Below are 288,358 nucleotides of genomic sequence, written 5' to 3' on the forward strand. Positions count from 1 at the left end.
GGGGACGGCGGCAGCAGACCTGGAAGGAGTCGGGCGTGGAATCAGACCTATAAAAGAGCGGGGCTCGAGCCCCTTCACTAACCTGACGTCCGGGGCGGCGGCAGGCTCTCTGACTGTTTCTGCGCGCGCTCTGTTTGGATTTAGTGTAAAAAAAAACAAACAGTGACATCACTGAAATTCTGTGGACTGATTGGTGTCTGGGGATAACTGAGATTGATCGGAGTTTTTAAAAAAAAGGTTCCTTTTAAATTAAAGCCCTAGGATAGTTACCTGTAAATTTTTAGTATTTACTGGCTATACTAGTGCTGTTTGCATGGAGTGAGGCTGTTAAGTGTGGGCATTTTCGTTGGCTGGGGGCGGTGGAAGGTGCTCTTTGGTCTTTTTTTTCTCAGCCTCACAGGTACAGGGGATAAAAGTTGATTGTAAATGGGCAGCACAGTGGTGCAGTGGCTAGCACTGCAGCCTCACAGCTCCAGCGACCCGGGTGCGGTTCTGGGTACTGTCTGTGCAGAGTTTGCAAGTTCTCCCTGTGACCACGTGGGTTTCCTCCGGGTGCTCCGGTTTCCTCCCACATGCCAAAGACCTGCGGGTTGATAGGTAAATTGGCCATTGTAAAAAGTGCCCCTAGTGTCGGTAGGTGGTAGGAGAATTGTGGGAAGGTGAGGATGTGAGGGGGAAAATGGGATTAATGCAGGATTAGTATAAATGGGTGGTTGATGGTCGGCGCAGACTCGTTGGGCCGAAGGGCCTGTTTCGGTGCTGTATCTCTCTATGACTCCAAATAGCTGATAAGATATTACACAAGCAAGTTTATTTTTCATTGTAAAAGTAAGTAATGGCAGGTCAGCTTGGTCAAGCGAAATGTACCTCCTGTGCAATGTGGGAAGTCGTGGACGTGCGATGTGACCTTGGCAAACATGTCTGCAGAAAGCGTCTCCGGCTGCAGATGCTTGAACTTTGGGTTTTGGAGCTCAAGCAGCTGCTGGAGTCACTGTGGCACAACCATGAGGTGGACTACGTGGATGGCACGTTTCAGGAGGTAGTCAAGCCGGTGCCTAGGCAAGCACAGTTGGGGGGTGACTGGGTGGCTGCCGGACGGACAAAGAAGTCAAGGCAGGTAGTGCAGGAGTCCCCAGAGGACATCCCATTTTCTGACCAGTATTCAGTTCTGAGTACCGATGAGAGAGAGAGGGTTCCTCTGGAGAATGCACCGAGAGTCATGACCGGAATGTGCTGGGATGGAGAAAAAGGGACAAGAGGGCAATAGTGGTAGGGGATTCCATGGTTAGAGGAACAGACAGGCATTTCTGTGGTCCCAGACCTGATTCCAGGATGGTATTTTGCCTCCCTGGTGCAAGGGTCTTGGATATCACTGAGTGGCTACAAAGTATTCTGGAGGGTGAGGGTGCACAGCCGGAGGTCGTGGTCCACATTGGTACCAATGACATAGGTAGAAAGAGGGATAAGGTCCTGCAAAAAGAATTTACGGAGCTAGGCAGCAGATTAAAAAGCAGGACCTCAAAGGTTGTAATCTCTGGATTTCTTCCGGTGCCACGGGCTAGTGAGTATATGATTGGAGGTTAGAGCAGATGAATGCATGGTTGGGGAGATGGTGCAGGAGGGAGAGCTTTAGATTCTTGGATCACTGGGCCTGTTTCTGGCGAAGCTGGGATCTGTCTTAGATTGACGGGTTGCACCTGAACCAGAACGGGACCAGCATCCTTGCTGGGAGGTTTGCTAGTGCTGTTGGGGGGTTGGGGGTGGGCGTGGGGGGGGTTGCTGCTTAAACTAATTTGGCAGGGGAATGGGATACAGAGTGGAAGCACAGTAGGGGGTGATGTACAATTAAATATAAATGTGAAGCTAAGTCAGTCCGGAGGACAGAGTAAATGTAGACCTGTTAAGGCTCAGGCAAATAATGCAAGGCTGGATTGTATCTATTTTAATGCAAGGAGTCTTACTAGTAAAGTAGATGAATTGAGGGTGTTGATTTATACATGGGAATATGATATTATTGCTATCACTGAGACATGGGTGAGGGAAGGGCAGGACTGGCAGCTTAATATCCCACGGTATGGAATCTTCAGACATGATAGGGGAGGGGGTAAAAAAGGAGGTGGCATTGCACTATTGATTAAGGAGTCAATTAGTGCAGTGAGGAGGGATGATATTTTGGAAGGTTCCTCTAATGAGGCCATATGGGTAGAACTTAAAAACAAAAAGGGGGCAATCACTTGGCTGGGAGTGTACTATAGGCCTCCAAACAAACAGTCAGGCAGCAGTAGAGGAGCAGATATGTAGGCAAATTTCAGAGAGGCGCAAAAATAATAGGGTAATAATAGTAGGGGATTTCAACTTCCCCAATATTAGAGGGGATAGTATTAGTGCAAAAAACTTAAAGGGGGCGGAATTCTTCAAGTGCATTCAGGAGAGCTTTTTGAGCCAGCACGTAGAGAGTCCTACAAGAGGAGGGGCAGTACGAGACCTAATCCTAGGGAATGAAGCCGGACAAGTGGTTGAAGTGGCAGTGGGGGAGCATTTCAGGGATAGTGACCATAACTCTAAGTAGTTATGGAAAAGGACATAGAAGGACCGGAAATAAAAGTACTGAATTGGGGGAAGGCAGATTTCAATATGATAAAACAGGATCTGGCCAAAGTGAACTGGAAGCAGCTTCTTACAGGAAAGTCTACATCAGACCAGTGTCATTTAGAAGGGAAATTGTGAGGGTTCAGGTGCAGCATGTTCCAGTAAAGGCGAAGATTAGGACCAACAGGTCAAGGGAACCCTGGATATCAAGGGATATAGAGGATTGGATAAGGAAAAAAAAGGAGGCGTATGGCAGATTCAGAGTGCTGAAAACAGCGGAGGCCCTAGAGGAGTGTAGGGGAGAACTTAAAAAAGCAATTATGGGAGCAAAGAGGGGGCATGAAAAATCACTGGCAGATAAGATAAAGGAAAATCCCAAGGTGTTTTATGTTAGGGGCAAGGGGATAACCAGGGAAAAAGTGGGGCCCATTAGGGATCACAGAGGCAATCTGTGTGTGGAGCCAGAGGACACAGATGAGGTTTTGAATGATTACTTTTCATCTGTGGAGAGGGACGATGTAGATGTCGTGATTAGGCAGGGGGATTGTGATATACTTGATCAAATTAGCATTGTAAAGCAGGAAGTATTGGCTGTATTAGTGGGCTTAAAGGTGGATAAATCTCCAGGCCCAGATGAGATGCATCCCAGGCTGCTATGTGAGGCAAGGGAGGAGACAGCGGGGGCTCTGACACAAATTTTCAGAACCTCTCTGGCCACAGGAGAGGTACCAGAGGACTGGAAGACAGCGAATGTGGTACCATTATTCAAGAAGGGTAGCAGGGATAAACCAGGTAATTACAGGACGGTGAGTCAAACATCAGTAGTAGGGAAATTATTGGAAAAAATTCTAAGAGACAGGATTAACCTCCACTTGGAGAGGCAGGGATTAATCAGGGACAGTCAGCATGGCTTTGTCAGGGGGAGATCGTGTCTAACTAACTTGATTGAATTTTTCGAGGAGGGGACTAGATGTGTAGATGAGGGTAAAGCAGTTGATGTAGTCTACATGGACTTCAGTAAGGCTTTTTATAAGGTCCCACATGGGAGATTGGTTAGGAAAGTAAAAGCCCATGGGATCCAGGGAAATTTGGCAAATTGGATTCAAAGTTGGCTTAGTGGAAGGAGGCAGAGGGTGATGGTCAAGGGTTGTTTTTGTGAATGGAGCCCTGTGACCAATGGGGTACCGCAGGGATCGGTGCTGGGACCCTTACTGTTTGTAGAGTACATTTATGATATAGACGCAAACATCGGAGGTATGATCAGTAAGTTCGCAGACGACACGAAAATTGGTGGTGTTGTAAATAGTGAGGAGGAAAGCCTTAGACTACAGGACGATATAGATGGGCTGGTAAGATGGGCGGAGCTGTGGCAAATGGAGTTTAATCTCGAGAAGTGTGAGGTGATGCACTTTGGGAGGACTAACAAGGCAAGGGAATATACAATGGATGGTAGGACCCTAGGGAGTACAGACGGTCAGAGAGACCTTGAGGTGCTTGTCCATAAATCACTGAAGACAGCAGCACAGGTAGATAAGGTGGTTAGGAAGGCATACAGGATACTTGCCTTTATTAGCCGAGGCATAGAATATAAGAGCAGGGAGGTTATGATGGAGCTGTATAAAACGCTGGTTAGGCCACAGATGGTGTACTGTTTACAGTTCTGGTCACCACACAATAGGAAGGATGTGATTGCACTGGAGAGGGTGCAGAGGAGATTCTTCAGGATGTTGCCTGGGCTGGAGCATTTCAGTTATGAAGACAGAATGGATAGGCTGGGGTCGTTTTCCTTGGAGCGGAGAAGGCTGAGGGGGTACCTGATTGAGGTATACAAAATTATGAGGGGCATTGATAGGATAGATAGGAAGAAACTTTTTCCCTTAGCGGAGAGGTCAATAACTAGGGCCATAGATTTAAGGTAAGGGGCAGAAGGTTTAGAGGGGAGTTGTGGAGAAACTTTTTCACCCAGAGGTTGGTTGGAATCTGGAACACACTGCCTGAAGAGGTGGTAGAGGCAGGAACACTCACAACATTCAAGAAGTATTTAGATGAACACTTGAAACTCCATAACATGCAAGGCTATGGGCCAAGTGAGGGGAAATGGGATTAATTAGGACGGGTGCTTGATGGTTGGCGCAGGCGCGTTGGGCCAAAGGGCCTGTTTCTGTGCTGTAAAACTCTATGACTCTAAGATATCTATGCTCCTCTAATTCTGGCCACTTGTGCATCCCTGATTTTAATCACTCCATCATTGGTAGCTGCATCTTCAGTTGCCGAGGCTTCAAGCTCTGGCATACCCTTCCTACACCTCTCTGTCTCTCCACCTCGCTTTCCTCCTTTAAGACACTCCTTTAAGCCTAGCTCTTTAACCAAGCTTTTGGTCATTTGACCTAATGGGCTGAATCTTCTGTTCCCAGACGCCGCAATCTTCCATGTGGTGTCTCATTTAAATAACCGGGGCGCGACACATCCCCCGCCTCCCCCCAATCACATGAAAAGGGCTGGCTTCCCATAACCGGCAATGGGGTCAGCTGCCTTTGCATCGGCACTGATGCCATTTTTAAAGGGCTTTGAACCCTACTGGTAAATTTAAAGCTCAAGTAAATAAAAATAAGATTTCTTCTGTCCCTCTCGTATCCCCCAATAGCAATTTAATTATTTGCCCTCTTCACCCACCCCAAAACACTTACCTTGTCCAACTGACCTTGCCCCCCCCCACTCCCCCAAAACAAGCTGCATAAACTTTAAACTATAACCTTCCCACCATCCCCTACACCAATCACTTTGACCCCGTTTCCCCCCCACCCCCCACCCCGCCGCACTGAGAAAGTTACCTCCTCCCCCCTCCCCACCAGTATGACGCCTCGTTTCCCTGGATGGGGAACCAAAGGCACGGGACTGCCGGCCACCAGGCCGAAGATTGGAGCGGGAATTCAGGCGGCGACACAAGTATCACTAATGCATACATTTTAATTAATTTAAATATGCAAATAGAGATCCCGTTGCTGAGTGGGCGGGGGCATGAGGCCTTGCCGCCACCAGTAATATCAGGCCGGATCCTCCCGACATCGGGGTGCATGGTGGCCCTCTCCCAGAGGAATCTTCAGGCACCACCGCCCCCCCCCCCCCCCCCCCCCGCCCACTCGGGGAAAACTAAGTCTAGCCCAATATCTCCTTTTGTGGCTCAGTATCATAGCTTATTTTATAATGCTCCTGTAAAGCACCTTGGGACATTTTATTACAGTAAAGGTGCTACATAAATATAAGTTGTTGCTGTTCTTGCCAAATCAACTGCTGTTCCAAATGGACTACTCTACTAGTCAGCTACCTATTAGATGAGTACACATTTCTTTGCTAAGGACATTTCTGTTACCACTGGCAACTGGAGGGGGTCATCATGTCAAATTATTCCTCATACATTGTCCTCCTCTGACCACCATGTGATGTCCAGGACAGATGCCTGGTTGATTATTTCTAGTTCAGAAAGCAGGAGTTCCATGAAGAAACCAGTAGCTGAAAAGGTTCAGCTGAAATGGTTGCATAAAAAGTTAGGTACTGGGAAATAGAATGGTGACAACTGAGTGTAATATTCCAACTTGCACCTCAAGGCAGTTTATGCTAAACCTCGTCAGTTTGTTTTGCCTACTTTATTTACTCTTTAGAATGCTATCTAGGGAGCATAAAATAAGTCACTGGGGTTACAATATGACTTTAAAACCATTTGTTCCCCTTTTATATTTTATCCTGAAAAATGGCTCTCTCACTTTTTCTGAAGGTTCATATTCATCTGTTGCAAACAACTTGGACTTCTGGGAAACTTGTAAAATTAAAAACCTAGAGGGATTAAACACAAATATTTGGTTTAGATCTAATCTAACCTACTCTGCAGTGAGACTGGAGACATTTCTTGTGCATGCTCAGATCTAGCTTCCTCAGAACTAGCAAACTGGCCAACCCTTCTGCAAGATATACAGCATGGGTGTCAAATTACCAGCCCATATGTACTATGCTTAATGTTTTCGTTTGTCCTGAAATGGGACATAAAATTTCCCAGGATTTTGTTCTCAGCCCAAAGTCAGGTCACGTGGCCGGTGGGGGGGGCCGGAGAATCAGAGCGGCAGTGGCCACCACAGAGCCCGACACTAGGATTGCCGATTCCAATCTTCCCGACAGCAGCAAGGCTCTGTGGCAGTACCTCTGCTACTCTGTGACGGGACCCTACTTTAAATATTTAAAATAGCTCTCTGCATAAACTTAAATATAATGCCCCACGATCTTACCTTCAGTTCGCAATCTTGAGTATGTCGTGCAACACTCACGTGCCTACACTTTCCTGTCCAAGAGAAGATGGCACCACCAAGGTGGGGAAGGGGTCAGCTCTGCATGATTTAGTGTATAACTAAACTCTGCATTATGTTGTACAGTGTGTAGGGTTGGCATCCTTTTAAAAATGGCACCAACACCTGCTCCTGTATCAGGGGATGCCGTGAACTGTGTCGCCAGTGACGACCCCGCCACATGATTTCTGGGGGGGGGGGGGGGGCCGCCGCTGTCAATATGTTAAATGGCCACCTGCTGCGTAATCATAGTGGCCCGGGTCGCGTGGGGTACGGCCGCCACGTTCCGTGCCTGCTGCTAAAATCCAGCCTGTTATTTCTAACAGCTCAGGAGAAATGTGCCTTGGAAATTGTGCATCACAGCATCACCGTCCCTCCACCAGCTCACATGTGGAGTGTATGATCAGGATTTTGGTGGGAGGAAGGAAAAGAGGAGGGGTAGGTCACAAGGTTAAGATCGGGGCTCGGGAAGCAGAGATTGGGACTGGGAGGGTGTTAGGAGATTGAGACTGAGACTGGACAAGGTTTGAACAGCAAGGGAAACAGAACTATAGGATGGAAGTGTGGGGAGAGCGGAAGGGTGGTAGAGTAGTGGTGTCAGCATTGGGCTCAGCATTTTCTGTAGAGACAGGAGCTTCAGTAGCAACAGGGTGAATAGGAAAAGTGTATAGAGAGAAGCAGCAAATAAGGGGCGAGTGAAATCTGGGCTCCTTATGGTGGGTGAATAGTGTAAGATTCAGGGACGAGAGCAGCCAAAAACCAAAAGGTCTGAAAATTAGTAGCCGTAAGCAAAAAGTATGAAATTTCTTTTTGACAAGGAATCATGTATTTATATCAGTGTTAATGATCTGTAATGATTGCAAATGCTTCCAGGCCACTTAAAATGTGCAGTTTTCCCTTTGTTTACGTTTGACTACTGTCAAGACAGTGGACCAATGCATTTGTATAAAATCACCAAAGTGACATAAGAACACAAAACATAATAAAAAGGAGTAGGCCATTCAGCCCTTCGAGGTCTGCTCCACCATTCAATGAGACTATGGTTGATCATCTACTTCAACATCATTTCCCTGCACTATCCCCATATCCCTTGATGTTTTTAATATGTAGAAATCTATCGATCTCAGTCTTGAACATACTCAATGACTGAGCCTCTACAGCCCTATGGGGCAAAGAATTCCAAAGATTCACCCTCTGAGTGAAGAAATTTCTCCTCATTTCAGTCCTAAGTGGCCTGCCCCTTATTCTGAGACTGTGTCCCCTGGTTCTAGACTCTCCAGCAGGGGAAACATCCTTCCTGCATCTACCCTGTAGAGTCCTGTAAGAATTTTGTATGTTTGAATTAGATCACCTCTCATTGTTCTAAACTCCAGAGAATAAAGGCCCAGTCTATTTAATCTTTCCTCGTAGGACTATCCCTCCATCCCAGGGACTAGTTTGGTGAATTTTTGTTGCACGCTGTCTATGACAAGTACATCTTTCCTTAGGTAAGGAGACCAAAACTGCACAGGTGCAGTCTCACCAAAAGGCTCTATATAATTGCAGTAAAACATATTTACTCCTATACTCAAATCCTCTTGTAATAAAGGCTAACATACCATTTGCCTTCTTAATTGCTTGCTGTACCTGCATGTTAGCTTTCAGTGACTCATGAACAAGGACACCCAAGTCCCTTTGAAGTTCAACACATCCCAGCCTCTCACCATTTAAGAAATACTCCGTGTTTCTGTTTATCCTACCAAAGTGGATAACTTCACATTTCTGCACATTATATTTCATTAGCCAAATTTCACCCACTCGCTTAGCCTCTCCAAATCCCCTTGAAGAGCCTTTGCATCCTCCTCACAACTCACACTTCCACCTAGCTTTGTGTCATCTGCCAACTTGGAAATATTACATTCAATCCCCACATCCAAATCATTGATATAGATTGTGAATAGCTGTGGCCCCAAGCACTGATGCTTGCGGTATCCCACTAGCCACAGCCTGCCAACCTGAAATATTCCTACTCTCTGTTTTCTGTCCGTTAACCAATTCTCAATCCATGACAGTTTATCCCTCCCAATTCTACGTGCTCTAATTTTGTTTACTAACGCCTTGTGTGGGACCTTATCAAAAGCTTTCCGAAAATCTAAATATGCCACATCCACCAGGTCCCCCTTATTAATTCTGCTAGTTACATCCTCAAAAAACTCCAACAGGTTTGTTAAACATGATTTCTCTTTCATAAATCCATGTTGACTCTGCCCAATCCTACCATTATTTTCAAAGTGTCCTGTTATTACATCTTTCATTATAGATTCTAGTATTTTCCCTATGACTGATGTTAAACTAGCAGGTCTGTAGCTCCCTGTTTTCGCTCTTCATCCTTTCTTAAAAGGTGGGGTTACAATTGCCACCTTCCTATCTGCAGGAACAATTCCAGAGTCTACAGAATTTTGAAAGATGACCACCACTGCATCTACTATCTCTACAGCCACCTCTTTCAACACTCTGGCATGTAGATCATCAAGTCCAGGGGATTGATCTACTTTTTAAAGTCTGATTAATTTCTCCAGTACTTTTTTTATACTAAAATATCTTGCAGTTCATCGTTTACACTAATCCCTTGCTTCTCCATTATTTCTGGGAGGTTTTTAGTATTTTCCTCCGTGAAGACAGATGTGAATTATTTGTTTAGTTTCTCTGCCATTTCTTTATTCCCCATTATAAATTCTCCTGACTCCACTTGTAATGGACCCACATTTATTTTTGCTTATCTTTTCCTTTTTACATACCTTTCGAATCTTTTACAGTCTGTTTTAATGTTTCTCACTAGTTTCCTCTCATATTCCATTTTACCTTTCTTAATCGTTTTTTTGGTCCTCCTTTGCAGAATTCTAAAATGCTCCCAATCCTCAGTCTTATCATTTTTTTTTTTGGCATTATACGTCTCTTCCTTTGATTTAATGCAATCCTTTATTTCTTTCGTTAGCCACGCTTGGAATGCTTTTCTTGCTGGGTTTTTGTGCATTAAAGCAATGTATTTTTGTTGTAAACTATGCATTAGTTCTTTAAATGTTAGCCATTGTCTGTTTACCATCATATCTTTTAACGTAGTTTCCCAAACCACCATAGCCAATTTGCCACTCATACCATCATAGTTTCCTTGGCATTCCAACATTTAATAGTTAGTCTGCGCAATTTTAGCTGGTTAAACTCCAGCAGTATCCCTGCATGTAGCTGAGCAATCCTAAAAACTTAGTTAAGAGGGATATTGCTCCACAGAGTTCCATATTCAGCAAAAATCATTAGGTACATGTAGATTATGCATTAGTGTCGAATTAGGTGAATTTTTATAAGTTTATGAAATGCTGAGAAGCAATGCATAATTGTTAATTTAGTAAGCAAAGTATGACTTAATCTTGTCTGGAAAACGTCAAGATATGATTGTTAAATAATGTGGTTAAGCAAGCTGTGATAAGAGCAACAGGCAGTTAAACATTTGACAAACTTAAGCATGGTCTGTCTGACACCTTATGCTGAAATAGCAATTACATAGTATTGCGGTTTATAGCATGCGTTGAAGTTTAGGGAACAAGTCATTACGTTGAGAAGCAAATTAGTGGTCTAATTCTATGCATCAAAGCCTTGGAAAAGCAAATGTGGTTACATATCTTGTAAAATGTTTAGAATTCGTTGTACGAGGAAATGCTCTGAAATACTATGCAGAATTGTGACCTTTGGAATCTTTTGCAAGAACTGCTAAGAAGAACAGCAGACTGAAATGTAAAGAGATTATGACATCAGACTAAGTCAATCATGTTAGCTTGATTAATATAACTCTAATCAATCATGTTAGCTTACTGAGCCATCATATGGTCATGGAGAAAACAATGATGTAACCCAAATCTAATCATGTTAATATGACAAGACAATAGCACCCTGAAAAGGATAGAAGTGAGTTGCTTCGAGACATTGGGGCACACCAACAGAAGATGATCACCAGTCAACAGTAAAGAGACACGTATCATAGTCAATTAGAGCCCTGTGGACCGTTGTTCAACTGAACTGACTGTATACTACTGCCTTTGTTAAGTATCACACTTTGTACTTACTATGAAATATCTTAATAAATCTGCTGGACTTGCTTCCCTTCACCTGTACCCACAGATGTCTGTGGTTAGTCACGAATGGGTCTTTAGTTCAGATTGAGCCAGAAACTTACATTAGTTTGAATGGGAGATTCAGACACGGTGATGGATTGTCATGTGTCAAACATAACTGACTCCATCCAAAAAAAAGTCACAAAAGTGGTAAACCTACCTCAGGTACACAAACAATTATCATCTGCCAAGATCCAATTGCACAAAAAATGTCTCAATAGAAATCAAAAGGCGACACTGAAATATTATAGGTCAGGTTGTTTCAAGTTAAGGAAAGCTCCAAATTGAGTAAAATTCCAGATTCTAAAGCTTCTCCGTGAAACTGAGAATGCTACAATACCGATTCGCAAGGTGAGCACGAACTAGGAATTGCTACTTCCAATCTTCAGGACAGCTTCGTGGTTTTCCGGCTGGCTTCTAAAAAAAAAATTAGAACTGACCTTTTAAAGACCATCAGAAGACTACAAAGCTGCCTCAAAGGTCGGAAACAGCAGTTCTTACTTGCTGCAACTGTCATCTGTGAAACTGACAGTTGCAATTTTTTTTTTTTAAAGGTGGTCTAGTCGGATAGGAAGAAGTCAATGATGAATTTCTGAAACCCCAATGTCGGAAATCTGCCATTTGGCAGAAATTTCTCATCCTTGAAGATTGTATTCACCGCTGGGTAAATGGGGAACAAGGGGACGGAGACTGAGGATTCGCACTGCGCTCAGGAAGCAGCTCCAATACATGAAGAAGGGTACAAGCTGACAGTGTCCCAAAATGGTGCTGTGCAGCTGAGAGGAGCACTCATGCTCCTTCATACTCCACAGAGGGGGAAGTATGAAGAAAACTTTTCCAACCAATTCTTCAGTGGCCTTTAAGGACTGCTGTTCAGGCTGCTGGAGAACTGGAAACACAAGTTGGAACTTGCACAGGCCACCTATTTTCACCACACATTTTGCAGGAGGGTCCTGAAATAGGTGTAAGACCCTTCTTTGTATATTTAATTTGATCCAAAGCTGATTTCAGGCAGTGCCAGGTCCGTCTACAAATTTTATGTCCAGAAATTGGTATAAATTGCGTTCATTTTACGCCTAAAAATTGGATGAAGCACATACCGATTTCTACCCCAGCATATCCAAATAATTTTTGTGAATATGGACCATGCCAAGCACCAGGATGTTGAGGCTACCATGTAAATTGAGTTTGACATCCCTGATGCAGAAAATGCTGAATGAAGAACTATGATTGCCATGTTGAACTGAATGATTGTAATTAATTCTAAATATTTGAGTACAATCAGATTGATTGGAAAGACATTTATGATGTTGTATTAACTTACTGCTTCAGGGGAGAATCCTCATCAGGCAAACTCAGTCCAGCTGCCCGGCAGAGAACTTTCAACCTTTCAATGTGCTCTGCATTATCAGTTCCAAATCCAGAATTCATGATTTCTGAGCGAATGTTATATTCTAATATTGTGGTTTTCAGATCAGCTAGTTTAGCCATGTGCACCTTAACAAGAAATATCAACTGTAAATAACACTTTGATTCACACAATGTACACGAGCTGGTTGCAAAAATGCAGAATTTAGTTTTGATACAAAGTTGTAAAACCAAATCAAATTTTATCTCGTGTGATTTATTTCAGTAGCTAAGGTATACCAGTAGAGGTTACCAGGATACCTGGGAAAGCGGTGGCATAGTGGTAATGTCACTGAACTAGTAACCCAGAGGCCTAGGCTAATACTCTGGGAACATGGGTTCGAATCCCACCACAGCAGATGGTGAAATAATTGAATTCAATTAATAAATCTGGAATTTTAAAAAAGCTAGTCTAATGGTGACCATGAAACCATTGGCAATTGTTGTAAAAACCCATCTGGTTCACTAATGTACGTTCCGGAAGGAAATCTCCTGCTCTTACCCCAGTCTGGCCTACATGTGATTCCAGCCCAGTTGACTCTTAAATGCCCTCTGCCACTCAGTCCAAGGGCAATACACTTCAATGCCTTTTTCCCGCACTATCCTCATATCCCCTTATGTCATCTGTATTTAGAAATCTATCAATCTCTGCTTTAAACATACTCAATGATTGAGCTTCCACAGCCCTCTGGGGCAGAAAATTCCAAGGATTCACAACCCTCTAAGCAAAGATGTTTCACCTCATCTCTGTCCTAAGTGGCTTATTTTGAAATTGTGTCCCTGGTTCTAGTCTCCCCAACCAGAGGAAACATCTTAGCCACATCTATTCTGTCTATCCCTTTAAGTATTTTGTAGGCTTCAATGAGATCACCTCTCATTCTTTGAAACTATAGAGAATATAGGCCCAGTTTCCCCAGTCCCTCTTCATAGGACAGCCCCGCCATCCCAGGAACAAGTCTGGTGATCCTTCGTTGCACTCCCTCTATGGCAATAATATCCTTCCTAAGGTAAGGGGACCAAAACTGCACAACACTCCAGGTGCGGTCTAACCAAGGTTCTATACAATTGAAGCAAGACTTCATTACTCCTGTACTCAAATCCTCTTGCGATAAAGGCTAACATACCATTAGCTTTCTTAATTGCTTGCCGCACCTGCATGTTAGCTTTCAGTGACTTATTGACAAGGACATCCAGGTCCCTTTGTACATCTACACTTTCTAATCTCTTACCATTTAAGAAATACTCTGCATATCTATTCCTCCTACCAAAGTGGATAACCTCACATTTTTCCACGTTATATTCCATCTGCCACGTTCTTGCCCACTCACTAAGTCTTTCCAAATCCCCTTGAAGTTGCTTTGCATCTTCCTCACAACATATATCCCCACTTAGTTTTGTGTCATCTGCGAACGTAGAAATACTACATTTGGTCCCCACATCAAAATCATTAATATATATTGTGAACAGCTGGGGCCCAGGCACTGATCCCTGCAGTACCCCACTAGTCACAGACCCGTTTATTCCTACTCACTGTTTGCTGCCTGTTAGTCAATCCTTAATCCATGCCAGTATATTACCTCCTATCCCATGTGCTTTAATTTTGCTAACCAACCTCCTGTGGGGGACTTTATCAAAGGCCTTTTGAAAATCCAAGTATACCACTTCCACCGACTCTCCTTTATCAATTCTGTTAGTAACATCCTCAAAAAACTTAAACAGGTTGGTCAAACATGATTTCTCATTCATAAATCCAGGTTGGCTATGCCCAATCACTTCTTCATTATCCGAGTGTCCATTTATCACATCCTTTAGAATAGATTCTAGCAATTTGCCAACAACTGATGGAAGGTGAACAGGTCTGTAATTCCCTGTTTTCTCTCTCCCTCCCTTCTTAAATAGTGGGGTGACATTTGCGACCTTTCAATCTGCAGGAACCACTCCAGAATCTATAGAATTTTGGATGATGATCACCAATGCATCCACTCTCTCCATAGCTACCTCTTTCATCACTCTGGGATGTAGAATATCAGGTCCTGGGGACTTAACAAACTTCAGTCCCATTAAGTTCCCCAACACAACCTTCTTACGAGTACTAATTTCCTTCAATTCCTCATTTCCCCTAATCCCTTGGATCTCTAATTCTGGGAGATTTCTTGTATCTTCCTCAGTGAAGACAGACACAAAGTAATCATTTAGCTTCTCTGCCATTTCTCTATTCCGCATTATAAGTTCTCCTGACTCTGCCTGTAATGGACCCACATTTGTCTTAGTCAAACATTTCCTTTTTATGTACCAATAGAAGCTTCTACATTTTTGGCTAGCTTACGTTCATATTCTATTCTCCCTTTATCAGTTTCTTGGTCCTCCTTTGTTGTATTCTAAAATCCTCCCAATCCTCAGGTTTACTACTATTTCTGGCAACTTTATAGGCCTTTTCTTTTAATCTTATACAGTCCTCAACTTCCTTTGTTATCCACGGTTGACTGTCTTTACTTTTGGGGTTTTTGTGCCTTGAAGGAATGTATAGTTGCTGTAACTTTGTAATATTTCTTTAAAGACTATCCATTGCCTATGTACTGTCATACCTTTTTATGTATTTTCCCAATCCATCTCAGCTAATTTGCCCCTCAAACCTTCATAATTTCCTTTGTTCAAATTTAACACCCTGGCTTCAGATTGAACTACCTCACTTTCAATCATAATGTAAAATTCTATCATATTATCGTCACTCATCCCTAAGGTTCTTTTACAACAAGATTAATTAGTCCTTTCTCATTACATAATATCAGATCTAAAATAGCCCGTTCTCTAGTTGGTTCCTCAACATACTACTGTAGAAAACCATCCCTCACACACTGCAGAAACTCATACTCCACAACATTAGTGCTCATTTGGTTTACCCGGTCTACATGCAGATTTAATTCACCCATGATTACTGTATTACTCATGCTACATGCTTTTCTAATCTCCTGATTAATGCCATGCTCCACACTACCACTACTATTTGGTGGCCTATAAACAACTCCTACCAATGTTTGCTGCCCCTTGCTGTTTCTTAGCTCCACCCAAACAGATTCCACATTTTGTTCTTCTGAACTGAGATCCTCCCTTACTAATGTACTGATCCCATCCCTTATCAGCGCAACACCACCTCCTCTTCCTTTTTGCATGTCCTTTCTAAATGTCAAATATCCTTGAATATTCAGTTCCCAGTCTTGGTCACCCTGTAGCCAAGTTTCTGTTATGGCAATGAGATCATACCCATTTACCTCTATTTGGGCTTTTAGGTCATCTACCTTGCTGCGAGTGCTGCGTGTATTCAGGCAGAGTGCCCTTAACCTTGTCTTCTTGACATGCTGCATTCTAAGCCTAGTTTTTGCTCGCCTTTGTTTCGCCTGCCTTCTAATGTCACTTGCTACTTTTCTACCTCCTGTTACTAGCTTTACTTCCTTCCAATCTGAGCTACCCCTCAGGTTCCCATTCCCCTGACAAACTAGTTTAAACCCTCCCCAACAGAACTAGCAGATCTCCCTGCGAGGATGTTACCTCCGATCCTGTTAAGGTGTACCCCGTCCATCTTGTACAGGCCCTACCTCCCCCAGAACTTGTCCCAATGCCTCAGAAATATGATGCCCTCCCTCCTGCACCAATTCTCTAGCCATGTGTTCAATCGATCAATCCTCCTATTCCTATGCTCACTAGCACATGGCACTGGGAGTAATCCGGAGATTACTGCTTTGGAGGTTCTGCTTTTTAATTTCCTTCCCAATGCCCGAAAACCTGCTTTCAGGACCTCATCCCTCTTCCTACCTAAGTCACTGGTACCAATGTGGACCATAACCTCTGGTTGTTCACCCTCTCCCAGAAGGATGTCCTGCAGCCGCTCCGTGACATCCTTGACTCTGGCACCAAGGAGGCAACACACCATTCTAGAGTCACAATTACTGCCACAGAAAAGTCTGTCTGATCCCCTGACTATCAAATCCCCAATCACTATTGCTCTTCCACTCTTCTTCTTCCTCCCCTCCCATGCAGCTGAGCCACCCGTGGTGTCACAGACTTTGCTCTGGCTGCACTCCCCCGAGAGGGAGTATCCAAAATGGAAAACCGATTAGCAAGCAAGGCAGGGGACTGCCTGGCTCTCTTACACTGCCTGGCGGTCACCCATTCCCTCTCTGCCTGCATGCTCCTAACCTGCGGTGTGACCACCTCCCTAAACGTGCTATCCACGTAGTCCTCTGCCTCGCGGATGCACAACAGTGACTCCAACCGCCGCTCGAGTTCTGAAACCTGAAGCTCAAGCTTCTGCAGCTGGTGACACTTCCTGCAGATGTGGTCGTCTAGGACACGTGGTGCATCCATGACTTCTCACATACCGTAGGACGTACATTCGACTTGGCCGAGCTGACCTGCCATAACATATCTTTTAAAACTTTTTACAAAGAGAAGTAAAATAACTTACCAGTTACTCACCAATCAACTTCTTCCCCTGTACCGAAGAGAGAGGCAGCTACTGGAGGCTGAAAAATGGTAGAAGAAATAAAGAGAGAAAGGAGCCCCTCCCTCATATACCAAACTCCCACTTTACACTCAGTGCACTCAAATTTATTTTATTCTTAATTTATAGTTCCCCTTCCTTCCCGAACTCCCTCAATTTTCAAATTCCCTTCGTCACACTCTGTGCCCTCCAGCAGCACTGAGAGTCCCCTCAATTTATACTCTGAAAACAATACTGTGTCAGCTCTGCTAGAGCTCTGCTAAAGCTCAGAAACCAGTTTAAGCTAGCTACCTAATCAACTAACTTCAGCTACTCTCAGAGTATTAGTATACCCCTGTTTATAACAGCAAGAAACCCAACTTACCTCTTAACTGAAACAGGAATTTTAATTAATTGTTAGAAGCATTTGAAGTAAAAATAATTGTGCTGGTATGTGTACAAATTAAGTAGAAATGAGAAAAATCCATCAGCCAGCCACTTAAACAATAAGCTTATATTGGGAACAGTACATTTAGTACTGAGATTTAACAGCATTTAATTTTGCGTACTCACCACAGGATTCAGCCATAGTGTATTACCAACAGCAAGAACAATTTTGGCTTCATGTGACTTATTGTTGATCTTTTGTTTAATAAATCTGGAAACCTGTTAAAATCAAGTTTTAAATCAAAAACTACACAGGGAAACATATCCTTCTCTGCCACTGGCTAATTCATACAGTAGGCAACTGTGTCCCAAACTGCTTACATGCTAAGAAAACAAATCAATGCTTGCAACTTGAATGGGTTAATTCAATTTCTAATTTTCCAAAAGCAAGAAAATACTATACATTATAAACTAGGATTGGTGGGATGTCGGGAAAGAGTACGAGTTTTCAAAATACTTCAAAACAATGGACAACACGGAAAAAAATTGAAGGCCAATAGTACTCGAGGATGAAATACTTGCATCTTTTATCACTAGCATCGACATCAAAGCAATCCTAAGTCCGATATATCTTTGTTAAATGAAGGACAACAGCTCCCATATGAAGGATAAAGTCCCAACATCCTTGAACTCCAAATGTGGAAAAGCACCCTTTACTAAATAAGGTTGGCATTTTCATAAGCCACATTAGACATTCCCGTGACCGCCATCAGTGAGATTGCCAATCAGTGCTGAATTATGTGCAGCTTAATGCCGTAGATTTGCAGACTCTTGGAAATGCTTTCAGCTGCCTAAACCCATGTCACTTAAGGATCCTTGTAAACATCAGTGTGGGGAGACTTTCATCACATTTGTTCAGGCAGGATTCAGACCGAAATACTATGGGGCAAAAGGATAAGGTGCTAACCCATTCTACCATCGGTTTCATTTTGAATTACTTTTTGTAAACTGTTTAATGGTTTTAAACTTCTTCAGTTTGTATTACTGACTGCTTGTTCGAGACCATTAGCAACTTTATCAGTTAGCTCGTATTAGCAGCATTTCAAACTTAATAAAAACTATTTTCCTACCTTTCACATTTGGTAATTTCTTTCTCTTTAGCTCGCTTTTTGTAATACATCCATCTCCAAACAAGGCAGTTAATGCACACACAATCATTTCTAGCTATCTGCCAATTTCACCAAGTAGTGCTATTTCAATCACCCAGCGAAGTGTTTGCTGTTCACAATATTTCTGCAGCTACTGATTGGTTCAAACACACCCTCACCTCCACCTTTGAAGCCTTAGGCCCCACTAAAACCATTACTCTCTCTCACCCTGGCCGTTCCCCCAGTCCATTTCTGCTTCATTAAGCCCAAGCGACGCAAATGAGAATGGATTTGGGAGGCAACTGGTTTAGCCAGTCACTGGTAGATCTGGCAGGAATATCCTGGAATGCAAAGATAACCTCGGCTTCTTTTCTCTCTGCAAATAATCTTCTTAAAACCTTCTCCCCGGTCTCCTCCACTGTCAGCTCCAACAAGTGCGTGGAACTCCTCAACTTCTTTTTCACTAAGATTGAGACCATCCCATCAGTTGTCTTTGCCACTTCCCTCCCTTCTTCTAATCCACCAAGCCAAGCTTCCCCTTAAGTTTCCCCCACCCTAGCCTTTAACTTGCATTTTTAGTTTCTCTACCTCCCCTCATGCCCTCTCTGAGCTCATCTTGTCCATGAAACCCACCTCCTACCCCCTTGACCCTCTCCAATAAGCTGCTGTCCACCCAACCTCCCTTCCTGGTTCCCATGGTAACTGTTCTCTCTCTTCAGATACTGCCCCTCTCCTTCAAATCTGTCATCCTTGACCCCACAGTCCTTGCAAACTACCGCCCCATCTCACCTCCATTTCCTCTCCAAAGTCCTTAAACATGTTACTGTCTCCCAAATCTGGTCCATCTTTCCTGGAACTCCATGTTTGAATCCCTCCAATCAGGTTTCCAACCCTGCCACACTACTGCAATGGCTCTCAAAGTCACAAATGTCTTCCTATGCGGCTGTGACAAAGGCAAACTATCGCTCTTCGTCCTTCTCGACCAGTCTGCATCCTTTAACACAGCCTCTCTACCATCGCCTAGCTGGGTGGGACTGCACTCGCCTGGTTCCATTCTTATTTAATGGTAGCCAGAGAATCTTCTCGCTCCCTCAATGTTACATCTGGTGTCCCCCAAGGATCTATATTTGGCCCTCTCCAATTTCTCATTTACATGCTGCCCCTCGGTAGCAACATCTAAAAACACCACCTCCCTCGATTCCTCCATTATCTCTAAATTATTTGCTGGTTTGTCTGACGGGTTGCACCTCAACAGAGCCGGGACCAATATCCTCATGGGGTGGCTTACAAGAGCTGTTGGCAAGGGTTTAAACAAACTTAGCAGGTTAATGGAAACCAGGATGTAGTAATAAAAAGAACAAGGTACACAAGGAATTGGGAGAGACAGATGGCACTAGGGTAAGAAATAGCAAGGTATTAGGTGGGGTCAGATTAAAAGGGAATGCAATAAAGGTCAAAATTAGGTTTACTGTGCATATATGCAAGCGCACAAAGGTGGTAAATTAGGTTGGTGAGCTGCAGGCGCAGATAACCACATGGGAATATGATGTCATTGTGATAGCGGAGGCCTGGGTACTAAGTATTCCTGGATACAAGGTGCTCAGAAAAGTTAGAGAAAGAAAGAAACAGGGAGGTGTGGCAGTGCTGATTAAGGAGAATATTACAGTGCTAGAGAGAGAGGATGTCCTGATGCAGTCAAGAACAGCATTTTTTTGGTTTGAGTTAAGAAGCAATGGAGGTACAATTACACTACTGGGTGTAGGTGAAAAAGCAATAGAGAAGTGATAATGGAGTACTTTAATTATCCAAATATAAAGCTGGGATAGTAATAACATAAAGGGCAGACAGGGGAAGAGTTTTCAAGTGTGTTCAGGAGAATTTTCTTGATCAGTATTTTTCTGGCCAAATAAGAAAGGAAGCACTGCTGGATCTGGTGTTGGGGAATGAGGTGGATCAAGTGTCAGTAGGGGAACATTTAAGGAAAGTGATCATTGTACCATATGTTTAGGTTAGCTTTGGAAAAGGAGAAGGAGCAATCTAGAGTAAAAATACTTAATTGGAGGTCCAATTTCAGGGGATGAGAACAGATCTGGCCCAGGTAAATTGGAATCAATGATTGGCAGGCAAACTGTAAAGGAACAATGGGCTGCCTTTAAAGAGATGGCTCGGGTGCAGTCAAGGTACATTCCCACGAGGGGGAAAAGGAGGGCAAATAAAGCCAGCTCCCGAGCTGATGAAAGAGATATAGAGTAAGATGAAGCAGAAAAGCATGTGTATAAACAGATGTCAAATTGATAATAGAAGTGAGAGCCAGGCTGAATTTAGAGAACTCAGAGAGGAAGTGATAAAGGAAGTAAGTAAGGTGGAGAGAAAGCATGAGAGACTGGTGGCTAGCATGAAAGGGAATCCAAACGTCTTCTACAGACATATAAATAGTAAAAAGGTATTAAGAGGAGGGGTGGGACAGATTAGGGGCCAAAAAGGGGATCTTATGCATGGAGGCAAAGTGCATAGCTGTAGTACTAAATGATTACTTTGCACCTGTCTTTACCAACAAAGAAGATGCTGCCGAAATTGTAATCAAAGAGGAGATAGTTGAGACACTGGATGGGTTCAAAATTGACAAAGATGAGGTATTAGAAAGGCTGGCAATACTCAAAGCTGTTAAGGCACCAGGATAGGATGGGATGCATCTGAGAATACTGAGGGAAGTAAGGGTGGAAATTGCAGAGAAACTGACCATACTCTTTCAAGCCTATGTTCTATGTTCCTAAGATACAGGGGTGATGCCGGAGGATTGGAGAATTGCAAAAGTTACAACTTTGTTCAAAAAGAGAGTGTAAGGATAAACCAAGCAACTACAGGCCAGTCAGTTTAACCTCGGTGGGAAAGCTTTTGGAAACGATAATCTGGGACAAAATTAACAGCCACTTGGACAAATGTGGATTAATTGAGGAAAGCCAGCACACATTTGCTAAGGGCATATCATGTTTAACTAACCTTATTGTGTTTTTTGATGAGGTAACAAAGAGTTGATGAGATGCATACGGACTTTAATAAAGTGCCACATAACAGGCTTGTAATATACATGACATAGGGCGGCACAGTGGCGCAGTGGTTAGCACCGCAGCCTCACAGCTCCAGCGACCCGGGTTCAATTCTGGGTACTGCCTGTGTGGAGTTTGCAAGTTCTCCCTGTGTCTGTGTGGATTTCCTCCGGGTGCTCCGGTTTCCTCCCACATGCCAAAGACTTGCAGGTTGATAGGTAAATTGGCCATTAGTAATTGCCCCTAGTATAGGTAGGTGGTAGGGAAATATAGGGACAGGTGGGGATGAGGTAGGAATATGGAATTAGTGCAGGATTAGTATAACTGGGTGGATGATGGTCGGCACAGACTCGGTGGGCCGAAGGGCCTGTTTCAGTGCTGTATCTCTAAACTAAAAACTAAACTATAGACTTGGGTGTACAGGGCACAATTTCAAAATTTGCAGATGACACAAAACTTGGAAGTATTGTGAACTATAAGGAGGATAGTGAAAGACTTCAAGAGTACATAGACAGGTTGTGGAATGCGCAGACACAAGGCAGATGAAATTTAGCACAGAAGTGTGAAGTGATACATATCAATAGGAAGAATGAGCAAGGCAATATAAGATAAAGGATATAATTCTAAGAGAAACCTGGGGTATATATGTGCACAAATCACTGAAGGTGGCAGGGGAGGTTGGGAAAGCAGTTAAAAAGGCATACAGGATCCTGGGTTTTATAAATAGAGGCATAGAGTACAAAAGCAATGAAGTTATGATGAACCTTTATAAAACAGTGCTTCGACCTTAACTGGAGTATTGTGCCCACTTTTGGCACTACACTTTAGGAAGGATGTGAAGGCTTCAAAGAGGGCTCAGAAAAGGTTCACAAGAATGGTTCCAGGGATGAGGGACTTGAATTACATGAATAGATTGGAGAAGCTGGGGCTGTTCTCCTTAGAGAAGGTTGAGAGAAGATTTGATAGCATTGTTCAAAGTCATGAGGGGTCTAGACAGAGCAGATATAAAGAAAATGTTCCTTTTGGTGGAAGGGTCATAAACCAGAGGACACCAATTTAAGGTGAACGGCAAAAGAACCAAAACGCAACTTGAGGAAAAACTTTTTTATGCAGCAAATGATTAGGATCTGGAATGCACTGCCCGAGTGTGTAGTGGAGACACATTTAATCATGGCTTTTAATAGAGAATTGGATAAGCATCTGAAGAGAAAAGAATTGCAGGGCTACAGGGAAAGGGCTGGGGCGTGGGACTAGCTGATTTGTTCTTGCAGACAAGATACCCTGAATGGCCTCCTTTTATGTTGTAACCATTCTGTGATTCTATTCAGTATTGGACGTGCAGAAATTTCCTCCAATTAAATACTGGGAAGGCCAAAGATACTGACTTCAGTCCCTGCAACAAACTCTGTTCCCTACCTATCATCCTCCGCCATTTCCGCCACATCCAATGTGATGCCACTACCAAACGCATCTTCCCCTCCCCTCCCGTCAGCATTCTGAAGGGACCGTTCCCTCCATGACACTCTGGTCCACTCCTCCATTACCCCGACACCTTGTCCCCTTCCCAAGGCATCTTCCTGTGCAATTGTAGGAGGTATAATACCTGCAATTTTACCTCCTCTCTCCTCACTATCCAAGGCCCCAAACATTCCTTTCAGGTGAAGCAGTGATTTACTTGTACTTCTTTCAATTTAGTATACTGTATTCGCTACTCACAATGTGGTTTCCTCTACACTGGGGAGACCAAATGCAGATTGGGTGATCGCTTTGTGGAACACCTCCGGTCAGTCCTAAAGCATGACCCCGAGCTTCCTGTCGCTTGCCATTTCAACACGCTCCCCTGCTCTCATGCCCACATATCTGTCCTGGGCTTGCTGCAGTGTTCCAGCGAACATCAACGCAAGCTCGAAGAACAGATTCTCACTTACCGATAACGCATGTTACAGCCTGCCAGACTGAACATTGAGTTCAATAATTTCAGAGCATCACGGGCCCCCCTTTTTTTTCAGTTATTATTTTATTTTTATTTTATTTTAGTTTGTTTCATAATCCATTTTTCTTACCGTGTGCCTGCCCACTGTTTTTTTCATGTTTGTGCTTTGGGCCAGGGCTGTTCATTTTTCTGAACATTAACACCCTCGCTGCACTAACGCTTTGTCTTTCACCACACCATTAACATACCCTTTTTGCTTTTGCTCCATGACCTTCTGATCAGTTATTCTGTGTGACCCTGTCGTATCAACATGTTTACTTTTGTTATCTCTTGCCCCACCCCCGCTTTATTTGCTTAAAACCTATTACATTTCTAACCTTTGCCAGTTCTGATGAAGGGTCACTGACCTGAAACGTTAACTCTGCTAATCTCTCCACAGATGCTGCCCGACCTGCTGAGTATTTCCAGCATTTCTTGTTTTTATTTCTGTTCCCTAGCCACTGACACATCTATCTCTCTAGCATCTGTATGAAGCTGAACCAGACTATTCGTAATGTTGGTGTCATACTTGGCCCGGGATGAGTTTCTGACTACATATCTGCACCATCACTAAGATCGCCTCGTTCCACCTCCATAATATCGCCCGACTCCACCCCGCCACAGTTCATCTGCTGCTGGAATCCTCATTCATGTGTCAGTTATCTCTGGACCCGACTATTCCAATGCACTCCTGGCCGGGCTCCCACATTCCACCCTCCATAAACTAGAGGTCATCTAAAACTCTGCTAACAGTGTCCTTACTCACAGCAAGTCCTGTTCACCCAACACTTCTGTGCCCTGCATTGGCTTGAGTTTAAGCAATGCCTTGATTTTCTCATCCTTGTGTTTTCAAATCCCTCTATGATCTCGCACCCTTTCCTATCTCGGTAATCTCCTTGAGCCCAACAAACCTCAGATATTTGTGCTCCTCTAGTTCTGGCCTCTTGAGCATCCCCAATTTTAATTGCTCGACCATTGGTGGACGTGCTTTCAGCTGCCAAGGCCTTAAAGCTCTGAAATTCCCTCTCTAACCCTCCCTGCCTTTAAGTCGCTCCTTAAAACCTATCTCTCTGACCATGCTTTTGACGATCTGCTTAAAGTAGCAAATTTTGTTTTAGAACACTCTTGTGAAGCACCCTGGGACACTTTATTACGTTACAGGCATTATATAAATACATTGTTCCACTAAGTAGATGTCATTTCCACCACCCAGCAAAATGTTTGCTGTAGACAGTTCAGTGGAATGAAGGACTTCTTAAGAGAACTCCTGTCATTAAATAACATTACACCACTCAGCACAGAATCAAGACTTCTACCAAAATTATCCAACAAAATGTTCTGGAACATCAGCTGAAAATTATGGACTTACAAATGTCATGATGCAACTTTTCAAACTTTGAAACTTTTGCTCCTTACCTGTGGATTCCAATCCATTTCATTGTCAATTGGTTTCACTCTGCATATAATAAATTCGACAACCTGTGGTGGTAGAATCTGAAATTTGGCAGGTAGTTCAAGCAGCTGTTTCTGCATCACTTGTCCAGTATGACCACTGTCGATGTATTTCACTCCTGCATTACTGAGAATTGCACTTTCAGCTTTCTGTGGCAATGCTATTAACTGCACCCTTAAAGCATAACAGAACATACCACTGATCATAAAATATTTGCTCTGAATTTGAAAATATACAATTTCATTAAAGCCATGTGCTGATTTACTTTTTCAGAGAGGCAGTGACAGAAAAATCTTTTAAGTTAAAAAAATTAACGAGTTTTGAATGTGATGCACATTTCCAGTCCACATTAGGCTTATTTATACAACATTTTTGGAGTCACATTTTGAGTCAACATTTTATAATGGCAAAATCCTACATCAACACTATGCCAGCATTGTAAAAATAATTTATTTAAGACATTGGAGTTCGAGGATATTTTCCCTCAGGTGGCACAATATCATAAATCACCCAGGCCTACCTACCATTTTCTCATCTGATTTGTGTTCTTTTCTCCAGTATTTGCAGACATTTTAAGTTCAATTATTGTAGCACCTAGAACCTCTTACTTGCAGCAGTTACCCCAACCGATTTGAGGTGGCCCAATTTTGATTTGAGGGCTTTGCCCTGCCCACACAATATGGTGTGGCCCAACCATCTAACCCACACTGAAAAGGTAACTATCTGCCATCTGCATTGCACACCCTTCTCTCTCTCTACCTCCTCCCTCATTTCATATCCTTATTAGTAGTGGTCAGACCTCGTTCCCTCCACACCTGACCTTGCAGTCCCGTTTCCTCTCCCCCGATGAAATACACCATCCTCTGGTTTGAAATTGTCAATATTTTAATAAATTTAGTCTTATTGGTTTCTAAATTTACTTCAAGTTTATCTTCAAATTATATTAAAAACTATATTCAGCCACCATAATTTTTGTCAATATTTCATTGGATCTCTGAAGCCATAACATGGTCTTGAAATACCTGCTGTAAAAATAAGCGCCAGACTGAACAATTATTCTGTCCTTGTTAATTTAGAATTTTACTGCCAACTACGAAAATAAAATTTCCCACCTTACCTGCTATATATTTTTTCCTCTAACCCATATAGAGCAGAAACTTCTAATTGCTCTACTGGTTTCCTGTGGCTCTCCTCTGAGTAGTAATCAGCCATGTCTTTCAAAAGCCTCAGATAGTCCTCTTCCATTGAAACAGGAGGATCCTCCCATTTATTTCTGTGATGTATTATTCTACCATAAGAACTAGAAGCATCACTGACACATGTTGGAATAATCTAGAGAAGATGCAGTTCCATATATATGAAGAAGTTATTTTATTATCCAATACACAACACAATTATACACCTATCCTCAATATAAAGACTGCAGTCAAGAGATGACCATGTACCATACAAAAGTGTGACCAATATAGAATTTTTTTCTCTTTGATAACCTCACAAAATATAAAAGTAGATTTTATTAGCTGTGTCAGGTATGCAGGTACAGAATGGATGCGGCAGGGAAGGGGGGGTTAGAAAACTGGGAAAGCAGTTTTAGGGATGTTTTGCACCAGATTCTTTCTGCGTGTGATTTTCTGGCCAGCTACATTGTGTGCGCTCGAGAACTAGTAGATATTTTGTGCTATGGTCTCATTAAGGCTCTTTAAGGATACTTGCAAAAACACTTAAATGAGTCACAGGAGCTATTTCCCAGCTTTTGCACCAGGCTACAAAGCTGGTTCTGAATGAGAAGGGAAGCTCTGAAATGGGGAGGAGGAATTCGGTGTTCACTTTTTAAGCATTGTCTTGTTTCCATTTAGAGATTTTTTGGAATAGCTTTTTGGGGTGTAATTGTTATTAACTCATTATAGCAGATTTTGAATATGTTATCATCTCCTAAATCTGTGCCCATTTTCCCACAACTCCATGTTTGAATCCCTCCAATCGGTTTCCGCCCTGCCACAGCACTGATACTCAAGTCACAAATTAATACTATCTGTGTGAACATAGTGAACTGTCCCTCCTCATCCTTCTTGACCTGTTTGCAGCCTTTGACACAGTTGACCATGCCCTCACTGGGTTCCATTCCTATCTATCCAGTGGCAGCCAGAGTAACTCCTGCAATGGCTTCTCTTCCCACTCCTGCACCATTATCTCTGGTGTCCCACAAGGATCTATCCTTGGCTCCCTTCTATTTCTCATCAACACGTTGCCCGTTGGCATCATCATCAGAAATTACAACGCCAGATTCCATATGCATGCTGCTGACATCCAGCTCTGCCTCACCACCACCTCGCTCATTCTCTCCACTGCCTCTGATTTCACATGTTGCTAGTCTGGCATCTAGTGCTGAATGAGCAGACATTTCCTCTGATTAAATATGTGGGCCATTTTCTTCTGTCCCCGTAACAAACTCGATTCCCTAGCCACCAGCTCCATCTCCCTCTCTGTCGTCCACAGTCTGAGGCTGAACCAGACTGCTTGCAACCTCAGTATCCTATTTGACCCTGAGCTGAGCTACTGACAGAATATCCTCTTCATCACCAAGATAGCCTACTTCCACGTTTGTAACATCACCAGTCTCTGCCCTTACCTGAGGCCATATGTTGCTGAAACTCTCATCCATGCCTCTGTTACCTCCAAACTCCATGATCTAATGGTCTCCTGGAAGGCTTCCAACCTACCATCCTCCATAAACCTGATCTCATCCAAAACTCTGCTGCTTGTACCCTAACTCACAGCAAGTCTCACTCACCCATCACTCCTTGAAATTTGTTTTATTAAACGAGTTATATAAATGCAAGCTGTTGTTGTATCATTGAAAACTTCCCTGCCTAAAAGTCCTTTATTACTAGCCATGCCATTGGACCAACAAATGCAAATAAATCATTTAAATGACTTGATCAGTACAAGAACAGCTGAAAAATAGTGCAATGAAAAGGAGCTGTTTCAATACCAACTTTCAAGAGAGCTCAAGGATCCACTAGATGTTTCGATGTGAGATACAAGAGTCCGATGATGCAACCCAAGTGAAGGTACAGTTAACGACGGGAGTTGGTCTTCTATATCCCAAATACAATATCGCATGGCTCATGTAGTACAAGATGGCATCCATAAGTGTATTATCTCAAATATAACAAATTTTATTAAAATAAACCTGCCTGTTGCAACTGTATGGATGGAAAGAACCATAAAGATCAATGAAGAAATTCACTAAATCAAGATGTAAAGTTTGGCTTGCACATCAAAAGAATATTAAATCAAAGTTCCTTCAGCTGCCTGGCTAAGATAAGATAAAGCATGCACCATACAGATTACAAAATATGAGCTTCTAACTGATTTAAAGATGCAGCTGTCCTGCTATTGTGAAACTAGCCATTAATTGCTATGCTAATATGATATTCAAACAGAATAATGTTGTAGATATTTCTAATGGCAGGTAAACAAGTCCTAAACAAAAGGTGAAAACTGTACAATGAAACAAAATTTTAACACCAGCTCATAGGACAAGGCACAGAAATAAATCACAAGTAATTTTACCTCAGTGTATCCTGTAGAAGGCAATTTCTTTTCATCTGAAAGGCACCGTGGTTTGTCTATATCTGGGTGAAGCTTATGACGACTTGTACATGTTTTATTATTCCTGAAATGAACATAAACACATTAAAATAAAAGTATTTACACAATGTTATCAATTTGATACAGATGGTCCCAGTTGAGTGCTACATCAAATAGCTGCTCATGAAGAGAATTCTGGTACACAATACGTTGCTGTATCAGCATGAGTGTAATAGCAGGAAATCCTTTGGCAAGAGGTACAAAAAAATGGTGTGGACATGAGTGTTCTGATGCAAATGAGTTAGAATTGTTCATCAAAAAGGATGCCCATTTAGGATTAAACTAAGGATACTACACTGAATCCTCCATTTTCCTTGTGATATCAGGGCAAAGCAGTTTCTTAATGAAGGGCAAAAGTTGATGAATGATGAAAGGTAATCGACCTGAACCATTAACTCTGTTTCTCTTTCCACAGATGCCGCCAGACCTGCTGAGTATTTCCAGCACTTTGTTTTTATACAAGTGCAAAATATCCCTAATCAAATATGCATTTTGTTTACCAAGTATCTGACAGAAACTCTCAAGATTTCAGATTAGTCTGTTTACCAGCCATACCACTTGCTGTAAACCAATTCACTTGTTGCTCTTTTCCATAATAAAAGGGTAATACTAGTGCAACTGGAAATGTCTGCCCAAAGAATGATGGAGCTGCCTTGTCATTGCAGCTCCCTAGATTTCCCCTACTTTTCTTATGTCTACTAAGCAAACATTTGCTAAGTGCTTACCTGCAGATTCCATATGCTTTAAGGTATTTACATAAAGATTTGTCATAGCAAGTGTCATCTGTGTTATTCAAGTCAGAAATAAATTTATATAGTTCTTTAGGAATTTTAGCTTCTGTTCTTTCCAGGTAGTGCAGAATGGAAGCTGTTTGCAGTACATTTTTGTCGGTCATTAGTATTATTGACTGACTTTGAAGAGTGAATCCCTAGTGTTAAGAAAACATTTTTGTATCAGATAATTAAAAAATGTTGAATTTGTTCTAAAGGTTCTAACTCATTGTTCTAAGATACTAGACAACATTAAACGCTTTGCAGTACACATGCCAAAACTCTCATTACTTAAGATTCCAATGTGAATTTATAAAATCCACATCATCCCCATTCATTTCTCCCATAATCAGTTTACCATAAGGATAATGTTAACTACCAAAAAACTTCAACCCAGTTATAAAAAAAGTAATGCATCGTAACCTCTTAGGCACCTTCAGAGTAGCACTGATGATGCTGATACGAATTAAAATAAGTACAATAAAAACAAATTAATGTATCTGTAAGTATCTAAGTCTTGGGTACTGTACATGAGGAATGCTGTACCTGTCAGTCTCTGGTACTGTATATGAATGTGGGATTCAATCACACTCTGAGTCAAAGATGGCACAGGAGGAAACCATTTGGCCCACTGAGTCCATGCCAGCTCTCCATAGAACAATCCAGTTAGTCCCATTCCTCCACTCTAACCCCAAAACTCTGCAAGTTTATTTCCTTCATGTGCCCATCCAATTTCCTTTTGAAATCATTGTCTCCGCTTCCACCACGCTCATAGGCAGCGAGTTCCAGGCCATTATCACACACTGTGTAAAAAAATTCTTCTTCACATTTCCCCTGCATCTCTTGCCTAAAACCTTTAATCTGTTTCCCCTAATTCTTGTACCATCAGCTAATGGGAACAGTCTACCTTAACCAAACCAGTCATCACCTTGTACACCTTTATTAAATCTCCCCACAATCTCCTTTGCCCCAAGGAGAACAACTCCAGCTTCTATGTAAGCTATGTTGGATTCTGAGGTATAATGTCAGACAGGAGAAGGCCGATATTAGCAGGCTGTGCCATAAGATGTCTTTCACACGGTTTTTCTCTGCAAACATGTTTGTGGATAATCAGCAAGTTGGATAATGGAAGTTACAAGTGATCTGCAGGATTATATTTTGGGACAAAACATGTCAGTTCATATGAATAGCTGCCCAATTAATGTTTTAACAGGAGCACCTAGTTACTGGACGACTGTCATCAAAAAATTGCTGACTTTTTTGCTCACTAAGGCAAGAGATGTTTGAGAAATTAAACCTATTTCCCATTCCAATCAACTCGGTTTCAGCATCAAGAAATACAGGGCAGAGCAAAGCTACTATTGCTGAGCCCTCATTCAGCTGAAGGAGGAGGAAGAGAAATGGCATGTTGTAGGTACTAAAGTTGGCAGTGGGTGGGTGACTAGTAGGGGGTGGTTACAAAGTCTGCTTCCTTCAAACTTGGGCGTTTCATGTAGCTGGTCCCCACAAAGATGTGGAAGAGTATGGACTTCTCTAGAACTGCACCCTCACTTTGAGATTCTGATAAATGTAGCCATTAGGAAAGAGTCCAAGAAGAATAAACTTCATTAAAAGAATTGTCTGAGCCTAGAATAATTTTTTAATGGTTGTGTACAGTGACGTGGCACAATTGCTGCAAAGCGGCATAGACACTAATTTACTACTACTTTAATTTGGAAAGAAGCCTTATGTGGAATGTTATAGGGATACTGGGACCTGAGAAGCTCTTTAAAAGTTTATGATTTGAAGAAAGTGCAACTGAAGCAATTGTCAAAATTTTGTCTATTGGGAGGAAAGCAAGAACATAAATTAGGCCCCTACAATGTCATGACACATTGGGGAGGAAACAGCAAATATGGCAGTGACTTGGACTGGCAAACACTAAACAGTCTTGCAAAACGTCGACTGAAATTGTTCAAAAAAAATCAACAAACATAAATGTTTAAAAAGCTCAAAATTTCAAATTTCAGCAGAATAAAAAAAGAGGAACAACGTTTCAGACCTAACACTTTAAATTGTCTACTTCTGCAATCACATGTTGGTTCAGTGCAGTCTTTTTCTTGCCAAAACACCTCCAAGGAAATAAATATTTAAAACAAAATTCTATTTAGAATTTATGAATTAGAAAATGTGTGGTCTATTAACAGTCAGCTAGAACTAATATACAAACTAAACAGAACATCTCAAAAAACACTGCTGAATCAGAATTCCCTCTTGCATGAAGCTCAGTAATGATAAAATCTTGATATTTTTCTACCTATTAAAAATACATTTTTGTCACAATTCACTATACCTCCACAGCCAGATTATCAAAATTTTCAACCATGCAACATAGGCGAGCTCCAAATATCTCCAAAGATGGAGGAAAACCATAATGGATTACACAGGTGGCATCTGTAATTCTTAAGGCTTTGAGGCAGTTATCAGTTGTAACTGTTGGGGAAATAAATATTTAAAACAAAATTCTATTTAGAATTTATGAATTAGAAAATGCGTGGTCTATTATTATGCAGTGTCCCCCGAATCCAAAACAGAACAAGCAATAAGTATGTAATGCTAGGACCACCTGAAGGGTTAACAATATGACACAGCAACACTGATAATATTTTGTCATGTACCATTACATGTTCATGGTAACAAGTACTAAACAAAGAAAAATTTAATATTCAGGTTTCATGATGCTTTTATGGGAAACTGGATACAAGACTGGAATAAAGATTCTTGAACCCAACCATACATACTCCTATTATAGTGAAAGCTTCTTTTTGAACCTGTGGATCAGCTTGCACACAAACAGTAACCACTGTTCTCGGGTATATGTTGTCTGTATTCATTTGTAATCTGGTATATGAAATTTGGTACAAAGAGAAAACATTTTCTGACAATTTGTAAAATACAAACATTTTTATTAGTGTATGTATTTAAAGTGTGTATTATTCTGTGTACATTTAAAATTTCAGTGTTTAAAATACTCACCTAATATTACATGTGTGCCAGGGTTGAATTTCTTACTCCACTGGTCCATTACATTGCTAACCTGTAAGCTCATTCCTTCATGGGCTTTCATGCAGAAATTTGAATTACTGTCCAAAGCCTAGAAAACAGTTGTGACCAAAAGATGCTCAAGAATAGGCTATACTTTTAAAACGACCAACAATTTAAAAAATACCTGACAGCACAGAAGTTCACTTATAGTTACGACAATCTCATATTCAGCTATGGGCAGCCAAACTACTCCTCAAAAATTTCACATTCCCCCAGGTAGATTACCAGGTGAGATGTTTTACCTTGTATTATATGCAATTCAGCAAAAAAGAGTCTCTAAATGTTCAGAAATACATACACCATTGTTATATTTTTAAACATGCACAGAAAGCCAGCAAACGAAAGAAAAAGTTGGAAAAAAAAGCCGAAAAACGGAAAAGGGAAAAAAAGAAATAGATCAAGAAAAAGAATAATGAACTTACACAGAATGTACAGCACAGTAATTCAGCCCAACCCCCGTCTAGTCTGGTGTTTATGCTCCACATGAGCATCCTCCCAGCATACTCCACCTAACCCCATCAACATATCCTTCTATTCCTTTTTTCTCGTGTACTTATCTAGCTTCCCTTAACTTGGGTATAAAATATAAATGTTATTTCAGCATTTTCTGTTTCTCAGTGGACTGTAATTTAAAGTGCCTTTCATGTCCTCAGGATGACTGAAAGCACTTCACAGTCGATGAATTGCATTTGAAATGTAGTCATCGTTATGCAGGCACAAATGGAAGCCAGTTTGTGCACAGCACAGTCCCACAAACAGCAATAAAGATCAATGACCAGTTAATCTGTTTGTGGTGTTGATTGAAGGATAAATATTGGCCAAGAAGCCAACATCAAATAGTGCCATGGGATCCTTTAGATCCACCAAAATCTTAAAATATACAAAAGCATGAAAAAAAGATGATGGCCCGGACCTTGTGGTCAGTGGCGAAATGCAGCGCTCGCTGCTGACATTGAGAATATTGCCCACAAAGATTTAGCAGGCTGTAGAGTGTCTATTTCCCCTATCCCAATGCAATTTTGAATATGGCGCCCTCTATAGAGGATCCGTGGCATCTACCAACAGCAAAGTCATCAAACAGTTGATCAGCAAACCAGGAAGCAAAAAGCACAGATTATAATTCACTTTTTAATCATTTTACAAAAGTGAAATAAAGATTGGGATGTACACATGGGATTATGGTAGAAGTTCACACTTTTAAAAAATTATTTTAAAAATCATGGAATTTTTAAATGACCCTCCACACATATAAAATTAGGTTTTTGGGGCCTTAAGGGAGTTCAGCAGTAATTATAACTTAGCCATAGATTCATTTACAGCACAGGAGGCGGCAATTCGGCCCATTAAGTCCATGCCGGCTCTCCACAGCGTTATCCAGTTAGTCCCACTCCCCCGCTGTTAACGGTATGCTTTTAAGAACTCAGTTACACCTCATTCAACAAGACTCACATTTTCAACGGTTTTTACAGCAAGAATAATATGCAAAAGTTGAAGTGCATGTCAAATCACTGATTTTGTATTCATTGAATCAGTGAAGGTAGCAACAGCGCACCCTGTGGAGGAGCAGGGTATCACTGACAGCAACTTCTAGATTTACACATTTAACTGCACGGGTGTGGAAGCCAGACGTTGCTGTCAGTTTTAAACAGCACTGACGTTGAGCACCAAGTCTCGGTGTCATTACAACCGCAAATTCCAGGCCAATATGATTAGACATAAATCTCAGATTTTACAGCACAGAAGTCCAAATGACCCATTGTGCTGGCTCTCCAAGATCTACTTACTCAGTCATAGTCCCCTGTGCTTGCCAGATACCTTTTAATTTTTTTCTTAATACAGATGAACAAGAGCTCTTATGTGTCAACAACAGCACTGTGTCAGCAGAAAGGTAACTGAGCTTTGTTTACAGAACTATTGTTTATATAAAGTAGGGGGAGAGGAAGCCAAGTAACTTTAAAGCCAACACAAAGAAAAATGTGTCATGTCACCTTTCTTTCCCATGTTGGTGACTGAATACTTGGTGCTACAGGCATATAATCACAGTATGTGAATTTCCTATTTTTTTCCAATAAGGAGAACAAATGCACAATTGTAGTATACTTGAAGTCATGTAACTGGCAGTTACAATTAATTTTCAGTAATAGTAAAACCTTTTATAAATATTATTCAATGACTGATCAGATCATTCAACAATACATTCTAGCATTGCTTTGTATTTAGTTAACACAAAACATACGATTTCCTTTAAAATTATACATATTTAAAATTGAAGGAAGTGGCATAAAGAATATTTTTGCAATTTAATATTTAATAAGTAGCAAAAATATATTTGCAATTTTACTGTTGTCAAAGCAGCTTTCAGGACAAAATGCTTATGGAGAAACAAGAAGCAGATGAACATAAGAAATAGGAGTAGGAGTAGGCCACACAGCCCTTGAGCTTGCTCCACCATTCAATAAGATCATGGCTGATGGGTGACCTCAATTCCACTTTTCTGCCCTTACTCCATATCCCTTGATTCCCTTTGAGTCCAAACATCTAGCGGATCTCAGCCTTGAACATATTTAGTGACTGGGCATCCACACCCCTCTGAGGTACAGAATTCCAAAGATTCATAACCGAGTGAAGCAATTTCTCTGATTTCAGTCCTAAATGGCCGACCCCTCATCCTAAGACTACATCCTCCAGTTCTAGACTCACCAACAAAGGGAAACAGTCTCTCAGCATCTACCCCGTCAAGCCCTCTTAGAAACTTGTGTTTCAATCAGGTCGCCTCTCATTCTTCTAAACTGAAGAGTATAGTCCCATTCTACTCAATTTCTTCTCATAGGACAAACCTATCATCCCAGGAATCAATCTAGAGAACATTTTCACCCCCCGCCCCCACCCCACCCCAAAAGGCAAGTACAACCCCCCTTGAGTACGGAGACCAAAACTGTACAACAGTATTCCAGGTGTAGTGTCAGCAAAGTCCGATAGAATTGCACAAGATTTCCTTACTCTTGTACTCCAAACCCTTTGCAATAAAGACCAACATACTATTAGCTTTTTTTTATTCATTCATGGGATGTGGGCATCACTGGCTAGGTCAGCATTTATTGCCCATCCCTAATTGCCCTTGAGAAGGTGGTGGTGAGCTGCCTTCTTGAACCGTAGCAGTCCATGTGATGATTGACCTCCAGCAACCACAACGACCTTCTTTTGTCCTACGTATGACTCCAGCCAGCGGAGAGTTTTCCCCCTGATTCCCAATGACTTAAATTGTGCTAGGGCTCCTTGATGCCATACTCGGTCAAATACTGCCTTGATGTCAAGGGCAGTCACTCTCACCTCACCTCTTGAGTTCAGCTCTTCTGTCCATGTTTGAACCAAGGCTGTAATGGGGTCAGGAGCTGGGTGGCCCTGGTGGAACTCAAACTCAGCGTCACACAGCAGGTTATTGCTAAGCAAGTACCACTTGATCGCACTGTGGATGACGCCGTCCGTCACTTTACTGATGATTGAGAGTAGATTGATGGGCCAGTAATTGGCCGGGTTGGACTTGCCCTGCTTTTTGTGTACAGGACATACCTGGGCAATTTTCCACATTGCTGGGAAGATGCCAGTGTTGTAGCTGTACTGGAACAGCTTGGCTAGGGGTGCAGCAAGTTCTGGAGCACAGGTCTTCAGTACTATTGAGGAATATTGTCAGTGCCCGTAGCCTTTGCAGTATCTAGAACCTTCAGTCATTTCTTCATATCACGCGGAGTGAATCGAATTGACTGAAATCTGGCATCTGTGATGTTGGGGACTTCAGGAGGAGACCAAGATGGATCATCAACTCGGCACTTCTGGCTGAAGATTGTTGCAAATACTTCAGCCTTATCTTTCACACTGATGTGCTGCTACCTAATTCCTTGCTGTACTTGCTTGTTAACTTTCATGAAGAAGGGCACCCAATCCCTCCAAATAGTTAATAGTTCCTCACCATTTAAAAAATATTCTGTTACTATTCTTCCTATTCAAGTCACTAACCTTACATTCCTCCACATTGTACTCCATCTGCCACCTTCTTAACCTGTCTATAGCCCTTTGCAGCTTCTCATGTCTTCCTCACAGCTTACTTTCCAAGTAGCTTTGTATCATTAGCAAACCTGGACGCACTGCACTTGATTCCTCCATCTAAGTTAGTAATGTAGATTGTAAATAGCTGTGTTCACTGCTATGTTTGAATCAGAGTGACAGTCACATGACAAGCCCCTCCCCATATGTGGTTTTAAGCTGGTGTTTTCCCCTGCAGCAGAAGAGAAGCAATTGGACTCTGACATGAGCAGACCCTATGTGGCGATCGCCTCTTTCTCTCTGGTCTAGCTTGAAAGCTTTCAAATCCTGCTTGCTGACTGACCACCTTTGCATACTCCGGCTACAATCAGAAACCCCACTGGAGGAAATGATCCGCAACACTATCTCCAAGAAACCCACCAAATCAGTCACCTATCGCTTCAAAGTAAAAGCCTCAGGACCACCGAATTCAGCTAGAAGCCAGCCGAATCACCAAACTTCGCAGACTGTATTCCTTTTTATTTTTGCGGACTCTAACTCAACCAATCTACCTTTCCCCACTCTGTAACCTACTTGTGTGTGTGTAAACCTCCAGTGTGTGTTAGAATGAGAGTTGTCACGTTGTTTATTATTTTTATAGTTCAGTTTAGGTACAATAAAGTTAACCTCTTTCTTTGTCAACGCAAGAAAACCTGTTCGATTACTTACTTGCTATGATCATAGCAAGTACCAATCAAACACCCACTGAATTGGCCAGTACATCCACTTTAAGAATTTTTTTGTTTTTATTCATTCATGGGATGCGGGCATCGCTGGCTAGGCCAGCATTTATTGCCCATCCCTAATTACCCTTGAGAAGGTGATAGTGAGCTGCCTTTTTGAACCACTGCAGTCCCTGTGAGGTAGGTACGCCCACAGTGCTGTTAGGAAGGGATTTCCAGGATTTTGACCCAGCGACAGTGAAGGAACGGCGATACAGTTCCAAATTGTGTTCAAACAAGGAGGGGGAAAAGAAGGTAGCCCTTTGACCCCTCCTCACTTGACCATAACATAATAAATAGCCTGCCAACCCGAAAATTTATTCCTACTCTGTTTTCTGTCGTTTAACCAAACCTTTATCTGTGCAAATATATTCCCCCATTCCAATGAGCATGAAGAAGTATGTATTATTTTTGTCTTGACTTTTACACCTAAGTGGCTCAACATAATTTACATCCCTGCTTTGTGAGCCTAAACTGAAAAGTTTGTCAAAATACCTATGTACACAGTGGCACTTTATTGCACAAGAACAGGATTCCATTGCATTAACAGAAGGATAAATTTAATCTTAACTAGTAAACTCCCAAAGAGATGGATGCACGTTAACCATAACGACCTACTTTGAACACATGATCCACTTCCTCAGTGAAGTTAGTAAAGACAACAGTCTTCTGCAAACTCTCAGAGGTGAAGTCCAACATGGTCAGCAAAAGTGATGTTTTCTCACAGTCCAGACAAACTTGCACAACCTAATAATGAAGAAATTCTATCAACAAATTTTTAATGTAAGAACAATTCTCAAAAATAAAACATTCTGCAGTTAGATTACAGCACGTCAGAAATATTACAACTAAAAACCTTTTCTCCCCGTCTCCCAAAATACAACAGAACTGCACCTGTATCAAGTGCAAGAAATATCAAGCAGATACTAATGATGTAGAAAAGGTCAGCTTTTTGAAATAGTCTTATCTGCAATGCCCATTATGCCAGACAACAGGCAAGTGATAATGTCACTAACCCACCATCTTTCTGAAGCCCCGTAGTACCTTTCCACTATACTCACTGGAAAGGGGAGCAGATCTTTGATTTGACCAAGTTACTACTGCTGGTAATGCTTCAAGACCATACGGGGAGTCACTGCTTTATTTAACATGGCTATCCTTTGTAAACGATATGGACATTATCACAAGAATAACTGAAGTATCCATAATTAAATCTAATTTCTTAAGGCTCCAAGGAGGTAGCCATATCATTAAAAAGTTGAGGAATGACAAAATTAAATTTCAAAGTGGGATATCAAACCACAAAAAAACCTTTCTGATGCCAATATCACATGCTTTAAATGTGAAACTATCAGGCTTAATAAAGCTGCTAAATGTAACAAAATCTTATACAGCAATAAATCAAATAGGGACAGCTTCAGATGAGTAAAATTATCACAGTATTCATACTTCTGAAGCATACTTCTCCCCATGCACAAATCCAGGCTTGGAGCTGTAACCTTGAGACCATTTGGGAAACTTCTGCCTGACTGAAATCTAAAGCAAGCCTGAGAAGTTGAAACTGCTTTTGAAATAAGAAAAAAAGACTTTCATTTATACAGTGCCTTACATGCCCACCGGACATCTCAAATGCTTTACAACCAATGGAGTACTTTTTTGGAAGTATAGTCACTGTGAAATTCAGGAATGGAAAATGAATTCATCTCATTTTAGGTGCAAGTCATCTGGACATTTACAATAGTACTGGAAAACCATTACAAGATGCAGAATCGAATGGACAGAAGAGAGTCTACTTCAATTGTAAGGAAAACCTCATACGCCACATGGGAAATAATAATTTCATTGGTTGGAAACTTACCGTTGACTTTTAACGGGGAAAAAACTCTACAAGTAACTTTTTAAAAACTAGCAGCCAAGATGGCCATTGCCATTTCCATCTAACATACCAGGAGATTGGAGTGGAGACAAAAAGTCTAACAAGAAGCCCAGCCACGACAATGTCTTGGTCTAAGTGACTGAATTACCTCGAATGGCTTCATTAGCACAACAGTCAAAGCCATTCCCACCTACTGACTTTGAAATAGCTAACCTCCTCCAAGTGTGAATCAATATCCTGGGGCATGTGGAACCTTGAATTTCAATAGAAGATTCCAGAAAAAAACTCATTAGAAACAAAGGGGATTGAGAAGAACCATGTGTCCACCTGTTCATCTCTGAAGAAACAAGTTTTGTTACACAGACAAGCAGACAGGCAGAAACCAAGTGGACAGTAGCTGAGAAGGCTGCTGATTCCCTGTCTCTCGCTTCTCTCTCTCTCTCTCTCCCCAGAAAACATCAAGTGAAAACTGTCTGCAACTGGGGGACACTCCAAGCCTTCAGACTGCTACAGCCAGTGAGAAGGGGAAGAGAGCCAACTGCAATTCTGCGTTCAAGCAATCCTGAGCAAAGCAGGCCAACCAAAGTGCACTTTGACCAGCGAGGACTTCAAGAGCACAGCTTCAGCCGAGGACTAGTGGATTTACAGACTGTATTTAAGATCAATTTATTCTGGACTTTAATCCAACCACCAAATCTATTTTCCCTCCTCTAATCTACTTGCGTGTGTGAGATTCTCCTGGGAATGTGTATCGTATTTTTAAAATCGGGCTAGAGTGTCAAGTATAAACTTACCTCTTTCTTGTTTAAACTCAAGAAAACCTGTCCAATTGGTTCTTTTGCAATCACAGTAAAGGAAAAAGGTAAAACACTCACAGATGTGGCAAGCACAACCACTGTTTAAAAGGAATAAACCCTATTGCGGTCAAAGAAGAGGAAGGGGCAGGGAGGGAGCCTGAGACACCCTCCTCACCTGGCCCTAACACAATAATCAAGGAACGTGAAACTAACTGGGAAAATATTTCAACAGAATATTATAGAATGGACTAAACAACCCTTATAATTTCAGAAGCACATGAAGTATCAAGCTTCTGTAACTGATGAATAAGACTTTACAATGAGCAAGCTAGTTAAGCAAAAAGCCTCATTTGAACTACTGCCTCAACTTCAGAAGAGGTGAATCAGTGAGTCACAGGATCTTAGAGGAACCCAATATGTTTAGCAAATTAGACAGTTAAAAACAGAATTCAATTACCCTTTCACAAATACTGAAGGGCCCCCAAGACTTCAACTGCCAACATATACCGAAAGGCCCCAAGACCTCAACTGGCCGAAGGCATGTTTTTTAAAAACTGTTCAAAAACCTATGTGAAGGCCAAAGCCCATAATGCAGAACACCACAAAGGGAAGGAGAAAGCAATGTGAAATGAAGTAGTGGAGCTTCAGAAATGCCAAAGGGTTTTGATAGTCTATAAATTGTAAAAGCAAAAAAAGCCTTAAGTTTTGAGGTCCTAGGAAAGAATACTTACACTTCAGGGAGAATTAAGCAGCAGTGAAAATAAGCTAAGCTAAAAGTAAATCATTGGAACTTTCAAAATTTGGGAGGGGTGTAAAACTGGTGAAAGGATAATCAGGCAGGGTGTAATTATGGTAGAAAAGGATGGGGTAAGGAGTTTCATATTGTTTGTTTGTTTTTTTCCTTTAAGTATATAATCCCAATAAATAATTGGATTCAATAAGGGATTGTAATTGAGCAAATGACTGTGATCCCAAAGAATAGAACAACAGTTGCATTGACAATAAACTGAAGGCAAGCAGGACGAATCCAACCTGGGAAGTACCCTTCCATCAGACACTTTCAATCATCAGCAAAGTGATGGGAGCCGTCATTGACAGTGCTATCAAGAGGCACTTGGGGGACAAGGTGGTGTAGTGGTAATGTCACTGAACTAGTAAGCCAAAGGCCAAGCTAATGAGCTGGGGACAGGGGTTCAAATCCCACCACGGCAGATGGTGGAATTTAAATTCAATCAATTTTTTTTTTAAATCTGGAATTGAAAGCTAGTCTCAGTTATGGTGTAAAAACCCAACTGGTTCACTTATGTCCTTTAGGGAAGGAAATCTGCCATCTTTACCTGGTCTGGCCTGCATGTGACTCCAGACCAACAGCAATGTGGTTGACACTTAACTGCTCTCTGAAATGGCCGAGCAAGCCACTAAGTTGTCAAGGGCAATTAGGGATAAGGTAACAAATACTGGCTTTGTCAGTGACACCCACATCCCATGGAAGAATAAAAAAAACATACTCAACAATAACCTGCTCACTGATGATCAATTTGGGTTCTGCCAAGACCACTCAGCTTCAGACCCCATTACAGCCTTGGTCCAAATATGAACAATAGAGCTGAATTCCACAGGTGAGGCGAGAGTGACTGGACTGACATCAAAGCAGCACTTGATCAAGTGTAAGTTTAATTCAGTGACAATCAGAGGGAAAATTCTCCTCTGGCTGGAGTCATACCTATCACAGAGGAAGGTGGTTGTGGCTGTTGGAGGTCAATCATCTCAGCCTCAGGACATTGCTGCAGGAGTTCCTCAGGGCAGTGTCCTAGGCCCAACCATCTTCAGCTGCTTTATCAATTACCTTCTCTCCATCATAAGGTCAGAAGTGGGGATGTTCGCTGATGATTTCACAATGTTCAGTTCCATTTGCAACTCCTCAGATAATGAAGCCGTCCTTACCCACTGCCAGCAAGACCTGGACAATATTCAGGCTTGGGCTGGTAAGTGGCAAGTAATATTCACACCACACAAGTGCCAAGCAATGACCACCGCCATCTCCATCTCCAACAAGGAAGAATCTCTCACCAACAGCCTGGGGTGGGGGTGTGGTTACCATTGACCAGAAACTTAACTGGACCAGCCATATAAATATTTTGGCTACGAAAGCAGGCCAGAGGCTGGGAATTCTTGACAAGTAACTCATCACTTGACTCTCACCAAAAGCATGTCCACCATCTAAAAGTTACAGGTCAGGAGTGTGACTGAACACTCCCCATTAGCCTGCATGAATACAGCTCCAAAAACACTAAAGTCGTCGATACCATCCAGGACAAAGCAATCTGCTTGATTGGCTCCCCATCCACCACCTTAAACATACACTCCATCCAACACCGGCAGATAGTGTCAGCCATCTTATCTATAAGATGCACTGCAGCAACTCACCAAGGCTCCTTAAACAGCACCGCCCAAACTCACAACCTGTACCATCTAGAGGAACGAGGGCAACAGGTGCATGGAAATATCAACATCTGCAAGTTCCCTTCCAAGTCACACACCATCCTGGCTTGAAAATATACTACCAATCCTTCACTGTTGCTGGGTCAAAATCCTGGAACTCGCCGTCCTAACAGCACTGCGGATGTACCTACACCACACGGACTGCTGTAGTTCAAGGCGGAAACTCACCACCAATTTCTCAAGTGCAATTAGGCATGGGCAATAAATGTTAGTCTTGCCAGCAACGCCCTCATCCCAAGAATACAAATAAGTTCAAGCTTGTATGAGGGTTAACATATTCTGAAGAGTTAAGACCTGATGAAAAGTGCACCCCAAGCTCCGATGCTATTATGCGAGAAATTAAGGAAAACATTAATATTACATGCTCCACAAGATAGAAGAGTTTCTAAAAAGTCAACCTAATTTTTTCTAGCGGTTCTTTAATATGTTGGAGTACAGTCGCGTCTACTATAATAATGACTTAAAAACAAAGATTTAAATTTTAAAAATATAAACTCTCATCTGACTGCTGTCAGATGAACACAGCATTAAAATTAAACTGTCTCGCACCGAATCATGTTTCACTAGTACAGACCTGATGCACATTTCCATACAGTGCAGCTTCATCCATGGCTGTTATAACAACATAAGGATCATTTTGATATTCTTTTACCAAGCTGTCCATTTGCTTTGTCCAATGCTTTCCAACAGCTATGAGCTGTTGTGGGGTCGATCGTCTCTCTGGAACATCAGTAGCTTCCCTGAAGCATTGCAAGATAGTAGCCATCTATGTTTAAAATAAATTAGGATTAGGTCTCTATTACATATCTGGAAAATTATTTTTCATAATTTATGTCATTATATTCACATAATGAAATTGCATATGGCCATCCAGAAACATCAATCCCAAAGCAAAATAAACAAATCAAGTTGTGAAACAAGTTACTAACTAACATTGTTCATGCACAAGAGAGAAACTAAATTAACTTTCCTTCTGTAAATATATACATGTTTCACCAATGGTAAAAAGCTTGGGTAAGTCTCATGCTGGGATAGTGGACAGGAGAAAATTGGTAGAAGTAAGTAACTTGAGATACAAGTAAGTTCCACTATATGCAACTTTTTGGAGAAAATGTAGTTCTATAACTAGATATTACCAGTGAAAACGATTTGGAAAATTCTGTTGTTTACACTGGATGTAGTTTATGGAGAATGAAGCCATTTTTACACATAAACCCCAGAAGCACGGAGATGTCCGCCATTAACACCTACTTTCCACATTTGGGATTGAAATGGGAACTTTTGAAACCATGCTAAACTTTAAACAGATATTTGTTATGCTAGCAGAGATCCTCATCCAGAGGAACAAGAGTAGGTCATTCAGCATCCTCTAGCCTACTCCACCATTCAATTAGACTATGGCTAAGCTGTACCTTAACACCATTTACCTACCTTTGCTCCATATCACTTGATACCCTTACCCAACAAAATTCTATCAAACTCAGTCTTGAAAACGGATCCAGGAACCTTTTCTTTGGGCGGGGGGGGGGGGGGGGGGGGGGTGTTGGGGCAAGGATTTCCACTAACCTTTGTGTGAAAAAGTGAATTCTGATATCACTCCAAAATGGCCTAGCTCTAATTTTGAGATAATGCCCCCTTGATATAGATTCTCCCATCAGAGAAAATAGTTTCTCTCAATCTCCCCTATCAAATTCTTTTATAATTTTAAATACCTCAATTAGATCACTCCTCAATTTTCTGAAATCTAGGGAATACAAACCAAGGTTATGCAACTATCTTTCTTGAGGTTTGACACAAAATTGAACATAGTAGTTCATAGTTTTATCCACTCACTGAGACTGTCTATGTACCTTTTGTAACTTGCTGCTCCCAGTTACACATTCACCTTTCCATCTGGTAGACCTACTCCCAAGATTTTGAGGAATGTCAGATTGGAACACGCTTGCTGCCATCAAAAAAGCTGCACTTCCATCTACTAAAGAACAGGATGGAACACAACACCTGCTCTCAATTCCACCCTTAAGTTCCCAATTAACCCAATTTCAATGGTGAAGCACAGTTAACTGAATGCAGTGGCCATAACGGCAAATATAGATAAGATGGTAGACAGCACCTTGTCTTTTGACTGGGCACTTTACAGCCTTCTGGACTCAATGTTGAGTACAACAATTTCAAATCATAACCTCTGCATTTTTTTTTTTGAAGGCAGCTGTTGATTGTGATTCTGTCTACCCTCCTCCAGACTGTTCTGTTCTCGGAGGCCTGCCTGCACGGAGTGGCCGTCGCTGAACACCCGCAATATTTCACGCGGGGACTCATTTAAATGGAGGAGGCGGAGTGGCCATCCCCGATGACGTCATCAGGGATGGCCGTTCCATCCCCGGCAATGGTGTCTGGCACCACTGCGCAGGCGCCATTTTTAAAGAGCTTCAAGCCCTGACAGATTATTTGCATTTTATAAGCCGCCATCACCTTTTATTTGAATAAAATCAGTTTATTACACACCAAAGCCCGTCTTCAATCCATGCAATGATGGAACATATTTATTTCCCTCTCACTCCCGATGCCGACCTTTCAATCCCAAACTTTGCACTCTTTGCCCTTCAACCCCTTCCCACCATCCCCTCAGCCAATTGAATCAGTTTCCACTGCTCCCCACCCCACCCTGAGAATTTCACTCCTCCTTCCTCCCCACCAGCGTCATGCTTCAGATGTCCGCGCGGACATCCGAAGGCGCGGGAATTCTGGCCGGCAGCTGGAATATCGGTGGGGGATGGCCGTCGGGACCAGGTAAGTTTATTTGCACGTTTTTTAATTAATATTAAAATGAAGGCCCTGCTGCTGAGCAGCCAGTGGAGGGTGGGGTGCACACCTAGGTAAAATACAGTGAGGCCTTCTTGGCGTGGGGGCTCGTGGCAGGCCTCTCCCGGAAGAATTTTTCTTTTTGTTCCTCTACTTGGCACATTGCCATCTCTTTTTGCTTTCATTAGAATTCCTTTTGACACTGAATCTCTCTTACATTCCACCCTATTACAGACCTTCCTGTTTGGTCTTCTCTTCCCTCCTGCTTTTCCTGCCTGGCTTAGAAACTGTTACATCTCTAAGTACTCTCATTCTGATGAGGGGTCACTGACCTGAACCATTAACTCTGTTTCTCTTTCCACAAATGCTGCCAGATCTCTTGAATATTTCCAGCATTTTCTGTTTTAATTTTAGATTTCCTGCATCTGCAGACTTTTCTCATAACTATCCCATTTCTTATACCGTTATGAAGGATCGAGCTCCAAAATCACAACAGAATTTACAATTCCTGATACATATCTGTATGAGCTTAATTTCCTAATAACTGGTAGGGCTTCACTGTGTCACCAAGCCTATGACTAGGCAGTACCACAACAATGTTACAAATTCATCATGCAAGAAATGTCTGCATCTATTTTCAATGAGACCCCAACTTTTTTTTCTCGTGTCCCCCTAGGCTATGCACCAACAATGGTCAAATGGCCAAAAAGATTCACAGTGGAGCTTTGTGCCGATCAAGATGATGTGCACAAGAAGAATACAGGGAGAACGCTATAATCTCCTCAGCACCGCCCCACAGAAGAGAAGCTGCAATCAGAAGTGCAACTATGTCGAACATCTGGAGTCACTGACATGAACCCACATGCCCACTGCTCCATGGTTTCTCACATTGGTCTTTCAACTGATGTACTGCTTAATATGCATCTTTTTACTGAACACAAAGTCAAAAAATCTATCCTCAGATCATGTATCCACACTACTTAATTCAGGTCGTCTGTTGAGTTTGCAAGGAAATTACAAAATCTTAAACCTGTATAAGTTTAGCCTCATTAACAGTGATGTAGCAAGCAAATAATCAAATTATCAAGAATTTTGACTACTAGTCTAATAACATTACTCACTTCATCCATTGCTTCACCAAAAAGCACATCAACCTCATCCAGCACCAAATGGCTGAGCTGAATGAAAAACAGGCAGTGTACTTGAAGGACCCGTACAAGACTATGCGGAGTAGTAACAACTACATCACCTGCAATTAAATTTATATTTTAAAGTTAAGATTGAAATTTTTTCAACAATGAGACATTAAGTACTGTTCCATGAATAATTGTTATCATGAGGAAAAACATGTTCAACCAGAGTATTATTTTATAATCACTAAAACTGGGTGCTATTCCTGGATTTATTAAAATCAGTTTTGTGATTTAAGTAGCTGTTCATAATTTATTTTGTTCATAAAAAATAAGCAAAACTCCTCTAAAAATTAATCTATTGTTCTGCTAGAGCTATTTTGCTTATCCAATGAAATTCAATACTGGATTATAATTTTCTGTTAACAGCAAGTTCAATTTACCAATATAATGCATATATCAGGAACTGATTATATTAATAAATAAGGATATGTAGCCTTTAAACTGGTGAAACCTACAAAAATCTACTCTAATTTCTTATATCAGTACTTTCTAATTAGAAAAATTACACTTACAAAGGTTGCCAAAAATATAGGAATAACTATATTGTATTTTCAATGTTCAGAATATTTGTTTTTAAAAAAATATTCACCGCTTCCCGCATGCTTCACTACTGATGCCCATATTCAGCTTCCCAGCATAATTTAATTTTCCTATTGCTTTAGCACCAAGCCCTTAGCCCTCGAATTGATATTATATAACTCTCCAACTGATTTCTTAAAAGATTTTCATCTCTGTCATTCCCCATCTAAATACAGGTCAAATACGTAACAAGATTCACCAAAATAATTGCACATTTGGATCAGGATTTATCTTCACAGAAAAAGAGCCATCCATAAGTATATTTTGCTCAGAAATACAAAATATTCTAAGTAGATTATCCAATATTCATACATATGGGAGTAATTCAAAGCCCCAAAAACGAGTGGTAAGTTAAAATTCTAAAAATCTAAAACAGGTACCAAACCTGCCTTGAACCCACCCACTTTGGTTTAACAGAGACAAGACAAAGGGTGGGTGACTAATCCATGCCCAGGAGTCATACTGGTCGTCGAAAACTTTTAAGGAAGCTGCCTGCCTCCAATTCAATAGTGTTGCTATTTTTGACGACAGTCGGCCAGGTTTCCCAGTTCTTGGGAAACCTGGCAGGTAAAAGGATGTGAGTAGGATCAGATCCATCAGCTAAGTTCCTTTACAGAACTGCCTGTGGGCCAGGAGGACCATGAGTGTTCCGCCCCAATCCAATAACCTACCCAGTGAACATTTGCACTGTGATTTCCCATTACTCCCATTATTGACTAAGGCTGCAGCGATCAACAATCCTCCCCATGTTTCCCCTGATCTCCCTCCGATTTCACCTCCATCTTTGCCACCAATCTCTCTCCATCCAGCCAACGATCATCCCCTGACCCGCTAAACCATGCTGTACCCAACCCCTTCGCAGCACAAAACTTACCTGCTCCTAGTTTACAGCCTGTTCTGCAACATTTCCTGCCCGACAGCGAACCAAGCCTGTCAATCAAGCTGGCTTTCGGGCAGGAACCTGTTAAAAAAACACGCATGTCGTGGAGTTAAAATTCCACGCCCAACCAGAACTCCTCCCTCCCACTTGGAAATCGAGCCACAGTAAATATCAGTGCCATAGTTTCCCTTTAAAATAAAAACATTTTGGGCAATTTTAGATATTTTATTTTAGATGTAATGAGTACTCTGCCAAATAACAATTAGAAGGTTATGCATTAGAAACAGAATATTTGCAAACATTGAATAGACTTCATGTTTTTTCTTTGGCCTATTCTTTATAACGGGAAATTGTTTGGTACAGTACAATATTAATTCAGATTAATGGTTAAATACAGTGTCGACTGTACCTTTAAACAAACAAGTCAAAATACTGAAAAATCAACTGGGATTTTAGAGACTGATTTGAAGAAAGACATAGATATAAAAGGTCAATCATAGTCTTTAAAATGTAATCTGAACCAAAACTAAAGGAGGAAAAGTAAATCATTAAATATATTGGTTAAAACAAAGGGGAAGGCAGAAGAGTTCAAAAAGCCCCTTAGAGTTGACCAAATTGTCCTCCAGTTGAAGAGATGCCATTACAAGAGTCCACTTATGAGGAAATTACCCACTCTATGGGCTGAATTTTACAGACCCTCCGATGTCGGGGCTCATGATGGTGATTGGTGGTAGGAGGTGGGGGCCGGAAAATGCCTCTGGGAGAGGACACCATGCACCCAGAGGCCGGGAGGAGCCTGGCCTGATCGCTGCTGCTGGCACTAAGCCTTGTGGCGGCAACCCCCATCCCCCGCCACTAAGCGATGGGATCCCCATTAACATATTTAAATAAATTAAAATTAATTAATCACACCTAGGCCTTCTGTCCCGCAGCAATCTCCCTGCCGCTGGCCAGCAATCCCGCGTCTTCGCATCCCCGTCTGGGGAAAGGGCAAGTAATTAATTTTATGGTTATTGGGGAGGTGAGAGAGAGGCAAAGTAAATGTATTTTTTTTATTCACCGCATCTTTAAATATTTAAATTTAAATATCTAAATTTAACGGTAGGGCTCAAAACCCTTTAAAAATGGCATCAACATCTGCGCACAGGCAGCTGATGCCATTATCGGGGGCGAATATTCCGCCCCTTCCACGTGATCCGGTTAGGGGGGAAACGGGGCAGGGTGGCCTGCCTCGGCTACTTATATGAGCCGCCGCGTTTAGGATTGCAGCAGCTCCGTGACCTGCAGCACATGCAGGCCAGCCACCATTGTTTGTGCCGGCGGCGGACTTGTAAAATTCAGCCCACAGAGAATAAAATACATTAGATTTTGCATTGTAGTTATTATTTCTCATCAAAGACTTGTAGCTATTTAGAAGCCAATCTGCTGGCAATTATAAATGGTACACTTACATCCTCTGGAAAACTTTATTTTCTTAGTTTCTTCTGGATCTTGTCCAACCAGAACCAACGACAGAGAAAGAGGTCGGGATGACCTTGTTAGGTCCATTAACATCTGGCACACAAAATGGGCCTTCTGCCGTCCAGGGCAAACAATTATTGCTAAAGGCTGCCATTGAAAGAAAAACAAATAAAGGCTTTTGGGTTAACATTACTTGCATAAATACTCAAAACTGCAGATTGAATATCCCTGGTGTCAAAACTCATCTATCTGCTTTAAATCTTACTTAACCTTTTACTCTCTTGAATGAGAACCTCAAAATCAACACTGATGTTAACACTAGAAAAGCAACTTACTATTACACATCCAGTAAATCTCTGGAACTCTCAAGAACTTCCCCAATGGACAGGTAGATTTTTCCTTCATCTTCCTCCCCACGCATTTTGATCTCTTACCTGCCTGCCTCCATTGCCCATCCTGTCCTAAATGTCTGCAGCAGACCACTAGGAAGGTTATAAAAAGAAATGCAGGCAGGAAAACCACAAAGCTTAAGACAGTTTTGCACTATAATTCTACTGAAAGTTTCTAGTTTAGATTGTAAAGGAATAGGATGCTTAGGTAATAGGTAATATCAGTAGAAAAGATATCCAAGTCATTCAGTGGTGCTCTGATCTCTGCATTAGCTAATATGAGAAGGAAACTTATTGCAAAGTAATCATTACCTCATCTCACTGGCAAATGTACTTTTAAAACCTGGCCTTTTATGGCAGCGAGGATTGAGGAACTTTATGGTCAGAAACTCATCTGGGGGTTGACTGGGACACCAAGGTTACAAACAGTCTTGATCAATTTCAAAATAAGGGGGAAGCCACTTGGACAGAGAGGAGGAGAAACTTCTTTACTCAGAGGGTTGTGAATCTTTGGAATTCTCTACCCCAGAGGGCTGTGGAAGCTCAGTCATTGAGTATGTTTAAATCAGAGATTGATGACATAAGGGGATATGAGGATAGTGTGGGAAAAAGGCATTGAAATGGATGATCAGCTATAATCATATTGAATGGCAGGGCAGGCTTGATGAGCTGAATGGCCTACTTCTGCTCCTATGTTCAGCTGAACAGTGCCCAACGGGGTTGAAGTGGTGGTAAGGGTAATGAGTTGTGGCAGAGGCCAGAGACAACAACTTTAGCCTTCCTAATGTTTAACTGGAAGAATTGCAGCTTATTCAACAAACATTCAAATACTAGTAACTTCCAAAAAGGTGGGCTCCCAAAGTCCCACTAACTCGCAAGAAAGGATTACAGTGACACATTAACTACAAATCCAATTAGGGAAAGTTTCAAGTCATGCCTCTGACCAACTGCTGACAAAAGAATTTAGTTTTATCCAGTAGAGTGGTCCATATAGGCAATCTGATCACTTAAAGCCTTTGTATAGTGCCATGGAAATTAAATGCAACATAGTAGCCCTTTAGTTTACAACAGATAGAAAGAGCCTTGCCATTGATTCATAAGGCTAAATTAAAATTATAGAAATAAATGTAATGTACTCAATGTTTCTTGTGGAAACAAGAAAGCACCAGTTGATTACAATCAGTAGAAGTTTCTAGAAATCTATATCGAGGGGGAGATTTCAGTCTACATGACCATATTACATGCTCAGGGTAAAAGCAAATCAAAAATACATTACTTAGTCTTTTTGTGAGAAGTTCCTTTGTTCTGCAGGGCAATTACATGTCATTTGACTAACCACTACAGAATTCTCTGTGCTCTAACTGGAACTATGCTCCAAGGATTTATGTGGAATATAGTAGTCTAATTCGAAGCCAAAACAAAGCTGAAATTTGCTAGCAACAAGGTTCCATGCACACCTGTTAGAAGTGCTTAAACAGGAGACTAAAGCAGCTGTGTAAGCTCGAATTGGTGGCTAAAATTGAAGAATTTCACCACAGATACCTGGCCAAAACTGTTTTCCAGGAAGGAGCTGAAGCAATTAGGGCACAAATGGAGCAAGTAGTTGGTCCTAAATTGATTAATGGTACCTTCTATAGGCCCCAGGTTAAGAGGCTAAACCAGGAGGAAGCACTTTGTCCACAAATTAAAAAGGGCAACAGCATTAGTTACTGTACATATAATGGAAGGATTTTAATGAATTAATTATTTAATAATCTTAGTGAACAGACAAGCACTGAGCAGGAATAAAAACAAGAAATGCTGGAACCACTCAGCAGGTCTGTCAGCATCTGTTCACAGATGCTGCCAGACCTGCTGAGTGGTTCCAGCATTTCTTGTTTTTATTTCAGATTTCCAGCATCTGCAATATTTTGCTTTTATTTTAGCACTGAGCGGGGTTGAATTTAAATATTTATGGATATTATTAATGATGGTATTCTCTAACATGCAATAAAACAACGGAGAATTATTTACTGGACTTCATGTTCAGTGATCTTAGCATGGAATCAGATCTCCATGTAGGAGAAGACCTGAGTGCATGACCCTAACATCATCAGATTCAAGTTGATTAGCCTAGTTTGTTGAACCAGACCTTTGAACAAGAAAAAGTATTGACTGCACCCAAATCATAACTGGTAAGTAGTGATTTTTAAAGGCACTTAAACCATCATTGGTGGAAGATTGAAGTATGCACAAATAGGTAATTCCATTGTATAGTGATAAGCCACTTAACTGAATTTTCTTCAGTAGATCAGACGTGCACTGCAGCTAATGATGCAGTCAGACAAGTCATTTGCACTGCTTTTGAACATAAATGTAAAAATTTTTTTAAAACTGGTGAAATAAAAAGCAAAGTTGGAAATGCTGAAAATCTAAAACAACAAAGAAAGAAAAACCACTGGAAATACTAAGATCAGTCAACATCTGTAGAATGACCAAAACAGGTTATGACATAGAGTGTTGTTCTCACACGGGTTACCTTCATAACCTGTGATTTCTTTACAGATGCCAAATGACCATTTTCTGTTTTTACGTTAGGGAACTGGTGATAGAAATGGAAGAGGTGTGTTTGAAGGGAGTTCCAAATTTATGAAATGCGCAAGCTCTTCCAGAAAATTAAAGGGTATGGACATGACTAAGAAACCAGAACCCTAAATTCGATGATATTCCTTAGACTGCTAGTGCGCAATTCACCAAACCAGGTGATTGGCCAAAACTCTGATCCAGAAATTGCACTGTCCAGCAAATCACCGACAGCAGTTGATTCCTGATTGGGTTCAGATGCATCAAACAGCATAAACCCCTTAGCTGGGATCATCAGATCAAAATGGCATTTCAGTGATTAATCAAGCTTGATAGTGGAGATTTTTTTGTATAGCTATATTCCAAAAAAAAGATTCCAGTTGAAATTCTTTATTAGCAGCCATAGCCCCTGGAACTCTAAAACACTATCATACAACAGTGCCAGGAACTAGATCTCTAGCTGAGCAGTCTTTAAAATGGTGCTAAAAGCTCCAATCAGTGAATAATTCATTTTGATTGAATTCAGCTTCTTCGCTATCAAGATTTGTTGACTACAGATGCCTTAGATGAAACAAATAAACTGTTGCCTCAAAAGTGACAAATATAAAAAGGCACTGCAGTCTTACAAAAGTTACCATTACTCAAGTGTTGGAAGCTGAAGTTGGATCAAAAGGGATCTGTATATTTAACAATATACGTTCAAATCCTAATTACTTCGCATAATAGAACAGCAAATATAGAATTAATGCAGATGTTACCACAGTAGATAAGACAAATGCCACTAAATGGAACAATGGCTAATAATGTGTTGACCATTCAAAAAATTAAGGTAGTATTTGCTGCCCCAGAATTGCGTGTGGTACGCAGACTATTAAGATGCTTAGTTGCTGGAAAATCCCTGTCATCGGAATTTGAAAACTTGACTTTACCGTCAATCGACTTCAATAAAGTTTTATGGAACGGAAATAGTGTTTGACAAATCTATTAGAGTTTTTTGAGGGCCTAACTAACAGAGTAGATAAAGGGGAACCAGTGGATATAGCATATTTGGATTTTCAGAAGGCATTTGATAAGATGCCAATCAATAGGTTGTTACACAAGATTCGGGGTAATATATTAGTATGGATTGACGTTTGGCTAATGGACAGAAATTAGAGTGTCGGAATAAATAGGTAATTTTAGGTTGGCAGGCTGTAACTGGTAGAAGTCTCAGCTATTTACAATCTATATCAAAGGCCTAGATGAGAGACTGAGCGCAATATATCCAAGTTTGCTGATGATACAAAGCTAGGTGGGAAAGTTCTGTGGGGAAGACACAAGGAAGCTGCAAAGAGATTGAATAGTTTAAGTGAGTTGGCAAGGAGGAGTAGAATATGGGCAAATATGAAACTGACCACTTTGGTTGGAAGAATAGAAAAACACAATATTTTTAGTAAATGTTGGTATTCAGAGAGATTTACTTGCCCTAGTACACGAATCACAAAGTTAACATGCAGGTACAGCAAGCAATTAGGTAGGCAAATGGTATGTGAGTCTTAATTGCAAGGGGATTAGAGTACAAGAGTGAGGAAGTCTTGCTGCGATATCAGGCTTTGGTGAGACCATACCTGGAATACTGCTGAGGTGTCCTTATATAAGGAAGGTGTTACGACCTGGTGAGAAAGGTGTCCAGGGGTCTTTTTCAGCCTTCACCTGGTGTTATTGTAACAGGGTTTGATTTTTAAACACACCATGTTTTCAGCTCCCCCTTAGTGAATTCTTGTTCACTGCTTTCCAATTATAAGGCAAAGAAATGAGCATAAACAGGCTTTCTTAGGTTTAAAGAAGCGAAATTTATTAAACCTGAAACCTAAACTCTAATTCAGGTAACGCCTAAGGATAAATGCCGCGCCCCACGCTAGCATGCATATGCGATACGCACATGGAAATAGGGACAGAAAAGAGATGAAAAATCAAATGGAGAGGTTTGAGGCAACATCACAAGAGTTTCTTGTTACTGTGCTTCGAGCTCACAGTAGTCCTTTTGTAGGTAATTCTTGTTTTTCGTTGGGGCCCAGTATTCTTCTTAAACCTTGTTCACTGTAGGAGACATCTCTCCTGGGGTTCATATGTCTTCAATGGCTTCCGAAGCCGGTGAGAGTGACATGAGAGCAGACAGGAGAGAGATGTTCTCAAACCAAGAGCAAACAGCTGACTGAGTTTTAAAACTCTGTGGCAAGTTCAAATTCAAAAAACTCCAACTGCCAGTTAGTCATGTGATGACCAGGTCTTGTGTGTATTGGGGAAGCAGGGACTGGTTCCTTTGCTCCAACACTGTCTGCTAGTATGCAAAAACGGTCTTTCCAGCGAGGAGCCTGGCAATTCCTTGTGATAGGCCCTCTTTTCTTCCCCGCAACAATTTTAAGTTTTAATATTCCTGTGGCCAAATAATGCGTTCCTCATTCTTGGCAGGTGGGGGCCTGCATGACAAAGGATATACTTGCCTTAGAGGTGATGCAACATAGGTTCAAACTAGATTGATTCCGGAGATGAGAGGGTTGTCCTAGAAAAAGAGATTGAGTAGAACGGGCCTGCATTCTCTGGAGTTGATCTCATCAAAACGTATAAAATTCACACAAGGCTTGACGGTATAAATGCTAAGAGACTGTTTCCTCTGGCTGGAGAGTCAAGAACTAGAGGGCATAGTTTCAGGATAAGGGGTCAGCCATTTAGTACCGAGTTGACGAGAAATTTCTTCACTTATACAGTTGTGAATCTTTGGAGTACTCCAGAAAGCTGTGGGTGCCCAGTCATTGAGCATATTCAAGAATGAGACTGATCGATTTAGGATTCTAAGACAATTGAGGGATATGGGGATAGGGCGAGAAAGTGGCGTTGTGATTGAACATCAGGCATAATTTTACTGAATGGCTGCGCAGGCTCAGAGGGCCTTATGGCATACTCCTGCTATTATTTCTTAGGTAATACCTCAAATAGAATAGGGAAATCAAGTCTGTAATAAAGAAAAATAAATTGTTCTGACATCAAAGTTAGAAACATTACAAATGCTCAGCTTACATAGGAAAAGGTTACACTTAGACAGAAGCTGAAGTCAAATTTCATTATTTGTTTTCTGCATTAAACATCCAGAAAGATATGAACACAAAGCTAACCTTTAAAGGTTTCAGGTGTGAAAATAGTATGAGAAAAGGAAGCAAAAGTGAGGCTGCTCTATTAATCTTAGCTAAACACCATAATATTTTAACAAACTGGAAAATCGATATTTGGTATTAGAACATTACAGCGCAGTACAGGCCCTTCAGCCCTCAATGTTGCGCCGACCTGTGAAACCATCTGACCTACACTATTCCATTTTCATCCATATGTCTATCCAATGACCACTTAAATGCCCTTAAAGTTGGCGAGTCCACTACTGTTGCAGGCAGGGCGTTCCACGCCCCTACTACTCTCTGAGTAAAGAAACTACCTCTAACATCTGTCCTATATCTATCACCCCTCAACTTAAAGCTATGTCCCCTCTTTAATAGTCAATATTTTTGGACATCATGAAAAACAAATGGGAAGCACCAACATTAAAACAAAAAAAGACAAACACACAATTCACTAAGGTCCTTACCAAATTTCGTCTAGGTTGGTAGCTGTACAGAGATGGCAACTGTAGAAACGTCAACAATGGAGGGATGTATAGAAGAGGATCATCTCCTTTCTGTGATACTGCAACTAAATCACAACCACGGCCGATAGCAGGCCAACAATAAGCTTGCACAACATTTGGACCAACAAGTTTTTTCTTGCACAGTTCCTGAGAGAAAACAAACCTGGTAATAGTGTAAAGAAGCCACATTCCATGATCTAACATGATGGTCTAAATAACAATAATTCTACAAATAATTTACTCTGCAGCTACATAATCTCTCACCACAGCCAAACCATTTTCTAGGCATGGGACACTGAAATAAGCAATACACCACACGCATTTATGTTAATAAACTGACTTGGGACACTAGAGAGAGAAGTAGGACAATCTTGAAAGAAAAAGTCTAAAAATTTTATTTTAGAAAACAAAAAGATATGCAATTCCTATATTGCAGTTTAATATGATAGAAAGCCTTTAATGGTTAAATTCTGTTAGGCCAAGGCAGACACTTGGTTAATTTTGACTATACCATAAACTGCAAGAGAGCTTATATGTTCGCAACTGAGTACATAAATACATTTCCCAGATTAACTGTACAGTCAAGGTAATTGGAGGTTTACAATGGCAATGATAACAACAACCATTTATAAAGTTCCATTAATATTGAAAAACATCTCAAGGTACTTCACGGGGAGCAAAGGAATGAGAACTGAGGCTTTGTGGACAGTTTGGAGAGGTAACCAAAAGTTAGTCAGAAGACATGCATTTTGGGAAGGTTATTAAAGAAGTGGAGTGGCAGATGGGCTTGGGGATGGAGTCATAAAAATATACTGAAGATCCTTCCTAAAAAGATAGTACAAGTCAAAACAGGAATGGACAGGAGCTCAGAGTCAAAGAACCAAAGGTCATGGAAGGGGCCATAAGCCTGGAGAAGATTGCAGTGGTACCACTGAATGAAGCAATGGAGGGTTTTGTAAAAGATGATAATTTTAAACTGGGGAACAAGGAACCAAATGCAGGTCAGCAATCATGCAGGGTGATAAGCGAGCAGAGCTTAGTACAGAACAGGACACAGGAGGCAGAATCTGAAATTTGTGAAAGACGGAAGTCTTTTGTACAAAGGTACAAACAAGGGTTTCAGCAGTAGTGGAGGCAAGGTAGAAGCAGAGATGAACAATGTTGAACAAGCCAAAATAAGCAGCTTTTGTAATATATCTACTGGATAAGCAGAAATTTCCTCAAATTAAATATTGGGAAGACTGAAGCCACTGCTTTCGGTCACCACTCCAAACTCCATTCCCTAGCTAGTGACTCCATCTCTCTTTCTGGCAACAGTCTGAGATTAAGCTGGTCTGTTTGTAACCTTGGTGTCACATTTGACCCCGAGATGAGCTTCCGACCTCATATTCATACCATTAAGACCACCTATTTCCACCTCTGTAACATCGTCCAACTTTGCCCCATCTCAGCTAACATGCTGCTGAAACCCTCATTCACCTGGTTACTTCTAGACTTGACTATTCCAAGGCAATCCTAGCTGGTCTCCCACATTCTATTCTCCATAAACTTGAGGTCATCCAAAACTGCCCATGTCTTAACTCGCACCAATTCCCATTTCCCATCACCCCTGTGCTCGCTGACCTACATTGGGTCCTGGTCAAGCAAAGTCTTGATTTTAAAATTCTCATCCTTTTGTTTTCAAATCCCTCCATGACCTCGCCCCTTCCTATCTTTGTAATCTCCTCCAGAACTAAGTTTGGATTTATTCCGTTTTCAAACTTGCAAAATTTCTGTTAAACTAGTTTGTATTTAGTGTTGTAAATAAAAACTATACCTTTTTCAAATTCAGAGAAACAGGTGACATTTCCATGCTTCTGCAGGGACTCAGTTTGATGACTGAATGCACCAAGACTCCACTCAATGGGTCAAAAGCCATTTTGTGGGATGGCTAAAAAGAATAACATTGAATCTAATGAAACTAAGGTTTTATGCAAACATAAAATTTAAATAAAATTCAGAAACCATCTTTCAGAGAAAACATACTGGTTCAATGAAAAGACAACGCGCCATTTAAAAAAATAGAATAGACAAAAACATTCTCATGGCTGCAAGACACAACTATCAGCTTATGTGGTCAACAATGCCACTTATTTTATTCAAAAGCAGACCCAGATAATTAGCATTCTATACATATATAGTTTGAACAGTGTCATACATTAAGGATTCTAAGCACCCTTATACTTAGATAAAACCAAGATTATTTTGCAAGAAAAATCTTAGCAGAAAATAAAAGCAACCAGCTGCTAGAAGTGCAAAAAGACTCTCCCTAAAAAAAAATCTTAATTAGCTTCAGTCTTAATGAAATTATGCAACATTAACAGTTGTTCAATTTCTTAAAATACGGGTACATGTACTGGAGAAAAAAAGTAAAAAGCAAAAAACCCTGCTGTATAAAAGGATTTGCTCAGCAGGTCTCCAATTTGAAATACCTCACTGGTAGCAGAATTAATATGCTCTGGCCTGCTTGGATTTACATCCATGGCACTGCACAATACCAGCTTTTCTGGCAGCCCTCGATGCATGCTAGATTACCCGTTGCATGTTTATTCAATCTAGTCAGGTCACCCCTCAATTTGAGCACATATTTTACACTTCTGCAAGCAGTAGTCTTCCCTAATCATGCCTCTGTGTTGAGTTAATAAACCACAAGCTTGGTCTTCCTGCAGCAATTCAAATGGTGAGAATTCTGTAGATACCTGGGATACATGTAAGCAAATCAATACTAGTCTTTGTGATTCTTTCCAAAGTATGCACACAGCATATGCTAATATGCCATTCAATCTCACTCATATCGCATTCATCAGAGGATAATATGGGTGGATCAAGGCAATATTATTTAGCACGGTTATACTTGCAAGATTTAGTAACAGGTAGGAAATGTATCAGTGTTTGGTTGCGATTCCCCACTTCACCCATATGCTGCTGACAGGAGAAATGTCCTATAAACCTCAATCATGTTTTTGGATACATTGACCCCCTCTGGAATATATGTCACTCGAGTACCCACAGTGGGCAATTGGCCTTTGGATGCGATAGCTCTGTTCTGCGTGTCATGATCACTCACATTACCACTATCCACCCTTTGATCGACTGCATTCTGTTCCTCAGGACCTACATCACAAAACAGGAATATTTAAGGTACAAAGTGCATTTCCCTCTATCAGCTGAGATTTTGTAATTAATCCCGATTTATCATGATGTAAGGGATGTACTCTGTCTCCATCATGACCCATTACTTTACCAGGGTCTTTCCATTCCCTATGACCTTTCCTTTTATAAATACACCAAGGCTGGAATTTTATCCCAGCGACAAAGGAGTCTCAACCTCAGACAAAAGCGTTGCCGAAAACCCAGCGGTGCCCCTTCTGTCGGACGCCCGCCAAATCAAGTGTCAATTAGACACTTAACCTGACAGCGGCTGGTCTTCCACAGGATCGAGGACCCCAGCGACAGAAGTTCCGCCCTCAGAACTGCCGGGCAATCAGAGGCTGTAAGCTCTTTAACTGAGCAGCACCACCGCGGAGGTGGTGGCTGCCGCCGTGCGAGCACCCACCTGAGGTCCAGGAGCAGCACTGGACCCAGGCCACAGGTAGGTCAGGGCGGGAAGGGTCTCACCAGGTGGGGTCATCTTGGCTCTCAGTGGGCGCTCCCCCACTTCTTGATGCTGGGACCCTCGTTCAGGCATTCATCGGCTAATTGCAGTGGCGGGATGAGGCCCATAATCGGGCATTAATTGCCCACCTTAGGATCTCAATTGGCAGCGGGGAAGGAAGAACGTTCACAGACCTTCGGTGGATGGCGGTGGAGGTGGGAAGGTGGTGGAGGCCCCCCCCCCACAAACCACCATCCTACACAATCCTATGTTCTCCCCCCATCCAAACCCCCTTCAAATGTGCAGGAAAAAAACTGTAGTGCCTGTGAAAGCAAGAGGATTACCGCACAGTACAGAAGGCAGCTTGGGATTTCGCCCACTGACAAACTGCTAGGAACTATACCCTCCAACCATCTGGAGTGAATTCTTTGCATAAACTGCCTATGCTAGGGCAGTTGTCAATTTGGAGTCTGATTGATCAGCTAAGATTTTATGCAGCATTTCATCGATCGTCACATGATTCCTTTCATAGAGTCCATTGCTGAAAGGACTTTTAGCTGTGGTATTCATGACCAAATATGTTCATGGTTTCACACAGATCTTGTAATTGGCAAATATCCCTCCATTATCACGCAGAAAAACTTAGCTGGTGCCCCAAGTCCGGTCCCTATCCATTTCTCCATGGTTTTGTCTATGTTCACCCTTTTGTCCTTAATATGTATTACTGTAGCAAGGCTAAATCTGCTTGCCAGGTCTGTAAAACGTAGAATGAAAATATTTCTGTCTTTGCCCCATGCCTTCAGATCAATGGCAACTACCTGGTTAAAGACACATGCCAATGGAAGGCTTACTATAGGATGTGGCAGCATCCTCATACTTTTTACAGATTTCACACTTCTCACTAATCTCTTCTATTAGCCTTGTATACTCTTCATTAACCACACATGCATACTTTAGCAGAATTTTAAAATCTTTGACAAGTAGGGTGAGCAAACTGTCTATGCAACTTTAATTTGCTTTTGTTCCTCTCAGATTCTTATCACCTAACACTCTGACAAGAAACATCAGGTTTCGTTAAGGTAATAATACTCTGACTGGGTAAACTGCAGATTCAGAGTTTCCAAAAGTAATTGCCTTAACATGCTCTATGTCAAGTTTCACGTGTGCTTTTTTCAAAGAAGGGTTTACTCAACAGCATAGGTATCTCACTAGAGACTACATCAGTACCGATAAAAGTGGCTTTTTCTAGCTATTTTACATGGAAGTACTACTCTCTTTAGTGACCTTAAAGTGTTGTCATCACCAAACCTAAAGCAAGTAGAACTATTATACGCCTTAACCTTGCTTTGATCCTCACTACTAGATAATATTTTAACCAAATCTGTTCCACATACTGTCATAGTGCAAGCACCATCGAGTACAGCACAGTTGAATGAGTCTGCAACTAACATATTCATCATGGGACAAACTCCTTGTAACCAGTACAACTTGTTCAGATTCATAATTATATCACAAACATGTGCTATGCTGAATGATGATTTTTTTTAATCCACCAGCTGGAAACCTGAATTAAATTTAAAAAGAGAAAAGTAGGAACAAATAAAAGGTGACTGCTAGTAACTAAAATGCCCACCACAAGTTGCATCACTATATCTTACATTCCAATGCATTGAGGTGGAGACAAATTGTCTGGCCAGTCCCCTTTAGAACAATGTCTTGGGGAATTCTGAGTGAATTACCTGCCCTGCTCTCATTAACAAGACATTAAGGCATCACTTGGGACATTAAACTGGTAGAGACAACCACTCAAACCTAATCATTTGAACAATGGGACCCTGGTTGAGAGAAGGGAATTCCTAGACATTAACTAATTAAGTTGCAAGAGGAAATACACATTAAGCCATCATGTTTAATCACTCACTGACTGTCATGTGTCAGGCCCACCATCTCTGTGTTTAAGCTGGTGCTTTCTCTGCAGCAACAGAGACAAGCAGCTAGACATGACAAGACCAGACCCAAAGGGGCGCTCTCCTCCCTCTCTCTCCAGTCCACCTTGCAAGCTTCGAACCCTACCTGCTAACCGTAACCACTCAGGCCTATCGCTGCTGCAGACGGAGACTCCGTGAAGGAAATCCTCCGCGCCACTGTCTTCAAGAGAACCACTGAATCAACAGGCCACATCTGCAAACCGGAAGCTTCAGGACCACCAAATTCAGCCTGAAGCCAGCCGAGTCACCAACCAACACAGACCGTGTACCCCTTTTTATTGCTCCGGACACTAATTTGACCAATCTATCTTTCCCCACTCTGTAACCTCTGTCCGTGTGTGTGTAAACCTCAAGTTTGTGCGTGTGGAAGTTGAAGCATAGTTTATCATTTTACTTAGCTCAGTTTAAGTATAATAAAACCATCATCTTTGTTAAACTCAAGAAAACCTGCCCGATTGATCATAAAAAGCATGTAAATAGTTAAAACACTCACTTAATTGGCAAGCATATCCACTTTAAGAAATAAATAAATCTGTTGCAGTCAAACAAGGAGAGGGACAAGGGGGAGCCCTTCGAGCTTTCCTCACCTGATCATAACAATTATCTTCATCTTCTGCCTCAGAATTCTCTGTCATGTGTCAAATCGAGGACTGCCTCTCTGCTTTGGGCAGTTCACTGCATAATAATACTTTGAGTCACACCTGAAGCACCTACTAACTGTTCCTACAGCATTTCTTGTATTCATTTGCCTTTTATTGCTATTCCAATTCTGTCTTTGGCTGTAATAGCCAGATATGCTAGAAATGTTTTCATCCTCATTGTCTGTCTGTCTGTAACCCTTCCATTGTATTGACACTTGCTTCCAGTATCAGGTCCATTTCAAAATCCAGCAGTCATTGAGTCCACTATTCTTTGTGTAATGCGGGATGTCCCAATTTTTCCACCAAGGCTGCAGGAAATGACCGTTTCCCAAGGAATTTTTTTCAAGGCAGCAGACATCTGAACCAACAGGGAGTCTTTCTCAGAGAACAGAATACCAGTTAGAACCAGAAGCCTGTCCATATGTGACACCTTAGCACAATCCAGCAATTTAAACGCCAACACTGAACCAGGATCACTAAACTGAATTTCGGCAATCTTTTACACAAGCTGTTCAAGTCCACGATATATCCCTCCATTGAATAACCATCTGTTTTCCAAAATCTATCAAAGTCTAACCATGCCTTGTAGGCATTCAATAGATTAAAGTTTTTGTAAATTTCATCCAAGAACTCTAATCAAAGATGAAAACCTTCATCAGTATCCATAAAGACATAATCTGTGGCAACATATCCACTAAATTCTTCCATGGCCATTTGGTTCAAACTCCGAGAACATCGGAGGGTAATCATACCCCAACTATTTGCACTTGTTTTTGTCATTTCTCACAATGGCTGATAGGATTGTGGTCTTTCTGCATTTTCTTTTTAAAGCTTCCAACCTTCACTGCTACCATGTTCTATTCTGGAAAGCCAGTTGGTGAAGGATAATACTGGAGTCAATCTTTACTCAGTCTTACATTTATTTAGAGTGCAACATTACAAGCTTATACCTCCTAGCTCAACCAGTATTTCAATAAGTGTCTCTTTATACGTGCTCTAGTGATACCCCAATCAATGCCCACCACCTGCATACAGTTAAACACAATTAATATACAATTAACATACACACTCCTGCAACACGAGACATCAGCCGCAGCATTAGCATTCCTTCCTTATCCCGCTTTCCAAGCTTTTGCATCAATCACAATGGGACACTTAATTATACTTTATACTTCCACATCTGGCCTGGAGCCCTTCTGAGATCAGAGATACTCAATCACAAACTAACAGTTCAGTTACTTCAATTTACATAATGTGAAAACATCAGGTAGCTCCAGTTTCTAACAGCTTGATGATGTTAATCTGTTAATTGTGTATCAATGGTTTAATTATATGCAGGTGAAGGCTGTTGATTGGGGTCTTAGTTGAGCACTTATAAGCAAACAGTCACTGTCTGTTTCAATGTGAAACTGAGTAAAGATAGGCTCCAGCATTATCCTTCCATAACAAGCTTTCTGCAGTTTAACATGGTAGCAGGCAATGGTTACCTAAAGCTGAAGGTTGGAAACTATGAATTTTTTTTTGGATAGAAAACTAAAATCTCAAGGGCTATTGTGGAAAATATGGCAGAACGCAAATGTAAATCGTCAGGGTATGATTACCGTCCGATGTTTTTGGAGTCTAAACCATATGACCAGTGGAAGAATGAAGTGGATATGTGGACACGGGTTACATCTCTACCAAAGAGGAAACAAGGTATGGCCTTGGCATTGTCACTTACTACTAAAAGTAAAATCAGAAGTGTTTTGTGAACTGGATGCTCGTCAGCTGGAGGGTTGGATCTTCTCTAAGAATTTCTGGATGAAATTTACAAGAAAGATGACCTATTGAATGCATGAGGCATGGTTAGACTTCGATAGATTTTGGAAAACAGATGGTCATTCAATGGAGGAATATATTGTTACGACTGAGGAGGGAGGAGTACAATATTTATTGTTACGACCTGCGAGAAAGAGGTCTATGGGTCCCTCTCAGCCTTCACTTGGTCTTACCGTAACAGGGTTTTATTTTAAACACACTGTTTTTAGCTCCTCCTTGGTGAATCCTTGTTCACCGCTTTCCAATTATAAGGCAAGGAAACTAGCACAAACTGGTTTTCTTAGGTTTAAAGAAGTAAAGTTGAAATTTATTAAACTTAAACTCTAATTCGGTTAACGCCTATGGATACACGACACGCCCACGCTAGCATGCATATGCGATACACACATGCAAATAGAGGCAGAAAAGAGCAAAAGAAAAATAAAGTGGAAAAGTTTAAGGCAATATCTGAAGAGTTTTTATTACGGTTCTTCGAGCTCACTGTACAGTCCTTGATGTAGGTAGATCTTGCTTTTCATTGGGGCCCAGTATTCTTCTTAAATCTTGTTCGATGTAGGAGACTTTTCTCTCTTAGATTTCATGTGTCTTCAGTGGATTCAGAGGCTTGTGAGAAAAAGATGGAAGCAGATAGCAGCGATCTTCTCAGTTCAGGAGCAAACAGATTTTGAGTTCAAACTATTTGTACAATTCAGAAAAACCCAAGTTGCCAAGCAGGTTAGTCATATGACTAACTGGTCTGACCACGTCTTGGATTGTCTCAATTTAGCAGTCTCTGGAATGCTCCTCTTACACACGATACGTGGTGATCAAGGTTCATTGTGGGTTGAATGGGTCAGGGAATGGTCCTTTGTCCAAGCACCATCTGTTAATTTGCAAATGTCTTTTCCAGCCACGGCTGATCTATGTAACAAGTAATTTTCTCGCTCTAGCAACAGTTTAAAATCAATGTTCATGACAAAATTAATGTGTCACATTCTTGGCAGGTGGGGACCCAGAATGACATTATTCTATTCCACTTCTCCACAGGTCACAACACATATTTAAATTTTTCCCACTTAATAATACGATCAATCATATTTTTATCCCAGAATAAAACACACCAACCAGGTTTCTTTAATAAACAACAAAATGATCAGTTTATTATAAAACAAGTCTTAACCAGTAATGAAGTAAAGCATAAGCACAGATTGAAATATTAAAGTTCCCCTTTTATCTTAGCCCCTCACACTCTCTCATACACATATACCTGTGAACTGGAAAAATAAAGCAATTTGTGTTTTAGAGCTCGATTACAAGAAAAAGACAAAAAACACTTAGGTTAAATACTTTCTAATTCTTGAAGAAAAGAAAAGATATGGAAAGGTGTCCTTTGTTTTACTTTGGCATCCCAAATGCGTATAGACGGCTGTCACTGGGATCTTCCTATAGAACAATTCTTTCCAGACGATGTTGAAGATCAGTTTGGATAGGTTTTCCCAGAAATGCAGCAACAGAGATTTCAGATAGGCCTTACAGCAGAAATGCGGCAACAGGGGTCTTAGTTCCCACACATTCAATACGCAGGGTTTCTTGAAATACAGGAGGAAAGAAGAGACTGACAGACTGGATATTCACAGTTCTTTTCCAAGAGAGAGAGATGAGCTGGGTTTTTCTTGGCAGGCAAAAACCAACTGTCTTTTGCAACAATTCAAAGTGAAACCAAAAACATTCCAATTGTCAAGCTTCCTGACTTCTATAAATCTTGACCTGTCACTTCTTTGTAAACATCTCCCCAAGTCAAAACAACAAGCTCCCTGCTGATATTTTATCTGAAAACAGGTGCCTTACAGTAAGGGCTTGTTTGCAAGCCAAGTCCATGAACCTTCTGGTAACTTCTTTTAAACAAAAACAAAAAGTTCAGCATCTCTTCAAGCTTCCAGATGAATCAATATCCATAATTCAACTATAAGTCCTTAAAAACATATTTTACCATATATAGAAGCACTCTCATAACAAAATCATGGACTTTAACCGACTTTATAGAAGATTGATGAAATTCAATTTGGAGATCCCTGGTTTAGTGTTAGTTTAGAGATACAGCACTGAAACAGGCCCTTCGGCCCCACCGAGTCTGTGCCGACCATCAACCACCCATTTTATACTAATCCTACACTAATCCCATATCCCTACCACATCCCCACCTGTCCCTATATTTCCCTACCACCTACCTATACTACGGGTAACTTTATAATGGCCAATTTACCTATCAACCTGCAAGTCTTTGGCATGTGGGAGGAAACCGGAGCGCCCGGAGGAAACCCACACAGACACAGGGAGAACTTGCAAACTCCACACAGGCAGTACCCAGAATTGAACCCGGGTCGCTGGAGCTGTGAGGCTGCGGTGCTAACCACTGCGCCTCTGTGCCGCCCACGCACAAAGGCCTTTTAAGTTGCTAGTGTCACACAACTGTATTCTTTTTCTCCTTTGTTTGAAACAGTGCACCTTTAAGACAGAGAGAGAAGTTTAGATTTCTAAGAACAGTGTGCCAGCTGCACTTGCTAATGAGGCAACAGCAGGAGTGAGGAGGTCACATGGTATAATGTTTCAATTTAACAGTGTGGAATAAACAGCTAACACCAGTTTGCAGAGTCACCAGCGAAGTGTGCTTACTGAAGGAAAGAGCTGTCTATTTCTCTCAGCAGAAATTCTACAATGAGCCACAGGCTATGTTAATTGCCTAAGCAGGAAAAAACCCTTTGAAGAGACCTTTTGTACGCTGGAGGTATCAAAATTCCTTTTCTTTACTTCCAATTTATGAGTCTTTGCTTCAAGATTGATTCACTCTTGACTGATTGTGTTTTCTGGAATTCGCAGTAAAGCGTTTACCAAAAGACTGCCAATCTTTAAAAATTCAAGTAGACTTATTGCTGTGCTCATCATTGAAAGAACTGTGCGACGCTTGCTGCAGCCGACGTGTTTGAAAGCCTATCGATTGAAGGACTGCTTCATCAAATCCGAGTGCAGACCTCGAGTGGCATGTGATTTTTTTTTTACACACTAGGATACCTCACCCATCAGGAACGTAACCCACAAAGACTAACAGCCCATTTATTTAATTATTCTGAAGCAACAGCTAATTTTTAAAACATCTTTTTTAAGAAACAGGTTAACCATTGATTTTTGAGAGAGAGTGAGAGAATGGGGGAGTTAGGTTAGAATAAAAAGTTATAAGGTCTTTAGACATAGGTTTATCTTAATAGTGTTTAAGTTTTAGTTTTTAATAAATAGTTAATTTGTTGTGGTCTAAAGATACCTGGTTTGGTCTGTTTTATTCTGGGGGTTACCAGAGTGTTCAATTTGACTGTTTTCCGGTTGCGTGGGAAAACTTTAATAATCTGTGCGACCTGTGGAGTGATGGGACTGAATTGACAGTGCATTGCTCCCGCCTCAGTCGTCACACTAGATTATGCTACGGTGTCACATATGGACAGGCTCCTGGTTCTAATTGGGATTCAATTCTTGGACAAAGACTGCCTGTTGGAACAAATGTCTGCTGCCTTAAAGGAATTCCTGGGAAAAGTCATTTCCTGAAGCCCTGCTAGAACAAGCAGGGCATTCTGCAGTGACACAAAGAATGGAGGACTCAATGTTTACTAGATTTCAAAATAATCCAGTTACTGGAAGCAGGCATAAGTACAATGGAAGAGTTAAAGACAGGAGGAATGAAGATGAAAGCACCTTTAGCAGGTCTGACTATTATAGTGGAAGACAGAATTGGAACAGCAATCATAGGCGAATGAATCCCAGGAATGCCCAAGGAACAGTTAATAGGTGCTTCAGATGTGACTCAAAGTATCATTATCCAATGAACTGCCTTAAGTGGAAGGGTGGCGTCCTTGAAATAAAACACAACACAGAGAATTCTGAGGCAGAAGAGGAATTTTAGCTCTGCGAAGAACGTGTTAGTTGCAGATTCGTTCAACTATGATGTATTGGATAGTGCTTACACATCGACAGTATGTGGCGCTGAGTGGTTACACACTGCATGTATTCAAAGGTTCCTAACAGGGCAGGGATTGGTGTTGATGGGTACATGAGCTGCTTTCCTGGATCAGCTAAGTGGCGTGCCATGGCATTGTCCATCTTAGCCAACACTCGAATGGCACAGTATGACCACATCAAGATCCTACCAGCTGAATTGATTGCCCCCACCATCTATATAACCTGAACGCTCCTGCCCTTTCTGACACCCTCCCCACACACAGGGTACCAAGTGTGCCATTGCCCCCTCACAAACACAGAGCGTACACTGTTAATGGAGGGATGGTAGACGGTACCTCCCTTCATGCCAGCACAGCTTTCCCTCCAGTAATCCCAGACCCCCTCCCTATAAGAATGCAGAGTGAGACCCCTTGTGTATCCCGCCCTCCCTCCTCCCTTTAGGAATGCAGAGTTAGACCCCTACATATCCCCCCCTCCTTCCTCCCTTCCAGAATGCAGAGTGAGACCCCTGTGTATCCTCCCCTCCCTCCTACCTTTCAGGATGCAGAGTTAGACCCCTGAATATCTCCCCTCCCTCCTCCCTTCCAGAATGCAGAGTTAGACCCTTGAATATCCTCCCTCCCTCCTCCCTTCCGTAATGCAGAGTGAGACCCCTGAATAACAGAACTTACCTTCGCCGGCAACAACTTCTGCCTCTGAGGACCCGCCGGCTTTTCAAATCATGAACGGGATGGCACGTGGCAGCCGCCCGTTCAGTGAAAAATCAGAAGTGTCAGTGGAGAGGCAGCGGGCTGCATAATCCGCAAAGGTAAGTACTCTTTACCATATGCTAATTGTGGTGCTGCCGCTGTGCGGCGGCGGGGGAAGGGCGCACAGAGGTCCCGCCGCTGCCAGTAATATGCGGCAGGCCCTTCTTAACGTTGTGGGTTGTGGCAAGCCTCTCCCCGCAGCATTTTACCGGCCCTCGTACCGCGACCCGTGGCGTTGAGGAGCCTGTAAAATTCAGCCCATGGAAACTGAACAAATGTGTCTATGGCCTTTATGATGCTTCCAGGCTGTGATAATTCTCGGTGAGATCTGTTTTATTGAAAATTGGTTGTGTTCAACTAAAAGCAGATCCTGCAATGTTATATTGGTATCATAAAGGTAAACTTCCAGGCACCTTCATGACGCATGTTGATGATTTCTTATGGGGCAGTATTGCGAATTATGAGAAATATGTTATAAATAAGATTAGGGCAGAATTTAAGATTGGGAGTCAGGCTTGTGGGGCCTTTAAATATATTGGTTAAGATATTAAGCAGACTAATTCAGGAATAAGTTAGAATCAACAATCCTATTTCATCAGTGTTACTCCCATCCCGGTTAATCGTGTTAGGTCATCACAGAAAGATGATTATCGATCTAAAGCAGAGACTGAGCAATTGCGAAGCTTGGTTGGTGAATTAAACGGGTTGTGCACTAAGACTCATGCTAGTTTTGATGTACTGGAGTTAAGCACGATGATGAAACATCCAAAAATTGAGAATGTTTTAAGGGCAAATATAACCTTGAAAAACTAAATCTGGAGAAATATGTACTGAAGTTCCCATCCTTAGGTGACCCAACATGAACAAGAAACTAATAATTGTTAGTGATGCTTCACATGCTAATCTTGCTGATGGGTATTCGAGTGCAGCTGGCTTCATAATATTTCTGATGGATGAAAATGGGAAATGTTGCCCTTTAGCTTGGGAGGCTAAGGAAATAAAATGGGTCGTTAAAAGCACTTTAGCTGTGGAAACACTGGGTCTTGTGGAGGCAGTGGATATGGTGTTCTATTTGTCAAATATTTTGGGTGAAATTCTGAACAAGGGACATACTGAAGACAGGATAACCATTAAATGTTATGTGGATAATCGTTTTTTGTGGGACAATGTACACTCTACAAAAAGTGTAAGTGAGAAAAGACTACGTATCGTCCTTGCTGGATTGAAACAAATGCTGGAGAGAAAGGAGACCTCCAAACTTAAATGGGTAGATGCAAGTCATCAGCTATCAGATTGTTTCACAAAAAGAAATGCTAGTACAAAGAAATTGTTAGGGGTGCTAGATGAGGGGCATCTCACATCTTTGTACATAACATGGAATTTATTTTGAAATGTTTGAACATGTTAATCCAAGTTGTGTTATAAAAGATAGAAGGGAATCTGTTAATTGTGCATCAATGGTTTGATTACATGCAGGTGAAGGGTGTTAACTGGAGTCTTAGTTCAGCACTTATAAGCAGACACTCACTGAGACTGGTGGAGGGTTTTGAGTGAGAAACCACATGTTTGTAATCCTTTTACTCTGCACAATAAATGTGAAACTGAGTAAAGATAGGCTCCAGCATTATCCTTCCATAACAAGTTTTCTGGAGTTTAACAGATGAAAGCAAAAATATTCTGTCAACCCCATTATAATTACATCACAATTTATTACATAAGCATGTATTTAGTGATAGAGCACAGAATAGAAGTACTTTTTAAACAAACATTTTACAACCTAAAAACAAACAGTAAGAGCCACACTCAATATTTCACAGGAGTAATATGTACAGTCCTAAAGACATAGATAAGGGGTAGGGGCTGGGGGTTGGACAAGAAAGGCCACAAGTTTCTCCATCAAATAATACAGAATTATTTTTAAGTAGTCATCTGTGGATCACTCAGTAAACTTTCCACAATTACAATCATTAGTCCTTCAGTGTAGTCATCATTGAACAAGTGCATGAAACATATAAGACTGTGCTTACCAAGTGCCTCAAAATAAATCAACTAAACTTAACCTCGCTTGAGTAGCATGTGGATAATTTTCACTCCATCAAAAGTTACCTGATGTAAATGAAATTCAAGTTCACTTCTCGAGTTCAACGGATCTGGGTTTAGAAACTGTAGGAGTCTGTAAAACAATAGTATAAATGCTTATTATGGGCATACTTAAATGAACAATAATGCACATATATTTTATTTAAAACCTATGTCTCACAGTCTATTAAATCTTCATGCATTTTGTCACCTACATGCATTAAGTATATTTAATCATCATCACAGCTTTTCATTAGCATGAATATTCCTCAGCTGCTTTTGTAAACCTTTCTTATATACAATTTACTTTTTCCAATCAAGAATAATAGATGCAGGGAATAAACATTAAAACTAATGCATGCTCACAATATTTTAGCATTTCTTTTTCTGTGGAGCAGTCACAGCTCGTGAATAGGGCATTTTATCTCTTCTCTCACCAGATTACTTCCTTGCTTTCCAAGAGGTATGGATTTCTTGTTCATTTGTGTTCCATACATGTTGGTCACCCTCCATTACCCTATCCAAGTGGCCATCATTCATGCATATCTTTGACAGCGAATGTTGCCAGCCTACTTAAACACAACATAACACAATTCTGATCTCCCAATGTCAACATATGCACACATCCAGCAGGGACTGCTACATAGCTTTCAAGAGCAGGAACCACAACCAATTTTCCTCTACCTAACTCCATGACACTGAAGTCAATTAAAGCAGCCTTCCTGCAGCCCCAGTGTACTCAACACAGAGCTATAATCAGTTTAAGGATTTTCCTGTTCATTGCCTTGCTATTCAATGGACAAACTCCTTTGTCCATCCTGGAAGCAGATAGCAATTTTTAGATGAAGATGAATTATACTTTTTAAAATAGTAAAAATGTCAATCAAAATTAAATTTATACGATGTATTAACCCTGGAAAACAGTATCTTACTGAACATTTTTAGTAATAGATACAATACATATCTTGTAAAAGCTGGTATTTCATCACATTTCTGCATTATTGTGGAAGAGTTCCTGTGTTCTCTCATTTCCTCACAAAGGTAAAACCTAAGTTTAAAAAGGAATGTTATTATTTTCTGTTCAGGTGAGACAGACATGAGAGGTGAACAATATATGGCAGCACAAATTCACCTAAATCCATACCCTGATAACTGGAAATGGAAAAAAAAAGATCAAGAGGTCATTAAACAACTTCAAGAGGACAGACAGTTCAGTAGATTAGGTAGACAGGTATTGAATGAAATTTTAAAAACATGAAGCAATACATTTTGGGAGAAAGTTTAGGAGGTAAATGGTAAAATTTTAAGTGAAGAGCAGAGAGACTTGGGAACAAGTTGATAAAAGTTGTTTAAAAAAGAAGGGCACAGATTACAAAGATGTAATGCTCAGCCTACACAAATCAATGGTTAAGCTGCAGGGGTGCCCTACTTCAGGAAAGGTGAAAAGGGTGCCAAAGAGATTTACTAAGATGATACTAGAAACGAGAAACTCTATTTATAAGGGGAAACTAGTGAAAATGGGGCTCTTCCCACTGGAATGGAGAAGACTAACAGGAGATTTAATAGGGTTATTCAAAATTATGAGGGGTTTTGAGAACAGGGAATGAGCAAAAACTATTTTAACTGGTCATTAAGAGTTATCAACGTGAGGGCATAAATTTAAGATCAGTACTAATTGAGCAAAGGGAATGGTAAGAATTCTTTTTAATGCATAAAGTTATTGTCCAACCAGGAGCAGTGGAGGAACCAAAATCAATAGCAGCTTTGAATATTTGACCAAGGACAATTTTAAATATGGGAATAGCACACGCCTTTCAAAATTTAATTTGATTGTTTTTTAAAAGAACTCAAATTTGGATGAGGATCCATCTCGTGTCGTTTTGTTTTATACACCTTTTGACGTTTATAAAGCACTAGTGAATATCACATGGCACTGCTCATAGTACATCTGAGGATGATATTTTAAGGGTAGAAGGTTATCGAGGCAATTTTATTTATTAAGGGCCAGGAATGAGACTGATAGACATTAAGCTTAGAGCAATTTATTAAATGAAGGGAAGAGAATGCATTTTATTCACACTTATTTTATGAGTGGGAAAGGGCATTTATTTGTTTGAAGGCTGGGGCAATCACCCACATTTTGTTGTTAGAAAACATAAGCATTCTTATAGCTGACACCCGTGAATAGAAACAGACACAATGAAAGCTATATATATTGCATACACACTGAGTAAGGACATGGTGGTCACCAGATTTGGGGGGGGGTTGAGGGCGCCAGCGGGTTGTGGGGAGAAAGGATCGAGCCTGGGCCACAGTTGTGGATAGGCATCCTGTAGGGAATGGAGGCCAGATCATGTAGGGAAAGTAGTGGGTGGCATTGTGGTACATAGCACCACCTAGCTTTTGAAAGACTGAAACAGGCAAGTGCAACATTAAGTATATGAATCTTACATCTTAAAACTATCGCCAAGGCATGACAGTATCTGCATGACAGACAAATCACAGCACACGAAGAAAGTATGAACATATCTAGCCGATTTCTTATGATATTACTTATAGCAACTTAGAAAGAATACTGTATTATACTGATTCTGTATTTATATCAGGTATTAAATGCTGCTCAAGTATACCTACAAGGAAAAAAGCAAAATACTGCAATGCTGGAAATCTGAAAATGAAACAGAAAGTGCTGGAAATACTCAGCAGGTCTGGCAGCATCTGTGAAGAGAGAAACAGAGTTAACATTTCAGGTCAATGATCTTTCATCAGAACAAAGAAAGGTCATCGACCTGAAATGTTAACTCTGTTTCTCTCTCCACAGATGCTGTCTGACCCGAGCATTTCCAGCACTTTCCGTTTTTACACAGACAAGAAACTTGACTATAGGCTAAAATTGGTGGACCTGGCTCAACTCAATTCGAGGCTGGTTACTCTTCATTGATTCTAAGATTTGTTTCAAATTACCTTTTAATATGTATTAAGATGCAACTTAAACATACTACGCACACATAGCGAAAACCAAAGACAGTGGTTTTTATGTTCCTAATAGTCAGCTGCAGAAAATTTTCACTCATTCACAACGTGATGTCATGGGATCGAGGAAAGTTGTGGAGAGATGGAAGTGGGTGACATCAGCATACATATAGTAACTGACAACACAACATCTAGTTTATTCTGAGCAACTCAATGGAACATCTGCCATTATAATAAAAACTTTGCATATGTGTTAACTTCCACTTCACCACACTCATGCAAAATTTGTCATACTTGAAAAATAGCACAGAAACCTTCACAGTTCAACTACATAATAAAGTACACACCTATACTCAAAGAAAATAATACACTATGTTTTGCAAATGTTAATACACTATGTTTTGTCCTTATAAATAATACATCTTCTGTTTTACCAAAAGCAGTATCACAGGATGCACATTATACATTTTAATGGATCAGATAGCTGTTAAGCGATTATCCTTATCAGCAGAGGAAAGCTGACTTGAAATCTACATACACATACCTTGTGTTCATGCAATCTGATTGTATTTCCAAAGGACAAAGGGAAAATGTTCTGAGTGATTCTACTGATTTTCTGCTGTATAATGATTCAGCTGTTTTGCTGGATTGTTTATTCACTTTTTCCCAGGATAGGCTTTCTTGGGGTTGTAGACATTGATCAACTGGCTCTTGGCCAGCAGAGCCTAAAGAAACAGTCAAGAAGTCCAAATATATTTAATTCACTACAAGCATCAAAATAAACTTAATATGGAACACCAAAATAAAAAAAAAACTTGCATTTATATAGTGTCTTCCATGACCACAGGACGTCCCAAAGCACTTGCGAGCCAATTATGTCCTTTCCAAGTTTAGTCAAGATTGTAATGTAGGATATGCAGCAGTCAGCAGAGGGGACTGTGGCATTGTGGGTAATGTTATTGGGCTAGTAATCTAATAGGTCCAAAAGGCCAGGACTAATCCTCTAGAGACATGATTTCAAATCCCACCATGGCAGCTGGAGGAATTTAAATTCAATTAATAAATAAATCCGGAATAAAAAAAAACTAGTCTCATTCATAATGACCACGAAACTACCAGATTGTCGTAAAAACCCATCTGCTTGACTTGCGTCCTTTGGGATGGAAATCTGCCATCCTTAACCAGTCTGGCCTACACGTGACTCCAGATCCACAGCTATCTGTCCTCTGAAGTGGCCTTGCAAGCCACTCAGTTGTATCAAACATCAACATAGCAAAGCACTATGGGTGTGTTTATACCACATGGACTGCAGCAGTTCAAGAAGGCAGCTCGACGCCACCTTTGCGAGACAATTGGGATGGGCAATAAATGCTGGCCTTGCACTCATATCAGGAGGGCATATATAAAATATCAAGATAGTAAGTCCCCAATGACTTCCTTTGTGAGTCTCTTCATATAAATTATAATAAATTAGAGTCCACTGTCCATTTCAGACAGCAGTGTCACTGTTAGTATCATAAATGACAAACAAAAGGTTTTGACATATCATGTCCAACCGGAAACAGGCTGCCCCTGGTTTCCAGTATATATTCATGATGCCAGTTAAGAATACAACAGATAGCAAAGGCACTGTGGAAAAAAATTTTGTAAGAGTCAGTGACTAAAACTTTTTATTTTTTTTAAAAAGGAAAATAATAGCCTATCACTGTATAAATCTATGCCTCACACAAGTCCATCTACGAATGTCAGGGATCATATCAAAATATCAGCAAAAATGGAGATAGTAAAGGTAATGGATGGGGTGAAAATTGATAGGCAGGATGCATTGGAGAGACTGGTTATGCGTAGAGTGGATAAATCTCCTGGTCTGGATGGTTTGCATCGCAGCTTGCTAAAGGAAGTTAGGGCGGAGATAGCAGAAGGGCTTGCCTAATCCTCCAATGTTCCCTAGATATGGGGGAGGTGCCAGAGGATTAGAGAGTGGCAATTATGACACCCTTATTCAAGAAAGGGTGTAAGGACATTCCTAGTAACTATTGTTTAACATCAGTGTTGGGGAAGGTTTTAGAAACAATAATCAGGGGGAAAAAAATCAACAGGCACTTGAAGAGGTTTTTTTTTAATTCATTCATGGGCCAGGCCAGCATTTATTGCCCATCCCCAATTGCCCTGGAGAAGTTGGTGGTGAGCTGCCTCCTTGAACCGCTGAAGTCCATGTAGGTACACCCACAGTGCTATTAGGAAGGGAGTTCCAGGATTTTGACCCAGCGACAGTGAAGGAACGGCAATTTCGTTCCAAGTCAGCATGGTGTGTGACTTGGATGGGAACACCACCAACTGCAAGTTCCCCACCATTTGCTGCCCTTGTCCTTCTAGTCGGTAGAGGTCGTGGGTTTGGAAGGTGCTGTCTAAGGAGCCTTGGTGCATTGCTGCAGCGCATTTTGTAGATGGCACACACTGCTGCCACTGTGCGTCAGTGGTGGAGGGAGTGAATGTTTGTAGATGGGGTGCCAATCACGCGGGCTGCTTTGTCCTGGATGGTGTTGAGCTTCTTGAGTGTGTTGTTGGAGCTGCACCCATCCAGGCAAGTGGAGAGTATTCCATCACACTCCTGATTTGTGCCTTGTAGATGGCGGACAGGCTTTGGGGAGTCAGGAGGGGAGTTACTCGCCACAGGATTCCTAGCCTCTGACCTGCTCTTGTAGCCACGGTATTTATATGGCTACTCCAGTTGTTTCTGGTCAATGGTAGCCCCTAGGATGTTGACAGTCGGGGATTCAGCAATGGTAATGCCATTGAATGTCAAGGGGAGATGGTTAGATTCTCTCTTGTTGCAGATGGTCATTGCTTGGTACTTGTGTGGCATGAATGTTACTTGCCACATATCAGCCCAAGCCTGGATATTGTCCAGGTCTTGCTGCAATTCTACACAGACTGCTTCAGTATCTGAGGAATCACGAATGGTGCTGAACATTGTGCAATCATCAGCGAACATCCCCACTTCTGACTTTATGATTGAAGGAAGATCATTGATTAAGCAGCTGAAGATGGTTGGGCCTAGGACACTACCCTGAGGAACTCCTGCAGTGATGTCCTGGAGCTCAGATGATTTACCTCCAACAACCACAACCATCTTCCTTTGCACTAGGTATGACTCCAGCCAGCGGAGGGTTTTCTCCCTGATTCCCATTGACCTCAGTTTTGCTAGGACTCCTTGATGCCATACTCGGTCAAATACTGCCTTGATGTCAAGGGCAGTCACTCTCACCTCATCTCTTGAGTTCAGCTCTTTTGTCCATGTTTGAACCAAGGCCTTAATGAGGTCAGGAGCTGAGTGGCCCTGGCGGAACCCAAACGGAGCGTCACTGAGCAGATTATTGCTAAGCAGGTGCTGCTTGATGCACTGTTGATGACCCCTTCCATCACTTTACTGATGATTGAGAGTAGGCTGATGGGGTGGTAATTGGCCGGGTTGAGCTTGTTTACAGGTTTGAGCTAATTAAGGAGAGCCAGTACAGATCATGTTTAACTGATCTAATGGAATATTTTTGATGAAGTAACAGAGATGGTCGATGAAGGGAATGCAATGGATGTTGTCCATATGGATTTTATGAAAGCGCTTGACAAAGTACCACGCAAAAGGCTGGTTAAGAAAATTGAGGTTCATGGAATAGGAGGGTCAGTATCAGCTTGGATAAAAGATTGGCGTCAGGACAGAAAACAGCGAGTCTTGGTAATGATTGTTTTGCAGACTGGAGGATGGTGGTGCTCCCCAAGGATCATTGCTAGGCCTACTGCTTTTTTGATTTTATATAAATGACTTGGATATAGGAATACACAGAGTAAAATTTCTAAATTTGCCAATGATAACAAATTTGGAGGCGTGACAAACACTGAGGACGAAACCAGTCGACTGCACCAGGACGTAGCTAGACCAGCAGAATGGGCAGACAAGTGGCAGATGGAATTTAACATGAAGTGCGAGGTAATGCATCGTAGCAGAAGGGATAGGGAGAAACAAGATGGAGTTAACAGCACAGTTTTAAACAGCAAGCAGCAGATCTTGAACTTCCTTGTAATTTTTATCAAACCAGTCCCTATTTTTCTTGGTGCTGGGTCCGATGACCTCGTTGGAAGTATCCAGTACTGCAGCTTTGATGTATTCCCAGAGTTCTTCTGGAGTGGTATCAGCAGTGAGATCAGGATATTCCAGTCTAGTCTGGAAGGTTGCCTGATATCTATCACTGCAAGATGAGGTTTACAGGTTGCTGACTCTAAATTTCTTTGATGAGTTGTCTCTAGGTCTGTTCTTGGGCTTGGCTTGAAGTGGAAGTTCAGCTTTGAACAAATGAGCCAGTGGTCTGTATGACAGTCAGCACTGGGCATAGCTCTAGTATGCCGGACGTCCTTTAGGTCACATTGGCGCACCAAGATGTAATTGATCAGGTGCCAGCGTTTAGAGCAGGGATGCGTCCATGTGGTCTTGAAGCGATCTTTTTGTTGAAAGGAGGTGTTGTTTAAGGACAGCTGCTTTTCTGCACAGAGTTCCAAGAGTAAACATGTGTTTTCATTACAGTTTCCAACTCAGTGGTTTCTGAGCATTCCCTTCCATGCCAGGCTGTCACAGCCCACTCTGGCGGTGAAATTGCCAAGGACAACAATTTTGCCCTTGGGAGGGGCATTCTGCATGATTTCACAGAGAACTGAGTAGAACTTACCGAGTCAGCTGGGTTAGCCTTCAGGGTTGGAGCATAAACGTTGATGAGGGTTGGTACATGATGCGTTCAGAATGGCCGATTGACAGGCTTGAAAGTTTAGTGGCGATAGTCTTCTTCTCCATGAAGCCGACACCATAGAGGCGTTGTTCACCTTGAGGTCTAGCTGACCGATAGAGTATGTAGCCAGCGTTGTGTTCTGTTAGGCTGCCTTGCCCTGAGAAGCAGACCTCACTCAGGGCCGCTATATCAATGTCTAGTCATTGGCTAGCTCATGGGCCACCAGGGCTGAGCGTCATTGGGGGTGGCCGTTGTCACCAGAGTCGAGCATTGTTCTCACGTTCCAGCAGGAAAGTTTCAGAATTTTTCTTCTTTTCCCACCTTTTGAAGTGAGGTTAGGAATTCGTGTTTCCTTCACTGTCATAGTTTGACTGCATTAAGAGATGCCTGTTGAGCCGACTGAGTGGCAGTGAGACGAGCATTTGTTTAGGCCACCTTTTCTAGGTCCCTCTCCAATTTCGGAGCAAGCAGTGGTGTCCTTCAAAAAGGCTTCTTGGTCGCTCAGGGTGCTACCAGGTGATGAAGTCATCTCTAGGTCATCATCAAAACGAACAATATCCTGAGCCACCTGCATGCAGGATTGGAACTGCAGCTGCCAGTGACATCCTGCACCTGCTGTTTTCGCCACTTTCCCATTTCTACAGGACTTACTTGTTGAGTTATAGTTGGGTTGGATGGATTTCCTTCCTGCCTGTGCAGTGGTGCTTTAAGGTGGAATACAGTTTGCGCTGACTGACCCACCCTTTAAGCCTGGAGCTCATCTGTCGTGGCCCAAGTGAACTGGGATGGCAGCAGTGAGGTCTCCAAGCCATAGGTTTGGATTCAGAGAAATAAAAACCGTCAGCTCATCAGGCTCACCTGGCTTAGCCGGCCAGCCAAGAGAATAAGACAGCCTACTGTTACGACCAGGTGAGAAAGGTGTCTCGGGGGTCCCTTTCAGCCTTCACCTGGTCTTACTGGAACAGGGTTTTGTTTTTAAACAGAGAGTGTTTTGAGCTCCCTCCAGGTGAATCCTTGTTCACCATGTCAGGCAAGCCTCCACCTGCCAAGAATGAGGAAAATTAATTTCGCCACATGAACATTGATTTTAAAACTATTGTTTGTGAAGAAAGAACTTGCTTTAAAAACAATTGGAACCCCTGACTAGAAAGACTTTTGCATTGTGACCTACAGTGTTGCAACAACGGACCCAGTCCTTTGCTTCCCCAATACACAGAAGTAGTGGTCAGACCAGTTTGGTCACATGACTAGCTGACTTGAAGTTTGTTTGAACTTGAACTTCCAACAAGGGAATTGAAAATCAGAAAGCTGTTTGCTCCTGGACTGGAAAAGGTCTCTCGTGGCTGGCTTGCCGCAGCCTCTGCAGTCCGCTTCCATCTCTTTCCCACGGAACTGAAAACCAATGAAGACATATGAACCCTTAGAGAGAAAAGTCTCCTATAGCGAACAAGGTTTAAGAGGAATACTGGGCCCCAACGAAAAGCAAGACTACCTACAATCAAGGATCCTACAGCAAGCTCAAAGCACAGTAAAAAAAACCCTCTTCAGAAACTGCTTCAAACCTCTCCATTTTATTTTCCTTCTCTTTTCTATCTCTATTTGCGTGTGCATATCGCGTATGCATGCTAGCGTGGGGCACGGCGTGTAATCGTAGGCATTTACCGAATTAGAGTTTAAGTTTACGGTTTAATAAATTTCACTTTTCTTCTTTAAACCTAAGAAAGACTGCTTATGCTTATTTCTTTGCCTTATAATTGGAAAGTGAACAAGGATTCACCAACGGGGGAGCTCAAAACAGTGTGTTTAAAATTAAACCCTGTTACAATAAGACCAGGTGAGGACAGTAAGAGACCCCTAGACACCTTTCTCACCTGGACCCAGCAACAATTTTAAAATTTAATGTCCATGTGGTGAAATTAATGTGCCTCATTCTTGGCAGGTGGGGGCCTGCATGACACCTCCATACCTCCTCACCCAGGGGAATGAAATGCGATTTGGAAAATAAAATAGCACAATTCATTAAAAGGTTTGAGAGAAATATAGGATACAGAAAGAAAAACCATGCACTTCATAAATTTTAAAGCTTATTAAAATTGTCTTTTCTGGGTGCCAGTGCTGCTTTAACTTCTCCTTTTTGGCATCCCAGTAACCATGTGATTATTTGGGGAAGTTTTTCCAGTTTGCACATTGCCATGACTGCCTAGGGTCTTGGTTCCTGCTTAATTTGTTTCCAGGAGAGTTAGTAGTGGGCAGGTCTATCTTGAACACTCTTTCAGTGCTTTGCTGAATCATGCAAAGGCTTTTGACTTCAGGGGACGGGTGGTTCCCTTTTGCTCTTGACTGTGGGGGAGGATTCTTCGTTAATCTCCCTTTTGTTCTGAGGCATTCCTGCCTGCATGTAATTGTGTAGACTTGACTGCACTCTCTGTGACCCTTCAACTAGGTGAGTCATCACCCCCACGGTTTCAGTGCCCCCTAGAGGTCTCTCTTTGTCTCTGCAGGTTCCTATAAATGCTGTTAGCAACTCTGGTGGGGTGCTTCTAGAGTCTCCATTTACGTAAGAGGATGTGGGATCGCAATTCTCAAATTTTTCGGGGTTGGCTGACCGGACAGTAGGAGTTTTCATCCGGGATTCCTCCCGGACTTCCTTTAAACCTGCCCTCTTGGTCACTTTTTCCCCTTCCCTTTCTAAACTTTTGCCAGCCGTGTGCCTGCCTGGCCCCTTTTGTTCTCGGTGGGGGTCTCTTACAGTTCACCAGCCCTCGGCTGGACGGTCCTCCTAACACTGGTACAGGACTTAAGGGTGCAGGTTTCACTGTAGGCTGGGGTTTCCCCTCAACTTGGCACATGTGGCAACTCTTGCAGTACTCCACTACATCTTTCTGGAGTTTTGGCCAGTCAAACTGCTGTCTTATGCAGGCTTTGGTCTTTCGTATACCAGCACGTACAGCCACTGTAGTCTCCTGGGCCCTTAATATTTTTCCCCAGTACCTCTGTGGCACCAGTAACTGGTGAACTACTGCCCACTCCTTGCCCTCAGGTCTGTGAGGAGAACTCCAATTCCTCATCAATACCTCATTCTTTAAATAGTAGCAATTAGGGACCCCCACTGCTTCACTTTCAGACTGGGCAGCCTGTGCTAACTCTCGCAATACTGGGTCAGCTCGCTGAGCCTCGGCTAGGGAAAATCCATTTAATTCATTCCCTGGGTCTCCTAACTTTCCAAAGAAAGTCTTGAACAGGCAGACCACATGGTCATCTGCCTGCAGTGCCAATACAGTCTCCTCTGGGGGAGCTAGTTTGATCATGACCTGATCCACCACAAATTCAGGGAAACTGTCTCCTGCCATGGCCCTGTCTTTCTGACCTCCTGCAGTCCTCCATTCACTATTGGGTGGGGGGGGGTGGATTATCACCTTCACCCCCGCCAGATCATCACCGAGGAGGTCAACCCATCCACAGGCAATCTAGGAACAATCCCTACGGTCACCAGTCCCGAAACTAGGTCACACTCCAGGTGAGCAGAGGTACAGGCATACACTGCCCTCCAATACCATTCACCACCATTTTGGCTTCGGCTACTAATTCATATGCCGCGAGGATAGCATTTTTGGTCAGTTCATAATTTGATGAATTCTCATCTGGCAACAAGGAATTAACCTCATGGGCTTTTCCAATTAGCTCGCTTTGTAGTAAAAGAGACCAGGTCTCAGCTGGCCATTTTAGCTGCCTTGCCAGTTTCTCAAAAGACACAAAAAAACACTTACACATCTTCCTCGTTGAATTTTGGAACTAGTTGAGCAAGTTTTAGCAATTTTGTACCCAGCCCTGAATTCTGTTCCTCCATATTGGCTATGCTTTCACTGGGGTTACTCTGTCGCCCCCTTGTTAACGCAAGCCGATTCACTCTCTTTTTTTGGATTCTTTCTGGAATATTCTTTCACTCTCCCTCTCTCTCTTTTTCCCTGTCTTCTAATTCAAGTTTCCTTTGTTCCAATTGTATCTTTACTAGCAGTACCCTGTCTGGGTCTGCTTTTAACACTGCTTCTGCTTCTTCAGATTCCAGGGAAAATGGTTGGCCACTAGCCTGAGGAGTTCAGACATCCTTACCTTGCCACATACAGTGATCCCACACTGCTCAGCCATTTTTCTCAACTCCTCCACAGACAGTGCTTTTAACTTATCCCAAGTTACTTCACCCTGGGTTGGAGAACTACTCACTTCAGTTGCAGATATGTTAGTATTCAATCACACACAACCACAAGAAAACCTGTATTAATCTTGCTATTTTGATTGGGAATAATTTGGCTTCCCACTTCCAATTTCTCTCGTTTGTGGGTAAAATTCCAGACGCTAGCACCCACATTTCTGTTACAACCAGGTGAGAAAGGTGTCTTGGGAGTCCCTTTCAGCCTTCAACTGGTCTTACTGTAACAGGGTTTTGTTTTTAAACACACTGTATTATGAGCTGCCCCTTGGTGAATCCTTCTTCACCGCTTTCCAATTATAAGGCAAAGAAATGAGCACAAACAGGCTTTCTTAGGTTTAAAGACGAAAAGTGAAATTTATTAAAACTTAAACTCTAATTTAGTTAACGCCTATGGATACACGCTGTGCCCCACTAGAGCATGAATACGCGATAAGCACATGCAAATAGAAACAGAAAAGAGAAGAAAAATAGTGGAGAGGTTTGAGGCAATCTCTGAAGGGGAGTTTTTTTTTTAAACTGTGCTTCAAGCTCGCTGTAGTCCTTGCTTATAGTTAGATCTTGCTTTTTGTTTACGCCCAGTGTTCTTCTTAAACCTTGTTTGCTGTAGGATACTTTTCTCTCTAGGGGTTCGTATGTCTTCAATGGATTCCAAAGCTGGAGAGAGAAAGACGAGAGCAGACAGGAGAGGCTGCGGCTTGCCAGCCATGGGAGGTCTTTTCAGTTCAGGAACAAACAGCTTTGAGTTCAAATACTCTGTGGCAAGTTCATAGAAAAACCTCCAACAGCCAGTTGGTCATGTGACGAAACTGGTCTGACCAGGTCAGTTCTGTGTATTGGGTAGGTCAGGGGATAGCTCCTTTGTTCCAACACTGTCTGCTAGTAATATGCAAAAAATGTCTTTCCAGCCAGGGGCTTGGCAACCCCTTGTAATAAGCCTTCTTTTCCACCCAGCAACGATTTTAAAATTTAAAATGTGGCGAAATTAACGTACCACATTCTTGGCAGGTGGGGGGGGCCTGTATGACACTACCGTCAAGCATGCAGCACCCTTCAATGTACATTGAGGAACATCTAAAATGACTGGCGGATCGCACTTGCGGAAAAAACTCAACTGTACGCTGATACTGGCGATGTAAGGAGTTTCTATGAAGCACTAAAATCTGTCTATGGACCAGCAAATCAAACCCAAAATCCCCTGAGGAGTGCCAATGGCAAGACCCTGCACACCGACAAGGAGTAAGTCCTGGATCACTGGTCGGAACACAGTGAAACTCTCTTCAGCACCAAGTGCACAGTGCATGATACTGCCATCAATTGCCTCCAACAACAGCCTGCCAAAGAAGATCTGGACGAGAGCCCAACTCTGGAGGAAATTGTGACCGCCATCAACCAGACGAAGAACAAAGCCGCCAGAGCCAATGGAATTCCACCCGAAGCCTTGAAGCATGGTGGCCCAGCCCTATACACCAAGCTCCATGAGTTTTTTCATGGTCTGCTGAGAACAGGGCAGGATTCCACGGGATCTTCGTGATGCCATTATCATCACCTTGTACAAAAAAGGAGGAAAATCAGACTGCTCCAACTGCTGTGGGATCACCCTCCTTTCTATTGCTGGGAAGATCCTAGCTAGAATACTTCTGAACAGGCTTGTGCCTACCATTGCGAAAACTTCCCAGAAAGCCAGTGAGGTTTCAGAGCAAACAGAGGCACCACAGACATGGTATTTGCACTCAGACAATTACAGGAAATGTGTTGTGAGCAAAACAAAGACCTGTACATCACTTTCATATACCTCACCAAGGCATTCGACACTGTGAGCACAGACGGACGTTGGAAAATCCTTGAAAAACTTGGATGCCCACCCAAGTTCCTGGCTATGGTGAAGCAGTTTCATGAAAATCAGTCCAGTCAAGTCAAGCTAAACAGTCCCTTCCATATCTCCAATGGCATGAAGCAGGGCTGTGTGCTGGTCCCGACCTATTCACCATCTTTTTCAGCATGATGCTGCAGCAGGCAACAGAAGACCTTAAGGAAGGAGTTTAGGTACGCTTCCGGACTGATGGCGGCCTTTTCAACCTCAGGCGTCTTCAGGCTCACACAAAGACACAAGAAAAACTCACCCATCATCAACTTTTTTTCGCCGATAACCGTGCTCTCTTAGCCCACAGTCAGTCAGACCCTGCAACGTATAACGATACATTTTTCTGAGGCGGCATAACTCTTCAGACTAAAAATAAGTTTAAAGGAACCTGAAATCCTTTATCAGCCTGTACCCCTAGAAGAATATAGACCAGCAAGCACTGTTATCGAGGGAACAGAGCTGAATGCCGTCAAGTAAATACTTATTTGGGGAGTGTAATCTCGTTTGATGCCACTGTTGACAAGGAAGTGGACAATAGGCTTTCAAAAGCAAACAGTACATTTGACAGACTATACAAACATGTGTGGAGCAACCAAAGCCTCTTAGCACAGACCAAACTCAAAGTGTACAAAGCCATAGTCCTCACCACCCTTCAATATGGCACAGAGTCATGGGTCCTATACCGCTGTCATGTACGCTTTCTAGAGTGCTTCCATCAGCGCTGCCTCTGCAGCATCAAGATCCACTGGCAGGACCGCATCACAAACACTGAAGTCCTGGAAACAGGCAACATCACTAACATCGAGGTCATCCTCCTGCAAAGCCAACTGCACCTTGCCTGGATGGACGGAAGTCACCTGCCCAAGATCGTGTTGTATGGAGAGCTAACCACGGGTAAAAGGAACAGAGGGGCCCCATGCAAACGTTCAAAGGACTCCCTGAAGAAGTCCCTCTCTGTGTGCCACATCGACCATCACCAGTGAGAAGCGCAGGCCATAGATCGTGATGCTTGGAGATGATACATCAGGATGCTACAGACACCTTTGTGACTGAGCGAAGAACCAGCATGAAAGAGAAAAGGAGAAGGATAGATCCAATTGCCTCCAGCAGCGACTACACCTTCACTAGTACCCACTCTGGGAGAATCTGCCGGTCACTGATAGGCCTGACTAGCCACTAGCAGGCCTGCAACGGATGACTAGAACCTTCCCAAAATCTTAGTCTGCGAAGAAATGCCAAGAGAGGAAAGAGCATGCAGTGACAGAGGGACCTGAGGGGGTCATATGTGGATCTTTGAAGGTGGCAGGACATATTGAGAGAGTAATTAGCAAAGCATATGAGATCTTGGGCTTCGTAAATAGAGGAATTGGGTACAAAAGCAGGGAAATTATGCTGAACCTTTATAAATGCTCTGGTTAGGCCACAACTAGATCATCCAGTTCTGGTCACCACACTTTAGAAAGAATGTGAAGCTCCTTGAAATGGTGCAGAGGATATTTACCAGAATGGTTCCAGGGATGAGGATGTTTAGCTACAAGGTTAGGTTGGAGAAGTTGAGCTTGTTCTATTTGGAGCAAAGGAGATTGAGGGGAAATTTGATAGAGGTGTACAAGATTATGACAGGTTTAGATAAGGTAGACAAAGAAAAGCTGTTTCCATTAGCTGATCGTATGAATAAAAGATACAGATTTTGGGGAGGTTTTGGGCAGGAGGTGCAGGGAGGAAATATGAGGAAGATATTTTTTGCATAGCGAATGGCAATGGCCTAGAAGTGGTTCACATTAAAGTGCACATACCAAGTGACTAGTGAAGAAAGTTTGATAAAAAGTGAAGCTGTATAACCAAGTAGAATGTATGGTTTTAAAATAGGTATAAGATTTCAGTAAAAATGGCATTTAGAAATGTCTTACAACTGATGAAATATGACCATTTAAAAAATATTTTCAAACTACTAGAATTGAGACCAAAAATAAGAAAAACAAGAAAATAATAGAACATAGAGCCTGGTTTCACCTTGGTTTAATATTGCAAATGCAGTTCCTTGCACAATTTCAGACCAAAGAGCTAACGCGGCATGACCAACATTCTTCTTAACTGGTGCTACCTTCTTCTGGTGCGGTACTGAAGACACGTCTGATGAAGAATTCAGACTATTCACCAGATTTTGATTTTTTGGTGAAATGTAGCATGCAAATAATTTTGCTACCAAATCATCATTCAGACAAACCTACAAAAAAAAAGCAAGATCAACATCTTGTCCAAAAAAGATTAATCTGAATTTCAAAGAAACCTAGCTCATAAATTCAGATAACAATCATTGCAAAAGATATGAAAAATACACATTTATACACCAAATCCTGATTAAAGTCATATATTTGGGATGAGATGTGGCTCATGTTACTTTTTATTAAACTTGCATAAGGCATGCACTTACTGTCCATAAACCTTCCAGTTTAAGATTTTGGTCATATTTTATCAGCTTTCACATTCAATGTCAACTATCATGATGTAGTTGCAACTCTTCACCACTAGCGGAACTGTCATACCTCCATCATCCTGCCTCCCTCCTTTACCACCACTGGTGGCACCATGGTGCAATACCACCTCAAGTACCTCAGTGGTCTGTTCCTGAAAGAAAATCTAAAATCTCACCGATCTTTTAATTATTATCTGTGTACTAAAATGTATTTTTTTTTAGACGTGTCAAATTCAGAAAGTTGCTTGAAGCATTCATTCTAAAGCAATGATGTCACAACAGCATGAAAATTATATTGCATAATGTGAAAAATGCGGATGAGTCACACCAGCTTTGTTTCCATTTTGTGAAGACTATCTTGCACTTATCAAGCACACTTAGGTCATTGCAAGCCTAGTTGAGATGTGGTGCAACACTCCTATTTTGCCAAAATAATGTGCTTTCACCGCAACTCAAAAACATTTCCATAATATCTCAGAGTGACATTATTAACATTCGCCCTGGTTTCACATCTCAAATCATGGACAGTTTTGTGCTGTGGGCATTAAGCCCTACACTGAGGCAGTCAAATTTATTCAGTTTAGGACCCTTAAACCTGGTTCTACATGCCAAGAGTCTAGGCAGTCCAGAAATAAGATAGATTTTCCAACTCAGTGAAACATTTTACCCAAGTTACATTAATTTTGTGACTTTCCCCTCCCCAATCCCAACGGAACGAGAGCGCGAAAATATCTATTTTTAAGTCTACTTTCTGTGCAAAGTCTGTCTGAAATCTATCTAAAACTATCTCTATTTACTCAACAACTAATCAACTGGACAAATGCAGTGTTGAATTAGCCTTTTCGATTGAGATATAGCTCCCAACATTTATACCGTTCACACTTATTCTGGACAGCTCCCTGTATATTTGCCATCACCATAGGTGCCAATTACAAAGGTGCTGCTTAAAATGTATTAAGCACACCAACTATTTCAAGCAGAATACCCCTTTAGCCTCAGCTGTTTGCTCCTTTTTAAAGTGAGTTTCCCATTAAGTCCTTTCATGGTTCTTGTGACCCTTTCACATTATTTAAGGACAGGAGAAGAAATTGTTTGCTCATTTATAATGACTGCATAATTGGAACGGTCTGTATTTCAAAAATGCGACAGCATTGCCATCTCCAATTTTGCCCTGCGCTCACGAGAACTCCTCTAAGCCTTTCTTGAACTCATCATTGATGAACGACTTGTCCCACATCATGTTGCCTGCCAGCTGCAGGATCTCTGCCGTCAGGTAAGAGGACACAGCTCCTATGCTTTCACAGAGGCTTTGGACGGCAAGTACTCTTAAAGGTTCTCAGTTACAGTGTCCACCACACACAGTGGAAAATCATATTGACACCAACACATATAAACCAATATAAACCATGGGGACTATAATCGCAAGAACGACGTAATTTACAGAAAAAGTGAATGAATCAAATATTCCAATTATTAAAATAGAGATAAGGTATAACCAACTGCTTGTCCATAATAATTTCCTTTAATTAAGAAACTCTACTGTAATCTGTTCTTTATTGCACAACCATTCGTATAAAATCAACAGTTTACCTTTTCGTCATTCAGAGTGAGATATAATTGAACTGCAAAGGTATCCCCAGCAACACCTTGTAATTTTGCCTCAATAACTTCAGATTCTGTGACAGACAATAAAGAATTACTAACAAATTCCCACACATAAGGCAACAATCATGATTTAAAACTATCCACGTTGTATAATGCACCAAATCTGTAAAGCCAAAACTAATCTTTGAAACCACATTTACCACCATACTCATGACCCTCGTGTTTTTCAGTAAGATGCTATTATACATTTTAAAGTTGGAAAAAAAATTCAATTTTGTGGACTGGACTATAAGAATTTGGTATGAAAGACATTTTGTAATAACTTTTTAAAATATCATCTGAATACAAAACATCAACTTTTATCAGAATAGTCAATGACAATACATACTCCATTTCATCTAAAGCTCTTCATGTTTGTTCATAGTTTTAAGTGAAAAAGAAAAAACCTTACCTCGAGACATTTTTTGGAAATACTGTACTGCAGCACGATCCCATCTTACTGCTGGGCTGTAAAGTCACAAAAGAAATTGCAATTTGCATTTTCTATAACAAGAAAGAGACCATGAGCCAAAATATAGGAAAGAGGAAAAATGTTTTAAGAAAAAGACTTAAAACCCCATTTCCTAAATTAGGTTTTATGACATGGTGTTGTGTTTTACAAATAACATAAAAAGTTTCTGAAAACATTTTAGAATAATAGTATACAATAAATTCTTGAGAAGATTCAAATTGTGCAAAAAGAACATTTGAGAGATTCTGGAGTAATAAAAGATACTCAGTGGTGAGAATTGCTGTGTCCCAGAAACATGTCAAATGCATACCATAAAAATCATTTAACAACATAAATTTTCTAATTATGGCAGCATGCTGTTTAGAAAGAGGAAATTAGCTCCATACATGGAAGAACCAGCATAATCTTTGGAAAAGGAATGGAATTTCTTGTAAGGACTAAATTCAGTCAACAAACCATTAGTTCTGCTTCCTTCAATTTTCTTACCATTATGCTGCCATCTCCTAACAAATCATAACCCCATCCCATCTCCAAGGAGTAGGGGGAGCAGAAACAGAGTGAGCCAATGAGATATTCTTTTGCATAGATCCCAAAGCCTTGATGGAATGAAACCATGAAATAAACATCATGACTGAAGATATCTTTTTAGCTGTTCTTAGCTGGAACTCTTCCCAACAGGCTCTTCTCCAACTTTGAGGCATCAGCACCTCCAAATTGCCTCAGTGTTTCCAATGCCCCCTACTACCTCTCGTTCCCTCATGCTCAATACCAATCTAGCCCAAAGCACTAGCTTCCATTTAAATTTTTTTTTAAATTCATTTGGGGGATGTGGATGGCGCTGGCCAGGCCAGCATTTATTGCCCATCCCTAATTGCCCTTGAGAAGGTGGTGCTGCGCTACCTTCTTGAACCGCTGTAGTCCTTGGGGTGTAGGTTACACCAACAGTGCTGTTAGGAAGGGAGTTCCAGGATCTTGACCCAGCGACAGTGAAGGAACGGCGAAATAGTTGCAAGTCAGGATGGTGCGTGGCTTAGAGGAGAACTTGCAGGTGTTGGTGTTTCCATGCATCTGCTGCCCTCGTCATTCTAGGTGGTAGAGGTCACGGGTTTGGAAGGTGCTGTCGAAGCAGGCGTAGTGAGTTGCCGCAGTGCACTTTGTATACGGTACACACTGCTGCAACTGTGCGTCTGTGGTGGAGGGAGCGAATGTTGAAGATTGTGGATGGGTGCCAATCAAGCAGGCTGCTTTGTCCTGGATGGTGTCAAGCTTCTTGAGTGTTGTTGGATTTGCAGCCATCCAGGCAAGTGCAGAGGATTCCATCACACTCCTGACCTGTGCCTTGTAGATGATAGACAGGCTTTGGAGAGACAGGAGGGGAGTTACTCGCCACAGATTTCCCAGCCTCTGACCTGCTCTTGTAGCGACAGCATTTATGTGGCTCGTCCAGTTCAGTTTCTGGTCAATGGTGACCCCCAGGATGTCGATAGTGGGGGATTCAGCAATGGTAATGCCACTGAATATCAAGGGGAGATGGTTGGATTCTCTCTTGTTTGAGATGGTCATTGCCAGGCACTTGTGTGGCGCGAATGTTACTTGTCACTTATCAGCCCAGGGCTGGATGTTGTCCAGGTCTTGCTGCATATAGATGTGGGCTGCTTCAGTATCTGAGGAATCACAAATGGTCAGCAATCGTCAGCAATCATCAGCAAACATCCCCACTTCTGACCTTATGATGGAGGGAAGGTCATTGATGAAGCAATTGAAGATGGTTGGACTTAGGACACTACCCTGAGGAAGTCCTGCAGTGATGTCCTGGGCCTGAGATGATTGACCTCCAGTAACCACAACCATCTTCCTTTGTGCTAGGTATGACTCCAACCAGCAGAGAGGTTTCCCCCTCATTCCCATTGACTCCAGTGCTAGAGCTCCTTGATGCCATACTCAGTCAAATGCTGCCTTGATGTCAAGGGCAGTTACTGTCACCTCACTTGGAATTAGCTGCTCTCTGAAGGTATCAAGGTACCAACTTTTACTTTTTAAACACATTAGATATTTCCCATTGCACTGCTCACAGTTAATTCAGAGCACAGCTGTAATGCTTAGACTGGTCTCATTTTCAAATGGGGAGTAGAGTATAACAATAGGCTAGGAAACAACACAGCAGTGAAAGGGTGTGGAGTGGGGGCCAGAATTTTAAAATTAAAACTGATATACTTGAGAAGAATTAAAGACTTACCCTTGTAACAACTTTGGAAGAACAAAGCTGGGGTCAGGAGGGTGATAGGGATCAGGCTACAGTGCAGAGCAGGAATCACTTGCTTAATAGCAATAGGAACTCAGCAAATCGTGATGACCCATGCTGAAAAGAATTCCCTCCCGATCCCATTTCTAATCTAAAGAATGGGAACTGAGAGGCTAAGACATTGGTGAATTTTAGGAGTCAGCCACTTGGCTTTCGTCACTTGGGATGCAGTGAAAGTGAAAAACAGCCTCAAGCTTCTAATATAGGGACAGCTCTCCAAACAAAAAAACACAAAAGACCTTTCAAACACAAAAATTAACGACACAGATCAGTTTGATACGTTATGAATTATTTAATTTCTGCTTTTACGTTTAAAATGTTTTATTTGTTTTCCCAGAGAGGTGGAGGGAGAAGAGAGCAAGTGGACGAACTGGAATGTTAGCAACTCTTTTCCTGATGCTGACTGATCTGTCCATTTCCAGCTTTGTTTTTGAAATTTTACTTCAAATCTGCAGTTTTTCCTTTTATTTTTCTCTATTATTTATTGTTTCTTTTAATGCCACAATGACCGTGGCAAATTGTTGAGTTAACAAAGAGGAGCCAAACTGCTGCCAATCAGGAGCTATTTCCAACACCAATAATTAAGCTCTGATTTATAGAGACATCCTTATAGGGGGTTCTGAGCAGTGGCCTTAAAGCAACAAGCCAATTTAGCCAACATTACAATCATGTCCCAGATCACATGAGCAAGGTCACGAGAGTTCAGCTAAATAAACTGAAGCATTAACATAAGTAGGCTATGAACACCTTTCGATAAGGACGTCATTTGGTTTTTAAAAAAGGCTCAAAATGGATTCATTAACTGGTTACTGATCTGCAAGACCTGTACATTTTTGTGTGGGTTTCACTGTACTACCTGAATTGCATATAAAATTGTAGTTAACATTTTGCAATGTTCACACTCACCCAATTTTTGCTTTCTCCTCACAAACATCAATGTGCAATGTCATTGGCTGTATACCAAATAATGCAAACTTTTTAGCACGGTATGGTAGCTTCCAAAAGGTATCAACTGCTCTTCGTACACTTAACAGAATAATAGGTGTTAAATGGGAGAAAAAAAATGACACACAAATAAATAACATTTTAACTTAAAGCAACTCAAACTGTGATTTTAAAGACAATTCACATACCAAAGGGAACAATCACTGTAATGGCAAATGTATATATATTACTTCCATCTAACTGCACAAAATTAGTGACCATGTTAAACACTACTTCCTCTCAGTGTTCAAAACTAACTTCAGTAAATAGTAATCTGAATATGTAAATTTGAAAAACATTGGTATGTTAACTGCAAAAGAAATACACCTCTTGCAATGGTCTTAGAAGCAATATAAAGACAAATTAGAGGGTACATTTTGTTTAGATTCTTTATTAGTAATGGACATAGAACAGAAAAAAAATGCCTGAACATTCCCACACAACTTCAGTGTTTATACCTTAGATCGTATAGACAAATTATCTAACACAGAAGTCACAAGATTCTACTGCTTTAATAAATGTTTTGTTCCAAGCCTGAACCTGCACCATATACAAAATCACATAACATCACATCCTTTCACTTCATCTCTTTAGATGTAAGGCTACAAAGAGATCAGTGCAGATGGTTCAGCAGGTACTAATGCTACATTGAATGGTGCAGAATTCAACTGTACCAATATATGAGACAAGAGTAGCTTCTTAGGTGATTTTTACTTGCAGGAGTGTAAACTAGTTGGTTATGCTATGCTTGTGTAACCGTCAATTTAGTTAGTGTTTCAGAGCATTAGAAACAAGTTGGGTAAATATGCAGAGATATTCTAGATCAGAATTATTTTAGGCATCTAAAATATGCAAGAACAAAATGGAAAACATACAATTTTCATAAAATGTATTTATGTGGTCTTGAATTTGATCAATTTGAACAGTTACAGCCTTTTAAGCTTTGTGCTCATTTTTATGCAGACATTGGCTACCATTCAACCCAACCTCATTACTGTTATTTCCATCTTTTGGCCTTTCATAGTACCTTCTCACCCAGCCATGTAACTTTTCATCTCATTCGTCTGCATCGAGTCCTTGACTGAGACACCTATTCATCTTAAGTCCTCAGCATTCCTTCTCTCCAGTCATCAACCCAGGCCCCATCCCTCAAACAAGCTTTGACCTGTGTGTGCCTCAGCATTCTCCACTAGGTCCATCATAGCACTCAATGCTGCCAAAAATATAAACTCCAACTGGCCAATTCCATAAGGAGCTTGCTCAGTGAGATGGTGGTTGGTAAGATTAAGGGCACCAACTCCCTCCCGATCCTTCTCATCTTTTCTATCAAAGTACAACAATCATCAGCCTGTCCCATATTTCATCCCAGAACATTTGCTCATTCGCAAACTGGAACCTTGCCTTATCCTTGATGACCGTATTAACATCCTGGCACTGACAGAAACATGACTCACAGGCATCGATTCCTTCCCTCTTAAAGAAGTTTCCCCAACAGACCAGGGAATGTTTGTTTCGTTCCCCAGCATGAACAAGTCTCACCTTGATGAATACCAAAATGAATTTTAAAAACTGGGATGTTTTATTAATAGACCACTGTTTTAATAAAATGTGCTATGAATCAATCTCAACAGTACAAGCATATTGTGCATAGTTAATGCTTACTCCTTTGCTTTCACCAGAATGTGCTTTGCGTAGTCAACTAGGAAACACTCTGCAAGATAGCTACTTCCACTTGATACAAGAGATTCTAGTATCGCCCTGCACCAGCATCGCAGCTCATGGCAGTAAATAGCACAAATCTGCAAAAGACAAAATGTCATTTCCCAATTAGAAGAGTGATAAGCACTGTCATTTTGTATGGATTACACAAATAGCTACACATTTAAGCTTAAGTTTGTTGGAGTTAAAATACTGCTACTGGAGTTTGACTTATCCCTAAGTTTGAACACCATTAAACATGGAAGAGATTTTAAGACACTTTCATCATTTGCTCCCTCCAAGGAGACAAAAAGTATCCCAGAACATAATGGAAGTTCTTTTTAATAGATTCTAACATACGTAGCTGGTTAAAATGTATACAAGTATAAAAAGTTCTTTAGAAAAGTAAAGAAAGAACTATGATTTATACTGCATCTTATCAAATCTCAGGAAGTCCCACAATGCTTTACAACCAATGAATGACTTTTTACAAGTCAATCACTGTTGCATACAGCAAGGCACTACAAACAATGTGATGAATAACTGGGCAATCAGTTTTAGTGGTGTTGGTTGATTGAAGATCTTGACCAGGGGACCAGGAGAACTCTGCTCTTTAAATAACACCATGGGATCTATAACATCAATCTGAGCTGGCAAACCCTCAGTTTAATATCTTACTGAAGAAAACACCTCTGACATTGCAGCACTCCTTCAGCAGTGCACTGAACTATCAGCGTAGATTGCATAGATTTACTGGGATGAAAACTGTGATAGTGATTTCATAGGCTGAGAACAAATGCAATGTGCTATTACCTGCCCTTGTTCTAGGACAGGAAGTTTAATTTCCTCCAGATTTTCGTGGCTTCTGTGGTAGAGCTGGTTCATCTTTTCCTCCAATCGTTGATACTGACTTGCATTTTCAACCAAATCACTGAAGCCATTTATTATTCTCCCCCAGAAACAGCCAGGATCTTCCACCTAAGCACAACAAAATGAGTTAACTATTAACTTCCAGTACACTTTTAAATTTAAAACTTCAAAATAAGCTTACATTAAATGTATACCTCAAGCCTATACTTTTCTGTCACTGGTATTTTATTTTACCCATGACTTAAGTCCACGTTTTGTGATTTTAACAGTCCAGAGTTCAGTTTAACAAAATTACTTACTTCAGTATGTGGGGGTCATAATCAATGTAAGATGCTGGTTTTCCACATACATATTGCAATTATATACACTTAGCAGCTGGAAAGTTTAGTATCAAAGCAGCTAACTGATATCCACCATTGAGAAGTATAAAATAACAAAGTTTGTTGCAGCTCTGGAGCAAATTATAATTATAAAAGGGAGATAGAGACTAATATATAGCACATTGAGCAATTTACATGTTAAGCAATTCAGGGAACGCTCAAAAATTGTGGCATCATGCCCACATTCATTTTCAAAGAATAACAAGTGCACCTAGACTTCCAAAAGATATTTGATAAAGTTTTACATGAAACACTATTTCTTTTGGGCCTCCTTATCTCGAGAGACAATGGATACGCGCCTGGAGGTGGTCAGTGGTTTGTGAAGCAGCGCCTGGAGTGGCTATAACACTAGCTTATAACACTATAAGCTAAGCTTAAAAGGTGTAAAGATTCAAGGTAAATCCTGGAAACAGATTTTTAAAATTGCCTGAAGGAAAGAAACACTTACTCATGGCAGGAGCTATGCCAGGGTGAGGGGGGTGCTCAGTTTTGTGATTGCTACTGTTTCTAACGCACATTAATAAGTTGGATTCAAAAACTTAAATGGAAGTAGTAAAATTTGCAAACACCACCAAACTAGAGGGGCAGTTCAGAGACAGCAGAATATATTACATTTAATGCAGACAAATGTACACAAGATAAAAAAGCAATTCACGCACTCTATGTGTTAAAACAACAAAAAATTAGGCTCAAAGAGCCTTACAAGTCTTAGTGCAGTGCAGCAATCAACAAACTCAGCCAAATGATGAACTACATGGTCAAAAGAATCGAATACCAGTAACAAAAAGTTCTAACAAAATCATATAGTGATCTAATCCGATCACATACTGTGTCCAGTTCTGGTTGCTGAGACAAAGGGGAGAAGTGCCAAAGGCAGTGCAAAGAAGAGCCACAAGACCGATCCTGTGTCTAGACTTGCCTATTCCAACGCACACTTTGACAGTCTCCCAGTTTCCATCCTCCATAAATTTAAGCTCATGCAAAATTCTGCCTGTATCTTAACTCTCACCATGTCACATTCACCCATCACCCCTGTACTCGCTGATCTACACTGGCTTCCAGTTAAGCAATGCTCAATTTTCAGATTCTCATCTTCATTTTCAAATCCCTCCATGGCCTCACCTCCCCCATCTCTGCAAGCTTCTCCAGCCCTACAACCCTCCAATTCTAGCCTCTTGCACATACCCAATTTTAATCACTCGACTATTGGCAGCCATGCATTCTGTTGCCTGGGCCATAAACTCTGGAATTCCACCCCCTCTCTTTCCTCCTTTTAAGACATTCCTTAAAACCTAGCTCTGTGACCAATTTTATTGGCTCCAATATCTCATGAGGCGTGGTATCAAATTTTGTTGACAATGCTCCTATGAAGTGCCTTGGGTCACTAATATATATAATATATAAATGCAAGTTGCTGTTGTATCAATTATCTACATTATGAGGACTGGCTGGAGAAATTGAAGTTTTATGGCCTTTACAAGAAGCATCTAAGAGGTGGCCTCAGATGTATACAAAATAGCTTGGGGAATGAAATATTACTTTAAACTAAATTGTGAGAATAGGACAAGGAGTCACAGGTTCAAACTAATCAAAGACAAATTTAGGACTTAAGTCAGAAAATTACTCTTCACACAGTAACAAATGTGTGGAATATACTGGAAAGAACAGCAGACAAGATGTAAAACCTTGAATCTGAAAGAACAAATTGAAGGCTAAAATGGGGGAAGCTTAATTTTTCTGAATCGATGAATTAAGATGGGTAGAATAGCCTTCATCGTCCATAATTATCTTATGATATAGGAATGCGAAGAGCCAAAAGCAAGACACAGATATATCTTGCTCTTGACTCCCAGTATCCCACGTCACTCGGTCATACCATGAAAATGAATGTGAACATTATTTGCCCTCCAACTTAACTATTTTTTAGGCTTTTCATTTGACAAATACAATCTACAAAATCCATCTTAATGTGTTAGATGATTACTTCTGGATTTCAAATCAAAATCAAGTATGTCTGAAAGTGCAGTAAGGTTCTGATTCTACCCTGAAGTCATAAATGTGCAGGGCGAAGGAGACAGGACAGGGCAGCGGAGTGGGACTAACTGGAGATCCCTTTCAAAGAGCCAACCAAGATACAATAAGCCAAATGGCTCCTTCTATGCTGTATCATTCTATAAAATACACGATGGATACCAGAATAAGATTCATAAATATGCTTTTGCTAAGATTCCCTGAAATATTCTTTAAAACTATTTTTGCAAGTGGCCATTTGTACAGACCGAAATTGTGATTGACATGTTTTGATCTGCTTACCTACTGGTGATCAATTGTTCCAGTCACATCAAACTGGAGCAACGTGTATATTAGCATTAGTTAGCGTTTATTTTCACTGGTGCATAATATCGGAATAATAGACTGAAAAATACGATACTTACAGAATAAGTCATTTCCAAACACTAAAATAACTTATGAAAAAGGTACTGAAAATCAGGGTTACACAAATATGCTTTCCCAACATAGACTCTCCACAGACAAATCTTTGTATTAGGAGTGTATGCAAGCAAAATATTACCCCATATAGTCCATTAGTTATTAGAAACAGATATCAACTTTATAACAAAAGCCAGGTCATTAACTTGAAACATTAACTCTGTTTCTCGCTCCACAGATGCTGCCTGACCGGCTCAGTATTTCCAGCATTTTCTATTTTTATATCAATTTTATAATATTGACTCTCGTAAGTTTATACTGCACTTTTATTACTTATCCCCAAAAAACACCCATGGAGGTATCAAAATATAACTAATGAGATTAAAATGCCAGCACACCAAAAGGCACACAAGTACTCAAAGAGTAGTAACAGCCCCAACAAACAATTTTTTCTGCAGCACCTGTGGAAGAGTCTGTCACTCTAGAATTGGCCTTTATAGCCACTCCAGGCGCTGCTCCACAAACCACTGACCACCTCCAGGCGCTTATCCATTGTCTATTGAGACAAGGAGGCCAAAGAAGAAGAAGAAGAATTCCTGTCCCAGCCATCTCAGTCAGGACTGGAGAATTCAATCCTATAAGAAACTGTAGTCTGGTCAAATGAGCTAAAATCAAGTTTCAGTCTACATATAGAGGGTGATATTGACAATAGTTATGGTTACCTTTATAATGAAAATTTCAATCATCTTCTGTGTAATGGTATACAATTTCAAATGCTTCTTTTAAGAAAAAAAGTATCCTGAGTTGAAAACAAAAAAATTAGTCACATTGTTTATTACATTTGTTTGACCTCTTAAAATCTTAGAAATGTAATTCAGCAGAGCAAATAAGAAACCACATACTGTTGCAGGTGTAAGTGGAGATACTTTGTTCAGTTTGGGTAAGCCATCTACATATAACACTGGACCTGCCCAACAGAAGATCACAGCTAGTCAGCTTAGCTTTATGGTAATGTCATTGGTGCTACAGGCATCCCTCCATCACCCTCCCAACACCAACTTAATATACTAGATACCCGCATGCCCCAAGTGAGGTTTCTGACTTGCAACATTTCTACACTTTTCCCCACCCAACCCCCAAAATTCTAAATGATTTGAGTACAGCATAATCAATGTAGTTGCATTTGACTGGACAAAATATGTATATGGGCAGAACATTAGCAAATTAATTAGATACACACAAATGTAAAGCATTGCACACTAGAAGGAAAACAGGCAATACATGTACTCGGTGATAAAGGCCTGCTGCACGACCCAAGCCCGATGGAACCCGACGACGTTTCGGGTCCAGTCGGGCCCGGGTCGGACAATCACAGCAAGATTTGCAGGTAAATGTTCAAAGTTAAAAACTTACCTGAGCTGCGAGTCCGGGACGTCAAAGAAGGAAACTCTGAGTCTGCGCAGTGAGCGTCTTTAATGACGTCATCACGCTCATGCTGCAGCTTCCGGGAGATTGGGAGTCGGAAGGTAAGTAAAGGGAACATTCCGGTGGTCAGGCTCGGGTCGGGTCGGGTCGGGCGCAGGGGGAAAATGGAGGGACTCGGGCCGGGTCGGGCCTGGGTCCGATGTGGTTCCGTCAGGTTCGGGTCGGGGTTTTATTTTTGTCACTTGAGCAGGCCTTTACTCCGTGAATAGTGTTGAAATAGCTCATGATGAAGTTGAAAGAGACATGATTAACCAATGCATAGCAGCAAAGTCAACAAAAATGTTTATATAACCAAAACAGTAAAATACAAGTCAGAAGTCACATTCAAACTGTATAATTCTCTGGTTAAACCACCCCTTGTGTACTAGGATCATAGAATCATACAGCGCAGGAGGCCACTCCATTGATCATGACTCTGCCAGCTCTTTGAAAGAGCTATCCAATTAGTCCCATTCCCCTGCTCCTTCCACACAGTCTGCATATTTTCCTTTTCAAGAATACGTCCAATTTATTTTTGAACATTACCACTGAATCAGCTTTCAGACAATGCATTCCAATTATAAAAACTTAGTGTAAAAAAAAATTCTCTTCGCCCCTCTGGTTCTTTTGCCAAATATTATAAATCTGTGCAACTGAACCATCTGCCAGTGGAAACAGTATCTCCTTATTTACTCTTATGTAAACCTCTCAATTGTGAGCAGCACAACTACATCTCTCCTATCCTTAACCTGTGCTACAAGATAAACTTCTCTAGTCTCTCCACATACTTGAAGCCCCTGATTTAGAGTCAGAGTCATAGAGTTATACAGCACAGAAACAGGCCCATCGTGTCCATGCCGGCCATCAAGCACCTATCTATTCTAATCCCATTTTCCAGCACTATGGCGTCTCAAGTGCTCATCTAAATACTTCTTACATGTTGTGAGGGATTCTGTCTCTACCACCCTTTCAGGCAGCGTGTTCCAGTTTCAAACCACCCTGTGAAATTTTTTTCATCAAATCCCCTCTAAACCTCCGGTCCGTTACCTTAAATCTATGCCCCCTGGTTATTGACACCTCCGCTAAAGGAAAAATGGTGCTTCCTATCTACCCTATCTGTGCCCTTCATAATTTTGTATACCTCAATCAGGTCCCCCCTCAGCCTTCTCTGCTTTAAGGAAAACAACCTGAGCCTATCCAGTCTTCTGATACAGTTCTAGTAATTCTGGCCACGAAGACACAAAGGAGGCTTTTAAGCATTGGATGAGCTGCAAAACTGACCCAAGTCTTAGAGAACGGAGTTATGATGGAAAACTGGATAAACATGGGCTTCTCAGCCTCGAAAGAAGTCAAAAGTAATCTCACAGAGGTATATGTCAGCAAGCAATATGGAAAATATAAATCCAGAGGATTACTTTGAACTAAATTGCAAATATAGAACCAAGATCTAAAGGCTCTTCACACAGAGAGACCAATAGGAACATAGGAGCAGGCCATTCAGCCCATCAAGCCTTCCCCGTCATTCAATATGATCATGGCTGACTTTCCACTTCAATGGGTTTTTCCCACACTATCCTCATATCCCCTAATGTCATTTGTATTTAGAAATCTGTCAATCTCTGCTTTAAACATATTCAATGACTGAGCTTCCACAGCCCTTTGGGGTAGAAAATTCCAAAAATTCACAACCCTCTGAGTGAAGAAATTTCTCATCTCAGTCTTAAGTGGCTTCCCACTTATTTTAAAATTGTGTCCGCTGGTTCTCGACTCCCAACCAGGGGGAACATCTTAGCCGCAGCTACCCTGTCTTTCCCTTTAAGTATTTTGTAGGTTTCAATGAGATCACCTCTCATTCTTCAAAACTCTAGAGAATACAGGTCTAGTTTCCCCAATCTCTCTTCATAGGACAGTCCCACCATCCCGGGAACAAGTCTGGTAAACCTTCGCTGCGCTCCCTCTATGGCAATAATATCCTTCCTAAGGTAAGGGGACCAAAACTGCACATAATACACTAGGTGCGGTCTAACCAAGGTTCTATACAACTGAAGCAAGGCTTCGCTACTCCCGTACTCGAATCTTCTTGTGATAAAGGCTAACATACCATTAGCCTTCTTAATTGCTTGCTGCACCTGCATGTTAGCTTTCAGTTACTTATTGACAAGGACACCCAGGTCCCTTTGTACATCTACATTTTCTAATCTCTAGCTCAGATATAGCAGAGGAAGCAAAAATCCTGGAATTAGTTAAGAACCAATTAAATGCTGCAATCATGGGACTTCAGGATCATTTTAGATGAATGAACTAAGACAGACCAAATGGCTTTTCTTATCCATAATTTTCTTATGGTTACTGCGATGTTGATTTCATAATGCAGGCCTCATAAAAGTAGTGGAATTTGGTGAAGTATGCAATGTTAACAGGATCACAATGAACTTCAAACCATTAGAAAAATGTAACAAAGCAAAAAGAAAGCTGCCAGAAGTGCCCATTCAATCTCCAAAAACATTACATTGCCTCACTGGTTGTTTGAGCAAATTCACAGATTAGAGCTATTTTATCTACAAATATATACTCAAAATATATTGGCCCAGATTTTGCAGTAATAGCAATGAGATAGAGGCAAGTTTTGTTATTCTACTATATTAATATAAAATGAAAGTGTTATGTAAATGCAAGGACAGAACGTAGGACATAATAAGGGAGACAGTAGCATAATGGTAATGTAACTGGACTAGTAATCCCAATGCCTGGGTTACTGCCCGAAGACCTGAGTTCAAATCCTACCATAGTAAGTGGGGGATTTTAAATTTAATTAATAAATCTGGAATAAACAGCTAGTCCCAGTAACAATGATCATGAAACGACTGGATTGTCGTCAAAACCCATGTGGTTCACGAACGTCCTTCAGGGAAAAGCAATCTGCCGTCCTTATCCAGTCTGGCCTACATGTGACTCCAGAAACATAACAATGTGGATGACTCTTAACCGCCCACTGAAATGGCCTAGCAAACCACTCAGTTGTATCAAACCGTTACAGAAAAGTTACAGAAGAATAAAACTCAATGGACCACCTGGCATCGACCTAGGCACTGGAAGCAAAGGGACACCTTGCCCAGTCAGTCCTGCACAGTCTTCCTCACTAACATCCAAAGATTTTGCCAAAATTAGGAGAGCTGTCCTACAGGCGAGTTAAGCAACAGCCCAACAAAGCTATGCACACCGAATCATATCTTACAGCCAATGTCCCAGACTCCTCCATCACCATCCCAGGGTATGTCCTGTCCTACTGGCAGGACAGATCCACCAGAGGTGGCAGCACAGTGGCATACAGACAGGAGGGAGTAGGCCTGGGAGTCCTCAACATTGACTCCAGACCCCATGAAGTCACATGGCATCAGGTCCAAACAGGGGCAAGGAAACCTCCTGCTGATTACCACCTACTGCCCTCCCTCAGCTGATAAATCAATACTCCTCCATGTTGAATACCACTTGGAAGAAGCACCGAGAGCACAGAATGTACACTGGGTAGGCGACTTCAACCATCCATCCCAAACAGCAGCTCTGTAGCACCACTACTGACCAAGCGGGTTGAGCCCTGAAGGACATATCGGCCAGACTGGGCCTGCGGCAGGTAGTGAGAGAACCAACAGGAAGAATAAACCTACTTAATCTCGTCCTCAGCAATCTACCCATCACAAATACATCTGTTCCTGACAGTATTTGTAGGAGTGACCCCACACAGTCCCTGTGGAGACAAAGTCCATCTTCACACTGAGACATCCTCCATCATGTTGTGTGCCACTACCACCGTGCTAAATGGACTAGATTCAGTACATACCTAGCAGCTGAAAACTGGACATCCATGAGACGCTGTGGGCCATCAGCAGCAGCAGAATTATATTCTACTACAATTTGTAATCTCATGGCCCAGCATATCCCTCACTCTGTCATTACCATCAAGCCAGGGAACCAACCCTGGTTCAACATGAAACATAGAAGCAGCACCAGGCATACCTAAAATCGAGGTGCCAACCTGGTGAACCTCCAATACAGGACTACACGCATGCTACACAGTGGAAGCAGCATGTGCTAGACAGAGCTAAGCAACCAATGGATCAGATCAAAGCTCCGCAGTACTGCCACAACCAATCTTGAATGGTGGCGGGCAATTACAACTAATTGAAGGAGAGGGCTCAACAAACATCCCCATCCTCAATGATGGCGGAGCACAGCACATCAGTAAAAAAGACAAGGCTGAAGCATTTGCGACCATCTTCAGCCAGAAGTGTCGCATGGATGATCCATCTCGGCCTCCTCCTGAGGTCCCCAGCATCACAGATGCCAATCTTCAGCCAATTCAATTCACTCCACTTGATATTAAGAAACAACTGAAGGCACAGGTTACAGCAAAGGCTCTGGGCTCTGACAACATTCTCGTTGTAGTGATGAAGACTTGTGCTCCCAAACAAGCAGTGCCCCTAGCCAAGCTATTCCAGCACTGCTACAACACTGGCATCTACCCGAAAATGTGGAAACTTGCGCAGTAACATCCTGCCCACAAAAAGCAGGACAAATTGAATTTGGCCAATTCTACTCTCGATCATCAGCAAAGCGATGGAAGGCGTTATCGACAGTGCTATCAAGCGGTGCTTACTCACCAATAACCTGCTCACCGATGTTCAGTTTGGGTTCTGACAGGGCCACTTGGCTCCTGACATCATTACAGCTTTGGTCCAACCATGGACAAAAGAGCAGAATTCGAGAGGTGAAGCAAGGTAACGTCCCATAACATCAAGGTAGCATTTGATTGAGTGTGGTGCCAAGGAGCCTGAGCAAAATTGAAGTCAATGGGAATCAGGGGGTGGGAACCCTTCATTGGTTAGAGTCATACCTAGCACAAAGGAAGATGGATGTGGTTGTTGGAGCCCAGTCATCTCAGCTCCAGGACACTGCTGCAGGAGTTCCTCAGGGCAGTGTATAAGGCCTAACCATCTTCAGTTGCTTCAATGATCTTCCCTTTATCATAAAGACAGAAGCGGGGATGTTTGTTGATTTCAATGTTCCGTACTATTTGCACCTCTTCAGATACTAAAACAGTCTGTGTAGAAATGCAACAAGACCGATAAGTGGCAGTAACATTCACACCACACAAGTGCCAGGCAATGACCATCTCCAATAAGAGAGAATCTATACATCTCCCCTTGACGTTCAATGGCATTACCATCACTGAATCCTCCACTATCGACATCCTGAGGGTTACCATTGACCAGAAACTGGAGTAGCCAGTATAAATACCGTCGCTACAAGAGCAGGTCAGAGGCTGGGAATTCTGCAGCAAGTAACTCACCTCCTGACTCCCCAAAGCCTGTTCACCATCTACAAGGCACAAGTCAGAAGTATGATAGAATACTCTCCACTTGCCTAGATGAGTGCGGCTCCAACAACACTCAAGAAGCACAACAATATCCAGGATAAAGCAGCTCTCTTGATCGACACCCATCCACCACCATAAACATTCACTTAATCCACCACTGCGCATAGTGGCAGCAGTTTTTACCATCTACAAGATGCACAGAAGCAACTCAGCAAGGCTCCTTCAACAGCACCTTCTAAACCCTCAAGCTCTACTACCTGGATGGACAAGGGCAGCAGAGGTATGGGACCACCACCAACTGCAAGTTCCCCTCCAAGGAACACACCATCCTGACTTGGAACTATATCGTTGTTCCTTCACTGTCGCTGGGCTAAAATCATGGAATTTCCTGTCTAACAGTATTGTCATAGAGTTATACAGTATCGAAACAGGCCCTTCGGCCCATGCTGTCCGTGCCAGCCATCAAGCACCTATCTATTCTAATCCCATTTTCCAGCACTTGGCCCGTAGCCTTGTATGCTATGGCATTTCAAGTGCTCATCTAAATACTTCTTAAATGTTGTGAGGGTTTCTGCCTCTGCCACCCGTTCAGGCAGTGTTCCAGTTTCCAACCATCCTCTGGGTGAAAATTGTTTTCCTCAAATCCCCTCTAAACCTCCTGCCCGTTACCTTAAATCCTGGTTATTGACACCTCCGCTAAGGGAAAAAGCGTCTTCCTATCTACGCCCCTCATAATTTTGTATACCTCAATCAGGTCCCCCCTCAGCCTTCTCTGCTCTGAGGAAAACAACCCTAGCTTATCCAATCTTCTGATACTGTTCTAGTAATTCTGGCCATCAAGACACAAAGGAAGATTTTAAGCTTTGGAAGGGCTGCAAAACTGACCCAAATCTCAGAGAACGGAGTTATGATGGAAAACTGGATAAACGAGTACTGTGGATGTACCTACACCACATGGACTGCAGCGGCTCAAGAAAGCTGTTCACCACCATGTTCTTAAGGACAATAAATACTGGCCTTGACAGCAACACTTACATCCCATAAACAAATACAAGAAAAATCTTTAAAATGGAGATATAACAAGAATGAGAGACTTCAGTTACGTGGATAGATTGGAGATTAAGGAGGAGAAGCTGGGGTTGTTCTCCTTTGAGTAGAGATGGTTGAGAAGATTTGAAAATCATGAGGGGTCTGTATAGAGTAAATAGGGAGGAACTGTTCCTATTGGCAGAAGGGTCAAGAACTAGAGGTCACAGATTTAAGGTGATTGGCAAAGGAATCAAAGGCACATGAGGAAAAACATTTTTGCACAGTGAGTAGCCACAACCTGGAATGCACTGGAATGAAAAGATGGTGGCGTCAAATTGAACCTTGGCTTTCAAAACAGAACTGAATAAGCACCTGAAGGGAAAATAATACAGGGCTATGGGGAAAGTGACTTGTTATATTGTTCTTGGAGAGCTGGCATCGGCTCAACGGGCCAAATGGCTTCTTTTTATGCTGTAACTATTCTATGATTCTACATCTGCACGCCCTGATTCAATTATTCCCAACGTCTTAACTCAAAGGTAACACTTGTGCAATACCACTGGTGGTTGACTTGTCACTTATTAAAAATATGTAGTGTTCACATTTTAAACAATAACACAGGCAACAACTATACTAACTTGGATTCTTTTCCAAAAGAAAGATGGTGGCATATTTAACCAAAATAGCAGCATCCAACAAATCAACATGGAACCTGAGAACGCTGCCCACCCATCAAAGACCAATAACAAGTTTTTCCTTTGTCTTTAAAAAAAAAATCAAGCATTTTACAAACTCGTTGAAATAAATTGCCCGTTTTTGTCAAAAAAACAAATTGATTAAGGTATCCGGCACCTCATCCTCCTGCCTCTACCCTCTGGGCCTATCCACCCATCCATCACCTACTTTACAGACTGCAACTCGGAGAGCCCACAAATCGAAAAGTTCACATTAAAACGGGCACTTTACAAATGTTTTTCTTTTCCGCACTACCGTCAAATTTTAAAGCCACATCTTCGCCTCGGCCACTGAAACTGACCTTGCACCTTCAGGATAACCGCTCAGTCGCTTCTCCCACCTACTGATCCGACTCCCGCTCCCACCGCGCCTGCGTTGTTCCACCAGACTGTTGAGCCTGTCAGGTTTGGTTTGGTGTCAAGTACTGGAAACCACTTACCCCCAGAGTATCTATGGCACTTCGAATCTGGGATTTGGCGAAATACTTCTGTCTTTGTTCAATTACCAGTTATATAATTTCTCTCCAAAGGCAAAATAATCTCTACTTGCTTCAATAGGAACCTCTTCATTATCCTGCAGTATTTGCATGTTTCCCAAATGTGGTGCACTGTGAGGTTGCAGTTTATTTTTAAATTAAATTCAGATTTTTGAGGCCTTGAAACCAACTCAAAAACAGTTTTTGTCAAACTACAAGAACATAAACATATTCTGTTATGATTGGGGTAATTGATTTTCTGAGAAAAGCTGGCATATGAGAAAAGCTGACAAATCCTGCAAATTTTACATTTACCACATGTGGCACAATTAAATATTCAAGTATTGAAGTTTTCAACAAAAAGGTCCAAATGCTGTGAAAATGCCACTTTCCGATGTATCCATTTGTGAACAAGTCAACAGCCCTAGTTTAGGATGTTTCTTGCATGTCAAAAGATGTTGCTATCGGTCTATATCATTGTAAGTATTATCTAAACAATTTTATTTTCCAGCTTCCATAAATTTATTACGTATTTCAGTGCGTGAGAAGAGTATCTTTTTGGTGCTGGGACCAAATTTAGCTCATTTTAATGGAACCAAAATCCCACTGCTTGCCACCAAAGTCAGACATAAAAATCTAAGACGGCCCTGTTCAGTTCTGGGAGATCATGGATAACACAAATCTACTCATTGTGTCATATTAATTGAGAAATCTCATTCAAGGAGGCCATTAGGATAGCTGTTGTGTGAAATCGAAAAATCATGAGCATGATGGACTGAAGGCATGTTGAAACATTGCCTTGATTCCAATAATTTATAGTGGTACTATATGTTTTTAAAAAACTAAGTTCCAAGAGGAACAGAATCAGTTTGTATGTTTGATCTCTCACCAAAGAGATTTTATTGAATTAAGTACCTTTAATATCATCTGTAAAGAGTGCAATCTTCCTGCACCCAAATGAAAATCAAACCAGAAACTATGCAAGGCCTGCATGTAGTGTAAATTGCTTTTGGCCCAGCACACCCATCTAACGTTTCTCAACACAAGTTAACACACACAGCACCACTACCTATTAAGATATAAATGCCAGAGACGACAAATCTTAGTTTATGTCTATGATAAACTACAATATGCTCACAAAATTAGTTTTTTAACTGCAATGTCAAAAGGAAAATTCATTTTGAAAAAAAATTGTTTTGGCAGTTGAAAATGCAAACTGCAATTTGGCATGCAAACTCGTGCTTGAGCAAATAGGAATCTTCTGATGGAGCTGGAACCTGTAATAAAAGACCAATTTGTTTAGACTTGTGATGCTTGCTTTTGATGCAAGTAAATGGAAGCCATATATTATAAACAGCAATATATAACTTATAAAAAAGAAAATGCTGTTAATATATATGAGGTCCTTCAGCATCCATAAATGAAGAAAGGCTAATGTTACATATGGATACCCTACATCAGAACAGATGTAATTTATCTTTTTGCAAAAATACCAGTAACAAAATGTCAAGGAGAGATATTAATATTTATTAGGTCTCTGTTAAATATAGAAAACTAATGCATCAAGAGAAAGACGTTCCTTCCTCGAATGCTTAAACGATCTTTAATTTCATCCCTTCCTTGCCAGCCTCAAATGCATTGGCCCATGTAAAATCTGCATCGAAAATGTATTAATTTACTGAAACCCATGTAGCTTTTAATTGTCAATTACAGAGATTCTTATTTCAACAACAACATGCATTTGCATAGTATTTTTAACTTGGAAAGAGAAACAGACTAAAGGAGGAGTATTAGGAAGGGGGACCTGAGCCAAATTGCTGTTTCAGGTAGGAGACAACATTTTCAAAATATGTAAGTGGACAGAACAATGGCAAATTAAATTTAACACCTACAAGTGTAAAGTATTGCACATTGGAAGGAAATATTTAAAATTTATACTACTTGTATTCATTGATCTGCAGTCTTTTCCATTGAGAAGCTGCTTTGCAACACTAATACATTTACTAGTACATGGATGGTCATCGACATTAACACATATATAAAGGTATGTTAAAGCTACATCAGGTGGGGTTAATAAAAGCAAAATGCTGCTGATGCTGGAATCTGAAATAAAAACAAAGCACTTTCTGTTTCTTTATCAGGTGGAGTTTGATGAGAACCATAGAAGCTAATGTTCTGAATATATTATATTTATGAATTGCCCTATTTCCAGCACTTAGGTAATATTTTCTGCAGATGCTATGTCTACAGCTTGACTAATATGTTTTAGACATGGCTCAAGTAACATCACAATTTCCCAGAATTCAATTGCAGAAGCGATTTTGAGGATGATGCAGAATCACAGAATTGTTACAGTGCAGAAGGAGGCCATTCGGCCCATCGTGTCTGCACCAGCTCTCCAAATGAGCAATTCACCCAATGCCATTCCCCCACCTTCTTTCTGTAACCCTGCACATTCTTCCTTTTTAAATAACAGTCTAATTCCCTTTTGGATGCCTCAATTGAGCCTGCCTCCACCACAGTCTCGGGGAGTTCTTTCCAGACCTTAACCACTCGCTGCGTGAAAATGTTTTTCCTCATGTCACTTTTGCTTCTTTTGTGAATTACTTTAAATCTGTGCCCTCTCATTCTCAATCCTTTCACGAGTGGGAATAGTTTCTCCCTATCTCCAGACCCCTCATGATTTTGAATACTCCTTCAGATCTTTCCCAAAGTGTGATATTAATTATTAGCACAATATTAACTACCTCAATATCAATATAAAATGAATAACTAGGAGGATTTAATCAGAGAGGGTAAAATACAGAGAATCGAGTACAGCTTTTGGACCACTAATGCAAAAGAAAAATACTGTGGATGCTAGAAATCTGAAATAAAAATAGAAAATACTCACATACTCAATACTGGAAATACTCAGCAGGTCTGGCAGCATTTGTGCCTTTCTTTTTAAATGGTATGCTACATAATACACAGAAAGCCTTTAAATTACTGCCAAAAATACTTCATTTTTGTCACAGAGGATGCTATTGAAGTTATTTATAATGGTGAAAAAGTGACTCGGGAAGTATTAAAGATTGGACAAGTTAAATAAATTGAAGCAAATATGTTGGACATAATCATAAACTTTACAAGGTGATATGGACTGTTGGAATGCATAATTTTAAATGAGATTCAGACATTGACAGTTAATTAGCATTTTATTAATATTTCAGCAATAAGGCATTTGCAAATCAGGGACCATTTACTTGCTAAAAAGAATCCCATTGGGGTGCCAAATGACAACCGTAAACATATACATTTACTTTGCAAGGAACCTCTACGCATATAGCTGCAAGGCTCCTTGGATAAGGATCTCATAAACCATTGCCCCCCCAACATCACCCCATATAGTTAGTACAGAAATGCATTCATTAGCATGATTTAGTGACTCCCATAAAAGTTAGGTCCCTTTCTTTGCCAAAATCAGTCAATTCTAGTTCTGAACTCTGTTTCTTACACAGTCCTTGGGTTTTCAACCTTGTTTTCCACATTCTTAACCCTTTTGCATTGGCTCCGACTTCTCTATCTCTCAAGTATCTGCTCATCTCTGCTATATAAAAAGAGTATATGGTTTGTAGCCACTATTTATCTAACAGTCTTTGGTGCATTTCCATCATGTGCCCAGCATGACAACAGTGTAATAAAATAAAAGCAAGATACTGCAGATGCTGGAAATACTCAGCAGGTCTGGCAGCATCTGTGAAGAGAGAAATAGAGTTAACATTTCAGGCCTGTCATCTTTCATCATCTGAAACGTTAACATTGATTTTGATCAATTTGTTGCCACGTTGGTCTCCTGTTCAGAAAAAGGAAGGTGGATATGCAGTTTCAGTTTAACTGACCAGGAACTGGTGAACACACACTACCAGTTGATGGCAAATTCAAAGGAGAACTTAATAAATATTTGGCAAAGAAGAATATGAGGAGTAACATATGGTACTTGTCAAACTCTGGACCACAATAATATTGTCCTAAATAAAAATAAGAAATGCTGGAAATATTCAGCAGGTCTGGCAGCATCTGTGGAGAGAGAAGCAGAGTTAACGTTTCAGGTCAGAAGTCATAATTAATATTGTCCTATTGTTTACACTCTTCTGATCTTATATTCCTAGAATTCTCCTTATGAAAGTTCTCATCTTGCATAACGCACATTACTATGATTATTTTTTAGTTTTTTAAAATTGGTTTGTGGATGTTGCTGGAAAGGCACTTACTGCCTATTCCTAGTTGCCCTTGAGAAGGTGGTGGTGAGCCACCTTCTTGAACTGCTGCAGTTTGTATTGTGTAGGTACAGCCACAGTGCTGTGAAGTAGGAAGATCCAGGATTTTGATCCAGCGATGATGAAGGAATGGCAATATATTTCCAGGTCAGGATGGTGTGTTACTTGGAGAGCAACTTGCAGGTGCTGGTGTTCTATGCACCAGCTGCCCTTGTTCTTCTAAGCAATAGAGCTCGTGGGATTGGAAGGTGCCGTCGAAGAAGCCTGGATGAGTTGCTGCAGTGCATCTCGCAGATGGTACACACTGCAACCACAGTGCCCGGGTGGTAAAGGGAGTGCTTAAGGTGGTTGATGGGGTGCCAATCAAGCGGGCTGTTTTATCCCGTACGTCTTCGAGCTTCTTGAGTGTTGTTGGAGGTGTATCCATCCAGGCAAATGGAGAGTATTCCATCACACTTGTGCCTTGTAGATGTTGCAAGGGCTTTGGGAATCAAGAGGTGAGTCACTCGCTGCAGCACACACGGCATCTGAATTGCTGTTATAGCCACGTTATTTATTTGGCTGGTCCAGTTAAGCTTCTGCTCAGTGGTGACCCCAGGATGTCGATCGGGGCGGCGAGGAATTTGCCGATGGTAATGCTGTTGAATGTCTAATGGTAGTGGTTAGATTCTCTTTTGTTGGAGGTTGTCATTGCCTGGCCCTTGTGTGGCTTGAATGTTACTTGCTACCTATCAGCCAAAGCCTGAATGTGTGCAGGTCTTGCTCCATGTGGGCATGGACTGCTTCCTTATCTGAGCATTTGTGAATGGAACTGAACACTGTGCAACCATCAGTAAACGTCCCCACTTCTGACCTTATGTTGAAGCAACTGAAGATGGTTGGACTAAGACACTGCCCTGAGGGACTCCTGCAGTGATGTTCCTGGGGCTGAGATGATTTATCTCCAATAACCACCATAATTTTCCTTGTGCTAGGTATGACACTAACCAGTGGAGAGTTTTCCCCCGATTCCCTTTAACTTCAATTTTTCTAGGGCTCCTTGATGCCACACTAAGTCAAATACTGCCTTGATGTCAAAGGCAGTCACTCTTATTTTACCTCTGGAATTCAGCTCTTTTGTCCATGTTTGGACCAAGATTGTAATCAGGTCTGGAGCATAGTGGTCCTAGCAAAGCCCAACTGGCAATGGTGGCCAGGTTATTAGTGCAGCTTGATATAACTGTTGATGACGCCGTCCATTACTTTGCTGATGATTGAGAGAAGACTGATGGGTCGGGAATTGGCTGTGTTGGATTTGTCATCCTTTTTATCAACAGGACAACCTGGGGAATTTTCCACTTTCTCGGGTAGATACCAGTGCTGTTACATTGCTAAAGGCTACAGGCATGGCTAATTCTGGATCACAAATCTTCAGCAGTGCAGCCAGTATGTCGGGGCCCACAGCCTTTGCTGTATCCAATCTGCTCAGCTGTTTCTTGATATCACATGGAGTGAATCTGGTAGTTTCGTGGTTACCATTACTGATACTAGCTTTTTATTCCAAGTTTATTAATTAACTGAATTTAAATTTCTCAACTGCCATGGTGGAACTTGAACTTGTCTCTGGATCATTAGTCCAGATCTCTGGATTACTAGTCCAGTAACATAACCACAATGCCACCATACCCTTTTTACTGGATTGCCAATAGATTTAGAAGTTATGACCTGACATAGCTAGAGGCACAGCTAGTCCTGGAGCACAAGCCTTCAACACTACTGTTTCTTAATATCATGTAATGTGAATCAAATTGACTGCAGACAGGTATCTCAAGAGGAGGCCAAGATGAATCATCCACTCTGCACTTCTGGCTGAAGATGGTTGCATACATGTCAGCCTTGTCTTTTGCACTTAGGTGCTAGGCTCCGCCATCATTGAGGATGGGAATATTCACGGAGTTCCCTCCTCCTGTTAGTTGTTTAAATGTCTACTACCATTCACAACTGGATGTGACAGGACTGCAGAGCTTTGATCAGACCCATTGGTTGTGGGATTGCTTAGCTCTTGTCCATAGCATGCTACTTCCATTGTTTAGTGTGTATGCAGTCTTGTGTTGTAGTTGCATCAGGTTGGCACCTTATTTTTAGGTACACCTAGTGGTATTCCCACCATGCTCTTTGACAATCCTTATTGCACCAGGGTTGATCCCCTGGCTTGGTGATAATGGTAGAGTGAGGGCTATGCTATGCCAGGTTACAGATTGTGATGGAATACAGTGCTACTGCTGCTGATGGCCAGTTTTGAGATTTTCCGAATCTATCCCAATTAGCACATTGATAGTGCGGCGCAGTGGTTAGCACAGTAGCCTCATAGCTCCAGCGACCCGGGTTCAGTTCTGGGGACTGCCTGTGCAGAGTTTGCAAGTTCTCCCTGTGACCGTGTGGGTTTCCGCCGGGTGCTCCGGTTTCCTCCCACAGCCAAAGACTTGCAGTTTGATAGGTAAATTGGCCATTGTAAATTGCCCCTTGTGTAGGTAGGTGGTAGGAGAATATTGGGGATGTGGTAGGGAATATGGGATTAATGTAGGATTAGTATAAATGGGTGGTTGTTGTTCGGCACAGACTCGGTGGGCCGAAGGGCCTGTTTCCGTGTGCTGTATGACTCTATGACATCTATGACAAAGATTGTTCTCAGTGTGAAGACCAGATTTCGTCTGTGCGGTGGTCACTCCTACCAATATTGTCATGAATAGATGTATCTGCGACAGGTAAATTGATGAGGACGAGGTCAAGTAGGTGTTTACTTCGTGTTGGTTCTCTCATCAGCTGCCATAGGTCCAGTCTGGCTGATAGGTCCTTTAGGATTTGGCCAACTCGGTCAGTATTGGTGCTACCAAGCCACTCTTAGTGATGAACATTGAGGTTGCCCACTAGGAGTGCATTCTGTGCCCTTGCTACCCACAGTGGTGTTCAACATGGAGTACTTATTCATCAGCTAAAGTAGAGTGGTAGGTGGTAATCAGCAGGAGAATTCCATGTCCATGTTTGGCCTGATGCCACACTCTCCCAGCTGTATACCACTGTGCTGCCACCTTTGGTAGGTGTGTCCTGTCCCACCAGATGGTGATGGAAGAGTCTGGAGTGTTGGCTATAATTATGATTCTGTGAGTATGACTATGTCAGGCAGTTGCTTAGCTAGTCTGTGGAACAGCTCTCCCAATTTTGGTACATGTCCCCCAGATGTTAGCAAGGAGAGCTTTGCCAGTTTGGCTGGGCTAGGTGTGCCTTTGTCATGTTTGATGCCAGGTGGTCTATCCAGTTTTAACTTGAGACTTTTTTGTAGCAGTTTGATGCAACCAAGTGGCTTGTTAGGCCATTTCAGAGGCAATTAAGAGGCAACAATGTACTGTGTGTCTGGAGTCACATATAAGCTGAATTGGGTAAGGACAGCAGATTTCCTTCCCTAAAGGGCATTTTTGAACAGATGGGCTTTTACAACAATCCGGTAGTTTCATAGTTACCATTACTAATACTAACTTTGTTTAATTATCTGAATTTAGATTCCCCAGCTGACATAGTGGGATTTGAACTCTTGTCTCTGGATCATTTGTCCAGGTCTCTAGATTACTAATGCAATAATATAACCATTATGCTTTTCGCGAGATTGTTAATAGCTTCAGAAATCATGGCCTGACGTGGCTTCTCTATTAGACATCAGGATAAAACTGGTCTCCTCGGGACCGTTTCCTTGTTTTATGCCTACCTCCTAAGTAGTTATCAGCAGTTCAATTGGTCATAGAGTCATACAGCACAGAAATAGGCCCTTTGGCCCATCATGTCTGTGCCAGCCATCAAGCACCTCCCTATTCTAATCCCATTTTCCAGCATTTGGCCTGTAGCCTTGTATGCTATGGCATTTCAAGTGCTTATCTAAATACTTCTTAAATGTTTTGAGGGTTCCTGCCTCTACCACCTCTTCAGGCAGTGCTTTACAGATTCCAACCACCCTCTGGGTGAAAATTTTTTCCTCAAATCCCCTCTAAACCTCCTGCCCCTTACCTTAAATCTATGCTCCCTGCTTATTGACCCCTACGCTAAGGGAAAATGTTTCTTCCTATCTAATCTATCAATGCCCCTCATAATTTTGTATACCTCAATCCTGTCCCCCTTCAGCCTTCTCTGCTCTAAGGAAAACGACCCTAGCCTTTTCAATCTCTCTTCATAGCTGAAACGCTCCAGCCCAGGCAACATCCTGAAGAATCTCCTCTGCACCCTCTCCAGTGCAATCGCATCCTTTCTATAGTGTGGTGACCAGCACTGTACACAGTACTGCAGCTGTGGCCTAATTATCGTTTTACACAGCTCCATCATAATCTCCCTGCTCTTATATTCTATGCCTCGGCTAATAAGGCAAGTACCCGTATGCCTTCCTAATCACCTCATCTACCTGTGCTGCTGCCTTCAGTGATCTATGGACAAGTACACCTAGGTCCCTCTGACCTTCTGTACGTCCTAGTGTCCAACCATCCATTGTATATTCCCTTGCTTTGTTAGTCCTCCCAAAATGCATCACCTACCATTTCTCAGGATTAAATTCCATTTGCCACTGCTCCGCTCATTTTACCAGCCGATCTATATCGTCCTGTAATCTAAGGCTTTCCTCCTCACTATTTCTGACACCACCAATTTTCGTGTCATCTGTGAACTTACTGATCATACCTCCTATATTCACGTCTAAATCATTAATGTACACTACAAACAGCAAGGGTCCTAGCGCCAATCCCTGCGGTACACCACCGGTCACAGGCTTCCACTCGCAGAAAACAACCCTCGACCATCACCCTCTGCCTCCTGCCACAAAGCCAATTTTGGATCCAATTTGCCAAATTACCCTGGATCCCATGGGCTCTTACCTTCTTAACCAATCTCCCATGCGGAACCTTATCAAAAGCCTTACTGAAGTCCATGTAGACTACATCAACTGCTTTACCCTTATCTACACATCGAGTCACCTCCTCGAAAAATTCAATCAAGTTAGTTAGACACGATCTCCCCCCTATTAAAGCTATGCTGACTATCCCTGATTAATCCCTGCCTCTCCAAGTGGAGATGAATCCTGTCCCTCAGAGTTTTTTCCAATAGTTTCCCAACCACTGATATTAGACTCACCAGCCTGTAATTACCTGGTTTATCTTTGCTACCCTTATTGGATAATGGTACCACATTCGCTGCCCTCCAGTCCTCTGGTACCTCTCCTGTGGCCAGAGAGGATTTGAAAATTTGTGTCAGAGCCCCTGCTCTCTCCTCCCTTGCCTCACATAACTGCTTGGGATACATCTCATCTGGGCCTGGGGATTTATCCACTTTTAAGCCCGCTATAACAGCTAATACTTCCTCCCTTTCAATATTAATATGTTCAAGTATATCACAATCCCCCTCCCTGATTTCTACACCTACATCATCCTTCTCCATAGTGAACACAGATGAAAAGTAATCATTTAAAACCTCACATATATCCTCCGACTCCACACACAGATTGCCACTTTGGTCCCTAATGGGCCCTACTCTTTCCCTGCTTATTGTCTTGCACTTAATATACTTATAAAATGCCTTAGGATTTTCCTTTATCTTGCTCGCCAGTGTTTTTTCATATCTCCTCTTTGATCTCCTAATTACTTTTTTAAGTACCCCCCTACACTTTCTATACTCCTCTAGTGCCTCCGCTGTTTTCAGTGCTCCGAATCTGCCATAAGCCTCCTTTTTTTTCCTGATCCAATCCTCTATATCCCTTGACATCCAGGGTTCCCTGGCCTTGTTGGTACTACCCTTCACCTTAACGGGTACATGTTGGCTCTGAACTCTCACTATTTCCTCTTTGAATGACTCCCACTGGTCTAATGTAGACTTTCCTACAAGTAGCTGCTCCCAGTCCACTTTGGCCAGATCCTGTTTTATCATACTGAAATCGGCCTTCCCCCAATTCAGTACTTTTATTTCCAGTCTGTCTTTGTCCTTTTCCATAACTACCTTAAATCTTAGAGTTATGGTCACTATCCCCAAAATGATCCCCCACTGACACTTCTACCATGTGTCCAGCTTCATTCCCTAGGATTAGGTCCAGTACTACCCCTTCTCTTGTAGGGCTTTCTAAGTACTGGCTCAAAAAGCTCTCCTGTATGCATTTTAAGAATTACGCCCCCCTTAAGCCTTTTGCATTAAGACTATCCCAGTTGATATTGGGGAAGTTGAAATCCCCTACTATTATTACCCTATCATTTTTACACCTCTCTGAGATTTGCCGACATATCTTCTCCTCTATCTCTCCCTGACTGTTTGGAGGCCTGTAGTGCACTCCCAGCCAAGTGATTTCCCCCTTTTTGTTTTTAAGTTCTACCCATATGGCCTCATTTGAGAAACCTTCTAAGATATCATCCCTCCTTACTACAGTAATTGACTCCTTGATCAACAGTGCAATGCCACCTCCTCTTTTATCCCCGCCCCTTTCATGCCCATAAATTCTATACCCTGGAATATTGAGCTGCCAGTCCTGCCCCTCCCTCAACCATAGCAATTAAATCATAATCGCATGTGCTAATCAATGCCCTTAATTCATCTGCTTTACTAGTAAGACTCTTTGTATTAAAATAGATGCAATCCAGCCTTGCATTTTTCATTTATGCCTTAACAGGTCTCTATTTGCTCCGCCTTCCAGACTGACTCTGTTTCTCTTATATATTTGACTGTGCATCACCCCTTACTGTACTTCCACTCTGTATCCCATCCCCCTGCCAAATTAGGGTAAAATAGTATATTTGGAATTTGTGTAATCACAATGAAATTATCACTGTAAATGGCATTTCTAATGCAAAATTCTTACTTCAAATAAATATTTGAAAAGACACTTCAGTAAAAATTTAACTGGATTTTAGGACGATTAAAAGTATCTTTTTATGCTGATTGCAATTACATTTAAATAATGGGAGATTTAGACTTTAGAGCGAAGACTGAAGTACGGCTACTGGCCTATTCACATCTTAACCATTTTTGCTTGCACATAAATTTAATTTGAGCATTCATATTTCAAATTATTTTTAACCTTCAAATTATGAAAATTGTTGAACTTTTATCATATCATTAAAAGGGCTAAAGGGGCAGAGAATGATCCAGTTTCCATTCTAGTCTTCAGCTACTCCATATCGTACTTGAATTGATTCATTTTACTTTGTCCATTGGGCACTGATGGTTGCTTGAGATTAGCAGAAGTCTGAAATATATCTTTTCCTACAAATGTAAGCCTGGCAATTGCTTTCAGATGATATTACTATTTTACTGCAGGTAAATGGTTTGTTTTTAAAGTTGATCTTTTCAAAATTATTCATGTACTTAATGTTATGTGCCTTGGTGAGGTCCTGTTGTTTTTCTGTTTCAATTCTTAATGCCAGCACAGGCCTCTCTGCTTATGCTCCTTTCATAGTTCCACAGCCTCATTAGTCAAATTCCTGCTGCTGGCTCAAAACTGGTGGTCTTGCCACTCACATCAGGTGATCTTGTCAATGCAGGGCTGACTAATTTTGTGTAAAAGGAAGAAAATAGGGAAGCAAAGGAGTAAAAAGCCTGAGATAGTTCTCTTTTTCAAATATGCAGTTTTGCTTGAAAAGATGCAATGATCTCCACCTCAATCGGTCCCTGCGGAAAAACATTCTATGCTCCAACAGCCTTCGGTGTAGAGATTTCTCTTAACATTTCTCCTCAGTGATATTTTAAATTAATAGCCTCGTATCACTACCTTCCCAACCAGAGAAAATCTTTGTTCCCTTTCAATCCATCAAATTTCTAGTACATTCCCACTTGGCCTTTACTGATTCAGTAGAAATGGTCCCAGTAACTGTCCTTCTAACTCTAGTTTCCAATCTCTGGCATTATCCTGGTCAATCCACACTGAACACTTTCTTTGATTTTAATGTACTTGCTATAACAGGGCACTCAAACTGCATGTAGCACTCTACTGTGGCCTGTGATTTATAAAACCAAGATTTCTATTGCCTTTTTTAATAGCTTTATATACCTGCATTCACACTTCCATGGAATTATGTATTTGAACCCTTAGGTGCTTTATGCTCATCCACACCCTTTAGTGTCTTTCCATTAATATGTCTCCATTTATTATTTTTGCTCAAAAATGATTTACCTCACCAATCCACACTTTGCATATGCTATCTACCTATATCTTCCCATAGTCGTTTACAGTCCTCCTCACCATTTGTCACACGTCAATGTCCAATGCCTCTTTGACTTTAATAATCCAGGCCAGCATCAGTCCAACCAGCAACAGAAAAAATGTTGCTGAAATTGCGACCTTACTCTCCAAATTGGATCGAGCATGCAAAGCCACCATTAGGTGATTGGTAGGTTTCATATTTGAAGCAATTTGGAGGTTGTCCAAAATAAATAATTCCCAGTGATGCTGCTGCATCTGGCCCATTTTTGTTCGTCTGATCCATTCTATTCTGGCCATTATAATTTTTAATTGCTCCGTGCCTGTGCAACGTTACATGTGCCAGAAAAATGTTCCACTTATGTGATGGGGTTACCTTGTTGGGAATCAGCAGTGCAAACAATACGATATCAGTCCAAATGCTAAGTGGTGATTGATTAATTAAATACTTGCGGTGGTTATAGGTTCCACAGGGTGGAGTTTGAGAATTCCCATAATACAGTTTTACTAAATTCACTGTGACCTTATAATGTAAAAGAAGAATGGACTATACACGGATATACAGTATTAACATGAAGAAATACAGTATTTTGTTACGGACTTGTTGGTCCAATTGTTTATCTCATAAATTTCAAGTACTTCAATAGACTATTTTCCTTTCACACATGAAGTCAAATTATTACTTTAAACTCGCAACTTAAACATCTGATCCAAAGAAATATTTACCTTATAATATAAATATTTACGTTGTAAATGCCTTGAGACGTTTTATTACGTTAAAGGTGCTTTGCAAATATAAGTTGTTCTATTTTTTCCACAATAACTCTTGGCAGCATGACAGTCCAAGTCATAATTTGCAACTTAAATTTATTTTTTTTAAAAAGCTTTCTGGAATTACAAAAGTAAATCCGATTCAGTCGAAGCCTCCGTAATACACGGGTTAATATCACACTCCTGTGGCTGGAAATGAAGAATGCATTTGCTCCTTCAGGTGTAACTTGCGCTGGAGGAGCAGCCGTTGCTGGGAGTGTCCTCCTAAAACAACTTGAATTAAACGTAACGTGCTTGAATTGTTAACATCATTCTGATCACAATGATTAAGTCGTACCAACTCTCAAATTACGGCAGGGTTTGTAGATTTTGCAAAAATGCCAAGCTTCTAGGATTTTGTTGTGCATGCGAGTGACATTTGCTTTGAGTGGAAGAGTAAGAGCCCAGTCAGAAGTTGATGCGTTGCAGAGATACCAAATCAATGTTGCTTGTGAGATGTGCATTTTAGCCACACCGTCCTGTAGTGAAATGTCAGCTTTTAATCGTATTGAGGACTTTTGTCAGGTTTTAATCTAAGGCTTTGGCAAGGCTTGCTTTTTACGTAATGAACATTTATCTGCAGAGGTTAAAGCTGGTCAGCTGTATTTATGGGCTAGCACACGTGAAACATCCTATCGCATCAACTTGCATTTCTACAGCGGCTTAAGGCACAGAAAGAGGCCACTTGGCCTTCACCATAGGAAAACGGCCCAAAGCGCTTCACAGAAGTCTAACTAAACGAAAATTGGCATTCAGACAAGAAAGAGATTTTAGGAGGGGTTTGTCAAAGAGCAAAGCTTTAATGAGGGTCTTAAAGGAAGAGAAAGAGGTATAAAGGTGGTGAGGAATCGGAAGGAATTCCAGAGCTGGGGTGTAGACGGCTGAGAGCAAGGTTGCCAATGATGGATTCGAATGGAGAATACATAGGAGGCCAGAGTTGAGGGAACAGAGACTTCCTGTAACGCTGCAGGGCAGGAAGAGGTTACAGAAATAGGGAGGGGTCAAAAGACGTGATGGAGAGGTAGAGCTGGGTGTTGCCAGCACACACATGGAACCTGACGCGATGTCTTTGGATGATGTTGCCAAGCAGCTGTAGATGTAGATAACGAATAAGAGTGAGTCAAGGATAGATCCTTCAGGGACACCAGAGTTAACGGTATGGGGCAGGAAAAGAAACTATTTCAGGAAATTCTCTGGTTATGATTGGATAGATAAGAATGAAACCAAGTGATGGCAATCCCAGTTAGCTGGACAACAGAGGCATGACATTAAAGGAGGATGGTGTGATCGGATGGTCAAAGGTTTTGAGGAGGAATAGTGCGCCATGGTTACAGTCGAAGTTGGTTACGTTGGTTCGGACCATTTCAGTGCTGTGGCCAGGGTGTAAACCTGATTGGAGAAGTTCAGGCATGGAGTTATGGGAAAGATGGACATGGATTTGGAAGGCAACAACATATTCCAGGACCTTCCAGGAGGAAGGGAGATTGGAGTTGGGGTGCTAGCTTGCAAGGACAGAGAGATGCCAGCAGTTTTGAAACAGAAGGGGCCAGAACCAGAAGATTTTCAACTATTTAAAATGTCAGCTAGCATGGGGGCCAGAAAGAGAAATTGGGTGGTTAGCAGTTTAGTGGGTATAGGGTTGAGAGGAAGTGTTGGGTCATATAAACAAGATGAACTTGGAGGATATTTAAGGAGATATACAAACAATATTATTGTATTCATTCAAAATAAACTTCCGACAAGAAAAATAGCATCAACGGTGTCGAGGGCAAAAGATTTTGCTGTGAATCATCTGTACTTGATTAAAAATAACAAATTACTTCATATCTGCTATTCTGGAATAATTTACAGATAAGATTTAGCAAAACATGACATAATGGATACTGTAAAATCGTAACTTACTTTGCTGTATAATTTCCTCCTAGGTAGTTATGCATTTTTGGTAAGCATCTATATATTAAAAATCTTGCATATGGTATACAAGCCCACAAAACCTGCATTGCAAGATTTTTGGTTATGCTATTGTATCCGTATGATCAACATTTCCCATTCATAGAATATAAAGCATAGAAACAGACCATTCGGCCCAACCGGTCCATGCTGACATTTATGCATCTCTCGAGCTTCCTCCCATCTTTCCTTATCTAACTTGATCAGCATAACCCTCTAATTCCCTTCTCCCTCATAAACAGATCTAGCCGCCCCCCCCCCCCCCCCCCTTTAAATGCATCTCCATTATTTGTCTCAACCAGTCCCTGTGGTAGTGAGTTTCACATTCTTGTACTCTGGCTAAAGACGTTTCTTCAAAATTCTCTATTTGATTTCTTGGTGACTACCTTTTATTGATGGCCTCTAGTTTTGCTCTTTTCCCACAAGTGGAAACACTGTCTGTGTCTACTCTATCAAAACCTGTCATAATTTTAAAGACTTCGATGAGGTCATCCCTCAACCTTCTCTTTTCAGGAGAAAATAGACCCTGCCTGTTCATCCTTTCCTGACAGGTATATTCAGTTTTGTTATGTCAATAGTCACTTTTTTTTTATTCGGTCCTGGGATGTGGGCATTGCTGGCTAGGCCAGCATTTATTGCCCATCCCCTAATTGCCCTTGAGAAGGTGGTGGTGAGCTGCCTTCTTGAACTGCTGCAGTCCATTTGGGGTAGGTACACTTACAGTTCTGTTGGGAATGGAGTTCCAGGATTTTGACCCAGCGACAGTGAAGGAACGGCGATATAGTTCCAAGTCAGGATGGTGTGTGGCTTGGAGGGGAACTTGCAGGTGGTGGTGTTCTCATGCATCTGCTGCTCTTGTCTTTCTAGTTGGTAGAGGTTGCAGGTTTGGAAGGTGCTGTCTAAGGAGCCTTGATGCGTTGCTGCAGTGCATCTTGTAGATGGTACACACTGCTGCCACTGTGCGTCGTTGGTGGAGGGAGTGAATGTTTGTAGATAGGGTGCTAATCAAGCGGGCTGCTTTGTCCTGGATGGTGTCGAGCTTCTTGAGTGTTGTTGGAGCTGCATCCATGCAGGCAAGTGGAGAGTATTCCATCACACTCTTGACTTGTGCCTTGTAGATGGTGGAGGCGAGTTACTCGCCGTAGGATTCCTAGCCTCTGACCTGCTCTTGAGGCCACTGTATTTATATGGCTACTCCAGTTCAGTTTCTGGTCAATGGCAACCCCCAGAATGTTGATAGTTGGAGATTTAACGATTGTAATGCCATTGAATGTCAAGGAGAGATGGTTAGATTCTCTCTGGTTGGAGATGGTCATTGCCTGGCACGAATGTTACTTGCCACTATCGGCCCAAGCCTGGATATTTTCCAAGTCTTGTTGCATTTCTTCAGTGTCTGTGGAGTCGCAAATGGTGCTGAATATTGTGCAATCATCGGTGAACATCCCCACTTCTGACGTTATGATTGAAGGAAGGTCATTGATGATGCAGCTGAAGATGGTTGGGCCTAGGACACTACCCTGAGGAGCTCCTGCAGTGATGTCTTGGAGCTGAGATGATTGACCTCCAAGAACCACAACCATCATCCTTGTGCTAGGTATGACTCCAACCAGAGGAGAGTTTTCCCCCTGATTCCCATTGACTCCTGTTTTGTTAGGGCTCCTTGATGCCATATTCAGTCACATGCTGCCTCGATGTCAAGGGCAAGCACTCTCACCTCACCTATACAGTTATAGCCTCTCGTCATAAGTGAGTCTAATGGTCAGACCCAGTACAGCCCGTTTCTCAATTTTCTCAACTCCCCATCTTGTATATAGAATAAACATGTCTAACAGCTGACCAAAGGTAATTCACTACCTGTATCACGTTTATCCAAGGAGCAGTTATGAACTAAAGTGAATTGGAGCAATTATGTACTATAAAAATGAACTGATGAGCTAAACTTCAAAAAATGGACACACTTTTGTTGCAGACAAGATGAGTAAGAGGGCAGTGACCTCTCCTGTACTGCAAATGTACAAAGGGACTGTTGGCGACTAAACCCATCAGCACGTCTGGATTAGTCCTGGGGAAGGCACATTAAAATGTTAAACATACCATTCAAGGCTAAATGGCTCCTATCTTCAAAGGCCTTTGCAGACAGGGAGACCCTGGATTCAAAGCCGAGATAATAGGCTGGGACATAACCACCACTTTATCAAGATAAGCCACACTCAAACCCAACTGTAACAATGGCGACACGTTCAAGCACATTGTATGAACACACCAGGAGAGAGCATCTATGGTCACTTGACTGAAAACAAGCCTGATAAGATGTTTTCTTTAAAAAGAGCTCTCTGTAAGACAGAAAAAAGCTAGCCAGCCAGGAGGCTGAGTGATCCATTCCAGCGAAGAAGGCCCTGGCTGTTTCATATTTAAACCACAGAGGCAAAGACTGTAAGGTGACTTTGAAAACTCCCCACCTGTGAAATTTCACCACCATCTTTGACTGAGTCCTAACTAGAGGAGTCTGCAATACTTCAGTGAACCAGGAAAAGGAACACCAGGCTTGCACCACTGTTAAAAATCAAAGTGAACTTTTTTTTACAACAATCAACCTCTAATACATGCTATCTTCTAATTTCTACCTCTTGTGTGTGTGTATGTGTGAGTGGGTGAGGTTGCGAATATTTTAGGTATAGTTAAATAAATAATTTCTTTCAATCCTATGAAAAAAACCTGACATTTGTCTTTATTTTGCGCACTTAAAAACTTGAACTAAAAATATTTTTAAGGTTGAGAGGTGAAAAGTGGAAGTCATCCACACCATCTCCCCCTGCCCCAACACCTGCCAGTGGAAAAACATGATCTAACATTTCAGTTGGCTATCATGCAAAGTTAACATTTATTATAAATACAGTACATTTCGACTGCATCTATACATTGTGAACATATGCAGTTTACAACAGAATACTGTTATAATTAACATTTAAACATTGTTTGCCATATTAATACACATCCACGCTATTTCACCCGCACATAAAATGTTCCTCGCTGTAGAAAACACTGGATAGATAATACGGATGTGACTGTATTCATTTTTTCGCAAAACAAAATAAACTGCTTTGTCTTTGCCTTTAGAAAAGTGTTCAGTTAATAAAAAGTAAAGTAGATTAATTTATAGCTCCTACATTTCAAAAGCAATTGCCCCAAACGACTCCTTGTGCACAATTAAAATAGATGTGCACATGGAGGTGTTAAGCAAATTTTACAACACATACAGCCAGAACGATAGCAAATATTAATACAGCACTGAACATCGCTCCAGCAAAGACCTTACTGGCGTCGCACAGCTTTTTGCTGCCACCACCGTTCACGGATTTCATGCCAAGGGATGAAGCGCCAGCACTGGCAGTTGACTTTAGCTCAGAACTGGGTTCTTGCTTCGCTTCCACTGTCCAATGAGCGACGTTCACTTTCATTTCCATCTCGTATATCATTTCCCCGACTTCATTGATTTCTTGTTTCAAGTCGTTCAGATCGACAGTGTCTATGTTGTTGGCCTCTTCATACTTCATATTCTGAACACTTATGGCACGGGCAGCCACAGCAGATGTCCCCCCAATCATCCCCGTCTGGATGAGATGTTTTGTGGGAACATTCAGTGGAAATTCCTGACCCAGATCTAAGGCTCTTCTCATGTCGATCTCCAAGATCTCCATGCATGTCGAAAAAACCACCCACAGCCGTTCGAATTCAGCTCGATCATCCGTGCTGATTGTTTTGTCTTTTAAAATAGTTGTTAGCTTGTTTTTGTTAGCAATTGCCAACATTTGTGCTTTTTGCCTAGTTTTCTTCAGTTCTTCGCGTAAATTTTGCGAGTCTGATGTCCCACCAGCACAGATAACCAAATGTCGATAGCAAGCGGACACTTTGTTCAGGGCATCCAAAAGCGTCTTACATTCGTCCTTCACCATTTCAGAACACAGCTGCTATTCTTTCAGGTCCGCTTGTTATAAACTGTTAACGCGTACGAATTTAGTACTGCAACCGTTCTAAAGAGAACCGGCGCAGACAAAGCTCAAAGGGACTCCACAATTATCCAACTTGATCCAATAACCTTACCAGAGCTAACCATTCATCCATATTGCATATCTGGCTTTATTGTGTTCTTTCTTGCCTTTTTACCATTTCGCATCAACTTTCTGAGTTATTATACCTGAGTACACATCCATGATTGCAAAACTTTGTGTTAAGCATATCGCTTCACGTAATAGCACAAAAATACCGAATAAATGAAAATCGCTATTCTTGTGTGAATCAGTTCACAGCTTCATCGTCAGCTGCATAAACTGTCGCAAGTTCTCGGTGTGCTCGCAGACTAAATACCAAGCACTGACCGCTTTAACACCACGTGCTCTCTAAACCAGGAAGTGAAACCTGTTTCCAAATGTTTTCATTCTGCTTCAACTGCTGGTCAGAGCCATGCCTCAGGGCGGCGCCGATTGGCTGAGAGGACACCAGTGGAACGCGACGTCGGAACATGACTGGTCAACAGGGCTGTCAATGACATGAATGGCAACATTGTTTCCGCTGTCAGTAAAATATGCGGAACTGTGCTGGAAAGTTAAACGTCAAGTGAGGGTGAAATGACCCAGTGTGTGGCCGTTTGGTGAGTGTCCTGTCTCGCTCTGTTATGTTTCCAGCACCAGAAGAGCCTTGTGCGGATTCAAGTTGGTGGGCCAACAGCGCGGGCCAGGGTTTGCTCTGGGTAAATAGATTCCTCTTTGCGAGGCCTGGCTATGTTTAGCGTATTTATGGTGTCGGCGGCATCACGCGCGTTTTTATTATGTATTTAAAGATTAAAAAAATGTTTGGAATGTGACGTCAGCTTGTGTCCTGGGGAAATCTCGATTTCATTTATGTGTTTGAGATAGTTCCAATTGGATAACCTGATAATAGGTCCTTTAATGGTACTTTAGTGGCCACATTATTAGCAAATTATATTGACTGCCAAGTTATTGACCGTAACAGCGCTCGTTTAATTGGGAAACTCCAGTTACAGTGGAGAAAGCCCACTCATGTGATGTGAAAAGCAGAAGCTGTTGGATCTATTGAGCACTGTACACGTGTAAGTATGTATTTAAATTATTTTTTAAAATATGTTTTCTGTCGGTTACGTAATAGAAAAACGCATAACTAATAGAGACAGTATAAAATATTTTCTTGGATCTGAATTGTTTGTAAGGTGTCAGCTTTGGCTCAGTGGTCGTAATCTGACCTGAGTCAGAAGGTGCTGAGTTCAACTATAGAGATTTGAGCATATAATCTTGGCCCACGCTCAAGCAGTGCTAATTTTCAAATAAGTGGTTAAACTGATGCCCTGCCTTCCCCCTCACGTGAATATGAAAGATCCCATGGCACGAATTTGAAGAGCAGTGTTCCAGCTGATATTTATCCCTCAGCCAACATCACTAGAAAAGCAGATTATCTGTTTGCTTATCTTATCGCTGTGTACACATTTGCTGCCACATAACACTGCAAAAGTATGTCATGGGCTGTGAAGTACCTTACGACGTCCTGAGGTTATGGAAGGTGTTATGTAAATATATGTGTCAACGCTTTCTGAAATAGTAATATCTTATTACAAAAGTGAAGTAAGTTCTTCTGATTAGTTTTGGAGGCTTCAATAAATTATTTTACATTTTAAAATAGAAGTTCTTTGTAGTAAAACCGAGTTGCACAACTTTATGTATTGATTCTATGTGTTCACTGAGACTTTTCATTTGTTGGGTGCTCAAATTTGTCATAAGATAAACTGTTTTAAGGCTGCATTATGCCACCACTTCTGCTATACCTAAAATCAAAATGAAATTTTTTTGGAGTGAGGAGGGGGAGGAGCTTTCCCCTAAACAGAGGCTAAAGTGGACAAGTTCTTTGGATCATTCCAGTTCCCATGTGTACTTATTGTACCAGTTCTTGATTTTTCTCAAGAGATTCTAAAACTAGCCTTTTTATTGGGTGTTGGGACTTCCCCTCAAAATGCTGTCAGTAGCTGAGTGGATAATCTCAGTTTGGCGGAAGAGAAGTGTGTAAACCCATGGCAACTCAGGAGGGAGGTTGATGGAGGCAGTTTGTAGTGCAGCAAGGGACTTTGACATTTCCCTTGCCCTTGCCCTCTAGAATCATTCCGGAGTAATAACGTATCACTGTAGAGAGAGAGAATGGATTGGGCCCGTCCTGGTAGTGGACAGCCAAAATATTCAGGAACCTGAAGTATTCAGATTTCAAGATATGCAGCACTCGGGTTTGAAGAAGGATGTGGGTGAGGGACACAAAGTGTGAGAAATAAGTGAGGGTTCCTTGTGGGGTTGAAGACACTGAAAGCAGAGCCAGGAGGGCGGTAGAGTCTCTGACCCCTCCCAGCTCACTCTCCACCCTGGTTCTGAACTTGCTACACACTATAGCTTCCATCTCTTACCAGGCTATTATTTCCTCATGCAACATACTTGCTGCTCCCTTGATCCCCTCCTGAATCAGCACTTCTATGCTCAACTATCCTTCCTTGTCCAATGCTCACCAACATCGTCAACTGCTCTCTCTCCTCAGTTATTGTTTCTACACACTTCTTTCCTGCCTCACTTTCAAAATTGTTGTCGTCACACCTTAAAAAGAAAACATCTAACTCTTGCATTCACTCTGACTACCAAGCCATCACCATCTGTATGTTCAACTCCATATAATGTTATACAGCTCACTGGAGTAGTTTGAGGGGAGTTTGATAGTACAAATTCTTACAGGTTGTATGGGAAAAGTACATATGAAACCCTTTGGTCCCTTTTGAGGCTACAGTTTATGATGCATAGAATACATTAATAATACATCCCATCACCATTTAGAAATACAATATCCTGATTACCCAAATATTGTACTTTCCACCTCAGTTGCGCTTGTGAAAGTCTCTAAGAATGACTTTTTTTTTAACCAGTTGGCTACTCCCTTACCTTGCCTCCCTCCCCTGCCCTAAAGTGTTTATCAGTGTCAGTGGGATATTCTGTTGTTGGCTAATTGAAAGGTCAATTCCTGTTTGCGTTACAATTCTTTATTGGGAAATCGCAGCTAAATGCAAATCAGTATATTTTCGGCAACATATAGTTTGACAGACAATGATTTTTGCTGAGCAGCTATGTATTCAGAGGCTTTTCATTCTACTGAGTGTTTGCAAGCTCATAGGAAAATGAAAAGCCAGCAGTTGCAAACTGCATGCTTGTTAGTTGAATTTTTTTGCAACTTGTTCTATAACAACTTTTAAGTTTTTAAACTTGTTTTTCCTTGTTTCTATAATTCTCCTTTATCTGGTGTACCTTAAACTTTTTAGTGCCACAAAATTCATAACTTATATTATTAATATTATGCTTTATATTGTATTCACATTTTATTTATATATTTCTTGCACAGTTGAAATTTAGTGTGGAAAGTATTTGGTGTCCATGGCTATGTATGATGAAGATATTTCGAGAAATCCTTTCTATTTAGCCCTTCAGAAGCAGAAGCCTGATATGTCCAACCATGTAGCAGAAATGCATGGGATTGTGAGTATCATATTAGTGTTTTGGTAAAGAGGCCTGAAATGATTAGCATTTATTTTGTTAATTTGTACTCAAGGTAAGGGAATAAGAGAATAGAATATTTTCAATTTTGTCACCCAGTACGATCATCAAGCACTCTTAGGGAAAATATAACACAGATGCAGGAGTAAGACCCCTGTGGTCTGTGCTTCAACAAAAAGTGGCCTGCTGCATCAATGTAAATTTCCAACTTCCCACTCATGTTTTTGGCATCTTTACTCAGCACTGCTGAATTAATGTCAATTGGTGTGAACAAGTTGATAGTTTGGTTTCTTAGTCTTAGCCTCAATACGAACTAGGTTCTTACTGCCCAAACATGTTTTCATCCTTGCATAGCTGTTAGAGATTTTGACTTTGATATTAATCCACCCCACAATGAGTTTGGGGGTTGGGGTGGGCGGTGGGGGTGAGGGGGGGGGGGGGGGTGCGGTCCTGGTGGAGGGAGTTAAAACTTAAAAATGGGGTATGCGTTCCCACCCCACCCCAAAACAAGTTGCCACTTATGTACCTGTTTCCATTTTTACAGCGGTAAGTTTTGTGTTATAAGTGTTCCACTGTCAGGGTGGGGGTACTTCATTTAAAATATTTAAATCAGCCTTCAACAGTGCAATTAGGAGCTTGATTTAAATTTAACAGTTTTCGGGTGGGTTTCCAAGGATTTGGGAATCCTGGCAGGGAGAATCCAGAGGCAGGAGCTGTCTGCTAACTAAAGTAAGTTCCTTTTACAGTATTACTTGAAGGCCAGGAGGAGCAGGAGTGCTTTCCCCCATGATTGAAAAGGCCTTCAACCAACAACTCTAGCACTGAACTCCACCCCCGCCCCCGCCCCCCCCACCACAAAACCTCCCACTGCCACTGCCCAAGTCCTGATATCTTACTTCCTCCCCTCTCCCAATTGCTATAAACCTTCCCCAAGAAGTTAAGTGCTTTTGATAGCATTCTCTATGGACAAACTGACCACCATAGACATACGTGATCTACAGTTTATGGATGACTGCAGTGTCATTGCCCACTCTGCACCAGATTTGCAACTCATGGATACAGGAGACTTGTCCTGTCCTTGAACTTTGCCAAAACAAAACTCGTATATCAACCCACACTTGGTCAGTCATTCCACTTCCCATATATGTTGAAGGACAGACTCTGGAATATGTTGAGCACTTCCTATATCTTGGCGGCCACCATTGATGAGGAGATGCAACACTGGATCAACTGCGCCAGCTCCACCTTCTACAAACTATGGCAATAAGTGTTTGACAGCAAAGACCTCCGCAAGTCAACAGAGTTCTAGTGTACAGAGCAGTTGTCGTCACAACACTCTTGTACTGCAGTGAAACCTGGGCTGTGTTATCAGCGACACATAAGAGCAGTAGAGAAATTCCATCATCAATGCCTCCTCTGCATTCAATGGGAGGACCGTCAAATGACACTAGTGTCTTTCTTGAAGCCAGCTCCACAAGCATTCAGGCAAAACTCCTGCAAAATCAGCTTCAATGGACTGAACGCTGTGTTCGCATGGCTGAAAACAGTCTCCCCACCAGGTCCTGTCTTCTCAACTCTCAAATGGCCAGTGTTCCAGGGGAGGACAAAGAAAACACTTCAAATACACTCTGAAGCTCTTTTTGAAGTGCGGTAGCATTGACATTGATGACTGAGAGGAGCTTGCTATCAATTGTTCCAAATGGCAATAACTTGTCCATCAAGCTGCATCATGCTTTGAGTTCAGACGCCTTAATGATGAGGCAGAGGGGCAGCAGAGAAGGAAAGAAAAGGAAGCAAATCTTGCAGTCTGGATCCCACTGCCTCGTGGGATGTCTGCCCATGTGCCCAAAGATCTTCGGGTCGAGAATCCGCCTGTTCAGTCACATGGAGACCCATGGCAGAAACTACAACCCTGAGTAGACGTCATCCTCGAATTGAGGGACAGCCGCACGATGATGGACCAGGAAGAAAACCTCCAGTCCCCTCTATCAATCTTGCTGTACGATGGATCTTCCTTCAAATGCCAAGCTCTGGCCTGCCTCATGATCACGATTGCCGGGAACTGTCCGTAAGGGACTCTGGCTGCGGTCTCCTGCCACTGATTTTCCCAGCTGGCCAACTTGTCAATTTGACCAAACGGCGGCAGGGAAATGGAAGAAAAAATTATCATGAGGTTCTGCGGTTAAATTCAGGATTTCTTCATTCTCAACCTTGCCGACTTTTCCCTACACTGCATCATTCCTCTGCAGCCTCCCTGTAAATATCGGGGCCTTTAATTTGATCATTCTGAGCTGAATTTAAATGTAGGCTTCATAGGTCTAAACATGTATAAGGAAGGGCCAGAGAAAAGCCATCAAGCCCCTCAAGCTGGCAGTGCAACATCATACACTACCTAACCCCTCCACCTCCCCAGAAATGTGTCCTCCTGGGGGAGGGAAAAAACATTATGAAACCTGGAGCCAATCCAGGAGAAATCTTTCTGGCTTCTTGGGCAAACAGTCAAGTTGAAGGAGTTCACAGTTGTCCATGATTCATCACAAACTCCGTCAACTAGAAACTTAACCAATATTACTGGAAATGTTCTCATCTTTCAGGAGCTTGTTAAGTTCCTGAAAGAAAAGAGACATAGCAGTTCTGTATTCACCACTTCCTGTCAGCACTTGTTCAGAAAGTGCAAAAATAAATGCTTAACTCATAGCCAAAGTATTTTACATGTATGATTTCTGTTCCTACCATATCCATCCACTATAAATAACTTGTCTAACTGGACAGTAACCAAACACTTTTAATCATGTTTAAGAACTACAGTTATATCCTCCTACGCCTGTTTCTCCAACCTAAATGACACATTATTGGACTTATCTCTAGAACACTTAGCTGTGAAATTTGGTATCTTCATTGGTTGCCCTCACCTACACCCTCTCCATCATTTGTAGGATTATCTAAAGATTTGCTGTCAATTAATTATTCAAACTGCAGCTTTTGTGTAAAATGTCACATTAAATGTGAATGGTGCCACAGCATATTAAAATATGTAGCAGAAAATGGAATCGGTGTTATGATTTGTTCAGATAAGGACATTCGTCAGATTGTTTACTAAAATAAAGATTATCACTGAAAAGGAGGCTATTCAAATGTTGCAACTTGAAGTAATCTTGTCACTCCATGTATTTTTTCCCCAAAGTTGTTCTAACCAGCATCTTCGGATTTCTGACTGATGAATTTATAGCAGTTGTTACGACTGAGGCGGGAGCAACGCACCGTCAATTGTCAATTCAGTTTCATCACTCCACGGGTCATAGCATATTATTAAAGTTTTCCCAGCCAACCGGAAAAACAGCCAAATTAAACCCTCTAATAACCCCTAGAATAAAACCGACCAAACCAGGTACCTTTAGACAACAACAAATTAACTATTTAAAAAACTAAATCTTAAACAGTATTAAGATAAACCTATGTCTAAAGTCCTTGTTCTTATTTTAACCTAACTTTCCCCATGACATACATATATTCAAAACTAACAGATAATCGGTTTTAAAAGTGGTGTTTTTAAAAGTTAGCTGTTAAGAATAAATAAGTCTTTGTGGGCTACATTCCTGATGGGTGAGGTATTCTAGCGTGAAAATAATCAAATGCCTCTCAAAGTCTTCATACAGATTTGATGAAATTGTCTGTTCTTGATAGGCATTCAAATTCTTCGGCTGCAACAGGCATCAAACAGTTCTTTCAGTGATGGGCACAGCAACAGGTTGACTTGAATTTTAAAACCGACAATCTCTGTCAAAGCTTTATTTCAGCAATACAAACAGTCTCTTCAAATAAGGGCTTTTTTCTCAGGCAATTAACCTGGCCTGTAACTCCTTGTAGAGTTTCTGCTGAGAAATACAGCTCTGTTCTTCAGTAGCACGCTTCGCTGGTGTCTGGTTCAGACCAGTTTTTGCCAGTTTTACACACAGTCAAATCAAAACATTATACCATGTGACATCTCTCTCCTGCTGTGACCTAGGGACAGGTGCAGCTGGCACACTGTGCTCAGTCTTAAAGGCACACTGTTTTCAAACAGTATTAAAGGAACACACTTTTTAATCCGAGGAGAAGAAAAAATAGTTCCGTGACACTGTCCAAGTAACCTTTTTTTTAAAAAAAAACTAAATTTACCCTTTAAAATGAATTATCTAATATTAGAAGTTCCTTCAAAAAGTTTCCATTAAAGAGCAAAGAATAAGCAAATAAGTGCTTTCATCTTAAGCATCTTTGCATATGATTGTATGTAATATTTAAACCTTATCATTTACTTCAGTTAATTTGCTACATTACAGCAATGGGACAGTCATTGTTGCATTTAAGTTGCTATGGGTCAGGACAAAAGCCAGACTGTTCAGGAGCAGGAAATCCACTATGTTGTAATAAAATTGATTTTGTTTTCTCTCCTCTCCCCGACCATCTCCCAATCTTGGGCAAGCAGGTCAGGTAGTAGATTGCCCTCTGCTTGTGCATGTTGTTCCTCAAACCTCTGTGCAGGAATGCAGAAATAGCTAAAGGTCACTTAATTTTTTAATCTCTCTGTTGCCATGAGGGGGTATCTTGCCTATACTTGGTACATCGGGCAAATGATTTGGTTAATGCTTGTCATGTGGGAATAAATTTTCTGCATATTAACTATGAATGACAAATCTAGCTCATGAGCAATTGTGGATATATCCATATTTTGCTGATTATCACTCTAATTTTCAGAGAATTATAACTTGCTAACATTCTTGCATTTTTTTGAAATTTTGTGAGGGGTTGTCACATTTTGGCATTTTTGATCTTGTTTAATGAAGGGATTTGGGAATAAGTTATGTTTGTCTTTTTAAAAACAGTAAATTTGCGCAGATTTAGAGAAAGGGCTTAGGCTAGAGACATTGAACGTGTGCATTTAAAGCCAGATAAGCCAATCTGTAGAATGTCATGCCTAACTGCTCAAACTAAAACAGTGAGGGTCTCAGTAGCCAGAATGGCCTCTTATTTATTTTGAGAATTGTAGAAGATGTTTTCTTTTCAACCCACACTCCAAATGGGGAGGATGGGCAGCCAGTTGTACTGACAGGCCTAGTGAATCACCTGAATGAAAAGAATTCAGAGGAACAGCCCTCCCCTTGGCTGAGAGCATGGAAAAGACAAAGGGACAGTTGTACAGTCAGCCAGTTAGGTTTGGGAGGAAAGCCTGGTCTAGTGTGGGGAAACTTGGTTATCAGAAGGCTGATCAGGAAAAAGCTATGAGAGCTTGCTAATAGGGATGGTGCATTTTTATTATTGTTCATGAGGGGATTGTGGTTAGTTAAATCAATGTGAAATTTGATTACATTCATTACTGTGTACATTCACTTACTGTCTGTAAAATAAAATACGTTAATTTGTTTCTGGCCTCATTTCGTGAAAGTCTTACAGCCTGTTTTCAGAAAGATTGGAGAAATGCTCATAAGGGCACATGAAAGACACACTATTCATTTCAGATTGCTGTTGTTGTCTCACTGAGTTATACTATCATATAACTTGATTTACTGGACAGTAAAAAAAAAACATAAGCATGAATAAGATTGAGTTACCTGTGGAAGACTGATGGGGTTCAAGGGCTGGAAATGATAAACGGGCCATAGTTTGGACACCTTAGTGCACATGTTATAATTTTTTTGTAATGAGATCTTCTCAAGATGCAGCAGGATTATGTAACAAGCGTAATCTGTAAAATGTGAATTCACTGCAGAACAGGCTTTCCAAATGACGGTTGATGTGGCATATGTGGTCCAGGAGCAATGACAACCTGGCATTGTATTTGCATTTATATGATTTGTGTGCTATTTGAATGTTGGGGGCTTTGAGATTTGTGAAGGAGTGTTTGAAGCACATTGGTGGCTAAATTGTCAATCAAAGCAAGATATTTTAGTATCAACAATGTGAGGTATTTTCAAAATAATAGTAACATTATTTTAAACATTTTATATCTGACACCACAATATGGACTAAAAACAAAGTGCTATAAATACATAGCAGGTCAGGCAGCATTTGTGATGAGAGAAACAGTTAACGTTTCAGGTCTGTGACCTTTCATCAGAACCCACAATACAGGCAGTTATCTAAGAAAGCAAAAAACTTAAGACAGTCGTACTCCAAAACATCAACTATGACAATATTTTTTGCATGAAGATGTAGTTAAGCAAAGTGTTTTAGTATTGAATAGATTCATGATATAGTATTTTATACTTTGATTGACTAGAAAATGTTTGTAGACTGGTAAAATAATTTGGAAGACATTCCACTCTAGCTACGAGGCATGACTATAGATCAGGATTAGTACCATGAAGCCTGCTCAGCATTTTATAGCACAAATTTATTAAGGTTTATTTTGGTCTTATTACCTCTTGCAAGGAATGAATCCACAGCTAGAAACCAAGACTGGCTGAGATATTGGTGAAAAATTCAAATTCTTGCACCCATTTCTGGGTGTTAAATCAAAGTTGGGGAAATGAATACTGGATCCACCCTGGAAGGTGGCAATTGGTGAATTCTAGGTATGCAGGGCACCCACCCTGAAATGGGAGCATGATTCCTTAGATATGTAAATGGGGGTCCTATTGCCAGTTGTAGGATCCCAATTGATTGGTCAGCAAATGGAAGGAGCTTACACTGCACATGCTGTTTTTGGTTGTTAAAGTAGCCTAACCAGTGGTCTGAAGGCAATCTACCTGACCCTGTTGGTTGGGCTGGGTGGTGGGTAAAGAAAAGGCCTTTTTAAGCTATGTTGGTCTGTGAATTAGGTCGAATTATGTTAATAGCAAACAAGTACTGGCAGCAAAAGTTAAATAAACAGAGATAAACACCAGGGTGAGGATTTCAAACACAGCAATAGTCAGGGAGCTAGTGAAGGCTGAAGGCGCATTCAAAATGTAAACATTGTTCCCACAGCTTCAGCTGAACAGAGACTTGGAAACATAAATTGGGAACTGGAAGAAATTAATCAAAGATAATTTATATAATTTACATGTAGAATTGTTTCTGTGGTGGAAATAGCATGATATAGTTGCTGGATGTACAGGAAATATGTATGATATACAAGACCAGTAATATATTGTGAATTGTCCACATTGCATTTGTATTTTGAAGAAGAGCTGAAGGTTTTTGTAATGCTTCATAGCCTAGTTTCCCTATATAGTCGATAAATATTCTTTTTCTATTTTTAGTTAAGGCTTTGTCGCTTAATATAAACGCATCATTTTTATATTGATTTAGATATTGGTGCCATGCAAAGGCAGTTTATCACAAGGCGGCCTTGCTGCTGCCTACTTTGAGTCTTACATCTTGCAGCCTATGGATGAAGCTAGTAGTAGTTACCGGACATTAAATGGAAAGGCAAGTGGTGCTTTTAATATGCTGTACTCCTTTTTCTATCCTGTTGTGTTTACTATAAATATTATCGCGAATGCACAAGTTTTGTTTTTGCAATGTCGTTAATTCTCTTGTGTGTAAGAAGTAACAGAAAATACACCAATATTTTTTTCTATTATTCTTCAGTAAAATTTCCTTGATCTGTAATAATGATTAATACTAATGAAAGTAAGATATGGTATATGTTTTTTTTTAGAACATTACAGCGCAGTACAGGCCCTTCGGCCCTCGATGTTGCGCCGACCTGTGAAACCATCTGACCTACACTATTCCATTTTCATCCATATGTCTAACCAATGACCACTTAAATGCCCTTAAAGTTGGCGAGTCTACTACTGTTGTAGGCAGGGCGTTCCACGCCCCTACTACTCTCTGAGTAAAGAAACTACCTCTGACATCTGTCCTATATCTATCACCCCTCAACTTAAAGCTATGTCCCCTCGTGTTTGCCATCACCATCTGAGGAAAAAGACTCTCACTATCCACCCTATCTAACCCTCTGATTATCTTATATGTCTCTATTAAGTCACCTCTCCTCCTCCTTCTCTCCAACGAAAACAACCTCAAGTCCCTCAGCCTTTCCTCATAAGACCTTCCCTCCATACCAGGCAACATCCTAGTAAATCTCCTCTGCACCCTTTCCAAAGCTTCCACATCCTTCCTATAATGCGGTGACCAGAACTGCACGCAATACTCCAGGTGCGGTCTCACCAGAGTTTTGTACAGATGCAGCATGACCTTGTGGCTCCGAAACTCGATCCCCCTACTAATAAAAGCTAACACGCCATATGCCTTCTTAACAGCCCTATTAACCTGGGTAGCAACTTTCAGGGATTTATGTACCTGGACACCAAGATCTCTCTGTTCATCTACACTACCAAGCATCTTCCCATTAGCCCAGTACTCTGCATTCCTGTTACTCCTTCCAAAGTGAATCACCTCACACTTTTCCGCATTAAACTCCATTTGCCATCTCTCAGCCCAGCTCTGCAGCCTATCTATGTCCCTCTGTACCCTACAACATCCTTCGGCACTATCCACAACTCCACCGACCTTCGTGTCATCCGCAAATTTACTAACCCACCCTTCTACACCCTCTTCCAGGTCATTTATAAAAATGACAAACAGCAGAGGCCCCAAAACAGATCCTTGCGGTACACCACTAGTAACTAAACTCCAGGATGAACATTTGCCATCAACCACCACCTTCTGTCTTCTTTCAGCTAGCCAATTTCTGATCCAAAGCTCTAAATCACCTTCAACCCCATACTTCTGTATTTTCTGCAATAGCCTACCATGGGGAACCTTATCAAACGCCTTACTGAAATCCATATACACCACATCCACTGCTTTACCCTCATCCACCTGTTTGGTCACCTTCTCGAAAAACTCAATAAGGTTTGTGAGGCACGACCTACCCTTCACAAAACCGTGCTGACTATCGCTAATGAACTTATTCTTTTCAAGATGATTATAAATCCTGTCTCTTATAACCTTTTCCAACATTTTACCCACAACCGAAGTAAGGCTCACAGGTCTATAATTACCAGGGCTGTCTCTACTCCCCTTCTTGAACAAGGGGACAACATTTGCTATCCTCCAGTCTTCCGGCACTATTCCTGTCGACAATGACGACATAAAGATCAAGGACAAAGGCTCTGCAATCTCCTCCCTGGCTTCCCAGAGAATCCTAGGATAAATCCCATCTGGCCCAGGGGACTTATCTATTTTCACACTTTCCAAAATTGCTAACACCTCCTCCTTGTGAACCTCAATCCCATCTAGCCTATTAGTCTCAATCTCAGTATTCTCCTCGACAACATTTTCTTTCTCTACTGTAAATACTGACGAAAAATATTCATTTAACGCTTCCCCTATCTCCTCCGATTCCACACACAACTTCCCACTACTATCCTTGATTGGCCCTAATCTAACGCTAGTCATTCTTTTATTCCTGATATACCTATAGAAAGCCTTAGGGTTTTCCTTGATCCTATCCGCCAATGACTTCTCGTGTCCTCTCCTTGCTCTTCTTAGCTCTCCCTTTAGATCCTTCCTGGCTAGCTTGTAACTCTCAAGCGCCCTAACTGAGCCTTCACGTCTCATCCTAACATAAGCCGCCTTCTTCCTCTTGACAAGCGCTTCAACTTCTTGAGTAAACCACGGCTCCCTCGCTCGACAACTTCCTCCCTGCCTGACAGGTACATACTTATCAAGGACACGCAGTAGTTGCTCCTTGAATAAGCTCCACATTTCGATTGTGCCCATCCCCTGCAGTTTCCTTCCCCATCCTACGCATCCCAAATCTTGCCTAATCGCATCATAATTTCCTTTCCCCCAGCTATAATTCTTGCCCTGCGGTATATACCTGTCCCTGCCCATCGCTAAGGTAAACCTAACCGAATTGTGATCACTATCACCAAAGTGCTCACCTACATCTAAATCGAACACCTGGCCGGGTTCATTACCCAGTACCAAATCCAATGTGGCATCGCCCCTGGTTGGCCTGTCCACATACTGTGTCAGAAAACCCTCCTGCACACACTGGACAAAAACTGACCCATCTAAAGTACTCGAACTATAGTATTTCCAGTCAATATTTGGAAAGTTAAAGGCCCCCATAACAACTACCCTGTTACTCTCGCCCCTGTCGAGAATCATCTTCGCTATCCTTTCCTCTACATCTCTGGAACTATTCGGAGGTCTATAGAAGACTCCCAACAGGGTGACCTCTCCTCTCCTGTTTCTAACCTCGGCCCATACTACCTCAGTAGACGAGTCCTCAAACGTCCTTTCTGCCGCTGTAATACTCTCCTTGATTAACAATGCCACACCCCCCCCCCCTCTTTTACCATCTTCTCTGTTCTTACTGAAACATCTAAATCCCGGAACCTGCAACATCCATTCCTGCCCCTGCTCTACCCATGTCTCCGAAATGGCCACTACATCGAGATCCCAGGTACCAACCCATGCTGCAAGCTCTCCCACCTTATTCCGGATGCTCCTGGCATTGAAGTAGACACACTTTAAACCAAGTTCTTGCTTGCCAGTGCCCTCTTGCGTCATTGTAACCTTATCCCTGACCTCACTACTCTCAACATCCTGTACACTGGAACTACAATTTAGGTTCCCATTCCCCTGCTGAATTAGTTTAACCCCCCCCGAAGAGCACTAGCAAATCTGCCCCCCCACCGCCCCCCCCCCCCCCAGGATATTGGTACCCCTCTGGTTCAGGTGAAGACCATCCTGTTTGTCGAGGTCCCACCTACCCCAGAAAGAGCCCCAATTATCCAGGAAACCAAAACCCTCCCTCCTACACCATCCCTGCAGCCACGTGTTCAACTCCTCTCTCTCCCTATTCCTCGCTTCGCTATCACGTGGCACGGGCAACAACCCAGAGATAACAACTCTGTTTGTTCTCGCTCTAAGCTTCCACCCTAGCTCCCTGAATTTCTGCCTTAAATCCCCATCTCTCTTCCTACCTATGTCGTTGGTGCCTATGTGGACCACGACTTGGGGCTGCTCCCCCTCCCCCTTAAGGATCCCAAAAACACGATCCGAGACATCACGAACCCTGGCACCTGGGAGGCAACACACCAACCGTGAGTCTCTCTCGTTCCCACAGAACCTCCTATCTGTTCCCCTAACTATGGAGTCCCCAATGACTAATGCTCTGCTCCTCTTCCCCCTTCCCTTCTGAGCAACAGGGACAGACTCTGTGCCAGAGACCTGTACCCCATTGCTTACCCCTGGTAAGTCGCCCCCGCAACAGTATCCAAAACGGTATACCTGTTGTTGAGGGAATCGGCCACAGGGGATCCCTGCACTGCCTGCTGGTTCCCTCTCCTTCCCTTGACATTAACCCATCTACCTACTTCTTTTACCTGAGGTGTGACTACCTCCCCATAACTCCTCTCAATAACCCCCTCCGCCTCCCGAATGATCCGAAGTTCATCCAGCTCCAGTTCCCTAACGCGGTTCTCGAGGAGCTGGAGTTGGGTGCACTTCCCGCAGATGCAGTCAGCAGGGACACTCTTGGCGACCCTTACCTCCCACATTCTGCAGGAGGAACATACAACTGCCTTAATCTCCATTCCCACTATTCTAAATTCCCAACAAATCTACTGAAAAACCAAAAAAAAAGTCAAAACTTGTTAGCTTAGCAATCCGACGGACAGAACTTTTTAAATAAAAAGCTTACCTTATCAACACACCAGAGTCCTTTTTTTTGGTTAGAGTATGTAAATATCGTTGATAACTTTGGAAGTTTCACTGTTTTAAACATCCCTTTTCTTTCCCCTCCTCACTGGAAACCATTTGTAATTCCAGGAAGTAACTATCAGAGGAAACCTAGTTAGTCTGGGTGTTGGTTTTAGCTCACCATGTGCGATACGAATCCTTTTTGAAGAAACTTTCTACACTGAGAAAGAAAAAAGTTTCAGTATATTATGTATTGCCCGACCTTTGGAAAAGGTTTCCAGTCCAGGTAAGTGAATGCGAATCTGCATACTTTGCTTGCCTATCTTAAGTTCATAAATGACAAACGTATTCTTGTGCATGCATTAAAAAGTTGAAGGACCTTTCATAGGAAATGCTATTGGACAGGAAATCTTTGCAAAGGGGTTGGCATCTAATCATTCATTTTGGACACAGACAACGCAGGCAAGAAATAGACTTGTGTTTTATGTCTTGTTGATTCCCTCTTTAAGTAGCTTGATTTGTAACATTTATTAATCTTTGGATTTCATATCTTCTTGTTTATTCAGTGAACTTACAGTTGTCTTACCAGTTATGGCCACATCTTAGCAGCATTTTGTTGTGTAGTCTTGGCATCCAAGCACCCTTTCTCCACCTGCTCTTTAGGCTTTGATGATTTTGCAACTGAGATGATTCCTCCACAAAGCTACTACGTGGTTAGCTTTTAAAATTAAATGTTTGAAATGGGTATGAGAATACTTTTTGAACTGATACTCATCGGCAAGGTCATTGAAATGTCGTCTTCTAGCACTCCTTTTAAAATACCCAAGTAGTTTGTTTTCTTGTTTCATCTTGTCTGAACTCTTGCTCCCTTCTTCCTCTGATGCTGCCATTTACATTGATTTAGTAGCTGCCACTTTAACTGGAAAAATGCTAATTGTTTTGGTAAATTAATATCAGTACAAACTAGTTTTTTGCCTTGTTCTATTGAATGAACCAAAGTGAAAAGAAGCAACATAATAGAAAACAGTTTGTCTTTTCTTGGCAGTTCTGTTACCTATGCTAATGCCACACAAACTCTGCAAGGCAGAATAGGACCCTTAAGTATCTGAAATTTGCAGCTTGGAGACTGAGCTATAGCGTGCATACCTCAGTGCTGAAGCCTGAGGTTGTTCTCCAAATTAGTGTTGCTTGCTGCTTTGGGGACTAGTTGGTTGCAAGAAGAACTTGACTGCATTGGTCTCTGTTCTGCCAGAAGTAACCGAGGGTGTGTGTGTTAGAGTGTGCTGGCTTTAACTAAGGAGGGAAAGAGGAGTGCCAGCTTGAATGGTGTGGGAGGAGAGAAGCATGCCAACTTGCATTTTGGAACGGGAGAAGAGAGGGAAGTAGGGAATATTATTGATTTTTTTGAATGGGATGAGGAGGAAGAATAGTGAAAACCTGACTTAGAAGTTGGCAAGTGGCAGGTTGAACTATGATGAGGAAAAGATTACCAAGTTGAATTGAAGGGTGCAGCAAAAGTGTTGAGAAATTAGGAAGGTTAGAGGACGAGAGTGTCTCTATGAAAGGGTGGGAGTTGAATGTGGTACATGTAGTGGTTTACTCCCATCATCTTGACTGGACTAATTATTCAGGGGGTATCACTGAGCAGTCCAATTGTTACGCTCTCTCAGTTGGAGTACTTGTTGTTGATGTGTCTTTGCAACATTAATTTTATATCATGGTGCTGCCTCCTCTCTGTTTCTGTCGTGAAAAATATATGCTGTTGGAAGGTTATAATAATAATGCGAAATCAAAGTTCAATTAATGCATGATACTATTGTTTTCTGTATATTTGGTGAAATTTGCACGTGCATTACTGTCCTAAAAATCTTTTATTTTCAGATGAACATCCACCTCCTGTAGATTCCTACTGTCTCAAAAATTTTGAGGATGCCAAAGAGTTTTTGGGTCGACAGTTATCCAAAGTCGATAAATACATTGAGGCTTTCCGAAACTCCTTTAAAGAGCTCAAAGTGAAAAGTCTACGGCATCATATAGTTAGTAACTGTATTTTGTGTTGCATTTTCTCTTGTGATATTGGTCTGGTTTATTTTGTAGTTGCACTATAAGGTTAACTTGAGAGATGAAAGTCACATTTATTTTTCTTTCTTGGCTTGGGGAGAACTGTGACTGCTGCCTTAGGAAGATCATAAAGTTCGTTTTGGAAAAATGTTGCATCGATGTACACGTAAAATGCCATTTGATTTTTCCATTTTCTGTGCAGACAGGAGTGATTTTTTTTTTTTTGTAGCACTTTCACTTTCTATCTTTTGGTATAAAACTTCCTTTTTATGATTTGTTTCCTGTTGCATTCTCTTGCTCTCATAGGTCCTTGCTCTCTCAGCCTCCTCTCCTCTTCAGCTTACTAAAGGTTTTGAAATGTAAATCATTTTGGAGAAAAAAAAATTCCAACTGTGCAGAAACTGCTAGAAGCCCAAGAAAAAGAGTCCCTTAATTTGGTTGACTGAAATATTGATCCAATGGGGGAAATTAGATGCACTGCACAACCTGCATTCAGCTAACAGAAATATCAATTCTTAAGCCCAGGTATTTGGGAAGGGACATTGGGGCCAATTCTGGGGCAGGAGGCACTTATTCAAAAGACACCTCAACAGGAGTGGGACTAATGTCCTCATGGGGAGGTTGAGGAGGGTTTAAACTAAATTGGCAGGGGGATGGGCACAAACATAGAGAAGTAGAAAAGTGGAATAAGGTGCATAAAAGTGAGAGTGTTGGATAGTACTAGAGAAGGAAGTGGTGCCATATTAGATTATAGACTAAGAAGGACTTCGAGAAATGCAAAGACAGGTTTACAATGCATATATGTAAAAACACAAAGTGTGATGGATAAGGTTGGTGAGGAATATGATGTAGTGGCCATAATGGAAATATGGCTTTAAAAGGGAGATGGTGTGGCAATACTGATTAGGGAAGACATTGTAGTGTTGGAAAGGGGGAGAAGATAGTGTTTGATTCTCATTACAGATAGGATCCATTTGGTTAGAATTGAGAAGCAAGAAAGGTATGATAACGTCATTAGGGGGTATTTGATGGGCCTCCAAATAGAAAGAAACAGAGGTACAAATATGCAGGGAAATCAGATGTGCAACAACTATAGAGTGGTGATATTAGGGGGCTTTAATTATCCAAATATCAATTTGGATAATGTTAGAATAAAGGGAAAGGAGGGGGAAGAATATCTGAAATGGTTCAGAAGAACTTCCTTGACCAATATATTCTCAGTTCAAGTAGAAAGGAGACATTCCTGGATCTGGTGTTGTGGAATGAGGTGGGCCAAGTGGACCGAGTGTCTCTGGGGGAACACTTGGGCAAGAGTGATCATCGTATCATAAGGTTTAGATTAGTAATAGAGAAGAGCAAGGCACAATCTAAAGTAGAACCTCTAAATTGGACGAGGCTAACTTCAATGTGATGCGATGGGATCTAGCCAGAGTAAAATGGAACCAAAGTCTGACAGGAAAATCTATAATGGATGATCTTTGAGGAGATGTTTCAGGTAGGTTAGGTACATTCCAGCAAGGGTGAAAGATAAAGGAACCAAAGACAGGGCTCAATGGATGACTAGAGAGTTAGAGAATATGATGAAACAAAAAAAAAAAGAGGGTGTGTGATGCACGTCGGGTGAATTCTTTAAGCAAGAACCAAGCCAAATACAGTAAGCTGAGAGGGGAAGTGATGAGGAAAGTAAGGCTGGCAAAGAGAATATGAGAAAAGAATGGCAGTTAACATAAAAAGGAACCCCAAAATCTTCTACCGATAGTAATAGGGTAGTAAGAGGTGGGGTAGGTTCTATTAGGGACAAATAGGGTGATGTATGCTTCGAGGCATTGGGCAAGGCTAGAATACTTAATGAGTACTTTGTATTGGTGTTTACTAAGGAAAAGGAGGCTGGCAAAATATTGGTAGAAGCGGAAATAATAGAGGTAATGGATGGGATGAAAATTGATAGGTAGGATGTACTGGAAAGGCTAGCTATGCTTAGAGTGAATAATTTGCCTCATCTGGATGGCTTGCATCGCAGGTTGCTAAGGGAAGTGGGGGTTGGAGATAGTGGAAGAGCTTGTCATAATCCTGCATATCCAGGGAAGATTGGAAGAGGTGCCAGATGATTGGAGAGTGGCAAATGTGACACCTTGATTCAAGAAATTTCTTAAACTGAGCAGCTGTTTATTACTATGAGTGGTGGGTAATGTTTTAGAAACAATAAGGAAAAAAAATCAACAGGCACCTGGAGAGGTTTGAGTTAATTAAGGAGAGCCAGCTTGGATTTATAAAAGACAGATCGTTCTTGACTAATCTAATGGAATTTTATGATGAGGTAACGAGAGGGTAGATGAAGGGAATGCCGTGGATGTTTTCTATATGGATTTTAAGAAAGCATTTGACAAAAGTACTACATAAAAGGTTGGTTAAAAAAATTGAGGCTCATCAAATAGGAGGATCGGTGTCAGCTTGGATGAAGAGTTGACTTAAGGACAGAAAACAGCAAGTCGTGGTAAATGGTTGTATTTCAGACTGGAGTATGGTGGACAGTAGTGTTTCCCAAGGATAAGTGCTAGGACCATTGCTTTTTGTAATATATATTGGATCTTGGAATACAGAATAGAATTTCAAAATTTGCCAGTGACACCAAACTTGGTGTGGCAGTGAGGATGATACCAATAGACTACACCAAGACATTGGCTAGCAGAATGGGCAGATGGAATTTAATACAGAGAAGTATAAGGTGATGCATTTTGGCAAAAGGGAAAGAAAGAGACAATATTGAAAGTTATGCTGAACCTTTATAAAGCTCTAGTTAGGCCACAGCTAGAGTATTGCATCCAGTTCTGGTCACCACACTTTGGGAAGGATGTGAGGGTCCTTGAGAGAGAGTGGAGGAGATTTACCAGAATGGTTCCACGGCGAAAGGAGTTTAGCTACAAGATTAGGTTGGAAAAGCTGGGGTTGCTCTCCTTAGAGCAGATGAGATTGAGGGGTGATGTGATCGAGGTGTACAAGGTTATTATAGGTTTAGATAAGTTAGGCAAAGAAAAGCTGTTCCCGTTATCTGATGGTGCAAGGACAAGGGGACACAGATTTAAGGTTTTTGAGCAAGAGTTGTAGGGACATGTGAGGAAGAACTTTTTTTATTGAGCAATTGGTAATGACCTAGAACTCGCTGCCTATGAGGGTGGTGGAAGCAGAGGTGATCAGTGCTTTCAAAAGAAAATTGGATGGGCACCTGCGGCAAATAAACTTGCAAGGCTATGGGACTGGAGCATGGGAATGGAACTGCCTGGATTGCTCTACAGAGCGCCTGCATGGACTTGATGGGCCAAATGGCCTCCTCCTGTGTCATAATAACTCTGGATTTATGATACCTTGAAATAAAAACTTTAAATAAGAGACAAATCCATGGAAAAATGCCAAGTGATTTTTTTTTGGGAGTATTTTGAGTGATTTGTCATGGTGGGGGTGGGGGGAAAGAAATAATGCAGCATTACATGATGGTGTAATAGTATCTCATGACGCATTATTGCTCAGATTAAAATGGGAAAGCTTATTGAAGTACCAACTACAGGTATGATAGGGAATGATGATAACTAACAGTGGTTGACACTTGAATATAAAAGCAAAATAGGGCAAATGCTGGAAATACAAAGTAAAAAAAATAGCAATGCTGGAAATATTCAGGTAGGCAGCATTTTTTAGAGAGAAACAGAGTTAACATTTCAGATCAATGACCTTTTGTCAGAACTGGAGAAACTTAGAGGTGGAACAGGGTTTAAGCAGGTATAAAGGGTAGGAGAAGAACAAAAGGGAAATTCTGTGATGGGGTGGAAGGCAGGAGCGATTAAATGACCAAAGGGATGATGGTGCAAGGCTGAAGGAGATGGTAAGGGAACAAGTGAAAAAACAAAAGATTGCTCCAGAAGATGTGTAAATGGGATCACTGAATCATCACCGACATTTGCCATCCAAAAAAAATGGGAGCAGAGATTATGAACTTGTGAAAAATGAGTCCAGAAGGCTGTAAATTACCTAATGGTAAAATGAGGTGCTGTTCCTCAAGCTTGTGTTGAGCCTCATTGGAACAGCATAGGAAGCTGAGGACAGAGAGGTCATAGTGGGAGTGAGGCAGGCAATTGAAATGGTAGGTGCTTGGAAATTCAAGGTCATGCTTGTGAACTGAAGAGATGTTAAGCAGAGCAGTCAACCAAATCTATGCTTGGCCTCCCCAGCATAAAAGATACTGCCTAGTGAGCAGCAAATGCAGTATACTAAATTGAAAAAAGTACAAGTTTCACCAGAAAGGAGTGTTTAGGTCCATGTACGATCGGAAGGGAGGAGATAAAAGGGCAGATGTTGCATCTCCTCCGTTTGTATGGGAAGCTTTTGAACATAACATAAGAACATAAAAAAAATAGGAGCAGGAGTAGGCCATTCAGCCCCTCAAGCCTGCCCCGCCATTCAGTAAGATCATGACTGATCTGCCCTAGATCGCAACTCCTCTTTCGTGCCAGCTCCTCATAGCCCTCAACTCCCCGATATTTCAAAAATATATCTACCTCCTCTTTAAATACTTTCAGTGATCTAACCTCCACAACGCTCTGGGGTAGAGAATTCCAGACATTCACTGCCCTCTGAGAGAAGAATTTCCTTCGCATCTCAGTTTTAAATGAGTGTACCCTTATTCTGTAACTATGTCGCCTAGTTCGAGATTCTCCCACTAGTGGAAACATCTTCTCAACATCCACCCTGTCAAGCCCCCTCAGAATCTTGTACGTTTCAATAAGATCACCCCTCATTCTTCTAAACTCTAATGAATAAAGTCCTAACCTGTTTAACTGTTCTTGATAAGTCAACCCCTTCATCCCAGGAATCAGCCTAGTGAATCTCTTTTGAACTGCCTCCAATGCCAGTATATCCTTTCTTAAATATGGGGACCAAAACTGTACACAGTACTCCAGTTGCGGCCTCACCAACACCCTGTACAGTTGTAACAAGACTTCCCTATTTTTAAACTCCAACCCCCTAGCAATAAAGGTCAAAATTCCATTTGCCTTCTTAATTACTTGCTGCATCTGCATGCTAACATTTTGTGTTTCATGCACAAGAACACCCAGATCCCTCTGTGCTGCACTTTTTTGGAGTGTCTCTCCATTTAAATAATAGTCTGCCTTTTGATTCTTCCTACCAGAGTGCTTGACCTCACACTTTCCTACATTGAACTCCATCTGCCAAGTTTTTGCCCACTCACTCAACCTGTCTATATCCCCTTGCAGATTCCTTATGTCCTCATCACAACATGCCCTCCCACCTATTTTTGTATCATCAGCAAATTTGGGTATATTACACTCTGCCCCCTCCTTCACGTCATTAATATAGATAGTAAATAATTGAGGGCCTAGGACTGATCCTTGTGGCGCCCAACTAGTTATGTCTTTCCAACCTGAAAAAGACCCATTGATCCCGACTCTGTGTCTTCTGTGAGCTAATCAATCCTCAATCCAAGCTAATAAATTACCCCCAATACCATGAGCTTCTATCTTGTGCAGTAATCTTTATGTGGCACCTTATCGAATGCCTTCTGGAAATCCAAATACATGACATCTACCAGTTCCCCTTTATCAACTCTGCTTGTTATATCCTCAAAGAGCTATAACAAATTTGTCAAACATGATTTCCCTTTCACAAAACCATGTTGACTCTGTTTGATTGCGTTAAGCTTTTCTGAATGTCCTCTATTTCTTCCTTAATAATGGACTCGAGCATTTTCTCAATGACCGATGTTAGGCTGACTAGCCTATAGTTTCTTGCCTTTCGTCTCCCTTGTCACATTAGCGGTTTTCCAAACTGCTGGGACCCTCTCGGAATCCAGTGAGTTCTGGAATATTTCGACCAATGCCTCCACTATCTTTGCAGCCACTTCCTTTAAAACCCTATGGATGCAGGCCATCAGGACCTGACGACTTGTCTGCCTTTTAGTCCCATCAGTTTGTCAAATACTTTGTACATCGTGATAGAGAACTTTACAAGATCTTTCCTCCCATTAGCTCCTTGCTTATCTGATTATCTGTGGGATGTTTGTAGCGTCCTCCACTGTGAAGACCGATGCAAACTATTGGTTTAAATTATCTGCCATTTTCCTGTTTCCCATTATCAGTTCTCTGGTCGCATCCTCCGAGGGTCCCACGCTCACTTTACCTACTCTCTTTTTTTTATATACCCGTAGAAGCTCTTGCTGTTTTGTTTTTATATTTCTTGCCAATTTACTTTCATAATCAATTTTCTCCCTCTTTATTAGCTTTATAGTCATCCGCTGCGAGTTACTTAAAAAAAAAAATTCCCAATCCTCTGGCCTACCGCTACTGCTTAGGTGATTTGAGGGAGCTGTTGCAGAGGTAGGGGTCCCTTCTGACTTCTGGGAAGGGAGGATGTATTTGGCATTGCACTGGGCGTAGCGGAAATGGCAGAGGATGATTCATTAAAAGTGGAGGCTGGTGGGGTGGAAGACACCAACATCCCTTTTTTGTTATTTAATCTCTTGCCTTCCATCCTATTTCAGACCTTCCCTTTTGTTCTCCTACTCTCACCCCTCCACCTTCCCCTATGTCTGTACTGTTAAAACCTGTTACATCTCTCTTTTTCCAGAAGGTCATCAACCTGAAATATTAACTCTTTCTCCCTCCACAGATTCTGCCTGATCTGCTGAATCTTTCTAGCAGTTTCTGTTTTTATTTTAGTTGACGTTCTAATATTGAATACCTCCTAGATGTTTCCTCAAAAACTGAAACATGCAATCCATGTACAAATTTTAATAGATGAATTATTTCAGATATGGTGCACATTATGTTCATAGTTAGAATTAGAATTAGAACATTACAGCGCAGTACAGGCCCTTCGGCCCTCGATGTTGCGCCGACCATCTGACCTACACTATTCCATTTTCATCCATATGTCTATCCAATGACCACTTAAATGCCCTTAAAGTTGGCGAGTCTACGTTGCATTATATTAAAATATTCTTTTTTATCTGCTATATATTTTAGTATGCCATTTTATACATTCATATTAACATATTTAACTTGTATATTTTCTTAAACCTCCAGTAGCATTTAAAAGTCTAATATACAATTATATCTGCATTTTCAATTATTTATAGCAATTGCAGTACCATTTCTATCTAGCACCACAATAATACATTCTCCATTATAATCTTCCTGCTATTAATATATCTGACTTTCCAGAAGCAATGACACAAAAGATTTGTTGGTTTAGTGTCTTGCATATAACACATACTGTACACATTCGCGTTACAACTATTAAATGTTGACATATGAAGCTGTAACAATCATGAAGTGTTTACGTTTAACTTTCATGATTGATTCAAAGCAAAAGAGCAACAAATCAGAATGGAAGAGGTGAAGAATATGCAAATTAAAAGCAAGATACAAGCCTAGAGTTGGATGACATTTTTGTCCAGGCTGTGACTGTTGGATTCTGCAGGCTGAGCATGTACAGTCTGTACCATTTCCCAGGATGCATCAGTGACACATAGCCAACCCAACTCGAAGTGTTTCTGTCTGCCTCTTTAATGGGATCTTTTCCTTAAGTTTTTCTTCAAATAATTCAAGACAACTTAAGAGTATTTTTAAAACAGGATTTTGTATCTTGATTTAATGCTTGTTTCTGTGTGACAGGCAGAGAGAAAACAGGTCCACTAAATTTGACACGACTGATGACAAACAGTTGTAGCTTGTGTTTATTTGCATTATAATTTTTTGGTGGAAAAGTCCAATTTTGTCTATCCTTAATAGTTTTCATTAGAGTTGTCGAAAACCTACTCAAAAGTTTTAATAAAATCTATTCTTTTAAACAAGCTGAGAGACTGATCCTGATGGAGGCAGGGTGACAGTATCTTTCCTCATACAATTTGCCAACTTTTTATATTTAGAAAATTTAAGCATTCTAATTTGTGGCAGCTAGGCAGAGATATGGGAAATGAGTCATACATAGAGATGTTTAGGGTCTAATCGTGCACCAATATCTTGGAGACTTACAAAGTAGTGCTACCAAAGAGCTGAACTCAAGAGGTGAGTTGAGAGTGACTGCCCTTGACATCAAGGCAGCAGTTGACCGAGTATGGCATCAAGGAGCCCTAGCAAAGCAAGTCAATGGGAATTGGGGGAAAACTCTGGTGGTTGGAGTCATACCTAATGCAAAGGAAGATAGTAGTGGTTGTTGGAGGTCAATCACCTGAGCTCCAGGACATCACTGCAGGAGTTCCTCAGGGTAGTGTCCTAGGCCCAGCCATCTGCAGCTGCTTCATCAATGACCTTCCTTCAATCATCAGGTCAGAAGTAGGGATGTTCGCTGATTGAACAATGTTCAGCACCATTTGTTACTCCTCAGTTACTGAAGCAGTCCGTGTAGAAATTCAGCAAGACCTGGACAATATCCAGCTTGGGATGATACATGGCAAATAACATACGCACCACACAAATGCTAGGCAATGACCATCTCCAACAAGAGAGAATCTAACCATCTTCCCTTGACATTCAATGGCATTATCATCGCTGAATCCCTCACTATCAACATCCTGGGTGTTACCGTTGACCAGAAACTGAACTGGGGTAGCCATATAAATACCATGGCTACAAGAGCAGATCAGAGGCTAGGAATCCTGTGGCGGGTAACTCACCTCCTGACTCCCCAAAACCTGTCCACCATCTACAAGGCACAAGTCAAGAATGTGATGGAATACTCTCCACTTGCCTGGATGGGTGCAGCTCCAACAACACTCAAGAAGCTCGACACCATCCAGGACAAAGCAGCCCGCTTGGTTGACACCCCATCCACAAACATTCACTCCCTGTACCACTGACGCACAGTGGCAGCAGTGTTTACCATCTACAAGATGCACTGCAGCAACGCACCAAGGCTCCTTAGCCAGCACCTTCCAAACCCGTGACCTCTACCACCTAGAAGGACAAGGGAAGCAACTGGTTGGGAACACCACCATCTGCAAGTTCCCCTCCAAGCCACACACCACCCTGACTTGGAACTATATCGCCGTTCTTTCACTGTCGCTGTGTCAAAATCCTGGAACCCCCTTCCTTAGCACTGTGGGTGTCCCTGCCCCTCATGGACTGGAGCGGTTCAAGAAGGCAGCTGACCATCACCTTCTCGAGGGCAATTAGAGATGGGCAACAAATGCTGGCCTACCCAGTGACGCCCACATCCCATGAATGAATAAAAAAAATGTCACCTGCTCACCCCTACCCTTTCCACTCAATGTTGTTGGCCTGTGCTCTCTGCCTGTGCTTTTTTTTTACCCTTTGTATCCTGTAATCCTCTCTGGGGGCTTGACCGTTCTTTTCAAAATTGATAGCAATTTTCTACCCTGTGGCTGAATACCACACAAGTAATGGATATCTATCAAACTGTAATATAATTGAGGAGTTCAGATGACTTGCACTATGGAATCAAAGTTCAAGTATGCCATCCAAATCTAAGATTAGTTTACACCCTTCAGCCAGTCCATTCTGTTATTACTTATAATGTTATATATAGTTTGTTTTTTTTGTCTTATTTTTCATCATATTGCTTGAAGCTGTCGGCTGAATTTAACGTTTGCCTTTTTCACTTTTTAAAGTATTTACGTATTGGTGAATTAAATATCTCCTTGAGATTAATGATGATACAAGGATAGATTTTAACATTGTTGAATTTGTTTGTGATCTCAATATTTGCAAAAGTGTTTTTTTTTATATAAAAATAATACAACCAAGGTTTTGGTGTAAATAATCTGTAGTTCATTGCAAGGAAATTGAACGCAGTAATTTGATTGGTGTTTGAAAATGCAGCATTGTTACTTGCCTGAATGCTGTACAAAACATTGGGGATAACCTCCAAGATGCTTAATGATATAAATCAACAGGGCTGCAGCTAGCCTTTCTCCCTTCAGCACATGAGTGACAATGGAAAGTTTTCTGCTGATGCTTGAGCTATGGCAACAACTTTTGGAAACTGAAAATTAACATAAAAGCAATTTTGTGCCTCAGATAGAAGTTGAAAGATGTGCTGAACAGTATAGGCACAGAGTAATATTACTTGTGCATTGAGTAGCAGTCCAATTTGGTGAATTGGACTGAACAACCTGCATGTGTTCAATTCCCCAGTGCACTGTTACTTAAAACTGTTAACTTTACAGTCTAGGTCCATTTGATGCTGACATAACTTTTGTAATAGATTTATTTTTTAAAAACAGGATGAAGTAAATGCACTCTATACAAAATGCCTTCAGTACCTTCTGAGAGACTCGCGATTGGTAAGTTATTCTGTCTCATCACTGTAAAGTTGTATTGGGAAGGTTAAAAAATGCGCATGTGATTTAAACTGCTCATTGGTAGCTAACAATGGGTGTCTTACATTTAGAAAATATTGATCAAGCAGGAGGTGCAAATGGCATTGCTGAAACAAGCTGTTGAAGTAAGTAAACAAGTTCTATTTCATCTTTTAGAAACTATTTTCATAATTTAGTAATATTTAGTAGAATGCTGAGACTGTTATTTGTGTTTATAATTAACCCTGTAGATGTATGTACTTCATGGTATTCATGATCAGATCTTCAAGAGTGTGGGAACTATAGAGGCTAGCCAGGTAGGACCTACTCCGTTTGTCTATCTTTTTGATGCTATTGCAGTTTTATTTGTAGCCTAACTTTGATGAAGCTGATATCTTACATAAAAATTCTGATCTCTCATAATTGTTAAAATTTCATTGCTTTCAATAAAATGTTTAAGACAAAAGTGCATTATAATTTTAAACTCTATCCGGCAATTTTAAAAAATAAGTGTTAGCATTCTTAACACTGGAATACAGTTTCTGCAATCGCTCCTAACTGGTTTGTGCTGTGTGGTTGTTTGAAGGATGCTGCTTTTAACAAAACTACCCGAGGTTTGCAAGACCTTCAACTAAAAGATTTGGGGATCAAGTCACAGTTCAGGTGAGATTATTACTGCTAAAACTGTCTATCCATCCCCCACCCCCCACATTTCCCTCAATTTACACTATCCTGTGTAAACAGATTCAGCCAAGTATCAGATATTTCTGTTTGATATTCACTCTGTCCCATAAATGCTGTCATTGAATGGTCATTGTTAAATTTCAAGATATTTGCATAGCATCAGGAAATTGTGAAATTAGTTGACTGAAAATGTTCTGATGAACATGTCGATGTTTTTTTTTATATATTCGTTTGTGGGATGTGGGTGTCACTGACATTTATTGCTCTTGAGAAGGTGGTGGTGTGCTGCCTCCTTTCACTGCTGCAGTCCATGTGGTGTAGGTGCACCCACAATGCTGTTGGCTGGAGAGCTCCAGGGTTTTGACCCAGCAACAATGAAAGAATAACAATATATTTCTAAGTCAGGATGTAAGGGAACTTGCAGATGATATTCCCATGCATCTACTGCCCTTGTTCTTGTAGGTGGTGGAGGTCGCGCATTTGGAAGATGCTGGTGAAGGATCCTTGGCGAATTGCTGCAGAGCATCTTGTATCTAGTACACACAGCAGCCACACGGCACTGATGGTAAAAGGGGTGAATGCTTAAGGTGGTGGATTGGACACCAACCAAGGAGGCTGCTTTGTCTTGGATGGTGTTGAGCTGCACTCATCCCCACATTTGGAGAGTACCCCTGACTTGTGCCATATAGATGATGGAAAGGCTAGGCAGAATACTTGCAACTCGTCTAGTTAAGTTTCTGGTTAGTGGTGATCCCAGGTTATTGATGGTGCATTCAGCTGTTGAATGTCAAGGGCAGGTAGTTGGTCTTCCTCTTGTTCGAAATGGCCATTACCTGACACTTAAGTGGCCTGAACATTACCTGCCACTTATCAGCCCAAACCTGAATGTTGACCTGGTCTTGCTGCATGCGGGCGTCAACTGCTTCAGTACCTGAGGAGTTGTCAATGGTACTGAACACTGCAACATCAGTGAACATTCCGACTTCTGACCTTATGTTGGAGGGAAGGTCCTTGATGAAACAGCTGAAGATGGTTGTGCCTTGGACACTACCCTGAAGAACTCCTGCAGTGATGACCTGGGACTGAGATGATTGGCCTCCAACAACCACAACCATCTTCCTTTGTGGTAGGTCTGACTCCAACCAACGGAGAGTACCCCCAACCCCCTCGATTCTCACTGACTTTAATTTTACTGGGGTTGCTTGATGCCACACTCTGTCAAATGTTGCCTTGTCAAGAGCAGTTACACTCACTTGGCCTCTAGAATTCATTTCTTCTGTCAATGTTTGGACCAAGGCTGTAATGAGCTTGGAGTTAAGTGGTCCTGGCAGAACCCAAATTGAGCATCGGTGGGCAGCTTATTGGTGAGTAAGTGCCACACCTTCCATCACCTTGCTGACTATTGAGGGATGATGATTGGACAGTAATTGGTTGGATTGGTTTTGTCCTGCTTTTTGTGGACAGGACCTGCCTGGATAATTTTCCATGTAGTCAGGTCGATACCTGTGTTGTATGTGTACTGGAACAGCTTGGCCAGGAGTGGGGCTAGTTCTGGAGCACAAGTCTTCAACACTACAGTTAGGTTGTTATTGCGGGCCATAACCTTTGTTGTATCCAGTGCGCTAAACCTTTCTTTGATATCACGTGGAGTGAATCGAATTGGTTGAAGACTGGCATCTCTGTTGCCGGGATGGATCATTCACTTGGCACCTCTGGCTGAAGATGGTTGCAAACACTTCAGCCTTTTGCATTCGCATTTAGGGCTTCACCATCATTGAGGATGGGTTATTCACGGAGCTTCCTCTTCCCATCGTTTGTTTAATTGTCCACTGCCATTCACCACAGGATGTGGCAGAACTTTAGAGCTTTGATCTGATTCATTGATTGTGGGATCAGCTCAGCTCTGTCTATAGCATGCCGCTTCTGCTGTTCAGCATGCATGTAATCCAGTGTTGTAGCTTTCCACCTGATTTTTAGGTACGCTTGGTGCTTCTTCTGGCTTGCTGTCCTACACTCATTGAACCATTGGCGGTCTGGCTTGAAGGTAATGGTAAAGTGAGGGATATACCGGCCCGTGACATTACAAATTGTGGTGGAATATAATTTTGCTGTTGCTGATGACACTCAGCACCTCGTGGATGCCCACTTTTGAGCAGCTGGATCTATTCGGACTCCCATTTTAGCATGGTGGTAGAACTGGACAACATGATTGAGGGTGTTTTCAGTGTGAAGATGGGATTTTGCCTCTACAAGGATTGTATAGTGATCACGTCTACCAATATTATCATGGATAGATGTATCTGCAGCAGTTAGGTTGGTGAGGATGAGGTTAAGTTGGCTTTTCCCTCGTGTTAGTGATCCTACCGAGCCATTCTTGGTGTTGGACATTGAAGTCGCCAGCCCCACCCCCACCACCCAGAGTACATTCTGTGTCCTTCCTACCCACTGTGCGTTTTCCAACTGGTGATTGCTATGGAGTAGTACTGATCCATCAGCTGATTGCGGGCGGTAGGTGGTGATCAGCAGATGGTTTCCTTGCTCATGTTTGACCTGATGCCATGAGACTTCATGGGATCTGGAGTCAATGTTGAAGACTCCCAGGGTCACTCTCTGCCAGTTGTGTACCACTGTACTTCACCTGTGGTGGGTCTGTCTTGTCAGTGGGACAGGACATACGCTGGGATGGTGATGGAGGAGTCTGGGACATTGTCTGAAGTGTATGATTCTGTGAGTATGACTATGTCAGGCTGTTGCATGACTCATCTGTGGGATAGCTCTCCTAGTTTTGGCACAAATTCCCAGATGTTAGTGAGAAGGACTCTGCTGGGTTGACCGGGCTGGGTGCACCTTTGTCGTATCTGGTGCCTAGGTAAATGCCAGGTGGTGCTCTGTCCAGTTTTCTTTTCTTAGACTTTATTGTAATGGTTTGATACAACTAGGTGGCTTCCTAGGCCATTTCAGAGGACATTTTAGAGTCTGGAGTCGCATGTAGGCCAGACTGGGTAAAGGCAGCAGATTTCCTTCTCTAAAGGGCATTGGTAAACCAGATGGGTTTTTACGACAGTCTAGTATTTTCATGGTCACCAGTATGGATACTTTTTTTTTAAATTCCAGATTTATTTTATTTACTGAATTTAAGTTCCCCATCTGCCATAGTGGGATTTTGAATTTAATTTCTGGAACAACGATCCAGAGACACAGTCTCTGGACTATTTGTTGAGAAAATGGATCTTTGTTGGATTTATCCAACTCTTTCCATGATCCTTCATTCTTTCTTGTATTCACTTTTGAGAATCTACAAAAAGTGTTTGTGAAACATTAATAACTCTAAAGATGAATGGGGTATCAGAGAAGGTGTAACAGGCATTAAAATTGTGAAGTGTTGCCAAATGCTACCCAATTGGGACATACTGCAGTTTGAAAGAAGTAGTAGCTTTTCGGTAGGGGGCGAATGGAAATGCATTATCTGTGATCTCTGCTAGTCGAAGAGTAACTGTTCGCAGATTAACTCTAGCGTTTGAAATGGTGTTATACAATGTTAACTTATTAGTAATGTGTACATACAACATTCCACTGTCCACCATTTTAGCAATAGTTCAAAATGATGCATTAATTTTAAGAACAATGTGATTTCAGTGGAAAGGGGTATGTTCATCACCTCTAGATAACATGTTTCTCATTCAACTATAGTGTTGAAATTCAAAACAGTCTTTCAATGAAATTAGTTTTGCATAAAAATGCTGGTAGCCTTTACTTGCATTAAATATTAAACATTTTTGATGTACTAACATTTTTGAACTTGCAGGAGCCTGCTTGATAATGGTACATTCACCTGGTAAGTGGGTACGGTGCATGTATTAAATGCGAACCAAAACTGAAGTTTCGTATTTTTAAAAGTACTGTTGTCATTGACAGCAATGTTATTCCTCTGTATTTTCGACCCAATAAAATATTGTAATTGTTTCTTTATATTATTTACACTACACTATGTTCTAAGTTGATTGTTTTAATATTTCAGTATTAATATACCTCGTGCGAAGCGGGAATTGAGTCAGCTGAACCGGTGTACTAGCCCGCAGCTTAAACTGATCTGCTTACGAAATGTGGTACATGCGATCATGCAGTCCCCAAGCCAACGAGGTCAGTACTTTTAGGAATGGTTGGAAAAGGGGAAACAGTGTTCATGATTTGCTTTTATCGTTTTATTTTTCTTCTGCGTGTTTGGATAATCTACTACAGCTATAAAAATACAAAGTTACATGCGCTTCATGGATAAGATATAAATCCTAAGGATCCCAAAATAGAGGCCCTGAATTTCCTGCAACAACAATATTTGCGATGAACGCCATTATTTAGACCATTGGGTGCCCTCATCCTCTAGTAGCAAATTTATGCCTCAATTTGTTGGAACCTGATTTAGAATATGCTACAGTGAATCAGAAGTGGCACAGTCAATGAATTGTATCTGCAGGGAGATGGCGATCAGGGATCCCCACCACGTACTCTTTTGGTGTCAGGGGTCTGTACCTATTTTGGAGAATAGAGGGTCATCTGCATTAATATAAGAAGCTGCCACCCTTGGATCCGAATAATGCATCTATGTGATTAGTTTGGATTTGTTCTATCCCAATTGGAAAGTGAGAACCAAGATCCACAGTGAATCAGCAACATAGTACGTAGTGGGGTACTATCCAAGCTAAATGTCTCACTGCATTATATATCTGTTTTTCTGTACTTATAATGTGATTGCTTTTAAAGTGACATTTCATGGAACTTATTCTACTTGTGCTCCATATCGATGTAAATAACAGACAAATACACATTTATATTTACACAGGTTCTGGATGGTTCATTTTTAGGTGTAAGCAGTAGGCTGTCCAGCCTAATTTGATGCTTTATATGCTATTGTATATTTGATTAGAATTTAATAAAATTATACATCTATCAAAAGTAATGAGATAAACTGCAGATTTAATACAGCTATCCTATATAGATAAAGTGGCATACATACAAATAGGTCCTTAGTTTGGTGCTGTAATCTGAGCAATCCAATATCAGAACTTATGCCCATTCAGACAATGCACCTGCATTAATACATGCATTATCATTGGTTGTGGGTTAAAAGCAGGGAATAAATAGAGTCGGAAACCAGAGACCGAGCAAGAGAGAGAAAGGAGCTCGGCGGGAGTGGAGGTTTAAAAAGCACGCCAAAAGCCCAGAATTGGAGACCGGACAGAGAGAGCGAGAGAGAGAGGAGCATGGCTGAAGCGGAGCAGGGAAAAATCGAAAAGTGACATCAGAGTGATGTCATAATCAACAGAGAGAGCAGGGAAACAGGGGGCCGCTGGGGTGAGTATACAGGTAAGCATTTAAATCAAACATAGCATCAAATATCACAGGCAAGCAGGTAGCTGATTGGTTTGGGAAGAAGCTACTTGTTTAGTGAGTGTCTGGTAAGTGATTAAGGTCCATTCTAATCCTAACGTTTAAAATAGTAAAGGAACTAGTGGTAAGCTTAATAAAAATACATAAAAAATAAATAATTGAATAAAATAATTAAGCAGTTAACGAAAACATATTAAGGATGGCAGGACAGGTGATGTGTCACGGCTGCAGCATGTGGGAGCTCCTGGATGCCAGTGTGATCTAGGGCAAACACGTCTGCAGTAAGTGTTTGCAGCTCGAAGAGCTTCAGCTCAGAGTCGTTGAACTGGAGTCCGAGCTGCAGACGCTGCGACACATCAGGGAGGGGGAAAGTTACCTGGACGTTTTGTACCAGGAGGCGGTCACACCCTTAGGATAGGGTCCTCTGATTTGGTCAGTGGTCAGGGACAGGAGAGTGTGGCTGCAGCTGAGGCAGGTAAAGGGATCCAGAGGTTTGAGGTTCTTTCAGCTTGTTTGAATGAGAGTGAGGGCTATAGGGTAGATGAGCAACCTGAGCATGGCACCATTGTACAGGAAGCCATTCAAGTGGAGGAAGAAAAATGGAATGTAGTGATAGTAGGGGGACTGTATAGTTAGGGGGATTGACATTGTTCTCTGCAGCAAAGAGCGAGAGTCCAGACGGCTATGTTGCCTGCCCGGTGCCTAGGTTCAGGACATCTGCGCAGGGCTGGAGAGAAACTTACAGTGGGAGGGGGAGGATCTTGTCGTTGTGGTCCATGTAGGTACCAACGACATAGGCAGGACAAGGAAAGAGGTTCTGCATAGTCAGTATGAGGAACTAGGCATCAAATTAAGAAGCAGAACCTCAAAGGTAATAATCTATCTGGATTATTACCTCAGCCACGTGCAAATTGGCGTTGGGCAAATAAGGTTAGAGAAATGAATGTGTGGCTCAAAGACTGGTGTGGTAGAAGTGAGTTCTGGTTTGTGGGGCACTGGCACCAGTACTGGGGAAAATGGTGGCTGTACCATTGGGACGGTCTACACCTGAAACGTGCTGGGGCCGGTGTTCTAGCAAGCCACATATCTAGGGAAGTAGAGAGGGTTTTAAACTGAATAGTGGGGGCAAGGCATCAAATTTAGGAAGAAATGGTAAATCAAGGAGTAGAGACAAGGCAACAGAGAAAGATATTAATGTGGGAAATGATAAACAGACTGTGACAGGAAGGGACAGAGCATCCAAATCTGAGTAAATCAACAGATAAGGCTAGAGGTTACTAAAATAATAAAAGGACAAAACTAAAAGCTCTGTATCTGAATGCATGTAGCATTCGAAACAAAACAGATGAACTGAGAACAAATAGAAATAAATAAGTACGATCTGATAGCCATTACTGAGACATGGCTGCAGGACAACATAGATTGAGACCTGAATATTGAAGGGGATATGGCATTGAGGAAGGACAGGAAGCTAGGAAAAGGTCAAGGGTAGGTCTGTTAATTAATGATGGTATTAGCACAATAGAGAGGGATGACCTAAGTTCAGGAGAGTAGGATGTAGAAGCAGTTTGGGTAGAGATGAAAAATCATAAAAGCAATCATAGTGCGGCACAGTAGTGCAGTGGTTAGCACCGCAGCCTCACAGCTCCAGCGACCCGGGTTCAATTCTGGGTACTGTCTGTGTGGAGTTTGCAAGTTCTCCCTGTGACCACGTGGGTTTCCTCCGGGTGCTCCGGTTTCGACCCACAGCCAAAGACTTGCAGGTTTATAGGTAAATTGGCCATTATAAATTGCCCCTAGTATAGGTAGGTGGTAGGGGAATATAGGGAAGGTGGGGATGTGGTAGGAATATGGGATTAGTGTAGGATTAAGAAAGCCCCCAGCGATTTAACATCCGCAGCACTTAAAGCAGCCAGAAGTACTGCACAAAGAACAGCTAGGCGTTGCGCAAACGACTACTGGCAACACCTATGCAGTCATATTCAGCTGGCCTCAGACACCGGAAACATCAGAGGAATGTATGATGGCATGAAGAGAGCTCTTGGGCCAACCATCAAGAAGATCACCCCCCTCAAATCTAAATCGGGGGACATAATCACTGACCAACGCAAACAGATGGACCGCTGGGTTGAGCACTACCTAGAACTGTACTCCAGGGAGAATGCTGTCACTGAGACTGCCCTCAATGCAGCCCAGCCTCTACCAGTCATGGATGAGCTGGACATACAGCCAACCAAATCGGAACTCAGTGATGCCATTGATTCCCTAGCCAGCGGAAAAGCCCCTGGGAAGGACAGCATTACCCCTGAAATAATCAAGAGTGCCAAGCCTGCTATACTCTCAGCACTACATGAACTGCTATGCCTGTGCTGGGACGAGGGAGCAGTACCCCAGGACATGCGCGATGCCAACATCATCACCCTCTATAAAAACAAAGGTGACCGCGGTGACTGCAACAACTACCGTGGAATCTCCCTGCTCAGCATAGTGGGGAAAGTCTTTGCTCGAGTCGCTCTGAACAGGCTCCAGAAGCTGGCCGAGCGCGTCTACCCTGAGGCGCAGTGTGGCTTTCGTGCAGAGAGATCGACTATTGACATGCTGTTCTCCCTTCGTCAGATACAGGAGAAATGCCGTGAACAACAGATGCCCCTCTACATTGCTTTCATTGATCTCACCAAAGCCTTTGACCTCGTCAGCAGACGTGGTCTCTTCAGACTACTAGAAAAGATCGGATGTCCACCAAAGCTACTAAGTATCATCACCTCATTCCATGACAATATGAAAGGCACAATTCAACATGGTGGCTCCTCATCAGAGCCCTTTCCTATCCTGAGTGGTGTGAAACAGGGCTGTGTTCTCGCACCCACACTTTTTGGGATTTTCTTCTCCCTGCTGCTTTCACATGCGTTCAAATCCTCTGAAGAAGGAATTTTCCTCCACACAAGATCAGGGGGCAGGTTGTTCAACCTTGCCCGTCTAAGAGCGAAGTCCAAAGTACGGAAAGTCCTCATCAGAGAACTCCTCTTTGCTGACGATGCTGCTTTAACATCTCACACTGAAGAATGCCTGCAGAGTCTCATCGACAGGTTTGCGTCTGCCTGCAATGAATTTGGCCTAACCATCAGCCTCAAGAAAACGAACATCATGGGGCAGGATGTCAGAAATGCTCCATCCATCAATATTGGCGACCACGCTCTGGAAGTGGTTCAAGAGTTCACCTACCTAGGCTCAACTATCACCAGTAACCTGTCTCTAGATGCAGAAATCAACAAGCGCATGGGTAAGGCTTCCACTGCTATGTTCAGACTGGCCAAGAGAGTGTGGGAAAATGGCGCACTGACACGGAACACAAAAGTCCGAGTGTATCAGGCCTGTGTCCTCAGTACCTTGCTCTACGGCAGCGAGGCCTGGACAACGTATGCCAGCCAAGAGCGACGTCTCAATTCATTCCATCTTCGCTGCCTTCGGAGAATACTTGGCATCAGGTGGCAGGACTATATCTCCAACACAGAAGTCCTTGAAGCGGCCAACATCCCCAGCTTATACACACTACTGAGTCAGCGGCGCTTGAGATGGCTTGGCCATGTGAGCCGCATGGAAGATGGCAGGATCCCCAAAGACACATTGTACAGCGAGCTCGCCACTGGTATCAGACCCACCGGCCGTCCATGTCTCCGTTATAAAGACGTCTGCAAACGCGACATGAAATCGTGTGACATTGATCACAAGTCGTGGGAGTCAGTTGCCAGCATTCGCCAGAGCTGGCGGGCAGCCATAAAGACAGGGCTAAATTGTGGCGAGTCGAAGAGACTTAGTAGTTGGCAGGAAAAAAGACAGAGGCGCAAGGGGAGAGCCAACTGTGCAACAGCCCCAACAAACAAATTTCTCTGCAGCACCTGTGGAAGAGCCTGTCACTCCAGAATTGGCCTTTATAGCCACTCCAGGCGCTGCTTCACAAACCACTGACCACCTCCAGGCGCGTATCCATTGTCTCTCGAGATAAGGAGGCCCAAAAGAAAGAAAAGTATAAATGGGTGGTTGATGGTCGGCACAGACTTGGTGGGCCGAAGGGCCTGTTTCAGTGCTGTATCTCTAAATAAATAAAAAAAATAAAAGAAGTCACTTGTGGGAGTGGTGTACATGCCAACTAACATTAACCACACTGTAGGACGGGGTATAAAGGAAGAAATAATGGGAGCTTGTCAGAAAGATACAGTGATAATTATGGGGATTTTAACCTACATTATAGACTGGAAAAATCAGATGGGCAGAGGTAGCCTAGATGAGGAGTATATAGAATGTTTTCGGGATAATCTCTTGGAACAATATGTTCTTCAGCCAACCAGAGAGCAGGCTATACTAGACCTGGTATTATGAAACCAGATAGGATTAATTAATGACTTCATAGTTAAAGCGCCCCTAGGTAGCAGCGATCATAATATGATTGAATTTTACGTTCAGTTTGAGGGAGAGAAGAGTGGGTCCAAGACCAGTATTTTAAACTTAAATAAGGACAATTATGAGGCCATGAAAGCAGAGATAGCCAAAATGAACTGGCAAATCAGGTTAAGGGATAGGTCAGTAGAGATGCAGTGAGAGACATTTAAGGGGATATTTCAGAATACACAGAATAGAAAAATTCCAAGGGTGGGATCTGCCATCCGTGGTTAACTAAAACAGTTAAAGATAGTATCAAACTTAAAGAAAAAGCCTATAATTACGCGAAGGTGGGAGGCAGGTCAGAAGATTGGACAGAATATAAAAAGCAGCAAAGAATGATGAAAAGATTGATGAGGAGGGTAAAATTCAGTACAAGAGAAAGCTAGCTAGAAATATAAAGACAGATAGTAAGAGTTTCTACAGATATTTAAAAAAGAAAAAAATTAACAAAGTGAGCATTGGTCCTATAGAAAGTGAGTCTGGGGAATTATTAATGGATAATAAGGAGATGGCAGATGAACTGAACATATATTTTTCATCGGTCTTTACTATTGAGGATACAAGTAACATCCCAGTATTAGCTGTAAGTCAGGAAATGGAAGGGAGGGAGGAGCTCAAAAAAATTATAATCACCCAGGAAGTGGTACTGAACAAATTGTCAGAGCTGCGGGCTGACAAGTCCCCAGGTCCTGATGGACTTCATCCTAGGATGTTAAAAGAAGCGGCTAGTGAGATAGTTGATGTGTTAGTTTTAATTTTCCAAAATTCCCTAGATTCGCGGAAGTTTCCGTTAGATTGAAAAACGGTGAATGTAACTCCTTTTATTCAAAAAGGGAGGGAGACAAAAAGCAGGAAACTACAGGCCAATTAGCTTAACATCTGTCTTAGGGAAAATGTTAGAAGCTATTATTAAAGACAGTATAGCAGGGAATTTAGAAAAATTCAAGGTAATCGGGCAGAGACAACATGATTTTGTGAAAGGGAAATCATGTTTAACCAATTTATTGGAGATCTTTGAGGGAGTTACTGCTGTGGATAAAGGGGAACCGGTGGATGTATTGTACTTAGATTTCCAGAAGGCATTTGATAAGCTGCCACATCAAAGGTTATTGCAAAAAATAAAAGCTCATGATGTTGGGGGTAACATATTGGCTTGGATAGAAGATTGGCTAGCCAACAGGAAACAGTAGGCATAAATGGGTCATTTCTGGTTGGCAAGATGTAACAAATGGTGTGCCACGGGGATCTGTGCTGGGGCATCAACTTTTTACAGTTTATATAAATGACTTGGATGAAGGGACCGAAGGTATGGTTGCTAAATTTGCTGATGACACAAAGATAGGTAGGTAAGTAACTTGTGAAGAGGACATAAGGGGGCTACAAATGATAGGTTAAGTGAGTGGGCAAAGACCTGGCAAATGGAGTATAATGTGGGAAAGCGTGAAATTGTCCACCTTGGTAGGAAGAATAAAAAAGAAGCATATTATCTAAATGGTGAGAGATTGCAGAGCTCTGAGGTGCAGAGGGATCTGGGTGTCCTAGTGCATGAATCGCAAAAGGTTAGTATGCAGGTACAGCACGTAATTAGGAAAGCTAATAGAATGTTATTGTTTATTGCGAGGGGAATTGAATACAAAAGTAGGTTATGCTTCAGCTATAAAGGGCATTAGTGAGACTACATCTGGAGTACTGTGTATAGTACTGGTCTCCTTATTTAAGGAAGGATGTAAATACATTGGAGGCAGTACAGAGAAGGTTTACTCGACTAATACCTGGAATGGGCAGGCTGTTTTGCGAGGAAAGATTGGACAGGCTAGGCTTGTACCTGCTGGAATTTAGATGAGTAAAAGGCGACTTAAATAAAACATATAAGATAATATAAGGGGTCTTGACAGGGTGGATGTGGAAAGGATGTTTTCCCTTGTGGGAGAATCTAGAACTAGGGGTCGCTGTTTAAAAATAAGGGATCACCCATTTAAGACAAAGATGAGGAGAAATTTTTTCTCTGAGGGTTGTGAGTCTTTGGAATTCTCTTCCTCAAAAGGCGGTGGAAGCAGAGACTTTGAATATTTTTAAGGCCGAGGTAGATAGATTCTTGATAAGCAAGGAGGTGGAAGGTTATTAGGGGTAGGTGGAAATGTGGAGTAATCAGTTCAGCCATGAACTTATTGAATGGCGGTGCAGGCTCGAAGGGCCGAGTGACCTACTTCTGCTTCGAATTTGTATGTTCGTATGTAATGAATCAGTTAAAAGGATACATGTAGTTCATTAGTCAAATTGGTTCTGAATGATTTGAAGTAAATGATGAGGAATATGTTACAAAAGGCATGCCAGTAAGTGTGGTGTTAACATATTAGTGCTTTTTCCACCAATGGAAGTGCTATTAGCACTGGAACAAGAACGTTGGCATGCATTGTTTCAAAATTAATATTACTGCAGCTTTAAGGTTTATTCTTTAGAACAGTAACAGACAAAGAGCTTTTGATTTCCAAGAATACGTAAATGCTCTGAATTCAACCTGAACTGATAGTATTTGCAAATACTTAATTCTGTAATTTACTTTTATCATCATCACTGTGTCGTTTGTTGAAAATAACCAAGTTTTTCTTTAAGTGACAGTGCCAATCCAGTCATGTAATTTCAGCAAATTCATGATCACTATTGATTTTAATGGGAGGGGAGGGGGGGTTCAAAGTTATGATTAACTTTGGCGAGGGGAAACTGAGGAATGGCACAAAAATCCCAGGAAATTATGGCGTGATGTGAATAATGGTGTAAGTCACTCTTACCATAATTTCCTGGGACTTTTGCACCCTGCGATGTACATATGCTGTTACAATGATGTGAATTAAAAAATGCTGCCTAGAATTTGCTGGAACTCTGTTTGCAATTTATTTATCAAATGTGATTGTACAATGTTTGCCAAAAATGTTGTTTTCTATTTTCAGTTAATTTACATTCTATGTCTGCTGATGATCTGCTGCCTGTTCTGCTTTATTTACTGGTCAAAACAGAAATCCCTAATTGGTAAGTTTATGAATGTTCAAACTAAAATAGTGATTTTTCTTTGTTAACCAGTTTAGGGAATAAAATGTTGCCTATTGCTTAACAGTTTACCTACATGCTTGTTCTTAACTTCTTCACGTTGTTACGATTGAGGTGAGAGGAGTGCACTGTCTTTTCTAGTTCCACTTCTCCACAGAGCACAACATATGTTTACCCAGTTACCAGTATGGTCAATCATATACTCTACTATTTATCCCAGAATAAGATACACCAACCAGGTTTCTTTTAATAAACAACAAAATTATCTGTTTATTATCAAACAACCCTTATCCAGTAATGAAGCAAAGCATTAACACAGATTGAAATATGAAATTCCCTTTTAAAATCCACCACACACACACACACACTCTCACACTGAAAGAAATACAGAAATTCTCTCTGCAAAAGTCTGTTACAAGAAAAAGACAAAAAAAAACCTTTGGCCAAATACTTGCTAATTCTTGAAGAAAAAAAAGAAGATATTGAAGGATGTCAATTGTCCCTTTTGGTTGGGCGTCTAGCTATATGGTGACAGGTCAGTGGGATCTTTTCAGAAGCAGTTCATTCCAGGCGGTGTTGAGAATTAATCTGGCAGGTTTGTTCCAGCTTCTCAGGAGAAATGATGGCATCAAGGGTTTCGGTTATCACACTGAACGTGCAGGGTTTTCTCAAAGACGGGAGGTAAGAGGAGCTGACACACTGGACTTCACAGCACCTCTAAGAGACGTGCAGGAAAGATGAGTTGGGGTTTCTTTCTTGGCAGGTTGATCTTCAACTGCTTTTCAAACACAGTCCACAGCCCAACTGAACCAAAACAACATTTCAGAAGCGAAACCCCAAGCAGCAGGTCACAACCTCCTGACCACTATAAATCTTAACATGTCACTTCTCAGTAAACATCTTCCCCAGGTCACCAACATTTTGTTGTTTATTGACCTTAAAGCACATGATTTCCAGTGAAGGTTGTTTTCAAACATCATCCCAAGTGTCCTTTCAGTGAACTTTGTAACAAAACACATCCATGGAATCTTTTCAGTTTTAAAACACAAGTCCTCAAAAAAAATAAAAAAATGGAAACACTTTCATAATGTGTTTTCTAGAAAAATATATACTTTTTTTGCAGGTTACTACTTTTTTTTTTTGCATCATTGACCCAAGATATCCCTTGCATATTTGCATCTCCAGTGCTACGTGTACATTTTTCATTACTGATGCCTACTTCCCATATAGTGAACTGACCGCAGCTGGACTGAGTATATTTTGAAATTGAAGCAATTTTTCATATACAGAGGAAGCAGTTAATTGAGTGCCATATGTGTAGATTTGGTACATACTTGCTCCTGAGTCAGGCTTGAGGGTTCACATAATCCAAGTTAACACTTCAATACAACTTTGAAGGAGTTCTCTATTATCTGAGGTGCTGTCTTTTAAATGAGATTTGGACCCAAGGCCCCATGCAACCATTTAGAGGGACTTAAGAGATCCCATGGCACCGTTTGTTGATGAGCAAGGAGTTGTCCCTATGTTCTGGCTAACATTCTTGCTGAAATCGTCATCACCAAAAGTCATCATGCATCTAATTTTCTGTTTCGGATCTTATATGCTAATTGTCTGATGTTCGTGCCTACAAAATAACAATAACTCCACTTTAAAAGTAATTTAGTGGTTGTGCAGAACATTTGGATGTGAAAAGTTATAAATAAATCCTTCCCTTCTCTATAATCCTGTGATATTGAATGTTCCATAACTGTTCTTAGCTGCATTCTTAGGGTACTATTGTTATTTCTAAGACATTCAAAATATTAAACTTCGTTACATCTGGTGAAACATGCAATCAATATCTTGTATGTAATAGCAAAAATCTATTTCACAATGTTTATACAAACATTTTTTTCATTACAGGATGGCCAATCTCAGTTATATCAAGAATTTTAGATTTTGCAGTGCAGTAAAGGATGAGCTGGGATATTGTCTAACTTCCTTCGAAGCTGCTGTAGAGTATATTCATCAGGGCAACCTGACTCTTGGTCAACCAGTAAGAACCCTTGTATATTAATGAAAGATCCCTCAATATCCATGGCTTTCATTTTTGCATTTTTCTGTTTAGAGTTAGTTGGAATGCAAGATAATGATTAAATGAGTTAAATCCAGTTTTATCAGTTAGTGATATTTTCAGCCTTAAATCTATGATTGTGCATTTTTGCGTGGAAGCTGTAAATGATGATCTTAAGTAGCTAATTTTAAAAAAAACTGCCCAGCATAAATAGGATTCACTTTAAAAGTAGTAGAGAAAATATTCCAGATAGCAGTTAGACTGGTGGTAGGTTCTTGGAACTGCAAATAATAGAATACAATTGAAGTGCTGAGTGGGTTAGTAGAATTAGGAAGGTAGTTTTTGGGGTTGTTGTATCCAACAGGAAGTGCATATATCTGGGAATACCTGGAAGGGGTGTTGTGCTTAAGGAGTCTGGTTTTGGGGAACGTTGGAAAGAGGGTACTTTGGTCTGGTAAGTATAAGGAGTGTAAATGTACAGCACTAACGGAGTGTGTTGGAGCTCTGGAAGGAGAGACCTGGTGTTGTGATGATGCGAGGTTAGACTTGCGTATGTGTGAAATATTTGGGGGGGGTGCGGGTGGGGCAGTGTGGCGGGAGAGCGTTGCTGGATACCATTAATAACAGGACAGCATTGGGATGGATTTCTCAGGAGGACCATCAATGAGAAAAAGGACATGGGTGCTTGACATTTGGGGTGGTTTTGAGGGGGGAAATTTGACAAAAGGAGGCAGAAAGAAGCAGTGGGAGAGGGGCTTTGGAACTAGGTTTATCACTTGGTCCAGGTTAAGGTTCAGTTATGAGTGGTGAGGGTAGGGGGGTGCAGGCTAACATGCTGGAAAGCATTGGTCCAGGGCTCTGGGATTAGATGGGTTAGAAGCAGCAGCAGGAAGGGAGTAATCCGAATTGGGCTGTAGGCCTGATTTTTATCTAATCTGATAGGTGACACTGTTCATAGCACCACCCATCTTGGAGATGCAATTGGGAGGACACCTAGGCAAGTAAACAAGCAACAGCACTCCGAACATTTAAAAAAAAAATGAGACTGGAGGACTCGACCAGGGCCGAGTCGGATAAATTGCAAATTTATTGTAAGAGATGTAGTGGAAATAGGAGTGGTAGTAAAGTATTATAGAAAGTAAATGTGACATGGGAAGTTTATGCATGTGCAGGATTTTATACATTATAGAAGATAAATATAATGTACTCCAGACGATTTGCTTTCCAAAACCATTGCTGGATTTCAGAGACCCAGAAGCGGGTGGCGTCGCCGCCTGTAATGCATGCAGCCAGCTGACTGCAATCATACGGCAGGTGGACACTTAACATATTTGAGGCACAGGGCCTCTCGATGAGGGCGGGCTCCAAGGCTGTGATTGTGACATCAGATGACTCGAACGCCGGTGTTGGTGCCATATTTAACGCGCTGCCAGCCCTGCTTGTATTGCTATCTTTCAGTGAATCACTGATTCTGGAGTGGTGCTTGACATGTGAGCAGCTTTTGGAACTCCTGGAATGTCATCTTTTCTCACCACCCCCCCCCGCCCCCCCAACCTCTGGAGAAGAACATACCACCATTGGCAGACAGCCAGATTGACCTGACCACATGGCTGAGGCAAGACACTGGGTGTCCCCACGGTTTAGCGATGCCTCCCTGGAGATTCTCCTGCAGGCTGCATGGGAAAGGCAGGTGGTCCTCCTTTCCAAGTGATGGCAAGAAGAGATCCTCCACCTGACCAAGGAAGCTTGGATGGAGATCACAGAGGAGGTTAGCAGCCATTGGATCACCACCCGCCCCCCACCCACCCCCCCCCCCTCCCACACCCCCGCAACTGGGTCCAGTGTTGGAAGAGGGTGAATGACCTCCTTCTACCAAGTTGAGTCCTACATATCTCCCTCTTCTTTGGGGCTTACATGTGGCTACGTGGGAGGGAGTGTAACATGGGAAGGGAGTCAGCGCAAAGGCACTGGCAAGGGGGTGAGGCTTCATCACATCCTGGCAGATGATATCAGCTTCTCGGCGACAGGCCACTGCCTTTCACAGCTCACCTCCGTTACATCCCCTGAGAGCAGACATGGGGAGAAACCATGTAGGAGACCCCATCAGGGGATGAATGGCTGCCACTAGCATAACTGCTTTGTTGCTCTTCCTACAAAGTCTCACTGTGCCCATCTTTCCACTTGCAGAACAAATGGACACATAACATGAGGGAGACCTCGAGCAGGCAGGGGCACCCAAGATCTTTGGCCTCTCAACGACTAAGGAAGAGCTCACTGGAGCTAGTGGGGGCCCAGGGCAGCCAGTCACTAGTGGATTGTGAGACAGGATTTGACCTCCCCAACGCTTCTGGTGATCCACATCATGCATGGTTGACGTGAGAAGATCTGCACAACCTCTCAGATGTTCGTGTTCTCTCATGCAGGTCACCTTCCACTGAAGGGGAACAGCTGTCCTCCTCTGAGGAGGAGAAGCAGCCAGAGGATGCACCATCACATGATTCTTCTGTACCTTCCACCAAAGCAGAGACGTTCACTTTGGTAGGTATGCGCTCAGCCTTAGATTCAGGGTCACGAGCTTGTGAGAACACCACACATGCACCTGAGCAGCTGACCGAGGCTATGACAGCCATAGCCACTGACAGTTGGAGTACTGTGGGTGGCCAGGCCCATGCTGAGCCTCAGGCTGATGACGAGCCTTTGGTGTCGACAGCACAGGGCATGCTGGAGTTGCGGAGAGAGGCAAGGCAACATTTAGTGGTGATGTCAGAGGCCATGCACGGCCATGAGCGGATGCTGGAGGAGTCTATCCATGCCGTGAGTGCTGTCATGTCTTGGGAATGTGAGCGCATGGCTTCCTCCATCGAGAGGTTGGCGATGCACATAGAGAGCCAGATTCCACAGAAGTGCGCAGTCCTGCACACCATCACCTTGGCCATGAGCTCAACGCAGCAATGGCAAGGCGAGAGAAGGACAAGGTGCCTGGAGTCTTTTTCAGGTCTGCCTTTCCCTGGTGAGCAGGAGATTCAAGTGAGCCTTGAAAGGGGAGGAGAGGCTGATCTCCATAGCTGGGGGCTCCCCTCAGGGCGCTTTGAGTGTGGACAGTGGCTCCTCAGGCCCTCTGTCAGTGTGCCCCGCTCCAGTAGCCATGACAACTGAGGAGGCTCCTGCCCCTGTGCAGTGATTCCCTCAGCCAGCCGGGGCCCTCCAGGCCTCAAGCAGCCAGAGGAAGTCATCCCAGGCCAAGGGGCAGTCTGATCAGCAGCCTGCCTACATCCCAGCTGCTAGCGATGGGTTCACACCTCACAGAAGCACTGGTAAATGTATTGAGAAAAGTACCTCGACACACTTGGAGATTCATGGATGTTTTCCATTTGCCATGTATATTGTTTAATGAACCTTTATCATTAATCCAGTTAACATTAATTGATGTGAAATGCTCATTCTTTTATGCCTGTATTGTGAGCTGCTACCTCATTGGGCTGACAGTGCAGGCACAGGCCGTTGGTAAGTGTCTCTGATGCGCCAAAGTGCGTGGTGAAGCTGGACACTAGGCACAGAATCAAGATAGAAAGGAGGCGACAGACTGAATACAGTGAGGTGAGTCTTTACTGAGTTAACTTTGAGAGGTCATCATGGCCGCAGCAAGCTGGTATATTTGAGATTGTCTCTTGCCTCCCTGGCCCATCGCTTAATGTGTCTGGCCTCTGGTGCAAGGGGTTCAATATCCAGTGCGACCTGCCCATTAGCCTCTTCTATAACCTCCTCATCGATTGAGGACTGCCGATCAATCATGTCCTCATCATGCAAGGCCTCCCCACTCTGCAGTGCTAGATTGTGCAGAGCACAACAAACCACCACGTAACGCATGACGCACATTGGGACATACTGCAGGGCTCCACTGGATCATTCAAGGCACCGGAACCTCATTTTCAGCAACCCAGTGGCCTGCTCGATGGCCGCTCTGGTGGAGCTGTGGCAAGTGCTGTACCTCTCCTCACAGGCATGAGTAGCTATGTCTTTAATGGGTAGCCCACGTCCCCGAGAATCCATCCATGAAGGCGAACGGGGCGCCCGGAAAGCTGCAGTACCTGGTACTGCTGAAGTATGTAGGCGTCGTGGCTGCTTCCCAGGAGATTGGCACACACCTGCAGGAAATGCTTTTGGTGGTCGTAGACCAGTTGAACATTGATTGAATGGAAGCCATTCCTGTTGATGGAGGTGGCTGGCTGCTCTGTAGGAGTCTTGATGGCCACATGCATGCAGTCTAGCACACCTTGTACCTGGGAGAATCCAGCAATGGCCCCGAAGCTGATGGCCCTCTCTGTCTGCCTATTATGGGCAGTCCAGGAACGCACATAGTTGACGGCCCTCTTGAACTGGGCATTGATTAACTCTTTGATGCAGCAGTGGGCTGCTGCCTGGGAGACCCCACACGTGCCCCCAGTGGATCCCTGGATAGAGCCAGATGCGTAAAGTTTGAGTGCCATGGTGAATGTCAGGGCCATTGGTATCGGGTGACCACTGAAGCTGATAGGTCGCAGCTCGTCCTACAGCATGGTGCAAAAGTTGGCCTCCCTGGAGAGCTGCAGTCTTCGCTAACACTGCCACTTGGACATTTGGAGGTAGCCGAGGCAAGTCCGGTACACTCTTTGGTGCTGGTAGGCTTTTCTTGTTGCTGTCTAGCTTCTGTCACTCACCGCTTGGGGCTACCCGGGTGGACGCAGCTGCCTCCTTCCGTCTACTTTCCTACTTCCGTTGGAGTGGCTGCACTGTGCCACGGAGATCCACAGACATGGTGTATGAGACCCATGCCAGCTGATCTGTAGCCCTCCAAAGCACTGACCTTGCAGAGATGAATTTGCCTTGGCATCTTTCCCTTTGCTACTCCACTTAGAATATGCACTAATGGTCCTCTGCCCACCCTTGCAGACAGTCCAGCAACCGATGCTATGTCCACCAGACCCTGTTAACCGAGACCAAGCCCACCTGTGCAGAGTCACCCGAGTCCAAGACTATCCTTGCAGACTGCGCAGCACTGCAGGCCGACAATGGCCTCCCCCCCCCCCCCCCACCCCCCCACCCACTTCCCTTGTCTAGTGCTGCCCATGGCTGCTTTCCCACGGCAGCACTGAGGCCTCACCTTTCAATGGCTGTGGATCAGAAGTCATGTGATCCTCAGCCGCTATTGACTTGATTCCAAACCGCCCATTGAATTGCGATCTATTCCATGCAAATGTATTACCACAAGCTGGTCACCAATTTAAATTGCAGTCCTGTTGGGTCGGGGCAACGATGCCGCCTTGGAGCTTTCCCATCCCTGAAAAATCCAAAACTGACGTCAATACGTTGGATTTCCGGGCAAGCGTATCTGTTGCTATTCTCCAGCTCCCCGCGACTCCATTCCCGCTCCTGCTGGCCTCAATAAATTCCGCCCTATGCCTATTCTGTCACACTGTTTTCCCAGCCTAACTGTCACACTAAAAGACAGCCATTTTCCATAGCATTTTCAGCACTATTTCTGACTGATTCCTACCATGATCACTTAGATTTTAGGCTCCTGGAAACTTGTATCTGATTGGCTGAGTTGACCGCTTGGTCCTCCATGCCACGACTTCCAGGTCCATTGAGGCTATTAATTGGCAATGCCACCACTGCTCTATTATGCTTCTGCTGCTGTTCATTTCTGTCATTGCCACCTGTTCTTCTTGCTGACATTACAAGCGGTCTAAGCTCATTGTTCAGGAAAAATATTTGCCAGTGGTGCTGTTGCCTCCAGAAGAGCCCAGGAAAACCACTTTTTGAAGCAATTGCCTACTCGTTTGGAGGCAGCAGGATTTACTTGATGGTGCTGCCATCAAAATCGGTGCTGTTCTTAGCAAGAGCATTGGAGTGTAAAGGTTATCATAAGGTTCAGATTAATTGCAACATTTTGCATAATATTTGCAATGTACACTCCCAGATAAAAGTGTATTCAGACAGTTGCCCATAACTATTTTTGTGAATTCTTATATTTGTGTTAATACTGTCTGCCTGCAGTTTAATTTAGTTTTATTAGTTTTATAATAAAATTGACTTGCTGGGCGGCAAACCCAATACAGGTACCGAGGTTGCATCCACAAGCAACATAACTTGAGGGCCAGTTTTACCAAATTGCATTCCTAGCACAGATTCTCTGCCGGAATCAATACCATGAATTGAGAGGGATGCTGCTTATAACTTTCTGTCCATCAATATTAGTGGGTGGAACCTTGTGGGGATTACTAGTATATGCTCTTGGCAGATGAAGCTCCATACTAGGAGTGTAAAAAATCATAAAATTGCCCATGTATTTCTGTTAATGTTTGACACACAGATTGTGGAATGATGGGTGTGTTATACAGGATTTATTACAATTTTTGTCACCAGGTGAATAAATAGTGTATCTACAGAAATGTTTAAAAGTTAGGAACCAATAAATGTATATTCGGTAAGACCAATGTGACAATTAATGTGTATATGTGCCCACCAGTATGAATTTACTTTTTTAATTGTTTTATTTTCATTTGTTTTTGATAATTTACAACAGTTAATCAGGCAAAGCAAAATTTTCAGCAGCTTAACTACTCTTGAGTAAATATCCTGCATGTTTTTTTAATGTAGGTTTTAAAGCAATCAAAGTAATTTTCAGTTATAAATTTGAACACCTACCTTGCACTTTCAGGAAATATATTGGCACAGATTTTCTGGTCATAATGACTGCAAAACTGTCAGCGCTCGCTCTCATTACAACGGTGAAGCAGACAGCAACTTCTGGCGTCCGCACGTGCTCAGTTAAATGTGGAAATTAGAAGTTGTTTCCTTGCTCCTCCGCAGATGCGCTGTTGATTTTTCCACAGACAGCAATCTTTAGAAATCACTTGAACTGATGTGAACGTCCTCTTTTATGCTATAATATTGTTGTTAAAAAAACCAAACAATTACACCTTTGTTGAGTGAGGTGCAACTGAGTTTTTAACCACATACTAAGTCATAATTGCTGCTGAAGAACCTCTCTAGCCCTGAATGTGGAATGTCAACGTTCTACATTATAATTCCATAGGTTTTAATATATCATAAAGATATTTCAGCTTCTACCTTATTCCCATGTACATGTTCCAATCTTTATTTTGCTCTCTCAAATTTATTTTAAAAAAGTGAATAGTCAGTGTATTTTACTTTCTGATTTGCTGTCTGTGAGAATTCTTCAATGTAATTGGCTGCTTAGGCGGCTCAATGACATCACTATTGCTGGACACCTGGAGATCCCCTATAGCTGGCGCCAGCATCTAACGAACATGGGAAAGGTGATCTTTGAGGGCAGCTTTCTTTGAGGTCAGTGATGAGCGCTGTCACTTTACCACTGACTGCAAAATCCGGGCCAATATGTAGCATAAATGTGACTGAGCAGTAGGATCTGTTATCCTAATAACCTGTTGTAACGCTAACCTTTTTACTGCTATCTATAGCTTGAACATTTAACAGCTTTTTGGTGTTCTCACAATAGTTGAGATTTGTTCTATTGCCCATCAGCTGCCCTGTTTAATTTTTAGTTGTATACACAATGTACTACATCTGATATGAATTGCACAACAAAAGTTGTCACATTTTATAGATTATAATAGATTGCATTGTTATTAAATTAATGTTTTATTTTTTAATCATCCTTTCCTTTTAATAGGGATCAGGAGACCTAAATGATAAAGTATTTTTTCGAGAGAGGATGAACTTGCTGTCCCAGCTCTCTGCAGCTCCAATCGATTACTTGTTTGAGGTAAATCTGAATGAATGATATTTATAACATTGACACAAATTAAAACCAGTTACTAGGTTTGAAGTGTTTGGACTGCAATGTCTTGTCTAATGGCTGTATGAATAGTAAATATGAAAATTATTAAATGCATAATGTGCCAATAACATGGTAGCTGTATAAAAATCTTTGTTGCGCAGATACCGTTTTTAAAGGTGATCAGAAATTTCACATTCAAAATGAATCTTTTGTGGCCAAAATTAGTTGCATTGTCTGCAGTGCAAAACCTGGGTACTTAAAAGTCTTAATGAAAAAGTTATATATTTATTTCCATATATTAAAGTAGTTGAAGGAACAAATTTCTCAGTTATGCATGATTGTAGCAGTTTCTTAACGGAGGGTTTTTAACTTGAACCCCATCTGATATGTGTGCTTAGAATTGAGGGTTTTTACACTGATTTATGTGGCCAAAACTTCCAGTATGAAGCCATTTATTTGTAAAATCATTGTAATGAACATTCTAATATGTTTCCTGGTAGAATAGGGCAGTACGAAAGGTTGGAATCGGCCTCCACCCATATTCCGGCTCTCTGAGCAGCTCGACTTGTCCCACTCCCCTGCCTTTTCCTTCGTAACCCTGCAAATTTTTTCTCTTCAGATAATTATCCAGTTCCCTTTTGATTGAATCTGCCTGCACCACACTCGTGGGCAGTGTATTCCGGATCCTAACCACTCGCTGTGTTTTTAAAGAAATTTTCCTCATGCCACCTTTTTTGGTTCTTTTGCCATTCACCTTCATTTGGTTCTTGGCCCATCCGCCAATGGGAACAGTTTCTCCCTATCTGTTCTGTCCAGACCTGTATCAAATCTCCTCTCAATCTTCTCCTCTAAGCAGAAGCTCCAGCTTCTCCAATCTATCCACATAACTGAAGACCCTCACTCCAAAACCATTCTTGTAAATCTTTTCTGCATCACCTCCAGTGCCTTTACGTCCTTCCTAAAATATGGTGACCAGAATTGGACACAATACTTCAGTTGAGGCCAAACTAGTTTCTTTCTAAAGGTTCACCATAACTTCCTTGCTTTTGTACTCTATGCCTCTATTTATATAGCCAGAATCCCATATGTCCTATCAACCACTTTCATAACCTGTTATGTCACCTTCAACAATTTGTGCATGTATACCCCCAGGTCTGTCTAATTCTGCATCCCCTTTAGAGTTGTATTTTTTTTTTTATTGCCTCCTCTCATTTTTCCTACCAAAATGTATCACTTCACACTTCTCTTCATTAAATTTCATTTGCCACTTGTCCACCCATTCATCCAGCCTGCCTATGTCCTCTTGAAGACTATCTCTATCCTCCTCACAGTTTGTAATACTTCCAAGTTTTGCTTCATCTACAAATTTTGAGATTGTGCCCTGCACACCCAAGTCTAGGTCATTAATAGAGCAAGAAAAGCAGTGGTCCTAATACTGATCCTTGGGGAACCTCACTGTATACCTTCTTCCAGTCTGAAAAACAGCTGTCCACCATTACTCTGTTTCCTGTCACTCAGCCAACTTCATATCTAAGTTGGCACTGTTCCGTTTATTCCATGGGCTTTAACTTTGCTGACAAGCCTGTTATGTGGCATTTCATCAAACACTTTTTGGAAGTGCACATCAACAGTGTTGCCCTCATTAACCCTCTCTGTTACCTCATCAAAAATGCAATCAAGTTAGTTAAACACGATTTTCTCTTAACAAATCCATGCTGCCTTTCTTCAATTAATCCACATTTGTCCAAGTGGCTGTTAATTTTCACCCAGATTATCGTTTCTAAAAGCATTCCCACCATTGAGGTTAAACTGACGGGCCTGTAGTTGCTGGGCTTATCCTTACAACTTTTTTTTTTCAAAAAAAAGGAGTGTAACACTTGCAATACTCCAGTCCTCTGGCACCACCCCTGTATCTGAGGACGATTGGAAGATTATGGCCAGTACCTCTGAAATTTCCACCTTACTTTCCTCGAATGCATTTGATCCAGTCCTGGTGACTTATCAACATTTAGTACAACCAGCCTTTCTAATACCTCCTCTTTGTAAATTTTTAGCCCATCCAATATCTCAACTACCTGCTCCTTTTTTTTTAAACTATGACTTTGGCAGCATTTCTTGGTAAACAAAGATGCAAAGTACTCATTTCGCACCTCAACAATGCCCTCTGACTCCATGTGTAAATCACCTTTTTGGTCCCTAATTGGCCCTACTCCACCATTTTTAATGACCTTTTTACTATTCATATGCCTATAGAATAATTTTGGTTTCCCTTTTATGTTAGCTGCCAGTCTCTTATCATACTCTCTCTTTGCTTCTCTTATTTTTTTTTTTCCCTTCCTCACTGAACTTTCTATGTTTAATCTGGTCCTTGCTTGTATTATCAACCTGACATCTGTCTTGCACACCCTTTTTCTGCTTCATCTTACTCTCTATCTCTTTCATCATCCAGGACGCTCTGGCTTTGTTTGTCTGACCTTTACCCCCTTGTGGGAATGTACCTCGACTGTACCCAAACTATTTTCTCTTTAAAGGCAGCCCATTGTTCCATTACAGCTTTCCCTGCAAATGTTTGATTCCAATTTTTTTAGTTTATTGCTATCCACAAGTACATTAAGACTCATCCTGTGGTGTTGATGTTTCATTGTGTATGTGATTTTCACACAATGAGTGTTTGTTTATTTTAAAGTGCCATTTGGATTAGGTGTTAAGCTGAGGCTAGGTATTTCCCCAAAGGGAGCAAAGCAACACCAAGCAACAATGTATATGACACCTTTTTAATGTAGCAAAATGCCCCAAGGCACTTTGAAAAACGTAAGGCAAACAATTGATGCCCAGCCAGAAAAGGAAGGATTAGAAGGCCTTGCTCACAAACTAGCAAAAGTCTAGAAGCAAGCTGACTAGCTGTCTTTTTTCCACCAGAGTATGGTATATTGCATTCTTTGGAAAAGGAGGGGAGAGAGGGGATGGTATGAAAAAAATGGGAAATTCCCTCCTTCCATACCCTTTACAAAGTGTCTGATTTTGTGCTTATTTCTTGCAGCACATTGCCGCTGGTAATCAGGTGGAAGTGGAAGCATTGTTAAGTCAAGGTGAAACTGATGAAGACAGTGTTCGAAAGATGTGCCATCCCCTCTGTTTCTGTGATAGCTGCGAGAAACTTGTGTCAGGGTAAGGTGATGATTATGTAACTAAAGAAGCTGACTGATATATGGTCAACATAATGGTATGTCTAATTGGAAAAAATGTAAATTTACAGGTGGCCTATATGCTTGGCTAGGTATGACATGTAGACATATGGTGACAAATTTCTTGACACAACCTGATGATAAAATGTGAATATCAATCCTTCAATGACCATGGCTTTGGTAAATCTAATTTGTGTGTCAGTTTCAAGAATGTGATGTAAGACTGCAAGATGCCCTTTGTTTTTATAGGGAGCTTGATTGCTTGTGAGGTCACTGCAAGTTGACCCATCTTTTCGCTCCAGTGGGGCAATCTGGGTGGAGCCTGTTGCCAGAAAAGGATTCTAGAGTAAATTAAAAACAGAAAATGCTGGAAATACTCAGCAGGTTAGGCAGCATCTGCAGAGAGAGAAACAGAGTTAACGTTTCAGTTCGATGACCTTTTGCCAGAGTACTGATGAAACTGGCATGCATGAACAAAGTCTTTTCCAGATACCTTTGTTCTGGTGAGGATTGTAATTTAACACAGGAGAGGAGAATGCATCCTTTTTGCAGCTAGCTGTGGCTGTTGTAATAACCCACAAGTTAGCAAGGAATTCATTCTCCAACTGGTAGGCTTAATAGGCACAGGTATAGATCTACAAGAATTGGGTCCAATCACTTGCATGTGGTCACAGGATATCAATGGTTCATTTCAGTTTTGTTGTGCTTTGAAAACACCATGAATGTCAGTGACTTAACCCATTAGGACCCTTATGCATAAGTAGGACCCTTGAATTCTCACTGTTTCAACTGAATCTGAGAGTTGTGTTATGAAAGTGCTTCCATTTTTTTGTTAATTTATTTTGACGACTTGGGTTTTAAAACTGAAAAGGATTCCCTAGTAGTTGGACTTCGTTTTTTTTTTAAAGAGGTAATTGGAAGATCTTTTGGACTTGGTTTGTAAACAATCCTTACTGAAGTTACCTGTCTTCAAGTAAGTACCCAGCAGGGGCTTTTTGACCTGGGGAAGATGTTTACAGAGAAGCGACAGGTCAGGTTTTACAGGGGTTAGGAGGTTTGACTCATGAGAGATTGTTTCGGTTACGCTTTGGACAGTGTTTTTGAAAGGAGTTTGAAAATCAACCTGCCAAGGACAAAACCCCAGCTCAGCCTTTTCCATTTCTTTGAAAAACCTGCCAGCTTCTCCATCTCTGTGAAAAAACCCTGCATATTCAGTGTGATAACCAAAACCCTTTGATGCTGCATTCCCCCTGAAAGGCTTGCCAGAAACCCCTGTTGCCGCTTTTCCTCTGGAAAGTCTGCCAAACTGATCTTCAGTGTCACCTGAAAAGAACTTTTCTAGGAAGATCCCAGTGACCGCCTCTATGCATATTTGGGATGCCAGACCATAAGGGACAACCGACCTCTTTCCATATTTTTTATTCAAGAATTAGCAACTATTTGGCCAAAGTGTTTTTTTTGTAACAACCCTCTGCAGAGAGAGAATTTCTGTATTTTTTTTTAAAGTGAGAGTTTGTGTGGGGAATTTAAAAAAGGAATTTTCATGTTTCAATCTGTGTGTTAATGCTTTGCTTCGTTACAGGATAAATCTTGTTTTGATAATAAATGGATAATTTTGTTTGTTGAAGAAAACTGGTTGGTGTATTTTATTCTGGGATAAAGAGTAGAGTATATGATTAACTGCGTAGGGAACTGGGTAAATATTTAAATATATGTTGTGACCTGTGGAGAAGTGGAACTAGAAAAAAGAGTGCACTCCTTCCACCTTGGTCATAACAGTTGCCACCAAAGTGTGTGGGTCCTAGTCTGTGTTTGTACCAACAACTTGAACTCGTCATTGTATTCTCCAGAAAGTACTTGGGGTTCCTGCTCATACAGAGAATGCTGAGAAGGACACTGAGGGTTGCTGTGGGCTTATCCAAAGAAGATCCAAGCCAGGGATGGTGGCTGGAGGGTAGGAGGCAGAGGAATAGTGAAGAGTTGGTGTAGGGATTAGAGGGGAGAAATGTAAAGTGGCGTGACCGGGTTATAGGAAGGGGAGGAGACAGGTCTAAATGGTCCAAAAGGGAATATAAGAAATGGGAAAAATGAGAGTCATGGGCTTAAGTCTGGAATAGCAGCGGAAATGCTAGAACAAGACTATTAGTAGCTGAAAAGGTAAATCTATACTGCTGGAAGAGCCTTGCTGCTGTTAACAAATGGGTGAAAGGGATGCTAAAAAACCAGAATTTGAAATGGGTTTAGTTATAGTGTTTAATTCTCAGGCAAAAGCATTGATCAGTTGATCCATTAGTGTGCTCTAGTCAAAATCTGGTGAGGTGGAGTGAGCGAGCTGTTTCAGCAAAGCTAAAGCCGAGGCAAGGTATAGTCCAGTCTTCATTCTTTCCAAGGTGGTTGTGTACAGGAACAAAAAGGAAATTTAGGAGCTGAACACAAAGGAGTGTTTAAAGTCTGTGGAGCATGTCCAACCTGCAGATGTGAGCGTGCACGCACATCCTCCTGGAAATTTCACAATTAAAAGGACAAATTTTTTTTCTGTATATAAACCAGTAAACTGATTTAAAAAAAATGTACATAGTTATTTGTGTTAGTGGATCGGGTTTCTGACAACTTTCCTATTTTGTAGACGGATGAATGACCCATCTATTGTCACTCCATGTTCCAGAGATGACCGGGGTTATACACCGTTACATGTAGCTGCTTTCTGTGGTAAGCATTGTATTTATGCTGTGATTAGACTTGTACAGATGGGTAACTTGTATCTTTTTTTAATCCTTAGATTTGAAATTAATCTTAATTTAAGCATTAAATTGTGTAGTGAACTATATAAATGGCACGTTATTAATTCGGCACTCAGTTTTGGTGAAAGGTTTTTCTAAATTATTATTTAACGAAAATATTTTATCCTCCAGGTCAAGCATCATTAATTGACATGTTGGTGTCAAAGGGAGGTGCAGTTAATGCTACAGACTATCATGGGTCCACCCCACTTCACCTATGCTGTCAGAAAGGGTATCAAAATGTGACTGTAAGTAAATCAGATCAAGAAGTTTCAAGACATTACAGCCTTTCTGCTTTTATTGTTTTAAGTAAATGCAGTACAAGTGACTTTGTTACTTGTGCAATTTTTAAGCTTTTGAAAGGGAAATTAATTGGCTATGAAGCCACTGTATGGTCATTGTGTAATACAGTGAATGAACATGAGGGATAATGCCACACTTCTAATTGTAAGCTGTATTCGCAGGACATGTGGGTCAGGTAGTCTGTGCTACTATGTTGTAACCCCATCCCCAACCCACAGACGGGAGTAAGAAATTAACCGCAGATTGTATGTAAAAGTCAAAATACCATATTAATATCTTAAGTGCTGATAGCTTTTAATACTCTTTTTAATATATAGTTGCTTCTTCTGGACTACAAGGCCAGCACTGAAGTGCAAGATAATAATGGAAATAGTCCACTTCATTTGGCTTGCATGCATGGTCACGAAGATGTAAGTTTGAATAAAAGTTTAATTCTGTTCAATTTGTAGTTGCTTTACATAACCATAGTTACAAACTCTACTCCAGGAAGTTCACCTCAACTATCTGCCTCCACTACACTTTCCGCACCACAGCGTTCCATATTAGCCCCATCTCCCCCTCTGTCCTCCCTCTTTTCCCACCTACAATTGCTTCCTTCTACCTTCCCATCAAGGTTTTGACTTTACAATGATCTCCTCTCAGCCTAATACTTAAAAATATCAACAACTACCACTGTGCTAATTGGAATAGACTCAGAACATACTTAGCAGCTCAAGATTGGGCATCCATGTGGTGCTGTGGGCTGTCAGCAGCAGCAAAGTATTCAACTACAATCTGTGACCTCCTGGCCTGGTATATCCCTCACTCTAGCATTACCATCAAGCCAAGGGACCAACCCTGGTTCAATGAGGAGTGCGGGAGAGAAGCAGTACCAGGTGTACCTAAAAATGAGGTGCCAACCTGGTGAAGCTGCAACACAAGACTGCTTGCATGCTAAACAGTGGAAGCAGAATGCTGTAGACAGAGCTAAGCAATCCCACAACCTAGGGATCAGATCAAAGCTCTGCAGACTTGCCACATCCAGTCGTGAATGGTGGTGGACAATTACATAACTAACTGGAGGAGGGGGCTCCAAAAAATCCCCATCCTCAATCTTGGGGGAGCAAAAGACAAGGCTGAAGCATTTGCAGTCATCTGCAGCCAAAAGTGCCGAGTGGATGATCCATCTCTGCCTTTTCCTGAAGTCCCCACCATCATAGATGATCGTCTTCAGACAATTTGATTCACTCCACGTGATATCAAAAAATGGTTGAAGGCACAGGATACAGCAAAAGTTGTGGGCCCTGACAACATCCCGGCTGTAGCACTGAAGACTTGTGCTCCAGAACTAGCTGTGACCTTAGCCAAGCTGTTCCAGTGCATTTACAACACTGGCATTTACCTGACAATGTGGAAAATTGCCCAGGTATGTCCTGATCACAAGAAGCAGGACAAATACTATCTGGACAATTTCTGCCCCATTAGTTTACTATCAATCTTCAGCAAAGTGATGGAAGGTATTATCGACAGTGCTATCAAGCGGCACTTACTCAGCAACAACCTGCTCATCGATGCTCAGTTTGGGTTCCACCAGGGCCATTCATCTCCAGACCTCATTACTGCCTTGGTCCAAACATGGATAAAAGAGCTGAATCCCAGAGGTGAGGTGAGAGTGATTTCCCTTGACATCAAGGCACCAGTTGAGTGAGGCATTCAGGAGCCCTAGCAAAATTGAAGTCAATGGGAGTTGGGGGGGGGGGGGGCAAAACTCCCCACCGGTTGGAGTCATAGCTAGCCCAAAAGAAGATAGTTGTGGTTGTTGGAGGCCAATCAACTCAGCTCCAGGACATTCCTGCAGGAGTTCTTCAGGGTAGTGAGCTAGGTCCAGTCATCTTCAGCTGCTTCATCAATGACTTTTCCTTCAATGTAAGGCCAGAAGTGGAGATGTTTGCAGAAAATTGCACAGTGTTCAGTACCATTCACAATTCTTCAGATACTGAAGCAGTCACTGCCCGCATACAGCAAGACCTGAACAACATTGAGGCTTGGGCTGATAAGTGGCAAGTGATCGTTGTGCCAGGTAATGACTATCTCCAACAAGAGAGAATCTAACCATATCCCCTTGACATTCAATTGTGTTACCATTGCTAACTCTCCCACCATCAGCATCCTGGGGGTTACCATTGACCAGAAACCTAACTGGATGTGCCATATAAACACTGTGGCAACAGGAGCATGTCAGAGGCTTGGAATTCTGCATCGAGTAACTCGCCTCCCCAAAGCCTGTCCGCCATCTACAAGGCACAAGTGAGAAGTGTGATGAATTATTCTCCACTTGCCTGGATGAGTGCAGTTCCAACAACACTCAAGAAGCTCAACACCATCCAAGACAAAGCAACCTGCTTAATCGGCATCCTATCCACCACCTTAAACATTCACTCTCTCCACCACTGGCACACAGTGGCTGCAGTGTGTAGCATCTACAAGATGCACTGCAAGGCTCCTTCGTCAGCACCTTCCAAACCCGTGACTTCTAGCTAGAAGGACAAGGGCAGCAGATGTATGGGAACACCATCACCTGCAAGTCCCCACCCAAGCCACTCACCATCCTGACTTGGAAATAGATCACCGTTCCTTCATAGTCACTGGGTCAAAATCCTGGAACTACCTCCCAAACAGTACTGCAGGAGTACCTACACAGTATGGTCGAGCGGTTCAAGAAGGCGGCTTACCACCATCTTCTCGAGGGCAATTAGGGAATGGTAATAAATGCTGGCCTTGCCAGCGACACCCACGTACCAAGAAGGAATAAGAAAAAAAAATTGTAGCTTGCGTTTAAAAAATGTTTTAAACATCCTACACTGTAATGGTGACTACATTTCAAAACTACTTCATTGGCTGTAAAGTGCTTTGGGACATCCTGAGGTCATGAAAGACATTATATAAAATGCTTTTTCTTTTCAAAGCACTTCAGAGATGAAATCAAGTAATGGAGACTGAGCCAAAGGATGGTTGGTCAAAAGCTTTGTCAAAGCGGTAGATTTTAAGGAGGGCCTTATGGGGGAAGGGGGTGGAGGGATTTAAGGAAGAAATCTCAGAGCTGTGGGGCCCAGGCAGCTGAAGGCAGAAATTTCAATGGTGGAGCAAAAGGCAGGGAGGGTCAGAGGAATGAACATCTGGTTGAGTGGGAAACTGTAGGCTTGGAGGAAATTTTAGAGATAGGGAGGTAGCGAGATGGTGATCAAGAGATTTAAACGTGAATTGAAGCATTCTAACTTTGGTGGACAAGGAGACATCAGGCTGGATTTTACCAAGCCTGTGATATCGGGTTCCGTGGTGGCCCCCCACCGCTGGGCAACGGGACCTGCATCTACATATTCAAATCAATACAGCGCGGCGCAGTGGTTAGCACCGCAGCCTCACAGCTCCAGCGACCCAGGTTCCGTTCTGGGTACTGCCTGTGCAGAGTTTGCAAGTTCTCCCTGTGACCGAATGGGTTTCCGTCGGGTGCTCCAGTTTCCTCCCACAGCCAAAGACTTGCAGGTTAATAGATGAATTGGCCATTGTAAATTGCCCCTAGTGTAGTTAGGTGGTAGGAGAATGGTGGGGATATGGCAGGGAATATGGGATTAGTGTCGGATTAGTGGTTGTTGGTGGGCCGGTGGGCCGAAGGGCCTGTTTCAATGCTGTATCTCTAAAATTAAAAAATACAATGAATACATTAGCACAAACTTGCCTTCAATCTTCCGGGCTCATCAGGATCCTCAGTGCAGCGGCCAGCATTGCCCCACCTTCAATTTCCCCATCCGGGGAAAGCCGGCATGACACTGGTGGGGAGGGGGGGAGGAGTTGAGATTTTCAGTGCGGGTGGGGGTGGGGCGCGTGGTGGGCGTTGGGATACGGGGTCAAATAAACGTAATGGGTCCAGGGGATGGTGGGAAGGGATGAACTTTAAACTTTACGCAATCGGTGGTGGAGGGGTGCAGAGATAGTCCGATTTAAAAAGTAAGTGTTTTGAGGGGTGGGGGGGGGGGGAAGGGAAAATAGTTAATGTAGTTGTTGGGGGCTGGGAAAGGGGCATTAGAAACTTATTTGATTACATTTTGGGAGGGTGTATCTTTAACTATGTGTCCTGGCCTGTCGGAAGACCTTACACAAATCAACGATTCTCGGAAGACCGCCATCATTAACAACGAGCTCAGTAGACTCAATGTAGACATTGCAGCACTTCAGGAGACATGCCTCCCCGCGAGTGGATCTCTAGCAGAGCAAGACTACACCTTCTTCTGGCAGGGCAGGGATCCTGAGGAACCAAGACAGCATGGAGTGGGCTTCGCCATCAGAAACTCCTTGCTCAGCATGGTAGAGCCTCCCTCAAATGGCTCGGAACGCATACTGTCCATCTGACTGCTCACCACCTCTGGTCCAGTACACCTACTCAGCATCTATGCTCCAACACTCTGCTCCCCTCCTGAAGCTAAAGACCAGTTCTACGAGCAACTCCATAACATCATTAGCAGCATCCCCAACACCGAACACCTATTCCTGCTGGGGGACTTTAATGGGGCCGACCATGACTCATGGCCCTCCTGCCTTGGGCGCAATGGTGTTGGAAGGATGAATGAGAACGGGCAGAGACTGCTTGAGTTGTGTACCTATCATAACCTCTGCATCACCAACTCGTTCTTTCACACTAAACCCTGTCACCAGGTTTCATGGAGGCACCCAAGATCGCGTCGTTGGCACCAGCTAGACCTCATTGTCACAAGGCGAGCCGCCTTAAACAGTGTTCAAATCACACGCAGCTTCCACAGTGCAGACTGCGACACCGACCACTCCCTGGTGTGCAGCAAGGTTAGACTCAGACCAAAGAAGTTGCATCATTCCAAGCAGAAGGGCCACCCGCGCATCAACACTAGCAGAATTTCTCACCCACAGCTGTTACAAAAATTTCTAAATTCACTTGTAACAGCCCTTCAAAACACTCCCATAGAGGATGCTGAGACCAAGTGGGCCCACATCAGAGACGCCATCTATGAGTCAGCTTTGACCACCTACGGCAAATGTGCGAAGAGAAATGCAGACTGGTTTCAATCTCATAATGAAGAGCTGGAACCTGTCATAGCCGCTAAGCGCATTGCACTGTTGAACTACAAGAAAGCCCCCAGCGATTTAACATCCGCAGCACTTAAAGCAGCCAGAAGCACTGCACAAAGAACAGCCAGGCGCTGCGCAGACGACTACTGGCAACACCTATGCAGTCATATTCAGCTGGCCTCAGACACCGGAAACATCAGAGGAATGTGTGATGGCATGAAGAGAGCTCTTGGGCCAACCATCAAGAAGATCGCCCCCCTCAAATCTAAATCAGGGGACATACTCACTGACCAACACAAACAAATGGACCGCTGGGTTGAGCACTACCTAGAACTGTACTCCAGGGAGAATGCTGTCACTGAGACTGCCCTCAATGCAGCCCAGCCTCGACCAGTCATGGATGAGCTGGACATACAGCCAACCAAATCAGAACTCAGTGATGCCATTGATTCTCTAGCCAGCAGAAAAGCCCTTAGGAAGGACAGCATTACCCCTGAAATAATCAAGAGTGCCAAGCCTGCTATACTCTCAGCACTACATGAACTGCTATGCCTGTGCTGGGACGAGGGAGCAGTACCCCAGGACATGCGCGATGCCAATATCATCACCCTCTATAAAAACAAAGGTGACCGCGGTGACTGCAACAACTACCGTGGAATCTCCCTGCTCAGCATAGTGGGGAAAGTCTTTGCTCGAGTCGCTCTGAACAGGCTCCAGAAGCTGGCTGAGCGCGTCTACCCTGAGGCATAGTGTGGCTTTCGTGCAGAGAGATCGACCGTTGACATGCTGTTCTCCCTTCGTCAGATACAGGAGAAATGCCGTGAACAACAGATGTCCCTCTACATTGCTTTCATTGATCTCACCAAAGCCTTTGACCTCGTCAGCAGACGTGGTCTCTTCAGACTACTAGAAAAGATTGGATGCCCACCAAAGCTACTAAGTATCATCACCTCATTCCATGACAATATGAAAGGCACAATTCAACATGGTGGCTCCTCCTCAGAGCCCTTTCCTATCCTGAGTGGCATGAAACAGGACTGTGTTCTCGCACCCACACTTTTTGGGATTTTCTTCTCCCTGCTGCTTTCACATGCGTTCAAGTCCTCTGAAGAAGGAATTTTCCTCCACACAAGATCAGGGGGCAGGTTGTTCAACCTTGCCCGTCTAAGAGCGAAGTCCAAAGTACGGAAAGTCCTCATCAGGGAACTCCTCTTTGCTGACGATGCTGCTTTAACATCTCACACTGAAGAGTGCCTGCAGAGTCTCATCGACAGGTTTGCGTCTGCCTGCAATGAATTTGGCCTAACCATCAGCCTCAAGAAAACAAACATCATGGGGCAGGATGTCAGAAATGCTCCATTCATCAATATTGGTGACCACGCTCTGGAAGTTGTTCAAGAGTTCACCTACCTAGGCTCAACTATCACCAGTAACCTGTCTCTAGATGCAGAAATCAACAAGCGCATGGGAAAGGCTTCCACTGCTATGTCCAGACTGGCCAAGAGAGTGTGGGAAAATGGCGCACTGACACGGAACACAAAAGTCCGAGTGTATCAGGCCTGTGTCCTCAGTACCTTGCTCTATGGCAGCGAGGCCTGGACAACGTATGTCAGCCAAGAGCGACGTCTCAATTCATTCCATCTTCGCTGCCTCCGGAGAATACTTGGCATCAGGTGGCAGGACCGTATCTCCAACACAGAAATCCTCGAGGCGGCCAACATCCCCAGCTTGTACACACTACTGAGTCAGCGGCGCTTGAGATGGCTTGGCCATGTGAGCCGCATGGAAGATGGCAGGATCCCCAAAGACACATTGTACAGCGAGCTCGCCACTGGTATCAGACCCACCGGCCGTCCATGTCTCCGCTATAAAGACGTCTGCAAACGCGACATGAAATCCTGTGACATTGATCACAAGTCGTGGGAGTCAGTTGCCAGCGTTCGCCAGAGCTGGCAGGCAGCCATAAAGACGGGGCTAAAATGTGGCGAGTCGAAGAGACTTAGTAGTTGGCAGGAAAAAAGACAGAGGCGCAAGGGGAGAGCCAACTGTGCGACAGCCCCGACAAACAAATTTCTCTGCAGCACCTGTGGAAAAGCCTGTCACTCCAGAATTGGCCTATATAGCCACTCCAGGCGCTGCTTCACAAACCACTGACCACCTCCAGGCGCGTATCCATTGTCTCTCGAGATAAGGAGGCCCAAAAGAAGAAAAAATCTTTAAAAATGTAAATATGCTAGCAGGGCTGGTTGCACTTTGACAATGGCACCTGCGCATAGGCAGCTGATGCCATTGCTGGTGATGGACAGCCTGCCCCCTCCACGTGATTGGGGGGTGCGGGCCACTCTGGCTATTTAAATGAGCCATCGCACGGCCCGTGCGTGTGGGCCATTTTTTGAGCTCGCTGCCGAGATCTGTGGCTGGCTCTTAAAATCCAGCCCATCATCTCCATTTTTGTTTCCTTGGGCAATGTTTCCACTCCTTTTTTCAAATTGCAGTCATCAATTCCATTCTTTTAAAAGCCTCCCACAACCCAACCCCTCCCCCATGCACCCCTCTCTCCTACCACCGCTCCCCGATACCAATTTCTTCAAACTGGTAGTCATTCCATCCAGAACATTAAGACCACGCTGGTCAGTCACCAATGATATCCTGTCTATGATGCCTATCTACTTTGCCACCTCCTCATCCTCTACTGCTGAGGCTTTTGACATGATTGAGAAATAATCACATATGAATCTCAACTTTGAAGAGGCAGGTTGAAAGACACTTTAGATTTAACTAAATTTATTAATTTATTTAGAGATACAGCACTGAAACAGGCCCTTCGGCCCACCGAGTCTGTGCCGACCAACAACCACCCATTTATACGAACCCTACAGTAATCCCATATTCCCTACCGCCTACCTACACTAGGGGCAATTTCCAATGGCCAATTTACCTATCACCTGCAAGTCTTTGACAGTGGGAGGAAACCGGAGCACCCGGCGAAAACCCACGTGGTCACAGGGAGAACTTGCGAACTCCGCACAGGCAGTACCCAGATTCGAACCCAGGTCCCTGGAGCTGTGAGGCTGCGGTGCTAACCACTGCGCCACCCATTAATTTAGAGGGTAATTAATATATAGAATGGACTGCTAAGGGAGCTAGTGGGAGCTGATTACATTAGAAAATTTGAGAAAGGACAGGATAAATGCATAGTGGAAAAATTCCCGTAGAGGATTATGAGGTATTATGGCCTTTTCCAATCCCCTATGTTCCTTTGTTCCATTCTGCTCCACTGCTTCTCTTTTCATGGCTTTTACCTTTCTCAAAGTTATTAATACACCTCTAATGGCTTCTTCTCCTGTTCCCAGTCGCCTTCTGTGACTTGACTCCCCTCCTGTGACTTGACTCCCCTCCTCATATCCCTTATCTGTTTCTTATAGGTACTAATTATGCCATAGTTATTCGGCTAATGCATAACAAAAAAGGTTGAGATGCATCAGAAGTGGCACATCAAGTTTGATCTGTGTAGTGAATATTTTTTCAGTGTAGGTCCTGATCTAAAACTTTGTTAAATACAGGATATAATTGATTTGTATCAGTGCCAGAATTACAGATTAATTGGTTTTAATGACCTCAGTGGGTATAACAGGAAAATGGATGTCTGACTGAGAAGAGAGCTGCATCTGATTAATGGAACCAGAGTGGGTTTGCCAAAATAAAAAACATTGGTCAAGGGTGATGTTTAAAAATGTCATGTAGCACCAATAAACTTCAGTATACCTGATGTCAACGCCAGACACCTCAACCTTTTCCCCCCTCCTCCCCCCACCCTCCCACATTTTCTCCTCTTGCCACCTTTTTTTTCCCCGGAAACTGGTGTTTCTTGCTGAATTCTGTTGGCATGTTGCCCAGGTGACCATTGCTCATATGAGCCTAACTAGTGAGATCAAAAGCAGGAATTCTGGCTGATGGCATTGAGCTTTACATCGGCACTTCCTCACCACTGTCCTGGCAGAGATCAGCTAACTCAGCATAGACTAGGGACATGGAAATTTACTGGCTTGTGTGATGGTCTAGTGCATAGTCAATATAGACCTGCAAATTGAACAGCTATAATGCTAACCCAAAGAGTAGTTGAGAAGAGCATGAGAATGAAAAACAAATTCAGCAGACCAAACCTATGTCCTCTTGCTGGTCTGCTAAGTGATGGTGCAGTATTTCTACCTAGTCCTTAGATATAGATATGACAGCACAAGTTACAAGAAGTGTAATCATTCTCTAAAAGGTATCAAACCCAATAGTTGAATAGGTCAGTTTACATTTGCTCTTTTCCTGAAGTTAGTTTTTACTTATAATTTTGTACTTTACAATAACATTGAATAATAAGAACACAGATTTTGAAAGTGATTTGAAATGCTATTTAAGCAGCATATTTGCGTAAATTTCTATTTCAATTTTCTTTCTACCTTCTCCCATTGTTTTCCAACATCATTGCTCGTTAACTCCCTCTTTATATGGATGTAAAGGGTCAGGATTTAAATATGGCCCAGACGGATAAATCAAGATCTCCTCACTAAGAAAAAAGGGAAATAACTAGCATTTATATAGCAGGACATCCCAAACCACTTTTAGCCAAAGCAGTATTTTTGAAGTATAGTCACTGCTGTAATGTAGGAAACACATCAGTCAGTGTGATGAGGGAAATCAATTGAAAATTAGGGAAATTTTCTATGATTGTTAAATAAATACTGTCTGCTCTGTTGAGAACATAGTAACCACTTTGCTTGATCAGTTTTTAAATTTTTTATTGAGGTGATCGTGCATAAATATTCAGATGGGATAAAAGTTAAAAGCAAAGATGTAAATTTACAATGTTTGTTGTTTCAGTGGAACTTAATAGTTTTATTTTTATTCTTTGCAGTGTGTCAAAGCTCTGGTGTATTACCATTTAAATACCTGTAAATTAAACATGACAAATGACAAAGGTGATACACCTCTCCACATTGCAGCTCGATGGGGTTATGATGGCATCATTCAGGTTCTGCTGGAGAATGGTGCTAATAATGAAATTCAGAACAAAATGAAAGAAACACCTTTGCAATGTGCACTTAATTCTAAGGTAGTATAGGCTAAACTGTATATTAATTCATGTATTGATGCTGCGTGACATTAGACAAGATGCTTGTATTGCATGATCAGTATGTTTGTCAGTGCAAACTAATTTAGGAGAAATAGTTTTCCTCCCACATCCAAAGACTTGCAGGTGATAGGTAAATTGGCCGTTGTAAATTGCCCCTAGTGTAGGGAGGTGATAGGAAATATGGGATTACTGTAGGGTTAGTATAAATGGGTGGTTGTTGGTCGGCACAAACTCGGTGGGCCGAAGGGCCTGTTTCGGTGCTGTATCTCTAAATAAAAAAAATAAATAAAAAAATACGGAAAGTGATGAATGGGAAAAGGCTGAATTTTATTTACGTTTCAATGTTGAAAATTAGGTTGTAGCATCTATCTTAGTATTATTATTAGTATTATGGTTATTTGCTTAAATCACACTTGCCATTAGAAAGAACTGCTCCAGTAATCAATTATATATTGTAGACACAAAGATTGACTTTTATCTTTTGCAGTCTATTTAATCTCTCCTCACAAATATGTAGGGAAGGGATGGAATGATTTATCTTTATTGCGCATTTGAGAATCAACTTTTCAGAAATATCTTAAACACTTCAGCAGGTTTTAACTAAAACTAATCTGACTATTCATCAGGTACCAGATTATCTTTCGGCACTTGGGAACTACATACTCGTGCATCCAAAAAGCTAACTTACCAACTCAGTAACAAAAAAAAAAAAATTGTTATCTAAGGGTGTGTGTGAAATTTTTCTCCCTTGGATTGAATTCTCTTCATAAAATGGCATACTAGTTTAATTTTATTCTTCAAGTCTAACTGTTGTAAAATTTCTTTACAAAATATGGAAGCATGATGGTCATTGTCTGACAAATCTTTAAAGTTGAATCTTTAACATTATTAGGTAGCTAACCAGGACATAGTACGATGTGATGGAGAGATGTAGATGTGAATGTTGTGTTCGTTGGGAACTGCAATCTATTGGGATTGTGCCAAAAGAAGGCCTGGTGCTTCCCTGCGGGCTGGGAAAATGGGGAGAAGTTTCATCATGTAGCTCTTTGCTAAGAGTAGACTTGATGTTGGCAGTTTGGTAAGAAAACTCTTTTGACCACAGCATGTGTGCAGCTTTAGAGAGGTTATAAACATATGGTGAGGATTGAAGGAAACATTCCTGAAATTCAAAGATAAATTGGAAAGAAGGAAAATGAGGTGAATAGCTGGGAGGAACATTATACAATATGGTGTAGCTGATTCATGTTGACGTTTTGACTTGAGTTGTAAAATATTAAAAATTTTGCTTTTTGTGCCTAAGCATTTATATCTACACACTAAATGTGACCATATTGTCAGCTGTTGATAAACTGTGTGCAAAAATGATGATCTTTACCCTTACAGATATTAGATTTGCTGGAAATTACCGACATTGCCAATGACAGACGACAGAGCATGCCAGAGGTAACTATCATTGTCAAGTTGTCTATCTTTTTAACTTTAAAGAAAGAGCAAGTTTAAAACAATTGAGTATATCTTGTGGGCTCGCACATATAAATACATCTATCCACACACAATTATATTTTTGTTGTCTTTAGTTCTCGTCCTATTTTCTGAAGCCTTCAATTTAAATTTCGGATCAGATTTTAGTAACTTCTCAAATTCTTTTTTCAAATTGAATAACTTATGGTAGCTTAATCATTGCTTTCTGTAGTCTGTTGGTAGATCTACTCAGCCTTCCACTGATGCTGGTAGTCAGAAATCATCATCTATTTCCACTATATCCTCCGTATCGGTTGAGATGAAGCACAAAGAAGAGAAAGGCAAATACAAAGAGGTGAAAGCTATTTCATTGCTGACAATTTTCCCACATATACTGAGGTCTCTTCAACTAAAGGTTCCCTAAACAACTTGCACTGCTTTGTTTTAGCAGCATATAGACCATATGAAAGTGAACACTACTTTCCATATAGTTGTAAAGGAAACAAGGTGCATAATGGAAAAATAATGAAATACCAAGTTTATTTGGAACCTACACAGGTAGATGGACTAATTATTTCACTGTCCCAAGTTGTATACTGCACAAACAAAATTAAATTGATAGATTATTGATAACCTTTATATCAATTCGATATCTCGCCACGGTGTGCTTTGAAGTCTGTGGCCCTCCGAAACGGAAGTGACTCCGCTGAGCCCCGGCCATATTTCGTGCGGGGGCTCATTTAAATGGAGGGGGCGGAGCGGCCACCCCTGATGTCGTAGAGGCGGCGGCCACTCCGTCCCCAGCACTGGCATCCGGTGCCACTGTGCCAGCACCATTTTTAAAGGGCTTCAAGCCCTTAGCAAAAATTTGAATTTTTAAAGATAAATGATTGCTAATTTGTTTTTAAAAAATAATAAAAAGCTGGAGGCCCTTTCCCAACATCCCAATGGTGGTTTTATAGGCCAATAAGACAAACAATAAATTTATTCCCACCCTGAACTTCCGCACCCCCCCCCCCCCCCCCCCCAACCTCATCACATTTACCCTGCATCCCCACAGCCAATGAAAAAGGTTTTCCCCACCTCCCCCTTCCCGCCCTGAATTTCAGTCCTCCCCCCTCCCCACCAGTGTCTCGCCTCGGAACACGGGGTTCCAAAGGCACGCAAGTTGCGGCTGGCAGCTGTAAAATCGGCGTGGGACAGCCGCTGGGACAAGGTAAGTTTGATTTGCATCTTGCCTTAATTAATTTTAATATTTAAATGACGGCCCCGCCTGGGGCTGCACCAAGGCCTCGCCGCCGCCGGTAAAATGGGACGGGGTCTTCTCGGTGTTGGGGGAGGGGAGGGGATGGGGGGGGGGGGGGGGCGCAGGTGGTGATGGCAGGCTGCTCCCACAAGTACTTTTACGGCTCCCCCGCCACGACCCCCGACTTCGAGGGGCTGGTAAAATTCAGCCCCTCATCTCAGAAATATTAGGGCCAGAGATACTACCATGTTTTCACTTTGTGCTGCTACCTCAGTTTTTTTTTTAATGGCAAAACTAGTTAAACTCTTCAGTGTTATTTCCTCTCTTTCCTTCCTGGTTTTGTACTTCTGCATCATTTGTACAAAAGGTCATTTTAAAAATCACAAATATACTGAGCAAATGCTGTACATGTTCTCAACTTTGCTTTGGGAGGAATAATGAGGCGAGTTTTGAAGCACTTTACAAGTCTGTAATGGTTCCATTAGAGTAAAATTAATTTTATTAACTATAATTCTTGGTAAGATGGGCCATAGTTTTTTGGGGAATAGGCCAGGGATAGGAAGGTTGATGGGGCATGATTCAACTGAAAGTACTATCCACGGCTCACGAAGGCAATTGTTTACAGAAATATTTAATTCCAGAAGTATAGAATTCAAAAATAGTGAAGCTGTCCTAAACCTGTATAGGACCCTGGTCAGGCCACACTTCGAGTACTGGGAGGAATTTTATCCTGGCGGCGGGATCTCGACGTCCAGAGGAACTGATGCCAAGATCCCGGTGTCACCTCTTCTGCGCAAGGCCTGCCGAATTTAGTACCAATGAGGAACTTAAGTGGACAGAGGCGGGCCTTCCACGGGATCAAGGACCCCGTTGCCGGAGGTCCCGTCCTTGCAGAGCTGCCAGTCAATTAAAGACCGGCAGCTGCAGTGCCACTGCTGCACCTACCGGAGGCCGAGCAGCGTTGCTGAAACCATGCCTCAGGTAGGTCAGGGCAGGGTGGGGTTGCAGGGAAGGGGGTCGACAGTAAAGGCAGGGGGGGTGGCCCTTCCAGATGTTGGGTCCCTCGTTCAGGCACAAAGTGCCTTTTAATGAGGGAGCCCACTGCATGATTAATTGCAGCTGCGGCAGGAAGAGGCCCTTAATTGGGGGTTAATTGCCCAGTTAAGGATCTCAATTGTTGGCGGGTAGGAAGGCAGTTCACGGGCCTTCCCGCCCTGGACTAAATTTTGGCAATGACGGGATGGTGTTGGGAACCCCCGCCACCATCCCACCTGATTTTATGCTCTCTCCACCTCCAAACCTGCAGCAGGGGAGAAGCATAAAATTCCCCCCTGAGCTCCATGCTGCAAAAAGAGATAAAGGCACTGGGATTTGCAAGGATGGTATCAGAACTGAGAAATTACAGCTATCTGTAAAGAGTGAACTGGTTAGGGTTTTTTCTTTACAAAAGGGAAGACTTAGAGGAGTCCTGATAGAGGCCTTTAAAATGATGAATGGGTTGGACAGGGTAAATATGGAGAGAATGTTTCCACTTGTGGGAGAATCCAAAACTAGGGGGCAGAAAGACCAAGTTAGTTACTAACAAGTCCAATAGGAAAATAAGGAAATGTTCTTTACTCAGAAAGTGGTTAGAATGTGGAACTCGCTACCACAGGAAGTGGTTGAGGCAATTAGCTTAGATGCTTTCAAACGGAAACTAGACGAGTAAATTGGAGAAAAGTGAAGAGAAAGATGTGCTAAAAGACTGAGATGAAGTCGGCATAATAGGAGGAGACTCATGTGGCGTATAAACACCAGCACTGAACAATTGGGCCACATGGTCTGTTTCTGTGCTGTATGTTCTGTTGTTCTACACATATAAGTACGCAAAAACTCCTGGTTTTAATACAGGTCATGTTTTCATTCATCCATTATATAATTTGAACTGGTTTTAATTTCTGTCCAGAGGACAGTGACATTTAAAATAAAATCCAAAATTGGAGGTAAATATTGAATTGTAGCACTGATTTTGCCCAAATTCCACTATCAGTGACTTGGGTAGCTGATATAGATATTTACTCTCATTCAATATTAACCTTAAAAATCTCTAGAAATTCTGTCTGGTCGATGGAAAGGGTGTTCACTCTCTCTCTTTGAGTCTATACTGCAAGCTTTAATGGCGATATTCTGAAACACTTGAATGTAGTTGATCTAGGTATTAAAAACTGGCATAAAAGCAAAACACTGCCGATGCTGGAAATCAGAAATAAAAACAAAAAGTGCTGAAAAATACTCAGCAGGTCTGGCAGCATCTGTGGAGAGAGAGAAGCAAAGTTAATGTTTCAGGTCAGTGACCTTTCATCAGAATTGGCAAACATTAGAAATGTGATAGGTTTTAAGCAAATAAAGTGGGGGTGGGACAAAAGAGAACAAAAGGGAAGGTGTTGATGGGATATAGGGTCACAGAGAATAACTGACAAGGATGTCATGGGGCAAAGGGTGTGTTAATAGTGTGGTGAAAGACAAAGTGATCATGCAGTGAGGGTGTTAAGTGACAGAATAATGAAAGCCCTAGCCAAAAGCACAAACATGAACAAAAAGTGGGCGGCACATGGTAAAACATTGAATGATGAAACCAACTAAAATTAAATAAAAATTAAAAATAAAAATAAAAAAGTCAGAGGGGGTGGGGGGGAGTGGGGGTGCAGTCATGCTCTGAAATTATTGAACTCAGCAGTCCAGTAGGCTATAGCATGCCTAATCTGTAAATGAGGTGCTGTTCCTCAAGCTTGCGTTGATGTTCACTGGAACTTGCTCTTTTACCTCCTCTCTCTTCACTAGCCAAGGCCCCAAACACTCTTTTCATGTGAAGCAGCAATTTGCTTGTATTTCTTTCAATTTAGTGTACTCTATTCGTTGCTCACAATGCGGTCTCCTCTACATTGGGGAGACCAAACGCAGATTGGATGACCGCTTTGCAGAACATCTCTGCTCAGTCCATAAACATGACCCGACCTTCCTGTCGCTTGCCGTTTCAACACACACCCCTGCTCTCATGCCCACATATCTATCCTGGGTTTGCTGCAGTGTTCCAGTGAACATCAACGCAAGCTCAAATAACAGCATCTCATTTACTGATTAGACATGCTGCAGCCCACTGGACTGAACAATAATTTCAGAGCATGACTGCCCCCCTTCCCCACTTTTTTATTTTTTATTTTCACTTCTTAATATTTTTTATTTCATTTTATTTTGGTTTGTTTCATCATTCAATTTTTTTTACCATGTGCATGCCCACTTTTTGTTCATGTTTGTGCTTTTGGCTAGGGCATTCATTATTCTGTCATTTACACCCTCTCTGCACTAACGCTTTGTCTTTCACCACACTATTAACATACTCTTTGCCTTTGCTCCATGACTTCCTTGTCAGCTATTCTCTGTGACCCTCTATCCTATCATCACCTTCCCTTTTGTTCTTTTTTGTCCCACCCCCACTTTATTTACTGAAAACCTATTATATTTCTAACCTTTGCCAGTTCTGATGAAAGGTCACTGACCTGAAGCATTAACTTTGCTTCTCTCTCTCCACAGATGCTGCCAGACCTGCTGAGTATCTTCTTGCACTTTTTGCTTTTATTAAAAACTGGTGTTTACTATCTGGAAATATTGAAACTTGTACAGAAATATAACTGAATTTCATTGTGGTTGGAGATGTTTGTTCCACAAGATTAATTTTTACTGTTTTTCTTCATTTTGTCAACCATAGTTTAATTGGTAGCACTCCTGCCTCTGAGTCACAAGGTTCTGGGTTCAAGTCCCACTTCAGAACTTGAGCATAACAATCTAGGCTGACACTCCAGTGCAGTACTGAGGGAGTGCTGCACTGTTGGAGGTGCCATCTTTCGGAGGAGATGTTAACAAGAGGCTCTGTCTGCCCCCTCAGGTGGATGTAAAAGATCCCATGACACTATTTCGAAGAAGGGTAGGGGTGTTATCCCCAGCATCCTGGCCAATATGTAGCCCTCAATCATCATCACAAAAAAACAGATTATCTGTCATTATCACATCACTGTGGGAGCTTGTTGTGTACCAAATGGCTGCTGCATTTTCTACAACAGTGACTGCACTTCAAAGGTACTTCAATGGCTGTAAAGTACTTTGAGATATCTGGTGTTTGTGAAAAGTGCTGTATAAATGTAAGGCTTTTATTTTAAACGTACAGCATGTGCAGACTTCAAAAAATCTTACAGCATAGGAAATAATCTATTAATGCCTAAGGATGCTATTTACAAGGGAAAAAATCATACGTTTCAATGATATGGCTGATAAATGTAAAATTAAGTATTTTACCCTTAAGAAAACTGCCAACAAAATGTTTTATCAGAAAATTGAAAATAAAATGTGGCAACACAAAGTAAGAATAATGGTTTAATGTTTAATCTATGTTTTATTTATATTTTTGAATAGCAAAGCCTTCATGACAAACCTGCATACATTTTAAGAAATAGATTATTTTAAATCCTGAATGTGTAATTTGTCCACCTTTTGTGTAATCTTTGACCAGATTACTGAACTGCTACAAGGCATTGTACTGAAACAAATAATCCATTTTCATTCATTTATTTTTAACAGAAGGAGCTTAGTTTGTTATTTTATTGCAGGTGGAAAAATTATTGCGAGCTGTAGCTGATGGAGATGTAGAAATGGTAAGTACAGTACTGTCAGCTGAAACTGGACCTTTTTAAAATTATTTGGATGGATGTATGTGTGGTTTCTTTGTTGGTTTTGACTGCTTTTATTAACAAAATGACAAATACTGATGCTTGAAAATGACTATCGTTCTTGCGATTTCAAATTATGCTCTTAATTAGTATTGCATTTTATGAATAGGATCTTAGAGCTTACCTTGTGCATATAAAGATATCTGTCCAGTCTGAAACTTAACCTTCTATGCTGTTAAGGAACTGATGTAAAATGTCATTTGGAAAATAAATGAAGGAAATGTATTTGATTTTAAAAATTGTTTCTTTCTAAATTTTTGATTATACACCATGAAACCGGAACTTGAGATCTGGAGCAATATAAACTATAACAGTCTGAAGTGTGCTTTTTTAATTTAATGTTGATCCAGATTGCATTTTAATTCTCAAAGTCAGGAGCAATATTTTGAGGAATGTAGCTAAAAAATAGATGTTTTAGGAATATTTCATCCCAGAATATGAAACTCTAGTACTTTTTTTAAAAAAAAAGTACTCTATAGGTTTGTACTAGTTTGGCTGTGACTCTAGAGCAACTGTCTTTAATCTGTCTGTACTGCTTGAGTGATAATGTAATAGTAGTGCTGTATATGTTTGGTGGGTTGTAGTGCAAGCACTCCATGACTTTTTAATCCATTACCTTTATAATAATTGAATTTAAAAAGCAACGCAAGAGTCATATCCTGAAGGTAATTCTACTGGGGGAAGACCCTCTGTGTTCCTATTAGTAACCTGTTGCATATGTGATGCACAGATCACATGGTATGAAGGAGCCTGTTATTTGATTGTTAAATAGTCCTGAAAGTGAAATTAATTACGTTTGAGTATTATTATGATGGGATAAGTTTGTGTCTTAGCTACTCAGCAGTTTTTTAAAAAAGGACGGAGAAAATTTGTGAGTTTCCTTTATGCTGTATTCAATCATAGCTCGTAAATACTCAATTGATTTATGGGAAATTTAGTTTTATTATCTGTGCTTTAGTTTATTTAATTCTGTGAATGAGTTGCATTCCATATTGGTATTAACATTATTCTTCTGAGTTTTCATGTTCAGAACAAAGACAATCTGATTTTTCATTTTCAATGCATGATGTACCAACATAAAGCATGAATTGAGAAAAGTTCTTTTATCCAAGTCCATTCCTCCTGCAGAAAGTTATACTTAAATAGACCTTGATTTTCAGATAGTTGAGTGAAATCTCTGAATATCTAGTTATATTCCTCACCTACGTTATTGAACCTATTTCCCTCCATAAACAACCTACTTCCCACCTCAATAATAGAAGGACCAAGATGGACTATTTCATATCTCTGTCCATATCCTTTGAAGTGCCAATTCCAGGCTCAAACTAATATTTGTATACAGTCTACTGTTACTTCAAAGCCATTTTTGTTTTAAAAAAAGTTGAATTATCCAGTAAATCAAATTAAGCAATTTAAGTAAAACAACTCTAGCTTTTTTTTGCACAATTTGATTTTTGAATTAAACAACTTTCAATTGAGAGTAAACTGTACTTTGTATTTATCGTGGAAGTTTAAATAATATCACTTTGGGGGAACTAGTTCAACTTTTAACACAGTGGAAGGGTTCAGGTGACGGATTTCTAATTACATCATTGTTTCTACTGAGATCATATAGCCATTTTGAAGCTGACTACCCTGGGAAGCAATTACTTTTACTTTGCTCATTCTTTTGCAGTAAGTTTTTCTAATTTGAGTTTGGTTACTCTTCACCTCCATTGGCAGGAGTATGTATTTACAGTGTAACAACTTTATATTATAAATATGAATATTGGAACTTCTAATGGAAAGTTGACTGCACACAAACACAAGATTTTAATGTATTGGGAGTCTATCTGTGATATTGCACAAATAAACTGGAGAATCCGGTCTCTTTCGCAGTCGCTGATATTTTTATGTTGCTGTTTCTCTTTTCTCCACCCCCCCCCCCCCCCCCAACCCCATTCCCATTCTGTCGCTCTGTTCTGCTCTTTTCCCTGAACTCCTCTCTCCCTTTCTCTTTACAATTTTCTCTCTCTCCTCTACTGTCCTCGCTTTTTTTTGTGTGGGAGGTGGTGATTGGTATGGCCTGGTGTGGTAGGTAAAGGAGCCACCAACAACTACAGGCTGCTTTTGAGATGGTTATAGGGAAATGTAACACTTAGTTCCTCCCTTCCCATCCCCCTCCCCAATCACAGACCGTGCTTCCCTACCCTCTCATTCCCATCATGTACCCCACCCTTCTACTTTTCATCATATCCTCACTCCCATCGCTACCTCTACCTCTTCCCCTTTGAACTCTTCACTCACCCCCTGTATTCTCTCCTCCTCCTTGTCTCACTGTCACTCACTTCACCTTTAAAACTCTATCCACCAACCTTCTCTTTGGTTGAATCCTTTAAAGCAGGTGGTATAGTGCAAGAGGGGCCCTCACCCTCAACCAGTTTCTCTGCTTGTCAGTCTTCCTATGTTTCCTTTAAAGACTTTGCTTTCAAAGGTCAATTTGTTTTTACTTTTTTAAAAAAACAATCAAATTAAGATGAGGAATAGCTCTTTTTTCTCTCTCTCTATTTGTACATTTCCCTCTATCTCCCTCTCTGTCTCAAGGTGTTGAAATTAAAATCACTTTCAGTTGTATACAATTAGCATTGACTTTTATCTGTCAACAAAATGCTGGTGAGATAATTGGTTGGCTTCACATTTCAACTGGTTGTCTTTTAAATTTTAAAAATGAGACATGAAGAAAGACCCTTAACCCTCTTTCTCCCCCCTCGCCCCACATGAACACAGTGTCTGTTTGGCTCTCTTGTGCGCTTTGGTCTCTTGCGTCGATAGAGAACAAAGCAAATGCTACAACAGGTGTGTAATCAGAACCCTGCCATTCTTTTTCTGTCTCCCAAACACACAGCCTTTTTAATGTTTTAAAAAAAAAACTCAAATTTTACTTCAGTAAAACTCTTGAAATTTTGCCTCCTGCTTTCCTTCAAATAACTGCCTTTATCCTGAAAGCCTTCAGTTTTCTAACAGTTTAGTGCATTGTCCAGTATTTGCAGCCTACTATGATTTCAGCTTTTCTGAACAATAATATATCCTGGAAGATTTATGGGAATGTTTTAAGCATAAAAAATAAAGTCATATAAGCTTCAATAAACTTTAAATGTGTTAATATTTGAACCCGAGAAATGTCATCATTAGTGCTTGTATTGCTCTTTTGACCCATTTTAATATATAAAAACTTTTCATGTACCAGAGATGAAAATTATTACATACAGTATCATTTTTTTAAAAATCTGCTGTGCATATAAATGTGGGTTGCAAAGATGGGCATAGGGTGATGAATTTTTTTATTCTGAAATGAAACTGAAATAGAACCATTCTGAAATGGTTTCCAGTCAGTAGTTTGCAATCTAGTCACTTTTATTAATGCCACTCCTCACATTTCTACTTGGAATTTAAACACTCAAGTACAGACAAGACAGGCTTTCTCCACCTTACTGCACAATAACAGAGATCTTCAGCATATGCATGTAAGTAAACTGAGAGCAGCTGTCAAAGTTACAACACCGTCAGACACTACATACCCACAAACCGACCAATTGCTCTGTGTTGCACATCATATTAATATAGTGTGGTTAAAAACCCAAATATGGGAATCTTGCAATTATTTAAAATTAAATACTCATCACTCCAATTCCACTCCCTATTTTACTGTTAAATTCTGACAATTTTGCAAGTGATGCAACAGGAATACTCAAAGCCCCAAAAAAACCCACAACTGTAACTAACTCGTGAAGAAAATGAACTTTCACATAATGCCATGTCTGAGCAGCCTTTAAAGTTCCTTTTGAAGAAAATGTTAAGTGTATTTTCACGGTTTCTTACTTATTATATAACATTTTTTTGCAGACAGAACGCATATATTTGTAACTATGACTTTCAGAAACCATCAGCTCATTATACAACATTGTGCACAAACTAAAGTCAAATAAACTATCAATATTGACAATAAGCAGCATCTCATTTGGTTTTAACAGCCTTCCATCCGATTCCTTAGCCAGCCTGGTTCTGGTGGTCTTGTATTTTGGCCTGTGGCCAATTTGATTTGGTTCTGATAACCTCCTCTCCCATCTTCATACTGAGCTCATTGGTAATGACAGTCTTCAATTCCAATGGAAAAAGCTGTGTTTTTTTTTCTTCTGAAAAATTTACAGACTTAACCATGGGTTGCCATGACCCACCACTTAGACTGTTGTGGTGGCCGTGTTGCTCTTTTCACCAAATCAGACCTTGCTCTATCCTATTATTCCATTGGTACTTTCTCTCCCTTTTGGACCACCTCACTTGTTTCACCTCTCGTTTAAAATCCTCATTCTCTATCACCCACCTAAATGCTACACCAGTTTCTTCCTGAGATATCTTTACTGCTTTCCTCCCTCAACCACTGTACCAAGCGACTTCTCATCCTCAACGATTTCAACTTCTATCTCAATTTGTTATGCGCTCTCTCCTCAGTTCACTGCCCTCCTATCCTACCTTAATCTCTCCCTCCGTATAAACTCCCCAACTCATATTTACGGCCACTCCCTTGACCTTGCCATCTCATGTAGCCTTGCCACTCCCGTCGTATCACTCGCAGGTAAGGCCATTTCTGATCACTTCCTTGTATTGTTCCTACCCACATCCTGCTTCCCCCTCGCAAGCTTACTTCCTTCTGTGTCCACCCTGGAGGGGGGGTGAAAAACTCTCCAACTTTACATATGCAACCAGTATGGTGACATACTTGACCCCGAAATGAGCTTCCAGCCACATATCTGCACCATCACTAGGACCACCTAATTCCACTTCCGCCTGACTTCACCCCTGCCTTAGCTCATCTGCAGCTGAAATCTTCATTCACTCCTTTGATGTCTCTAGCTTAACTATTCCAGTGCACTCCTGGCTGGCCTCCCACATTCTACCCTCTATAAACTTGAGGTGATCTAAAACCTTGCTGCCCATATCCTTGTTCACACCAAGTCCTATTCACCTACCACCCCTGTGGTTGCTGACCTACATTGCTCCTGTTAAGCAATGCCTTGATTTTAAAATTCTCATCCTTGCTTTCAAATCCCTTCATGGCCTCGCCCTTCCCTACCTCTGTAATCTCCTCCAGCCTGACAACCGTCCAAGATTTCTACGCTCTACTAACTCTGACCTCTTGAACATCCCCGATTTTAATCTGGTGGCAGCTGAAGGCATGGCCAAGGCCCTAAGATCTGGAATTTCCTCCCTAAACCTCTGTACCTCTCAGTTCTCTTTTAAAACACTTCTCAGAACCTTTTTGATAACGCCTGTGAAAAGCCTTGGGACATTTTATTACATTAAAGGCGTTATATATGTACAAGTTGTTGGTTGAAGAGCTGACTGACAGCTTCACAAACTGATGGTTCACATATACGTAGTAAATTATACTTTAAGAATCAAGAAGACACATTACACAATGACTTTAATCATAAAACAGCCTGTTTTATTTCCTTGTTCTTATCTAATGCCATTTGATTACACAACTGACACCATTTATTCAGTTACGATCATCTGCTTTGATATGCAATGAACTACTATTTTGTCTCATCATTAAAATCACAAGGGTATAAATCCCTTTGGTTGCACTACGATCCTCTCACAGTCCAGTACAGTAAATTTCTATTACTTTGGAGGAATTTGTAACATAATTTGATATTAAAAGTAAAATTCTGGAGATTATTAAATACATTTAAAGAATACATTTTTGGTCTCAACAAATAAGTATCGATTTCAACATTTTTTGCTTTGTTGGGGAGGGAAGAGTTTAACCAAAAAAAAAAGGCCCATGCACACAATTTGGTCTTCCAGTGGCTTGGATTCGATGCTCTCATCATCACGGACCGGGTTTGATTCCCGGTCAGCGCTCCATTTAAATTGGGTTGGGGCCAGTGTCCTGGTGAATCAAATAATAAGAGCTGAAGATAGGGCTTTAAACTAAAAAGGGGAAGGGGAGGTTTAAGGTGAGGGGAAATGTTATAAATCTGAAGAATAATATCAAGGCCATAGAGCAGGTAGCAATTTGGTTAAAATGCAGAGTGTGACAGGGAGGGACAAAGCATTTAACAGTAATAGTGCATCAGTAAATCGGGTCAGATCAGGGGAAAATGGTAAAATGCTAAAATTAAAGGTGCTTTATCTGAATCATGAAGCAGTTGTAACAAGATAGACAAATTAATGGCATAAATAGAGATCAATGGGTTTGATCTGACGGCCATTACTGAGAGATGGTTGCATAGGCGCAGGGTGGGAACTAAATATTCCAGGGTTCCTGATCTTTTAATAATACAGACAAAATGGAAAAGGAGGGTAGCAGGCAGCGCTGATAATAAAGGATGACATAAGGACAACTAAACTGGAGCACCAAACTAAAACGGTTATGGATAGTATTAAGTTAAAAGAAGAGGCTTATAATATTGCCAAGAAGAGTAGTAAGCCTGAAGATTGGGAGAATTTTAGAAACCAACAAGGGATGACAAAAATTTGATTGAGGGAGAACGTAGAACATGAGCGTAAACTAACAAATATAAAAACAGATTGTAAAAGAGTAGGGAAACTAAATATGGGTCCTTTAGAGGCTGAGACAGGAGAAATTACAATGGGGAATAAGAAAATGGCAGATTTTGTCTCTCTTCACGATAGAAGACAACAAAAACATACTGGAAATAGTGTGTGAGGAAATTAATTAATATTAGTAAAGAAAAAGTAGAGAATAAATAAATGGGTCTAAAAGCTGACAAATTTCCTGGACCTGATGGCCTACATCCTAGGGTTCTAAAAGAAATGGTTACAGAGATAGTGGATACGCTAGTTGTGATCTTCCAGAATTTTGGAAGGCAACAAATGTAATACTATTCAGGAGAGGAGGGAGAGAGAAAATTGGGAACTTCAGGCCAGAAAACCTGTCATCAGTCATGAGGAAAATTATTATCTTCCATTAATTATTTTTCTATAAATTACCATTATAAAATGGTAATTGGGCACATAGAAAATCATATGATTAGGCACAGTTAACATGGTTTTATGTGAGGTAAATCATATTGGATACATCTATTGGAGTTTTTGAAGATATAACTAACTGGGTAGATAATGGGGAACCAGATAATGGGCGGCACAGTGGCGCAGTGGTTAGCACCGCAGCCTCACAGCTCCAGGGACCCGGGTTCGATTCCGGGTACTGCCTGTGTGGAGTTTGCAAGTTCTCCCTGTGTCTGCGTGGGTTTTCTCCGGGTGCTCCGGTTTCCTCCCACAAGCCAAAAGACTTGCAGGTTGATAGGTAAATTGGCCATTATAAATTGTCACTAGTATAGGTAGGTGGTAGGGGAATATAGGGACAGGTGGGGATGTTTGGTAGGAATATGGGATTAGTGTAGGATTAGTATAAATGGGTGGTTGATGTTCGGCACAGACTCGGTGGGCCGAAGGGCCTGTTTCAGTGCTGTATCTCTAATCTAATCTAATCTATATTTGGATTTTCAGAGCGCATTTAATAAGGTGCCATGTGAAAGATTGTTGTACAAGATAAGGGCTCGTGGAATTGGGAGGTTATTTATTAGTTTGGATAGAGAATTGGACAGAAAACAGTAGGAATAAATGTCATTTTCAAATTGGCAGACTGTTACTACTGGGATGACTCAAGGATCATTGCTGTTATTGGCAATCTACATTAATGACTTAGATGAAGGGGCTGAGTGTAACGTAGCCAAGTTTGCTGACAATATAAGACTAGGTGGGAAAGCAAACTGTGAGGAGGACATAGACTGCAAAGGGATATAGATAGGTTAAGAGAGTGGGAAAGAATGTAGCAGATGGAGTATAATGTGGGGAATTAAGGTTATTCACTTTTAAGGAGAATAGAAAAGCTGATTTTTTTTAAATGGTGAGAAACTATTAAATGTTGGTGTTCAGATTGATTTGGGTGTCCTTGTACATGAAACAAAAGTTAGCATGCAGGTACAGCAAGCAGTTAGGAAGACAAATGGTATGTTGTCCTTTATTGCAAGGGGTTGGAGTACAAGAGAAAGGAAGTCTTGCTACAAATGTAGAGAGCTTTAGTTTAGTTTAGTTTAGTTTAGAGATACAGCACTGAAACAGGCCCTTTGGCCCACCGAGTCTGTGCCGACCATCAACCACCCATTTTTACTAATGCTACACTAATTCCATATTCCTACCACATCCCCACCTGTCCCTATATTTCCCTACCACCTACCTATACTAGGGGCAATTGCTAATGGCCAATTTACCTATCAACCTGCAAGTCTTTGGCATGTGGGAGGAAACCGGAGCACCCGGAGGAAACCCACGCAGACACAGGGAGAACTTGCAAACTTCACACGGGCAGTACCCAGAATTGAACCCGGGTCGCTGGAGCTGTGAGGCTGCGGTGAGAACACACCTGGAGCACTGTGTACAGTTTTGGTCTCTGTACGTAAGGAAGAATATACTTGCCTTTCTGAGGTGGCGCAAGAAATGTTCACTCGGTAGATTCCTGGGATGAGAAGATTGTCCTATGAGGCGAGAAGTCTTATGAGAAGTACAATGGGCCTATAATTGTACTTTGTGGAGTTTAGAAGAATGAGGGGTAATCTCATTGAAACAAATTGCTTCTGAAAGGGCTTGACAAGATGGAGGCTGAGAGGCTGTTTCCCCTGGCTGGGGAGTCTAGACCTAGAGGGCATAGTCTCACCTTTCCATGCAAGCACAGGAGATGCAACATCTGCCCTTTTACCTCCTCCCTTCTCACTGGCTAGTGCCCCAAGCACTCCTTTCAAATGAAACAGTGATTTACTTCTACTTTCAATTTAGTATGTTTTATTTGCTGCTCACAATGTGGTCCCCTCTATGTTGGGGAAACTAAACTCAGACTGGATGACCGCTTTACAGAACACCTCCATTCAGTCTACAAGCGCGACCCCAAGCTTCCTGTCACTTGTCATTTCAAATCTCCACTTGCTTCCACTCTGACTTTTATGTCCTTGGCCTGCTACAGTGTTTTAACGAAGCTCAACGCAAGCTCAGGGAACAGCACCTCATTTTTCGACTGGGCACTTTACAGCCTGCTGGACTCAACATTGAGTTCAATAATTTTAGATCATAACCGCTGCCCCTTTTTGTTTTTTTTTTTTGCTGGTTCGTTTTCCTTCCCACCGCCCCCTGTTTCTTTCTTAATCCCTTTACTCTGTGTTTGAATGGCTGCTATCCTGCCATTTACACCTCATCCAGATGCATCTTTTGTTTCATTGCTTGTCCCATTACCACTCCCCTTGGCTTTGTACCATGAAACCTTTTGTCATTTAATCTCTCCTGCCCTCCACTCTATCACAGACCTTACCTTTTTGTTCTTGCTCCCCCTCCCTGCTTTTACTGGGTATAGCTCCCCTGCTCTTTAAAATAATGCCATGGGATTTTTACGCCCACCTGAGGGCAGACAGGGCCTCAGTTTAATGACTCATTGGAAAGGCGGTGCCTCCAGCAGTGCAGCACTCCCTCAGTACTGCATTGGAATGTCAGCCAAGCTTTTGTGCTCAAGTCCTTGAGTGAGACTTGAACCCACAACCTTCTCACTCAGGTGAAAGTGCTTCCAACTGAGCCACAGCTGACTTTGTAGTCCTAATGAATTGACGTGCAAAAGTTTGGATTTTGTCTGTATAGCATAAATAAAGTCAAATTAATTTTGATTTCTCTTTGAATAAATTCAGATTTAGCTAGATAAAATTGAGTATGTATTCTACAATAATTGCCCCAGAGTACTTGTGTACTCACGTGGCAGCATGTAGAACATAGTTGATGTGCCACTGTGTGGTGCTCACAGTTCCCATTTATTCTTTTAATTAAAGGTGCATATTTTTGCTACGTATAATTCCAGCAGGTTAATTTAGGTTCCTTGCTTCAGTTTACTTAGACCTTTCAGCTAGGTATAGCGAAGGTTAAATGTCAAGCTGTTTCTTAAATGTTCAGTCACTGTTATTTATAATAATCAGACATCTAGACTTAGAATTAGAAGACAAAGCAAGTACCTGACATTAGATGGCCCAGACCTGTATTAACCTTTCCATAATCTTGGAAATCCACTCTGAAGGAATTAACAGGGGTTTGACAGAAGAGAGAACAGTGATAACTGATTAGACAGCAGGAAGTCATGTATAATTTATTGAACGGTCACTCGATATCCTGGCTCTCCTCCTGTTCTATGCTTAACACACATGTTTTTGTATTTAATTAACGTAAAGGAAACGATTAGCAATTTGGAAAATGGGGGTTTTAAGCTTAGCATAGACACCACAATTTTACACCATTTAACCTTGCAGGAGTTGCTTTATGTACCCGGGTTATTGACCTGACCAATTAAGTTTTGCATATGGTTAAATCTGTGTGTGGCAGATTAAATCTTTCCACTTTTTAAAATAAAGTATTATGCTTTTTCATTGGCTCAAGTAATCAGTTAAACATTTACAAGATATAAACCATCAGCAAAGTGATGCATTACTCAAATGGCATTACTCAGCAATAACCGGCTCACTGACACTCCGTTTGGGTTCTGCCAGGACCACTCTTCTCCAGACCTCATTACAGCCTTGGTCCAAACATGAACAAAAGAGCTAAATTCCAGAGGTGAAGTGAGAGTGACTGCCTTTGATATCAAGGCAGCATTTGACCAAGTGTGGTATCAAGGAGCTCTAGCAAAATTGAAGTCATTGGGGATCGGGGAAAACTCTCCGCTGTTTGGAGTCATACCTAACACGAAGATGGTTGTGGTTGTTGGAGGCCAATCGTCTAAGCGTAAAGACATTGCTGCCTGAGTCTCTCAGGGTAGTATCAAAGGCCCAACCATCTTCAATGATTTCTTCAATGACCTTCCTTCTAACATAAGGTCAGAAGTGGGGATATTCGCAGATGATTGCACAATGTTCAGTACCATTTGCTGCTCCCCTTGGGCTGATCAATGGCAAGTAACATTTGCGCCACACAAGTACCAGGTAGTGACCAACTCCAACAAGAGAAAATCTTAACTATCTCCCCTTGATTATCAACAGGATTATCATCACTGAATACCCCACCATCAACATCCTGGGGGTTACCATTGACCAGAAACTTAACTGGACCAGCCATATAAATACTGTGGCTACCAGAGCTGGTCAGAAGCTGAAAATTCTGCAGTGAGTAACTCACCTCCTGACTCCCCAATGCCTTTCCACCATCTACAAGACACAAGTCAGGAGTGTGATGGAATAATCTCCACTTGTCTGGATGAATGCAATTTCAACAACACTCAAGAAGCTCAACACCGTCCAGGACAAAGCTACCCGCTTGATTGGCACCCCATCCACAAACATTCAGTCCCTCCACCACTGGTGCACAGTGGTAGCAGTGTGTGCCATCTGCAAGATGCACTGCAGCAATTTGCCAAACTTCCTTTGACAGCTCCTTTCAAACCTGCAGTCTCTACCACCTAGAAGGACAAGGGCAGCAGATGCGTGGGAACACCACCACCTGCAAGTTCTCCTCCAAGTCGCACACCATCCTGACTTGGAACTATATTGCTGTTCCTTCGCTGGGTCAAAATCCTGGAACTCCCTCCCTAATGGCACTCGGGGTGTACCTACACCATAAGGACTGCAGCGGTTCAAGAAAGCAGCTCACCACCACCTTCTCGAGGCAATTAGCAATGGGCAATAAATGCTGGCATCGCCAGTGACGTTTACATCCCAAGTACGAATTAATTTTTCTTTTAAAATCCTGGTATTTGAGCTCTTCAACATTTTTGTCGTCTTTTCATGGTAAGTTGGCAATGAAGTAGAGTGAGTCTTCTAGGTTAGGAAAAGTGCATTGTTACATATGCCATTTATAGTTTGGCATGTCTAGTGTTAAAAATGATCCCCTCCTAATATAATTAACTGGAGAGCACATAAGGTGCCCAAGATATTCCTGTCTCTCCAAAAAATCAGAAAAGACCAAACACTATATGTACAGGCTAAATATATTACAGGTAAATAAAACTCAGGAGCCGAGTAATCCTATAACATACAGGCCTGGAGTTTCTGCTACCGGCGCAATCAGCAGAATTCGCTAGATACAATGCTAGATGTAATTCAAATGCATTAACATAAAATATTCTATAAATCAGTGCATTCAAGCTGCATAATCAATTCGTAACTGGGGCCTCAGTGCTCAGGTGGGTTAGTATAAAAGGGACGGAAGAACTTTTTAAGGTAATTGATACTTCTGCAACAGCAGGGCAGACTTGGTCAGAAGCTTCAGTTGACTGTTGGTCAGGTGATTAAGGCTGGATTTATGCAACTGGGTGCCTGAGAATCTGGGCGCTATGTGATGATCACCAACACCACCCCTGCCCCACCACCCGAATGGTGCAATCGACTGAAACCTGCCATTCTGACCTGGGAGCAAGGACAGTTTTGTGGGTGGGAAATGCTTCAGTCGCAGGGTCTGTTGCACTAACATAAAAGACCGCAGATACTTGTGTATTTATGGCAGCAACTCACCTGTGCCTCAAATTCCGCAATCCTATGCACCATTTAATTTGATTCCTCTCAGATTAAGTTGTTATAGTGCAGAAACACAGGCCACTAAGTCAGCATTGAAATAAAGAGGACATTCTCAGATTGGCAGACAGGAACAGGAAGTATCTCTCAATGTTGGATCTCCAGCTTTTCACTCCTGTGCTTATAAACGGCCTGGATTTAAAAGTAGGAAAGATATTTCCAAGTTTGCAGATGATACTGAGCTAGGAGGTATATAGTGGCTTATGAAGAAGATAGCAGAAAATTATAAATTGCCTGATAGTTTAAGAATGCATAGAATAATCCTTGATGGAGTTTAACATGAAGTGTGAGGTAGTATATGTAAATGAAGATTGGCAGATAGGAGTTCAGTTTAAATGGAGAAGTGCTAAAAGATGTAGATAAACAGAAGGAGTTAGGTTCTAAATGGATAAGTCATTTTCAAAATTAATTTGTAGATGGAAAAAGTAATAAAAATGGCCTATAGGCTATTGGGGTTCTGAGGGATATGCAGAAAAGTGGAAATTGAAATTAAAGGTGATGCCACCAGGGTAACCAAATGGAAGAGGAGGTTTAGTGGCCCACTTCTGTTCCTGTAATAGCTAGGACTGTAATATCTGAAGTAATAGAATATGCATTTAATAAAGCAAACACTCAACGGAATCATTGTTATTGGAAGGAATGAGAGATTGAGGGCTATTCTGTCAAGTTTTTGTTCTTTTGAGAAGATATTTTAAGATGTAAGTTTATTCTTTATGTACTTAGTGATCAGTGATGCATTGTAAGACAATTATGTAATTTTAATAACTTCCATGAGTTGATAATGCAAAAATCTCAAGGCTGATGGCCTTCATTGATGGGAATTTTGTTCTTTTACGATTGTAAAGGATTAAGGTCTAGGGCAGATAGTTTCTCCTCAATCCCCCCTTCTCTGCCCCTCCCCCATTCTGTTTAAACATTTATGTTTAAAATAATTTTTTACAAATATCAGTTTTCTTAATTTCATGAGGACTCTGGAGTCAGGCCTCCTTTGCTGCTGCAAGCATCCTAGAGTGGTTCCATAGATAATGTGGCACCACAATATCAAATTGGGCTGCGAGCTGCCTGATTATGGGGAAGCCTCCATTCTTTTTGTGATTTGTCAGGTTTGGGTATAAAAAGAGACTTGCATTTGTAAGCATTGTATCGAATCTTAAGAATGTAGGTTTATAATAAAATATAGTGAATTTCATGCTGAAAAGTTTCCAAATACTTCACACAATTAAGTACTTTTTTAAAAGTATGCTAATTATTGAAATGTAGGCAAGTGTAACAACTGTTCTGTGCTAGGAACTTCCAGAAAAAGGATGACCAGTCGATCTTTTGTTTCCTCTTGGTATTGGTTCAGTAGTATTTTCCCATATTTATTAATTATTCAGAATGCAACAAACACTATTTTCAGAAGGTAAGTGGCTTCTAGTATCTGGCTGTGAATTTTGGCTACAATTGAATTCTAATTGGATGACTATCTTTTTGCTGCTGAGAAAACTCCACTGATGGAAGAATTGTCACTGCAGATTTCTCTCCTATCCCCATCACTCTTTGCCTGGATGATGACCTCCTTTTGTGTTTTGCTGTAGGTACGATACCTGTTAGAATGGATGGATGAAGATCCAGAGGAGGAGGACGGACCTGTGTTGAAATCAGAATTCTGCCATCCTTTGTGTCGGTGTCCAAAGTGTGAACCAGCACAAAAGGTATTGTTGCCCTTTCCTGTAACATCAATTGATTACAATAACTGAGATGTGTGTTCGGTACCTTAAATCTAAAATTACAACTATTAATTTAGGGGAGAAACTTTTGTACTAATGTTGTATGATACTTTTAGACACTTGAAATGATGATGGAAAGCAGAAAACTTGTCATCTATGTTAGTGTCTAATAGTTTCTTTTGATGGATGTTAAATACCTAGTGGGTGAACATAATAGGATGAACAGGTGTTGGGTGTTGGCTAGTTAGTTGTATTCCAATGTGTATATATAAAGAAGAGCCAGGTGTGTGTTAGAAGTGGAGTAGTAAGCTCTGTGGCAAGCAATAAACAGTCTCCACCAAAGCATCCAAGTCTGTGTTTCTTCGCAAACAGGCTTAGAAGTTCCTCTGACAATCTATTCTACTAATTTTGCCTGTTCTGTAAATAGCAGTAGATAAATATCCTTTTTTTTTTTTTACATCAATCACTGCTTTAATAAAGTAGCACAGCGATTGATTGTAATACATGCTTATGTTTTACAGTTGAGGAATGTAGTACAGCATGTTCATCATGATACTAATGGCTAATTTGATCTCCATAGAGACTTTCCAATATTACTGTAAATGGATTGGGTGTGAATTCTGCCAACCAGGATGGGTTTACCCCATTACATGTGGCTGCTCTACATGGACATTTTGACCTGGTCTCACTTCTACTGCGTCATGGTGCCAATGTCAATATGAAAAATTACCATAATTCAACCCCACTCCACCTGACATGCCAACACAATGACCCCCAGGTAAGCAAAGAGAAAATCACCTGTATTAGAGTTTTGTATTGTGCAGTATTCCTGGCATTTGGTTGCTAGTAAAAATATTCTAAATGGTTGAACCTTGGAGTATACATTCTCTCCTCACCTGCCTCAGAAAAATTAAAAATAACCTGGTTTCGCCTTCACTGGAGTCCCCCTGAGGCTGGGAATGTGGGAGCTCCCAATGTAGGAAGCCCCTGGCCCAGCTTCTTCTGGCATCCTACACTGTCCATTTTTTACAATTCAGTCCACTTTCCTTTCTATTGCAGTATTATATAACTTTGAATACACTGCAGAGAAAGAAACTCCAAAACAGTAAAAACATTTTGGAAAGAAGAATAATGTTGATTAGCCATCACTTCTTCCAGACTTCTGCAAAAATACATACAGGCCCATACAATCAGGCTGTTGCACAATTGTTCTTCCGATACTGATAGATGCACCTTTGTTCATGCATACAATCAAATCTCTATCTGGGAAGCAGGAGGCAACAGGATTTGTGTGGGATTTTCATGCGCTAACAACGACAAGTATGTAGTATGTTATTCTGCTAAAACATTGAGCAATGCTCCAAAAGGAGATGATTGACGACTATTAAAATATTACTGTACTTGTATCATAAACGTTATAGTAACAGAAATTTTGCAGTAGTAATGACAACAGAACTGTCAGTATTCACTGTCATTACTCCTCTGAAACTTATAGAAACTTCTGGGGTCTACACGTGCTCAGTTAAATGCAAAAATCCAGAAGTTGCTGGCTGTGATTCTATGCTTTCCTACAGGATGCGCTGTTGAAGATCCCCCTTCCACCCCCCCCACCCCCCCCCCCCCCCCCACCGAGACTGCAGTCATGTAGAAATCACTGAATTAGTGAAAACTTGCCCTTTCATACTATTAATCTCTCTTTAAAAACCCTTGAAAAAGTGACACCTTGTTGAATAAGGTCTAACTGGGTCATTAACAGCGTACTAAGTTCATAATTACTGTAGAACAGTTTCTCTGTCCCTGAAAAACTAATTTTATGTTTGTGGAATGTCAAATTTCTCCATTATAAATATTCACATTTAAAAAAAATTAATTATATATTAGCTTCTACCTTAATCCTATGTGTGTCCCAATCATTTATTTCGCTCTCTGTAAAATTTTTAATTAAAAGTGAAAGTTTCAGTGCATTTTACTTCCTGCTTTGCTGTCAGTGAGAATGCTTCAGTTTGATTGGCTGCTTACCCTGCTTGATGACATCACTGTCGCTGGAAGCCTGGAAATCCCCTTGACTTGACGCTCGATTCAAACTGACGTCAGGAAAGGGGAAACCCACGCCATGGAGATTCCTAGATCTTTGTGGACAGCTTTCTCCTGAGGTCAGTGGCGTGTGCCATCATTTTGTCACTGACTGCAAAATCCAGCCCATTATGGAAAAAGTATTCACTTCTTGGTCTAATGTGCTGCTGCTTAACGTGGGCTTAGACAAAGAGGAAGCAGTAGCTCATGTTCGCCTAATTCACAAATGCAAGTCCTGCTTCCTCTCATGGTGTAGTTGGTTGGAGGGCAACAGAAGCTGAATTCTCCAGCAACTCTTTGCTGTACCTATTGATTGGCTTAAGCCAATCCCACCAAGCTAAGGTCACGCATATAAGTTAGGCTGATGGCAATTGAAAAATGTTTAGGACTGTTAATAAGATCATCTCAGAATTGCGACCCTGAATCCAGTTGGGAGACACATTTAGAAATTTGAATATTAATTTGAATATTGAAAGAGCAAATTAAAATTTAATTTAAAAATTAATTTTGTGAAGCTTTCTAGAGTACAGATAGGGTGTAATAAAAACAAAGTGCTGGAAATACTGGCAGCATCTGTGGAGAGAGAAACGTTTCAGGTCTGTGACCTTTCATCAGAACTCAAAGGTAAGAAATGTAATAGATTTTAAGCAAGTGAAGTGGGGGTGGAGTGGAAGGGAACAAAAGGGAAGGTATGTGATAGGACAGAGGGCAGGAGAGATTTAATGACAAAGATGTGATGGGACAAAAGCAAAGGGAGTACTATTGGTGTGGTGAAAGACAAAGCATTAGTCCAGAGAGAGTGTTAATGACAAAATAATGAACAATTTTGTCCAAAAGCGCAAACATGAAAAACCATGTTTAATGCAGGCACATGGTTAAAAAGAAATAAAATATAATAAAAAAGGCCAGTCATGCTCTGAAATTATTGAACTTGCTGTTGAGTTCGGAAGGCTGGAGAGTCCCTAATCTGAAAATAGGTGCTAGTCCTCGAGAGGACGAGTTCATTGATTACATTGGAAGCAGTTTTCTTGAACAGTATGTGGAGGGGCTAATAAGGAACCTGTCTATTTAAGATCTAGTTTTGTGCAATGCGACAGTGCTAATTAGTAATATTGCAGTAAAAGATCCTCTGCGGAAGAGCGATCATAATATGATAGAATTTCATGTTGAGTTTGAGTGTGATGTGGTTAAAATGAAACTAGAGTTTTAAGTTTAAACTAAGCCAATTAAGTAGGTATGAGGAATGAATTGGCTGAGGTATAATAGGGAATTGGATTAAAATATGTAACAGTCAATAAGCAATGGGGAACATTTGAAGAAGTAATTCATAATTCTCAATGAGTGTACATTCCCTTGAGGATTAAAATCTCTTCAGAAAGTGGTCTTACCATGGCTAACTAGAGAAGTTAAGGATAGTATACGATTAAAAGAGGCTTACAATGTTGCCAAGAAGAGTAGTAAGCATGGGAATTGGGAGGGTTTTAGAAATCAGCAAAAGATGACCATAAAAGAGAGAGACAATAGAATGATAGTAAATTAGCAAGAAGTATGAAAAAAAGATTGTAAGAGCTTCTACAAGTATGTAATGACGAAGTGATTAGCAAAAGTAAATGTGGGTTTCTTAGAGGCAGAGAGAGGAGAAATTATAATGGGGAATAAGGAAGTGATATATATATATATTAAATAAATATCTTGTATCTGTTTTCACAGTAGTTGACACAAAAAATGCACAGTGGTGCAGTGGTTAGCACCGCAGCCTCACAACTCCAGGGACCCGGGTTCAATTCTGGGTACTGCCTGTGTGGAGTTTGCAAGTTCTCCCTGTGTCTGCGTGGGTTTCCTCCGCGTGCTCCGGTTTCCTCCCACATGCCAAAGACTTGCAGGTTGATAGGTAAATTGGCTGTTATAAATTGCCCCTAGTGTAGGTAGGTGGTAGGGCATATGGGATTACTGTAGGGTTAGTATAAATGGGTGGTTGTTGGTCGGCACAGACTCGGTGGGCCGAAGGGCCTGTTTCAGTGCTGTATCTCTGAATAAAAAATAAATAAATTGGGTAGCCAGGATCTAATGAAAGTGTGGAATTTAAATTAATTAATATTAGTAAAGAAAAAGTACTAGAGAAATTAATGGACTGGATTTTGCAGTTGTAATGATAGTGAAACTGTCATCATTTGCCATCATTACTGTATGAAACTGACAGCAACTTCTGGCAGTTAAACAAGAAAATCCAGAGGTTGCTGTTGGTGATTCGCCATAGAATATGCTGTTGAAGTCCTTGTGGATGGAAATCAATTAGAAATTATTGAATTGCCATGAACTTCCACTTTTTACACTATTGTTCTCACTTTAAAAAAAAAAGTTTTGCCCTGCTGAATGAGTAGTAACTTTTTTTTAATGGAGTACCAAGTCATAATTACTGTCGAACAACCGCTCTGACCCTGAAAAACTAATGTTATATTAAATTTCTCCATTTCATGATTCCATTGATTTTTAAAATATATTTTTAAAAATTTGTTTGATATTTCAGCTTTTATCTTAATCCATGTATATGTCCCAATCTTTCTGTAATTTTACAGAAAGTGTAATAAAGTGAATAATAAAACCTGCTTGATACATCCTGCCTTGCTGGCTGAGAATTCTTCAGTGTGTTTGGCTGCTTCGCCTACCTGATGACATCACTGTTGCTGGTTGCCAGAAATCCCCTGTAGCTGGCATCAGATTAAAATTCATGTCCGACAAGGTGAAATCGACATCACAGAGCTCGCTATATCTTTGTGGGCTGCTTTCTTTGAGGTCAGCAGCAAGTGCCATCATTTCGCCGCTGACTGTAAAATCTGGGCCATTGGGGCTAAAAGCCTGGAAATTTCCCGGACCTGATGGCCTGCATTGTTGGGTTGTAAAAGAGCTGGTTCATTGATTTTGATCTTCCAGAATTCCCTAGATTCTAGAATAGTCCTTGTGGATTGGAAGGTAGACAATGTATCCCCATTATTGAAGAAAGGAGGGAGAGAGGAAGCTAAACTATAGACTAGCTAGCCTGACATCAGTAGTGGGGTAAATACTGGAATATATTGTTAGGGACATCAGAACAGGGCACTTAGAAAATCACAGTATGATTAGGCAGAGCCAACACCGTTTTATGAAAGGAAAATCAAGTTCTTTGAGGATGTTTGGGACAATTTCTTAGAGCAGCACCTTCTAGAGCCAGCCAGAGAGCAAACTATTCTAGACCTGGTTATGTACAATAAGACAGGATTAATTAATGACCTCATGGTAAAGAAGCCTCTAGGTAGCAGTAATCATAACATAATGTGAATTTCAGTCATGTTGAGGGTGAGAAATTTGGGTCCAAGACTAGTTTTTTAAACTTTAATAAAGGCAATTACAGGGGTGTGAAGACAGAGCTAGCTAAAGTGAACTGGGAAATTAAGTTAAAGGGTAGGACAGAAGAGATGCAGTGGCAGACATTTAAGGAGATACTTCATACCACTCAGCAAAGATACGTTCCACTGAGAAAGAAAGACTCTAGGGTAAGGACGCACCATCCGTGGCTAACTAAGGAAGGTAAAGATAGGATCAAATCGAAAGAAAAAGCATACAATTCTGCAAAGATTAGTGGTAGGTCGAAGATTGGCAAGAATTAAAAAATCAGCAAAGATTGATTAAAAAATATATAATATAAAAAATGAGAGTATGCGAGAAAGCTAGCTAGAAATATAAAAACAGATTGTAAGAGTTTCCACAAGTTTTTAAAAAGGAAAAGAGTAACTAAAGTGAGCGTTTGTCCTTTAGAGAGAGTGTCTGGGGAATTAATAATAGGTAATAAGGAAATGGCAGAAGCATTGAACAAATATTTATGTCTCTCTTCACTGTAAAAGACACAAGTAACATCCCAGAAATACTTGTAAATCAAGAGGTGAAAGGGAGGGAGGAACTTAAATCAGTTACAATCACCAGGGAAAGAGTACTGAAAACTATTGGAACTAAAGACTGACAAGTCCCCAGAACCTGATGGTCTGTATCCTAGGGTCTTAGAAGTAGATGCTGAGATTGTAGATGCATTGGTTGTAATTCTGGAAAGGCCCCAGATTGGAAAATATTGAATGTAGTTCCTCTTTTCAAGAAAGGAGGGAGACAGAAAGTAGGAAACTCCAGGCCAGTAATTTCTCTCCATTTATATAACATACTGCTTTTCTATTCATCCTGCCAAAATGGACAAGTTCACATTTTCCCACATTATACTCATCTGCCAAATTTTTGCCCACTCACTTAAGCTACTGATATCCCTTTGCGGCTCTTGGGGGAATTTTATGCTTTTCTCCACGGCAGATTTGGAGGTGGGGAGAACGTGTAATCGAGTAGGATTGGGGTGGGGGGGGGGGGGGTGGTGGAGACGGTGGTGGAAGACCTTGCCACCTTCCCACCTCCGCCAAGATGTGATGTGTGTACATCTTTAAGAGATAGTTACAATATCATGTTAGTCATGTAAGAGCTATGATGTAACCTGGAGTAGTCTAAACCATTTTGGTCTCTTTACGTAAGGAAGGACATACTTGCCTTTGAGGTGGTACCAGAAAGGTTCACTAGATTGATTCCTAGGATGAGATTGAATAGAATGGGCTTTTATTCTCTAAAGTTTAGGAGAAGGAGAGGTGATCTTATTAAAACATGTAAAATTCTGAGAAGGCTTGGAAAGGTAGATGTTGAGAGGCTGTTTCTTCAGTCTGGAGTGTCTTGAAGTAGAGGTCATAGTCTGTGGATAAGGGGTCGGCCAATCTGGACTATGTTGTGGACACATTTCCTCACTCAGAGGATTGTGAATCTTTGGAATTCCCTACCCCAGAAGGATGTGGATGCTCAGCTGTTAAGACTCACACAACAGATTTTTGGGCACAAAGGGAATTGAGGGATATGGGGAAAGGGCAGGAAAGTAGAAGATCGGCCATGATTTATTCAATGGCGGAGCAGGCTAAAGGGGCCGCCTGGCCTTCTCCTATTGCTATTTCTTATGTTTTTATGCAATAGAGGTGGAAGAAATAAGGTGAGCAAACCTTCACACTTGCAATAAGGCCTCCAAAGAGCATTAACTGGGAGAATAGAAAAATAAAGGATGATTGCATAGATATGTCATAGGGTCAGGAATCAGATGTGTTAAATAAATTTTTTCACATCAGCCTACAGCCGGTATTATTTGAACGGCTTCACATTAAAAGGTTTAACTACACAAAAGTACTATGGAAGATGAACCGAAAAAAGCTCCAATTTATTAAAATAATGTTTCCATCTGCTAGGTTTTGATAGTAATGAGCCGTCAGTTTTGCTGCAGCTGCCAAGTTGTTGTTTTAAACTACACTGAAATCCAATAATTTATGAACCATTTTTCCATTTCTTAGTTTTTTATAAATACAAATTAATAAAATTGCAGAAGCCTACACACATGAGAAATCAGAAAAAGAATCCCAAGTGATTTATGTAGTATCATTACTTTTCAAACTCCAGTTAGCAGCTCATCAGACTGATTTTCAGATTGCAACATTAAATACAGCCTCTTGGAATGGTGCTTTGGAGCTTCCGTACGTATTGATTTTTACCTTGCAATATTTAGATCAATTTTAAAAAAGCAAAATTCCAAGAATATGCTATCCAATCAAAGCAAACTTAGTCTCTTTATTTCATTAAGAATAAATGGGTTGATATTTTAAATGTAAAATTGTATGAAGATAGCACTCCTGAATAAGTCTGTAAATAAAAATAATCCTATCACTGTTGCCAAACAAAGTTGCAGCAAAATTAGATAGGCCACCAAGACCTTGTTAAATTGACAATATAAAAATGTGAAGTGAAATTGACATAAAAGATGCTTCATTTTTAGTTAATTCAAAACAATTTGCAGATTTTCTCAGATGTTTATTCTCACATGCTGAGCATCTATTGATTTTCTGTTCATCTGTGGAGTGCAACTGGTCAAGGTTGAATAATGTAGTTTATCCTCTTTGATTGAAAACAGTTATGTTACATTCAGTGGAAATTTCATAGAGCTTTATCTTGCCAGGTATACCTATGGTTATTCATCCCCTTCAGAAGATCAAACAAGTAGAGCCCATATTACAAGAAATTCTGCATGGTCTGTGGAAAGAATGGGCTGAATAGGCTGTTCCATATATTGTTGTTCCACATTTTCTTGTGTTATATAATTTTGGTAATGTTTCTGTCCTGCTTTGAAGTTACATTCAACCATTTATCCATAGCCACAGGCAACGTGCCCTCTAATTGTTTTTGGACTGTGTAGGTGATTTGTTTAATTGCGTGGCCCCTTTCAATTGACCTGTGACCTGTGCAGGGACTTTCGAGTTGCTGTGCATTTGCACCGTTTAGTGGGAACATTGGCCACAGGGCAAATAGTCATCTGGTTGGTGTTAGCCTTAGCTAAGTAGTAGCACTAAGTCAGAAGGTCATGGGTTCAAGCCCCACTCCAAGCTTAAGCACCATCATCAAGGCACTCACTTCAGTTCAGTACTGGGGGAGTGCTGCCATGTCTGATGAGACATTAAATCAAGACCACCTCTTGAGTGGACTTAAAAGATTGCACGGTACTATTCGAAGAAGGGTAGGGGAATTCTTCCAATGTCCTGGCCAACATTTATCCTTCAGTCAACACCTGATACAGATGATCTGGTTCTTTATTTCATTGCTGTTTGTGAAATCTTGCTGTGTGCAAATTGGTTGCCATGGTTCTGACATTACAACAGTGACTACACTTTAAAAAAAAAAGTACTTAATTAGCTGTCAAGCACTTGTCCTGAGGTCATGCAAGATTCTATATAAGTCTTTCCTTTTTGATTGACACTGCAAATTATTTGATTTTATTTTACAAAGAGAAATGAAGTACTGAGCTCATTAATAATGTATTGCATTGCTTAGCTGAGCAAATCTGTATAGTATTTATTGATTTTTAAAATCTGCTTTACTTCTAGCATTTGTACATCAATGTTTCTCTGCAAAATAATTAAATTTAAATTTAGTTCATCAGAAATCTAACATAGAACATAATTTTCGTAGTCTTTTTCAAAAATTTAATCCTTATGATATATTCCTATCTGCCCATTAGCCCAAGGAACCTTTTTGCTCGTGATTGTTTTTTTTCAATAAAGTCTGTTGTCAATGTGGGATTCTATAAGGATTCAGTATATATTAATTATTTGAAAGGAACAAAACTTTTTTTTAGTTTGAATATACAACCTTTAATTTCTAACAATGTATACCTTCTGTTACAGTCCAAGCTTCAATGGTAAATCTTGTTAATATTCTGGTCAATAAACATGACAAAATGCTAAGATTGAAGTCCATGCTTGAGCAATTTTTTTTTATATACGTGTAATTATATTCACTGTTTAGTCACTGCACAGCCGTCGGTATTGCTTTTCAGTGGTTAGAACTAGATGTGTCTTGAAAATGAAAGAAAACTTTCCATGTTCAAATGTTTGGCATTCTTCTGCCATATTTTGTCCGACCTGTTATGTTGACTGAAGAACATAAAATTGTAGAATTTACAGTGCAGCAAATGGCCATTTGGCCCAGTACAGCTGTGCCAGCTCATCAACTTGAGCTGTCTACTCTAATTCCATTTTCCTGGCCCTTCTCTTTGTTGTTTTTAAATCCCTGTCAAATTTTATTTTTAAATGATAACCTTTCTGCCTCAGTAGGTAAATCTGTAGTTAATCATTCAAAATTCCAAAATGCCTTTGAAAAGAATTCTTCTGATTATCTCCTTTCATTCATCCAATTGTAATCTGGAGTCTACAGCTCCTTGCTGTCAATCTGTTAACAAGCGGCAACAATTTTTCACTATTTTTCACTCTCTCAAAACTGTACATTTTCAAAACTTCTATTCCATTAATCTTAATCTTCTCTGTTCCGGTGAAAACATACCAACTTTGGGACCTGCTTCAGAACGATAACCTCTCCTACCCGGTATCATTCCAGTGAATCTGCTGTGCCCTTACCATGATTCTAATATCCCTCCTATAATGGGATGCCCAGTCCTGCATGTAATACTCAATTTGTCACCTAATCAATACCTTGAACAAATTTAACATTACCTTCTTGCTTCTGTACTCAGTGATTCTATATATGAAATTCAGTACACCATTTGTATTTTATGGCCTATTCTACCTGCGCTAAAAATCTGTCTTTGCACCACTATATATCTCTGTTCCTCCATTTAGTTAAAGATCTTGCCTTTTAACCATAGTCTTCCTTTGACTGTTCTTATTATTTAAATATAGAATTACATTTAAATAACTAAAATTATACTATCTTTTTGAAACAGATAGTTAAACAATTGCTGGATTATAATGCAAAATTGAATAAGAAAGATTTGTACGGTAATACATCCTTACTGCATGCCTGCCTTCAAGGACATCTGGAAGTTGCTGAGTTGTTGCTAGAGGTAGGAACGCCATTTTGACTGAAATGTTTTCTTTTTCAGTGTTGAGATGATTCTTCTAATGCTGCTGACAGATTTTTTTTTTAAGTGTGAAACATTTTTAATAGTGTATTATTGAAAAACATCAGTTTATTTGTGCAGCTTGACTCAGTTGTTAGCATTCGCCCCCAGGTCAGAAGGTTGTAGATTCAAGCCCCACTCCAGAGACTTGAGCGCACAATCTAGACTGATACTTCAGTGCAGTACTGAGGGAGTGCTGCACTGTCTTTCAGGTGAGGCGTTAAACCACAGCCCCATTTATCCCTTCAGGAGAATGTAACCCTTGACACTATTTAAAGAAGAGCAGGGGAGTCCTTTTGGTTTCCCGGCTGACATGTATCTTTCAAGCAGCACCACTAAAACCTGATAACTTATTTTATTACTGTTTATGGAACCTCGCTGTGCACAAATTGGCTGCCATGTTTCCCTACACTGAGTACACTTTATTGGCTGTGAAGATTTTTGGGACGTCTTGAAGTGAAAGCTGCTTTATAAATGCAAACTTGTTCTTCCTTTAAAACCATGTTGACTTGTTATGAGTGTGTGCACCCTTTTGTCCTTTCTACTCTCTCCCCAGCTTCCCACTCCCCATCTTTTGAATCCAGAAGGCATATGCAACATGTTCTCAGCAATTTTTCATCTCCTCTTCCCATCCAATTTTAACTTGCTGCTGTGTAAAGATCAGATAAATATTCCAATTTGATGCACACTGTCATGAATGCCATTATTTTTATAATAGTTAGTTATTTATGGTCCAGCAATAAACATCCTTGCTGGTATTACAATCACTGCACTTCCATTATTAAGGGAAAAATGTGAAGTCCTCGACTTCTTTTTTTGCCTAGTTTATATATGTATGTAATGTTCTTAATGTCTGCTTACTTTGGTGGAAAATCTCAGCATGGTGCCTCCATTAATCTTGCCAATAACCAAGGAAATACTGCTCTGCACGAGGCTGTAAAAGGAAAGCATGGAGCACTGGTGAATCTACTTTTGTGCAATGGAGCATCTGTCAATTTGCGAAATAAACAACAGTGTACACCAGTGGATTGTGCTGAAGAAATCTGTGGAAAGGTAAAAGCTTGAAACTGAGATTTAACTTCTTATGAATCATAGAATCATGCAGTGCTGAAGGAGCCATTCAGACTATTGTGCCTATCCTGGCTCTTAGAAGGAGCTGTCCAATTTGGCCCCCTCCCCTGCTCTTTCTCCATAGCCTTTCAAATGTTTCTTTTTCACGTACATATCTAATTCCCTTTGTTACCATTGTATCTGCTTATGGGAATTGATTTATGGATAAAACACAGCTATTCAGAGAGACCATTGGTTATGTATTCCTTTCATAAACTTCAAGTACAGCCAAAGGTACCCTTTGTATTTTCAGAAAGTGGTGGTTTGTCCATGTTTAAAAAGGAATGTGGATGGCCAGTTTCAGACAATGGAGAATGGACTAGTTAAATTCTAAACCTTATTTTCTCTTCTCATCCAGTTATAATAATTTTTTTTAAATCTTGCATCTCTTGTAGTTTCTGTCTATGAAACCTTACTTCCTGTTGTCACATTTTTATCACACTTTTGGGATAACTGTTCTCATAAATTCCAATATCCATATTTAAAAATGGTAACTGCTGATGTAAATCTGTTGTGCTGTGATTACACCCTGCTACCAGTGGTGCCACAGTCAACTTTGCATCTTCCAACTCCTCAGCCAGTACTGCAGATAAACTCCTCTGTCTTAAGCAACTTTGCTTCCCAAATTTAGGTTTAACTATGAATTATCATTCACAACTGGGAAATGCAAAGGATCAGACCAAAGTCCGTTCCTGATGGAAAGGGATCAGATGAAAGCCAGTTACTGACTGATGGGAAAATTTGGGGATTATTTGTTGGGAATATAAATTTGAGAAGTATTTCTTTTATTGAATTTTAGCAATTTCTATGCCAGTCCATTAATTTGATTTCATTGGTCATGAGATGTTTCACTTTCTGTCCTTCCATTGCAAAAATATTATTCATACAAAATAGGCCATGTGTTGAATTATAGTCAAATTCTGGATTTCTTTTCTAAACAGACTGAAAATGTGTTTTTGTAAAAAAAAAGTTTAAAAAAAAAAAGTCCTCTCTCCTTGGACTTGTCATTTGTTATTAGTTTCAGATTGAAAGGCTGCCAATGCAAAGTAGTTTACTGGTGAAAGTGCTTATATATGAGAAATTGTGCAGCCATAGTTTATTGGCTTTTCACTACAACTGGCTTGAAGTCCAGTTCTAAGAACACATTAGAATTTTGGGTAAGTGGCACTGTCCTGGGATTCTGTTTATAAAAAAAAAAAGGACAGAGAACCTTGACTAGAATATTTACCATGGAAATTATATATTCCATATCATTATATAAATAGAATAATTTCATGAGAATTGACAAGTGGTTTATTAAATGGTGACTGCAGTTTCTCATTACATCTACATATGAGACTTGGTGCAATTTACTATTTACTCCATTTATGAGGATAAGTCTGTGTGTGCTTTACTGTACATCTAGTTTTACCAAATTTAATTTGGATCGTGTACTTCAGTTGTTGAATCATTAAATATGAATATTGCACTGCAGGGATGTTTCTCTGTTACACAGTGGTAGTATGCTGTCAGCAGTTGGTAAATTGAGTAATTTATTTTCCTTTTCATTTTATAACGTTTGAAAGCTTTAAAAACAAAATTCAGAGGCTTTACCAGATATGCTGCATATCATTCCAGTGTAGGTTAGTGTTGAATTATTTATTGTCAATGCACTGCTAACCTAAGATTTGTAGCTTTTAGGTTCCTGTAAATGTTTGTTTCGATTGTAAATCTTTTTTGGTGTGCATAATGTAGATACTCTGTCAACTGGCAACCGGTTTTTGCAAGGGTTAATTAATTAAGTTCATCGCTCAATTTATTGGATTTGCATTCTAGTTTCCTGAATTTGAATATGTAGCAGAACTATCATTCTGTACTTTTACAAGGCTCCATTAAGAGAATGTCAGTTTTGTGCTGTTCAGTGTTTCAAGATTTCCATTTATGGCAGATGGAGTTCAATGTGGAGAAGTGAGGTCATCTATTTTACATTCCAGAAAGAAAAGCCAAATATTTATCTTCCCTTATTCCTACTAGAAATGATATTAGGATTTTTTTGTATACCACGTGACATTGTTTGGGGAGTGTGGGAGTAAAGGGAATTTTTCTGTTGGGATGTGATGATTGGTGTTCCCCACGGATCTAAAAGCTGGAACCCGAGTATAAAAAGTAATCAAAAGGGCTAATGAAATGTTGGCCTTTAACTTAAGGGGGGTTAGAATATAAAAGTGAGGATGTGATGCTTCATTTGTATAGAGCCTTGGTCAGACTCCATCTGGAGTTCTGCTTTCAGTTTTGAGCACCAAACCTCAGGAATGATATGATATGCCTTGAAGGCAGTACAGTGCAGAGTGATAACGCACTCGCTTAAAACCTATTTTTTTGACCAAGCTTTTGGACACCTGTCCTAATATCTCCTTATTTGGCTTAATAAACTCTGTTAATTCCTCTGTGAAGCATGCTGGGATGTTTTACTATGTCAAATGCACTACATAAATGGAAGTTGTTTTTGATGGGGGTTAAATTATGAAGATGGGTTCCTTAATCTTGTGTTCCCTTGCATTTAGAAGGTTGATGGGTGATCTAATCAAGGTCTTTAAAATTATAAAGGAACTTGATAGAGTTGATTTCAGAGAAACTATTTCCTTTGGTTGGAGCATCCAGAACAAAGGGGCACAAACTTAAAATTACAGTTAGACCATTTAAGTGTGAAATCGGGAAGCATTTTCATATAAAGGGTATGGGAAATTTGGCAATCCATTTCCCTAAAAGGACCAATTGAAATTTTCAAGACTGAGGTCAATAGATTATTGTTAGACAAGCGTATTGAGGGATATAGAGAAACGATGGGCAAACTGAGCTGAGGTACAAATCAGCCATGGTCCAATTGAATGGCAGAGCAGATTCAAGGACTGAATGGCCAATTCCTTGTTCTTATGGGCTAAGTAGGAACACAAGAACATATCAATATTACAGTGCTCTAAAGCTATTCCTTGTACCTGTGTGAGTATAAAGAATGTTGTTACAGGAGCCATATTTGTTGCATTTAAAATGATGGCTGAACCCAGATTAATGAAGACTGATGTGAATACTAAAGAATAATACACGTAAGCAGAAGAAATTGCATATCATTTTGTTTTCCATTTTACCTGTACAGAATGTAGAGATTCTAAAAATCTTAGAAACAGTATCGACTCAAGTAACTGACGTGGATGGAGTATTCAGACTAAATGGTGCTCGGAAGCCAATGCCTGCTGATGTCAAAAAGAAATGTAAGAAGTTCATCAAAGTTGATCATCAAGTAAATTGTTTTGGATTTCAACTTAATTTGTAAGGTTTTCTTAAATCCTTTGCTGATCTTATTGGAGTTGTAGTACGGATGCGATATTTGACAGCAGTGTTCTGTCAGGAATGGGAAAAAATTAACCATGGTTCCCACAGCTGGAAGTTCTTTTGTGGATTGTTTTTTTGTTTCATGGGATATTGGCATCGCTGGCAAAGCCAGCATTTGTTGCCCATCCCTAATTGCCATTGAGAAGGTGGTGGTGAGCTGCCACCTTGAACCACTGCAGTCCATCTAGTGCAGGTACACACACAGTGCTGTTAGGGAGGGAGTTCCAGGATTTTGACCAGCGACAGTGAAAGAATAGCAATGTATTTCCAAGTCAGGATGGTGTGTGGCTTGGAGGGGGACTTGCAGATGGTGGTGTTCCTTCACTTTGCTGATGATCGAGAGTAAACCGATGGGGTGGTAATTGGCCGGATCGAATTTGTCATTCTTTTTGTGGACAGGACATACCTGGGCAACTTGGCACTTTGTTGAGTAGATGCCAATGTCGTAGCTAAATAGTTTGGCTAGGGGTGCGGCTAGATCTGTAGCACAAGTCTTCAGAACTACAGCCAGGATGTTGTCGGGACCCATAGCCTTTGCATCATCCAGTACCTTCAGCCATTTCTTGATATCTGAAGACTGCCATCTATGATGTTGGGGACCTCAGGAGGAGGCCGGGTTGGATCATCCACTCGGCACTTCTGGCTGAAGATGGTCACAATGCATCAGCCTTTTTCTTTTGCGTTGATGTGTTGGGCTCCTCCATCATTGAGAATGGGGATGTTTGTGGAGCCTACTCCTACAGTTAGTTGTTTAATCGTCCAGCATCTTTCACGGCTGGATGTGGCAGGACTGCAGAGCTTTGATCTGATCCGTTTGATGTGGGATCACTTAGCTCTGTCTATTGCATGTAGCTTCTGCTGTTTGCCATGCATGTAGTCCTGTGTTGTAGCTTCACCAGGTTGACACCTCATTTTGAGGTGTGCTTGGTGCAGCTCCTGGCATGCTCTCCTGCACTCTTTATTGAACCAGTCTTGATCCCTTGGCTTGATGGTAATGGTAGAGTGAGGGATATGCCAAGTCATGAGGTTGCAGATTGTGGTTGAATACAATTCTGCTGCTGATGGTCCACAGCACCTCATGGATGATCAGTTTTGAGCTGCCAGATCTGTTCTGAATCTATTACATTTAGCACAGTGGTAGTGCCACACAAGTGAGGACAGAATTGGGCTTGGCTGTGACACCTCGCGGTTTAACAGCCAGAGGGTGACTCTCATTTGTGGGACCATACTCCAATAAAGGAGTTGATATCTTCAGTAAAGGGGAGAAAATTGTAAAGGAAAAATACATTTGCTTGTTTTCCTGGATGTGGTTTAGTGTATGAGAGTATGCTTCTTGCCAGTAGCATATTAGAATCCATGAGGAAAGGCATTATCACCCACATCTACAAACAGATGGGGGAGAGGGAGAAAGTCAGAAATTGGTGGCCTATTTCATTGCTTAATGTGGACTACAAAACTCTATCCAAGATCATCGCCAATTAGGTCAAATCTGTTCTAGAGTTGGTGATCCACTCTGATCAGACCAGCACTGTACTCAGCAGGAAGATCTCTGATAGCCTCATGCTACTGAGGAATTCAATTGCCTACGTGCAAGACAGGAGGATGTACAGCTGCCTCATCAGCTTAGACCAAGAGAAAGGCTTTGATTGAATATTGCACACCTACAATATTTATATGGACATGCTCTCCAAAATGGAGTTTGAGGAGGGAATCCGCAATTCGATCCGAATGCTATACCCAAACATCAGTAGTGCAGTTCCCATCAATGGGTGTGAAGCGGAAAGTTTTCCGAGCAAATCTGGAGTCCGGCAAGGCTTTCCTCTCTCCTCTGTCTTGTTTGTGTGTTGAATCGAACCTTTTGCTGAGTCCATCAGGATGGATGTGGGCATAAGAGGGTTGACAATCTAGGTAGCAGAGGCGCTGAGGTCAAAGCCTCCCTGTATGTGGGCAATGTTGTCGTCTTCTGCTCGTATCCGCTGTCGGTTCACAGACTGAGCATTTGCGACCAGTTCGACCTGACCTTGGGAGTCAAAGTAAATCACGGCAAGAGTGAGGCCATGATTCTTTGTCCCCTTCACTGTCAGGTCAGACTACCTGAAGGTGCTAGGGATATGGTTCGGAGGGGTCGGGATGTGCGCAAAAACTGGGAGAAGCGTATAGCTAAGGTGAAACAGAAACTGCACATATGGGAGCGATGCTCCCTCTTTATTGTGAGTAAGAACTTGGTCATCAGGTGTGAGGTGCTCTCGGTGTTGCTGTACAGAGCACAGGTCTAGCCCATGCTCCGCTCCTGTGCCGTAGTGGTTACCCGAGCCATCTTCTGCTTTATCTGGACATGTACAAATCTCCAGATAAAGGAGAGAAAAATCATACCCAACATTTCCCTCATTCTGATGGCTACCTTTGTGCACTGTTGCATCAAGCTGTGCATAGTCCGTCGGTGCGCAAACACCAAGTGTCACTATCTGCTGAGGTTCTATCTGTCCCCGGTGTTGTGAAGGATGGGTCTGGCCACATTGCCACTGAACACTCCATTCAGTTGGACCGTGCCATGCCAGCTGACCCTTGTTGAAAAGTTTGTGCAGAAAAACACCTTTAACCACAAGCCCATCAGCTAGTGGTCCACACGTAACATCCTTGAGGCCCTGCAGGAAAAGATGGTAGGTCCTGTCGGATGGTTCCCTGAGCAGACTGCTCAAGTCATTTGGCAGAATGCCTCATCGTCAGAACTTTCAAACAAGCACCAAGGCGTAGCTTGGCTGGTTTTGAGAAGAGCTCTGCCTGTCAAATCCTTCATGCACACCTGGCGTCTCAGCTCCACTGTATCCTGCCCTTGAGGCTCACCTTCATCTGGAATGTGCCTTTGCAAAGAAGGCCTGGAAAGAGATGCGGTGGTTTTTGTTGAGGTTCATCCTGAGCAGCTCCGTAATGCAGGACTCTGGGCTGTTCCTAGGCATGCACACCGAGGCAAACATCAACTAATGCTGGAGGACCATTAACTAGGTGGAAGATGCTATTTAGTCTGCCCAAAACTTGTTGGTCTTCCAGTGCAGAGTTCTGTCCATGACTGAGTTCTGCAGACTGGCACATTCTATGGTCCAGGACTGCATGCTGAAGGACACACCAAAACTTGGCGGAGCTGCCGCAGTGCTCACTGAGGAAAGGCCACAGTCTAAGGCGCTCCCACCATAGGTTCCAGTCCCTCTGGAACCTGCGTAAAAAACCCTCTGGCTGTATGCAACAGAGAATGTTTGACATGAAATGTATATTGTAAATTCAGCCTGTAATTGTAAGTGTAGTGAGGCAGCTCAGAGTGCTAGCGCCCTAGCCAGCGGAAAAGCCCCTGGGAAGGACAGCATTACCCCTGAAATAATCAAGAGTGCCAAGCCTGCTATACTCTCAGCACTACATGAACTGCTATGCCTGTGCTGGGACGAGGGAGCAGTACCCCAGGACATGCGCGATGCCAACATCATCACCCTCTATAAAAACAAAGGTGACCGCGGTGACTGCAACAACTACCGTGGAATCTCCCTGCTCAGCATAGTGGGGAAAGTCTTTGCTCGAGTCGCTCTGAACAGGCTCCAGAAGCTGGCCGAGCGCGTCTACCCTGAGGCACAGTGTGGCTTTCGTGCAGAGAGATCGACTATTGACATGCTGTTCTCCCTTCGTCAGATACAGGAGAAATGCCGTGAACAACAGATGCCCCTCTACATTGCTTTCATTGATCTCACCAAAGCCTTTGACCTCGTCAGCAGACGTGGTCTCTTCAGACTACTAGAAAAGATCGGATGTCCACCAAAGCTACTAAGTATCATCACCTCATTCCATGACAATATGAAAGGCACAATTCAACATGGTGGCTCCTCATCAGAGCCCTTTCCTATCCTGAGTGGTGTGAAACAGGGCTGTGTTCTCGCACCCACACTTTTTGGGATTTTCTTCTCCCTGCTGCTTTCACATGCGTTCAAATCCTCTGAAGAAGGAATTTTCCTCCACACAAGATCAGGGGGCAGGTTGTTCAACCTTGCCCGTCTAAGAGCGAAGTCCAAAGTACGGAAAGTCCTCATCAGAGAACTCCTCTTTGCTGACGATGCTGCTTTAACATCTCACACTGAAGAATGCCTGCAGAGTCTCATCGACAGGTTTGCGTCTGCCTGCAATGAATTTGGCCTAACCATCAGCCTCAAGAAAACGAACATCATGGGGCAGGATGTCAGAAATGCTCCATCCATCAATATTGGCGACCACGCTCTGGAAGTGGTTCAAGAGTTCACCTACCTAGGCTCAACTATCACCAGTAACCTGTCTCTAGATGCAGAAATCAACAAGCGCATGGGTAAGGCTTCCACTGCTATGTTCAGACTGGCCAAGAGAGTGTGGGAAAATGGCGCACTGACACGGAACACAAAAGTCCGAGTGTATCAGGCCTGTGTCCTCAGTACCTTGCTCTACGGCAGCGAGGCCTGGACAACGTATGCCAGCCAAGAGCGACGTCTCAATTCATTCCATCTTCGCTGCCTTCGGAGAATACTTGGCATCAGGTGGCAGGACTATATCTCCAACACAGAAGTCCTTGAAGCGGCCAACACCCCCAGCTTATACACACTACTGAGTCAGCGGCGCTTGAGATGGCTTGGCCATGTGAGCCGCATGGAAGATGGCAGGATCCCCAAAGATACATTGTACAGCGAGCTCGCCACTGGTATCAGACCCACCGGCCGTCCATGTCTCCGTTATAAAGACGTCTGCAAACGCGACATGAAATCGTGTGACATTGATCACAAGTCGTGGGAGTCAGTTGCCAGCATTCGCCAGAGCTGGCGGGCAGCCATAAAGACAGGGCTAAATTGTGGCGAGTCGAAGAGACTTAGTAGTTGGCAGGAAAAAAGACAGAGGCGCAAGGGGAGAGCCAACTGTGCAACAGCCCCAACAAACAAATTTCTCTGCAGCACCTGTGGAAGAGCCTGTCACTCCAGAATTGGCCTTTATAGCCACTCCAGGCGCTGCTTCACAAACCACTGACCACCTCCAGGCGCGTATCCATTGTCTCTCGAGATAAGGAGGCCCAAAAGAAGTGAGGCAGCTCAGAGTGCTGCATACTGTATTGAAAGAAACTGAACTGTATTGCACTTTATGTAATATTAAGTTTGAACTATTATGATGTACTTTTACAAATTTTGTGAAAAATGTATTTAAAAAAAAAAAATTTTTTTTTGCTTATCAGCCGTTGCATTTGTTAAGAAACTAGAAGCGATTGATGAACCCAACAGTAAAAGGATCCAGCTTGTGCAGTCTATTCATAAATTTAACAAGTAAGTAAAACTCTAATGTGGAAGAAATTTAGTTTCACAATGGGTGCACTGAAATGCTGCTGGCTATTATCAATGCCAGGTTTAATTCAGTTAGGCTACTTTTGATCCATATAATCTTTTGCAGAGAATGCTTTCTGGATGTTTCTTCAATGTAAACTTCACCATATATGAAGTGCATTTTTCAAATGTCACAAATTATCTAGAATGGGACAATTCAGATAGTGGGGGTGAAGGGTTGGTTGTTCCTCCCTCCTTGAACTGGATGCAGCCAAACCAAACAGTCCCTGGTTTTAGTAGGTTATTCCTGATTGGCTGGTTTACAAGTAAATACATCAAATGGCCCATTTTTAAATTGTAATTTATAATTTGTAAGTTAAATTGCCTTTTTATAACTTGGGTTACATTTAGAAATCTTTACAATGTATGTAATTCTTCGTGACTTAGCACCAAATTTAGCAATGTGCCTAACTATTTGTATTTCTGAAAAAAATAGGGAGTACGATTCTTGCTTTTCAATTTCTGAAACAGCCAATTAGCTACAAAAATAGGTATTGTCTCAAGTGTGTTTTGAGCCCCAATTTATGCATCTCTGTGTCACACAGTACCCCACCTCATAGACCACCTTGTAGCAGTTTTGGATTTAATTCTTTATAAGTACATCAGTACTACTTTTACATCACAGCATTGGTATTAACTTGATGTGCTTTTGAGCATATTTATGGCCCCAAAAGTGCAGTATAAAACATCATGATGTGCACAATCATACTCAATTAGTAAGACTATTCTGAAAGATGCAGTCTTCAATGGTAAGAATGTGCATCAGCAGCAATATAAAATCTGACAGTGCAAAGGCCCACTAAAAATTTAAAACTTTGAAATTACAGCTAACTCTGATCCACTGCATCATTGTTCATGTTCTAATGTGTTTATATTCTTTTTGATCATTGAAAGATCGTACCAGCAATTGGAAGCTGGTGAGCTATGCATATGTATGTTTGAGAAGCACTACCTTCTCCAACTTCAAAACAGTGTGATAAATAATGAAATCTGCTTCTCACACAGAATATAGATATTATGGGGGTGATTATAAGCCCTGCACTGGGGCGTTAATGTTTCAAAAATCATGGTGCAGCAAATACCACCTCATTCTTCCTTCTATTTGTGACCATTCCTTGTGATGGGTGGCCAGAGAGCTGCCCATTTCAACAAGAAACTATTTTTAATATGCTAATCAGAATTTATGCTATTTGTGGGACCCTAATATGATTTTCAGGTATTGATGGGTGGGCATGGACCACATACATTGGTACCAAGTGTTCAGCTGCAGGCCTCTCAAAAAAATGTAGCCAGAAATCACTGTGGTCCATCCGTGCATCTCCAGTCCATTACTTTCAGGTGAGTCTGTGGAGTAGCTATTGGATTTCATGCCTATTCCTACTGGTTGAGTGCTCACAGTTCGCCGATCAAATGGAAAGAAGACGAACCCTGAATATGGCTTGGGTCTCTTGACAAGGACATTGGGGATTGCCCACCCATTGTCAGGACAAAGCAAAAATCACCCTTGAGGTATATTCATGTACAAAAGGGTGGGGCCAAACCATTCAATTCAAATGCAAACATCCAGTATATGTGTTTGCTTAGCAGCTGTATTTGAGTTAGAAGACCTATATTTAGATTCCCTTTATCAGTCAAATTTTGAAAAGTCTTTCTCAGTCTATCTTCTAATTAAGTAGTCTTGTTACAAATGTCCACTCCACTTCGGTGATTTGAGCCACCTCTATAGTGGTCTGGTCACCTGCTTCTTAGGGAAGTTCAATCCCGCTGCACACAATATTACTGGTAACCTGAAATGTGGTGAAGTAGGTTTTCTATTCGATCCCTGGCCTCACTACAGTTTAGCTAGGTATTTGACAGGTAAATGCATATTTCACGCTATAAGAAGAAAGGGCTCGATTACTGGAGTGGTTTGAGATGATAAACCTAGGAACACTATCTAATATAACCATCCAAAAATGTAATATAGGGGAAGAGGAAAGGAAAAACAATTATGAAAATGTAGTGTTACCCTACTCACTTAAGAAGCAAGTGAATGACAGTAGGATTAGTGTTTCTGTAAGAATGAGATTAAATTGGATGGAGAAACTTGTTCTGAATGTGACTGTTTGATTTAATCTTTGTAGATCCAAGAATTTAAGAAAGACTGTGACAAGAGATAAAAGTCTTCCTAAATTTGATGAGCACTTAATACATCAGGTATGAAACCTAACTAGATTAATCTTGTTGGATAGTTATAAGAAAATCATTTGATGCAAAATGATGAACTTTCACGTGTATATTTATCCTATTGATGAATTCATGTTCGAAGTATTAGCAATATAGAAGCAGACCATTCACCCAACAGATCCATGCTGGTGTTTATGATCCACGTCCGCCTTGGCCCATCCTTCTTCATCAATATATCCTTCTATTGCTTTCTCGCTCATGTGCTTATCTAGCTTCCCCTTGAATGCATCTATGCTATTCACCTCAACTACTCCTTGTGGTAGAGTGTTCCATATTCTAACCAATCTATGAGTAGAGAGGTTTCTCCTGAATTTCATACTGAATTTATTAATGACCATCATATTTATGTCCCCTTATTCTGGTCTCGCCAAAATGAAAACATCTCCTCTATGTCTATCTTAACAAACCCTTTCATAATCTTAAAGACCTCTATATAATCACCCTTCAGTCTTTTTTCAAGGAAAAAAAAGAGAACCAGCCTGTTCAATCTTTCCTGATGAGTATAAAATCTGTTCTGGTTCCATTTTATTAAATTTTTATTGCACTTTCTCCAGTGGCCTCAATCCTTTTTAAAATTGGAGTGTCCTGCCAGTGTGTGTGCAAGTGCACCATCTAGTGGTTACATTGTCAACAAAAGTGTCCTTTTTAATATTTTTTTTGTGGAGTTCAGAGCTGTTAATAGTACTCCAAGTTTAACATAACTTCTCTGCTTTTCAATTCTATCCATCTAGAAATGAGCCCAGTGCTTTGCCTTTTTTTGTGGCCTTATTAAACTGCATCACTATATTGTGATTTATGTATCTGTACCCCCAGATCCCTATGTCTACCCCATTTAGAGATTTATTTTTCAAGGAATATGTGGTCGTCTCCTTCCTACCAAAATGTGCCACTTCATGCTTATCTGCATTGAAATTCCTTTGTCAATTACATATCTATTCTGTAAGCTCATTAATGTGTTCCTGCATTTTGTTGCAGTCCTCCTTAGTATTAACTACACCCCACCACCTTACCGCCTCTCCACCCCCCCCCCCCCGGCCCCCCCACACCCCACCAAATTGATGTCATCCACAAATGTTGAAATTGTACTTCCAATTCCTGAGTCCATAATGTTTACGTAAATGGGGCACAACAGTGTTCCTTGTACCGACCCTTGTGGAACACCACTTCCCACCATCTGCTACAGTCAGCATTAAGTGTTAACTTGGATTTGGCTTTTTTCCCCAAAAATAAATTGTTAAGAACATATCTGCTAATGGATGACTAATTTATATACATTTGCATTTTTTTTATCTGGTCTGACAGTTGGCAATCAAGACTTTTGACAAAAGAAAATTGAAACAAACTGAAACAAAGGACCACAGTGCACCATCATTGTTTAATTCTGAAATTGACCTCAGAAAAAAATGCTAATTGCAGCAAGGTATCCAGGCAAGAGGGCCGCAGATTTTACAAACTGTTTACCAATAAATTGAATGATGTAAATGGCAACACTGAATTTGTGTGGAAGTTTGGAGAACTTTGTAATCATTCACAAGATTTACATGATTTTGAAACAGCTAGTGATGCAAAAGTAGGCAACCACAAAAATATAAATTTGTTTGGAACCAAAAAATTTTAATAAACAAGTTGCTTAAAAAAACCTGTGTAGAAAATAACCAGCCTCTAAGGAGATACCTAACGTACTGTGTGAACACAACAAAGGATTGCAATTCTTGGTACCTACTTCAGCCGTCTAAATTGATCTGCTAAAACTGAAACCTTGGATAAAAGTCATCACTAAGTTCAAGTAAAAAGAACACTTCCACTATGAGGTCATAAAGGGGAAAGCACTTAAGACTATATGAATAAATATATTGCAGTAGCAATATTTTACATTGCACTTATATAGGGAAATGGAGCTTTGTCCATGAGCTACTATGTAGTATTCCATTAGACATACATTCTGTATTTTGTGTATATGTATGTATATAAAAACAAATCACCCCTGGTTATTGGCAATGTGATTTTAACATTAAGACCATCAAAAATGTATTTTTTAAACTCTTGCCAATCTTCCTATAAAGCACAAATAAAGCTTGTGTTTATGTTGTTGTCTGTATTTTTCAAGAGGACTTTCTATAACAATGTGTGCCTTATATTTAATTTATAAATGTGCTTATTGTTCGTATAAACATATGATTATTCAAAAATAAACTTTTTTTGGAAAAATTTGGAATTTTACATTTTTATTTCCCCTCCTCATGTTAAGGCTTTAAGGACAGACAATGAATGCTGCAAGCCTAACCTATTCGTAGAAACTCCTGTGCCACAATTCAGTTGTCTTGGATACAGTATTTTGTGGCACTGTTTTAGCCACATCCAGATTAAATTTAAATATTTGTAATAGGCTAATAATCCTTTGCATTACACCACTCGATGCACTAAATGTATGTAAAGTCTAACCATATATCTTGTATTTCTTCCCAATTAGATTGTGGGATGCTTTACATGTGTCCTCCTCAGCTGATGTTTGTTTGGGTATGTTTGTATGTGTCTCGAATGTGCAAGTCTCCACTCTGCAAAATGTAATGAGTATAGAAATGGTTCTACATATGTTGTTCCCAGGTTTCATGTTTTTACTGTTTTATAGAACTGGCTAGGCTTTTTTGGAATATGACTGAACAGGCTTCAGATGGGAGTGTTCTGACCATATTGGTGTAAAGGAAGGTCATAAATTGTTTTTGAAGGGAACAAGATAAAGCTTCTGTAAGGACTTTTGTCCTGGTATTTCCATAATTCCCTGATATTTTGTAATTATAGGAATTTTTATTCATTTTTTTAAATACACTGTAATTAGATTTCTGCTGTTCATAGTTTCACAAGCTTCCAATATTCGTCAAACAAAAATAGTTTGGCAAGGTTGACCCTAAGCAGTCATGACTGCTTAATCAGCTGTATGATGTTGCGAAGGATTCTGATCAATTAGCCATCTGCAAATAATTTCCAAGTTACAAAGATACATAACACGAGCCCTAAACCAAGGTAGCATTAAGGAACGTAAGCTCCAGCAGCTGATGGGGATTAATGCCACTCCAGATCCTTCTTCCCTTTCACTTCCCTCTGACCCCTTGTCCTGTATTCACTATACCCTCTGACCTTCCCCTCTGTAACGCTGAATGTCTGTACTCAGCAAAGGACTCCGTTTTATCTCCTTATGCCCCCATCTCAATGAATTTCACGCTCGGCATGGCATTGAGCTCTTCTTCCGTCGCCTTCGCCTCCGTGCTCACTTCTTTGACCAGGAGTCCACCTGCAACCACAGACCTATTCACTCACCTCCAGCATTCTCCCTCCATTTGGACCCCACCCTCTGGCCTCTTACCCACTCTTGATCTTTTCATTGAAAACTGTCGGCCATCTCAATTTCTCTGCTCCTCTCACTCAATCTAATCTATCTCCCTCTGAACTTGCTGCACTCCATTCTCTCCGTTACAACCCTCACATTGGCAACAAACCTGCAGATAAGGGTGGTGCTGTTGTTGTCTGGAGTACCGACCTCTACCTTGCAGAGGCTGAGCGCCAACTCTCAGACACTTCTTCGTATCTTCCCCGGACCATCGAATATCAAGCTACTGTCCACAGGACTGTTACAGACCTTATCTCCTCCAGAAATCTTCCCTCTACAGCTTCCAACCTCATAGTCCCGCATACCGAACAGCCTGCTTCTACCTCCTTCCTAAAATCCACAAACAGGACTGTCCTGGCAGACCCCTGCATAATTTTGACAATTTCCAGTTTCCTGGCCCTAACCGCTGCTTCTTCACTATGGACGTCCAATCTCTCTACACCTCCATCCCCAACCAGAATGGTTTGAGGGCTCTCTGCTTTTTCCTTGAACAGAGATCCAACCAGTCCCCATCCACCACCACCCGCCTCTGCCTGGCTGAACTTATTCTCCCGTTGAACAACTTCTCTTTCAACTCCACTCACTTCCTTTAAGTAAAAGGTGTTGCTATGGGTATCCGCATGGGTCCTAGTTATGCCTGTCTTTTTGTGGGATATGTCGAACATTCCTTGTTCCAGTCATGCTCAGGCCCCCTGCTCCAACTCTTTTTCCAGTACATTGACTGTATCGGTGCCGTTTCCTGCTCCTGCCCCCCAACTGGAAAACTTCATCAACTTTACATCCAATTTCCACCCTTCTCTCACCTTTACATGGTCCATCTCTGACACTATCCTTCCCTTCCTCGACTTCTGTCTCTCTGTCTCTGGGGATAGGCTGTCCGCTAATATTCATTATAAGCCCACAGACTCTCACAGCTACCTCGACTAAACTTCTTCACACCCTGCCTCCTGTAAGGACTCCATTTCATTCTCCCAATTTCTCCATCTCTGACGCATCTGATCTGTTGATGTAACCTTCCACAACGGCGCTTCTGCTATGTCCTTTTTTCTTTAACTGAGGATTACCCCTCACTGGTTGACAGGGCCCTCGACCACGTCTGGCCCATTTCCCACACCACTGTCCTCACCCCTTCCCCTGCCTACCAGAACAGCGACAGGGTTCCCGTAGTCCTCACTTTCCACCCCACCAGCCTCCACATCCAAAGGATCATCCTCCGCCATTTCCGCCACGTCCGGCATGATGCCACTACCAAACGCATCGTCCCTTCCCCTCCCCTGTCAGCATTCCAAAGGGATCCACAGTTCCGAAGCGTGGGTTTCCGCCAGGTGCTCCGGTTTCCTCCCACAGCCAAAGACTTGCAGGTTGATAGGTAAATTGGCCATTGTAAGTTGCCCCTAGTGTAGGTAGGTGGTAGGGGAATGGTGGGGATGTGGTAGAGAATTTGGGGTTAATGTAGGATTAGTTACAAATGGGTGGTTGTTGGTCGGCACAGACTCGGTGGTCCGAAGGGCCTGTTTCAGTGCTGTATCTCTAAATAAATAAATAAATAAAATAAATGGATCGTTCCCTCCACGACATCCTGGTCCACTCCTCCATTACCCCCGGCACCTCGTCTCCTTCCCACAGCACCTTCCCATGCAATCACAGGAGCTGTAATACCTGCCCTTTTACCTCCTCTCTTCTCACTATCCAAGGCCCCAAACACTCCTTTCAGGTGAAGCAGTGATTTACTTGCACTTCTTTCAATTTAGTGTACTGTATTTGCTACTCACAATTGATTTTGATTTAGAGATACAGCACTGAAACAGGTCGCTCGGCCCACCGGGTCTGTGCCGACCATTAACCACCCATTTATACTAATCCTACACTAATCCCATATTCCTACCATATCCTCACCGGTCCCTATATTCCCCAATCTGGTCTCCTTTACACTGGGGAGACCAAATGCAGATTGGGTGATCACTTTGTGGAACACCTTCACTCAGTCTGAAAATATGACCCCAAGCTTCCTGTCGCTTGCCATTACAACACATCCCCCTGCTCTCATGCCCACATATCTGTCCTGGGCTTGCTGCAGTGTTCCAGTGAACATCAACGTAAGCTCGAGGAACAGCATCTCATTTACTGATTAGGCACACTACAGCCTGCCGGACTGAACATTGAGTTAAATAATTTCAGAGCATGACAGCCACCCCGTCCCCCTTTTATATTTTTAGTTTTTTCTTTTAGCTTTTTCAATTTTTTAATTTTAGTTTGTTTCATCATTCATTTTTTTTTTAACATGTGCCTGCCCACTTTTTTTTTCATGTTTGTGCTTTTGGCCAGGGCTATTCATTATTCGGTCAATTAACACCCTCTCTGCACTAACGCATTGTCTTTCGCCACACCATTAACACACCTTTTGCCTTTGCTCCATGAACTTCTGGTCAGTTATTCTCTGTGGTCCTCTGTCCTATCAACACCTTCCCTTTTGTTATCTTTTGCCCCCACCCCTGCTTAATTTGCTTAAAACCTATTACATTTCTAACCTTTGCCAGTTCTGATGAAAGGTCACTGACCTGAAACGTTAACTCTGTTTCTCTCTCTACAGATGCTGCCAGACCTACTGAGTATTTCCAGCACTTTTTGTTTTTATTACAGATTTTCAGCATCTGCAGTATTTTGCTTTTATTTTAGCGTTAAATGGCATCAAGAGTCAAAACAAATGGACCCTTAGAGTTTTCTTTTGTAAGGGGAGGATTTAAAGTCTACAGGAACTTTTTACTAAGCACTTGTTAACATTTATGCAGTCCACCATTTAGTTTCTATTGCCTTGCCTTATTCTCCCTACCAAAATGCATCATTTCACACTTCTCTGCATTAAATTGTATCTGCCATGTTTGCCCATTTCACTAATCTTGTGTTCTTCTGAAGTCTGTTACTATCTTCCTCATTGTTTATTATATTTGAGTTTCATACCATCTGCAGACTGTGAAATTATACCCTATATACCCAAGTCCAGGTCATTAAATATATTAAAAAGAGCATTGGTACTAAGATCGACCCGAGATACACCACTACATACCTCCCTGTGTTGAACATGAAAGGTAGGAAGACAGTGCGAGAGAGTTGGCCTAGCAATAGCTGTTTCGAATAATTGCAGTGCAAAGACAGGAAAGTCATTCAACATGAATGGCAAGACAAGGCATGAAGGAAAGTACTGAAGGGGAAACCCTATGAGGTTATGTGGTAAGAGGGAGCCAAATAAAGGAGAACAAGGGACTTCAGCAGAACTTCATGTATAAATAGGCTACAATGTTTAGTTTTTAAGTAGTATAATATCTGAAGAGATGCCTGGTGTAATACCTGAAGGGTATCCGAATCTGAAAAGTGCGTGACTATGATTGATTGTAATAACTTCTCTCTGAATAACTTCTCTTCACCCTGAGCTTAATAAAAGGCAAAACAAGAAAACTCTGTGTCTAAGACTAACACTGAATTCAACTTCGTAATTAACAAATAATTCAGTATTAGCGAGCCACTCCCAATCTGAACATGTGGCTTGAAAACCAGGGACGGTTAACACCAGACTGAAGTGAAACCTGAACCATCAAGGGCTCGATCTGGGTAAAACCTGGGGCAGTAGATAGACTACTTCCACCGTTGATAATCCATGGCGACGACTGATCGTTGGCTGTCCCTCGATTCGAGGATGACATCTACTCAATGTCGTGAGTTTCTGCCATAGGTCTTCAAGTGACTGAACAGGCTGATACTCGACCTGAAGATCGTTGGGCACATGGGGTAGGACATCCCACCTAGTAGTGGGATCTAGAATGCTGTTGGATTTGCTTTTTTTTTGTCTTCATCTGCTGCCATTCTGCCTCATCATTAAGGTGTTTGGACTGAAAGCATAATGCAGCTTGATGGACAGGTTGTTGCCATTTTGAACAATTGGTAGCGAGCTTCTCCCAGTCATCAGTGTCAATGCTGCCGTGCTTCAAAGAGAGCTTCAGAGTGTCTTTGAAGCATTTTCTTTGTTCTCCCCTGGAATGCTAGCCATTTGAGAGTTGAGAAAGCAGGACCTGGTGAGGGAGACTCTGTTTTTGGCCATGCAGACATAGTGTCCAGTTCATTGAAGTTGATTTTTGCAGGAGTTTTGCCTGTATGCTGTGGAGCTGGCTTGTTCGACGGTCCTCCCAGAGGATGCGGTGGAGACTTTGCTGATGGAATTTCTCTAGCGCTCTTATGTCGCTTATACACAGTCCAGGTCTCACCACAGAACAAGAGTGTGGTGACAACAACTGCTCTGTACATTAAGACTTTTGTTGACTCACGAAGGTCTTTGTTGTCAAACAGTCGCTGCTGTCATTTGTAGAAGGTTGAGCTGATGTAGCTGATCCGGTGTTGGATCTCCTTGTCAATTGTGGCCTTTTGAGAGAGGTGGCTGACAAGGTATGGGAAGTGCTCAACATAGAGTCATAGAGTTATACAGCACAGAAACAGGCCCTTCGGCCCACCGTGTCCATGCTGGCCATCAAGCCTATCTATTCTAACCCGAACCCTATCTATTCTAATCCCATTTTCCACCACTTGGCTCGTAGCCTTGTATGCTATGGCTTTTCAAGTGCTCATCTAAAAACTTCTTAAATGTGGTGAGGGTTCCTGCCACTACCACCCCTTCAGGCAGTGTGTTCCAGATTCCAACCACCCTCTAGTGAAATTTTTTTTCCTCAAAGTCCCTCTAAACCTCCTGCCCCTTAAATCTATGACCCTGGTTATTGACGCCTCTGCAAAGGGAAAAAGTTTCTTCTTATCTATGTCTCTCATGATTTTGTATACCTCAGTCAGGTCCACCCTATCAATGTCCCTCATAATTTTGTATACCTCAATCAGGTCCCCCCTCAGCCTTCTCTGCTCCAGGGAAAACAACCCTAGTATATCCAGTCCCTCTTCATAGCTGAATTGCTCCAGCCCAGGCAACATTCTGGTGAATTTCCTCTGCACCCGCTCCAGTGCAATCACATCCTTCCTATAGTGTGGCGACCAGAACTGTACACAGTACTGCAGCTGTGGCCTAACTAGCGTTTTATACAGCTCCATCATAACCTCCCTGCTCTTATATTCTACGCCTCGGCTAATAAAGGCAAGTATCCCATATGCCTTCCTAACCACCTTATCTACCTGTGCTGCTGCCTTCAGTGATCTATGGACAAGTACACCAAGCTCCCTCTGACATTCTGTACTTCCTAGGGTACTACCATCCATTTTATATTCCCTTGCCTTGTTAGTCCTCCCAAAATGCATCACCTCACACTTCTCAGGATTAAAATCCATTTTCCACTGCTCTGCCCATCTTACCAGCTCATCTATATCATCCTGTAATCTAAAGCTTTCTTCCTCACTATTTACAACACCACCAATTTTCATGTAATCTGCGAACGTACTGATCATACATCCTATATTCACGCCTAAATCATTAATGTACACTACAAACAGCAAGGGTTCCAGCACCGATCCCTGCGCTACACCACTGATCACAGGCTTCCATTCGCAAAAACAACCCTTGACCATCACCCTCTGCCTCCTTCCACTAAGCCAATTTTGGATCTAATTTGCCAAATTACCCTGGACCCCATGGGCTCTTACCTTCTTGACCAATCTCCCATGCGGAACCTTATCAAAAGCCTTACTGAAGTCCATGTAGACTACATCAACTGCTTTACCCTCATCTACACATCTAGTCACCTCCTCGAAAAATTCACTCAAAATTGTTCGACATATTCCAAAGTGTCTCCTTCAACATATATGCGAGGTGGAATATTTGGCTGACCAGGTGTGGGACAACTACACAGCAAGGCACAGGATAAAGAACACATACACATGAATAATTGGATACATAAAGTAAGACAAGTACAAAGTTGTGACATTATGATGTGCCAGTGGCCAAGGAAACTACTAGACTAGTTGCATTGTCCTTAACTTTCATCATCACCTAGATAGGGGGAGCTGTAAGGGGTAATACCTTAGCACGGGAGACTAATCACTCCACGTGGGAACTGGATCCAAAAAGGAAAAAGCACTAAGAAGGTCTGTGTTACCATCTCGAGGTCGAGAAAGCTTTGCTTAAGAAATTTGAGGTGATCTGTTTGACTGATCTAATGATCTTTGTCCTTGCCAGTGACGAGGGAAAAACATATGAGAGAGACTGAGAGTTTCATTCAGGATCAGATGTTTGATGAGGTAGTTGAAAACCAGGTGAAATCCTGTTGGAATGAGGTGAGTCAGATGCAGTCAATGGCTGCTATTGACTCTGAAGGTTTTAAAAATGATTGTACTGGAGAATGCAGAGTTAATAGCAGCAATGTTAATATCAGGTTTTTCACAGCATACAAATGTTGTAAAAGAGATTCTTAAAAAAACATGAGTTTGACATTTTTTATTCATTCATAGAATGAGTATTGCTGGTAATGCCTACATTTATTGCCCATCCCTAATTGCATTTCAGATGGGGATAGTAAGCTGCCTTCTTAAGCAGCTGCAGTCCATGTGGTGTAGGTACATCCTCAGTGCTGTTAGGGAGGGAGTTCCAGGATTTCAACCCAGCGACAATGAAGGAATGGTGATATATTTCCAAGCCAGGATGGTGTGTAACTTGGAGGAGAACTTGCAGGTGGTGGTCTTCCCATGCATCTGCTGCCCTTGTCCTTCTAGGTGGTAGAGGTCACAAGTTTGGAAGGTGCTGTCGAAGGAGTCTTGGTGAGTTGCTGCAGTGCATTTTGCAGATGGTACATATTGCTGCCACTGTGTGCCAGTGGTGGAGGGAGTGAATATTTAAGATGATGGATGGGGTGCTAATCAAAGGGGATCATGTAAAGGCACTTGACTTTGAAAAACTGTCCCTGGAAATGTTTTTTTAAAAGGGGCACTGAGAGGTCTTGAGGAAAACTAGCCTTTCTGGGAAACCACCTGACTTCCAGCTCAATAAACAACAGAGAACTTTGGACACCTGGAGAGGTTATTTACAAAGAAATGACAGATCATGATTGATGGAGGTCAAAAGGTTGACCTCCTGTTGTCAGTTTCACTTTTGAATTGTATTGCGTTGGGGTTGAATGGTATAAAAAGGGGGAGAATGTCCAAGAAGAGAATTCCCAAGGAAGAAGACCACAATAGGGAGAGAGCACAGCTGAACACGTGGCTGCAGGAATGGTGTAGGAGGGAGGGCTTCCAGTTCTTGGATAATTGGACTGCATTCTGGGGAAGATGGGACCTGTTCAAACAGGACGGGCTGCATCTGAACCAGAGGGGCACCAATATCCTGGGAGGGAGGTTTGCTAGTACTGTTCGGGAGGGTTTAAACTAGTTTGGGAGGGGGATGGGAACCGGACTTGTAATCCAGGGACCAGTGGGTCCACTCAGAAAGACAAAGAGTGTAGTGAGGTATTGGGGAAGGTAGCACTGTCACAGAGGACAGATGGGCACGGAGAAGGGTTAAAGTGCGTATACTTCAACGCAAGAAGCATCAGGAATAAGGTGAGTGAATTGAAGGCGTGGATGGGCACTTGGGACTACGATGTTGTGGCCATCACTGAAACGTGGATAGGTGAGGGGGAGGAATGGTTTTTGGAGGTACCTGGTTATAGATGTTTTCATAAGATTAGGAATGGTGGTAAAAGAGGTGGGGGGGTGGCATTGTTAGTTAGAAATAGTGTAACAACTGCTGAAAGAATTTTCGAGGAGGATCTGCCGACTGAGGCACTGTGGGTTGAGGTCAGGAACAGGAAAGGAGCAGTCACCTTGATGGGAGTTTTCTATAGGCCCCCCAATAGCAGCAGGGAGGTGGAAGAGCAGATTGGGAAACAGATTTTGGAAAGGAGCAGAAGTCACAGGTTAGTAATTATGGGGGATTTCAACTTCCCAAATATTGATTGGCAACTCTTTAGATCGAATAGTTTGGATGGGGTAGTGTTTGTGCAGTATGTCCAGGAAGCTTTTCTGACTCAGTATGTAGACTGCCCGACCAGAGGGGAGGCAATATTGGATTTGGTACTAGGTAATGAACCAGGGCAAGTGATAGAGCTGTTGGTGGGCGAGCACTTTGGAGATAGTGATCACAATTCTGTAGCATTCACTGTGGTAATGGAGAGGGATAGGTATGTGCAACAGGGCAAGGTTTACAATTGGGGGAAGGGTAGATATGATGCTGTCAGGCAGGAACTAAGGAGCATAAGTTGGGAGCATATGCTGGCAGGGAAGGGCACGGTCGAAATGTGGAACTTTTTCAAGGAGCAGATAGTAGGGGCCATTGATAAGCATGTCCCTGTCAGACAGGGAAGGGATGGTCATGTGAGGGAACCGTGGTTGACAAGAGAGGTTGAGAGTCTTGTTAGGAAGAAGAAGGATGCGTATATAAAGTTGAGGAAAAAGGGCACAGGCATAGCTCTGGAGGGATACAAGATGGCCAGGAAGGATCTGAAGAAAGGGATTAGGAGAGCTAAGAGAGGGCATGAAAAATGCTTGGCGGGTAGGATAAAAGAAAACCCCAAGGCCTTTTACGCGTATGTCAGAAATATGAGGATGACTAGGGGGACCATAGGTCCGGTCAAGGACAATAGCGGGAGACTGTGTGTTGAGCCGGAAGAGATAAGTGAGGTTTTTAATGAGTACTTCTCTTCGGTATTTACGAATGAGAAGGGGTGTATTACTGAAGAGGACGGTGTGAAACAGACTGGTAAGCTCGAGGAAGTGCTCGTTAGGAGGGAAGATGTGTTGGGGTTTTTGAATAACTTGAAGATAGACAAGTCTCCCGGGCCTGACGGGGTATATCCAAGGATGTTATGGGAAGCAAGGGATGAAATTGCAGAGCCGCTGGCAATGATCTTTTCATCATCTCTGCTGACGGGGGTGGTACCAGGTGATTGGAGGGTGGCAAATGTTGTGCCCCTGTTCAAGAAAGGGAATAGGAACAACCCTGGGAATTACAGGCCAGTTAGTCTTACTTCGGTGGTAGGCAAGTTGATGGAAAAGGTGCTGAGGGATAGGATTTCTGAGCATCTGGAAAGACACTGCTTGATTCGGGACAGTCAGCACGGTTTTGTGAGGGGTAGGTCTTGCCTCACAAGCCTGATTGAATTCTTTGAGCAGGTGACCAAGCAAGTGGATGAGGGTAAACCAGTGGATGTGGTGTACATGGATTTTAGTAAGGCATTTGATAAGGTCCCCCATGGTAGACTTATGGAGAAAGTCAGGAGGCATGGGATAGTGGGGAATGTGGCCAGTTGGATTAAGAATTGGCTAACTGATAGAAGGCAGAGAGTGGTCTTAGATGGTAAATACTCAGCCTGGAGCCCAGTTACCAGTGGCGTGCCGCAGGGATCAGTTCTGGGTCCTCTCCTGTTTGTGATTTTTATTAACGACTTGGATGAGGAAGTCGAAGGGTGGGTCAGTAAATTTGCAGATGATACAAAGGTTGGTGGAGTCGTGGATACCGAGGAGGGCTATTGTCGTCTGCAAAGGGACTTGGATAGGTTGCAGTGCTGGGCTGAAAAGTGGCAGATGGAGTTTAACCCTGAAAAGTGTGAGGTCGTCCATTTTGGAAGGACAAACATGAATGCAAAATACTGGGTTAACGGTAGGGTTCTTGGGCATGTGGAGGAGCAGAGAGACCTTGGGGTCTATGTGCATAGATCATTGAAAGTTGCAACTCAAGTGGATAGGGCTGTGAAGAAGGCATATGGGCTGTTAGCGTTCATTAGCAGAGGGATTGAATTTAAGAGCCGTGAGGTGATGATGCAGCTGTACAGGACCTTGGTAAGGCCTCATTTGGAGTACTGTGTGCAGTTCTGGTCGCCTCATTTTAGGAAGGATGTGGAAGCCTTGGAGAGGGTGCAGAGGAGATTTACCAGGATGTTGCCTGGAATGGAGAATAAGTCTTACGAGGAAAGGCTGAACATTCTAGGCCTCTTCTCATTAGAAAGGAGAAGGATGAGGGGTGACATGATAGAGGTTTATAAGATGATCAGGGGAATAGATAGGGTAGACAGTCAGAAACTTTTTCCCCGGGTGGAGCAAAGCGTTACAAGGGGTCATAAATTTAAGGTGAAGGGTGGGAGATATAAGGGGGATGTCAGGGGAAGGTTCTTTACCCAGAGAGTGGTCGAGGCATGGAATGCCTTGCCCGGGGAAGTTGTTGAGTCAGAAACTTTAGGGAGTTTCAAAAGGCTTTTGGATAGGTATATGGATAAAGGAGAATGATGGGGTATAGATTAAATTGTCCTTGACAGAGGACAAAGGATCGGCACAACATTGTGGGCCGAAGGGCCTGTTCTGTGCTGTATGTTCTATGTTCTATGTTCTATGTAACCCAGCTCAGCTTTCCAGCACCTCTCTAAAAGGCCCCGAGAAGTCCAGTGTCAACTCATCTCATGTCTTTGAAGAAAAGCCTGCGAAATTAGTTCTCAACGCCACCTGAAAAGAACTGTTCTATAAGATCCCAATGACCCGTCTACGTGCACTCGGAGGCCAGACTATGTGCCAGTTTTGGAACACCACGTATCTCATCTGCAAGAATGAACAAGTATTCAGCCCAAGTGTTTTTTTGTCTAATAGAGCTGTAAAAACAAAAATCCCTTTATTTTTCCGGTTAACCGATGTATGTGTATGTGAGCGTGAGGGGCTAAACATAGAAAATAGGAGCAGGAGTAGGCCATTCAGCCCTTCAGGCCTGCTCCGCCATTCAAAAAAGATCATGGCTGATCATCTAATTCAGTACCCTGTTCCTGCTTTCTCCCCATATCCCTTGATACCTTTGGCATTAAGAAATATATCTATCTCCTTCTTGAATATATTTAATGACTTGGCCTCCACTGTCTCCTGTGGTAGAGAATTCCACAGGTTCACCACCCTCTGAGTGAAGAAATTTCTCCTCGTCTCAGTTCTAAATGGCATACCCCATTTCCTGAGACTGTGACCCCTGGTTCTGGACTCCCCAGCCATCGGGAACATCCTCCCTGCATCTAGCCTGTCTAGTCCTGTTAGAATTTTATAGGTTTCTATGAGATTCCCTCTCATTCTTCTAAGCTCTAGTGAATATAGGCCTAGTCAACCCAATCTCTCCTCCTACATCAATCCTGCCATCCCAGGAATCAGCCTAGTAAATCTTCTTTGCACTCCCTCCATAGCAAGAACATCCTACCTCAAATAAAGAGATCAAAACTGCACACAATACTCCAGATGTGGTCTCACCCAGGCCCTGTATAACTGTAGTAAGACAGTCTTGCTCCTGTACTCAAATCCTCTTGCAATGATGGCCAACACACCATTTGCCTTCCTAACTGCTTGCTGTACCTGAATGCTTGCTTTCAGCAATTGGTGTACAAGGACACCCAGGACTTGTTGCACCTCCCCTTCCCAATCTATCACCATTCAGATAATAATCTGCCTTTCTGTTTTTGCAGCCAAAGTGGATAACCTCACATTTATCCACGTTATACTGCATCTGTTATGTATTTGCCCACTCACCCAACTTGTCCAAATTACATTGGAGCCTCTTTGCATCCTCCTCACAGATCACATTCAACCACCCCCGCCACCACTGCCCCCCACCCCCCCCCCCAGCTTTGTGTCGTCTGCAAACTTGGAAATGTTATATTTAGTTCCCTCACCAAGTCATTAATATATATTGTGAATAGCTGGGGCCCAAGCACTGATCCCTGTGGTACCCCACTAGTCACTGCCTGCCACCCGGAAAAAGACCTGTTTATTCCTACTGTTTCCTATCTGTCAACCAATTCTCAATCCATGCCAGTATATTACCCTCAATCCCATGTGCTTTTATTTTGCACACTAACCTCTTATGTGGGACCTTATCAAAAGCCTTCTGAAAATCCAAATACACCACATCTACTGGTTCTCCCTTATCTATTCTACTAGTTACATTCTCAGAAAAATCCAGTAAATTTGTTAAGCATGATTTCCCTTTCATAAACCTATGCTGACTTTGTCCAATCCCGTTTATGCTTTCCCGGTGTTCTGCTATCACATTCTTTATAATAGACTCTAGCATTTGCCCCACTATTGATGTAAGGCTAACTGGTCTGTAATACCCTGTTTTTTCTCTCCCTCCTTTTTTAAATAGTGGGGTTACATTTGTCACCCTCCAATCTGTAGGAACTGCTCCAGAGTCTATAGAATTTTAGAAGATGACCACCAATGCATCCACTATTTCCAGGGCCACTTCCTTTAGTTCTCTGGGATGTAGATTATCAGGTACTGGGGATTTGTCAGCCTTTAACCCCATTAATTTCCCTAGCACTATTTTTTTACTAATACTGATTTCCTTCAGTTTCTCCTTCTCATTAGACCTTTGGTTCCCTAACATTTCTGGGAGGTTATTTGTGTCCTCCTTTGTGAAGACAGAACCAAAGTATGTGTTTAATTGTTCTGCCATTTCTTTGTTCCCCATTATAATTTCCCTCATTTCTGACTGTAAGGGACCTACATTTGTCTTCACTAATCTTTTTCCCTTCACATATTTATAGAAGCTTTTACAGTCAGTTTTTATGTTCCCCACAAGTTTACTCTCATACTCTATTTTCCCCGCTTAATCAACCTCTTTGTCCTCCTTTGCTGAATTCTAAACTGCTCCCAATCCTCAGACTTTCTACTTTTTATGGCAATTTTATATGCCTCCTCTTTGGATCTAATACAATGCTAATTTTTTTTGTAAGCCACTGTTGAGCTACCTTTCTGCTTTTATTTTTGTGCCAGAAATTATTATCCATTGCCTACCCTTTTAATGAAGTTCCCCAATCCACCATAGCCAACTCGCGCCTCATACCTTCGTAGTTTCCTTTACTTAGATTCAGGACCCTAGTTTTGGATTCAACTACTTCACTCTCCATCTTAATGAAGAATTCTATCATGTTATGGTTGCTCCTCCCCAAGGGACCCCACACAACAAGATTGTTAATTAATCCTTTCTCATTGCACAATACCCAGTCTAAGATAGCCTGTTCTCTAGTTGGTTCCTCAACATATTGGTCTAAAAAACTGTCATGTACACACTCCAGGAAATCCTCCTCCACAGTATAATTGCTAATTTGGTTTGACCACTCTATATGTAGATTAAAGTCACCCATGATTACAGTTGTACCCTTATGCATGCATCTCTAATTTCCTGTTTAATGCTATACCTTACATCTCCACTACTGTTTGGGGGCCTATAGACAACCCCCACCAACGTTTTCTGCTCCTTAGTGTTTCTTAGCTCCACCCATACAGATTTCTCATCATTATTTTCCACGCCAATATCCTTCCTCACTATTGCATTGATTTCCTCCTTTGCTAACAACGCTACCCCACCTCCTTTCCCTTTTTGCCTGTCCTTCCTAAATATTGAATACCCCTGGATATTCAGTTCCCATCCTTGGTCACCTTGCAGCCATGTCTCTGTAATCGCAACTCTATCATAACTATTTATATCTATTTGCACTGTTAATTCATCTACCTTATTGCGAATGCTCCGCACATTAAGACACAATGTCTTTAGACTTTCCTTTGTAACATTGTTAGTCATCTTAGCTTTATTTTGCACTATGGCCCCATTTGTTTCTCACCCTTGTTTTCTCTGCCTTCCATTTTTGATTCTTACCTTTCTGTCTTTCATTTCTATCCTTTTTTCCCTCTTCTCTGTCTCACTGCTCAGATTCCCATCCCCCTGCCATTCTAGTTTAAACCCTCCCCGAAATCACTAGCAAACACTCCCCTGAGAAAATTGGTCCTGGTCCTGCCCAGATGCAACCTGTCCAGCTTGTACTGGGCCCACTGTCCCAGGATTCTGAATCCCTCCCCCCTACACCATTTCAGGTAAAAAGGGAACTTTAATATTTCAGTGTGTGTTTATGCTTTACTTCATTATCGATTAAGACTTGTTTTATAATAAACTGATAATTTTTTTGTTTATTAAAGAAACCTGGTTGGTGGGTTTTATTCTGGGATAAAAATAGAGTCTACGAGTGGGTAAGCGGGAAAAAATTTAAATATATGCAGTGACCTGTGGAGAAGTGGAACTAGAATAAACAGTGCACTCCTCCTGCATCGGTAGTAACAGGTTCAATACAATTTGTCGTGATTGGATTGTGGAAATTTCAGACATAATCAGTATTTGCTATTAGGAAAACAAAAGTATATGCTTTTCTGGTTCATGCGAACTTAGAGGTACAGTGTGTGCTCCAAAAATGGGAAGATGCATTTGCCAAAAGGAAAATTTAAGATCATAAAATAATGTATGATACAAGTCTTGGACAGCAGGATTATCAAAAGCCATACACTACAACTCGAGAGATTATCTCATACAGCATGCCAGACTTTTTAGAAAATATATTTCACAGCTCCCACATTTCTGTTTTTGCTTTTTAAATATCTTGTTTCCTTTGTGTAAGGTTCAATTTTGCATATCCGCATACATTCTAAACAGCCATAGGAATGTTTCAATAAGCTGTAACAATCAGATTACATCAATATAATTGCAATGAAGTACATCTTTATTATTGGCAATGAAGTTTGGACTAAATTTGGGAATTTAGATTTTTTTAAATAACACCAAAGAAATAGTATTTCTTTAAATTAAATTTTCAAAATTATTAGCCACGTAGCAATGCAAATCAAAAAAGGCTGATCCCAGACTCTCTGCAAGGAGTACACACAGCCCACAGAAGCCAATGGACTGAAAATCACAGGTTGTCTTCCAGCAATTTCCCTGAGTGTTGCTCTCCAATCCAGGGTTAGCCCTAAAGAGTAATATTAAACAAAAAAAACAATACTCAGGTTGCAAAACAAGTTGTATATTGCTTTCCTTGCACAATTATCCCCAATTTACATGTCAACTGTTTGTTTCTGATATGCCACAATGATTGAAATGAAACTGCAGAGATTACCTCGATTTAGACATCAGAATTACCCATACACATTTGTAGACGGTCTTAGTGGCTGCTCTCTGCACTGAGTGGGGTTAACCAGAGAAATTATTTAAGATGGTCCTCATAAAAGTCTTTTCAAAAAGTCAGTATCAGGAGTACATTTCCACACACAATCACCAGGAGACTCTATTCATGCCTTAAAAGCAGCATTTAGAACCACTAAGTTGTCAAGTGGTTTGCTATTTCCACCCACAGATACAAAACTATACAGAGAAGTCTCTCAGTAAACAAGGGGAAAAATATCAAATACATCTTCTGTCAGCACAGCTCTCTAGCTTTTATTCCCCTCATTATTAAATTAGGATCTTTGGATGTTCAGAATTCAGTAATCGTCCTCTTCATCAGAATCCATTACTTTTCTTCTGTTGAACTGAAATACACAAGGATACAAAAGTGTTGGTCTTTCCAAAAATTTCTTTGTATAGACTCGATATCCAGTTCAAATTATACAAGTTCAGTGCCAAGATTTTATTTTACTATCAAGTCATTATTTCAAGTTATTAACTCGCAGCTCTAAATAAAGTCTAAGTTACAGCTTCAAGTTTTGAGATAACCTGGCCTCTCCCAGGGAGAGGAACCAAGCAGCTGTTAATCTAAAGAGAATTCTAACTATTTTCTCTACACAGCATACCCGAGCAGTAATCTTAATGGAACAGACCAGATTAGTAGCTGAACATCACAACCATACTCCAGGTCGCATTTCAGTAACATCATGGAGGATACTGCAGAGGTTTTAAGATCTGATTTAAGAAAACGTTTTCATATTTGTGCAACCAATCAGTAAGAGCAGGGACTTCTAAACTTTTATTTTTGATTTCCTGATTAATCAGTAGTTGAACTCTTAAGCCCAAGAGGCTTCCATATCATGAAAAAAGCAGATATACCTGTGTGGAGTAGACCTGTTACCAAGCATTGATTGGCATGTGGTTGACCTGTTTCCAGACTGACTGGAAGCATTTTTCTTAACTGTGCCCAATCAACTAAATTCATCCAATGGTCCCCCTAAATTTTCTTAATAGTGTGTGGGTTACAACTCCTCTGAGCACTAACTTTTTGTTTATGGGCATTTTAAGTCATGATTTACATTACGCTGGAAATTGACGCACGGCCCCGCATCTTAGAGGGAACATTGTTCATCTCAATACTGAGCATTGGACACATTCCAAATTCCTTTGGTATCAGAGTATGATCATTTTAGATCCTTGTCCATGACAGAACTGTATCTTTTGGACTGTACCCATTGATTTTTATTTCTATACTGCAGAACAGTATATACCTTCCACAATTTCACCAAAATGACTAGTTAAAGCATCTACTTTACTTTCATTTTCATTAGATGGTCATTCATGTAGTCCCACTCTACATTCCAATAAGAACTACATTGTTTTGCTGAAAAAATCCCGTGAGACAGCAAGAATAAGTTTTCAGCAATTAAACAATTTAGAACATAAATCATAGGCAAGCCGCACTAAATCGTGCCAACTACAAATATCTGCAATTACCTTGACAATGGTTTGCTTTCCCATTTGTTGGTTGACTTTCTCAAGGATTTCAATCAATCCTGATTCAGAAATCTAAAAACATAAGTTATGAAGTTTGATACATTTGTAATGGGACTGGTTTCATTTCTTCTTTTCCATGCTAGTGATGTGTTTTTAAAAAAAAAATAAGAGCAATACATTCCAGAAAGCCATAACAATTAGCCTCATCTGCCTGCTCAAGTAAACTCAGGAGCTACTAAAAACTCAAACATTGGAAAATCTTTAAAGAAAGTATTAATTGCTTCTTCATTTCCCTTCATCTACAGCATTCCATGCTTCACATACCTTCCAAGGCAAGCCAGAGAACAGCACTCAGAATACCAGCACTATGGCCGGCTGGAACAACCAGTCCTCTGATTTTCTTCCTGGCCATAGCATAGTTAGGCCTAATCTTTGGTTGTTGGCATGAAACCACATCCTACTACTCAGTGATGCAGTGGAATCCTGAGGTCTTGTGCTTCTGTATTGTATTCACAAAAGTAACTAAAAGCACATGCCACGTTGACTAAACATTAAAATTAGAACTGTTTTCATAATTTCAGTGTGTTAATGACATTTACTAAATACATGAAAAATAGTAATTTTAGAACGTACGAAACAGGAGTAGGAGTAAGACAGGTGGCCCTTCGAGCCTGCTCCACCATTCAGTACGATCATTGTTCATTTTCTACCTCAACTCCCCGTCCCACACTATCCTCCTATCCCTTAATTTCCCCAATAGCCAAAAATCTATCAATCGCAGTTTTAAATATACTTACCCACTGAACATCCACAGCTCTCTGGGGCAGAGAATTACAAAGATTCAGAACCATCAGTGAAGACATTTCTCCTCATCTCAGTCCTAAATGCCTGACCCCTTATTCTGGGACTATGACCTCTCGGTCTAGATTACACAGCAAGGGGAAATATCCTCCCAGCATCTACCCTGTCAAACCCCTTAAGAACTTTACACATTTCAACTAGATCACCTCTCATTCTTCTAAATTCTAGGAAATATAGGCCTGGTCTTCTTAATCTCTCCTCATAGGACAAGCCCCTCAACCCAGGCATCAGTCTAGTGAACCTTCATTGCACTCCCTCTAAGGCAAGTATATCCATCCTTAAATAAGGAAACGGAAAATGTACACGATATTCCAGGTCTCATGAATGTAATAAAACCCCTTTATTTTTCTACTTCAGTCCTTTGTAATAAAGACTAGCATACCATTTGCCTTCCTAACTGCTTGCTGCACCTGTATCTGCAGGTTAATTTTTTGTTTCTTTGTACTACAAACTATGACAAAGACTCAATTTTAATTCACAAAAGAGCAGGACTTGTTAAATCCAAGTTGACAGTGTCTTACTTTTCCACCAAGCTGCCCAAATCTTGCCATCTGTATAAGATAATTCTCCACTGATTTGGCTTTCTCAGGCTTCACCAGAGCCAAATTACTCACTGGGAATGAAAAAATATAAAAATGATATGAAGCACACAGGAAAGTTCTTAAAGGAATACTTCAGGAAAGGCTAACTAAAAGCATATCTGCAAACCCATGCATTTTGTAAGATCAAAAGTTAAACTTAACTGCACTGGCACTAGCCTACTTAATGGATGAATGCAACCATTGTGTGGTATCTATATATTTGTTACATGAAGAGCAGAAAACATACTGCCAGCTGGAAATGTTATTCACACTCTGTACTAAGGTTGCAAAATGTCCAAATCAGCATCCAGCACTCCACGTCACTTGAACTTTGAAGTTAAAAAAGGTCTCTACAGGCAAGTTTGTTTTTAATTTTTAAGCATGGGAAATGTCAGTCATATAGGGAATTCTCACTAAAATTGCTTACAAGACTAATCCCTGGACAATGCCTTTACATCACAGCATTTACCAGGTTGTAACAATGGCCTTTTCAATTGTGAGTACATGGACACCACCATGTGGCAACAGTGAATAAATGGCATTTCTGCTATCATCTGCTAGTATCAAATGACTGGGAATACTCAGCAGGTCAGGCAGCATCTGTGGAGAAAGAAACACAGTTAATGTTTCAGGTTGATGACCTTTCGTCAGAACTGGAAGAAGTTAGAGATGTAGTTTTTAGGTTTTAAACAAGTACAGAGACAGGGAAAGGGGTGGGACGGGGGGAGGGCCAAGAACAAAAGGGAAGATCTGTGACAGGGTTGAAGGCAGGAGAGATTAAATAACAAAAGAAATGATGGTGCAAGGTAAAAGAGGATGGTAGTGGGACAAGCATAGAAACAAAAAGGTGCCTAGAGGAGGTGTAAATGGGAATCACGCAATCAACAACAGCTGCTATCCAAAAATAATAGGCGCAGAGGTTAGGATCTGAAATTGTTGAACTCAACGTAGAGTCCGGAAGACTGTAAGGTGCCCTTTTGAAAGTTGAGGTGCATTTCCTCGAGCTTCACTGAAACAGCGTAGGATGTCAAGGTCCGAGTGGGAATGGGACGGAAAATTAAAAGAGATAACCAGAATCTCAGGGTCACACTTGCGGACTGATCGGAGGTGTTCCGCAAAGCAGTCATCAAATCTGCATTTGGTCACCTCCAGTGTACAGGAGACTGCATTGTGAGCAGCGAATACAGTATACTACCACCACCCACACCCACCGCCCCACCCCCGCCCCACACTGTCCCTGCACCTGTACTTGCTTAAAATATGTTACAAAGCTAACTTTTTCCAGTTTCATGGAAAGGTCACATACCTGAAACTCTGTTTCTCTCTGCTGCCGGACCTGCTGAATATTTCTAGCATTTTCTGTTGCTTTAGTGTCAAATACCTATTCATTAGTGTTTGTTCATTGGCAGGTGTGATCTAGTGTAAAAGACTGGATTGCAGTAACATTAGTAATAAAACAAATTAACTTATAGAACCATTATTTAAACATACTGTCATGGCAACCACTAAATATATCCATTATTATCCCTCAGCATTTTATAAATATAAATAAGAATTTTAACTTGGAGGCATTGGGAGACAGGAAGCCAATTTAACTCAGCAAGCATTGCGATGCTGTACGAGCAGGACATGGTGCAGGATAGGATACAGGCAGCAGATCTTTTGATTAGCTGATGTTTCCAGATGGTGGAGGACTGGCCAGGGGTGCCTTTGGAGTCTGTAAGCGATGAAGGCATGGATGAGTGATCAGCAGCAGATGGGTTGAGGCAGGGACAAAGGTGGGTGATATTACAGAGGCAGAAGTAGGTTGTACTTGTGAAGGAGAGAATATGGAGTCAGAAGTTCAACTTTGGGTCAAATAGTTTGCTGGAGTTGCAAACACCCTGAGCAGTCAAATAGTTGGCAATAATACAGAGTTTGTGACAGGCGTCAAAATCAATGGTTTCTATCCACCCAATGTTTAACTGGAGGAAAGTGTGGTTTATCCATAACTGGACGAGGACAAGCCACCTGACAACAGAGGCAGTAAGAGGGTCTAAAGAGGTGGTTGAGAGGTAAAACCGGGTGTCCTCAGCATACATGTGGAACCTGACCCCACGTCTTTGGATAATGTTGCTAAGGGACAGCATGTAGATAAACAAGGGGAAGTGATGGTCCCTTAGGGAACTCCTGAGGTGCAGAGGTCAGAAGAGAGGCCATTGCTGGAAATGCTTTGGCTACAATCAGATAGTAAAGGTGGAAATAAGCAAGGTTAGTCCACTATGCTAGACAACAGAAGAGAAGCATTAGAGAATAATGGTGTGGTCAATCATGTCAAAGGTTGCGAAGAGGTTGAGGAGGATGAAAAGGAATAAAGCACCACATCACAGAGGATATAGTTTGTGACTTTAATTAGTGCTGTGGGTGGCAACCTGAGATGCAGGAAAGACAGGCACAGATATGACAGACAATAACACATTCAAGGACTATCGAGAGGAAAGGAAGGTTGAAGATGCGGCAGTAGTTTGCGAGGACAAGAGGATGAAAGGCATTTTTTTGGCAGGGGGTGATAATGGCTGATTTGAAAGGGAGGGGGACAGTATCTGAGGAGCAGTAACAGGCTACAGTGTCAGAAAAGAAACCTGGGGTTATCTTTGCATTCTCGGACGATCCTTGAGTAGTACATGGTTGGAGGAAAATTAGGGCACGTACAGCTTGAAGTAGTCCAGCTAGATCATGCAATGGATGGCTAAATCAGTTCGGATCCAGATACACAAAAGACTGCACCCTTGAACTTGAGGCAGTGAAGGTTAGCACCACACCAAAGTGAATGACCAGGATGGGAAAGATTAAGAGTTTGCTGGGCACAAAAGCATCAACGGTCAAGGTGAGGGAGTGATTGATCCGGTCAATGGCTGCATAAGTATTGTGGTAACTGTAGAGTCAAAAGCTAACAGTTGGTATTTGAAGTGCAGCTGTAAGTGGGTTGGGAAGAGCTTTTCCGCCCCCCCCCCCACCCCAAAGGTGAATACAAGAGGAAGTGGAGTTGAAAGAAGGTAGGGAGATGTAAGTGATAAGGGACACAAGGAAATGGTAAAGAAGCCCTATGAGAACACTGAAGGGGTGGCCATGAATACAGTGAGAACATTTATAAAGAGCAGATGGTTTAGGGAAAACTGGAGGGCAGTGAAATCAGAAGAGAAGGCAAGGGGACTGGAGATTGAGGATAGGTCGTCAGTCAGTGCAGAAGCTGAGGAAGGAAAGGAGAAAGCATATCTAAATGAGAAACTTAGGATGTGGTTCTTTCCTATAATGTTTATGTCACTCTTGTTTCTAGCTGATTTTGGCCAATGTAATACTTTGTTCAATACGTTTTATCTATTGCCTGGTAACCATTCTGTTTCACCAATGCCAATCAGTTTAAAGATCTTCTAGTCTATTAGGTGGCTTTTTACCATATTTTTAATTTGAGTTGTACTGTAGAGTATTCTGTTACTTACATCTGGCACGAGCAGATTGATCTAAAACCTGAGCAAGAATACTGTTCCTCATTTCTGACTCCCTGCAATCACAATTTGTTCACATTAAGAAGGCATGAATAAGAATAAAGAGTATTGCATTGCTTCTGATCAAAATCAAAACCAAGAAAATAAAAAGTGTTACTAAAGGAGGACTGTGGCAGTTTTTCTGTACCAGAATCAAAATGTGAACATAGAATAATCTGAATTAATGACACCTTCTGCTGTAAATTCTGATAAAGAAACAAATTCAAAGATAGGATGATCCAGTGGACCATGGAACAGTTTAAAGCACTTTAACACTTAGATTTGACAATTCGGCAATACCATCAGACCAAGGACTTTTCTACAGGCTGAAAAGGAGGCAAATGTAGAAGGCATGTCATTGCCTCTCACTCTTAAATATCCCCCTTCCCACAGTAGCCATTTACAGAGTTGCAATTGGAAAAAGGTCATCCACCTATCCTATAGTCGGGAGTGGCGCACTGCAAAAAGTAAATAATGCGTAAAATTTTATTTTATAAGAGTTGACATTCTTACCGCTGTTTCGCCTCGTGCTGGTTTTGCTGATCATCTGGTGCATCCTGAATTCAGACAAGTATACATAGTAGGTTATGAAATTGTACCACAAATGCTAGCTGATTTTAAAAAACACACTAAACAATTATACTAATCATGATAAAATGATCACTGAAGAATCTTGCAATACCAATTACATCAGTTGATTGTCAGCCGTAAATAGTACTCTCGTCTGAGTCACAAGGTTCCAGCTCAAGTCCCACTCCAGGGCTCGAGCACAAAAATCAAGGCTGACATTCCAGTGCACTACTGGGGGACTGCTGCACTGTCAGAAGGGCTAGCTTTCGGATGTGACATTAAATTGAGGCCTCATCTGCCTGCTTGGGTGGACGAAAAAGATCCCATGGTGCGATTTTGAAAAATAGCAGGGGAGTTATCCCTGGTGTAAAAACAAGAAATGCTGGAAATACTCAGCAGGTCTGGCAGCATCTGTGGAAAGAGAAGCAGAGTTAACGTTTCAGGTCAATGACCCTTCTTTGGAACTGACAAATATTAGAAATGTCAAAGGTTATAAGCAAGTGAGGCGGGGGTGGGGCAAGAGATAACAAAGGAGAAGGTGTGGATTGGACAAGGCCACATAGCTGACCAAAAGGTCATGGAGCAAAGGCAAACAATATGGTAATGGTGTGTTGAAAGACAAAGCATTAGTACAGATAGGGTGTTAACGGACTGAAGATTGAACAGCAAGTACAAACATGAAAAAAAACAGTGGGTAAGCAAACTGAACAAACTAAGATGAAATGAAATAAACATACGAAAAAAAAATTGTAAAAAAGAAAAAAGAACTAAAAATAAAAGTAAAATGGGGGGGCCCGTCATGCTCTGAAATGATTGAACTCAATGTTCAGTCCGGCAGGCTGTAGTGTGGCTAACCGATTAGCCAAACTACAGCCTGCGGACTGAACACTGAGTTCAATAATTTCAGAGCATGATGGGCGCCCCATTTTACTTTTATTTTTAGTTCTTTTTTCTTTTTTACATTTTTTACAATTTTTTTTCATATGTTTATTTCATTTCATCTTAGTTTGTTCAGTTTGCTTACCCACTGTTTTTTTTTCATGTTTGTACTTGCTGCTGTTCAATCTTCAGTCCGTTAACACCCTATCTGTACTAATGCTTTGTCTTTCAACACACCATTAACATATTGTTTGCCTTTGCTCCATGACCTTTTGGTCAGCTATGTGGCCTTGTCCAATCTACACCTTCTCCTTTGTTATCTCTTGCCCTATCCCCGCCTCACTTGCTTATAACCTTTGACATTTCTAATATTTGTCAGTTCCGAAGAAGGGTCACTGATCCGAAACGTTAACTCTGCTTCTCTTTCCACAGATGCTGCCAGACCTGCTGAGTATTTCCAGCATTTCTTGTTTTTATTTCAGATTTCCAGCATCCGCAGTATTTTGCTTTTAGTTATCCCTGGTGTCCTGGCCAATATTTATCCCTCAATCAACATCACAAAAAACAGATTATCTGGTTGTTAGTTGCAAATTGGATACTGCGTTTCCTACATCAGAATAGTGACTACGCTTCAAAAGTTCTTCATTGGCTGTAAAGTGCCTTTAGATGTCTGTAGGTCATGAAAAGCACTATATAAATGCAAGTTTTTTTTTTACATGAGTGCGTTATAACAAAGATCTATTACACAAACTGACTATTTTCACCTATCATTATAGTAAAACTTACTTAAGTGACAAAAGTACTTTAAAAGCCTACACAACTGCAAATGATCATTGGCCAAAAAAGTAAACAGATTTACTCACTACGCAGAAAAGTACTGTACTTTTTTTTTACTTTTTCATAGGATGTGGGCTTTGCTGGCAAGGCCAGCATTTATTGCCCATCCCTAATTGCCCTTGAGAAGGTCGTGGTCAGCCACTTTCTTGAACTGCTGCAGTCCATCTGGTGCGGGCACACCCTCAGTGCTGTTAGGGAGTGTGTTTCAGGATTTTGATCCAGCAACACTGAAGGAATGGCAATATCATTCCAAGTCAGGATGGTGTGTGGCTTGGAGGGGGAGTTGAGATGGGAGACGGTGGCATTGTGGCAATGTCATTGGACTAGTGATCCAGGCTAATATTCTGGGGACAAGGGTTCAAATCCCACAATGGCAACTGGTGGAATTTAAATTCAATTAATAAAAATCTGGAATTGAAAGCTCATCTCTGTAATGGTGACCATGGTGCTACCATCGATTGTCATTAAAATCCATCTGGTTTACTAATGTCCTTTAAGAGTAAGAAAGCTGCTGTCCTTACCTGGTCTGGCTCCAGAGCCACAACAATGTGGCTGACTTTTAACTGCCCTCTGAAATTGTCTAGCAAACCATTCAGTTGTAAATATACGCTACACAAAAGCCCTGTCAACCCTGCAAAATCTTCCTTATTAACATCTGGGGGCTTGTGCCAAAATTGGGAGAGCTGTCCCACAGACTAGTTAAGCAAAGCCTGACATAGTCATACTCACAGAAACATTAGGTAGTGTAAAAGTTAACAGACTTAGCTCAAAAGTAATCTTATCCTATAATTCCTTTTGGAAAGCAAATTTTATCTTCTGCTCAAGATTGATCCATGTAACACTTTGATCAATACTCTTCAACCAGTGCCTCAGCCATTGTATTTAAGCCTTATTTACCATTTTAACAATCTTAATTTGCATGTCAGAAGCTGGCAATCCAGAATTCTTCCTCCCTAGTGTTCTCTACTGCTAACACTTCCAACCCAACCCAACCCATAAACAATTTCTTGCCTACAGCACCTGGCAATCACAGTTTCCCATTCCATGTTGTACTTCAACTAATGGCCAACAGAGGTGCTTGTCTGTTCCTATGGGTGCTTATAGGAATGAGACATCACAGTTTAAATTGTTCACCTTTTGAGCCAGAGAGGCTGATTGGCATTGCAGGAACATAAATCTGATCTTCAAAAAAGTACTTGCATTGTTTGACAGAGGCCTTTACTTTCCATGGCGAGTTTTAATGAGGTGAATGGCAGAGCAAATCATCCAGCAAATTGTGGCGAGTCGCAATTCACGGGGTATCACTTACTCACAAGTTGTTACAGGATGATTTACACGTTAATTCTAGTGAGCCCCATTAAACTTACTTTGACAGCAAAATGTGAGCTAGAAACGCTGCTAAATCCACCAACAATACTTTGTGCAACATCCTTTCACTTTTTAAAAAGGAAAATTTATCTTGGTGTATTGCGAACATTCCAACAACCTTGTCATGAAATATATTTCTGATGAAGGGTCACTGACCTGAAACGTTAACTCTGCTTCTCCCTCCACAGATACTGCCAGACCTGCTGATTATTTCCAGCATTTCTTGTTTTTATTTCATATATATATTTCTGTGGCTTTGCCATCAGAAACTCTTTGCTCAGCATGATAGAGCCATCTACAAATGACTCGGAACGCATACTGTCCATCCGATTGCTCACTGCCTCTGGTCCAGTACACCTACTCAGCATCTATGCTCCAACACTCTGCTCACCTGAAGTTAAAGACCAGTTCGAAGAGGAACTCCATAATATCATTAGTAGCATTCCTAATACTGAACATTTGTTCCTGCTGGGGGACTTTAACGCCAGAGTTGGGGCCGACCATGACTCATGGCCCTCCTGCCTTGGGCACTACGGAATTGGAAGGATGAATGAGAATGGACAGAGACTGTTAGAGTTGTGTACCTATCACCAACTTGTTCTTACGAACTAAACCCTGTCACTAGGTTTCATGGAGACACCCAAGATCTGGCACCAGCTGGACCTCATCGTCACACAGCGAGCCTCTATAAACAGTGTTCAAATCACACGCAGCTTCCACAGTGCGGACTGCGACACCGACCACTCCCTGGTGTGCAGCAAGGTTAGACTCAAACCAAAGAAGCTATATCACTCCAAGCAGAAGGGCCTCCTGCGCATCAACACTAACAGAATTTCTTATCCACAGCTGTCACAAAAGTTTCTTAATTCACTTGTAAAAGCCCTACTAAACACTCCTTGCAGGGGATGCAGAGACCAAGTGGGCCCACATCAGAGATGCCATCTATGACTCAGCAATGACCACCTTTGGCAAAGGTAAGAAGCAGAATGCAGACTGGTTTCAATCTCATTCTGAAGAGCTGGAACCTGTCATAGCCGCTAAGTGCGCTGCACTGCTGAACTACAAGAAAGCCCCTAGCGAGTTAACATCCTTAGCACTTAAAGTAGCCAGAAGCACCGCGCAAAGAACAGCCAAGCGCTGTGCAAATGACTATTGGCAACACCTATGCAGTCGTATTCAGCTGGCCTCCGACACCGGAAACATCAGAGGAATGTGTGATGGCATTAAGAGAGCTTTAGGACCAACCATCAAGAAGTCTAAATCAGGGGAAACGATCACTGACCAACGCAAGCAAATAGATCACTGGGTGGAGCACTACCTAGAACTGTACTCCAGGGAAAATTATGTCACTGAGATCGCCCTCAATGCAGCCCAGTCTCTGCCAGTCATGGATGAGCTGGACGAACAGCCAACAAAATTGGAACTCAGTAATGCCATCGATTCTCTAGCCAGTGGAAAAGCCCCTGGAAAGGACGGCATTATCCCTGAAATAATCAAGAATGCCAAGCCTGCTATACTCTCAGCACTACATGAACTGCTTTGCCTGTGCTGGGATGAGGGAGCAGTACCACAGGACATGCACGATGCCAATATCATCACCCTCTATAAGAACAAGGTTGACTGAGGTGACTGCAACAACTACCGTGGAATCTCCCTGCTCAGCATAGTGGGGAAAGCATTCGCTCGAGTCGTTTTAAACAGACTCCAGAAGCTGGCTGAGCGTGTCTACCGAGGCACAGTGCGGCTTTCGAACAGAGATCCACCAATGACACGCTGTTCTCCCTTCGCCAGCTACAGGAGAAATGCCACGAACAACAGATGCCCCTCTACGTTGCTTTCATCGATCTCACCAAAGCCTTTGACCTCGTCAGCAGACGTGGTCTCTTCAGACTACTAGAAAAGATCGGATGTCCACCAAAGCTACTAAATATCATCACCTCATTCCATGACAATATGAAAGGCACAATTCAGCATAGCGGCGCCTCATCAGACCCCTTTCCTATCCTGAGTGGAGTGAAACAGGACTGTGTTCTCGCACCTACACTGTTTGGGATCTTCTCACTGCTGCTCTCACATGCATTCAAGTCTTCAGAAGAAGGAATTTTCCTCTACACAAGATCAGATGGCAGGTTATTCAACCTTGCCCGTCTTGGAGTGAAGAACAAGTATGGAAAGTCCTCATCAGGGAACTCCTCTTTGCTGACGATGCTGCATTAACATCCAAAGAACAAAGAACAGTACAGCACAGGAACAGGCCATTCGGCCCTCCAAGCCTGCGCCGATCTTGATGCCTGCCGAAACTAACACCTTTTGCACTTCCGGGGCCCATATCCCTCTATTCCCTTCGTATTCATGTATTTGTCAAGATGTCTCTTAAACGTCGCTATCGTATCTGCTTCCACCACCTTCCCTGGCAGCAAGTTCCAGGCACTCACCACCCTCTGTGTAAAAAACCTGCCTCGCACATTCCCTCTAAACTTTGCCCCTCGCACGTTAAACCTATGTCCCCTAGTAACTGACTCTTCCACCCTGGGAAAAAGCTTCTGACTATCCACTCTGTCCATGCCGCTCATAACTTTGTAAACCTCTATCATGTCGCCCCTCCACCTCCGTCGTTCCAGTGAAAACAATCCGGATTTTTCCAACCTCTCCTCATAGCTAATGCCCTCCAGACCAGGCAACATCCTGGTAAACCTCCTCTGTACCCTCTCCAAAGCCTCCACGTCCTTCTGGTAGTGTGGCGGCCAGAATTGCACGCAATATTCTAAGTGTGGCCTAACTAAGGTACTGTACAGCTGCAACGACTTGCCAATTTTTATACTCTATGCCCCGACCGATGAAGGCAAGCATGCCGTATGCCTTCTTGACTACCTTATCCACCTGCGTTGCCACTTTCAGTGACCTGTGGACCTGTACGCCCAGATCTCTCTGCCTGTCAATACTCCTAAGGGTTCTGCCATTTACTGTATACCCCCCACCTGCATTAGACCTTCCAAAATGCATTACCTCACATTTGTCCGGATTAAACTCCACCTGCCATTTCTCCGCCCAAGTCTCCAACCGATCTATATCCTTGTATCCTCTGACAATCCTCATCATTATCCGCAACTCCACCAACCTTTGTGTCGTCCGCAAACTTACTAAATAGACCAGCTACATTTTCCTCCAAATCATTTATACATACTACAAACAGCAAAGGTCCCAGCACTGATCCCTGCGGAACACCACAGGTCACATTTCTCCATTCAGAAAAACACCCATCCACTGATACCCTCTGTCTTCTATGACCGAGCCAGTTCTGTATCCATCTTGCCAGCTCACCTCTGATCCCGTGTGACTTCACCTTTTGTACCAGTCTGCCATGCGGGACCTTGTCAGAGGCTTTATTAAAGTCCATATAGATAACATCCACTGCCCTTCCTTCATCAATCATCTTCGTCACTTCCTCAAAACACTCAATCAAATTAGTAAGACACGACCTCCCCTTCACAAAACCATGCTGTCTCTCGCTAATAAGTTCGTTTGTTTCCAAATGGGAGTAAATCCTGTCCCGAAGAATCCTCTCTAATAATTTCCCTACCACTGACATAAGACTCACCGGCGTATAATTTACCAGTCCCGCTGTGCTCAGCAACATCTCCCTGCCTGCTCTTTTTCTTAGTCCTACTGGCCTTATTTACTATGTCCTCCTTATTTATTTCACTAGCTGTCCTACTGCTCTGGTTCCCACCCCCCTGCCACACTAGTTTAAACCCTCCCGAGTGACGCTAGCAAACCTTGCTGCCAGGATATTAGTGCCCCTCCAGTTTAGATGCAACCCGTCCTTCTTGTACAGGTCCCATCTGTCCCTGAAGAGAGCCTAATGGTCCAGATATCTGAAACCCTTCCTTCTACACCAGCTGCTCAGCCACGTGTTTAGCTGCACTATCTTCCTATTTCTAGCCTCACTGGAACGTGGCACAGGGAGTAATCCAGAGATTACAACCCTAGAGGTCCTGTTTTTTAAACTTACTACCTAACTCCCTAAACTCCCCCTGCAGGACCTCATCACTCTTCCTGCCTATGTCATTGGTACCGATGTGTACCACAACCTCTGGCTGTTCACCGTCCCCCTTCAGAATACCCCCTGTCCGTTCAGAGACATCCTTGACCCTGGCACCAGGGAGGCAACATACCATCCTGGAGTCTCTTTCATGTCCACAGAAGCGCCTATCTGTGCCCCTGACTCAGTACCTATAACTATTGCTCTTCTGCGCTTTGTCCCTCCCTGCTGAACAACTGTGCCAGCCGTGGTGCCACTGCTCTGGCTGCTGCTGTTTTCCCCTGATAGGCCATCCCCCCAACAGTATCCAAAACGGTATACTTGTTAGAGAGGGGGATAGCCACAGGGGATTCCTGCACTGACTGCCTGCCCCTTCTAGCGGTCACCCATCTATCTGCCTGCACCTTGGGTGTAACCACTTCTCTAAAACTCCTGTCTATGACGCTTTCCGTCACCTGCATGCTCCTAAGTGCATCCAGTTGCCGCTCCAACCGATCCATGTGGTCTGTGAGGAGCTGCAACTGGGTACACTTCCTGCAGATGTAGTCGCCCAGAATGCTGGAAGCGTCACGGACTTCCCACATCTCACATGGAAGAGTGTCTGCAGAACCTCAGGATTGCAGCTGCCTGCAACGAATTTGGCCTAAGCATCAGCCTCAAGAAAACGAACATCATGGGATAGGACGTCAGAAATGCTCCATCCATCAATATCGGCGACCACGCTCTGGAAGTGGTTCAAGAGTTCACCTACCTAGGCTCAACTATCACCAGTAACCTGTCTCTCGATGCAGAAATCAACAAGCGCATGGGAAAGGCGTCTGCTGCTATGTCCAGACAGGCCAAGAGAGTGTGGGAAAATGGCGCATTGACACGGCACACAAAAGTCCGAGTGTTTCAAGCCTGCGTCCTCAGTACCTTGCTCTACAGCAGTGAGACCTGGACAACATATGTCAGCCAAGAGCGACATTCCATCTTCGCTGTCTCTTCCTTGGCATTAGGTGGCAGGACCATATCTCCAATGCAGAAGTCCTCGAGGTGGCCAACATCCCCAGCATATATGCCCTACTGAGTCAGCGGCGCTTGAGATGGCTTGGCCATGTGAACCGCATGGAAGATGGCAGGATCCCAAGGACGCATTGTACAGTGAGCCCATCACTGGTATCAAACCCACCGACCGTCCATGTCTCCACTTTAAAGATGTCTGTAAACGCGACATGAAGTCCTGCGACATCGACCACAAGTCGTGGGAATCAGTTGCCAGCGATCGCCAGAGCTGGCGGACAGCTATAAAGGCGGGGCTAAAGAGAGGCAGGTTGAAGAGACTTAGCAGTTGGCAGGAAAAGAGACAGAAGTGTAAGGAGAGAGCCAACTGTGTAACAGCCCCGACAACCAATTTTATCTGCAGCGCCTGTGGAAGAGGCTGTTACTCTAGAATTGGCCTTTATAGCCACTCCAGGAACTGCTCCACAAACTACTGACCACCTCTAGGTGCTTACCCATTGTCTCTCGAGAGAAGGAGGCCAAATAATAATATATTTCTGAACACAGCAAATGTCAAGTGGCGTCAGGCATATGACAGCTGGAGTATTTCCTGGCTGTTGCTTGAAGGAGAAATCAGCCAGAGTTTCTGCTACTGATCGTAAACAAGCCACAACCTCTTTCCCAACCGGTTTCCAGACTGACAGGTGAGATGATGACTATGACACCCGTCCCCCAGCCAAATAGCATGCCCGCATATCACGGATGGCCGCGGGTGAGGTACTAGAGGGTGTCACTGGAGTTATAGCCCAACAAGGAGTTAAACCAAAACAAGGGGAATATGCAGAAAGGGTGAACGAAATGTAACTGAAATATTTAATCAACCAAGATGTGATCGGAGTTACAGGCCATCTGTGCAAGAGCAAATCAGGAGCTCCAGTTCACTTCATTCGCCTCTCTACGCCCCCCGCCAGCGGTGAAGCGGTGCAAGGCCCGTTCTTGGTCCAGAGCCCCGCTCCCTCCATCAACCTCTCTGCTCGTTCGTGTGCGATCTTACCCCGCGCTGAGCCCGCAACTCAGCAAGTCTCTGGCGCCGAATCGACTCCAACTCTTGATCCTCCATCGTGAAAGGCCTCCGTCGGTTAAAAATGCAGAAACATACGGGGCATCAATAAACCCGCAGCGCCGCCAGCGGGAACTGATTGATCTACACCGCCCTCCTCCGATAGCGCCGCCAGCGGGAGCTGATTGATCTACACCGCCCTCCTCCGATAGCGCCGCCAGCGGGAACTGATTGATCTACACCGCCCTCCTCCGATAGCGCCGCCAGCGGGAGCTGATTGATCTACACCGCCCTCCTCCGATAGCGCCGCCAGCGGGAACTGATTGATCTACACCGCCCTCCGCCGAGAATGCTGACAGCGGGCACCGGGCCGACAGCAGGATAAAGTGGTAACGGTCAGTTTTTTATTTTACACAGCAACATGCTCTTGCAGCGAGCCAGCAAGGACATGACGGACCGAAGGGCCTTCTTCTGGGCTCTAACCATTCTATGATTCTATGAGGTTTATTATTCTTGAAAATAATCTATTTGGGATTTTCAATGAAGATGCTGGGAAGAATATGGTCTGAAGGAAATACACAGTAACTGGAATTCTTAAAACTAAAAAGTCGGAGTTGCTATTATTTTGTACACTGGATTTTTTTAGTATGGTTATGTTTTAAAAACTGCGATCTTTAATGCAGTGTAAAATGGACATTCGGAAAAAGCATGTGATCTTATACAAAATCTGTCCAGAGACAGGCCTGCAGTCCTGGTTACCATGAGAACAAGGAAACTAGATCAAAGGCCCTTTTGAAAGCAGGGTGCAAGGTTGGAATATCTAAAGGACAATGGGTTTCACTCTCCCAGACTCTCAGATTGTAAACAGGGAGTCAGATGCTCTAAAATGCAGATTTGAGTTGCAATTTTTAACACCTGGAAACAAAAGAAGCCCCAGGTGGTTTTGCTAGGGTCACACCTATGGGCCGGGATTTTATATGGGCGATGGGGTCTCGATGTTCAGCAAACACTGAGAATTCCATGTCGCCTCTTCTGTGCCAGGCCCACCAAATCAAGAGCCAATTAGGCACTTAACATCCACGGGATCAAGGACTCCAGTGTCAGAAATCCTGCCCTCAGAAAGCTGCCGGACAATTAGAGGCCAGCAGCTCTTTAACTGAGCAACACCAGCACAGAGGCCGTGGCTGCTGCCTGTGGAGCACCCACCCAGGAGCAGCCCTGGACCCAGGCCACAGGTAGATCAGGACAGGAGGGGTCTTGCTGGGTGGGGGTCGTGGGGATGGGGTGTGGGGAGTTGGCAGCAAGGGCAGGGGGATGGCTCTCAGCGGCCCCCCCCCCTTCCTGATGCCAGGTCCCATGTTCAGGCACTAAGTGCCTTTTACAGAGGGCCCCCCACTAATCCCCCCCCACCCCCATCCCCACAGCCGGCAAGCAGCTGCATGGTTTTTCCTGCCGTGCTTCTCATGCAGCAACAGGCCTGCCCGCTACTTGTGGCGGCGGCAGGATGAGACCCTTAATTGAGCATTAATTGTCCAGTTAATGGCCTCAATTGGCGGCGGGGCAGAAAGGCCGTTTACAGGCTTTTGCGTCCCGGTCTTAATTTTGACAGAGGCAGGAAGGTGGTGGGATCCCCCCCGCCACCATCCGATCTGATTATGTGCTCTCCCCATCTCCAAACCCGCCGCGGGGAGAGCATAAAATTTCCCCCATGGTCTCTGAGAATTGTCAAAGGCAAACGACTATTGACTTTTGATCTGGATAAATTCGAGAGTTCCTGTGAAACGTCTTGGGATTTTTTAATGTTAAGGACGTTATATAAATGCAAGCTGTTTTTATTGCCATAGCTTCCACATCTTCATCTTTTTCTCAGTGTTTGTTTGTGTAGTATCTACCTCTCCTTTGCACAACTGCTTTAGCTACTTTCAGGTCATGCAGTGTCTGAGCTGTTGGGGGGGATTATGTTGTGCATCATGTCGGCTTTGTTTTTTTTTGCATCAATGACATATCATCTCAGCCCTTGTTGTGGGTACTACCGTTACCAAATGATGACCTAGAGCAGTGGGGAATTGATTGAATCTCACTGCAAAAATATGTTCTGTTTATTCACATATTTCAAGTTAAAATAAAACAATTTGTTGGTTTACAACTGACTTCCTCTCTAGAGTGCTTTTCGGTCTGCTTCCTAAAAGAGATGAACAAAGGAACAACATTATGGGGTTACAGTATGTGCGAGGTCACAGTATTCAATACACAAAAGAAGGTGTCTGGCTTAGTGTCAATTTTTGTCTTGTGAAGCATATTTTGCTACGTTATATGTACTATGTGAATGACAGTATTTGTTGCAGTTGTATCCTCAGGACCAGCAAATGTTTTACTAGATATTGAGCAATCAGATTCCAACCCTGCCATTGCACTAAAACAGCCCTAATCAAAGACACAAATGACATCTTCAGTGATTGTGACCGTGGTGCACCATCCCTCATCATCCTTCCCAACCTCTCTGTAGCCTTTGACATGGTTGAGCACCACATCCTAATCAGTGCCTCTCCTCTGTTGTCCTGCTGACTGTGAATTCATCACTTGGTTCCAGACTTACCTATGCAGTCATAGCCAGGGCATCTCTCCCACTGTTTTTCTTCCAAGGATCTATCCTTAGCTCCCTCTTCTTCATCTGCAGACTGCCCCTTGGTGACATACCTGAAGACATGACATCAGGATCCTCGTGTATATTTAGCTCTATCTACCATCTTTCTCAATCCCTCCATTGCCTCTATGTCGTCAGCCTGCTTGTCTGATATCTAGTCCTGGATGAGAAACCAATCCAAACAGCATAATGACACACAGATACCATGACCCAATTACCTGCAGCAAAGCGCTCCTTTATATATTGATTCAATACTGCTAGGCTTTACTGGCAGGTAGGGCACTGGGCAGGAGTTCTGTGATTTTGTGTTAAACTGGAGTCAGGGTCCTAATTGTATTATAGTGTAGTGTTGTGCTATGTTCTTTAATTTTCTTTAAATGATAGAAGCAGGCATTGTATTTGGATTCAACACAAACACTATTTATTGTCTTACTTATTTACATTTGCATGATATCAGGTACAAGTCTTTCCTCGCTGGTGTGTGTCTTCTTTCTGTAAAGCCATGTGCTGAGTGTGTGTGCAAAAAGGCATCTCCTTATATATGCCTGTTGATGCCATCAGTTGCATCAGTGGCCTGGTCTCTTAAAGATACGGTTTCTTAAAGATGAAGTCACCACTGCACTACATTACACATAGGACCCCTATGTGCATGTATACATGAGGCCCCTGACTGTACCTGGTTCAGCTGACTAAAAAACTTTTAAAATGGAGATTGGGAATGGAGAAGTAAGTAAAATAAAAGCAAAATACTGCAGATACTGGAAATCTGAAATAAAAACAAGAAATGCTGGAAATACTCAGCAGGTCTGGCAGCATCTGTGGAGAGAGAAGCAAAGTTAACGTTTCAGGTCAGTGATCTGGAGCAGTAATTTAACACCCGTCTGCTTTATTCCCGCTGGATGGGCATGGTTAAAATCATCCCTATAAATCTAGGCAGACACTTGAGTTCAAATGCAAATTATTGTTGACACTTCAGTATAGTACTAAATTGTCAGAGGTGTCATTTTTCAGATGAGATGGTAACACAAAGCCCTGTTTACCTGTTCAGATGTAAAAGATTGCATGATACTTTATAGAAGATCAGAGTTTTCCTGATTTCATTAAGCCTCATTAAGACTTTCCTTCCCCAGTAATTGCTCTGTTAGTCTAATTTATTTTGAACTATAACCACTGAAGCAAATCACATTAACCCTCATTTTTGAACACTTTTTTTTCTTGAAGGGCTTCATAATTTGTACTTGGTACAGGCCCACAACCATGCCATGAAGCCCTCAATGATTAGAAGCAGGCTACCAACATACTTATTTCGGCTACACTAGCAATTGGAAGGAGCATTTGGTTAGGTTGTAGACATACTGTTCAGCTAGATGAAACAAATATGCAAAATAACACCACATGTTCAGACACTAGTAGGGAAGTAAAAGGGTTGAACTTTAATGTAGTCCAAAGGTTTCTTTTGAAGAATGATACATTAAAGTAAGTGGTAATGTGATGATGGCCTGCAAAACATTTGAGATACAGTTGACTAATGGAGAGCATGGTGTTGATTGAGCCATTATGTTTGTGCACAAATAGTAATGTTTATGAAGGAGCTGTATTACAACCTCCCACATAGAGGAGCCATGTCTGGAGGAGTTCTTGGGCTTCCCAGCAACATTTCACTCAGTACCGTAACTAACGGAACTCAGATACATTCAATCAAAGTTTTCCATAGGTCCCAAAGTGCATCAAGAAAAAGGTAATTGATCCCAGGGTAGCCTGTGGCCTTGGTCATCCCTCCTTTGGCTCAGCATTCTTTTTTTTTTTACTTATGTCTCTGTGATGGGCCTTAAGAATTTTCTTCTGCTTTAAAGATACGACATAAACATAAGTTGTTGTTGTATGTGCTGGAATTGCTGGCCCGTCCATTTTCAGTGCCTCAATTCTAAACTCTAGCTCTAAGCCTTAGTGATGTTATTATTTACACAAATAGTGGATAACCAATGCTGCGACCAAGGAAAAATGTCAGCTCAAAGCAATACACCGGGGTGAGCATTGGTTGTGTTGTTATTGTGTTTTGGTCAGGGACTCCACCCTGACTGATACACAAGGATACCATAATGCACAGTCCTGCTTAGACTGGTGCATGCCTTTTGAGTTGCTCAGTTTCAGAATCAATAATCTGTAGACTGTGTCTGAGCCTCCTGTAAAAAACATGCAACTGTACACATTATGTGCACCTATCAATTGCTGAAGCATTGTGAACATGTCTTATCTAACAAAATGGATGAATGAAATATATGAGCAAAATGGCCAAACGCTACACTTTAGTCATTAGAAAATGAAAACTTTTAACTGACATTTTGGGATTAGTAACTAATGGTCTGAATCAAATAAACACATGGCACAGATTTTCTTACAGTAAAATTTTATGACTAGGTCAATGAGTAGATTGCAAACTTACAGAAATGAATAGTGTAAATAAAAAATAAAATATTACAGATGCTCTTTTTATGTGAAACCTAACATGTTTGTAAAAGGTAAGTCATGCTAGATTATGAAATTTAAATATAAATGAATGTAGTTTAAAACAGATAAATCTATTGACCCTAATATTTACAGAGAGGCAGGGAGAGGCCATAGCAACTGGGAGGTATGGGTTTCCCAGAGGGCCTGTTGAATTTAACGGCAGGACCACTTTTAAATGATTTTATTCCATTTCCCAACGGGCAGATGGCTAGAGAGAGAGGCTGGCTGGCTGTTGTGCAGGATGTCTTGCAGCACCATCCCAGAGCCAGGGAGGGGAGAAGATGGAGCGAAGAATAGATTGGGGCTGGGGAGACATGGAGGATTGGAGAAGACATCAAAGTGGGCTATTATTACATTGATGGAGTAGAGAGAGGACTTCGACAGGGGCGGAGAGAACATTGGGGGTGTGGTGATTGCGGTGAAAACATGGGAGTGGGCAGAGAGGACATCAGAGTGGAGAAAGAGAAGACATCAGGGGAGGGTTGGAACTGAGAGAATATCAGTGGGGATGGGTTGGGGAGAAAACATCGGAGGGGACAGTAGAGTGTAGAGGACATCAGTGGGTGGGTGAAGAAAACATTGGGTGGGGGCAGAGAGGCCATCAGAGGGTGAGCTGGAGAGGACATTGGAGAGCAGACATTGGGGGAGGCCGGAGAAGACATTAATTGGGTGGGGGAATGAAGAAGACATTGTGAGAGGCCAGGAGTAGATGGGGGGGGGTGGGCGTTGATCGCGGTGGGGGGGGGGGCGGTCTGATCATGGGGAGGGAAGCAGCTAAGCTTGGTGGACTGGGGAGAAGCACTCCTGCTCCTCCTTGCCCACAAACAGTGCAGTACCCCAACGCTCTTACCTGATGGATTGAGCCCTTCACGCCTCCCTTCAGCTGTCAGGTTTCCTGTGTCCCAGGAAACCTCGCCTGCAGGCGTTAAAAGTGAAACTTTGATTAAATTTGAGGCAACCAGACTCATTAAAAGCGGGTTAGTCACCCACCACCACCCCCTAACTCACCTCTGTGAAAGCCAGAATTGTGCGTGTTGGAGGCAGGTTGGAGTCAGCTTTCTGATCTTCGAATGTTTAGACACCTACCCACCTTCCCTTTCTGAGGGATCGAAATTACTTCCATTGACTTAGCAGGTAAAAGTGTGGGCAGGAAAGTCCTAAATTTGTTAGCTAATCTCAGCTGAGACAGCAGTGGGAATGCTAAAGTTTGTTCCAGCAGTTGGCCAGAGTTCCTTTCCTAGATTATTGCCCATTAACTGTGGAAGTGGGCATACATAGATGTTGGAGGAAGGCCAGATTGGGCCCATACAGTAGAATAATCGGTTGAAATTGACTTGTGTATGCTCACCTGTGAAAAATAGACTTTTGGGTGAGACCATGGAGGATACTGCCAGCTGTGCCACAGCAGGAGCCATTATGATCAGAAGAGCAGAGATGAGAGAAAATTAGAATTTACTCTACTGACATGAGTTTTAAAATGTGATTTTATTTTAGCTGATATAAAAACAGCATTTTACACTACAGGAACTAAATTTAATAGCATTTCACCTTGCTATCACTTGTGCCGTGCCACTATTTAACACAGGATATATTTGCACCATTGATATATTTATTCTAAGAAAATGACCCAATGCTTAACACTATGCAATATATAAAGGGTTCTGAGGAAAGGCATTGCCCAAAATGTTAACCCATCTTGTTTCTTCCAAAGATAGAGACTGACCTGCTATGTATTTTCCACTACTTTTGTTTTTGTTTTAGATTTGCAGCATGTTGCACCTTATATAAAAAGTGATATACATGTACTTCAGTGTTAGGACATCTAAAAACCTGACACTTCATTGATTGATTATAGAGATACACTTGTCAACTTTCACACACCCAGAAGTTTGTATTTGCTTTCTGAAATCTCTTGTTATTTCCAGTGCATTGCCAGAGTCCACCAAGTATTCTATTTTGTCCCTTCGACGAGTGTAAATTGTGTCCATCATTGTGGTACTGTAAAATCTTCAGTTCTATCCCAGTTATTTGCTGTGCTGCAAAGATTTATACTGCATATTAGCAATGTTGGTATTTGATTGAGCTAGCCTATTTTAATTTTGTTGAAACCTTTAGAAATAAAATGTTGGAAGAAAGGGTTATGAGTTAAATACATGCCAAAGTTAACAGCTTGTGCAAAAGAGGTGCCTATGGGTGCCAAGAGCCCTGAAATCGGCCATTTCACAGTTAGTTAATCTCTACTGGCCTTCCAATGATCCTTTGCAAACATTTTGTGGTACTGAAGCAATGTTCCTGTCTCTGGAAGAGAAGTAGTTAAAGTGGAGCCAATTCTATTAGTAGCACTATTCTGTAAAATGCAAGTAATAAGTAGTGCTGTCAAATTTATTAATATTTGGACAGGCCTTTTTTTAAAAGGAGAAATCTAAGGACCAATGTGCATGACACCATCAAGATTGAAAAAGAGAAAACAAGGTAAGTCAGGAAATAAGGTGACATACCTGACAGATGAATAACAATACTGGTAAAATATATTGCAACTACAAAGATGAAATGTAAAGCAAAACATTTTAAGTTCTACAGCTGTTGATCAAGCTAATTCTTCATGGTAATGAATCTCAATTAGAGAATCTGGATGGATTTTTGATGTTCTGATAGCATGATTTTCTGAGCATAATTATTTTTTTCGTCTGCCACGCCAGATATCCCTGGTAAACTGTATGCAGCAATACAGAGCTATTTCACAGACGTTGACTAAATTCTGAAAGTTAGCCCTCTGTCCACTTTCAGCTGTGGCTCAGTTGGTAGCAGTCTTGCATCTGAGTCAGAAGGTTGAGGGTTTTGGTCCCATGCCAGGATTTGAGCTCAAAAATCAAGGTTGACACTCCAGTGCAGTACTGAGGGAGTGCTGCACTGTTAGGGATGTTATCTTTCAGTTAAACTGAAGACCCATCTGCCCTCTCAGATGGGTGTAAAAGATTCTATGCTGCTATTTTGAAGAAGAGCAGGGGAGTCATCCATGCTGTTCTGACCAATTTATCCCTCAAGCAACATTACAAAAGCAGATTATTGGATCATCATCACATTGCTGTTTGTGGGAGCTTGCTGTGTGCAAATTGGCTGCTGAGTTTCCTACATTACAACAGTGACTATACTTCAAAAGTACTTTATTGGCTGTAAAGTGCTTTGAGATGTCCAGTGGTTGTGAGTGGCACTTGCAAGTCTTTCTTCCTTTTATTTTCAGCTGAGATGCCAGACAGCACAACCATCACTTCAAAAATATAAAAGTGTGTATTCCTAGCAATTCAGTAGCAAAAACAGCGGTAAGATAATAGATTGGTCACAAAAAAGGGCAGCGTTTCCAGGCAAGCTAGTATATGAATGCTAATTGTAACAAGAGAATACTGAATTCATCAGCATACCTTGTGAGAGTTTAGCTGATTTGCAATTTAAAGATCTATGGCACGAAACATGAGGAATGCTGTGAAATATTTTGATGGAAAATCTGTGAGCTATTGCCAAGTAGGTGCTGAATGGAGCTTTGAGTTGTTTGATTAATAATACAATATTTTTGCTACAAACTCAAAATCTATGCAATTACTGTGTCATACAAAATCACCACAAGTACATTCTAATGGTTAGTAAGACTTAAATATAAATAAGAATTTCATAAATTTGCAAAAGAAAACCCTGTACTTTTGGTATTGAAGTAATACACATTAATTTATGTTTTTTGAGATTAGCTACATTTTTGTAACAGTCTATCTTTTTTATCATGCTCTGGTATAGCATGAATTTTTTAATGCAAAAATAAACACAAAACATTTGTGGTGTGAATGATGTTGTCATACATTGGGTTGGATTGTTGAGACTAAAAGATCAATAAGAAATCAGCATGGAAGAAATTACTTCAGTTTGTCAGAGAAAATGTGTTACACACAGTTTGACTAGAAGTGATCTTAGGACAGCTTAAATTAATGAGAAAAATATTGTCAATAGTTCTGCTTTTCTACGGCAGCCCATTAGGATGAGTACCTGTGAATAGAAGTTGAAAGTCGCAGGTAGGTTGACCAGCAGACTTGGTGGGTAGGGTGTGGTGGAAGGGGTTAGATATAGAAAAAAACTTGTATTTATATAGCACCTTCTAGCTAGTGTTATGTCAGCTGTGGCTCAGTTGGTAGCAGTCTTATCTCTGTATCTCAAGTTTCTGGGTTCAAGTCCCAGTCCAGGTCTTCAGCAAAAAATTAAGGCAGACACTCCAGTGCAGTACTGAGGGAGTGCTGCACTTTTGAAGATGCTGTTTTTCAAATGAGATGTTAAATCTGCTTGTGCGGATGGATTTAAACGATCCCATGGCACTATTTCAAAGAAAAACAGGGGAGTTATCCCTGGTGTCCTGGCCAATATTTGTCCCTCAATCAATCTTACAAAAACAGATTATCTGGTCATTATCACATTGCTGTCTGTGAGAGTTTGCTATGCACATACTGGCTGCTGCATTACACAGTGACCACACTTCAAAAAGTACTTCATTGGCTGTAAAGAGCTTTGATGTAATTGCAAGTTTTTCTTCTTGTTCTGATCTCAGGATATCCCTGATGGAAGGTGTCATCAACAGTGCTATCAAGCAGCTTGCTGAGCAATAACCTGCTCAGTGACGCTCAGTTTGGGTTCCGGCAGGGCCACTCAGCTCCTGACCTCATTACAGCCTTGGTTCAAACATGGACAAAAGAGCTGAACTCAAGAAGTGAGGTGAGAGTGACTGCCCTCGACATCAAGGCAGTATTTGATCGAGTATGGCATCAAGGAGCCCTAGCAAAACTGCAGACAATGGGAATCAGGGGAAAAGCTCCACTGGTTGGAGTCATACCTAGCGCAAAGGAAGATGGTTGTGGTTATGGTGAGGTCTGTCATCTCGGCTGCAGGACATCACTGCAGGGTTCCTCAGGGTAGTGTCCTAGGCCCAACCATCTTCAGCTGCTTCATCAATGACCTTCCCTCCATCGTAAGGTCAGAAGTGGGGATGTTCGCTGATGATTGCACAATGTTCAGCACCATTCACGACTCCTCAGATACTGAAGCAGTCCGTGTAGAAATGCAGCAAGACCTGGACAATATCCAGGTTTGGGCTGATAAGTGGCAAGTTACATACACGACACACAAGTGCCAGGCATGATCAACTCCAACAAGAGAGAATCTAAACATCTCCCTTTGACATTCAATGGTATTACGATTGCTGAATTCCCCACTATCAACATTCTGGGAGTTACCATTGATCAGAAACTAAACTGGAGTAGCCATCTAAATACCGTGGCTATGAGAGTAGGTCAGAGGCTAGGAATCCTAACTCACCTCCTGACTCCCCAAAGCCTGTCCACCATCTACAAGGCACAAGTCAGGAGTGTGATCGAATACTCTCCACTTGCCTGGATGGGTGCAGCTCCAACAACTTTCAAGAAGCTCGACACTATCCAGGACAAAGCAGCCCACTTGATTGGCACCTCATTCACCACCTTCAACATTCACTCCCTCCACCATCGGCGCACAGTGGCAGCTGTGTGTGCCATCTACAAGATGTGCTACAGGAATTTGCCAAGCCTCCTTTGACAGCACCTTCCAAACCCACGACCTCTACCAGCTAGAAGGACAAAGGCAGCAGATGTAAGGGAACACCACCACCTGCAAGTTCGCGTCCAAGCCAAGCACCATCCTGACTTGGAACTATATCGCATTCCTTCACTGTCGCTGGGTCAAAATCCTGGAACTCCCTTACAGCACTGTGTGTGTACCAACCCCACATGGGCTGCAGCAGTTCAAGAAGGCAGCTCACCACCACCTTTTCAAGGGCAATTAGGTATGTGCAATAAATGCTGGCCTAGCCAGCAATGCCCATATGCCATAAACGAATAAAAAAAAGTGATTTATGCCAATTAAGCACTGTTGTAATGTAGAGAAACAAAGCAATTTGTGCACAGCAAGCTCTCACAAACAGCACTGAGATAAGGACTGGATAATTTGATTTAGTGATGTTAGTTGAAGGATAAATATTGGCCAGGGAACCAGGGATAACTCCCCTGTTCCTCTTTGAATAGAGCCATGGATCTTTTACATACACCTGAGGGGAGGCTCAGTTTAACATTGCATTTGAAAGACAGCTCATCTTCAGTCCTGCACTGGAGTGTCCGCCTAGATTATGCGTTCAAGTCTCTGATGAAATGGAACTCGAATCTGCAACCTTCCGCCCCAGATGTGAGAGTGCTACCACTGAGCCAAAGCTGACAGCTGCTGTAACGACCTCAGTTAACTAATTTCAAAAATAATTTTTTTTATTACGACATATTTTGTTTTCTGGTAACAAGTCCAGAAATTATGTGGCTATGCCAGATCACCACCTTACAAGATATAAGTATGTTCAGAATGGGATTGGCCAATTTTTCTTAACAAAGAAAGAAAATAAGGGGCTAAATTTGATAGTCCCCAACAACAGGTGCAGGGATTGTGATGAGCAACTAACCCATGCTCGTTAATTGCGATGCAGGCAGCACGTCAAATTCATGCTGCCTCCCCATTTCAATTATTTCAGTGTCCAGCTATTGCTAATCGAGCTGTTGATTGGCTGGTCACATCAGCAGGGCCAATGTTGTGAGCTACTTGGACTGAGAAGCTTTTTATTCTGTCTGATGCAACATAAACATAAGGAGATATGACGATAGTGTGGGGAAAAAGGCATTGAAGTGGATGATCAGCCATGATCATATTGAATGGTGGGGCAGGCTCGATGGGCTGAATGGCCTACTCCTGCTCCTATGTTCCTAAATGAGATGCATGGAGTTCAGTTGATTGAAGATCTCAAACAGGTTTATTAACAGCGAACAAGTATATACAGTGCAGAGCTAACTATTTACAGGACTTGCCTCTTGGTGTTTCAGTTCCAGAGTGAGACTGGCATGTAGTCACATGACTGCATCCTGGTACTCAGCTCACTGGTATACTGAGATCTTAAAGGTACATTACTCTTAAAGGCAATTACACAACATTGCTAGCACCACTTAAAGTAGCCTGCACTGCTTAAAGGGGAGCTGCATTGTGGCTGGAGCAGGTGCTGGCTGTCATGCAGGAAGTAATTCTGACCGAGGAAACAGTGAAGAATGGCAATACATGGGAGAAGTGGGTTCCAAGGTTTACAGCCACTGCACTGAAGGCCTTGGTGGAAGAGATGGAAAGGAGGAGAGATAACTTGCATCTGCAGGGGCCAGGAGGTTTTCCAGACACATGCTCAGAAGGCAATGTGAGCAGATAGCTATAGATCAATGCTAGGAGCCTAGCCCCGTGGACATGCAGTACCACAAGAAGTTCAATAACTTCACACAAGTCAAGATCAGTGCGTACATATTCAAAAGCCATATCCTACCAAATGCACCACTAGCCTCAGGCACTGCTCAACTCATCACATCCGTATCAGTCACCCACCAGCAATCTCTATCAGTCATGACTTGTAACTAAACTTTATATGCTCCACCAAACCCTCAGACACTTAGTACTACTGCAAGTCTCATGCCCATATCTTATAGGTTGCAACACTGCCAGCTGTCCAACCATGACGGCCGCATTAACCAAACAGTTTGCCTGACGCTCACTGACAAACTTCCCTCTCTCTCCTGCGGGGTAAGGTGGCACACAGCTGGAGGCAGCGGGAGCTAACCAGAGGGGGACAGGTGCAAATGCATGTCCTAAGTCCCATGGAGGAGATCATTACTGGGACGGCTATTGCTGAGCCCATGACAGGCTGAAACTCTGAAGGGTGATGGTATCATTATACCTAAACCTCCTCCTCCTCTACCGATTTACGGGCCGCCAGTGGTGTAACTATGCAGCTTACTTTCCCTCCATCACTGCACCACAACCTTACCCTTGTGCTTTTCTCCTTTCAGATACCCAAGAACTGCAACTTGGTCAGGCAGTGAAGGAACAGCAAAAAGAGAGTGATGATGAAGATGCAGTATCACTCGATTTCATACTCCTAGCCACCAGCTCAAAAGCTGACACTGTGTGTTGTCACCCTCACGAGAAGTGCAGTGATGAAAATCCAGAACCAAACTGAAGAGTTATAAAAAATTGGGACAGTTTTAAAGAGACTAGTACATGTGCTGTCAACAAAATGGAGGACAAGACACATGTCCCTCAGCATCTGGCACTCAAATCCACATACGTGTCTACCAAGACTGAAAACCAATTAAACCCCTTCTGCATGGAAATGCGACAGATAATCACACTTGGATGTGAGCTATACTCAAACACAATGAGACTTCTCATCTCCAAATAACCCTCCATTACAATGGAGTGCGAACCACCCTCATTTCCTTAGAATGGGGCCATCATCAAGGCCATTATACAGCCCAGCTCGGACTGAAATCTGAAGTCACATGGGCAAAGCCGACCCTTGTAAAAATTCACCTTAAAAAGTAATTGTTTTGAGGAACAAAAGGTGAGTGTTTTCAGGATAGGACTAGAGACAACAACCTCAGTCTGGTCTGTCATTTTTGTTTTGCTGTAAAATGTACATAGCATGTAAAATGAAATGGAAGGGTTGTGAGGCAACTCACTCCTGTATTGAAGGGAACTGATCTCTTTTGTACTCTTTGTATTATTTGACTTTGTGCTTTTTGGAACTGTTTGTAATGTATTTTTTACAGTTTTTTATGAATAAAGTATATTGAAAATTTAAAAAAAATCAGTCTGGTCTGTCCTCAGCTCTCACAGTACAACAACAAAAAAGCCATTTGGAATTCCAGCAAGGCTAAGAGAGAGATAATTTCCAGCCAATACAGATGAACACTGCTGAGACAAGTTGGAAGCTATCTATAGCAGAGGCAAGAAATGACTTGCAAAAATGACTTTCTATCGCTGAGAATTGACCTAAAACATCAGCACCGTCTTCAACCCAAAGTGAACCGCCAGGAGACTGCAACAGCTTAATGAATACCAGACAACCAGCAAAGAGGCCTGCAACTTTAAAATTCACCTTCCGAGGAAGATCCCCCAGGTTTTTCCTGAATCAACAGATTTTTAAACCTAGAACTCTGAACACCTCTTACCCTCTACTTTTCTATCTATCTTCTCTTGAGAGTGTGTGTGAGAGTGCATGTGTGAGTGGTGTTGCGATCATTTTGGGATTTGTATAAAATAGTTATTTTTTTTACCTACAAGAAAACCTATCACTGTCTGTTTATTTGGCAAATAAAGCACAATGGGTTAAAACTAGTAACAAAAACACATGCTGTGGTGAGCAGGGAGGTGAACAGTGGGAACAAGCTATGCCATCACCCACCTGGCTGTAACATTGTAATTTAGAGAATAGCAAAAAGTCAGGATCTGCATGTGGTGAGAGACACTGGGCATGAGTGACCTGCAGTCTGAGAAGGGGGCAAGGGTAGCACAGGTGCCAGTTCACCGGGGGGCGAGGTTGCACACAATTTCTGCTGCAGAGGACTCAAATGAGCACTTCGATGGGCTAGCCTACAGAATGGGTGGGTATATACAATGAAATGTTTGATGCATCGGAAAGCCTGCCAGAAAGCTTGTAGTCACTCTCAAGGAGCTTGGAGCATTGAGAACCTACTTGGCACAGGACTTTGGGCAGAGCTAGGAGCCCCTTCTTTCCAGCCTGGAAGTGGCAGCTAACTCTGTTCACACACTTGTGGACCCAAACATGATGCAGTCTGATATCTGACGCCACAGCTTCCATGGCAGCACAAGCAGCAGCCACCAAACATCTGAGTATTGCAGTGGAATCTCAGACTGCTGGCATCATAGCTGTGGATTACAGTGTGCAAAGGGGCTTGCAGGGTGTCACAGCAGTTCAGCAATCTGTCCTCCAACAAATTACGAGGATTGCCAGGGCCTAGCCCCAGGGAGAAGTAGCAGTGGCTCCATAGAGCACAAACCTACTGTCCTCTCTCAGGAAGAAAGCATTTTTCCTCCCACCCCTGCCCAGTGCCCTTGCTACTGCCTGTTTGTCAGCTAGCCCAAACTGCTGCCACCCATGCCGAGATGGTGGAGTCTGATGCCAGGTCTTCCAGACCCAGAGCTGCTAGAGGTCATTCTCCAAGGCAATCAGCAGTCTCCTCTGCTGAAAGTCAGCAGCCTTCTACCAGCTATGCTGTGCAGCCACTGGGGCAGCACTTCGTAGGAGCAAATAAAGGCCTACAGAAGACAGGCAGTAAGAGAATACTGAAGGTGATTTGTTGACTTTTGTATGCTATATGACATTATTTAATTTCTAAATTTGGTTTGGGATGTGTATTTTGTGGTGGCTTTTATTTTTGCATTGTACTCAAGCAGACCCTGTGATGGCCAGCAACAGAGGGAAGGTAAGGTGTGGGACTGTTGCTGAATGAAGAACGGGGGTTGCAGTTATTGGTATTGCACTCAGATGAGTTCTTCACGGACAGCCTGGGCAGAAGAGGGCTGTCCGGGTTGCTTCTTCCCTTCCTCTTTCTTCTCTTCCTCCTCCTCATGCTCCTGCTCCT

General features: G+C 41.9%; 3 protein-coding genes across 3 annotated transcripts; 1 reads left to right on the plus strand and 2 right to left on the minus strand.

Moving 5' to 3' along the window:
* Positions 1-124,925: 124,925 nt before the first annotated feature.
* Positions 124,926-126,597, minus strand: si:ch73-167i17.6 (regulator of G-protein signaling 9-binding protein). The gene has a single exon (XM_068049900.1). The coding sequence runs from the start codon at positions 126,171-126,173 to the stop codon at positions 125,454-125,456; it is 720 nt and encodes a 239-aa protein (XP_067906001.1). The 5' UTR covers positions 126,174-126,597; the 3' UTR covers positions 124,926-125,453.
* A 117-nt stretch (positions 126,598-126,714) lies between these two features.
* On the plus strand, positions 126,715-240,338 carry ankrd27 (ankyrin repeat domain 27 (VPS9 domain)). Its single transcript, XM_068049317.1, is given in 32 exon segments — positions 126,715-126,868; positions 127,231-127,327; positions 129,655-129,788; positions 137,076-137,195; positions 141,561-141,717; positions 143,313-143,467; positions 153,748-153,807; positions 153,915-153,968; positions 154,074-154,139; positions 154,409-154,485; positions 158,525-158,646; positions 167,280-167,358; positions 169,279-169,411; positions 177,126-177,218; positions 180,274-180,401; positions 183,045-183,127; positions 183,331-183,446; positions 183,819-183,911; positions 193,484-193,681; positions 195,086-195,145; positions 195,396-195,518; positions 201,050-201,094; positions 215,343-215,459; positions 216,055-216,252; positions 225,877-225,996; positions 226,933-227,106; positions 230,297-230,411; positions 235,760-235,847; positions 238,028-238,100; positions 239,433-239,523; positions 239,526-239,591; positions 239,594-240,338. Coding segments are annotated over 30 exon segments (3,261 nt in total). The 5' UTR covers positions 126,715-126,868; positions 127,231-127,327; positions 129,655-129,686; the 3' UTR covers positions 239,749-240,338.
* A 15,681-nt stretch (positions 240,339-256,019) lies between these two features.
* On the minus strand, positions 256,020-272,836 carry pdcd5 (programmed cell death 5). Its single transcript, XM_068049318.1, has 6 exons — positions 272,675-272,836; positions 263,457-263,500; positions 262,899-262,960; positions 259,360-259,451; positions 257,978-258,049; positions 256,020-256,845 (listed from the first exon to the last, which is right to left on the minus strand). The coding sequence occupies exons 1-6, from the start codon at positions 272,738-272,740 to the stop codon at positions 256,798-256,800; spliced, it is 384 nt and encodes a 127-aa protein (XP_067905419.1). The 5' UTR covers positions 272,741-272,836; the 3' UTR covers positions 256,020-256,797.
* Positions 272,837-288,358: the final 15,522 nt, after the last annotated feature.

The sequence above is a fragment of the Heterodontus francisci genome, chromosome 17, assembly GCF_036365525.1.
Source record: "Heterodontus francisci isolate sHetFra1 chromosome 17, sHetFra1.hap1, whole genome shotgun sequence".
Classification (NCBI taxonomy): Eukaryota; Metazoa; Chordata; class Chondrichthyes; order Heterodontiformes; family Heterodontidae; genus Heterodontus; species Heterodontus francisci.

Excerpts from the sequence above, each read along its gene's own strand:
- pdcd5 (XM_068049318.1), bottom strand. The coding sequence starts at position 272,740 with ATGGAGGATCAAGAGTTGGAGTCGATTCGGCGCCAGAGACTTGCTGAG. Across the intron at positions 262,961-263,456 it reads CAGCACGAGGCGAAACAGCG|GGAGTCAGAAATGAGGAACA; the intron begins GTAAGAATGTCA and ends TTGTGATTGCAG. Across the intron at positions 258,050-259,359 it reads TTGGGCAGCTTGGTGGAAAA|ATTTCTGAATCAGGATTGAT; the intron begins GTAAGACACTGT and ends TTATGTTTTTAG.
- si:ch73-167i17.6 (XM_068049900.1), bottom strand. The coding sequence starts at position 126,173 with ATGGTGAAGGACGAATGTAAGACGCTTTTGGATGCCCTGAACAAAGTG.